This window comes from Rhamphochromis sp. 'chilingali', assembly GCF_963969265.1.
Source record: "Rhamphochromis sp. 'chilingali' genome assembly, chromosome: 5".
Classification (NCBI taxonomy): Eukaryota; Metazoa; Chordata; class Actinopteri; order Cichliformes; family Cichlidae; genus Rhamphochromis; species Rhamphochromis sp. 'chilingali'.
The window spans coordinates 17901213-18176566 of record NC_137932.1 but is presented as its reverse complement, the minus strand read 5'-3'; the positions used below and the strand labels follow the sequence as shown (position 1 = coordinate 18176566).

Genomic DNA, 275354 nt, shown 5'->3' with positions numbered 1-275354 from the left:
TTCCCCTTACTAGGGAAAAAAGATTTAGACTGAGTGAGTGAACTCGTGTTCAGCCCAGTTGTCTTTATACCGCCAAGGATTTGTTCCATGAAATCATTTGCAACTGGCTTGTTTTTTCAGTCCCAGCGGTTGGGGCCACCAACTGCAGTTTCTTGAATGGCCACTTGAGGCCGACTCCAAAAGAAAGTCAATTCCCAAAGACTAAATTTCAAAATGTTCGGCCATACAGCAGGGAAAAAAATGCCCACAGGTAGTATAAAAAATGTCTTTGGTCTCTTCAAACAAAAAAAAAAAAATTACTAACACATTTCAAACCGGTGATTAATTCTTTCCCTCTTCAGAGGTATTTACTTAGTACTTAGTTCCTCCTACGCCGAGCGGCGCATCGGGCAGCTAGTGATCTCCATCGATGTCGGTCAGCAGCGACTGCTTCAGCTTCGTCCCAGGCAATGTCGACAGTTCTCAGATCGTCCATAAATGTTCGACGCCATGTGATCTTTGGTCGGCCTTGCTTTCGCTTGCCAGTGCGTGGACGCCATGTCATGGCAATCTTAGCTCGGCGATGAGGGGGTAGGCGTAAAATATGTCCCGCAAAGCGAAAGCGCCTTTCTGCAACAACATCGGCTAATGGGCGGGTGCCTGCTCTTCGTAGGACCTCCTCATTTGTTATTCGGTCCCGGTAGGAAATTCTCAGGATTCGCCGCAAGCCACGTTGTTGAAGCACGTTCAGGTGTTGAATAATTGCACTTGTTGAGTGCCAGGTTTCACTAGCGTAACGTGCAGTAGGGAAGACTATAGAGTTCAGTAGTCTGATCTTGACCCTTACATTCAGGGAGGTCGAGTTCCAAATAGGTTGGAGACGTCGCAGGACACCAACTGCCTTCCCTACTCTGGCGTCGACATCCCGATCAGAGACCCCGTCATTCGAGATGATGCTGCCAAGATATGTAAAATTCTCCACCTCTTCAGCACGTTGTTGGTTGATCATGACAGGAATGCGGGCACGTGCATAGCCAACTCGGAGTACCTTGGTTTTTTTGGCACTGATTCTTAATCCAACTTTCGTTGCCTCCCTCTGCAGGGCCGCGGTCAACTTTTGGAGGTCTTCCTGAGTCGAGCCCAGCAGGGCGATGTCATCTGCGAAGTCCAAGTCAGTGAGATTACGCGCTTCGTGCCAGGGCACACCGATGCCAGCTTGGTCAACTGATCGTCGCATGATGAAGTCAATTACCAACAGGAAGAGGAAAGGGGATAGCACGCATCCTTGTCGGACGCCAGTATTGATCTTGAAGAAGGCTGTGCAGCCGTCATCCGTCCGGACGCAGCAACGGGAGTTGGAGTAGAGACAACGAAAGGCATCTACAAACTGCTGAGGGACTCCATAGTGGCGTAGGATAGCCCATAGAGTCGGCCGGTAGACGCTGTCAAAAGCCTTCTCGAAGTCAATGAAATTAATAGAAATCTTCTTTTGGTATTCCAATGTTTGTTCAATGATCATGCGGAGGGTGAAGATTTGCTCGACGCATGACCGGCCACTCCGAAACCCAGCCTGCTCTTCTCGCAATCGTTCGTTCACAGCGTGTCGTAGCCGATTCAAAAGAGCGAGGCAAAACACTTTCCTGGGTACCGACAGCAACGTGATGCCCCGCCAGTTGTTACAGTCACCCAAATCACCTTTTTTTGGAAGTTTGATAATGGTGCCTTTTGTCCAATCATCGGGTACATGTGATGTTGACCAGCAGGCGTTTAGGAGTCTTGTAAGGGCGGCTTCAAGATGGGGTCCACCATACTTCAGCATTTCGGCGAGGATTTCGTCCAGGCCTGCGGCCTTTCCACTCTTGAGGAGTCGGATCGCTGTCTTGACTTCAGTGATGCTGATTTGTCCGATATCGACAGGAAGAAGATCCATGGAAGGTGCCAGGTTTTCGGCCTCGAACCGTTGGGGTGGCTCAGGTTGGTTCAGAGTATCGCGGAAGTGTTCGACCCATCGTTGTTCTTGTTCAGCTGCAGTAAGAAGGACACGTCCATTTTTGTCTCGGATTGGAACACCGCGGCCACCACGAGCCCCAGTTAGATCTCGTACAATGCGATATAAGGTTCGGGTATCGTTCCGATCGGCTGCTTCTTGGGCTTCGATGCCTTTAGCTTTGATCCATTCACGCTTGTCACGCCGGCAGCTGCGTTTGACCTGTCGGGCAAGGTCTTGGTAGGTGGCCATGGCCCTCTCACGCTGGTCTGCAGAAGCATGTGGGTCAAAGGCCACCTGGTCCCGAACTGACTTTGCCAAGCGACGTTGATCTATAAGTTCCCATGAACGGTCGGAGATCCAGCGCTCCTTAAAGCCGCCCCGTCGGCGACCAATCTTCGATTCTGCTGCACCGACCACAGCCTCTTTTAGCTCATCCCAGAGAGTATCTGGATTTTTGTTGTTATTTCCTTCCGCAGCAAGGAGCTGGAAGCGGTTTCTCAATTCGAGTTGAACTCCCTGATTCAGTCGATACTGAGATTCACTTGCTGTTTCCGTAGCAATTGGAGTTTTTACAGGGTGGGGTTGCTAGCCCCACGCCCAGCCCTCCTCCTTTCTCATCCGGGCTTGGGACCGGCAATGGCAGAGTCTTCAGAGGTTTCTGTCATATTTCAGGCCTGAACAAAATGAATGGGTGTGCATCAGAATGTAGTGATAACCTCCCATGTACCCTTAATGGCGAGTACGCTGCCTTACTAGTTCCCTTAGAAAAACCTGCAGCCCATTTTAGTGGTTGTCAAACCACGTCTTTATTGATTTTACATTAAGGTGTCAAAACACACCATTGAGAATTCAAGGAGGTTGTCAAATTTCAGTTTTATCATTTAAAATTTTAACTGATAAACTGTCTATGGTATCTTCTAATTGGCAAATACCAGCTGTACACATTTACACAACAAAAAATGAAAACCTGTCACTGTAAACGTGTGTGTGCAGAGCTGTGGGACGCAGTCACGGGCCTGGGTCCAGTGACGAAGATCATCTACAGCACTGTCACTAAAAGAGTCCAGAAACAAACTAAAAACCTCTACCCTGCTCCGTTCCAGATTATTGAGGTAAAGAGTACACTTATGGGTGAAGATAAACACATTAGCGCATGATGTTGCTGCTGAGTGTCTCATGCTGTCTTATTTTAATGTGCAGTGTGTTAAAACTGGCATAGAGCACGGCAGTAACGCAGGTTATTTGGCTGAAGCTCAGGTGAGTTGGACTAACAGAATTTTTTTTTTTTTTCTCAGTCAGATGGATTTTTAAAAAAAATCCTCCTGGCCTTTTGGTAGATGTCATACATGTGCTGCATTTTGACCATTGTGACCTTTTGTGTTTTGCTGGGTGTTTTTTCTGTTTTGTTTTTTCACTCTGTAGTTAGTGTTGGGAAAAGAGCAGAGTTTGGGTTACAACAGGAACCTTCCTCATTCATCAAATGATGAATGTGGAGTGACAGACTCCTCTCACTAATGCCATAAGTATGTGCATAAAGCCCCATCACCAATGAACACCTTAGGCCTAAACGAGTCATGCCAAGAGCTTTGACAAAATGGCATTAATTGATGTCCCGGGAATGAGAATGGGCTGCTTAACAGTTTAGGCTTGTGGGTTTCATTGATGACTCTATAATCAAGTTTTTGGATTTGTTGTTGTTAAAGAGACTAATTGTATTTGTTAAATTCTTGTTGCTTTTAACCCTTCATAGAGCTTTGGTAAGTTGGTGATGACTTCTGAATCCAAAGCTTTGATTGGACTTCACAATGGTCGTTTGTTGTGTAAGAAGAACCGATTTGGTCCCCCAGAAAAGGAAGTAAAGTAAGAACTGTAAACAGGGGTGATTTATGTTGCCATATACATTTGCTGTCTATATACAGTTGCCTCAGCGATAGTAGTAAGACACCTGTACAAAATGTTTGCAACAGAAAGCTGGCCATTCTGGGTGCAGGGCTAATGGGAGCAGGTATAGCACAGGTATCTGTAGATAAAGGCCTCACCAGCATCCTAAAGGACACCACAGAGGATGCCATCAGCAAAGGATATGAAAAGGTTTATAAAAGGTAATATAAACGCATTCTATACTATTTATTTATTTATTTATTTATTTTATTGAAAAATAAAAGTGGCTTTACAGTTTGAAGTATTTTTGTTTGTTCGGGGGTTTTTTTTTTTCTCCTCAAAATGTTCTTGATCTTCAGTTTCGACACCAGGGTGAAGAAGAAAGCCATGATATCATTTGAGCGTGACGCCATTATGTCTAATCTGTCGATTCAGACGGATTACTCTGGTTTTGAGTCTGCTGACATGGTGATAGAGGCTGTGTTTGAAGACCTCAACATTAAACATAAAGTCCTCAAGGAGGTGGAGGCAGTGAGTGCAGTTTTGCTTGAACTACTCTGTCTTTAACTGTTTTAGTTAGAGGTGGTTAAATTGGCATTGAAAATGTATTACAATAAATGGGCATCTAAGAACTTCTAAATTACTTTGAGCAAGAACTGGTGCAGAACTAACCTGTTTGGAGAAATCTCGCCTTAATTTAGGTTTTAACTTGAGAAAATTCTCAGGCCAACCCAAAGTAACTGTTAAAGAACTTAGTGGGATTGATGTAGATGAGGCTTTCCTTTTCTTGTTTGGAGTTTCAATCATTTTTGAGAAGCTTTTGGTTGCATGCAGGTAGTATTATGTCATTATTATTCTAGCATAGCTATATTAGCTGTTTAACAGTTATTTTCTGTCTAAGACTTATTTGCATTACTAAGTAATCACTGGCATGTGGAATGTGAATTCACTAGCTGACTATGGCTATCTTGGCTGCTACTGCTACTTTCCAGAATAATGTCCAGATAGCTAAAGTTATAAGGAAATGTACTCTTCCCCCTCCCGCCCAGGTTACCCCACCACACTGCATATTTGCGACCAACACCTCAGCTCTACCCGTCAGAGACATCGCTGCTGCCAGCAAACGCCCTGAAAAAGTCAGAAATGCTCCAAACTTTTACTTTCAACATATCTTCAGTGTTACAGTAATTTAAAAAAAATGTAATGTTGATTCATGCTTGCACAGTTGAGTTCTACCTTAATTTTCACTTGACTTTCTTGGTGATTATTATCGTGGCTTTAAAATAATGGCTTCTCAACATATTATTAAGAATCTTTATTTCCTGTGTGATGTTTGACCAATTTGCATATGTGCCTGTGCAGGTGATTGGCATACACTATTTCTCCCCAGTGGACAAGATGCAACTGGTGGAGATTGTCACCACAGATAAGACATCTAAGGACACGCTGGCTGCTGCTGTCAGCGTGGCCCTGAAACAGGGAAAGATTGTCGTCACTGTCAAGGTGATGGCAACTCTGAAAGTGTTCTTCAGTCAGTATTTCAGCCTATGTGAATCTTATTTTCATCTTAGTCATTTTGCTCGTTGTTCTATTATATCTTGGTGCATGTCTCCATCTTGTGTTGCTCTCTTTCTGCCTCGAAACCCACTGAACTACAGGATGGTCCGGGCTTTTACACCACGCGCTGCATGGGTTGCTTGCTTATGGAGTCTCTGAGACTTCTTCAGGTAATCAAAGACTTGGAGAAATAATAGTGTTGCCAATTTTTCCCTGCTAAAGAAATGGTTGAGCATCAGGTCCCAGTAATTATTTAAAGCATTTATTTTTATCTTTTTACATTTGCTTTAAAATAACCCACATTTTGTTCCACAGGAAGGTGTGACCGCAACAAAAAGCGATTTCCTGGCAACAAGCTTTGGTTTTAATGTCGGACCTTTCGCAGTCACTGATGAAGTCGGTGTTGACATAGGATTACATATTTCAGAGGTAATCTTTCACTTACTTTGTTGATTTAGATTTTTGGGACAGATGGGATTTTGTATTCTGTGTTTATTGTTGGATTTAGATGCTGTGCAAAGCCTTCGGTTCCCGTTATGAAGGAGGAAGCCTGGAGATTGTCAAGACCATGTTGGAAAAAGGCCTCAAAGGTTAAAACATTTCACATTAAAATAGGGGCATTATCACTCACTACTAATTTGTCACGCACTCATGCCTAAGTATTGGAATTGATGAGAATTTAGCGATTCCGATTGCATTAGTGATATTACTGATTTTTACTATTTGATTTGATTCTTTTATGGATTTTCATTCTGTTCTCTGACTTCGCTTTGAGACTCATCACCACCTTAAAGCAGCATATCAAAGACATTAAATTTTTTTAAATGAATTGCATTTTGAGTGGTCAAATGTAAAGTCAGACATCGTCTACCTACATCAGTTTTACATTCAGAAAAGTCAAATGGACTCTACCATGAACTCCTAAGAAGAAAGAGAGGTTACAATGGACACATTTGTTAACTGCTGATAAAAGTGATGTTTGTGTTCTGCCTTAGCTAAGGAGATGATGCTGAAGTGTGTTCCAATTTATGACTTCTTGGGCTGGAGCCTATCCCAGCTGTCTTAGGGCAGACTTAGTTTAAATATTAAGGGTTAAGAATATCATTGAGATGAATTTTTCTATAACAGGAACTGTTACCCTAAAATGGTGACTTTAATATAATCAAAAATGGATTTATCTTGCTACCTGATTTCTAAAATCTAACCCTGTAAGGGCACAGGTTTCTAAGACTGAGGAACACGTTTGAGGATCAGCTTACCATTCACACAAACACGATTCTAATGCTTTATTTTTAAATTATAGGTTGTAAATCTGGAAAAGGATTCTTTCTCTATGGAAAGACTAAGAGTGTGAATCCTGAAGTAGAAGAAATTCTCAAGAACCATCAAGTGACTGCTCCCTCTGCAATGTAAGAAAACAGCCTCTCGTCTGATCTACTAATTGCCCTGTTCTGATCTGTCTCTCTGAAGTTATGTGTTTGCTGCAGTTCTTCAGAATACGACATGCAGTACCGGCTGCTGTCTCGCTGCATAAACGAGTCGTTAATGTGTCTCCAGGAGGGAATAATACAAAGCCCTCTAGAAGGAGACATTGGAGCAGTGTTTGGATATGGGTTTCCTCCCATGCACGGTGGTATGTCTCCAACATTTGTATACTTTTGAACTAGATATTTATATTAGTAAACTGATGGTTATCGATTGTGTTGGTGCTAATCGACCTTTTGTTATTCCTACATTTATCAGGTCCGTTCAGATTTGTTGACACATTTGGTGCAGAGCGCCTTGTGAGCCTCATGAAACGTTTTGAGGATGTTTATGGAAACCAGTTTACACCCTGCCAGCTTCTACTAGACCACACCAAAGACCCCAGCAAAAGGTTTTACCAATCATCCCCCTCCCTGCTTCAATACTAAAAACAACTTAGCGTTTTGAGAGAGGGACTAGTAGTCCCCCCTTTGGTATGTCTGAACTGTTAGAGCAGCAAATATGTCTTCTAAGATCAAACTAAAGGAATCAACCTAAAATAATCCAAGGAAAGATTTCAGAATAAGGTAACAGCTCATTTATGAAACTAAGCTGCTATTAAAAAATAATTGTATAACTATAAACAACATTTCTAGGAGACCAAATGGTCTATTATAACTATCTACCAGCTTTACAGATTTCCGCTTACATCATTTATATAATCAGAAAGTGATACTTTCATGTATTATGTGTTATGGCTCAAGTGGGTGTGACCACCAAACTTTTTCTTTTCATCTTTTTGGGGTGTTTTCTTTCTTTTAATTTATTTATATTTTTTTATACAAATTGTGGTAATGTGTCCAACCTCCCCTGACCTATGCTAAATTAGCCATAACCCATTTTGGCCCGCAACATGACCAAATGAAGCCCAGATGTTGCAGCTATCTGGATTCTATCTGGCACCAGTGTTAACTCAAACTCCCAACAACCAAAATAAAAAGTGAAGGTTGCATTAAAACATCAGGTGTCATTCGGTTTATTTTTTTGATCTCTCCTTTATTTCTTCAGTGGCTTTGTAGTTACAAGATTGCAGAGTAGATCAGTATTACATGAGTGTAGTAGATCAGAGTGAAACTTTACTTCAGCTTTTGCCCTGGCTGAAACCCATCAAATCTGGGGATAATAGTAAAAAAAATTACAGATAGTGATTCACAACAACATAAATTGCATTGTCAGTTATTTGGATCATTTGGATGATCTTGCTTTGTGATTGCCCTCAGTGTAGCCAGTTATATTACAATACTGTCCTCAGGATACACCCCTCAAATAGAACACACAGGTAAGAGCAGAGATCTAGTTTGGGGCCGGGGGGCATCTGCCCCTCTCTCAGCAGATTTGTACATTAGCAGATTTGTTCAACGGCTCAGTAACACAAATATCTAGTCAACCACATGACAGCAACTTAGTGTATTTATGCATGTAAACATAGCAAAGATGACCTCCTGAACTTTAAATTGAGCATCAGAATATGGAAGGAAGATGATTAAAGTGACTCTAAATGTGGCATGATTGTTGGTGCCAGATGGGCTGGTTTGGGTATTTCAGAAACTGATCTATTGGGATTTTTGCCACACAACCATCTCTAGGATTTACAGAGTAGTGTTGTTTTTTTTTTTAAAGGGAAAATATCTACTAATCAGCAGTTGCCTTGTTTGGTGCCAGAGGTCCGAGAACAACCAGAATGCTTCAAGCTGACAGGAAACCAACAATAACTCATGTAACAACTCATTACAACCAAAGTACACAGAAGAAAACCCCTGAACGCACAACAAGTCGAACATTTAAGCAGATGGGCTACAGCAGTAGGTGTCAGCTAAAATGAAACTCAGGCTACAGTTTATATGGGCTCACCAAAATTGGATAACAAAAGACTGAAAAAACTCTGCCTGAATCTCAATTTCTGCTGTGACATTCAGATGGCAGGGTCAGACTTTGCATAAACATGAAAGCATGAATCTATCCTGGCTCATAACAACTTCTCAGGCTCCTGCTGGTGGTGTAATGGTGTAGGGGATAACCTTAATAGCAACATTGCTGACCATGTCTATGCCTTTATGGGCACAGTGTATTAATCTGATGGCTAATTCCAACAGGATAAAAACTTCAAACTGTGGTTTTTGAACACACCAATGAGTTTGCTGTACTCAGATGGCATTTTTGGCATGTGGTGAAAAAGGAGATTCACATCACAGATGTGTAGTCAACAAATCATGTCAATGTAAGCCAAATTTTCCAGCACCTTGTTGAATCTATGCTACAAAGAATTAATACTTCTGAATACCAAGGTGTAAAAACTAGAGATGGCACGATACCACTTTTTTATGTCCGATACCGATATCATAAATTTGGATATCTGCCGATACCGATATGAATCCGATATAGTGTTTTTTAATCAACAAAACTGTTTTTTAAATATCTTGCTGCATTTTGTATAAGTTCATACTCAAGTTTAAAACAACAACTACACTAAAGCTATTCTGTTATACCTGTATGCAAAAAAAAATATTTCATAGTTCAGCAATACTGATCAATCTAATAAACTTAAGCCTACACCATCCTCCCTATTCTGGTATTTTAAAGAGTACTTAGCATAAATATTAAGCAACCTAACTAACAGGGTTCCAACTCCCAGCAACAACAAAAATAAATAAATAAAAAATAGGGAACCACCCCTCACGCTCCACCTCATGATGCTTAATCGACGTAATCAACCTTAATTTGATGCAGTGTGAAAAAAAAAAAATGCACGGAAATCAATTATTTTTCAAGAAATATTAAATAGATTCAACATCTTTCTTCAACAAAATTGCAGACTGCACAGATGGTACCTTCCCAAAGGAAAAAGTACTATAGCTTACTAGGGTATATATATTAGACTTAATAGTCACTATATACAGTAATGGACTTCTATACATTTTACATCAGATTAAAACTTTGGGTGTAAGATTCAAATAAATATTAAATAATTAAAAGCGAGACATCTTAAATGAGAATAAGAAAGAAAAGTATGTCTTTGTGCCCCCTTTTCCCTGTTCATGCCCTATCGGCCCCCCTGGCTAAACTTTGCTAGATCCGCCCCTGCACAGTTACCAGCGTCAGCTACGTAGAAAAAGATCCTTGAGTAGAAAGTAATATTAAATACATTCTAACAACAGCTGATCAAGCTTAAACGTGCTGCTGTTGTTCAGCCGCTGGTTTCCTCTTTCTGGTGCAAAGTGGGCCAAAAACAAACAAGAGACACGGACTCGCGACAGAAAAGCCGATCAGCTGATCATTAAGCAGTTTCATGATTGAAGTAGCAGCCGGAGAGCGAGAGGCAGTCGCTCGTTAAGCTTAAGGCAGGAATGCTTTACAAACATTCAGAGATGGACTTACACACTTGCTTTACTTCTCTCGGGGATAACTTTGTCGGAGATGAAATGCCGGGTTGCTAGCGAAGCTCCAAATGCTCAAACAGACCACCGACAGGTCCCGCATGCCACAGCCGCTCTATCACGTGATGCATACTGCTCCGACATGCTAACGTTCTGAGGTGAGTTACGGCGTGTTGCAAGTTTTGTGAGGTGCTTTCGTGATATTTAATGGATCGATTACATTTTTTATTTTTCTCCGATATCCGATCCAGTAATTTAGGTCAGTATCGGACCGATACCGATACGTAATATCGGATCGGTCCATCTCTAGTAAAAACATCTCATTTTTAATGCTCTAAGAAGAGAAACTGAAGTGTTGTGCTTATTATCATTTTTCTGACTCAGTGATTTTAGGTAGAATTTTTTTTTGTTTATTTATTATACATTTTTATGTGAGTTTCTTTTTAATTCATTGAACAAACTTCACAGCTGTTCTGTCCAAGACTTAATAACTTGGGCTTTTTTATGCTATGTAGAAAAGCAAAGAGTAGCTGTGTTAACTTATTACAAAATTCGACTACATTCATTATCAGTTTCTAATGTCTGCTATCTGAAGATGAGGTTTGTGCTGATAACCTCATGCTCGGCCAGGTGGAGCAAGTTCAATGAAGAATTCTCCCCTGTCTCTCTCGCTGTTGCTTTTCTGTCTTTATTTTAGGTCATCTACAGATGTTACAAGAGATTATAACAGAAACAAAGCACTCACAGATGGATCTAAAACAGTGGGTGAAAAAGGCAGCAAAGGTAGTGGCAGAAATATTAGCTTTCCAAGGAAACTGAGTGGTGACAATTCCTGATATTGTAGGACTTTGATCAATCTATGTGGATGAGAAATCTGAGGTACTCTTACAACTCCATTTCTGAGTTTTACTATAACACTCATTGTTACCTTTAAAGGGGACTGTTAATAAAAATATCATCCCTCCCGAAGCATAGACTGACCTGTACCAAAAAAAAATCAGTCCAAAACCTCAGTAATTTTGTCAATGACTGCTCAGAGGTCTGATATTTTTCATATTTTCCTCATTGTTCTTTTGAAGGTAGTTTTAATTTACAACAACCTCCCACTTTATCTGTGCCAATTACATTCCACTGAAACTCAGTGAATAAAGAAGGATGTCTAAATGACCTGTATAGGGTCAAAATGTTACAATTCCTTAAATTACCTTGTCTTGAAATTAATTTAACACCTATTGATGACTAAATAAAGTGTCTAAAAAGTGCTGAAATTCTGTTCATTCATCAAATCTCATTTAAAGTAAAATGATAGAAATTTCCCCTGCATATCAAATTCTAAGTTGAACGGTGTGAACGCCACACATTGTTTAAATCAGACTTTAAGTTCCAAAGAGGGCACTTTTATCCTGGAGCTCTCTGTTGTAGCCATTTGTTAGTAAAGTAGTGCCAGACTGTGATTCAGACAGGAAACATGTCAGTCTGACTTTGAGCATTAGAGCCAGTCAAGTGTCAATTCTACAGTTTGACCACAGTGTGGCGTTGTTTCCTTCAGTTTCATTCATTGGGCTCAGCAGCCAGTTGGTCACAGTGGAAGGCACATTCAGGGAGGCTCAGCAGCCAACAGGCACATTCTCAGGACAGTGTGTATATTAGATTTTGGGCCTCCAGCCCTGTATGAATTGTGTGATCTTGGTCACATGGAGTCGGCTCAGGTGGAAGTCATGTGACAAGATATCTTCAGTCAGCTGCACCAGCAAGCTGCCATCGATTCGCTCCCTTTGGAACACGGACACCGCTGCCTCTGATAGGCCAATAAACCGCAGGCAAGCTGAGACTTCCTCCAATGACAGAGTAGACAGGTCAGCGGGAGGTCGCCAGGTAGGGTCAGGGAGCGGGGACAACCCCTCAGGGACTCCTGTTGATGTCCCACCACCCTCCGCGCCTCTGGAAGAATCTGTTGTGGAATTGGGAGCAGGCTCAGGCGAGGGACAAGGGGACTGGCGGTTGAAGGGGTTCAACGCCCCAAAGGGAGCAAATCGACTCTGTGGGGGTGGCGGTCTGAGTCGAAGTCCAGAGGAAGTGAAGGAATCCACCCATGGCTCTGCCCAGGTGGCTTGTGCAGGCTGAGGATTGGCTGCGTTGTCTGTAGGGATGCCAGAGACAGGCTCAGGACTAGTAGGATTAGGGGCAGAGCAGTCACCCCAAGAGCACGGGTAACAGTAGAGGGAGGCATCGGGGGAGGGGGAGCAACTGGGACAAGACAGAGAAAATGGAAATGTTACATATCAGCTACATATCATATTTACAAAAGTATTTAAATGACCATATTTCAAGTTCCAGCAGCTACCTGCTGAAAAATTCTCCTTAGCTTGCTGTCAATTCATAAAAAATGTATCATTCCATATATCGTCTATTTATAGAACAAGCAAACAATCAATATGGAGCTTCATATTGTAAAATGGCATTGCTTTCTGTGCTTCTGTCAGTTCAGATTAGATAACCTTCCCATACTTTCTTTCCATATACCTTATAATCTTCTTTAAAGGGCAAGAACGGGAAATCTGTAAGCAGTAACCTTTCAGAGCTGAAAAATGCAGCCAAAAAAAAAAAGACTTCCCCGCATGTTGGTGACTTATCAGACAAATATTATTGCTCGTCAGGTGGGTTGCACTAAGGAAAAAAACAATCTAAACTTGAGACTTGAAAATAGAAGTCCACAAACTAATGGGTGTCTACATCCATATCTTTTGGACATTTTTCATTGCAATTTATTTGGAAACAGCCATTGCAGTAGCTCTGTTTGAAGCTACAGTATTTGGACTCTTGCAGTAGTTTGGAACTCGAGGAACTTCATTCTCTCCCTTTTCGTGTAATCAATCATGTCAAGCAGTGAAACCAGAAAAGGCTTTCAATCCTCTCTAAAATGATACCAGTATGTCAAAATAAGGATTTACACATTACGTGTTTTATACTGTACCTGTCCTGTAGTCCAGAGGAGTAAAAGGAGATGTTTGGTCTCGGGGAGGTGGACGTTTTGGGGAAGCGAGGTGGAACAGGAGGGCTGGGAGCTGGACTGGAGATGGAGCCTCCTTTGGAGCAACGAGGGGGAACTGGAGGGGCGATCAAATAGCGACACTCCTCTCTCACCTGCAAGCACAAACCACACACACAGAAACATAAGCATAACAATAACACACACAACAGCCAAATAAAAAAAGGTTAATCTTAAAAATAGACTTCTCAGGAGGCTTTGTGCAAGTGTGTGCGTGCAACACATAGTAAATGTCAAACTTTGTGACCTTTACAACTCAAACAAAGTCCTTACACACAGTAGCAGCATCTAGATACACACACACACACACACACACACACACACACACACACACACACACACACACACACACACACACACACACACACACACACACACACAGTGTCTTGGCAGGCTAAATATCAGGAGAACGCTATGTGTGACAGGGTATAATCCAGTTGCAGAGGAGACGTCAACACCCACACAAACCTTTCTGTTCCGCTGCCCTCACTTTAAAAGGGAAAAAAAGTTAAACAAAACAAAAGCATGAAAATGTGCGCTTTACAAACAACATACACAGTTACACATGGACACCATTGCCTGGGAAGACTCTTAGAAATGTGAAACAGCTCACTAGGTAAAACAACATCGTTTTCAATAGGACACCATTTCCTCTTTAAAAAGACAAGAAAAAAGAGATGTTTTAATTCATGGAAGTGCTGGTCGACCCCCAGCTTTAAGGTCAACACTAGAGCTGTACAGAAAATGCATTACCATATTAAAAAAGAACCTTTATAGTCTACATAAAGCCTGACTTGCACCAGTTTGAGTGTTAAAATTAATCTAGTAAATTTCATTATACATCATGTAATGCACGTTATAAATTTCATTATGCGCTACAAAAGGAATATTTTAAGGCAAGTCTGCATTTTTGCTGTACAGCAGCATTTAGGCGAAAACAGTAGAGGTGATTAATTCATTTGTAATCAGTAGAACAACAGTTATTTGGTCTCACCAAAAGCAAAAGTAAAAAATACCACAAATTCACAAAAATGTACAAAGAAAGCTAACAATATATCACCTGCAATGCTTATTTTCTGAAGAAAAAAAATTCCTAGGTATGACCTTCTCAGACTTTTCTGTAACTCAATGTCAAGCCAAACCCTGGGAACTCTGATGGAGCCAGTCAATGAGACTTTAATGGGAGATTTCCTGGCTCCAAATGGGAACTTGAAGGCGTGACTATGCATGGAAGCATGATCAGTCCATTTACAGTAAAGGTAATGTGTTAGTCACACATCTTTGAATTTCTATGTTATTTAAAGAGAGAAAATCAATGACACATGCTAGCTTAGGAAAGACTAGGGCTTAGCTGCTGAATAACCACTCTGCTATTGAAGTTAGGACCTTGCTGCATATGATATTAAAAAGAGCAAACTAAAACAACCATGCCAATCAAGTCTGTGGAAATTAATTTCCTTTGGTTATTTTCAGACAGATTTTTTTCTTCTGGTCTCAGCAAGTTAATTCACACAATAATCCATAATCCAAGTAATCCTTATAATATTAAAAAACTGAAATGCTCTATATGTTTAAGAAATTTCTCCTAGGAGTTGTAGTGCTGATTTATAGCAATCACATTAAAAAGCTTCAGCAGTCTTAATAGCTTTAGCTTTCGGTTCAATTCATTAGAAATAATCAGCCACAACCTAAAAACCACTAATGAGTGAAGTGAACGACAGCACTGATTCTCTCTAGTTCTGCTTGGAAATCCTGGGTCCTTACATTGATGGAGATAAGTAGACACGTACGACCAACCCAGGTCAATAACAGCTCCCATGGCAATGTGGAACTGATGATAGTGGTTTCTCCTAAAAGAACAATCCTCCCCGAAACACTGCAAAAACTCCTCGAGAACATGGAAAAAATACAAAGACACTGACTGGTTATCCAGACATGACAGATCCCAATCTGAGCTGTGTAATGTGCCAGAACATTCCCAGAGGATCCACTACCTTTGTTCTAGGACATCTTAAGGGATCCCATGTCTATGGAGAAACAGGTTAGAGCCATTTTGGCAGCACAAATAGGCTTACACAACACTGTGTACGTGGTTTTTATGTTGAGGCTGACCAGCTTATGTATCTCTATCTATCTATGTATATCTGTATGTGCTATAAGAGTAAGGGTGGTGTATTGCAGCATTTCCAGTCAGTGTGCATTACAGTCAGTGTGCGCTTGTATTTGCGTTGAGTGTATCAGTGGGGTTTAAGAGCTGTTGTGTATGAATAATTCAAGGCAGCCATCCTGACTTTTAACAGCCGGATGCTACTGTGGACAGATAAGAAGGATGACAGACTGAAGAACGAGAAGATGGATGGGAGGCAAGGACTGCAACTCACAGCATCAGATTTTGGAGGTACAGGTGGCGGGGTAGACACTCTTGTCACCACGGTACCAAGAGAACCATCCAGTGAGGAAGATGAATGGAAGGATATGAGGTTTGGCTCCTTTCCTAAGCCCTCTGCATTTTGATTGGTCCAGAGTTCCTCATAAGGGATTTCCTCAGCGGTCCTCATTTCACCCTCAGTCCATTCAGGAGTCACATACTCCCTCTCCTCACCTGGCCCCTCCCCTAGCCGCTCTCCAAGGGAGTCCCTGCAGCGCTGAGATACGCTGTCTGAGACTCCACCAACATACCCGCACATTGAGAGACGCTGCAGTGCCGGTGCCAATGAGTCCTGGCTCGACACGCACACGCGAGAGCGCCGTGGGCTCACACACTCCTCAGTCATACACTCCAATTCTGGCCGAGTTTCTCTAACAGCACGAGAGTAGGCATCTGGGTCAAATGCATGTCGCAGAAGAAGGCTCTCCAATGCTGCTTTGTGCACGGAGGCCTCGGCCACATTAAACCGGGGCATGCAACGCAGCAACAAAAAGTGGGAGGGGGAGACTTCCTGATGGCGGAGAACCATGCAGAGCACCACCGTCTTGCTGACTATGTTGAGCAGCTTGTAGCGGTGGCCCTCTCGTACTGCGTGACGGTCGTAGGGGTTTCGTGGCGGCCTCGACGGCACAGACACGTTGACGGGGAGGCGGACTCTCTCGATGATGCTGCGCACCGTGTGCTCCCCCCCCAGCATGCCTTGCTCCAGTGGAGAGCGTGTGCAGAAGCGTCCACGGCAGCCAAAGGGCAAACTGACACTTTGATTGGTGCGATGGTTCATGCAGACCAGGCAGGGCGTTTTACCTGAAGAGACAAAGAAGATATTTAGGAGTTCACGGGTGGATCAGTCCTAACACAACAATAATACAATTTAAACTTTTTCAAAAATGTCTATGTTTGAACCACAAATCCACAGATTTCAATGTGAAGAACCTTTGATCTTCTTGTTACAGCGCAATGTTCTGCTGGGAAACTCTGGGTTCTGAAAGTTATTTTCACATGCGCCAAATACCACCCCCTCCCACCCACCAATAGCAACAGGATATCTTCAACACAAGTGACCTCCACTAGCAGGACAATGTGCCCAGCCACGCTGTAAAAAATGCTCGAGAATGGCTCTAGGACCACACAAAGAGTCCAATGTGTTCACTGCCGGGTCTGGACTCCCAATCCGCAGGACTCATCAAGGCCCTACCCTGCAATCCACAGGACCCATAAGATCTTCTGCCAACGAACAGCCCCAGGGAACCTGTGTCCATGCTGCGACAGGTCAAAGCTGTCTTTTGCGGCATGAAGGACACCTAAACAATATTAGGCAGGAGGCTTAAATGTTGCGGCTGACTGGTATTCTTCAAAAAAAAAAAAAGGAATGAACTTCAGCAACCTTCAGTTCTGCCAGTGTTTTTGTTTTCCTCGTTCTCGTGTGCATGTTCTACAACTGAAACGGCGCTTCATAACTTTACAGCTCAATAGTTCAGCCTGACTTACTTCTGGGAGTCTTTCCTAGTCGTCTAAGAAGCGCGCTCAGTCCCGTCTTTTCCTTTGAGGGAGTGGCACAGAGAAGCTCTGCTTTCCCCATGAGCGACAGCTCATCTCCAGCCTGCAGAGTGAAACTGTAGGGCTCACTGTCTTCACTAAATTCCCCTGAAACAACCTGCAACACAGACATGGATGTATATGTGTATAAGATATTGCATGACTCAGGGATTAATTACTATAAAAGTACTGTTGTGGTTAGTTAACTACCTGTAGTTAAAAGCCACTCCCCATCCATGGACCTTTTTTTTTGGACCAAATTCTCGTCAGCCAATCATGGCCTCGAAAAAAGAAGTCTATATCTAAATTTGGTTAAACAAAAGTGAAAAGTCCTCTTTTGAGGCTATTATGGAAAACTTCAATGCAACTAGATTTCACCCACCATTTCATGTTTTACACCTAGTTTTTGTTTCAGTAATACAAACATCCTTGCCTTTGTTTTTTCATTTGTTATAACATATTTAGATATGAAATGACTGTGATCAGACAGCCACACTTCAAGCATCCACTTCAAGTGCACAGTCTGAGGAGGTTGCAGAAATGTTGAGAAGGAAGAGTGTCCCTTCACTTTTCAAACACCTTAGAAGAAGGCTTTTCACCTTTCAGTTTTGACCAAATCTTAATGCTGTTTAGATTTCATTAAAGCTGTCTTTATTGTCTATTCAGTGTCTGTTCGCTTTCTTTCAAACACGTTTTTGCTGTGGTGGTAAATAGGGCAAAGCTGAAGTGGAAATTCATTATAGGCGTGCCTTACTTTGACACTGAAAGTGATCGTCTCCATGACAAAAACTCGGTCTGGAAAGGCACCAGCAACCTCCTCCACACTAGAGAAATACTGGACTGGATCCCTGACGTCCCGGTCTTCATCCAGCAACTTGAATTTGCCTATAGAGAAGATCGGTGTGATACAGGAGGAAAGAAAGGGGTGAAGAGTGGCAAAGGAAATGAGAGAGAGGACAGAAGAAGATTATGTTGAGAGATGGGAGAAGAGAAACAGTGAAAAGAGGTAGGAAGAGAAGAGTGGAAGGGGAGAGCGAGTTAGGAAAAAGCCAGAGGCGGGGAAAAAGAGCGGGTGAAAAGTTCCTTTTCGGCTGCTTATAGTTTCACTATAAAAGCACACACATCTGCAGCAGAGGAATATAAAGACACCTCGGTGACCTATGACCTGGCACCAGCTCTTTCCCAATCGACAGCCGACTGGGTTGCCACAGTAACGAATAAAGGACCCCCATTCTCACGCAGAGCAGAGACACATCACCATGGAGACACTTACAGATACACTGTCACGCACACACACAAACTCATCCCTCTCTCTCTTTGACTCTTTCTGTCCCTTGCTCATCCCCTCGTCTGTAAATCTTTCACCCTCCTGAACTTAAGTTTTGTGCTGTTGAAGCTGTAAATATTTTTTTTTTGCCTTTTTGCCTCTTTTCAACATTGAAAAGAGTCATTTAACAGCCCGTAAACCAAACCGACATTGTTCAAAGGACATTTTAAATGCTTTGCTCCTGTTGGCCAGTTTATCAGACTGCAATGGAACGACTACATCCTTTCGAGGATCCTCCTTCTTTTCACAGAGTCAGAGTTTGAATGAACAAGAGAAGTTTTTTTGGGGGTTTTTTGGGTTTTTTTGTCTGGTAGACAGAGTAGAATACCAAACTCCACCATCATCTACGCCAGAAGCTCTCTCATTCTCTTTTTCTTCCACCCCCCACTTTCCAATTCAAAATGAGCCCCTAGGATAAGGAGCTTCCACCCACCTAACAATACCAGCAAAATCCCACTTTTCAACACAACCCACCACCCCCTCAAAGAGTAGGAGTTGGAAATAAAACAAGGTTTACCACCAACCTAAACAAAGCCCTGCTCAATTCTGGAAATGTATATTTAGTCAAAAGTGAGATTCCAAATGTCGCTGATAGGCAACAGAACACAGATGTGACGTCATATTAAAAAGCTGCTCTTGCTATATGATAAAGCAGGCTGGTATTTGTAAAGGCTTCCACATAAGGCTTTTGGCCACTGGGTCCACCTTACAAGGGTGGTTGCAGCCTCAGTTGCTTCCCTTAATCCCATTCATGATAAGTGATCATTCAGCTTTTCTGTCCTCTGTCATCCCAGCCTCTCAGTGATGGGTAGACGAGGATGCAGACAAGCAGGGAGGAGAAGAAGGAGGGAGGCATCCTGTTGTCCATCCCCACGGGGAAACCTATATTGCACTCATCCTACGCTTATTTAGACTTCCTGTATGAAGTCATCACACAGACATTAGCTCATCACAGACGATGGCCTGTGATTCCAAAGCAACTCATCTAACATATTTAAAGGGACACAAAAGTAGTGCTAAAAGGATGCGTTCATGTAAATGCGTCTTTTTCGGATCTGTTGGAATGCATCATTAAGTAAAGAGGATGTCAGGCTGATGATTTGCTTCAGGGTCTCCTATTTGATTTCATCACATAAAAAACCACTCTTTGATTACGAACACACTTTTTCACGATTGCAAACTGATTAGACACAAATAAGAAACAACTATATTTATTGCAAACAAACAAACAAAACAACACAAGTAAAGTCAAGGATTACAGCCAGAATAGGTCACTAAAAGAATTATGGAGCTGCAGCCTTCTATCTTTAAAGCTGGACAGATACTCCTTTTTAATTAAATCTTGGAAGCACACAGCATGTTTTAATCAGCTTTTCTCCGTGGCCAGAACTTTTATGTTTGAACTGCACGGATGAGCTGACTGGCCACAACAAGGGCTCTAAACCCACTGAATGTAAGCAAGGGACCTTTGGTTGAGTTTGTCCATTGTTGCTGTGTTTAGTGTAGTGAAGAAGAGAGAGGGGCAACATTACTTTGTGCAATTCTTGCAAGAGGAAAAGAGAAAAATAGGGGGTCACAGCTGGCTGGGAGAAGCAGACAATACAGTCTGTTTGTTGTGTGTTGATTTTTGTCAGAGCTCTGCCTAAGACTACAATGTGAAAGTCAAGTCATATAAAAGACTGTCTTCTGATTATTCAAGCAATTAATTGAGGGCCGTTACCCGCTGGGAGTGAGAACATAAAAGAACAACTCACTCTCCCAGATCCTGAAATTAGGCATTAATATTAACCACTTTTTGAGCTTACAAGAGGCTATACAGATCTTTCCTGTTTATACTGATAACACCCCAAAAGTTCTACATTAAAACGGATATAAACAGAAACGTTGGAAAAAATAACCAATGCTAATGAACAATGCCATTAAGTTGAAAAAAATCTGCATATCTCCGACTCTGCATAGATTTATTTATTTATACATCTAGGAGTTTACTAGAGCAGCTTTAAACAGTCAGTCCAAAGTAATTCCCATTTATCCTTTAATGAGCCTTGCACCTCCTTAGTTATGACTATAGGAAGGATATCCCCTCTCCATGACATCATGCAGAGCCAAGAGTGAAAAGAAAAAGCCTGAGCTGAGTCTGAAGCCGGAGCTCTTTGGCTCACAGGACTTAAGCTGACCTTATTAATTAAAATATTTCACCATCTTTAATAAGCATTCATGAATATAAGAATAAAACAAAAGCTTGCCTTTATTGTGCGTATTATAATTTATAGCTTTCAATCCAATCTCAACACTAAACCAATAAAATAAGTTTAAAAAACAAAGAAACTGAACAAACTAGTGAATCGTTGTTACCTTTATTGGGCATTCTTTATTCTACTTGGTAATATATATATATTTGCTATTTTATTACTTTCTGTGTTTCTAATCTCTGGGAAATACTAGCTGTCACGTGTTTCAGATATGAAATGCTGAATGATCTCAACATACTCCCCCCTCCCAGCCAAATGTTGTAGCGTGAGGTGACATCAGCACTCCATCAGTGGAGGAAGCAATGGAGAGAAGGCATTAAGATCCAGTTACACTGAGAATAATGTGACTGGGTTGAGAGTCGGAACAATGGGATGGTGGGGATGAGCTCCGGTGAGGTCATGCTGGCTAGACTCATTCAGCAGGAAGACGCGAGTCAGTGGACAACTGGAGTCAGACAAGGTCACATGGTACACGAGTGAATGTGTGAATGAAGGTGGTAGTAGAAGATGTGCTCATCTGTACATTAAGAGTTTAAAGTACGCAACTCCTCCGCAAAGAGATTCTATTATGCTTTTATTCATTCCCTGTCTGTTACAATGGCAGATGATCATATTAAGGATAGGAAAAGTTTTATACTGCATAATGAGGGACGAAATCTCTGGTTTAAGTAAACTTGTTTAGAGTATTTCAACTTTTGGATCTGTATAATATCAGAGTGCGTGGATGTCCATAATATGGCCACCTCAGGCACAAGGCTCTGAATGTCAAAAGATGACCCCCGCACATCTCTCTTTTAAACATTCTGTTTGTGAGGGACAACCAATCAGATAAAAGTTGTTTTGAAATGGGGAGGAGCTAAGAATAGCTTGACTACACCAAGACCCAGTATAAATTAAATAACTGATTATTTTAGTTTGTAATTCGTTTAGAGGTACTCTGATAGATTTGAAGAATAAAAGTTAAATTAATGGCTCCAGATTATTGTGTTATTTTTTTATTACTTAGCAGAAAACTGACAGAATTACTGGAATAGATTGGAAAGTGTAGGATGTCCGCTAACATTTCTACTGGTACTAACAGGGTCAGGGGAAGGTTTGTGTGTTTCAAGGTGTTTTCATTTTCTTGAACAAGAGTGTGAACTCTCCTGAATGAACTGGAGCATCAGCAATTCTATTATTAATTATGAATTACCTCACATTAATAAGGAGTGGTTTTTACTGACATAACACACAAAGAAGGGAAGTTTCCAATCAACCCTGGAGGGAGGAGTTGGGGAGGGTCGTTATTAATATAAATTCAGTTCGTTTATGACAATTATGTGAAACTTTTTTATTTCTTGATAGATGTAGGAAAAAAACTACTGAGCACTGTGCTTGAAGCTGTTCTTAAGTAGAAATACAGCTGCACAATTTATCCCTAGAGCATGCTGGCAAACTGTGTTGTGTCAAACACAGGATGCAGTCATAGTGAGTATTGCGCAAAAGTCTTGAGACACTGGTCTTTTTTTTTAAATACAGGTATGTTTTTACTTGGTTGGCAATAATGTGTTTGTAAATACTATCATGCTGAAAAATGAAGCTGTTGCCAATCGGATGCTTTGCAGATGGTATTGCACGGTGGCTCAAAATCTGATTGTGCTTTTCTGCATTCATGATTCCGTCAATTTTGACAAGATGCTGAACAACACGGACTGAAATGCAGCCCAAAACCAGGACAGAGACATCATGTTTTACAGATGGTTCTAGACAATCTTTGTTGCTTGCTCCTGACCTCCTCCACTCTCCACAAGTTTGGATTCGTCACTCCATAAGATCTGTTGCCACTGATTTTTAGTCCAGTTCTTTTCTTAACCTTTTCTCCCTGTTTCCCTTCTAAGAATGGCTTCTTGACCGCCACCCTTCCATTGAGACCATTTCTGATGAGGCCTCAGCAAACAGTAGACTGTGCAGATGCACATCTCAGGTCCCAAGTCAGGTGTTTGCTAGATTTGTTTCCTATTTCTCATGGACATGACTTTCAGGTGTGGTTCATCTGCTATAATTTTTCTTGCCTGTACACACCATGCTGTGATATGCCAAATTTTCAGCTAGCAGTACTTTGAAAATAACCTTTTTAGTGCAAAATTGCTATTTTATATCTCTCAAAATGTGTTATCTGTAGAATTTTGCATAGATATAACTGAAGAAACTGTAACAAATAATGCATTTTGGTGACAGGCTGCTTTGGTTCTTTGCTAAGTTGTCTGTTATGTGTAGACACAACACTGGTCCATTCGTGGAGTTGAGGTGCCTTTTGATCTTTGAATGATTCATAGGTCAGTGTTAAGTGGCTTAACAATCAAAAGAATTCTCAGGAAATAGCCAGCTACAAGGAAGAGACTGACAATGAGTGAAAAACAGCCAATTTCCAAAGAAAAGCTTTGAAAAATCTTCAGACAGCCTGAAGAACTACTGCTCAAGACAACTTTAAAAGATGAGAAGAAAGTTAAAATAGGACTCGAGACTCAAGACTTTTGCACAGTACTGTATATTAAGCTTAATTAAATCTTAACACTTTAATTAAATGGTATTATAAGATTTGAAGGAACAACACAAAGAAAATAACATATTGAACTTTCAGCTTATTGATCCACAGCTATTTTGTTTGTAGATGCTTTCAGAGAAAAAGAATCCTGTAGAAATTCTTGACCTGTTTTTTACTCCTGCAGCAAATGAACATTTTAGGGAAAATCTATATATTTAGGACAAAGGTTTTCTCCCCGCTGATGTATAAAAGCAAAGTGTATGTGCAGATGCATGCTCACCCTGATACTGCAGAGGGATGTCAATTTTGGGACCAATTACATAGTGACCCTCCTCTAAGCTGTGGGCCGTCACTGTGGTCCACTGACGGCAGGAGTGTAAGAGCACCACATCGTCCTCTGACAGACCCTCCACACATTCACCTGCAGCAAACAAACACACACTCAGAAAGGAATAGGCAAATAGTGTGCAAGTCTCAGGTTTCTCAATTCTAAGGTCACACTTAGCAACTCAGCAGTGGAAAACATTAAAACACCCTCGTAAAAAGCACACATAATTACCACAATCAGTGATGGATCACCCCCCGCTAACCTACTCATCAGGACCCTGCTATGCAACTGGCAACCTACAATTACACAGCCCCCATACACAAACACACAAACAGGGCAGTCCGGCTTTCACAAGAGCTGTGTAGCACAGTGGCATTGATTTCTGCTGATAGCACAGCAGTACAATTCAATCACGCAACACAATGTTACTCCCAAGCCTTTGAGTCAAACAATCATGTTGATAGATGGCTGACTATAAACACAGAAAAGGATACTTGGAAGAAATAAAGCACATTATCTACTGAAACAATGTTAGCTTTCTTCAGGAAGTTTTGCTCATTCCAATTCAATGCTTCGTACTAAACTGTGATGTTAGTATGTCTTATATCGCTCTTGCCTGAGGATGTAGTAATTCTCTGTTATCTTAACATTTCTCCCTGTTCAAAACCTCAATGTTTGGGCCACTGTTTTGTTTTAAACTTTGATTTTTGCACCTAGGTATTTCTTTAGTTGGGAGGGAGCTTTGAAAGGGTCTGTGATAAATGCCTTTTTGAAGTTTCCTTTCAATTTAGGAGAAGTGTTATACCCATTTATTTTTTTCTAGGTTCTGAGACAAACCCCACAAACACTTCCACTACTAACCACTCTGATATATTCTAAGGGAGTCAGACAGGTTGAAAACTTTCCTTGTGTAGCCTCAATGCAGTCAGTTGGGTGGCTATTTAATTTGCAGTCTGCAGCGTTCATATTGCAGCCCATCACACTCAATTACATCTTTACCCACTCTTGCCGGAGAACACACACACACACACACACACACACACACACACACACACACACACACACACACACACACACACACACACACCATATGGATAAACACTGTAGTTGTTTGTTGACGCTGCCCTGAAACGGAGCTGTCATCATGCCCTGCTGTAAATAATTAACTACCATCTGGGCTGGCTGGATATACAAAAAAGGAGGCATCACGAGTGGGGTAACTACAGTGCAGTTAATAAACACCTACGGGAGGTCTCTCTATGCGATGTTCAGGCGCGCTGCCGGGAGTAAGGTGCGTAATTTTTCCGGGACTGTGACACGGCTTCGGGTGCGCGCTTTTGTGCAGCGGGGAAACTTGGAGGGGGTTTTTCTTCTCCAGAGTTGCTTCTCGTTAGTATTCACTACATTCGCCGACAGATTACAGCATTTGCATATGAATAGAATTGAGCAGCACTTCAACAGCACAACAGATACTTTGTTGCTTTCCAGGCCTCGCTGAGACTGGAACAACTTTGGCCACGACACCCGTCGCCCGTTTCCAAATTAAAGACACCGAATCTGGTGAAGGTGAACGTGAAGGATCACGCTGGCAACGAAAAACATGAGAAATTAATAGAAAACTTGACACTAACGTTAAAACGCGTCTTGCCCGTGTCAGTGAACTAGTGCGGCACGGGTGCAGCGGGTGTATCAAGGTGGCCAGTCTGAACTAAAATATTAACGGAAACACCATCAGATTGGTTTCAAAGTAAGAGCAAGAACCTGGCACTGGCGACTGGGATCAACAATAAAACCTATTAACTCTTAATCCCGTATTACCATTGATGTATGTACTTATTTATTTATTTTTGTGACATAGACATGAGCAACGTAACAAAGATATAATATACTGGACATGTAAATGAAAGCGTATGTTGAGCATGTAATATATCCTCTACTAATCTGTAGTGCCTTAAGTTTAGAGAAGTTTACTGTAATCGCATTTTAATATTAGCAGACCAGTAAAACACATTTTTTTATTTATACTGTTTTTATTTAAAAGCCAATGTTTTTCTTTTAAATTCATTTATTTTAATCTGCTCTATTGCACTCATCTATACAAAACATCTGCCTAAATTAAAGAGTAATTCAATTCGTTGTGCTCATAGATTTGTTGGTTTTGCTCAAGTTAGCTGCTTACAGTTTTTTGCATTTCAAGTTTTCCCTCTTACTAAACGCGGTGACGAATGTGAACATTTATTTTGAAAGTTAAAACCGGAAAAGGTATTTTTTTCTGCCGACCTTGATGCCATTAAAGCACTTCACACGTTCTCCATTAAATTTGGACACTTGTTTTAAACCCCACCGAACGTTATACTCTAAAGCTTCCCACAAACACACTTTATTTATATTTTCACCCTTTTCTTCATTACTCGTCATCATTTTTCTTCACTAGCGTCACGGTTACGATAATTGTAGTGATAAGGAGCCTCAGCGTTAACTAACAACAGTTGGCAAAAGAATTCAACAACAAAAAAAGTGTAAAAAGTTTCTTATGGTCGTGTCGGAGGTAAAATCACCCAGTGAAGCAGGTTTATGTCTCTTACCGTGGGCCAGGCGGACCAGAGTGGGCAGACGGAACTTGCTGACCACCGCGTCCAGCGGCAGCGCCAACGGGCTCCAAGTGATCTCCGACAGGCTCGCCGACAACTTCTCCATCCTCGCGGGTCATCACGCTACCGGAGATAACGGTGACGATGGTGGCGAAGATGGTGATGGCGTTGGTGGTGATGACAGCGATGGACTGGAGAAAGGTGAGGGTGACGGTGGTGGTATAATGGCAAAGAGTTTCGCCATGTTTGAATGTAGGAGAGAGGGAGCGGAGTCACAGTCGGTGCGCTCGAGAGGAGAGAGGGGGAGGGAGGGAGCGCGAGCCCTCTCTCGTTCATTCTCCCCCTCTATCAGCCACTGTTTGTCCACCACCACCCTCATATACAAGTGAATCCGAAACCCAGTCAAACTAGTAGTAGGACTCAAAATGATCAGAAAGGAGGTGAAATGCGCCGATGTCCACTCTGACTGTCCTGGTTTGTAACTCGTGTTTTTCCACTTTATTTATTACATCACTTTGTCCGCTGAGGTTAAACCGTGTAGGTGGTACATGATGTTAGAAGCAGGGACCTTTGGCAAGCATTAGGTCTGGTTTTCGTCAGCTGCAGATTCATTTTCAATACCCAAAAGCCTTTGGCCACAGATAGACCTCATCCACAGCCTGTCATTTACTGTAATGATATACACTCCCTTGGCATCTCGTTGGGCACATCTGTCTTAAAACAATATAGTCTAATTCAGCAGCACTGCAGTAAGTACTGCCATCATCAAGGCTGTGGGCTTCAGTATTGCTGTAATAGTCTCCTAGAGTTTGCTTGTATGTTAACTGCAGCACAAACCTCCAAAATGATCATAACGTTCATAACTTTTTTTAAACAGCTGTATGCATTAATTTCATCACCAGCCAAAAAGACGCCACACTTCCTCACACAGCACTTAATTTGTGGCCCGAGGCAGGACTCCAGTCAACTCATTCAGTTCACTGAACATAACTGTACACACAAACCTATTTATTTCCTATTGATTTTTTGTCAACACATCAGTCATGATGCTACAATTCACTGTGCAGCTGAACAGATGAGTGTGGACTTCACAAGAATAATGTAACCAATGCTGGATATACAATTGTAAGTTCTTAGCTTTATCAAGTGACCTCAGCACATCAAAAACCGAGATTCCTGGTTTCCAAGAATGACTGACCACTCTTAACACCCACTCATTGCCAAATATAGTAGTGCTGCAACTTATTCCCAATTCAGTTAGTTAAAATGCAAACCCAAACTGCGATTCACTGGCTATAAATAGCTCACTTATTCCCAGCTTTTCCCCTCCTCCTTCCAAAAGGAAACACTAAAGTGCAAAAGGATACAACTGTCCAAAACAGTACAAGCCTGACTAAATAATGTAAAACCTTAATTGGGATGTGACAGTTCATAGTTCATTTTGAATTTAGAGTCTAACCATAAAGCAATGCAAGCTCAATATAGTTGGTGGACTTGCAATATTTGTATTACAAAGCATCAACAACAATGTGAATAAACTAGTCCCACTTGTATACTTTTAAGAATGTATTGACCTCAATGTAATCATCAAGAGGCCTTTTTATTTAAAAACAGTGCAGACACTTAAGTCTTCTCATGGTTTTGTTCAGAGAAGAGCTTAAGGATCATTTATATACCCTTCTCTTGATTGTGATCTTATTTTGGTTAGTCTTTGTGTGTCTACGGTCACCACAGGAAAAAGAAAATCTCGTGCTGTTGCTTTATGAAAAGAGAGAGAGAGAGAGAGAGAGAGAGAGAGAGAGAGAGAGAGAGAGAGAGAGAGAGAAAGCCAAATTAACCAAAGTTGAGGAAAACAACTTTATTTGTTCCATATTAACAAAAATTCTAATATGAAGCTGAGCCTCTGGATTGGGGGGTATTATTTCACAACAGGTGGAGGGTTGGTCTGCATGGTGGAAAGCTCAATGGTGGGGCTCTGGGGGAAAAAAATAAAGAGAGGAAAATGTTTAATCAGTAAAAGTCAGTAAGTCCTGTCCAACCATGCAAGATGAGATTACAGTCAATATATTGCAGCAACAAATATCACCAAGAAATAACAAGATTGTCCAAGTAACCCGCTAGTGACATCTGGAGGTAAACACATGCAACAGCACACCATCTAACAGAATAACTTGACTTTTTCCAGAGTGGTACAGATCATGTTCATTGCTCTACCACTCAATCTCAGATCAAGTCTAAATCAGATTTTTCATTACATTTACACATTCACAAATATTTCCTCTATTCTAAATATGACAGTGGTCACTAACAGCAACTTTAAGCCATTTTCTTATATACAGCTCATTCTGAGTAAGTCTGAATCTGCGTTTTTGCACCACTTTATGGTACAGATGTTCTTGGTTAAAGCTGTCATTGTGTGCTTTTCACAAACTAACCAGATTAACTAATTTACAGCTTCATTTTAAATATATGTATGGTGGCCTGTGAATGGGAATATTCATTTTAATGAATTTAACAATGGGTTGGCGATCGTGGCTCAAGAGTTGTGAGTTCGCCTTGTAATTGGAAGGTTGCCGGTTCGAGCCCCGGCTTGGACAGTCTTGGTTGTTGTGTCCTTGGGCAAGACACTTCACCCGTTGCCTACTGGTGGTGGTCAGAGGGCCCGGTGGCGCCAGTGTCCAGCAGCCTCGCCTCTGTCAGTGCGCCCCAGGGTGGCTGTGGCTACAACGTAGCTTGCCATCACCAGTGTGTGAATGTGTGGATGTGTAAAGCGCTTTGGGGTCCTTATACAAATACGCTATACAAATACAGGCCATTTACCATAACTCATCTTTGTCACAAAGATTTTTAGAGACTGTCATGGTATATTTTATGTTGTATTATGCGTCTTAAGATGGAAATATCAAGATAATCTGGCAATTAAAATAGCCAATACATTTAATATTCTTGTTAAGCATTACTGAATAAAAATAAATGCCACATAGTGCTTACAAAGCTCAGTGGCGATTTGGTATAGCTCCCAGCACTGCAGACAAACTTATGTCACCACACTTAAAGTCACATTTCTTGAACTTGAATTATAGTATTGGTAAAATAAGTTAGTACTTACTGTCCTTCACAGCCTTCTTCTTGCCTGAGATGACAGAAAACCAAAAAGATTTGTTTAACAAATACAATGAAACAACCCATCTAGATTGTCAGTAATACTTTAATGATTTTTTACTAACAGCTTTTCAATAAAGGACCAAAGCATTCACATAGCAGTAAAATACAAATTGCAATTAAGAGACTGTATGAAAGCACCTCACAAATCACACAAAAGCGAATATTAATTTGAAGATTTTGGCATAGAAACTGCAGACTGATGCCTAACAGGTTGTTTCAATCAGTCTGTTTACTAAAAAAAAAAAAAAGGCAGTTACAATACAGGTTCAAAGGGTCATTTTAAGTTTGCATGTCATATTTTATCTGCACTTCTAGTAGATGACATCTAATATAATGTTATAAATAATAATAATAATGAAGTTTTGAACTCACCCCCATAGGAAACTTTGTAGTACAGGTATGTCATGATGCCAACACCAGCCCACATCTCTTGGTATGCCTTAGTGTAGTAAGGGCTCATCAGGGACCACCAGCTTGCAAACGCACGTCCAGCCATCTGAAGGAGGAAGCAGCAGCAAAGTATGAAATTACAGGTCCTCTGTTAAAATCCTCAAAAAACAAAAACAAACAAACAAACAAACAAAAAAAACCCACCTTGCATAATCTGAATATCTAACCCGAAGCTGCATGAACACTAAACTAACATTCAGTCAGCACCAATTTCGACTATAGCTAACTCTCAGAAGCCAGTTAATCAGAAATTAATTCGCACAGAGTGACACCTTGACCCTCAACACGGAGGTCTATCTGATGACTATGGCCACCAAAGAAAAGATGCGTTAAAGAAACATTTTTCTAAACTTTATTATACTACTGATTAACTGACTTGTTGGGTTAATGTCCCTGCTGATACCGACCTGCCTGCTAGCAAGCTTTTAGTTACCCGTTACGTGTAATAATAAATACATACATGTCGCTAATACGAGAAAAAAGAGAAAGTTTACACGTATAAATAACAGCTTAGCGCGAGAAGCTAACTATTTCATTCAATAAAACGGCCCGTGACGGACAGATTAGCATCTTTTCTGTAGAACTACAAAGAACGCCAACTAGCCTTAGCAAGACGCTAGCTAGCAAGAAACACCTGGAAAGGCAGCATACATGTCCACAGTTAGTCATCCAGCTTTATTTTAAATACCTATCGTGATGCACTGAGTGTTGTTATGTTATCGTTAAAGTAACCTTGCTAAATAAAAATGAAATCCACCCTTACATTTTAGTTTGTCACGCTGCAGAAGGAAGGTCAAGACAGCGCTGCTGCTAAACGTCAAAGTCGTGGGGGAAAGCTTCTTCTACTTTCAACAGCGTAGTACTTCCGGTACGTTTTTGCTCCGTAGTGCCACCGAATGGAGAGACCAGTTTGAGACAAACTAAGCTTTGTGACACGGTGCATTTTCCTGCTGAAAGCAGCCATGGGTACACTGTGATCATAAAGGGGTGGACATGGTCAGCATTGATACTCAGGTAGACTGTGACGTGTAAAAGATCTATAATATATATATCTAGTTATACAGTATCTATAGTAATAGTTTATCTATATGTTATTGTATATTTTTTCTAGTAGATTTATCTTTTTAAGGTCTGCAGTAATGTGTAACTAAATATTTAAAATAAGTGGTATGGACTGCAAAGTGTACTTTTTGCATTGCAATTGCAAGTCTAGCCTCATATTGACTATTTCTTGCATTCACTATTTCCTCTTCAGTCACCTTTCTCACTCACTATGTGTAATTAGACCTCTCTGCACTGAATCATACTTGTTATTAATCTCTAGCTTTCTTCCACAGCACGCCTTTTATCCTGTCTTCCTTCTCTCAGCCCAACTGGTCGCAGCAGATGGCTGCCCCTCCCCGAGCCTGGTTCTGCCGCAGGTTTCTTCCTGTTAAAAGGGAGTTTTTCCTTCCCACTGTCGCCAAAGTACTTGCTCATAGGGGATCATATGATTGTTGGGTGTTTCTCTGTATGTATTATTGTAGGGTCTACCTTACATTATAAAGTGCCTTGAGGTGACTATTGTTGTGATTTGGTGCTGTCTAAATAAAACAGAATGGAATTGAACTGAATTGAATATTCATAATCAGTTGATTATTGCTTGGTAAGCCAGAAGTATGTTTTAAGATAAGATCAAATGCTAACAGTTGGCTCGGTTTCTTTGCGTTTGAGTTCTTGACAACCCATGGGTTTAAGTAGACAGCAACTTATAAGTGTTAAAAGTCAGCGTACTGAGCTGGAAGACTAACTTCCTAACTTTAAATTTTAACTCTCAAAGTGTACCTTGTCTGCGTTTAGCTAAAGAATAGCAGATAAACCTTAAAGCCTGCTCCGCTTTCAAACATTACCTTTTTCTGCCACAGCCATAACAGGTGGGAATTTGAGGTAAGGGTGCAGCTGCCGGGGCACAAAGACTTTCCACTGCTCACCATAGTGAAATAACAAATAAAACACTGGCACCTCTCTCAAGGGTAAAAATGGCATTGTGTATCATGTTCTCCCATTCAAAACTCCTACCTTCTCTTTAGGTGAGACAAGTAAATAACAAGCAATGAGACATTTTAGCTCACGATATGGTGATTATTCTTTTCAGGTCAGAAATTTTGTAACTGTGCTTCTCCCGGTCATCCATGTGTTTTACACTCAATATGAAACCTGATGAGAAGGATTATTCACTGCTCACTGTTGGAATGACACTACTTTCCTAGTGATTCCCAGCTGTCCTATAAAAAATATTTAAGTAGAAGCACTTTTGATTCCTGAAATACAATTATTTGCTTTAATAAATAGAGCTGAACACTAAAGAAGCTCACCTTACGATTTTACAGTGTTTGATTGTTTTGTAGCCAAAGGCTGCTGGGTTTGTCTGAGAGTCTGCGTAAATGATTTGCTTATACAGCCAGACAGGGCGGGACTTTCCACTCTTTGCTGTTCTCTCCCACCAACAAGCAAAGCACCTTGTTTCATTTATGAGCACTAAAGGCCATATCCTATTTGAAGACACTCAACACTGTTTTGCCATATTCAAAGGACACAGCTGAGGAGATTTATTGTACACTCTTAACTCTCATCTGGGTTCTTCACTGCCATGCCCTGCAGTAGCTGTCTGCAGTGACTACAGCCCTGCTTACAGGTATGTTAAAGATTTGTGACCAGGTCATCTATTTTTGTATGTCCACACTATGGCAGTGTGTTGGTAGCTCATTATGGACGCCAGAGTTTTTACTTTTTTCAGCTCAGAGAGTGTGTGCCTGAGCCTGTCTGCCTGCAGAAAAGCAAGGGTGTGGATAGGTGTGTTCCTAACATGACTAACCAGTGAGTAGAAAAATGTTTTAGAAGAAAAACCTCAGTGTTGCGGTCTTCCCCCCGAGCAGATGATTTACTAATATTTTTCTCCTAGACTTTCCTGAAGTCAATTCTGGGCTCTGCTGCGGAGACTGCATGGCTTCAGGTGAAGCAGAAGAAGGCGATGGAGGGATTCCACTGGACATCGACAATGTGCACATGCTTCTCCAAGGTCAGGCTATTTTTGCACTTACATAAATGTTGTGACATGTGATGTGCTGTCGCAGGGAGTCACTGTGGTGGTGAGCAACTCTCTGAGATCAGCTACTCATTAAAGACCAATAATTTTGGAGAAACATTACAAAATTGCATAGATAAAAAAATTCTGCTTCACTTTATTTTCCATCACAGTTACTTGTGAAGTTAGCATTCCAGTTCTAAACTACAGAACTGGTAGTGTAATGAAAGTGAAAGTGTGAAAAGCACAACTCCAGCCCGAAGACTGAATCGTGCTTAGAAAGTGTTTAATGTTGTGCTCACGTTTTTCTAGTGTAGGCGTATTTTTTTTTAAGCTGTATAATAAAACACATGCAGACCACAGCACTTTCACTACCCCAGTTCAGAAGATAATCTGCAGTTAAAAGGAGGGTTTGGCACTTTGTTGCGTCTTAGTCTTTTACTTTGAAGATTCATGACAAATAACCTTTCAATAAAAGCAATCTATCTGCTCGGCTTAATTTGATCCACACCATCAAGTCTGCATTAAACTTCACCTTTTATCAAGAGAACTCCAATTATTATTGACTCTGTTTTAATTTCCCAAATAAATTATGTGTATGTGACTCATGCCCATTTTAAAAAGGAAGAAACACTATGCTTTTTTTCTTATCTGTTTTGTCTCCATTTGTTTGCATCTAGGAATATTTGATATCAGCTATGTACCAAAACACGCATATAAGCAGTGTGTGAGCATCATGGCAAATAGTACATCATAGAGTCACTCAGCATTGATACTAAAAATATCACCAAAATCTTACACATCATTTACCAAAGGTTGCATGGCCTTGATAGCTGATCCCACAAGGGGTATAACTGCAGAAACCAGTTCTGTTTTCAAGTAAAATTGTAGTTAAAGTTATTCTATGAGTAGACTGGCAACAATTGAAAAACAAGACTCTTCATCAGGGTCTACGTCAGGATCGCTTAGTCTTTGTAATTGTGTCTCAGTTGAAGAAAAAACTAATATGACTCCATTCATTAATCTGATCAAAACATCTATAAATAAGCAAGTATTGTTTTCAGATTCGAAGTTTAACTACTGGATACAAGATTTCTCCCATTTCCTATGTATGTGCAATGGAAACCTCAAGTTTCTACATGTGTAAACCGCATATTATACCAAATTAGTTGTGATGTAATCAGTGCTGCTCATATGCCCACGCCTTAAACTCAGAATCACTTGTAAACATTTGCCTCAATCACTGTGATTTGACCTGGAAAAGCATATTTAGCTAATGCCTACTCAAAAATGAACTGAGAACAGGAAGTTTTGATTTGGTGAAAGTGAAAACCTCACTGTTGTCTTGTGATAAGAAAATTACATACAGGGGAATTACTGTATTTTAAAATTCTCGCAAGTTTCGCTTTCTGTAGAGTCCAAGGTGGTTCATTTAGGCCTTAGAGTTCCAGAGCTGTAACCAACTAAATCCAGGGATTTAAAAAAGGAAAAAAATCCAATGAGGGCTTCAGGCGTTAATGTGGTGACGCCTTTATGCCGCCAATGCCAGGTGAGGTGGGTGGAGTTCAGTGTTTCAAATGCTCGGGAGTGGCCTGTTTTGGCAAGCTCTTAAACAAACAGAAGCATTAGTTGCTCAGATTCTTGGTCAAAATTGATACCAGGAAACGAGTCCAAAACAAGTGTCTGTGGGCTTTTTTGTTTCTGTCAGACAAAATATCAATATATTATATTTCCTTAAGGCTACTGTCAACAGCTTGCTTTCGGGTCTCGTTGACTGTTATGTAACTTATTGTGGTTAGACTTGAGATGGAAACAGGCAACTACTCCCTGATAATTTCATGCTTTTCTTCATTTTCTGATTACTGTAGGAAAGCAGTCTGATGTTATTTACAGTAAAAAGTGCAAAGGTTTGGCAGTGGGAGTTTAGGATGTGTTCTTGTGCGCATCAAGCATCATTTGATCCAAAATATCTCACTCTGTGTGTGCGTACATGTGTCAGTCTGGGCATTTGTTGTTACTGTGAATGTTCCTGTGTGTATATTTGCTCTGCGTGTGTGTGTGCGCATGCCCCAGTATCTATGACTGTGACTTGGAAGCTGTCCCATCTGTTAGGGAGATCCTAGCATTTAGCATGTCTTTAGCTTAAAGAAGAAGCTTTTGACACCAGGATTATCCGGTGGCCAAGGCAGAAGCTTTATGTTGTGGACACCTAAAATCATTATTCATGGGTTTGTTAATTATTCATTATAAGAATGGAGGGTCAAAAATGTTTCTCTTTTTCTGATGTCGGTGAGTAGTTTATGACCTCCTCGTGATTGTAACTCACAACAAAGGTCCCTTTGCAGTTATAAACTACAGCTTTGTTATGGACGTTACATCAGCATGATCCTGATATGGACAGTAAAGGAATAATAATAATGGTGCTTTGGGGAATACGCCGTAATGTATTTGTTGATATTGTGCATTTAGTGCATTAGGTGTTAAAACTGATGGCTCACACAGACCTAGAGACAAGAACAGAACTAGACACTTTTGAGGCTTTTGCTGCGTTTGAGTGAAGCTTTTGCATAAATCAGCCAGCTTGACTGTGTTTTCATTTCTCTTTAGCATAACAGTATCTCTTTTTAGTGTCTAATACTTAAGTACTGTTCTAATCAAAGAACTCTATACATTCTATCAACAATTTCTATCTATATTTCCCTAACAGTGGAGCATGAACAGATTCAGAAAAGGACATTCACCAACTGGATAAATGCTCAACTTGCTAAGGTATGTTAAGGTGTTATATCTGTGTAAGGTGCACAATGAATTTAACTATATTTATTTGTTTAGCAAAGGGAATGGCAAACTGCAGGAAGACTATGCAGCTGTAAATTCAAATTTGAGATATTTTATGCTTGAGGTAGTGCCAAATAACTGACAAATCCTTGCTTTTAAAGTAATTCCTGGTGCTTTATTAACAGTTTGGTTGGGAATATGGATGTTTAAAGACTATAGTAGTTAGGAAATTGGTGAAAATGGTATATATACTTCTAGGCATGCCATCTGCATAATACATGTACAAAGAAAACAGCAAATTGCATTGCTTGTCCTCAATGCACTTTTTTATGCGACATAAACAGTCAAAAAGTAAATGTTGCAGATGCTTTATCAGCAATACAGATTAACATGACTTCATGCTGTGGTTGAAAGGTTAGCTGCATGTTAGCTGGAGAGCGTAACATGCTGACTCACTGGTGAGAGCAGGGAAGCAACTCATGGATCTCATGGGAAAGAGACCTTGAGCTGCTGACACCAGTCTGGGGTATAAATAGTGCTCAGTAGAGCTGAACAACATGTAACATGAACCGAGGCAGCTCATGTCCACATGACTGTGCTCCAAGCCGAAATCAAAACTAGCAAACCCGAGGTACTTCCTTTATACGTAGAGGTCAGTGTTTGCCACTGTGAACAAGAAAATGCTTTTATATAAACGCATTGCAGCTTCAAAACATTAAAATGTGGATCAGCTTGGTTCGTGCTGTATATTTTGTGTGTAGCATGTAAATTTTCAAGTTACTGTGCAATAAAAAGTGGCATACACACTTTGGACATTGCCCAATGAAGAAGACAACTTCTATTAACCTTTGTGCTTCCTGCTGCACTTGATGTCAGTTAAGGTCAGAAATGATATTTTCATCAGCTTCTTTGACACATGGAAGCACTAAAAAAATTCTCTTTTCTATAATTATCATTCAGTTTAACACCCAGTGTGACCAAGAGTTGTTTAGATCAAAGATTTTATTATAATTGCAAAATTATATAAAATAATATACGTAATTCAACTTTAGGTGTCACTGTCAGCTTAAACTCACTGCGTATTTCTGTGGTTCTAAAAACAGGAAATAGCTTTTATACAAACACACCTGCTTGTTTACTTTGCTACATTGTGCAGATAAAATCAGTAAAACTATATTTTGTGCATTGCTACAGGGAAGCCCGCCCTCATTTGTGTCAGACCTATTTTGTGATCTCAGAGATGGGTCAAAGCTGCTCGACCTGCTGGAGGTGATGAGTGGCCAGATGATGGTGAGTTTTAACATCAGTGAAATGAATAAATTCTAATTTTCTCCTTATGTGAAGACAACTATTGGGAAGATAAAATGGCATAACTGATATTGAGAATTGTCTGCCACTGTCATTATAGAAAAGACAAAAAGGTCGTGGGGTTTTCCAGCAGAGGGCCAATATTGAGACGGCATTAAAATTTCTCAAGAAAAAAAATGTACGTTTGCACACTGAAAAACATTACAATATAATATATGTGTGTCTGTAGTGTGTTTAATGCTTTTGCCGCTGTTGTTCGGTGTGCTTCAGGTCAAACTGGTGAACATTAACATCCCAGATATCATAGATGGGCGGCCGTCCATCATCCTAGGCCTCGTATGGACCGTCATACTCCACTGTCACGTGAGTACAGTGGAATGAAGCATTACTCAGATACTAATGGCAGGACATCTTAACAAAACATGTTAAGATTTATCACAGTTGTTTAAAAATCCTTGCACTGATTCTAAGTTTAACTTTATGAAGGTATTGATCAGTTAATGCACAATATGTTTACCATCTCTGTTTGTTTTAGATTGAGGAGCTGGCCAGTGCGCTCTCCTTTAGCTCGCGTCATTCCTCCCTCGACTCTCTCTCCAGCCTGGACTCCTGGTCCGGCAGCCCTGTTCCAGCTAGTCCAGTCCCCGCAGGTCGGACATCACCGCTCCACAGACGTTTCCGTGTATCTGCCAAGAAGGCCCTGCTCATGTGGGTCAGGGACCAATGCAAAAAGTGAGGGTTTTTCTTTATATTGTATAAATTTTAATATTTACAATGTTTATGCTGTAACCATTTTTTTTACACTGGTATCTTGAGTTTTTAATGATTAATAATATTCTTTTTTGTCATTTTTTAATCTTCTCAGTGCGATCCATCTAAGTGATCAATGCGTTAGTCATCTAAAGGTTGTGGACCTTGTCTTCCTCTTTCTAGAGTTCATTGCTCTGTTAATGTGAAGGACTTTAAGTCAAGCTGGAGAAGTGGAGAGGTCTTCCTGGCCATCCTGTCTTCTCTCAGGCCTCAGTTGGTTGATCTCTCACTGGTCCAATCCAGAAGCAACCAGGAGAACCTGGAAGAAGCATTTCACCTTGCTGAGCAAGAGCTGCATATACCCCGCCTGCTGGAACCTCAGGGTGAGTCTGATAAAATGTTAGGGGGCATTTCACAGTGATATTTGTTGTAATTCTGGATAATATGATGACCTTTTCTCAGGAATGACTCCAAAAGGTTTAGATTGATTAAAAAAAACAAAACAACCCCCCCCCCCCCCCCCCCCCCAAACTAAGCTTTGATTCTGCAATAGGCAAACTTGAAAACTTGAGTATTATACAAAAAAGAAAACAAAAGCAAACTAATGGGAGAATTTTGAATCAAATTGTTCTCATTGCCTTTCACCTCAGATGTTGATGTTAGCAGTCCTGATGAAAAGTCTATCATGACCTATGTGGCCCAATTTCTGCAATACTCCAGCGACATGCCAGCACCTGATGACCACCTCCAGGTTAGCGATGAGATCACATTTCTCATTTTTTCAGCACATCCTGCTGTCTTTTGGTCTTCTACAAGAACCTTCATGAATGTAAGGGTGGTCAACCATCTTTCTGTCCTCCTCCTTTCAATACTGTTTTTCATGGTTTGATCTGGTGGTGGTGCTATAGCTGTTTCCTTTGGCCCAGCCCTCCTTTTGCTCACCTGAGACTCTGCCTGCACACTTTACTCCAGCAATTGCTGTCTCACCAGTACACGAGGTACACAATGAATCCTTTAACACTCTGTCACTTTTGTTACGGAAGTCTTTCTTTTCTCTATTAAATAATGGTACTTATTAATGTTCATAACTGTCTAAGTCTCGTGTAATGGCATGAACTGCTTGATCGCGTGGCCCTGACAACTTATTCTAACACTGCAATGGTCGTTACTGACAGCTTTGGTTATGAAAATTTAGGTTTCTCCAAGTGAACGAGCACAGCAAGTGACATGCTGGCTGGAACAAGCCTATCAGGAACTGTCAGATTCATGGAAGGCTGCAGAGAACTCAAGTTATGCTGAAAAATATCAGGTAATGCAGTATTAAGGATTAAATTACATGTTCAGCGTGTGTAGGTTGTAAGGTTAAGGAGTTATCATGTTTGATTTATCAGGTGCTTCAGAGCCTCGCTGGCTCTTTCACTGAGCAACGGAGACCAGTGATGACCCTCCTGGCTGCCCTAAGACGCCGCCCTGAGCTGAGTCAGCAGCAGTGTTTTCTCAGGACAGCGTGGGATCAACTGGAGGAAGAGGTCAGGAAATGTATTTTTGCATGTAACCTAAGAAGCAAGGTTACATTCAGGGTTTTAGTTTTTAACCTTGGTATTTTTTTGTTAAGCTGTTGGGGACATTTGTGGGGACATTATTTTAAAATATTGTGGTGAGCTGAGGAATCTTTACAACAGAGGTTGAGCCTGCTGTTCTACCCCAAGCAGAAAGGGGCTTTTTATTGAACAGTTTTGCTGTACTACATTGTGCTTCACGGGGTCAATAACCCCGCACATGAACTCACTCATGGTATAGCATCTCTTTCCATCAAACAACAACTGTCAGTGATTTTACACTGTAGCATTAACAGGAACAGTGAAGAGTCACGTAACAATAACGCCACATTATTTTAATATTTACGGAAAGTCGTCAGTATAGAAAACTGCTCGTTTTAGTGAAGCAGATTGCTCATATCAAGTTGTTTGTATATGTGTGTCGTTCTGCAGCTGCAGAGGTGTAAAGCAGACTTGGACCTGAGTCTTCCTCCTCCTCTGGACTCTGTTGTTGCATGGCTGCAGCGTGCAGAGGCAGGGCTTGCAGAAGACGCAGGGAAAGTGAAAGACCATTCAGATGCCGCTAAAGAAGCAAGAGCTCAGCAGGATAGCCTAAAGGTTCATTTGTGTTGAAGCTACATACAAAGAAAGAAAATGTGATCTTGTGACAAAACTTGATAACAGTGTCCTGAAACTCTGAAGAGCAACATTATTCAGATTAAAGCTTAAAAATCTTGTTTACTGTGTTTTTTCACTTTTCAGAATATAAATAAAGAAATGGGCCATTATGTCAATATTCTTGAGACTTATCACAACATGGACGACTCGGGGAACATAGTGGTCCCCCTTGAAAAGTTTGATGAGATAAGAAAACGGTATGTGACCCAATTGTTAAAATCCTATAATTATTGAATGTATTATGATTTTTTTATCACTATATGCAGGTTTAAAGGCACAAATCTCCAAGTCTTGTGTTTGAAAAGAAAAAAGCAGTTTGTTTGCATCTTAATTTTCAAACAGTTTAACCAGCATTCGGGTCTCAACCAAGTATCGAGGGATCAAGCTGGAATACCAGGAGTCCCGTCACACCATCCTGGACCTCCTGAGCCAGATCGGTGCCAAGGTCCAGTCCTGGAAAACACCCTACAGGTCTCAGGAGACCACACATGTTCTTCTGCAGGACTGGCATGTGAGTGTATATCTGAGAGAGTAATATGTAAAAGCTTCTATTACTAATTCCAATGATGACTAACAGTGAATGGCATATATTCTATTACATGTTACTTCAAGGCCAGGCCCTTACAATTTAAATAGGATATATCCAGTGAGTCATTTGGGATCAAATTCTTCCTGAAAGACAAAAAGGAAACAAAAAATTATTATTTTCTGTGATTTGTTTTCTAGGAAACAATTGAGCATCAAGACCTGCTTTTCACTCTGACAAGCGCTCTGCACACCCTGAAGGAGAAGGCGAATGTTTATACCAGCAAAGCAGCGCTAAGTATGGAGTAAACATAAAATCATATTGTCATGAACTCAATAGAAATGTAATCAAGTAATTAGGGTTTTTTTAAGACGAGATTTGACTTTCACACACTTTTCACACCCCAGGCGAAAATTTCCAGCTTGTTACTCGTCAGGTGAAGGAAGCAGAGAGTGAAGTTGAAATGGTCAAACAGGCTGTGACTGCTACTAGGGGTACCATGGAGAGAGTTTTGTGTGCATGGGAGACGTACAACAAAAACCTTGCTTCTCTACAGGCGTGGCTGGCGCAGGAGAAACGAATTCAGTCCCCAGCTGCAACACAGGTAACTTTACCCTGTTTGTCCTGTAGTAACTGTTGTGTAACTTAAAAATCTCCTTTCTTCTCCTATCATCATCATTTAAAAAAATGATTTCAAAATATCCTCATTGTTGCTGGTTTTTCTTTGCTTTTTAAAATACTTGGATACTGTAGGATGTTAGTGAGTGGACTTCACGTCAAGCTCAATTAAATGAGGCAGGGAACTATCTCATAGAAGTGACGGAAACGTCAGTCAGTCTCAGTCTGGTCGAACAGTTGAGCAAAGTCAACATTCAGTGGGCTGAATACATGAAGAAGGCTATGTTTGTAAGTATTCATCTATTAACAATATGTCTTTTATGCAGGTCTAGTTCTGTTTGTTATTTTGTATTTGACATAAGGAGACATTAAAAATAAAGGAGCGTGTTAGACATAAAGATTTTGTCTTTTAGGAGGTATCATCAGAGCCCTGTAGTGGTGCATCATGTCTTCAAATGGTGCATTCAATGACCCAGGAGGCCAGCCTGCTCCTCAGACAGCCACTTGAGGTGGCCTCAGTGCCACTAAAGGCTATCAGACAGAAATTACAGGTTAGTAAAATTTCAAAAGGCTGAATTGATCAGTAAATAATAAATAAACAAACAAATCTTTTTGTTATTTGAGCTACTGTCTCATACTTTATAATATTTCAGTTACTGAGTAAAAAGATGGCAGAAGTGAACGTGTCATCTCTTAGCTCTTCTCCCGACTTTCAAACAAGCTACTTTGAAAAGATCCAGAAAACTCTCCCACAGGTAGGATGCTCACTGAGATGCAGGGAAATTCTCTTTAATATTCCTAGAATATTAAATCAGCGCACAGGCAAACATTGTGCAAATTTACTAGAGTCCAGTTCTCCTATGTTGAATTATAGCAAACAAAGAACAGTCTGACTGTTTATTTGTACTGTAGATGCTTGTTGAAGCAGAGGGGGCCTGTGGGGAGCTGCAGCAGGCTGCATCCAGGCTGGAAGGTGGTCTGGCTGAGCTGGATCGTTGGAGCACTGATGCGATGGACTGTTACAATCACCTAAAGGAAAAAAGTCACAGAGGACACCCTACAATGGAGCCTACAGCAAAAGTCAGCAAACCAAAGCTTCATGTTGTTTCTAATTAGGCGTTTTGTTAGAGAGGGAAAATATAAAGCATATATGAAGCTGTTAAATTCAATACACACTTTAACACTTCCAGGGGCTAATCTCTCGAGGCTTCCAGCTGGCAAACCAGGTTAAAACCGAGGAACAGGATCTTCAAGGCCTTGTTGCAATACTACAGAAAACCTCTCCTCTGCAGCACCTCAGCACCTCTAGCCTGAAGGACAGGGTCACAGAAGCAGTCTCCTACTGCCAGGTAAAGTAAAACAATAGATGTAATAACTTTTTTTCAGTCCCATAATAGTCCCTTTTATTCATTTGTATGCTTTGCATTTTTTAGGACATTCTGGGGATGTTTAGTTCTCTTGGGTATAAGCAGGAAGTTGGTGAATTTCCTAAGAATCAACCAGCCATTGAAGCAATCTTTCGGACAAAGAAACAGCCTGAGATTGGGTTATTAGTTGTGGCCAGAAGCAAACATGTAGAGAACATTGGGAACATCATGCTCCAATCTCAGCACTCAAATCAGCTTTCAGCTTCCACTCCTCAACAAAGGACAAGAGATCTCCAGGGAAAATTACATGATGAAAAAGATATTATTACACCCAAAATAGTCACCAGTTACCCACCTGTAACTTATATTCAATCTCATTTTCTTCAATCTGCAAAAGAAGCTGAATCTGAGCTTTTGATCCAGCCACAGTCATTTTCTAAATCACATCCCCTAGCTTCAAGTTTCAGTGAAAATGATCAGCCGCTACCTGCTACGACTCAAACTTCTATTAAGGGAAAGTTTTCAGAGAGTCCAGTTCCCGCTAAATATGGAGGAAGTTTACCTTGCCAATTTCAAACCAAGCACAAGAACACAGGACCGAGCTCTATACAGAGCAGTAAACCTCCACAACCACCAGTTATGGTCCACAGGGAAGTCCATTCAAAAGCCCAGTCAATGGTGAGAAGCAGGCTGGAGAAGGCCCGGTTTCGTCTGCAGGGACGCATCCAGCAAGCGATGAAGTTATTTGGTGGCAAAGAGATTTCAGAGTCGGAAGCCAAGAAGAAACAGGTACGCTACCAAACATCACAGAACAAATTAAGAAGGCCGTCACTATCTTTAACAGATGTTTTCAACTGTCACTTCAGTTTTTTGACTCAAATCAACAAATGTAATTGAATTACTAGTGATCACACAGCTGATTTGCTTATTATTTTCTCGGCTTATTACTTTGACAACATTTCAAGGTGAGTTTAAAGGCAGAAATCCACCCAATTGTTGCTTATTAAATGTTTAAAACAGAGGCTTTAATATAATTTAGATGCTTTCAGTGCTGAAACACCAAGGCCTTGAAACGTGCCTGAATATTCATAATTCAAACACTTTCTTTCAAGGTCTCTGGTATTTTGATTTGTGTTGCTACCAGTATCGTTTGTGCATCTCTTTACAGCTATATGTCTTTCTGTGCAGAAAGCTTTAAAAATTCTGCAGCCTGCCATGCTCGAAGAGTTCCTTTGTGCAGTGGAAGGTTTTGGGGCTTTCTGCTCTGGATCCCAGCTCCAGGACTTGATGCTCCTCTCTGACTCAGTGAGAAATCAGTGGGAGGTATGACAGGAACTGCACACATAGTCTGTAATTGACTGACTGATCCAGTCATTTTTATTCAGAGTTAAATCTAATGTAAAGACCTGAACCAAATACCTAAATCATTCACAAGCACATGTAGATCTTTCTTACTTTGCATTATAATCAGTATCACTACCTAAAAGGGGATTATATTTATTCTAGTGTTAAAAGAAACAGACTACATCTCAGTTATAATGAAGTCATTCTGTGATATTCTTTTGGTTTGCTTTTTGGTCATAGGCATAAAACAGTGAATGTTTTTATATAGTGGAAAATAACACGTAATAATAGGTCAAATACGATCCAGTCATACAGGATTTGTTTTGGACTTTTCAAGAATCTTTTTGTGTGTGAGCGTCTTCACAAATTAATCTGATAAATTTGATATATTCTATTTTTTTCCTAAAAACTTTGGTTAAAATTTTTTCTGCTTGCTTTTGTCATGCACAGGATGCACGCAGAGAAATGGCTGCTTTTATTCCGATCTTGTGGTCAAAGATCAGAGAAGGGAAGCAGTCATTTTCTGTCGTGCAGTGTGAAATGCATACTAACACTGTCCACACTGACCAGACTGACGATGATTCTTTGCAGCAGCAGCAGGTACTTGTCTCTAACATAGTATTAACATGGGACTGTGCTGTGTTTGTATCTGCCTGGCAGATGGTCAAATTACTGTAGAAAGAAAGATTTGCCTTCAGCTTCTCAGGAGCTCATATTTCTCCCAGGCTGTCACTGAGGGAGCCGCATCTATTGAGGAACGTGTTGAATCCCTCAGAGAGCTGTGCGAAACACTGACGCCAAAGAAATCCTCCTGCCTCGCTACAGACCAGCTGAGCGAGTCAGATGAAGTAGAGGAAACACAACCAAGGGATGCTGCAGTCCCAGCTAACAGGTCTGAAAACGCTAACGTTAAGAAAGAAACAGAAATCAGAAATGTTCTTCAATGTGACCTTTTGTTAGATTTGCCTTTTTCTTTAATGGAAACTGTTTTAATCATTATTGTCAGACTTTTATTTCCTACATCTAGAAATAATTTTCAGTTTGATGCTCTGTTTGATTTGAAAACTACAAAGGCGAGGCCCTATTTTGCAGTTTCAAAGAAAGTGGCGCCATTTCTCCAACAATGTTCATGCCTATCGGCTTGGTAGTTTTCTTTGTAAGTTTGCTGAAAGTTAGACACGGGCAACACTGATGAAATTCCTCTGGGTTTCACAAAGGAAGCTCAGACTCAAAAGGAAGTTAAAATTGCAGGAAGAAGGTCTAATTTAGATTGTGAAAACTCTATTTGCCTAAATTAGACAGAACTTGATTAGAATCTTGTTGCGTTTGAACTTACCCTTAAATCATTTTTCAAGTTATTAGAATTGTGACTTGAATTCAAAGCGATTTACTTGAAGAAGACCGTTTCTTATTTACAATTGTCACTCTGTAATCCTTCCGGTCTATTAATCTTAATCAGATGTCTGTTTGAATGAGCGGTTCGAACTGGCTGCCCCTGACATCCCCCCGATAAACATTTCTTATCTCAGCAGGGGACGGCAGCCTGGGGGAGACGCCCCACTGAGCGCGACTGACGTGTCGGCCAACACACAGCCGAGCAACAATCTCCCACAGAAACAAAGCGATGACAGCCCACATGAAGACCTCGCGCCCGTTTCTCATGTTGTGTCAGTGCAGCCTCATGGTGATATCCTCAAACTGAAAGTTCAGGAAGTCCCAACAGAGAGTGAGGTCCACCTGACAAAAAACAGAGACGGCAGGTCAGAACAAAATCCAAAGCCTTCACTTCGAGCCAAAGAGCAGCTGCTGAAAGCCCGTCTACTGCACTACGCAGAGAGCAGTCAGCAAATCCAAACTCATGCACAGGTATGCTCAGATTACATCACTGATCTGCTTCAATTTTGTTTTTCTTCAGTTTCTCAATTCTATGTTTTGGTACTTTGTGAGCTCTGAGAATAAAACTAGTAATATGGAGTTATTGTTTTTTTATGCAATCAAGTCAAGATATTTAAATTCAAAAATTAAATCTAGGAACACAAAGATAAATGTTGAATTGCAAGAAAATTAGATTTGTTATTAAAATATTTATTCAAAAGTTTTGTTTAGGATGCTAATCAGAGTGGAATCTGAACTGAAAGATGTGAAAATTGGCCAGACTTGGTGGTGGGTCTATGGATTAGACAGCAGGAATGAAACAACACTGCAAATCTATGACTACTTTTTGTGTACAGATATCTTTTGTCATAGCAATAGCAAGACTGTATTTTAAATGATGACTATCTCCTTTTATTTGATCAGCCGCTAGCTTTAAATTGCGATTTTATAACTAATTCTAATATTCTACACGATTTACAACCACAAACCTCCCAAATTTGGGACTCTGTTATACAAAGAATTAGAGAAAAAGCCATAGTACATGAACATGATCCAGAACAGCAAGAGAAAAAGGATGGATGGGTATTTCAGTCATTCTGTGTTTTGTCCAGACTCTGACTAAGAAGAAACTGTGATGTGGTGTCCAGTGTTTTTGAATGTGGACAGTGCTAGCAGTGTGCCACCATGACTCAGACTCAGCTGGTGTATTCTTTTCTCCATGATTTTTCATAATTTGAAAACACCAAGAAAGAGAATCTTTGTATATAATGCTATATTTCATAGTGACAAAATGTTTATGCAGCTAATAGTACTGTATTAGAAAATCTATTGTATACCAATCCCAGCTCCAGGACTATGAACCTAGATTACAAAATTATATTTTACAGTCACAAAATTGCTCTAAATTACAGTAGGCACTATAAATGAACAGTTTCATTCTGGAAGAGCTTGCAGACATTAATATTTGAATATCTGACAGTTCATAAAAAATGCAGCAGACTACAGAGGTAAAACATTAATAACTCTATTAAATGTCATTTACTTTGTTCATTTAAAGAAACCTTCCTAGCCAGAAACCAATTCAGCAGTTTTATTGGCTGGACAAGGAAAAGCACCGGCTGCAGAGTGCTAATCCTTGGTAATTGGATAGGCTCACTGCTCCATCTTTTCCTCTTTTCTTTACTGGACTGTTACTATGCAACTCTCTCACCTCGCAGGCAGTTGTTAGGAGCAACACGGTGGAGACCAAGCAGGAAGCACAGTGGACCATCATCCCAGAGCCAGCTGCTCCATCTCAAAAAGAACATCCCTCTGAACAGGAAGTGCAGGAGAGGTATGCGTCACTATCCCACTTTATTACACATTGGTGTTGTTTTTAGAACTGACAGCTTGTAAAATACTAATATGCTAGTAAGATTTACTAGACGTCACTGATTTTGCATCATATTTACTTCCCAGTCAGTCTCAGAAATTTTAGTAATGAAACAATGTGTAAATCTCTCTCAAGTTATAGAAAGCTCTGCTCAGCATTTAAATCTCAGCTTCAGGAGAACAAGCTACTTTTGGAGTCATTTATCCCAGATCCAGTCTCTATCCTTGCCCTGCAGAACCAAAAGAAGCATCTACAGGCAAGTTTGAGCACTTACTTTTACCAGAATTCTCATTTTAAAGTCCTACTCTTACATATGTGTTCATTATTATGTCTTAACTGTGGTCTTCTACTTACTAGAATGTTTTTACAATTGTTAAGCATGAATTTATTTGTAAGCTCTAACTTTTGGCTTAAAATATTATTGCTGTGATTGTTTCATAAACATGTTTCACCTCAACAGACCTTGAAAAAAGAGACAGAAGCACTTTGGTTTGATGTTGAGCTCCAGTATACCCAGTTTTCCCAGTTTGCCCAGCCGATGACCAGGGAGGAGGGTTGGAGTGAAGTGGAACGAGAGCAGGGGTATCTGAATCAGCAGTGGAGAGAACAACAAGTGTGCCTACAGACCAGGTGCAGCTACCCTCTTAAATAAAAAAATTAGCAATTTTAATGTGCGTTTCATACAGTTAGTGCTTTCCTTGCAAATATTAGACAATTTTAAATTAAAGTAGCTACTTTCTTGCCCATTTAAAGACTTACTTTAAGTTTATTTTACAGTAACAACACAGAGCATATGCAGAAATCGGGTGTTAATGTTGAAGCTAAAGAGATATAAAGCGACTACTACATGAAAACAGATATTATATGCATGTGTTTATATGTGCATGCACTCTACTAGGCTGCATGAACTGACATATGGTCTGTGGGACATATGGTTTGTTTGTGGAAGTATGCAGTTAGTGATAAGTTGCTCCATTTAGTTTAGTTTGTTCAGTGTTTACAGCGTTCTTGTTGAAAGACTGTTAAATGCTAACAGATTTACAGCAGTATTAGCATGTTTGACACAACGTTCTTAACTCATTCACTGCCATTGACGTCTATAGACGTCAATTGAAAAACTTACGTTGACTGCCATTGACGTCTATAGACGCCAATGGCAGTCAACGTAAGTTGAACTGAAGCCCACCAGCAGTAAAAGTAGACCTGCAAGGAGGTGCAGGGTTTGCGCACGTAAGGGATTGCGCAGTGAGACAAAAATGTGGTGCAAGTCTTGTTGTGTTTCACTGACAGCCATTTGAAAATGGCTGGCAGTGAATGAGTTAAGGTAGCCCTAATGGCAAGTTAGTGCAAACACAGTGGCTATACTACCTAGTACCACAACCACTATCACAAATTCCTTGGACTATTTCACAAAGGGCAAAATTTTTCAGTTTTGCTTCTGCTTTGTGTTTGGGTCAGAATGGCATCTCTGGAGAACATTGCTGACCTGATGAAGTCTGCAGATGACCAGAAGACGCTGATCACACAACAACTTAACCAGATAACCGGACAGCCTGTGGATATCTCTTCTCTGACTTTGGCTGATTCAACAATATTACATGATTTAAAGGTATAGGTTTAAAACCATGTGCTCAAACAATTAGTGCTTATGATATGAAGAGTATAATATTATTTTGAATCCCTGGTCTCTTGAATAGGAGATGGACAACAGGCTGCAGGCTGGAATGAGGATGCTAACAGAAAAAAGCACCAAAGAGGAAAGTCAGGGGCCAGAAGCCACATCCGCCTCATCCCTCTGCAGGGGCCTCCACAGTAGCATCCATCATTTCAAGCAGCTCAGACAGCAACTGGAGAAAGTTCAGTCAGCTGTTTGTGCTCTGGATCGCTTCCTGACCACAGTGAGAGAAGTCAAGACTGAGATCCAAACTGTGCTGGCAAACCAAGACCTGAGCAAGCAGAAACATGAGGCAGACTGGGAGCAGGAGAAACCTTCATTGGATGCAACAATGCAGAGGTTGCAGGCTGCTACTGAGCAATCTGATTCTGTGGACAGTAATTTAAAGGCAGTGGGGATTAGTCTGACCATGGATGGTGCACTTGCAACATGTCAGGATGTGGTGAAATGCATCACAGTACATGTTGTGGAGATGGAAAAATGGGGAGCAAAAGCTATAATTCTCCCAGAAAAACGGAACATACAGGACGACGAGAAATCTAAAACTGTGGAGACATGTCAGACAAAGTCTGGTAATGCTTCCCTACAGCAACAGGACATGCAAGAAGATCCCACTTCAAGTGAGCCAGATGAGGAGTCAGGTTTGGAGGCCAAAAGGCGTAAGCTGGAAGGAGAGACTCAAGTGGAGGAAGAGCACAAGACTCAAGCATGGAGACCTCGAGAAGATCTCCTAGAAACTAAAGACCAGAGACAAATGGGAAGAACCACCCAGGTTAAGAAAGACGGAGAAAAAATGGAGAATTTGGTTCGGAGGAGAGCAAACCTGTTAGCAACACTGAGGGAGACAAAGAAGGCAGCTGAGGAGCTGAGCCTGCAGGAGCCCACTCTGCCTGCTCTGCAACACAGGTACAACACCGAGCTGGTACAACAACGTACTTTTATTTTCTTTAATTTAAGTGGCGTATCAAAAATATCCAACATGATCCACACTACCAGAAAAACATCTAAACACTCATCAAAACAAACGCATCATCCCAAAGGTTTCCAATAATCTCTAAGTTATAATAATATCAGATTTTATGGTACACTAATGGGCAGATTAATATTGACTAACTTTTATACAAAGGTCAGCTTTTGCTATTTCTATAAGTAGCTGGAGGCTCCATACAATAATAACTCCTAAATTCTTTCAGAATGTCAGTAGCTTCTTCTCTCCATATCCTGTTTTGTTATCTGCAGGACACGTACCTTGACAGAGTTGGAAAGTCACCTCGCTGACCTCCTCTCTGAAGTGCAGTACGTACGAGGTGCATCGTCACGGTCAGAAATCCCTGATGAGAGTCAAAACAGAGAGGTGGAGGATCTCTGGGAGGAGGCAACAAAGGCTGTAACTCAAAAGTAAAATCCAGCGTAGTGTGTGGTTATTAACGTTTGTAACTTTGATTGTTTCTGCAGCTCTTTCGTAGTTGTGTTACTCTGCTGAGCTTTTCTGTGTTGTGTTATGGGTCACATACAGACTGGAGCAGTGTGGTGTCCTAACAGAGCTGCTGAAGAGGTTTCAGAGCATTCGTGGTAAGCTGAGCGCGACACTGCAGCGAGCAGAAAGCGCTGTGAGTGAAAAAACCTCCTACATGGGGAAAGAAAAACTGCAGAGACTACACACTAAGGTAAGTCACACTGTTAAGCTTGACTAATGAACACAAAGATATCACAGCATTGACTTTTCTCTTTGTGCTGAAAACTTATCATTTAGGCATAATCCATATTTTTGTGTGTCTGTGGTTTTAAAGGTCCAGGAAACAAAAGCAGAGCTGAACAGCCTTGGAGATGGTATAGAGGAGGTCCGCAGTGTCTGCAGACAGCTTCACACTCACCTACGGCAGATACCAGAATGCACATGCATCCCATTTGAGAGCGAAGCTGATGCTGTCATGGATCACTGGCTGGATGTAAGCTTATCCACTTTACACTGTTAACTTTGTCTTTTAAAAAAAATTAGTTTTGTCTTTTTTTTTTTGCATGTTTTGTTTTAAAAAGATTTATTTTCCATAACTTTGGAGGTTTGACTTATTCTTTTTGTGATATGAAAGTTATTTTTTAACTCCAGTGATATCACATTCAATCTGTTGCATTCTCCAAGAAGAGCTGGTGATGTGAGGATGTAACTGTAAAAGCAATCTAAGGGAAAAGAGGATACTAAGAGGCAGAACCTGGTGCAAAATGATCGCTTTTCAGAAATGAGAGGGCAGCTGTTTCTAACAAGATAAAAAATAGCAAAGCTACAGCAAAACACAAAAGCGCTTGTTTAACCTTTGTGCTTGATTATTTGACATTGTAATTGAAATAATAGGTTTTTGTAATAATATACATTAACCTGACTACACCCAATTTCCTATTATTTCCTATTATTTTCGAATGTTGCTGATCTTAAATGAGATAGATAAAGATGCATATTATTGTAGGTCTAGGTTGTTAACTTTGCTGATATTTAACTTATTTGCAGTTATCAGAAAGAACAGAGTCCTGCCTTGAAAACCTACATCTAGCCTTGACTCTGTGGGACGGGGTCCTTCAGCAGGGGTCAGAAGTGGAGCGCTGGACCAGCGATAAAGTAGCTGTGTTTGCTCAGTGCCCGTCCTTTCAGTGTGAGGATGACATCAAGACACTACAGGTAAAACGGAGCTCTTGTGTATCATTCAGTTATGTTATGATCTCAAAGTTAAACTATAATGATGTTTACCTCACTCGCACTGTTACCAGAATGAGATTGTGCTTCAAGAGGAAAGTATACAGCATTTCCACCGTAGAGCCACTGAGATTCAGACACTGCTTCAGAGCGCAGAGTCCCCTCCGGAGCTTCAGGTAGGCATTGTTCCTCTGGTGTTATTTTCTTTATTTAGACAGAAATAAAGACAAACACAGTAGTTTTGGTTTTTTGTTTCACTTCCAGAAATATTTGACTGTGTAAAATGTAGACAAAATGCAACACCTTATCTTTTTTCACACAAAGAAAACACATCAAATGTTTAAATAAGGAACACATCTAAAAATAAGTTGTGATGGGGCAAAAGAAGGTTGGAAAAGTTAAAGAAGAGGGGATCCTACACAATGGTGAACATGGCCCTGTCACAACTTTTTTTCAGATGTGGTTTGATGACCATTAGAATAAGACCTGATTTTTCCAAGCGTAGCCTTAGAACGTTGTATAGACAGAGGTAACCCTCACTAATCTCTGATGCACACCAAGTCTCTTTACTGCGGAGGCAGGCCTGAAATATGACAGAAAACTCTCAGTTTCAAAAAGAGAAACAAGGGTTACCCCCCAGTAGGCATCCAGGCAGGAAAGAGTTAAACATTTGATGTGTTTTCTATGTTTTCATATGATCTACTTTGAATGAAATATGTCCCAAGTTTTGTTTGAAATTGTGAACTTATTTCCTGCTTGAATCTAGATTACATTTTCAGTTGTTTAGTCATTTTCACTATTACAAAGGGTTTTTTGCTCATCAGTTCTGATTCATTTTGATTTGTCAAGGTGGTAGGAACCCAGATGAGGAAGAAGATAGAGCAGTTGAAGGAGCTCGTTTCTGAAGCTGAGGATGTTTACAAGCAGATGGTGATTACTAAAGGGCAAATCACTGGGAGGATGGAAGAGTGTTTCAACTCCCTGCAGAAGATTGAAAACTCCCTCCTTACTCTTTGTGGTCCTGATGTTGCAGACGTGCTTGCAAAACTTAAGGTAAGGGCTTAAATAAGACATATGAAATAATGAAAACACATAAAACACACCAATAGATACAAGATAATATCAAATTAGCATTGTCTTTTATCTGTTGCAGGAGTTGTGTCAGCAGCTCCAGTCCCAGGATGAGCAGGCAGAGAGCTTGTTGGAGGACGTGCATGTCTTGGCCTCTATTACAGGTCCAGATAGCTTACAGAGTCTATCCGTGGAAGGGATCCAGCTACAGGAAAAAGTCAGAAAGACCCATCAGCTCTTCTCTGAAGTAGAAGAACAGACTGAGAGGAATATGCGTGATCTGGACAGGTAATAGACATCACATACAGAACAGTGTTGCGGTGCATCTGTGTTGTGTAATGTGTACAGATACATGCATCTACAATGAAAAGGAAATTGAAGCCTCCACTCATTAATGTGGCATGTAAGCAAACTTAAGAGAGCTGCTGGGCAGGAATTTTTGTCTAACACGTGCTTGGTGACTTGACAATTTGTCATCATGGAATTGTCATAGGGCAGCACGGTGGCACGGTGGTTAGCACTGTTCCCGCACAGCAAGAAGGTCCTGAGTTCAATTCCAACATCAGGCCGGGGTCTTTCTGTGTGAAGTTTGCATGTTCTCCCCGTGTTTGCGTGGGTTCCCTCCAGGTACTCCGGCTTCCTCCCACGGTCCAAAGACATGCAGCTTGTGGGGATAGGTTAATTGGATAATCCAAATTGTCACTAGGTGTGAATGTGCGAATGGTTGTCTGTCCCTGTGTGTTGGCCCTGCAACAGACTGGCGACCTGTCCAGGGTGTACCCTGCCTCTCGCCCTATGACAGCTGGGATAGGCTCCAGCGCCCCCCGCGATCCTGAAAAGGATAAGCGGAAGCGAATGGATGGATGGAATTGTCATAAAGAAAACAGGAAATAAATTATATTAGGAAGTTTGTTTAAGAGTAATATTGTTGTGCCAAACATTTTGAAAACAGTGCATGCTTGTGCAGTGTTGTGCAATAATCTTGAGTCACTTTTCAAGACTTTCAAAGTTTTACTTTAGACATTGGCTGCTTTTCAATCCTTGTGCCTGAAAATTTCCAGAGGAAGTTTTTTATTGCTGTTATTATGCCAACAATGACCTACGTCTCAGACCAGAAGATAAAATGATCATCATTTGGCCTCAGTTTGTTTTCCTATTATTACTAAGGTTCGATCTTTTGGGGGATTTAGAAACAAAACAAAAAAAATTAATCGCTCATCAGAGTCATCCTTGAAACTTACCATCCAGTCAAATTTGCTCTTACTCTGTACGTAAAACAGCTGTAAGCAGAAAAAGTCTTACAGAGTCACAGTGCTTAAACCAAAGAGAAGAAAGACATCAAAACAGGTTCGTCTGGTTTCCTGAGTCAGTCATGAATTATGTGGCAGAACCATTTTTTCACTGTAATGTCGTTTGAACGTATAGCATTGAGCATTGAGCAAATTAATGTGTTTGTGGTATGCACATGGGACGTATTTATGCTGTTTGTGTGTTTCAGGCTGCAAATAGAGAGGGACCATCTGGAGCAGTGGCTTCATGCTGCTGAGGAAAAAACAGCAAAGGAAGAGGATCAAAGTCTTCTGGAAGAAGAAGCGCTTCAACAAAGGTAAACCTTTCTCCTGAAGGTGTGTCACTCTCAATGTAGATTTGCAACAACTTGTATGTGTTCATGGCCCGTATATACTGCCTGATAACATATAGTATATGTATACTTTGCAGTATAATTGAAAATATGCTTTAAACATTTACCTGACTGTTTTATTTTTTTATTTACAACAATACATATGAGCAGTATTGATATTATTGTTGAAGTATTCCAATGTATTTTAAATTCACACATATTTTAATATGTTGGAGGTTCCTGATTACAAATAAAGATATGGAGGCTGATGTGTTTACTTTAGACTTTTGAAGGATGGAAAGTGACAGTGCTGCCAGTGCTACATATCAGGCAGAAATGTGAAAACGTGAGAATAGCAGAGTGACAGTAAAGACAAACAAACCTAAAAAAAACATGCAAGTGTTCAGTGCTGTGATTTTGACTAATGCTCACCAAAGTGTCAGGAATCTTGGAAACTGTGTATTGTTTTGTCAGGTGACTCATTCTTTACTCCATGTGTGTTTTAATTACGCAAAGGTCTGTTATATTGTAGATAAAAAGCACTTGTTTTACATATATTTTATATTCGAGCTGGAGTAAATTTTTTAATTTAAAAAATGCAATGATGTAATGCTGATGAACTACTATCACTTTTATTTTTTATCAGCTTAATATCACACACAGAAGTCCACACAGTAGTATCTACCACTTCAGTGTGCTTTGACTCTAGCATGGAAACATTAGATTTGACCCCATTATTAGCATTTACAGCTTTGATTTCTCTGCAGGGTGAGGACAGAGCTCCTCAGTCAGCTTGTGTCATCTTTACAAAGAAGCAACCTTCAGCAGCTGGCGGTGGTGGAGAACAGTAAAAAGCTGTTGGAACGATACAACAACTCACACATTAAAATACAAGGTGACTGTAAGGAGACGCATTCCTCTCTGAGGGAGGAAATCGAGGTGTTTCAGGCTTTATTCAAGTCCACACAATCATGGATCAGTGATCTGAGACAAGCTGTAGACTCTCCACTTGCTGAAAGCCCCTGGATTCAGACTCCATTAGAGCAAAAACTTCACTGTGCTCAAGTAAGAAAATGTTGCCTGCACATACTAAGATACTCAGTTTCACTATGTCATTTAGATCACAGATTTTATTTAGCGCATTTTATAAGAAAGTATGCTCTGTATCATACATACATGCATGTGCTAAGTACCTGTGTGGAGAGGTGACAGAAAGGCTTGATTGCTTGTGGAATATTGAACAACAAATCTTCTTACTCTCATATAAGTGATTGTGACGTGGGTGTGCCTACAGTTGTGTGTAATGTCACATGAGGGCGTGATGTAGGTGCTTTCTTTTTCTCTACATTTGTTCCAACTTGTTCAAAACTAAGGAGTGTACATTTGCTGTGCAGAGCTGATGTTAGATTCAGGGAACTTTCTGGAATCTATATGTGTGTCTCAAAGCTGACAGTATCTGTCATACAGGCAGAATCCTGGAGATTTTTTATAACTGCTTTTTTGTTTTACTAAGGTTATATACTGACTTGTAAACCCTACAAAATCCATTGCAGGCAGTGTTGAGTGCCGAGTTAGAGGGGGAGGCTCGCCTGGAAGAGCTCAGAGTTACTGGAGATGGTCTGTGCCACAGGGTGTTGAATGAAGATGACCTGAAGAGGGAAGTTCAGGACACTGTTCAGAGAGCAGAGGAGAAGTGGCGGGAGACTTTGCAGTCAGTTGAACCGTATTACAGGTGAGTGAGGTAGAGCGGGTCATCTACTGATCAGAAGGTTGGTGGTTCGATCCTCCAATCTGCATGCCAAATATCCTTGGGAAAGATGCTAACCCCAAGTTGCTCTCTGATGCATCTATTAGAATATAAATGCGTATGAATGTTACCTAGAAAGCACCTAAAAGCATAGAAGAAAGTGCTTGTGTGAAAGGGTCATGTGGCATGTTGTATAAAGTGCTTCGAGTGCTGAGGGAGAGTAGAAAAGCACCATAATAGACTCAGTCCGTTTAAAACAGGTGGACCTTTCCTGAATCTAATATCTAATGAAACTAAGCAGTAAAATTATTACACATTACATAATAACAGCTATAAATCCTGGGATTTAACTAAATAATTTTCATGGTCCAGTTTTAGTCAGAAATGGTTCTAATCTCTTGTTCTTATTGTTCTTAAGCGCTCTAAAAGCTGATCCAGAGGTCACTTGTTTTTACCTGGACCAAAGGAGGGAGCTTTGCCACAAAGTGGAAGTGCTGCAGCGCCAAAAAGATCAGCTTCCCACTTTATTTCCCTGTCCTGGCACAGCTGAGCGTAAACAAGGATGCCGTCTTGCCCTTCAACTGCAGGAGGAAACTGAATCCTTGCAGTTAATGCTTAGCAGCCTGTCTAAGAGGAGAAATGAGCTGATTGAGCAAACCAGAGACAGCATCTGGAAAGATTCTTCCTGGGATCTGCTTTACACCCACTGGTCAGCACTGATGGCAGAACTAAAGGTAAAATTACACTTATAATAGTTAACTGATGTCTATTCAACAATGTCTCTGAGCTAACACTATTTGCACATTGTTAGGTGGTAACGATGTGGTAAGATCACAAGATAAATTTTTTGTCACAGTGTTTGTAGTTTTGCCACTGCAGTGGAGTTTAAATTAAAAAAAAAATCATAAAAACAATCAATGAGTTTCCACTTTAAAACCAAAAGTTCAGGGGGGAAAATCATATTATTTGGGATTTGCAGCCAATTTTATATACAGTGCTCTATGTGTTAGAGGCTGAAGAATAATTAGAAAAGCAAACAGAAGCGCCTGAAGTCTAGAACTCACCAAATGCTGTTTCCTCCAATAAAATGCTCTTCCTGTTTACTGCTGCCACTCTCAGCTGTTGCTTGTTTGTGGGTCTTTCTGCCTTCTGTCTTATCAGGTGGCTGACTTGGCCATTGAAGAATATCCAATTCCTTGCCCTTGAGAAACTCTTTTGTTGCTTTTGCTGTATGCTTTGGATCATTGTCAATTTGCGCTGTGAAACTGTGTCTGATCAGTTTTGCAGCATTTGTCTGAATCTGAGCAGAGAGTATACTCATGTACAGTTCACAATCCATCCTAATGCTTCTATCATCAGTCACATCATCAATAAACACTAGTGCCCTGGTTCCACTGCCAGCCCATGCTATAACGCCCCCTTCACCATCAGACCAGAGATAATGTGGTATGCTTCAGATCACGAGCTGTTTCTCTCCTCCATACTTTCCTCTTTGTGTCACTCTGGTACAACTTAATCTTGCATTCATCTGTCCAAAAAAAATCGTTTTCAGGACTGTTCTGTCTCTTTTAGATGATTTCTGGCAAAGTCTAATCTGGTCTTCCTACTATTGATGTTCTTCAGTGTAACCAGTCCTTTGCCCTTTGCTGTAAACCCTCTGCATTTCCATTCATGCAGGCAGGTTTTACTGGTTGACAATGATATGTCTTTCTTCTTGATTGTGTTGTTGACTTGATTTGAAGATGTTGACAGTAATTCTGTCATCATGTACTTGAGTTTTCTTACGTGGTGTTTCAGGACTTTTGGTGTGGCTGAGCTGGTCAGTGCATTCATTCTTTTTAAGAATTTACCAGCTTGCTAATTTGTCCGCTCCTACAGTTTTTGCTGTCTCTCTAATAGGTTTATTTTGGTTTTTCTGCATAATAATGACCTCCTTCACTCGTGCTGACATCTCTTTGAAGATGAAAGAAAAGAAAGCTATAAAACTGAAAGTCAATATTTTGAATGTATTTCAGATATTACGTCTGCTGCTACAGCTGAAAGTCTGAATAAAATCTTGGCTGTTTGATTAAAAATCACCTACAAGAACTGTCTTTGTGCAGCGAATTATGGACCTAACTTTATTTCTCAGAGTTCAGAGTAAAGAGTTTTATTTGTTTACTTATTTTTTCTTTTTTAAATTCTATGCTCTTGTAGTATAATATAACATGATAGGGATAAATTAAATGTACATTAGCATCATTCATTCATTTCTTATTTTCCTTGTGTGATAGACAGTGTTACCAGGGGTTGCTCATTTCCTTTGGGCCAGGACTCTGGCATTAAAGTCACAATACATACAGCAGCAGGTTGTGTTTCATCCACTTTATCATAATGTGATATGAACACTTTTGGAGCATGACGTGTGGTCAGTTAATGGGTTGTGTTTCAGTCTATTTGTGTGTAAGCCTTCTGAGTGTGGCTTGTTTTACCTCTATCATCCACAGGGAGTGTGTTCCCGCCTTGAGGAAGGTGCGAGTAACGAGGAACAATTTGGCCACTTGCTGCAGCGCTGTTGCCACAAATTGATGTCCCTACAGGAAAGGATATCAGCCTGTCAAGGCCAGAAAGAAAACTCAGCAGGAACAAACACTGACATAGCAGCTCTGGAGGTGAGATGCATTAAGTAAACAGACCAGATGAGCTGTGTACAAGCTCTTACATTAAAAAAAATCATTGTTTAACAATATTAAAAAAGAATTTACACTGAAGAAATGTTGGATATGCAAAAATGTAATCATCTATCAGGGGTTTCTCCTATAGTCACTGTTTTTGGGGTTTTTTTGTCACTGTTTTTAGGTTTTGCTACAAGAAGTAACTGGCACTGAAAAAGATCTTCTTCAGCTTGTAACTCTCAAGGACTCCATCACAGTTAGTTTAGCAGCTGAGGCCCAAATAAGTCTCACCCAACAAGTCAGCAACCTTCAAAACCACAAGAGGGCACTAGAGAGTAAAATCAGAGAGACTCTGGCACAGCTTCAAGTGAACAGTGATGAAAGCATTCAGCGAGTTAAAAAAGAAGCCTTGTATGTGCAGACAGCTCTTAAAGACCTGGCTGAAGGTGTCTGCAATCTTTCCAATACCCATGAAGCTTTGCCTGATATCAGCCAGCTGAAACAACAGTGGTGTATGATACAGGTAACATGAACATATACTTCAAAATGTTGATATATATCTGAAAAATAAAAATTGGAAAAAGACAGCTCACAATATTTAAACAGAAGGACTTGTGTGTCTCTCAGAGCTGTGATAGCAGCCTGACAGAGCTGGCAGCAAGAGCTGAAGACCTGCAGAGGGCCAGAGAGTCGACCAGCACACAGGAAGCCCTTCCTGCAGATATCATTTTGACTGTCAGTGCCATTTCTGAAGACCTTGGCAGGTGCTTTACTTCATTCTAAAATGGAATAATTAATCATTCCTGTATTTATTCATCTTATCAACTGAATATGCAGTGCTAATTGTGAGAAATGATTTGTTAACTTTGACTTTTAGAAATTTCTGGGGATTTTAAGACTGCTCTCAAAGTAAAATGAAGATGAAAATATTAATTTAGTATCAAGAAAACAATTAAAGTGGCCTACCAACAGATAACAAGAAAAGACTTGTGCGAAACTTGCACTATTTGAAGCAGAACGTAACTTGGGTTGATGGTGAACATGACTTAGTTCATCATCAGTATTGTTGCAGTGAAGATATATGAGGGTTTACACATCCTCTGAATATGTGAGGGAATATGAGGGTTATTTTGAAAATGCACTCGTTCTAAATACTGTACGGCTCATTCACTGCTTGTGGTCTCGCTCCAGCCTCAGGTCTGTTTTTTTGCAAAAGAAGCAGGATTTTGCAGAAAACACTGCAAACAGAGTGAGAGAGCTCACCAACCAGATGCAAGAGTGGTGCCAAAGAGTACAAGCTGAACCATCAACGCATAGCCAGGTAAAGCTCAGCGTGTTCAGTATTTTTTTCTGATACATGGAATAAATAAATAAATAAATTAATTAATTAATAAACAAAAGTTTCAAAACAAATGTAAGCTTTGGTTCATATGCACAGGTAAACCTTTTGTTGTCTGCCTTTTGTTTTTTAAAATCTGCAAATGAATGCCTGAGTGAGTAGCCAAAAGTATTCACTCACCCATCCAAATCATTGAATTCAGGTGTTCCATTCACTTCTAAAGGTATATAAAATCAAGCACCAAGGCATGCGGATTGCTTCTACAAACATTTGTAAAAGAATGGTTTGCTCTCAGGAGCTCAGTGAATTTCAGCATGGTACTGTGACAGAATGCAACATGTATAGTCTTGAAATTTCCACAATACTAAATATTCCAGTTATCTGTTCATGGTGTAACAAAGATGAAGTGATTGGGAATGACAGCAACTCATCCACAAAGTAGTAGGACACGTAATATCCTCGAACGAAATTAGCAGATGCTGCATAGTGCGCAGAGATCGCTAGCTTTCTGCAGAGTCAATCCTAAAGACCTTTAAACTTCATGTGGCCTTTGGATTAGCTCAAGAACATCCTTACATCAGCCTTACATCACCAAGCACAATGTAAAGGGTCAGATGCAGTGGTGTAAAGCATGCCGCAACTGGGCTCTAGAGCAGTGGAGACATGGAGAGAGTGATTGGTGGACGGAGGATTGTGGTGTGGAGTTGTTTTTCAGAAGTTGGGCTCGGCTTCTTAGTTCCAATGAAAGGAACTCTTACTACTTAGGAATACCAAGATATTTTGGGCAATTTAATGCTCCTAACCTTGTAGGAACAGTTTGGGGATGGGCCCTTCCTGTTCCAACATGTCTACATGGTCCATAAAGACATGGATGAGCAAGTCTGACATGGAAGAACTGGCCTGTACAGAATCATGGCTTCAACCCGATAGAACACGTTTGCGATGAATTAGAGCAGAGACGGCAAGCCAGGGCTTCTCATCTAACATCAGTGTTGACCATCACCTTGGTCAAAAATGTATATGTATAGAACCTATATGTGTTAACACGCCTTCTTTGCCACATATGCACCCTCTTGTATTCAGAGAGTCATGCATGGTGAAGAATGTGAAAAACACTTGAATATTTCTGTATAAATGTTATGTTTGTCTAAACGAACAGTTTGTCTGCACTCTCCATCTCAGCAAATCTCCCTGCAATATCTCCCCACAATACCGACACTTTATTACAGCTGTAATATAACAGGACATGGTTGGGCTGTTTGACCACTGTATTGAAGCTGCTGTATTCTCCCTGCTGTGTATTTACAGTGCACCTGTCATAATTGATATTTCATGTCATCTTTCGTTTCTCTAGCATCAGTAAAGTGTCTCCTTAAATGATAGTGTATTATAACTGAACCGGATCAGTACATCTTCTGTCATATGGATTAGGGGATAAGCATATTGGGAAATACAAAAGTAATTCAGGTGGAAAAAACACCTTGACTTGTCGCTTGTTGTTGACACAGAAGCAAAATTACAGTGAGTGAGATCTCCCGTGGTGAGGTTAAGCAGTCTTAAAAGGCACACTGTGACCTCAAACCAAAACAATCGGGATCAATAAGAGTTTACAGTTAGATAAGATACGAATCTTGATTAAACCAGATGTTTTTGCAGTGCGTGGTTTCTGTTTTACCCTTCTTCTTTTTTTAGCTTGTGTATCTGTCTGTGCTGTCACAGGGAGCTCTGGATGAAGGTTTGCAGCTTCAACAAGCACTTTATAATGTACTCTCAGAGCAAGATTTTCTACTTAATTGCCTGGGAACAAATGTGGCACAGGAATTGGAGAAAAATGCTTCAGGTGCACTCACTGAAAGCCAGTCTGCACTTGAAACCCAATCTAAACACCTGGTGAGTGTCTCCCTTGTCATAGAAATGTACAGTTTGGTGAATTTATGGCCATAACATTACTATTGTTTTTAATATTGTTTATTTCAAAGGTCATTCGCGTTCATGGCAATGTGCAACTGGAAAACAAAGATTTGCCAAGCAGAAGTGAACAAGACAGTCTAAGAAATGAAAGTGGAGCACCTCATTTGGCATCAAGTGATAAAACTACAGCAGTGGGTCTTACAGCTTCGCCTTTCTCTTGTGCACCACACAGCCAGGAAAACTCTGAAACTAATCAGAATGACAACAAAAGTCAAACCAAAGGCACCAAACTTCATACAGAAGTATCAGGAGGTTCAAATGTGGAAGCCGATGCCACAAAACAAGAACAAGCAGCCGTGGTAAAAACTGAAGATGATGCCTTAGCCACATGTTCAGAAACTCCCAATGTTTTAAAGACCCAGCTAGAATCTCGCCACTTAACACCACAAGAATTACACTTGAAGTCTTATCTTGGGTTAAAAGATAATCGTGCACTCAGGGCACTTTCTGGAAATGACAGAGGGGCATTAGTGCCAGACTCACATCCTACGCTTAACAAAAGCTTAATAGCTCAGGAAGAAAACACACCATTGCAGAGTGACACCACCTTCACCGCTGTCTCAGAATTCTCAGCTGTAGGTGCAGACAACACTAAAGCAATCGATTCAGCACACTGTGTCACATCCTTGATAGAATTACCACCAACAAAGCCAGACAACTTCCCCACTACTGCCTCTGAACATACTGTGTCTAATCATCTAGAACCACAATTGGAGACATTCAAGGCAAATACAAATGCTCAGGGAAAACACTGTAAGGACGATGGTGTCGTGTTCACTGTTGTATTGGATATGGACCCACAGGACATACAGCAAAGGGACAATTCTGGTTTATGCTCCCAGGAAGCGAGGTTCTCGGATGAAAAAAACACACAATATTCAGGTACAGGATTCCCAGAGATGAAAACTGAAGTCTTTATGACGTCAAACAGTCAGGAATCAGACAAAGGATTGCAACAGTGCACATTTGAAGCACAATCAGAGACTTGTGAGGCAGCCGCCGATGTGCAAGAAAAGGAGAATTTCTCTAAATGTGTCAAAAGTAGCCCAGCAAAGGTATTTACCATAGTGTTAGACATTGAGCCGCAGCCATTCGACACGCAGAAACGTGAAAAAGCCAACAGCCCTGATTTACTCGGATATTCACAGGAAACACAGTTTTCTAATGCTAGGCCTGCAGAGGTTTCCAGCAGAGCATTTCCTCAGAATAAGTCAGGGCACTTTACCACATTAATTAGTGCTGGATCAGATGAGGTTATCTTCCCAAACTCTTGTACAAGTCCTGAATCAAACCCCTCGGTGTTAGTGAATACAGTTTTGGAAGAAGCAAACTGTTCAAGTGCCAAATTACCATGCAGAGAAAACCACAAAACCCATGGTTTAAAGCTTAACAAGGTGTCGAAATCCTCTAAATCATGTTGCGCTGTTGCTGAATGTCAGCATGCTGGTGCACAGACAGCAGAAACAACATTTCCAGATGTCAAATTAGAGGAGACAACAGATTTCTGTGACTCTGGGGAGCAAACAGAGAGCACAGTGGATGATTCTGTGGAAAGTGGGGAGGCCTTAAATGGCACACATATATTTGCTTCTGGCAAGAAACAAGTGACACCTGATACCACTGTATGTAACACAGAAGCAGCATATGAGGAGGTGCCAAAGGGAGAAAACACAGAGGAAGCAAATGAATTTGAAAGCACAGAATGTAAAGTTTCAGAATTGCCAGTAAAACGAGACATTGCTTCGCTTCCAAAAGACAAAAATGAGGGGAAGTTGCCTGCAGCACTAGAGGACATGGGAGTAACACAGGAACAGGTAGGTGCCATTTGAAAATTTTACTGACTGGATTTTTCCTCACAGTTCTGCTCTTTCCGGACTTAATATGTCTAAGAAGCTAGGCAATCGACATATATATATATATATATATATATATATATATATATATATATATATATATATATATATATATATATATATATATATATATATATATATTCTAACAGACAGGCATTAAAAGCCATTATGTTTTTCTAATTTTTTTTTTCACTTATCATCATCAGTGGTAATTTGGTTAGATGCTGTAATTCTGGCATAGCAGGTGGTAAACCAGCAGGTGGCTGGAAAGACTGGAACTCCCCCTGTTTGCAGTTAGAAGGCGTCAGTGACTGTAAATACCTGTAAATAAATTCAGAGCTGCTTAATGCTGTGATCTGTAAGCTGACAGTCTCTGGAACTTTCCATAAAAAGTGTTAATTTGCATTTGAACTTCCTGATGATGAATAACCCAGACTTTCTAGGTGATTCATCTGTACCTTTTTTCTAAAATTACATGAAGCTTGTTTGACATTTAACAACCATTGTTATTTCCCTATGTTACCTTAACGCTAGAGAATATGTGTGTGGGAGAGAGAAGCTGTGTTTCTGACATTTTGCAACTGTGAAGTTATCAAAAAAGTTTGTCCTAAATTTAGTGGGAATTTGTGTTCTTTAAATACATTTTTTCTTTTCACACTTTCCATTCAAATGCCACCATTTTGCTCAAATCCCTTCAAACTTCTTTATGGGAAATTCACAGTGAAACGAATAAACTGGCTGTCACTGTGTTTTACACAAACTAAAGTTATGCAGCATGCAAGTACACACATTTGCAAGCCTCCACAAGATTTTTGGGATTTTCTTGTGATATCAGCTGCATGCCTGTGCCCTGCTTGCAGCAGCTCCAAAAGAAGATAAGACATTAGATACGACAGACAAGAGGATGAAAAAAGGTGTAAATGAAACTGACACCAGGCTTGGAATCATATTTTTAAGACAACTCGATGTTTTCATTATCGGCATAATTAAAGCATTTTTAATAGAACAGTCAGTTACAAAGTTCCCAGATTATTACACAAGCACATTGACCATCTGACCTTGTCATAACTTTCACAGGACTGCAATTCTGTGAAAACTCAGCACACACGTAATGTTTTCACATAAATTAAAAGGACAAATAAAAGCCACGTTGTTTATTTATAATTGGATGCACTTGATTAACTGGTCACCAGCAAGTGTGACCTCTGCTATAAAAGCAGAAGTTTTGGGCACTTTGCTCATCTGGAGCATTCAGGTGTGTGTTAACACAATGTACTGTAGCAACTGTAGCAACAACTTCTCAAGAGTGGACCAGCAAATTCAATCAAAGGTCACACCATGTAATACTTAATACTTACTTAACAGTTGGTGGATTAATCCCTGACTTCTCCAGTTTGCATGGCTAACATCCTAGGGCAAGACACTAAATCCAGGTTGTTCTCTGATGCATTCGTTGGAGTTTAAATATCAGGCAGAGACTTAAGCATAGAAAAAAGTGCTTGTGTGAATGAGACATGTTGTGTAAAGTGCTCAGGTAGAATAGAAAAGCGCTACATAAGAACCAGTCTATTTACCATGTTACATTTCATCACATAACATTAGAAAAACGACTAAACAAGTATGGCCTGTTTGGAAATGATGCCAGGAGTTTATAAAGTTTAAGTTTATAAAGCTGCATGTGAACAAACCACAAGACTTCTGGAACAATGTCCTTTGGATTAATGAGACCAAAAGATGTTTGGCTATAATGCAAAGCACCACATACCAGTTATTTGTCAAATAACTCATATCATTTGTCAAGCACAACATTGGAGGGCTGATGATTTGGGCCAAAGGACCCGGGCACCTTGCATTCTTTCACTCAACTGTGAAATCTTTGGTAAATAAAAGTATTCTAGAGCCAAATATGAGGCCATCTGCCTAACAGCTAAAGCTTGGCCACAACTGCCCTATGCAACGGGACAGTGATCCCAAGCACAGCAGCCAATCTACAACAAAAAGACCTAAAGAGAACTGTGCAGAAATGAATGGATGGAAACCTCAATGAAATTGAGGCAGTGCTGTAAAGGAGAGTGGAGTAGAATTCCTCTGAAATGATGCAAGAGACTGATAAAGTCATACACAAAACATTTACAACCACTCATTGCCGGTTGTGCACCATTTCATTGAAGAACATTAATGTTATTATAACATTTTGCCATTCAGGCAAGCTTGTGTTTGAGTGTAAAAAATTATCTTTTGTATTGTGCTAGAAACATAAAACGTGCAGGATGTTTTCATATCATCGTTCAGCTCCACCCTCCTGGTGGTATACACCTTAGTCATGTCCAAGATATTTTAAAAAAGCACCTCCCTGTTTGTAACCTAGCATCCCATGCCTTGTTTTAGTGTTTGTTTTCTTGTCTAGGCAAGCTATAACAAATCATTTATTTCCTAAAAGAAGTTAGCAGGAGAGCATAAAAGGAGCCCTTGTCCCCCAGGGCAGACTGCTTATTTCTCAGGCACATTCTTGTGTTAACTGTACCGACTCGCCGGGCTACCGTCAAACGTAATAATATTTAGCACTGGTGGAGCAGGGAGAGAACAGGAAGTTCTGTCATTATGCACAGACAAACATGTGGGAAGAAGAAAGCTAAAATGTGACACCACCCCTGTCTTCTGTGTCTTCAGCGTCAGATCCCAGAGAGCATGGAGCCTGAGAGGACGGCCCCGGGTTCACCAGCTGATCTGGGTTCTAAAGAGATACCAGGTGGACCGGCAAACTCTGGAAAAGAAAAGCACACCATGCAGGATATTTTTTCTGATATCCAGAATGTGGTGGAAAGAAGTAACATAATAAATGTGAGTATCAACCAGTTTTAATTATAATAATATACTGCATTACTGTAGGCTTGCTGTGCTGAACATTTAATAAATGTTACTTGTAAAAGTCAGAACAAAACATTCGGACTGAGGGAATTAAAGTTAAGTGAGCTTTACTGTTTATATTTATGTCATAAATCTCATAAATCTGCATTAGCAAATAATACATAGCAAGATAGCATGGAAATATAACATGCATCTATATATTTTTTACTTTTTCTGTGTGATTTTCAGTACAGATGCATGTGTCTAAAAATAGCAAGTGCATGGGACAGTGAGCAGATAAGAAAGGCAGTGTTTTGATTGATGCCTGTGGGTTCCCTTGATGCTACTGACAGGAAGTATCTATGAGATACAATGATTTCCTGTTTGTAGTTAGGAAGTCTAATTGCACACAATATACAGCTGTTGGATTTTTTTTTAGCTTCCATCATCCTAGTTTGAGTGTTTGTTCACGGAAAGCTGAAATAGTTTATAAATTGACAATGATAATTAATCACAAAGATCCCTGGTAAAAGTTATAAATGTTATAACAGTGTAAACCAACCAGACTAAACTAGATCGCTATGATAATTTATATTGAATGTTTGTATTTGCTGTCTTTACAATATATACACAGTTTCTTGGTTTTCTTGGTTTCACTGCCCTATCTGTTATTACAGCTATGTCCTTTCAGTACATGGTTTTTTAAACATAATTCTTCAGTCCATTTTTCCCAGCTGTATAATGTGGTAAACAATTCTGGATTACTTAAATGTAGCTATTTTATATTATTTTTTCACTTACATTACTTTCTGTAACATAATATTTTTTGTGTCTAACTCTTGTATTGCTCTTTTTTTTTTAGAGAACACCACATATAGATTTAAACTGGTATCTGAAGTCTTCTCCTGGTGAACAACAGATTCAGTTGGTACGAACTGTTCAAAAGATTCTCGCATGTCGATATCAACCAGCCCAACTCAGTGTCATAGCTATGACCAAACAACTGGAGGAAGCAAAGGTATACACTCTAGTTGTATTTACGTCTTTCTTGCAAGAATATGCAGATTTGTTAAAATTAAAAAATGCACAAATATCTATAAATGTCTCATCTGTGTACTGCAGGAGTACCAGCGCACTGTGCAGGAACAAGTTGCTACTTTAAAAAACTCAGGTGCCTCTAAGGCTTGTGAACCAAGTGCCTTAAACAGTGCTGCAGGCCAATGGAGCGCAGCACTGCTAGATGCTTCTGCCACAGTGCAGGTCAAAGCAGCACAACTGGAGCAGGTCAAACAGTACCACAAGCAGATGAAGCTCACCAGAGCTTTTCTGGAGGTTATAGCCGCTGAGGAGGAAAAAACAAGCTTGTGAGTAAACTTGTGAGCTGGATTTTGTGCACTTGGCATTTGATACTGTTAACTAATTGTTGTTTTTTTGTTCTGGATTTCGTTAGACACTCTTTGGGAAGCAGTGCACTACAGGCTGAAAAGCTTCATGTGCTCCTGCAAACAATGGAACACAAGAAAGCTATGATGGAAGGTTTGCTACGCTTAAGTAGACAGTTGTCAGTGCACTTGAGTGACACTGAAAGTTCAGGTGCTCTTCTTGGTCAGCTTGGAAATGTTCAGGAAGAATGGCGGCTTCTAAAAGGAAGTATCAAAAGAGCTATGCGGCATGCCTCCAACTCCACCTGTCAATCCTCCCTTCTTTTGAAAGAAGCCGAACAGCTAAAAGCCAAACTCGAAGCTCTCCAGAAATCCGACTGTCAAAACCTTAACAGCAAAAGTGCCTTGGGATGTGTTTGTCTGACCACAGACCTAAAACTATATAACCAGCTTTACATACATTTACAGTCCCAGTCAGATGCTCTCAACAATTTTTCTCTAGGTCAGAAGGAGAAAGATGAAATCGAGCATAGTCTTCAGGAATTGGCTTCCTTGCTCGGGGTCACCAAAAAGAAACTTGATTCTGTCACACTTAGCTGTGGTGACAGTTCTCCAACTAAGATCAACAAACAGCTACGAGACTTGATTGTATGGGCTAAGCAGGCAGAAAATCATATCTCTATTGGGAAAAAGTTAGCTCTTTTCCCAGAGGAGGCTCGTATTCAGATTGTCGAAATGAGGAAATTTCAGGCTGATATTTTATCTAGACAGTCCAAGATGAGAGTACAAGTTGACGAGATGAAAGACTTGGCCTCTAATATGGAAAATGAAGAAAGTGACCAAGTGTTGAGGACAGTAGAAGACCTTTATGAAGCTATTGCTGACAGTTTGGATCTTGTTCTTGACACCATGGAAAAAGATCTTAAACAGAGAGAGAAACTGTTATGCGAGCTTGCTAGCATGGATGCCTGGTTAGCAGAAACGCATGCTAAAAGAAACCCCTGCGCTCACATTGAGAATATTTCAAAAGTGGACCTCAAAAAGCTAGAGAACGACCTGAAAAGTCATGAATTAGCCACAGTGGATATAGAGAGCCAGCTAGAACTGGTGGAAGTGATGTCAGAAAGTTGCAGGAAAATAGCCATAGGGTTGAGTCCAGCAGAGAGCCGCTATCTTGTCAACAGACTTTCAGGCCTTTGGACAGAATTAGATGGATTGCTAGCTCATGAGAAAGCCACCAGCTGGGAATTAAAGGAGCTGATTCATGAGTGCACTACTTCAGATGAAGAGTTATCTTCCATTCAGGCTAGTTTAAAGCAAATTTCTGCTGATCTAGAGCAGCTGAAGATCCCTTTGACCCAAGAAACCCTTTCAGTGATTGCACAATGGAAACACATGCTAATGGAGCATCAATGTCAAATCCAGGAGCTTCAGCATTGCCTGGAGCCCAAGCGAAGCTCTGTTCTGTGTTTTATCGGGGAACTGGAAGACCAGTTCAAAGCTCTTAGCATAAGTGCCTTTGAACAAGAAAAGTTTCTGCACCTAAAGACACAAATGGAGGAATCTAAAGATATTGTCAAAGAGCAAATCCAGAATGCCAAAAACAAAGCACTCGGTGTGGATGAGAGGTTTAAACTATGCCAAACAGTCCTCGTTGAGATTCCTTTAGTCAAAACACAAAGTCAAGAAGCAACAGATCAACTGGAGGTTATAGCTCAGGAGTTGCACCCATCTGTTCTTCATTTAGAGAGGGAAAGGATTCATCATATAGTTGATACTTTGGAGTCTTGGGAGACTCTTGGCACAGATGATATCAAAAACCTAGAAGCTCAGCTCCTGCTAGGTTTACAGTTTGACTCAGAGCTTCCTGCTTATATAGAACTCTTAGAAAGCACAAGAGTCGAGCTGGAAGGAACTGAACCAGTCAGTCCAGAAGAAACAGCCATAGATATTGCACTACAACGATACTGGGTCATTTGGCGAAGTATGGAGTCTGGGATGCGAGTTTTGGAAAATCTGGGACAGAAAGAAAAAACTGACCTGAGGAACTACAAGGAACTATATTCACTTCGAGATTCAGTCATGCAAGAATGTCACTCGCAGATGGTAAGCTTAAATTATTTAGATATTTCATATATAGTTCATATTTTGGGTTCATGTTTGGGTGTTTTCAAAAACTCTTCTTTATTGTGTAACATCTGTTCAACAGGTCATGCTATCACAAGCTAGAGATTCCTTGAAAGATTATCACTGGGCTGCTCAAGGAGCAATAGGCTTCCTACACAATGCTGAGGCAACATTCTTGTCAGCTACTGGAGGGTTTTTGGATTGTGCTGAGGAACAAAGACAGACCCAAGAGGCTTTAGAAACTCTTGAAAAAGGTTTTCACGCTCATATTTGCCACCTTGTTGAACGGGTACCTCGTGAACCCTGCCTTTCCTTCCCAAAGACCGAGCAGCTCCACATCAACATCCTCAGCCAGCTAATGGTTGGAAGCGCCATACTGGAGGCCCAGGCGCAGCTCAGGCTTGAGACCTTGCAAAGGTACTTGGCTGTTCTCAATTTCTAAATGTAAATCTCTGTACCTTTGCGTCTTATGTATTTTCTTCACATTTCTTGTTCTCATAGGTGTGAATTGAGACAGCAAAGTCACCAAAAGTGCCACAAAGACATTTGTCAACATCTTTCACAGTTTGAGGAAAGGCTTTCAGAATGTGCTGCAGAACATGTGACATCATATGACAAATGTGTTGCCCAACAAAGAAGAGCTCAGGTAGGTTAGAGTCAGCTTTATGTCATTATCTCTACGTATTGTATCTGTTTGAACCTGGCATTTAATCACTTTGACAGCATAGAATTGTTAACTGTTTAGCCATGCTTGCAAAAATGCTTTAAGAAAGACAGTGCTAGTCTAGCTGACTTTGGCTACTTAAAATATTTCATTATCTGTTTGACTTTCATGATTTTAAATTTTAACTTTCATTACATTTTCAAGCTTCTGATGGAAGATCTTCACGGTCTTGCTGGGAGGATAGACGACCTGAGAGCTGTTTGTCCAATGCAGGGTTGTGGGGTTGGAAAGGATGGTGAGGTTGGTGCCCTCTGGAGGCACTGGTTGTCATTACTTTGTGATGTTGGCCTCCTGATGGTACGCATAGAGCAGAGAGGAGAGGAGTGGAAAGACATTACTGCAAGCGTAAGTTTAAATCTCAATAAAGCCTTTCGTACATTAAAAAAAAAACAAATAAATGGCAAATTAAAACTGAATTAATATTTTTTACCTCTTTTGAAACTTTTGCTTTTCACTAACCAGAACTTAGTATGTGAAATGACTTTTACTGTTTTCTGATTAAAAAGACAGAGACGTGATCCATAGATATTGATGCTTCAATTTGATTTTCTTAGATGGAGCAGTGCTGCAGCTTTTTAGCCAGACTTCAGGCGGAGGTTCGAGACCCCACCACTGTGAACTTCACTGGAGAGGATCCACAGGAGCTTCTCGCCCTGGCTGAGATCCTTCAGACAGGTTTGGAGCAGGAGCAGCAGGACCTGGCCTCCCTGGAGCATCGACTGGAGCACGCCCTGAGCTTATCAAGTTCCCCAGGGCCTATTGGCAAAAAGCTGGTGAAGATCCAAGATAATGTCAGGAGGTGGGACTTCTTTAATATACATTTAGAAAGTGATTATTTATTTATGTCGAGTATGCTGAGAAGATACTTTTTTGCCCACAGCTTAAAAGAACGAAACCTGCTGGTTGTAGCTGCAGCCCAGGCCGAGGAGAGAGAAAGACGACAAGTTCAAGAAGAGATGGGACAGATTCAGAAACACGTGTTTCTCATTCTTCCGGCACTGGAAGCATGTTTGAATCCAAGCGAAAGACAGGTGGGCTTCGTCTTTTAATGTTTGAAACTTGGTATTTGAGATTTTATAGAGAGAGATATTAAAAAACAACAATAATATGGCTTCTTATATGCATGTAATAACAAGTAATCATCTTTAAGTGTTTAACATGTCCAACTTTATTATTGTCATTATTCATAAATGATGAAATATTACTTTCTTATGAGTGTTAGATTTGAAGTTGTTCACATTATAGTGAGAAATTCAAGCTATATAACAGTCAAGTTGCAAATTACACAATTTAAACTGTTTTTTTTAGGTACTCTTCTGTCCAGGTCCTCTCATTTGTAAAAAATCAGGGGTGCAGTAGAGTAGAGGGAGTAGAGTATTAAATGTCTGACCCACACTCCCAGTCTCTGTCTGATTCCTGTATTTTTTGTCCTTTCCACACTGACAGGAGCTTAGAAAGGAGTTGTCTTCCCAGAAGACCAAGCTTAAGTGCATCACAGACAGTGTGCAGAGCCGATACACAGAGGTTCCTGTGGATATAGGCAAGCAAATACAGGATCTCCAGATGTCTCTGCAGAGAGCAGAAGAGAAGGTGACAAGAAAATTGATTTCAAACTGTTGAGATCTGTTACTGACAGATAAATGATCTTAAGCTAAAGTCCGTTGGTGCAAATGTGTTTGTGTATGTGTCACACAGCTCATAGAGAACAGCCTCGTTAAGAAGCTGGCTAGCAGAGTGCTGGAGTTGGGTTCTGGCATGGAGAAGGTGAAAGCATTACTGGAGCAGAGAAGTCCAACAGTCAGTGAAGCTCAGAATGTCCTGAAGGTGTGTGTATTCCTTGTTTTCTGTTTGCTTGTGTGTCCACGTATGAAAAATAAATAAACCCACTGTTTAATTATGTCTTGTTAACAACTTTTTAAACTTTCTGTATTTTCAGTGCTGACTGTTTGTGTGTCCATCTGTCAGTGAGATTATGCAAAAGCTTCTCAGCTGAAATTATTCAAATTAGTGCAGAGGCAAAGAAAGAAGAGAAAGTGATCTCGCTCACTTTCATTTATAGTATTTTTGTAGGTTCTCAGTCATCCAGATCAGTAGTAGCAGTCTGAAAAAAAGCCAACCAGACTTCTTTAAATTTATAAAGATGCATCACTTCTCACTCACAAAAATGTGGATCATTACCACTGTGAGACCTTCCCCTACCTTTTTTTGTGACCTGTTGTGAGTGGGTGGGGAAGCATCTGGGAAGGGATCTAAGGATTGCATTGCATCTCTGTTCAGTGATAGTCGTTCCTTTACTCCTCTTTCAAACTATCTGTCTTTGGGATCCTCGAAAGTGTGACCTTTACCCATTAAGTGTAGTTGTAGAGCTGAGTCTTGTCTTTTTGAAGTGCCTCTTCTGTGTTGTGCCATATATTTGTGCAGTAGCTGTTTTGGTTTCTCCTATATAAAGTTACAGGCACACCTCACTGTACTGCACAGCATACATGTTGTTTAGTTTGCGTTTGGGAGTTTTGTTGTTGCAATGAACCTGATGAACCAGTCTTTTACTGTGAAATTCAACTTTGAATTCACAGCTCTTTACTTATTATCATTATTATCTTTACTTATAAAGTATGCTATAATTTGAGTAACTATTTAACTTCAGATCTCATTTGAAAAGTTACAAGTTGTATAGCTGACTAAGATAAAGTCAGATTTTCTTCAACTTCCAGCCACTTTGAGTGACCTCCACAAGCTGTTTGTCAATTTTATTCAAGCCAAATGAAACAGCTACAAATTCCTAAGAACTAATGCTAATCCACATTACCGTCTTGTTCTTCAGCATGTGTGGGATGAGCTGGATGCCTGGCACAGCAGCTTGATGCTCCTGGAGAGCGAGGTGCAGGATCTTGCAGAAGAGCAGCCGGATCAAGCCCAGCTTCTTATTGACCAGCTCACACAACCCCAGCAGCTCTACCAAGATGCAGCACAGATGGTTGAGCAGCGTACAACCTTTCTCAGCAAGGTCTAGTGCCCCTACTATTGCTGCTCACCAATATAAATATATTAAATACAAATCATTTGTAGGCTACATATGCTTAATTTATTTTAGCTTACCACTCCATTTGACTGAATGCTTCATTTTCCATATATCGTCTTTTATGTTAGATCCCAAAGTGTCTTCAGGAGTTAGAAGATATTCTGCACAGCGCCACCCGCTGGTTAGGTGAGGCCCAGTCATGGCTCAGTGCTCCCTGCTCATTCACAACAGCAAAAAGCCTCCACAATCATGCAAAGTCCCTGCAGGTCAGTGAAGAAGCACGCTAACTTAATTCTTTTGTTTATATCTGTTTTATGTAATCTTCATGTCTTTATAGTTTCATTTTTTCCTACATGTATCCATAGATTGTATCCTCCAGTAAACCTCTGTATTTAGGCCTGTATTAAAATGCATTGCCATTCCATGGTCACAAACAATATTATAGTGTAGTATAAGTACTATAATAGTATAATAATATAGTATATATTTCTTATATGTCTCAAAATTAACTTTACAAACTGCCTCACAATGGCAATGAAACAGCATATACAAGTCATAAAATATCAACATAACATTAAAATCAAATAAAAGTAAAGTAAGTAAAGCAAATCAGAAAACTATACAATCTACTATGTTTATTATGTTAAAGGTGTGGGAAACAACTTTAATTTGACTTTGACATTGGATAAACTGAGGTACTGTACCAAGGTGAAGTTTAGGATAATAAAGATCATTTTTGAACTGTGACTCATGCAAAGCTACCCGAGTAGAGTCCAAGAATAAACATTTTGATCTAAAAAACAAACCTAAGGGGTTCCCTTTAACAAATGTTTCTTGTTAAATTTAAATGAGATTTAAATTTCTGATCTACAGCTGGTCCTGGATGACTCTGAGATGATCAGGGGGAACCTGCAGGATTTCAGGTTGGTGCTGGGTGAAATCTCTGCGGTGTGTGACATCAGTGCCCAGGAGGAGAGGCTGGAGCAAAACGAACAACAAGTCCTCAAAATGCAAGGCAGCATCCTCGAGCCACTGGAGCAGCTTTTGCAGGCTGTTGTAGTAAGAATGTTAACACTTCAGACTTTTGGGTTGTTAGCGATATCAAGTGTTCCAGTTTGGGGCACATTGAGTGGAATTTCTGTACTTGCATTGTAGCTGGATTTTTGAAGATTGCAAGCATTTACAGTACAGACAGCAGAAAGTGTCATAAACATTAGTTATAATGGTGGGCATATACAACAGTGTTCATACAAAGCTAAATGTCTAAGACAATTTTCATTTCAGGTGGTGGAGGACATGGAAGCTGAACTTAAGACTGTGGAGAAAAATGTGCTGAAAATCAGAACAATTTTATCCTCCATGGACGACTCCAATATGTCCCTGACAGAACATTTGCACAACAGACAGGTACAGCAATGCAATTAGATAGTGATTTATTTATTTTTTAAATAGTTTAGTGTGGTCGCAGTAGTACCGGTATAATAATAGTAATATTACTGTTATTACTAAACTGAATGGCACTGAGAGCAATTTACAAGGAAATAAATTGAATGAAATACAACATAAAAGATGACATCGGTGTAATTAAAACACTTGTATTTACACTGCTCAGTGTTCCTGGATCAACTCATTTAAAGGGTGTGTCTGATTTTACCATCTTGGTTCATTTGTATGAAGCACAGTTAATAAAAGCAGTTTGTCCACTTTGATGATTTTTGAAGACAAAATAGACCTACTGGAGTATAAATTGATCTGTGGTTATAAAAACACGTAGGACAACCAGAAGATTTCTCAATAAGAAGTTTAGAAACAAATGCAGCGCATTTCTTTCAATCTTTACTAGAAACATGTAAATATGTATACAGTGAAATATAAAGCAGTTTAAGCTACAAATGTTTGTAAATGTAAAGAAGTGGCAGTGGCATAGATGAATGCTTAAACCTATCTGCTATCTCTCTCATATATATGGGGGAAAATGTCAAACTAACAGTTTACACGTGTTTCAGGTGATCCAAGATAATTTGTGCTCAATGCAGAGGATGTTAGAAGATCTAGAAAAATGCAAAGGAGAGCTTCACATCCCACAAAGAGCAGAAGAAGGACTTCAAGTCTACTCCAAAGCCAGGCTGCTCCTGCAGTCACTCGAGGAGCTGGAACATCTCACACAGCAACAAGCCTCTCTGCTCGAGGTACAGCATGTCTGAATCCTAGCACACAGGCAAAAATAAAGATTTTGTTCTGCTATAAAAGAAAAAATGGTCCAACAAAAGGTGCTTATGATGCTGTCCTTACTTTGCTGATATACTTTAATGTTGCACTACTGTATGAAGCAACACTCATTCTTGTCGCCAACTGGATCCTTGTTTCAACACAGTGGATTTGTTTTTTTATGAGCCTCTGTCACCGCTTCCATTCTTTCTTAAATGTTCTCATCTCTTTGACTAACCTAGAACAAGATCAGAGAAGAGGAAGAAACAAGTGCGATTCTTGCAATCACAACAGGCTCTCATACTCCTGGACAAATGCAACAGCTGGACACACATCTAGTCCAGGTAACATTTAGCTAAATAACTAAACCAGCTAAACAAATCAAATAACACTTGTGTGGTCTTTGCTCTTTGCTGTCGTGATTGAAGTAAACCTTCTTCTAATCATTTTGTGCTTGCAGTTCTCAGCAGCTTTTGATCAAATTGTTTTGGGAGAGGAAAAACAAATCACAATGTAGAAGATTTCTTCTTATTGCCAAAATTTAAAAGTGTTCTTTGAGCTCAGAAACCCGGTAGAACTGGTGAATCATTCAAGTGCAGTGACTATCCCCCATTCACTCGCTTCACTCTATTATCTGGGATTAGATGAACCTTGCTGTTAGAATCCTGTGTGAGAAAAAAATACCATACCACCTTTATTTATAAAGCACTTTAACATAAAACCAGAGTTCACAAAGTGCTGTACATGCTAATAGCATAAGTAAAGAAAATTAAAATGAGATAAGTTAAAATAAAATAAATAACTAAAAACTAAAATAAATTGAAACATGTTAAAACAAATTGAGTCAACCCCTCTAATCAATGCCAAAGACTTCAGCGAATAAATATGTTTTAAGAAGACTTTTAAATTCAGAAAGAGAAGAGGCCTGCCTAACATGCAAGGGTAGATCATTCCACAACTTTGGAGCAACTACAGCAAAAGCACGATCACCTTTAAATTTATACTTAGTTTTCGGTACCTTAAGGAGCTGCTGATTGGCGGACCTAAGGGAACGGGCAGGTGTATATGGTTGTAGTAGCTCCGAGAGATTTAAACGCAAATAAGAGAATTTTAAAAACAATCCTAAAATGTACAGGTAGCCCGTGGAGTGAAATTAAAATTGGGGTAATGTGCTCAGACTTTTTTGTTCCAGTTAAAAGACGTGCTGCAGCATTTTGCACAACCTGCAGGCGCCTAATGGACGCATCACTAACCCCAAAATAAAGTGCGTTACAATAATCCAGCCTAGAAGTAACAAAGGCATGGATTACTGTCTCAAAATGCTGTTTCGATAAGATAGGCTTTATTTTGGCTAATTCCCTCAAATGAAAAAAGCTAGATCTTACAACAGCTCTATAAAATAATTATACTGAGCTGTTCATCAGGCTCAAGGAAGTCCAAAAATCTTTGTTTTAGGGGGGAATTTCACTATTGTACTACGGTATTAAAAAGCTGTATAACTGTGTTTTGAGATTAAATTAAAGAGGTCTAACCTTATCCAAAAAGAAAATTATATTTATAAAATTGCAGATAAAACTCAAAAAATAGAATGAAAGTGCAGGAGTAATGAAATGGTGACTGCTGCTAATAAAAACTTTAACTTCAATATTTACTGATATTGTTGTTAGATAAAGAAGAGTGATGAGAGTCGATAGAAAAGCAGTGTTTTCTTCCAGTTTTCCTTTAAATCACAAATTTGATCATATATCCACCCTTATCACTGAAAGCAGGGGGCTTTTGAGGTGTCTAACTCAGAGGAAGAGGAAGATGAGGATGACGAGAGTTGTCACTCGTCATCCTCTGACACACTAACAAGCAGTATTCCAGAGGTAAATCAGATGTAATTACATCACATGAGAGCATGTCTCTGGGTACCTCTGTCTTTTTGGTTTCATTCCACAATTTCACATTCATTATTTAAGCTCACTGACAGAATTTCAAGTAACACACCCACAGCAGCAGAACGTGTAAGACTTAGCAAATATTTTCTAAAAATGCACAGGATTTTAGGTCCTTTGGAATGAAACTCTGAATGTCTTGGGCTTCCTCTACTCTAATTATTCCTTCTTTATTTGTTCCTTGTGGTCAATCCATCATATCATCTCATCAAATTAGTGACCATCAAAGATTTTCCTGAAAAAAATTACATAATGATTCTTAATTTCTTTTTATATAACATCCACATCCTTGCTGTACTTAGTTCTCTGAAAAGAAATTAGTTCAAGGGATGAAGATAAGAAAACTACTTGAGCTTGGTCCAAATTTTTTAAAGCAATTATAAGATTCTATGGCTGTATGAATATGGATCATTAAGGGTGTAGCTACTTTCTCCCATATTCTGATATCTAGTTTGAGGTCATCTTAATCACATTTACATGCTCATATTCATTAAGTTTCTGCCAAGTGACTATCTGATTAGATATTTGTGTTAAAGAGCTGTTGGAGTGGTGTGTCTAATTAACTGGCTAGTGAGTGAATGTATTGCAGTGGCACCCAGTGCAGATACTTTTTTCTTGCTCAGCTGTCAGGGTAAAACATCAAACAGTCTTTGCCTGGTGTACATAAATATGAGTATTACAAAAACTCATATTGAGAGAGAACATCGTCACAAAAGAGAAACATGTTCTTTCTAAAAACATTAACTGGAATATTACACTGACAGTGGATGCTAATGTTTCTTTTCTCATATTCATGCATCAGTATCAGTGAAAACATTGGCTTTGATTTGGACTCTTTTAAAGGATATTATATGTGTTGTATATTAAATTGTGGTTTCCACAGGTCTCCACATCTGTTGTCAGAGATCATTCATCTAAATAGTGATTTCAGGCATCCATCCTTCTACAGTATATAAACCTGAGCTCCACTCCTGCGAGCCATACTGCCAGATTCTTTTAGCCTGAATAAATTGAAGGATGTAGCTCAAGCAGTTTTCTACATAATAGAATTTTAAGATGGACCCTCAGAGATGATGCTAAAAAACATCTAAAAACACTCCCACCATCTCTCTTTCAATTGCTTCATTTTGACAAAAGAAATAATGACAGCAGGGACCTGAAATTTTGCAGAATTCCTATTAAAAAGTATATTTTTTCCCTGAAAATTTTTCAGGTGAATCTGAGATGATCAGGTGGTAGGTATTTGGTGAACTGACATGGAATGACCCCTCGATGTAATTCTGTTCACAATTTCTAGCACTAATACTTTATCTTTTTCCTGTGCTGTGGAAGAAACCAGAAGATTTTTGCATGCTCTTAATGAGCTGTGTGAGGCAGGTCATTGTGTTTGCTGATAACCCCACTCTGTCGCTGTCAGAAGCAGCTGCTCCTCAGAAACCTTTCCTTTCATACACACACCCAGGATGAAAATAGCATGAGTAATTTATATGTGTTTGTGCAAGGATTTGGTTTGCATTTGTATATTCATACAACCAATATGTTAGGACCCTGAGGACACGCTCAAGCTTTCAGAAGTGCAAAGGGAGGATATGGGAGAACATAAGCCACCGTCACATATGAAGGTAAATAATCAGTTTCATATTGGATATATAAGAGTATTTATTGTCTTTTCTTTCAATAATATGCTCTTTTTTATAAACATTTTCATAAGATTTTTTTAAACTAATCTTAATATACCTACCATAAGTTGTAGTTATTTCTAGTATCATCTTTCATTTGTCTTTCAGGTCCTGGAGGGTATGCTTCATCAGTCTTCTGAATGTGCAGAAAAGCCTGAGTTAGATATCAACTTTGAAGCCAAACAAGCTGAGGCTGGAATAATAACACCTGACGCTAAAGCTGATTTTGACGTAGCACTTACTCCTGAATCTGTGACCGCTCAGTCACTAAACACTGCAGCCGTCCCTGCAGCAAAAGGCCAGCTTAAAGCTGCTGCTGTGCACCAGCATGATTTACCGAAACACAAAGCCTTTGATGCTGACCCTCGCACAAACACCCCTCAGGCAGCAGCTGGAGCGGAAGATACAAGGCTGATTCCTTCAAGACCGATAACTCCATTTGCTGCTGGAAGAGCATCAGATGAGCTGATAGAGGAGGAGAAGCTGTCGCTGTCCACAGCTCCCAATTCAGATCTGGTAATTGTCTGAAGATTCAAAGAGATGTTGATCAAAGTTATTTAAGCCTAAGTAAATGGTTTCATGGACATTTAATTTAACAATAAATATACATATATATCTTACTTGGAGTAATAACTCAAAGTCAACTTTGACATTGGGCGCTAACTCATGTCCCCCAAGATCCATTGTTGTGAAGTTTCGAGACTTTCTATAAAAAATTGTGGATAATAAAAAGTTTTTACTTTTACATTTGGTGTGACCTTGACCAACACACAACATTTGAAAGGATCTCTTGAAAACGGTGGACACTAGACTGCTTACAAATAGACAGGCAAACAAACTAAGTTTGCAGAATTAGTATTTAAACTACCAGATTAATAACTTTTTTGTTTGTTTTAACAGGATGTTTTTGATAGACTGAGGGAGCAAACTGAAGTCAGCACCAGTTGTTTTTTGGGAGGATCCCAGCAGTTTTCTGTTGAGCCGATCAGGTAAAAATTCCAGTTGTAGTATTTTAGTTTTGGACCTCCTCTTTACACAGCATATCAAAGGCTCATAAACTTTTTGTGGTCCCTAGTTTGCCTGGACATGAAAATGTTAACCCCAAGCGCCAAAGGTGGAGTCACCTTCATTCCCAGATTACTGAAAAAATTACCACTTTGAAAAAAGTTAAGGAGAACCATCAAAGCCAGAACAGAGAAGATGCAGAGAACAGACAAAAGGTAAGAAAACAGGAAAATAACCATTCAGTGCTTGAATCTGTAGTATTCAGTCAGACTGCATGATGTACATGAGGTGTGAGGTGATAGAAGTAAAATTATTTCTAAAATGTGGATGTCACCAACATAGCCATTACATCTGTTACCAGAGCAACCAGGTTACAAGGTTCGCCAATCCTTTCATCCTGTCCTCCGTGCCAAAGCTCATTTTGTTTTCATATCTGTGAAGCTGCTTGTCTTCCACAATGAAAAAGGACCCACAATGAGCAAAAGAATATCATTATGAGCGTTCCCTCTGCTGCTAAAAGACCCGATTTTGTTTTACTGGAAGCAAAATTATGGATCCGATATTACTGAATATGAAAGGATGAAGCAGGGGATGTAACTCCTGCCCCTGCTCAGTTACACCCTTGTTGCATTCTGTCTTTTTCCTTCACCTGCTGTTAAACCTTAAGTTCAGTTTTCTCTTTGTGTTTAGGTTCCAGATGAGGCGTCGAGGTCAATTGGATCTACTTGTGCAGCTCTTCAGCACACACAGGAGGCCATCACTATGCTAAGAAAAATAGTATGTATAATAGAAAGAGACTTTTTAAGTGCGTTCCTGCTGAAAGTATATTGATCTAGATACACAGGTAGTACGCTCTCTCACAAATAACTGACTAACATGGAGGACTGAGGCTCAATGAAATAATCAGATGTATTTCTGAAAAGTACTTCAAGCACATGAAGGCACAAAGATGGATTTTTTTTAAATAGGGCTACAAAATAAGCAATTACCAAAAGGCTTGACTGGCTATTTCCTGGCAGCTTTGTCTTTATAATCATAAAACACCATTTTTAAGGACAGTTCTTTTCATAGAAAATATTTAAAGTTTTTCATGTCATTCAAGTCAAAATCCAATCAGATAACATGCTAGACACAATTTGTCCAGTTTTTCATCTCGGTACGGAATATAAGATCTACTAACTCTGTTTATACATTAGTATCAACAGGTTGGGATGTAGGAATAGCATAGTAGTAAATAGTAAACATCACCAAATTAAGAAGAATGAGCCAAAATATTCAGAGAATCTGACCTTTAAAAAACTGTGGTAAGTTAAACTGATGATTGTGCTTTTTCCCAGGTGAGCTCCACTGATGGTTCTCATCCAGGTGTGAAAGAGGAGTTTTACGAGGCTATACAGCAGGTCCTCCTCTGCCTCGATTCTTTGACTGACCTTCTGTTGACTTGTGGTGGCACGGTTGAAGATGAACCTCAGCTGAGGCTGCTGCAGCACGAGGTGACTGTTCAGTTAGTTCCCTTTTGCCATCAGAGCTGCCTTTATTCTTCACATATCTACTCACATAGCTGCTACACACGTACTTCACATCCACAATGTATGATCCCACATGGATTCAGAGCTAATGACTGTGACATTTGAGGGCAGCGAACTCATAGTCATGTTCAAGAAACTAGTCTGAGATGATTTGAGCTTTGCCGCATGGCACGTTATCCTGCTGGTATCTACCATCATAGATAGGTATATTGCAGTCATAAAGGGATGGACATGGTCAGCAACAAAATCTGCATACTTTGTGTGTAACAAGTGGTTATGGGAGCTACTGTTGCTTTCCTATCTATTAAAGCAGTCTAGCCATTCTCCTCTGATGTCTTGCATCAACAAGGCATTTTCATCCACAGAACTGCTGTTCACTGGATATTTTCTTTTTTTCCTGACTGTTCTCTTTAAACCCTTGTTACGACCCGTCTAGGGCCAGGCCATAACATGAGCGAGGCACTCGCTTCCCCCCCAAGACCCAAGCAGTTACACGAAACAAATCCGTTAGATATGAGGTGATTTATTTACAATGTGAATAAAGAGAACCAAAACGGGAGTGTCAACACTTCAGGGTGAGCCAAGGCCAAAACAATAAACAAAACAAACCTACACAAATCCCGCACCCCTGACCTTACCAAAAACAAAGTCAAAAATAAAGACAGAGTCTAACCTCCTTAACTAACTCAAAACAGGAGAAAACGGGTGATCAAAAGAAACGGCAGCTCACCCCTACCCACTCCACTTCCACAACTGTCAAGCGTATACTGCAGCCAGCGGCTACCACAGGACTACTGCTGGGTGATGAGGAGAAACGCGAGGACCTCTCCCGCTGTAGCACTCCAGCCTCCTTTTAATGGGCGGGTCCTCCAGCTGGATCCACTCACGCCGGGGCAGTATATCCACGCACCAATCGGAACAGGGCCCTGGCACAGCTAAATTAACATAGAAAAAACACAACACCTGCACAAACAAACACATGGACATACAAGTTCGTAACACCCTAAAGATGGTTGTGTGGGAAAAACCCAGTAGATTAGCGGTTTCTGAAATTTTTAGATCAGCCTGTCTGCCACCGCAACCATGCCACATTCTTCCCATTTCTGATGGAGTAATGTGTGTATGTGACACAGAGTGAGGAGCCAAGGTACTTGAGTCAATCTGGGATAAAGGAACGAATAGTGCTAAAATACTGGTGGGAAAATGGGAAAATAGAAGCTAATGGTGACAGTAATAAAGAGTGAACTGATTTGATATTTGCTTTCCGGAGCATTTGAATAGATGTTGCAGTGGCCAATGAATCTATCCATTACTATTATATCTTTTTTTGTCTCTCTGTAAAATTGAATGTCAGGGTTGAATTTTTACTTTCGGTTTGTCCTTTTTTGTGTTTTTGTGTGCAGTGTATATCAGCTGAGCTGGGGACCCTCTCTGAACTGATGAGTAAAGTAGTGTCAGAAACCAGGCCTCAACTTTCAAAGGAAGAACCAGATGCTTACAGCTGTTTGACCTGCCTTCAGGATTGTCTTCATACAGCTCAGCTGGTCTTGACCTCCTCCCACAATCAGCTTATTGAAGATCCAGGCCTTAAGGACCCTTGCAAGGTTTGAAATAAATTAGAGCTTACTGTCGACCCCTTTCCCATCCTTTCCCAGGACTAGATCAAATATGCAATTTTTACTTGCAGCAAAACCCAAATTCTACAGTAGCACTCAGAAACAACAGACTCTGTGAATAGTACATGTTTTACATGTCTGTGGTTGTGCAGAAACTGTGTCACTAAAACTGCTGGGCTTTGACATGTTTTAGTAAGCTATGCAGTGTAACTCAATATTCAGAATATTAGTATAAGTATTTTTAAATGTCAGTAAAATCACTCCTACTCTAAGTACTATAATCATCATATAGTTTCTGAGGTAGTTTCTATTTTGTGGTGCTTTATTCTTGTAATTTGATTAATTTCCACCATACAGGCTTAGATTTTACACACCAAGCATTCATTACTAATAGCAAACTTCGAGCGTCAAGCTGTTTGCATGTAAAGTATGTGATGCAGTCATTTTGAGTTGGTGAAGAACCTCAGTACTTCTTCCAGCACTTAAGCTAACATATTATTTGTGTCTTTCAATAGGAGATCTCCACCAATCAGCTGTGTCTTCTGGACGAGTTTGAACTTGGGCAGAGTCAAGGCTTTCCAAATCTAAAGGATGGTCCCAGTTTGGAGGTAACCACTGCTGCACAGCTTTGCTGCGTATGTGTGCATGATTAATAGCACTAGTGTTACAATACTAGAGAAGGCCTAATTAAAATGCTAGTAATATAACAGAAAAGCATCCATTACAGGCAGTTGTTATGATATCAGACAAATGAGTTTGCTGACAATTATTCAGACATATTAGTGCTTACTGAGTTTATATGGATGCCATAGTTAACTGATTACATTTCACTGACTTAGTAGTTGCTACTGATGTAGGATCTGTATTTTAAAAGTTAGTGGTATTCTTCTTAAATTCTGCTGCTCATCTGTATCTCTGCAGTGTGTGCTGGCCAGACATCTGAGGGAAAGTCCAGGGGAAAAGGCCAAGATGCAACACAGTTCTAGGTCCTTGCTTCAGGGGATAACTCGGCTCCTGGAACTGGGTGAAGAATGCATAAGAGAGAGAAAGATGAGCCAGGTTCACAGCTGCAGCAAACTTCAAGCTGTTCTCTGCACACACAAGGTATCTCACTTTCAGGAAGTTCTTCAAAACACAGACAAAGAGCAGATTTAAGTTTGGTACATTACTTCAAGAGTATGAAGCAAACTCCTGGTTTTTAAAGAGCCCCATGTTGCAAGCACAACCTCCACTAATTAATCATTAGACACCCGAGTATTTAGACCTCAATCACATCCAGTTTGTTGCCACATTTATTTAATTGATCATCGCTTTGCTCGTCTCTTGGTGATATAGAAGCTTCTGCAGGTCCTCAGGTCCCAGATGGCTTTTGTTCAGTATCTATCCCAACATGAGCCAGAAGCACTCAAGTGTCAAGAGAATGAACGGGTACACCTGGAAGCCAGGGCCAAATCACTGCAGCAACAGGCTCTGGAACAGGAAATGGCTTCTCAAAGGAGACTTCAGGTTTGTAGCCCATATTTGCTGAAGGCCATATGAATTTATACATTCACAAATGTGCACTTTTGTTTCATTTTTCCTGGAAAAACATGCATTCATAGATTCAATTTCAAAGTAGGGGTTTGGATTTATATTTGGCTCTGCTCTAGGAATGGACCCGTTGGGAGGATAATTGTGGTCGATTGGGGAGAGTGCTGGATGAGTCTGAAGCCTTCATCAGCAGATGGGAGCCTGAGGGAGATGATGATGAGGAGGAGTTAGTGCAGCACAGACTAGATGCCTGCCAGGTACATCCTGTCACACTTCACATAATTTGTTCTCACTTCTCTAAGTCAGAGTTGTTTTGTTACTTTTTTTCTTTCTCCTTAGCTTAATCTGTTTGTTTGTCACTAGGAGCTAGTTTTCTCATTTTAGTGTGATAGGTTTATTTTCATTATTCGTACAGAAATCAGTTCACGTTAACATAAAAGGTTTCTTTTTTATAATGTTTTAAAGACAGAAAGAGAAGAAAGTGCTTCTTTTAATAAGAATCCTGGGCTCTAGTCTCCTGTATTTTCCAGAAAGCCCCTCAATAAACTACAAAGATGGTTAGTTGGTTAGATGGTTAGTACAAAAGATTGCACAATATTATGTCACTTTTAGAATCACCTGCACTGATAGCTAAGCTATTTATTTTTCAGGATATAGTTATATTGTTACTTGTTACAGTTATTTGATATTATATTTTGCACTATCCTACTGTATATTACTATATACTTGTACATATTGTATATCGTATTCCTCTGCTTCTCTGTCTCTCTTGCTGCATTGAGCATGTGTATGACAAAAGAATTTCACTCGGGATAAATAAAGTACTTCTTATCTTATCTTATCTTATCTCATCTTAGTTGAACATTATGTCAAGTTGTATTGTTTCATGAACAGGCAGCAGTAGGACAGGACTCTCCAGTTTACACTCAGAATTAATTTAAACTAAAAGCTGACAGCAACCATCAATCTATTTAGGATTTTATATCTCATTTGGTACTGCATATTTCACCACAGACTAATTACTAAAGTGATAGTTTTGTACCATCAGCTGCCTCTGTGCGTCATGACTTGAAATCACTGTGATGAAAATACATCCCCCAATAAATTAAACAGAAACCGAATAATGAGCTTCTTTAGGATTTGTGAGAGCTCTTTTCTTCACTGCAGTCACATCGTAATGAGTAATGTGTGTATGTGACACAGAGTGAGGAGCCAAGGTACTTGAGTCAATTTAGGACAAAGGAACGAATGGTGCTAAAATACTGGTGGGAAAATGGGAAAATAGAAGCTAACAGTGACAGTAATAAAGAGTGAACTGTGAAATAAAGAGAGCTGCAACCATAGTGAAGGCTTAGGTGGTATTTTGCTTTATTGGCACTGAGAATGAGAGATGATTTTTTTTGCATCTGCTATTAACTTGTTGATTTTCTGTCCTCTACCTCTTTCACGTATCATTTTTGCACGTCAGACTTTTAAAGTGTCTCTTTGAGCATTAGATCGAGTTTCCAGATATTCTAAGCATAAGCACTGATAAGTCTCCTTGCCACTTAGCAAACACTGGTCCAGCTGGATGACAACAAAGCCACTTTAGGAGCAATTCTGGATCAGGGTAAGGTGCTGCAGGCAGAGCCCCTGCTTGCTGCATCAACCCATCAGACAGGCGGCGCTCTGGAGCTGCGTTGGAGGAATGCCTACAGGCGAACAGAGAAAGAGATTCAGCGCTGCAGAGACATCCAGGACAGCCAAATCAGGTGATCCAGGCTCACTGGGATCTTTATTATCTACTGGCTAAAGTTTAAACTGTTGCCTGCACAGAATGAAAAATGTTGCTGATTTTTTTTTCTTCATTTGTTCTTTGTTCAAATATCTGCCAAAAGTCTCTTTCTACCCAGCATGAGCTTTTTAAAAGGTTGTTAAAAAGAACTTAGACCTCCCTAACAAGATGTTCTTTCACAACCTTTCAGTTTTACTATGTGAAAAAGTGCCTCACAACCAGCTGTCTTTAGTCTTCTATTGATTTGTGTGTAAGCTAAAGTACAATGAAGCCTGGTATAACCTGATGGCCTTGTGTGAAATGTTTAGAGTATAGGTATTGTGTGTGTTTCTTTGGTCTTTCCACAGTGATTCATTGTTCCATCATTTGATTGTGAAGTTAACCACTAATTACTAGGGATGGGTACCGGTGTCCGGTGCTATGATGGCACATTTCGGTGCTTTATTTCGGTGCTTTTTTTTCCTGAGCTGTGACACACTTCTAGCCAATCATTTTACGTTTCTGAGGATAGCCCAAGGCGAAGCGGTCAAAAGTCTGGCTGTACTTCACAGCAAAATATGCAAACTCAGCAGCCTGCAACAAGTGCTTTAAGCTGATACTGTGATACTGTCAAAGGAGGTAACACCTCAAATCCGATGAAACACCTGGCGACGCATAGCGTTTTTTTTTAAGCCGAGAAATGCGCCGTATGATAGCTTGCTGCGAGACCTCACACCGAGCGCATCTACTGTGTGTGGGTTGCCTGTTATCTGACCCGGAGTTAGCAATATCCCCCAAAAACCCCGAAGAGGAGAGTCCTGGCCCCTAGCCCTGCCAGTGTAGCAGAAATGATGAGGATGATGATGCAGCAGCAGCCGTTCTTCTCTGCGTGAGTAGCTTAATGTTCGTGTGTAATTTACGTTGAGTAGGCTAACCACATTATTACATTAATGCAGTAAGGTGAACTAGCAAACGCCGTTGTAGTTACATGCGGCTGTCCTCTTGTTTGATGGCAGATACTCCCTTCACCCTGGCCAAAAAGGCTAAAATGACCAAAGAAAAAGTGGAAAACAGTTAAACATGAGAGGTTTTTGGATAAAGTTTGTGTTTTTTCCATTGTTTAAGCACTGCTTCCAGCCAAGAGTGATACCATATATGCCCCATAGCTGCAGAAAAGGCTAACATTGTTATCTTTTTACAAAAAACCAGCTGAACATGAGAGGTTTTTGGACCAATTTTGTGTTCTCCATCCTTTAAGCACCGGTTTGAGCACCGTTTGAGCAACGGCACCGTTTCAAAAGTACCGATTTGGCACCGGTATCGGATAAAACCTAAACGATACCCATCCCTACTAATTACTGTTAGTCAAATGTTTGTCAGTGGATTCACAAAAGTTGCCATGGCAATTTTTAATAAGAATATTAACAGCACTTTAACTAGCAACCTGCAAAAATGATCTGGAATATATAAACAAATAACTTTGTAGCATACTTTATAGGAGCATCCTGAAATCCATATCTGAGTGACTTATGTTCTTTCCACAGACTGAACAGAACATTTAGTGGATTCATGTTGTTAGGTTTTTTTTTTTAAATTATGCTCAGAAATGTTGCCTGGGCTCTTAGTCAGTAAAAAGTGAAGCACAGACCACACAAAACGTGCCAAATGAAAAACAGACATAGGCAAAGAATTACTATATGAGTTCCTACAGCAACAATTCGACAATCTGTTGTACAGAAAGTTCCTTATATTCTCATTGAATGTATTCTACAGCCCAGACATCAGAAAAAAAACCCCACTCATTTACAAGCCCTATTTATCACTTGTGGATCCAAGCCCAAGTCCTTACCTCACTCTGTATGAAGGTACAGTCATGTTCTGCCCCACTGGTTGAGCTATGTGCTTTTCCATCCTCCCCACAGATTCCACTCCAACTTTGACTTGGTGAGTGAATGGCTGGCTGGTGCCAACAAACACCTGAAGACTTTGTCAGGTCTGGTAAATCTCTCTGACCTGAGTCAGGAGTGTGTTCAAAGTAATCTCATCAAGCTGCTGGTAAGGCTTTTCTGTGTTCTCATCAAATAGCCTTTGACCTAAAGAAGATTAATAACAGCCTAGTTAAAGAATCGCTGCAGTCTGCCCCTAACATCCTAACATCTGTCTTTTTCTTACTAGTTTGCTTTTTAATTAAATGATTCCTCATCGTTCCTGTGGTTTAAGTCTTTTTCAAGCACTTCGTAAAATGCATTTGTAAAATGTTACAGAACGCTACAATCTTTGGTATACGAGGTTGATATAAGCAGATACCATAACCCTAACCCTTTATTGCATTCTATGACATGATCATGAAGAAATTAATAAAAATTTGCTTCCTTACATGACATAATATTTAATCCTGTCCCCAGCTTTAGTTAGAAAGGGCAAACACCACCTACAAAAAGTCCAAATAAATTAACACAAATTTGTAATGGATGGACATATGGGTCTAAACTGGCTGCTGGACAATATTGATTTGTTTTCTAATATTAGTTAACCTCAACATGTCCCCAGGATTTCTCCATGGAAGTGGAACGTATGTCTGTACTGAAGACCTCGGCATCCAAGGATGCTGCTCAGCTCCTCCAGCTGAGGGAGGCTGACTGCCCTGGACTGAGAACTCAGCTTACCCAACTAGAGAACAGCTGGAACCAGCTGACCTCTGACATGTCAAAAACCCAAGACCAGCTGCAACAGGTGCAGAATGTTTTCAAAAGACCCTAACTGTTAGATGAATGTTAGATGAATAGCCCCTTTCTAGTGGTTTCTATAGTGGCCCAGTTTCCAATTTATTGAAGTACTGTTGGTTTTCAAAAATAATTGGGCACTGAAAACTCCTCTCCAGTTAGGGGAGTGCAACCTTAAACCCTGCTGAAATCTATATGAGGGTGAGTGAGGATAGGGAGGACCATGAATCTAGAAGACAGCCACGATTCAATTTCTCCTGAGCATTTATCACCAGAGAGTGGAACCAGATATTTGGCTTCATAATCATTCTGATGTTTAAAAATTTGGCAATCACAGAGAAGATAAAAAAGATTTAATAATGCGGATGTGCACAAAGGTCAGATAGTAATGGAGCAGATGTTTAAAAATATAATTACATTGTTAGATAAATCATATGAAGTAATCTAAAAAAACTAACTAAAGTTAGGAATATATGTCATGTAAAGTGAACCTCCCTGCTTTCTTTATTATCTTTTCCCCTTTTAGTGTCTCCTGGCAGCACAGCCATCGATGGAGCTTCTCTCTGATCTGGAGGACTGGCTCAAACAGATGAAGAACTGCATGAACCAGGAGAAAGAAAAAGTCCTCAAGGCCAGCAGTGCAGCTCAGGTCACTGAAATCCTGCAGAATTTCCAGGTACTTAAACCACCTCTGTTTTCACTTTTTCCTCTGCATCTATTTCAATTGGTTATATTTGAAAGGTTATTTCAGTGCCAGTCTTTACTTTGAATTGACGCAACCCATCCATCAATTTGTTTGACAATCAACAAGCGAGCATCTGAAATTTATACGTTGCTTTTTCCTTGAAAGGGTGCATTTCACTGTTCTCTCCTCGATATGGCTCTTATTCTTTCTGCTGTTATGTCAGTGACATCTATGAATCACATCCTGCAGTAAAAGCACTATAATTTAAACCACTAAAACAGTACTGATTTAATTCTTCAAAGACTGAAAGGTATGAAAAATGTAAGTTAAAAAAAGTGGCACAACAGAGGCATCTACATTAAATCAGATTTGTTGGTCTATTCAAGCAGGGGAGAATCTAGCATGGTTTTTGGTTCGGTTTGCGTAGTTTTATTCATTTTTTATGTTGTTTTTTTAGGCATTCAAAGCTGCTGTGACCAATGGGCAGCTCCTCCTTCATTTCCTGTGTCAGCCCAGGCCTCAGATGGCAGACATCCAGGCAGTCCGCTCTGAGCGTACAACGTTCGCAGAGGAACTCGGTGCCTCCAGGCTGCAGTGGCTGCACTTTCAGAGAGAGCTAGAAAGTCAGGTCTCTATCTCAGCAACTAATAAAACAGGCAGATTACTACTAATCTGATGCAACTGTAACCTCTATGTTTATCCATCTATCATATTTTTATTGATGCAAACAGATTTTTCAAGTTGGACATTGATAAAAGGCTATTATGTAAAAAATATGTGTGTGAGTTCATAGTGTGCTGCATCAGTGATTTATATCGGCACTGGAACCCCAAAGAGGCCATAAATCTATATTACTTTACAGCAACAGGAACAAGAAAATACATTTTTTAACACGAACTCGGCTATAAAGACATAACTTTTCATGACTTTTTTGCTTGTCATGATTCATCCACCGTTTGGCTTTCTCTCATCAGATTTGTGGCGCTGAGCAGATCCATCGCACTTGTGCAGAAAGGGAGAGGCGTTTGCAGTGTCTCCACGGCTGGATAGAGCAGCAGAAGAAGCAGCTGAATCAGTGGAAACAGCCCACCAGCCAAACTCTGGCTCATAAGGCTCTGCTGGAGTGGGAGGTAAAGTAACAGGAGCAAAGAGATGAGGGCCTTTTGTAGAGTATCATCCCCTCCACTCTGGTCTGATCTGAGAATGTGTTTTTTTTTGTCAGGCTCTTGAGGGTAGAGTGAAGGAAGTGGCTGCAGCTCTACAAGAGTTAAAAACCACACATGTGTACGATAAAAGGGAACAGGAGCGCCCATGTGATGTTGCCTTTTCTAATGAGGCAGAGGGCATCAGTCATGCTTGCCGGGATCTTAGTCAAGAGGTAAAAGTCAGTCTTACTATAATTCAGTGCTAGATTACAGCATATTAAAACACAAGCTTTATAAGCTGTAAATCCTGTCCTGAGCAGATGATGAGAAGTATTTCGGCCTGAAACACCTTGGACAACATGTAAAGTTATTGCTTTATGCTTGAGTAACACTTCCATACACAAAGGGGTCACTTATCATGATAGACCCACAGTGACTCATCACTCAGTTTTGCATTTTCCCTCTGCAAAGTGTTTTCAAGTTTATTGTTTTGGCTTTATGTCCTTCCACTCTTTCACTTGGTTTATTCTTTTTTCTGTCCCTTTTTCCAGACGTAGCAAACAAAGCTCTGATAAACTCACCCTGATCAGCACCATATGCCAAACATGGTGCTTAGTGGAGTCATATGTCTTACAAGTTGCTCAATAACTGCACAGAATGCATGGAGTACTCAAAAAATCATTCCAAATGTCAGATGAACTGAGCTACAGTATAAATTATCTTTATAAATGGTCTTGTTTCTGGCGGCCTTTCTAGATGAAAGCTCTGAGACCTGCGCTTCAACAGGTTGTGGAAAAGTGGAGTTGTTTCCACAGAGATCTGAGGGATGTGACTCTGCACACCACCAGGGTGCGCTGTGCCTTTCAGCATCAACAAGCTCCTCTCTTCTTGCTGAAGCAGGCAGAGGGATACGTGGACTTCCTCCTGGTAAGCCTTGTTGGTGAACCTTTATATCCAACTGTGTGCATACAAAGCTACAAGAAAAATAATCACATGTTGTATTTCATTCTAACAATTATCATATTAATTAGTTTGACATGTCAGTTCCTGAAAGCCTTATATATTTGCCAGTGTTAAAGCAACAGTTTAGAAAAACAATGTTTTTGACCAACCAGCTGTAGCTGTATGAAGTTAAAAGCCCCTCATTCTAGTTGTGACAGATTTAGAATAGATGTAGGCACTCACAGATGTCAAGCCGTCAGTGCTTTTCAGTCTCTAAGCTTTAGTTTAGAGTAAGAAGGAATATAAAAGAAATGTGTTTTATGTCCCACAGCAACTCCAGGAGGAGGCTGGAAAAGGAGAAGCACTTTGGGCAGCTGTGAACAAATCCTGTCAGAGTCTTGTAGGGTCTCTCCATCATGGAGCGGCACAGGCACTACGTGATGAAGTGGAAGGAGAACAAAAACGGTCAGAGGCCTGCGTTGCAGTGCACGCAGCAATATTTCAATTAACAACTAAACATGTTACAGTTGCACACATCGTCAACTAAATCAGGCAACTATGGTCTTACTTTGTGCATGTTAGCGCTATACAGCCGCAAAGTAATCAAGCATTGCATCCTTCTCAGGTGGCAGAACACGGTGCAGGAGATAAAGGAGGAAAACATAAAGACAGAAGAGACGCTTTTGGTCTGGCAGGAATACACTCGTCTCTCTTGTAGCTGCTCTGCACAGCAGAAACACCTGCAGCATGAGTGGGAGGAGCTATCAAGGTCATCACTTTCAGCTGGACACAACACTCAAGCCATAGATGGCTCAGTAAAGGTGAGTTTAGGGCTGTTACTAGACTGTCTATACAGAACAGGTTGTTAGCAGAAATCAGCTGCCTCATACGCTTATGTAATGCTTCAGTATGCGTGTGTGAAGTTCTAGCAGTAAACCCACTGTTATCCACAATGTGATTTATGTCATAATAATAAAAAAATTCAAGTTATTGGATTTGTTTCATAAGGTTTTAAAGTAGCTTAAGACTGAGTAGATCAAATATCTGAAAGCATGAATAAATTTAAGTGGTTGAATTGAAACTATTTCTGGGATTATTAAAGGTTATCTTGAGCAAGCAAATAAGCTTATTAGGATTTAATAGATCTTATTTTTCATATCTGCCATTCTCAGTATTTAGAGCCATCAAATTCCCCCTTTGACTCATCCTGTACCTGGCATTGGTTTAGAGAGTACACGAATTACATACACAATTTAATTAAATGTTTTTCTCAATGACTGATCCTCTATTCTTGGAACTGAACAGGCAGCATGCATTTACTGGCAGAAATATCCAATGTGGTCTGTTCAGGTTTCATACATCTGATGTCCCCTCTTCGTGCGTAATTCTGATGCAGTATTACGTGTTTAATTTGGAAATTCTTTCTTTTTCTTTTTTTTTTTAACAAAAAGCTTTTGCGGTGCTATTAATATTGGGGTTTTTCTTCTTCAAAATACACAGAAAAGTGTATTTTGTTAGAAAAAGAAGCTCTGATCTTCTGCTTTATTTAAAAAAAAATCCTCAAATAAATTAGATGAAAACAATTTGAAAGGTTAAAAAGTTTTTCTGTTAAAGCTGCTGCTTAAAATTAAACACACTACATGGATATATATGAATATGAAAAATCAGAATTTTGTGTTTTTTGTTCTTTTATCCAGAAGTTGCAGGGTGCTGCTGAAGAGCTGCAAAGCATCATGGGAGATGTCTTAGCAGCATCCAAGCCTCTTATTGGCCAGCTAGAACCACTACCTGCAAATTTAATAAGATCAGAAACCAGACTGCTGTCGCGTGGCATCCTGTTGCTAAACAAGGCAATTGCAGAGAAAAAGAGGAGTGTTGAGGTGAGGGAAGTTATGTGAAATATTTTACCTGTGCAGTTTTCTTTCAGTCTAGCTTCCCACCGTATGAGAATTTATTATCGTCACACTGAGTGCAGAGGGACACTTTCTCAAACTCAAACTGTTATATATACTCAGTTACATTTCTTTGAATGTGCAGGAGGATTTAGAGCAACGTAAACTATTTCACGCCCAACTGGAGGTGTTCAAAAAGCAGATGCAGGACTTACAGCAGAAACTAAAGGCCGGCAAAGATAACACAGACTCTGTAAAGGTTCGTCGGACTCACTATTGTCTACATCCCTGTACACTTTATTAACAAATGCTCTTAAACTACAGTTGTTTCAAATATACCTGGGTTTGCAGCAGGTACTCCAGGAGCTCTGTGGTCTGTTTCCATCATTGCTGGACATCAGAGACATGAGTGGCCACGTGAATCTTAACAAACAGGAGTCAGAGAGACTGCACGTACTTATCAGGGAGTGGGTCAAAGTCATGACTCGTTCATCAGACAGGTGAGGAAGTTCAATTCACGAGAAAGCAAAGATAGTAATCTATGTGTAGCTGTCTGCACATTTAACAGTTTTTCAGGCAAATTCAGATATTTATGTATCACATAGCAGTGTTCAATCATCATAAACAGAAAGTGTACCCTCTATTCTTAGGTTTTACATATTATAACACAGTAAATATAATTCTTATCAGGGTAAAGGTTAGCTAAATACAATCTCTTTTATCTTTTATCAATTTTAACTCACTTTTAAAAATAAATAAAATTAAAATTACTTAATTTTTATTTTGACTGTGAAAGTAAGAATTGCACGTCAGTTTCGTTGTTCAGTGTTTGATTGCTACAATGGCAATAAAAGATTCTGATTCTGAGGAACAACAAGAGATATTACACCGCGTCTGTTGGGAAGCACTAATGCAGCAATTCATTACATTTTTGTTAAATGAGTAATATATGGTGTATGCCATATATGTTATATGTTATATATGTTATATATTAATTTGAGCTTATAGTTACTTAATGTTAATTTCTGCAATGGACCAGATTATTTTTATTGTGTCCTGATACATAAAGCCTCTTAACTGAAGGTGGGGGTGTTTTTTGTAGTGTTGTTGTCTATTGCCAAATTCTTCTGAGGAATAACTTATTGTGTCATTTTCTGGAGACAATGGATGCACTGAGTGTTCTTTTTCTGCGCTGTAGTAAAAGAAAGCTTTGCATGTTGATGTATGTTACATTTATTTCCTAGAGAACTGCAGGATGAGCGCCAGCGTTCCCTGAGTTTTCAGGAAAAGAGTGGAAGATTGACACAGATCAAGGAGAAACTGGAGCAGGAAGCAGTGTGCAGAAAAAACCCGAGTTATCCAAGCCTTCAAGAGATGCTGATTGTCCATCAGGTAGAATATGTTTTATTCATTTTTAGTTATAAAAACTATGTAAAAACTGCTCTATTAGCTCATTTTAATCAGCAAAGTTGATAATCATCTTTATACCTCCTATAAGTAACTATTTGAAAAATTTGATAATTCACTTTGAAGCCAAACTAATGACCTCCTCGACCCAGTAATTTCATTTATCGCTGAGACTGAGAGCATTGCAGCACTGGAGCAATTTTCATGTTATTTTGAAGAAAAGCTGTAATGCTGCAAGAAATGTAATTACAATTTTATTACACTTTTGAAATGTTTAATCATAAACAGTGTTTATTTAAAAAAAGATAAAGAGTGATGTAAGAATCACATTGTGCCCTCTTTTCTGCTCCCACAGAGACTTCAGGCTGACATAATTGTTGGACATCAGCTTCTGCAGCATCTTCTCTGTGATGCAATCAAATCCATGGAAAAAGAAACAGGAGAGAAAAGGTAAATGATGGATAAGTCAAGAAAAGGCTTAGAAGTAAATACTTTGCATATAATTATTTTACATAAAATGCTTATTTGTTGTTGCTAGTGTAATAAAATAACAAATGTATCAGTAGAATTTTCTTTAAATACATGAGACATTAAATGGTCAAAGTATAATCATAAAAGAAAATATTTGTAGAGTGCATACCCTTTTGATTTGTGTGGGAAATAATACAGCTGCAAGGATCCATTGCAAAAGACATTTTATTTTATTTGTTTATGTGGTTTTACTTTTTGGTGATTGTTTTTAGGGGTGGGTTTTTATAATCGATTCATCGATTAAAATCGATTCTGGCTTGGATAACGTAAAATCGATTCATTAAAATCCTGAATCGATTTTTTAATATAAATTTATTTTGTCCGAAATGCCAGAATCTCTGGTGACATCTCACAAAATTTCAAGAACCACCAAACAGTAAATGAGAGCAGGTACAGGGATTCTGCACATAGACTTAAACACACAGCGCGACCCGCGGATCAGAATCAGTTAGATGTCGCCTTTCTCACAGTCGGGGCTGAAAGCCGACAGCTCGCTGATCCGGGTCCGCGCTTTGTGTTCACGCCCTTTATGCGCTGATTCTAAAGCTGTTAGTTTGATCTCTCTCCAAACAATATTGACCGAACCAGCAGCTAAAGAAGATCCAAACGCTTCACATAAACATCGTCATGAATTCACTCTTTTACTGTTTTGCTTCCATTGCGATGCGCAGCTCTCTCTCTCTCTCTCCCTCTCTCCCTCCCCCTCTCTCCCTCCCACCCTCTCTCTCTCTCTCGAACAGTTTCGCTTTCTTCATTATTCGCTTGCTTGTTATGCACAAGTCTACTGTTGTTTACAGCGCTGTCGGCCGCTGTTTTTTTCCCTTTTACATTCTTCCGAAAAGAAAACCTCATTTCTGCTGTTCAATACTGAACAAATTTAAACTTTTTAATATTATTCAAAATGCAAAATGCTTAGCCGTGTGTCTAATAAAACCGCTGTAACGTCAGAGGTAATGTTGATTAATTAATGGTTTTCTTTCGTTTTTGATGTACTGCAGAATATTTTTATAAAATCCCAGGCCAGGAAAATCACCTTCATGTTTTTCTGTGTTTTATCTTCAGCTACTTTGACACAAAGGCATCTGCTGTGATGCTCACACCTTGGATAAAGTCTTGCGAGTGTCAGCTTCCTTTTTATAGATACAAAAATATGTAAATGTTCTGATCTGAATTATACTTCTGACTGTCAAAATTTCCCAGATTTAAATCGAATCGAATCGAATTAAATCGAATCGTGGATCGAATCGATTTGGGACCTTGTGAATCGGAATTGAATCGATTCTAGAAATCAGTGACGATACCCAGCCCTAATTGTTTTGGACCCAATGACACACAAAAACTGAAATTGTATTTTGTTGGTTTGTACAGATCTGAGCTCACGGCACAAGTGGTCAGTTTAAAGAATGGCTGGTTCAGCTCCGTGGCTCTGGCTGGTCAAAGCCGGACCTTAACAAAGGAACAGCTGCACCAATGGAGAATCTACAAGAATGGTTTGAAACATCTGTGGAAGTTGTTGAGGGACGCTGACTCTTTGCTGCCCCCAACTGGACGCTTTCTCTGTGCAGTGGATCAGCTGCAGAACTGTGTCGATGATTACCAGGTCAGTATAAAAATGTATTTTACAATGCAGTGAGAAATTTTTTTTGTTTTTTTCTATATAAAGTCTGACCATGAAGTTTAAGTAATCCACCCATAAAAATGTGGGGAGATTTGCTACGTTCATGAAGATTTCACAGTTCTCAAACCCACAGACACTGAATCAGGGCATGCGTGTTACCAGGAGAACGCTCATTGTTATTTTTTACGAGATTGTGCACTAGAAATTCCTCCTATGGCTGCGGGAGTACATCAGCAAAAGACATGTCTGAATGGCAATCCATACCATTGTGTGACAGCATGCAAAAGTTGTTGTTGTTTGCCTAAACCAACACAATCTTTGCTGATGAACCAGCCGTACTCACCAGGCTTAGCTCATTTGTCTATGTGTTCAAAACCAGAATCAACAGAGACAATTCAATTCAGTTAACCTCAGTGTTATTTTATATAGTTGCCTCAAGGCGCTTTGTATTGTAAAGTAAAGACCCTGCAATGATACAGAGAAAACCCCAACAATCAAATGACCCCCTGTAAGCAAGCACTTTGGCAACAGTGGGAAGAAAAAAATGATCTTTTAACAGGAAGAAACCTCCAACAAAACTAGGCTCAGGGAGGGGCGGCCGTCTTCTGTGACCAGTTGGGGGTCACAGCAGACGTGACAGCCATGCTGTGGAAGAGAGGAACGAAGGAAAAGGGGACAGAAAGGGACTTCAATCTAGAGCAGCTGAAGTCCCAGAGATGCATGAGAAGAGGGCTTTGAAAGGGAGATCAGTTATATTAACTTAACGTTTTAGGTTTTTAATGTTTTTACTCAAAAGTTTCACCCTAAAGACTATTTCTCCCCACATTTTTTCAAAGTGTATCACAGAGTCTCTGGATCAGCACTCCACTGTGTACACCCAGACACTGAAGGCTGGAAAACATCTGTGTGAAACAATGAAGGACTCAGAGTGTTACAGTCGACTGCAGTCAGAGTTTCAGGCCATAGATGAAGCCTGGCAACGAACCACATCACTACTGAGGGAAAGAAGAGACATGCTTTACACCACTGTTGAGGTAACATGCCTGTGTTTAATTTTTAGCATTTTTATGCTATATCTGAATCATCAGTTATTTAAAAGTGTACGAGTAAAATCCATATCCGAATCTCACTGTTTTGATTAATAGTCAAAAGACTTTATACAGTTCAGAAAGACCCAAGAAACCCAAAGCTGAAAATTCAGAAAACATAGAGGTCAATTTGCCATAATTTCCTGGGAATTCACTACCATCAGGGAACTGCAGGAGACAGATTCATGTGTCACTTTTAACAAAAAAAAGCCCACCCGCGTGAAAGGTTTTTATCAATCATTAACAATAAAGAATAAGTTGAACTTTGGTGAAATAAAGGTCAGCACAGCAAACTCCTTCCCATTGGTTTTCACTGCATGAATCATATTCATTCAGCTTAGTTTTACTCCATAGCCTCACCAGGAGGGCCCAACCCACAGATTTATAGCCGCTGACAGAGCAAGTCGTTCTCATTCACTTGGATCATTTCTCGCTGTTCTGTCAAAGACATTCGCCAGTTTTATGCACAAGGTGTCCTTTGGTGGCTGAGCTTGATATACTGGATTGTGGCACCCAACACATCATACCCAACATGTTAATACAGCATGAACTGCTGTATTTGATTTAAACTAATCAAGCCTAACCCAAAGGATCAAATGAAAGTATCAGGAAGTAAAATTTAAAAAAATAAATAACAAACAACAAAAATGAGTGCGTTTTATTACCACACTCCTAACATACACTTGTAGCTCTCTAAAATAGAACAAGTATTGCCTCAACTGTTGTATCAAGGCTCCAACACCAAAGGAAATATTTTGCATAACATGGAAAGATGTAGGTGAGAAAGAAAATCTACACATATAAAAGGCAAGATAAACATTTACCATCCACTCTCCAGCTTAATCAAGAGACAGCATATTAGGTTTTACCTTAAAACTGCATTTATATCACTGCCTGATATGTTTTGAGTATTTAGAAAACTGCACCTTCAGGAAAATCAAGAAAAAGAGTGTGTCTGTGCACTAACAAAGGAGTAGGAGGTGTCTGCTTTGCATGACCCATATCTAGGACCTGATCCCAACCAACCCATACATACACACACGCACACACACTCAGGCTGGTGTGTTGCCCTGGCACTGAGCTCCTGCCAAGAGGGATCAAAGAGCGACTCAAATCTCTCCATGATCCACATCCAGAGACAGCTGGTTGCCAGTGTCTGCCCCTTTCATTCCTTCAGTGCTTTACTGTAAGACCTAGACAGACCAGACATCGAACAAAATACCACCCTAATCTTATATTACAAGTAATACCTTTAAAAATACAGATACATGAGCACACCCTTTCATTATTTTTCGTCAAGTCCTGCTAAGCGTGCTTGCTCTCTGACGATTAGAATATTCAGACCCTAACATTTGTGTTGGGTGAGCTGTGTTAATTATGACATCTGACTGGTTTCGTGACCAGAGAGAGGTCAGGCAAAGTTGTGTTAACCCCTTTAAGCTCAACAGGATCCAACCCGGACAAGGGAAATCCCTCTGAACAGCGTTTTAAAGGTCAGATCACACATAGATTGATAGAAAAACAGAATTGACTACTGCAGACATCATACAGAATAATATATTACATTTTTAAGGACCCAAAGAGCTATGGTTTTGTAACATTTAAAAAAAAAATTTTCACTCAGGATTTATCACAGCATCTGAAAGCTTGACTGTTAAAAAACTAAGAACACTGATGACATTCTGAGTTTTTTCCTTTTATGAGGTTCATTAAATTTATTTTTGGAAGGCACATTTGGTGTCTGATAATTTAACATGTTAAAGCTGTCCCTGTCTTCTCTGAGGCATTTTATTGATGTGTTTTCAAGCACACTCCAGAGATCTCTGACCGCTCTGTGTCACGCTGCTTGTCTAGATGTGGTCTCGGTGTCAGGATGGAATCAGCAACATCGTGTCTGAAATGCACGAGTTAAAGATGAAACAACAGACGTGTGAAAGACCGGAGGACTCCGCTCTTATCCAGGTGATTTAATATAATATTGTAAAGGATGTGTTTTCATGTGTTTGTGAATGTATGAAAAGTAGAGGGATATAAATTGTAGAAAACTGCTGCGGGTATTTCAGAGCTCCACTTTTCTAACAGTGGAGTGAAAATACATTTCATAACATACTGTTTAAGAAATGAAGGCAATTTTTGATAATAAAATGAGCTGCTATGCTGTATGATTTCCAGACATAATAGAACCCTTTGTACTCAGTTGTGCATATGAAATCTACCTCTATTCATCAAAGCAGTTAAAGAGCTTTTAAGCTTTATTATAGTTTTATTGCAATCAGCCTGCACAAAGTTTCAACAGTAATGCAACTCCATATATAATACATGCGCATGTTTGCTACTTTTCCAAAGCATTAAATTATCTAGAAAACACACAGTCTGTAATTTACAAGTGTATCAAGATCAAATATGTAGAAATATGGCCTTTGGTTCTGTCAGTGCAGAGAAGATTAACTCTGTTTAGATTCAATTTAGATTTTAATGCATGAAAATACATTTAAATTTGTGCTTTAATATATCAAGGACTATCAAGGGTTTCACTTGCATTCCTGATAATAGGGTTTTCACATTTTAGTACTGCGGCTTCTTTCGCCAAGGACAGTCACCTTCTCTGCTTCGGAAACAGTCTTTGAAAAACTCTTTGTCTTAACAGAGTAGGACCTCGTTCTCTGCAAATTAATTCTCAGAATCAGATCCACATGCTGCAGAAAAACAGGTACTGAGGGTTGCCAGCAGTGGACATTGTGTAATTTACTGAAATAATATACTTACTAAAAAGGAACAGAAGAACAGAAACTGTTTTGTCATTGCTGTGACACTGAACATTTGACATCTCTCTATGTATGCCATTGGCACCTATATGACAGTAACCTATCATTTAAATCCCAATAAATCATTTGCAGTTTTCTGGACTGGTCTGAAAACTAGCCAGTTTCTGAACACTTCAATTTCATCAGTAGCTACCCCCATCCCACCAGAGAACCCCTGAGTTTACCCCCACCCCTCCTTTATTTAATATCCCCATGCTTTCACTCCCCTCCCCCTTTCTACCCCTCCTACCCTCCCCCTGTCCCGTCCACATCCTTTTAATCTGGACGGTCAGAGCGAAAAGAGAGAAGCGTGTTCACACACAACTTGTACATGGCTATCTGACCGGGTGCTCAAGTGTGCATGCTTGTGTGTGTTATGCAGGAGACTGAGCTCTCTCTGCAGCATTTGGCTATCGGATTGAAGGAACTGGCCAACATGAAGACGGACCTGTCCCAGTATGTCACGGCCAGTGACTCGGCTCTGCTGGAGAAGCAGCTGGAGCAACTCCACAGTCAGTGGGAAGAGCTGTGTATGAAGGTGAGAACTGACAGAGAAGTTTATATGTAAACAGAGAGTGGGGGGACTGTGTGTCTTAGGGACTGCAGATGAAACAGGTAAGAGAGAGAAAGAGAGGTTGGGGAGAGAAGGAGGGAAAAGTTGCTACCAGCTGTGTTTTGGCGGTGACCAGCAGCACAAAGCCTTACACCACACACAGAGACACGCACACAAACACACACAGACACTTACACTCATTTGTGTGAGAAAAGAGCCAGCATGCGCAGGTTCATGGAGGGAAAACTGCATCTGTCTCCTTTTCAGCAATTTGCCTCCCTGCAAGCCAAATGACTTGTTTGTTAATATTTCCTCTGTAGTTTGGTGAATCTCACAGGTTGTTTTTAGATTGTATCCAGCAGAGCTTGTTCTGCTCGTATCAGCCAAGTAAAGAGAAGTCTTTTTAAAGTGAGAGCTTGAAAAAGTCAGGCTACCACGAGCAGTCACATGAAGCTGTCTAAAACAACAGGGGGTTAATTCTGTAACTACATTATTGCAGAAAGTAGCTCCGCTGTATACACACAGGCTCAAATTCCTGCGACTAAGTCTTTCGGCTTAGGCACAAAATCACTCTTTTTCTTGAGAAACACACAGTTATGACAAGCTCTATACATTTTTGTCAGGGATTATGGTTTAATTTATGCTCATGCTAATAGAGTCCCCAATTATAGTCCACCTGCCCCTGTCTTGGCAGGAGTTACTGGGTTTCACGGTTATAGCAACAGCAGCCAGGAATGCATTGTGTGTGTAGTACTCTTGTTTTCTGTATGCAAACTGAAGTAGTTAACCTTAACTTTGCACAATACCATCATGTAATTGCCTGAAAGCCATCTGATTTCTTCCAGTAAAGACCACTCACTCACAGTTAGGTGTGTGTGATTTTTGTACTGAATCGTTTTTGTTAGTTTGATATAGAAAAGTCTAGACAGTAGTCTTAAAACGAATTTTTGTTAGTTTCAGCTGATAGATCACACCAAACATTTTTAATCCGTATTCATCCCTGACTTGGCCGGGGGGCGTGGATCTGAGCCACTGCAGTTTCCTCTGCATAGTTAACAGGTGGTAGGTGGGGGAAGCCACCGGAATGGGTCTGATGAGCAGATGGCTCGGCTGGGCTAAGGGGGATTCAAGGGACTGGATCTATTGTTCCAGGGAAGCACTAAGTCCTCACAGGGTGACCGCGGCTCACAATGCACCCTAAATTCTCCTCCATTCCGATGCCAGTTCATTAAAACCAAAGCGGGGCTCATTTTAAAATAAAAGTGTCACTGAGCAATAAACTATGGCTGATGTAACATGCCCCATGGGCATGCTAAGCCCTTTAGCTTCAAAAAGATTATCACCCCCCGCAGCAATGAAATGGGGTGTTTTCATGGTATTAAGCTGTCATTAGGTAAATGGACCTTGTTAATTTCATCAAATATCAAGACTCTCCTGGGGATTTTTCTCAATTCAGTTGATTACTGATGAAATGCTATTTAACTGTAGCAAGAGAACATTTTTGCCACGTTTTAATCTTTAATACCATGTAATCACACATTTTTATGCTTTGGGGCTTTTGAAGTGCCCTACAAATTTCATCAGTTATACACCCAGTTGCACCAAGTTCAACCACACAAATGCTTTTTTGTGCACTATATTTGGGTCAGACTGTTTCTTGGATGCATACCAAGGGGAGTCAAAACAATTAACCCTGTTTCAGACTGGACTGACAGTCATAAAGAGGTTCGTCACCACTCTTTTTGTTGTTTCCTGCAAGTCGACAGTAAATTTGCCAACGAAAGTACCACGTTTACAACTATAGATGATTTTTCTCTCCATGATCTGCTTGTTAATTGTAACAAAACATTGTAAAAGATCTTGGAAAGTTTTAGTTAGAGAACCAGTAGATGTGCTCTGCACCATAGCACTTTGTAACTGCCAGCACTGAAGATTTATTAGAGTGAATTATTTTAGCGGGGCTTTATATATTGTAGCAGTATACCCAATGTGCAAACATAGCATGGTGATTATCTGAGAATAGGTAGTTCACACTTGTAATCTTTAACTTATAGCACTGCTTAAACACCACTTTTATTGCTTTGACTCTTCTTAGGTGTCATCGCGCAAGCAGGAAATCGCAGATCGTCTCAATGCGTGGACCATCTTCAATGACAAAAACAAGGAGTTCTGTGATTGGCTGACTCAGATGGAGCACAAAGTGTGCCACCGGGGAGAGCTGAGCATCAAAGAAATGGTGGAGAAACTAAAGAAGGTACGAGGCGTTGCCCAACACTAGAGTTTCACAGACAATAATCACCTCAATCAACAAAGGGATTGTTTATGGGTATTATTTTGACATTACTTTGAGGAAGTGTGTGTTCCAACAACTAGTTCATGAACTAAGGCATTCATATAAGCTCTATTTTAAGTCCATATATGAACTACATGTGCTGTGTTTATAACAGATGGTGGCCTAGAATTGATGATCTATAGGCCTTTTGTTTTTTCACAACAGTTGTCCTTCCTGTCTCAAGATGAAGTATGATTTCAGTTATTTTAGAGGTTGTGTTTTTTTGCTTGTAGATGACCGGAGAAAATTGGAGCCCCTTGTCAGTACTTTTTATTAAGATAGTAGCTAAAGAAAATACTTTCTGGTAAAAAACCCAGTGCTTAAGGGAATGGAAATGGGCAGGTTGAATGACTATAACTCATCCATTTTATGGCTTTGCACTAAAACTTGATTAGGTGTGAACTTTTTCCCGATGAAGAAAAAACAGACAACATTTGGCTAATTGCCCTGTATCGTTAATCATGAGTTTTGATGTGGTTTGAGAACCACTGGAATAGTTTCCAGGTTTTCCAAGGTTACTTGCTGTTTTAAGGACTAAATGTTCACAAAGGATATAATGTTCATATATCAGCATCGTTTCATGTTTCCTTACAGGACTGTATGGAGGAAATTAACTTGTTTAGTGAGAATAAAAGCCACCTGAAACAGCTGGGAGAGCAGCTGCTCTTAGCCAGCGACGAGGCCAAGCAGGCACAGGTCCACGAGTCGCTGCAGGAAGTCAACCAGCGCTGGCACAACCTCTTCCACCAAATCGAAGCCAGGTGAGAGCAACCACAGCCGCCACAGAAGCTGCATGGTGTGACCTGCTAACAAAAGTGTTTATTTATGCCAGTTAAACACTTTGCAAAAGGCACTTAAGAAAGCAAATTGTGTATATACAGTGTGGCTCCCCATTCAGGAAGCACCTTTCAAAGACTAAAGGTAAAGTTATGGTAAGAATAAAAGATGAAGTGTGTATTTGTGCATGTGGCCAATGGTTTATAGAAGATTCAGGTTTATTGTGTACAGAACCAGCAATTCACATCATTATCCCCCCACCGAGCACTTTTCACATCAAACCTGCTCAGCAGTAAAAGGCATAATTAAGGACCAAAAAGGCTGTAATTAAACAGCAGCTCTTCTGGGTATCCATCCACCTGCTGCTGCGTTAGCTATGCTCTGCAGCTGTCAGGAATACATGGCCTCCAATGTTCAGACTGCAGAGGTTAAGCCTCTGTGTTTGTAAACTGTTACTGCCCCCCCTGACCCCTTAAAAACAGATGGACAGTCCTGTGGAAGAGCAGGAGATACAGACTCCTCTTTTTGCACTGCTGTTTAGCCCCTCCACCTCTATCATGAAAAAAATTGGCTGCGCCTAGCCTCAGACGGGAGCATATGTCCACTCTGAACCCCCCCACCCCACCCCCACCCCGTAGCCTGTCACTGGGATAACTATTGAAGGTGGGTGGGTGGGAGGGAGGCATATGTCGGTATGTATTAATTGCTGATTTTCAAATTGAGGCCCTCTCAAAAGACCCAGTGAGCAGATTTAAGCTGGCTTGACCACATGTAGACAAGATGGGAGCCAAGAATTCTTGATGGAGAAGAGTTTCTCTGCCATCCTGTAGTCTGCCAATAGATGAACTACACTATCTCTGTTTTTTTAACTGTCTGCCTCTGCTAGAAACATGGCATGCACTTTTTAACCCCAGAACAGTCAGCCAACGTGTGCTAGTGAACTTAACCGAGCAAAGTCCTGGAGCCTAAATTAATTTAGATGCTTCTAATAGAAATAAAGTGTGAAACTATGAGGTTTCTTTATACACTTCTGTATGTAAATTGTAGAAGTGAAAATTCTGCACGAATGAGGAGCATTCATGCTCCTTATCTATGTTTTATTTTCAATAGCTAGTAGGCATGATTTAAATAGTCGTGTTTGTAGCTAAATCTTTAGTTCAGGGAATAATTATCTAAAAACATCATACTGGATTAAACAAGTACTGTAAGAACAGTAGATGCCTTTTGGAGGTCAGTGTCTGGCTAACTTTGAGCCCTCCTGTGGTCAGCTGTACTTTATAGCCATGCATCCTCTCTTATCCTCCAGCTCCTTTCTGCTTCATTTTCTCTATCCATTCTCTTCGTGTCCTTTTCCTGAGCGAGTGCCTCTGACCGGGTTTTGTTTCTTTGTTTGGCCTCGGCGTGAAGCTGCTGGCCTTTGTTAGCCTGTCAGAGGTGCAGAAGGAGTGAATGGGAGAAAGAGACTGGTTAGTGGACCGAGTTGGTTGCATCTGCAAAGTGGAAGAATGTGTTTCTGAACAGAATTTATACTGACTGTATTAAGCCACAGTAGTTTCTCATATAAACGATCAAAATATACATTAATGTTTTGACTGAAGCTGGGAAAATGTTTGAGTTTGGGTTTTTTCTTTTTCTTTTTAATTTTCCATTTTAATCCATTCAGTAAGTGTGTCTATTTAATAATGTGCTTTTTAATAAAACAGTAAATTTGACATGACTAATTATATTTTAGCATTGAAAATATTATTTTGATTATAGGGCTTGCTCATACTGATTCATTAACCTTTAGATAAACTAGAGAAAATATAAAGTTATTTTATATTTGCCTTAAACGTTACGTTGGTTGGCCCAATAATATCCATGTATTCCTCTTACTCCTTTATTAATTGACCAAACAAACTTGGCATAGAAGTACTAATGAAGGTCCTCACCCATGTCCAATGACAACATCATATTATCTAGCAACCACCTACAATGGGTTTCTATGAACCATTTGTAGGTCACTTTCATTTCTACTACTACTTTGATGTATTTCCAAATACTTAAAAAAAACTGTTTTTTAAAAAAGAGACAGTTTGTAAAATGTAAATAAAAATGAATTCATTGATTTGCAAACCTGATAATTTTAGTGAACCTCTGCTCTTTTTTTACCTAATCGTGTTACTGATCTGTCAGCAATTTAACTAATTAGTAACAAAATTTTCCTCCAGGTGTTTTTTCTTCTTCTTTTTGGCTCCACTTACATTTCCAGCCTTTTGTTGGCCACTTCCCAACTTTTTTGAGGCCTGTTGCTGCCATAACATTCTCTCCTCAAATGTTAAAATGTTTTATTTCAATATTTAGGATGTTTTCTACGGTCTGTTGTGAATACAATTTGGGTTTGACACAGCATCCCAACTTTTTCTTAACTAGGTTTTCAAAATATGCCGCTCGTTTACATTCTCACTTCTCCGTTATCTGTTGGGACCCTTTCATACATTCTTGAGGCAGACAATCACACTTGCAGCTGGTTTTTTAGTGCTTATTATTTCGGTGGAGAGCGTCTCCACTCTCACCCTTGACAGGCTCTGCTGGACCTCGTCAGCAGAGGAGGAAGGATCAAATGGGTAAATTAACTCAAACTCCCAAATGGGGCACACTTCAGGCTTTTAATGCTCAGAAGAGAGCTTTTATTGTTCCATACGTTGCTATGACACCAGTCACTGTGGCGCTCTATGTGTGTGTGTGTGTGTGTGTGTGTGTGTGTGTGTGGGTGTGTGTGTGTGGGTGTGTTCTTTCATACGGGTGTTAGTTGCCATGGTTACTTTAGAAGTTCTAGTAAGGATACCTGAGAAGGTTGAAGGCTAGTGAACTCCTTCTTTTTCTTCTTCATTCCTTCCTTCTTTGCTTCCTTCCTTCTTTACACTGTTAATGCTTAACCCTTGAAAAGCAGGACTATAAAATAATTGCCAGAAAAAGTCTAGAAATTCGCAATGGGAATGTTGAAACTCCTGATGAAATTTATAAATAAACAAATAAATATAAATGTGCATATATGAATTTTAGTTTCTATCATATTTGCTACATCAGGCATTTTTAAATGTATTTTATTTCCTAAAATGTATTGTGCAATTTATTTAAGATTTTTGGGGAAAAATAGTCCTGATGATGTAGAAGTCTCAAAAACTCTTAATAACTATGATACACTTAGCTTTAAAGGGTTAGCAATCATCAGTTTAGTACTTTGATTACTTTAACCCTCTAAGACCCGAACTCTTCCACGGCATGCATTTTTAATTTCTCTTTGATATTTGGGCTGATTGGGACCCGATGAATGTAAAAACAAAGAATTACCAGATTTTTTTTTTTTAACCTAATTTTTGTTTCTAAGAAAAATGAGAGCCACATGTGAGAATATTCGTTTAAAATTTTGATAGAACAGTGGCAGTATAATGTCCTCGTAAGTGGATATCAGGCCCTTGTAGAGCAAAATTGAGTATTTTGGTCTAAATAACCCAAAACGTGATGTCCACATACGCCAGGTCCTAGGAGGTTAATTATTCACATTTTTTTTTAATTTTGTAATTAGTTTGTTTACTGTAAGGTTTATTGTATTATATATCATTTTTTCTCCGTCTTTCTCTCATTCACTAGTTTTCTTTACCCTTATTTTCTCGTTCATATCCTTTTTTTCTTTCACTATTCTCTGTGGTCTTCTGTACTTTTTTGTATTCCCATCTTTTTATTCAATTTTATTTCTATTGGTTTTTGTTTTTTAAACTCAGGTGATTGTTCAGCAGTTTCATCACTTAATTTTAAACCTTAATAAGGGTTGAAACCCCCAGATTGTTATTTGTTAATATCAAATGAAGGCGTTCAAAGAGATTTTTTATCTTTTTTTTTTTTTACATTGATGTGGTTGTGTCCTTTCAGGGTGAAGAAGCTGAAGGAAACTCTGGTGACGATCCAGCAGTTGGATAAAAACATGAGTAACCTCCGCTCATGGCTTTCTCGCATCGAGGCCGAGCTGTCGAGACCCATCACCTACAGCGTCTGTCACGAACAGGAGATCCAAAGGAGGCTGGCAGAGCAGCAGGTGGACTTCACAACACCTTATGACATTATTATTATTATTATTAATGTCAAACAAGCAATTTGACATTTTTAATTTTTTCCCTTTTTTTTGTAAACCCTTTTTCTCTCTTTTTTGTTTGTTTTAAAGGTTCTTTTTCACTCCTTGCAACTCTTTGTCTGTTTATGATTAATAATTCATATCTGTCCTTTGTTTAATTTGGGGAGAGGTGGTCACATGCAGTGCCTCACTGTCCTCTGTCTGTGGACTGATGTTTAATAAATGAGGTTTGTAGCACAGTATGGACCAATGTGATACCTGTCCTTATGTCTGTCCAGGAGCTGCAGAGGGACATTGAGAAGCACACGGAGGGCGTAGCATCCGTGCTCAGTCTGTGCGATGTGTTGCTGCGGGATGAAGATGCTACTGGTGGCACTGAGGCGGAGAGCGACTCCTTGCAGGAGACCAGCCGCAGCCTGGACCAGCGCTGGAGGACCATCTGTGCTATGGCTCTGAATCGAAAGCTCAGGTACTGTAGGAGCTAAAGAACATACTGATGTTTAAACTTCTATGTCTGTTACTGTAATTTTCTGTACTGTCACAAATATAATAAATGAAATATGACAAAATATTAAACAAACTGGACCCAAATGTCGATTTGAAGCTCATGATTTTTAACACGGGGTCTTCTTTATGTTACTGTTCAACTGATGTCACGACACAGATTCTTTTCTAAATAATAATTCATGTTGATTAAAAGTTTTAGGTTAATGCTTTAGACGTACGCAGAGTCTGAACATTACAGAAACAAATATTCCATCACGATGTCTGCTCGCAGGATTGAGGAGACGTGGACACTCTGGTGTAAGTTTCTCAATGACTACTCCCGATTTGAGGATTGGCTCAAGATGGCTGAGCGAACCGCTGCCAACCCCAACTCAGCTGATGTCCTTTTTGCTGTCGCCAAAGAGGAGCTCAAGAAGTTTGAGGTCAGTTGTTGTGAGGTTAGCTTGATGAAGATTTGTTTCTGTTTGATCATCAGTAATCTTTATCAGTTTGAAGTCGGACGTTGCAACTCAAGGGATGAACCAGTGTTGTGTTTATGCAAAACAAAGTACCAATTTTAAATTGTGTCTTTAACCAAAAAGCTATTATTAAGGAAGGTAGACAAGGAGAAAAGGCTGAGGTATGCCAAATTACACAAGAACTGGAGTGAAAAACCGTGGCAACGCATTTGATGGAGTGATGAATCCAAATTTTAAGTGTATCAGTTCAAATCGTCGTGAGCATGAGCTGCCAATGCAGTAAAAGTAGACTTGGATAGAACACATAATAGAACCCTATCAGTCATAGATTGTCCTTGAGACACTGCAAGAATAGTTCAGGCTATATAAAAGTAAAGGTGGTCCCAAATATTGAATTTCAAGGTCATTAAAAGAATATAAACTCTGTCTTTGCCCTATATATTGTATTTCCATTGATGTTTGCACGTTTCAATAAATCTTAGATAAATGTTTTTCATTTTCTTAGAAAAATATAATAAAGAAATCGAGGATGTTTCAATTCTTCACACTGAGGAAATAAAGACACTGAATTGTCCATGCTTCCTCTCTCTTCTTCAGGGTTTCCAAAGGCAGGTTCATGAGCGACTGACCCAGCTGGAGCTGGTCAACAATCAGTACCGCCGGCTGGCCAGGGAAAACCGCACCGACCGAGCCAGCCAGCTCAAAGCAATGGTCCATGAAGGCAACCGGCGGTGGGATACACTGCACCGAAGAGTGGCCGCCATCCTCCGCAGGCTCAAGGTACAGAAACTTTTATTTTTGAAATCTCATTTTAGATTTCTTTTCAATTTATTTTAATTTCAGTCAGTTTTCAGAGTACATTTTCAGTTTTAGTTAAATTTTTGGTCCTAATATGGAGCTGGTGTTTGTCAGATTCACATAAAGGCCACTGACTCATTGAGTGTATTTTTGTTTTATTCTAATTTCAAAATCACAACATGATGCACGCAGGCAATGTTACTTTCTTTGTTTGACATTTAATTAATAGGCAAATTCGTTTGTGCGTCCTTACTGAAATTATAGTAACGCGACTGCTCGGTTGCAGCATTGTTCAGAACAGTTTGAAATAATAATTGTGTAATCAGTAAAGCTGTAAAAAGGCCCCCTGCTAATGTGTTGATCTATGAAACGGGCTGTTTCTCTTAATAAATGTCATAAATACATTTAATTCTGACGCCATGTGATTTCTCCTCGTTTTAAAAGTCAAATGTTTCCAGTTGTTTTTATAAAAGCTGAAATTGTCTTGTGTTGCACATTTTACTGTAAATCTCCGGCTTATTATTTTAAATTGACAAGTTGGCATTAATGTCAAGCTTTCACTAGAGGATGTAATGAACTGCTTTGCTTTCTTCTCTCACAGTATTTCACCAGTCAGAAGGAGGAATTTGAAGGGACCAGGGAAAGTTTGCTGGTGTGGCTGACCAACCTCGATCTGCAGCTCACCAACGTTGAGCACTTTTCAGAGAGCGATGTCCATCAGAAGATACGGCAGCTCAATGTGAGGCACAGCTCATGTACTGTACACACACAAAACCATGTCTCCTAGTGATTATAAGAATTGCATGTTAAGATGCTTAAGGTCTTGGCTTTAGCTATGGCAATATTTTGGAAAGAATTATTTGTTGAATGCTTTTACAGATATTATCAGAAGCTGCGTTTTGTTCCTTTGGGTTTAAAGGCTCAATCTCTGTCCACTCATTTATCCCTTCGTCTTCCTGCAGAGTTTCCAGAAAGAGATCACCCTGAACACTGAGCGCATTGATGGACTGATTGTGTTTGGAGAGGGCCTGATCCAGAAGAGCTCACCGCAGGATGCGGCGAAGATAGAGGAGGAGCTGGAGGAACTGCACTCCTACTGCCAGGAAGTTTTCAGGAGACTGGTCCGCTTCCATCAGCGCCTCAGCCAACCCCCTGTAAGCCTAGGCGCACACATTTTTCAGATTCCAGTCTAATTCAAGCAGATATAACAAAATGTCTAACATATTATAAATAAAAAAATATCCCTTATCATTTTATAGATTTTCCTTTGTATGACTTTTATACATGCATGCAGTTTTTTGTTCCATGTTTTTAAACCTATTTTAAATATCCAGCAGAATATTTTCCAGATATGTTCGTAGTTTTTGGCACCGATCCATACACACGTGTTTATTGCTTGATTCTATGCAATTTTTTCAAATTATGCATAACATGTGAGAGGCAGTTCTAAAACTAACAAGGACTTGGTGTGTGTTACCAGTGTAAGGACAGGTATGTATCATTCACACTTGGCTTGGTTTCTCTGTCCTAGATCACAGAAGAACCAGAGATCCCCTCTACCACCTTTTCCCTGGAATCAAGCTTGGAGCTGATTGGCCGACCGTGGCTTGGGCGTAGCTTTGGAAGCCTTCCAGCCACACCCACTCTCCTGCTGTCCTCACCCCTGGTGCGTTCAGGGCGGGAGACACCGGATTCACTGGCTTTGGAGTGGGACCACACCGTAGACGTAGGAGGGTCATCATCACATGAGGATGATGAGGAAGAGGAAGAGAACGAGGAAGAGGGAGCTTACTTCAGTGCGCTGTCAGGTATCTTTAAAGTCTGCCTCCAAGGGTGTCAAACATAAGGCCCGGGGGGCAGAACTGGCCCACCACAGGCTCCAATATTGGCCACTGGGAGGCAGCTGCTCTGATCACAGATAAAGACAACCCCATTTATACCAAAGCACCAAAATAAATAAGTAGTAGATAAATAACAGTGTTACAGTGTTATTTCTAACAATTTAACCCCAAAGAGTCGTGCTGACAGACATCCTGGGTCAGCCCAGACCTGTAAAATAAAAGTTAAAAAGGGAGTTAATAAGAGGTACAAAACATACAACTAACAAGTAACTCCTGCTATCATTCTGCATAATCACAAAGAGCCAAATCAAGTTCTAGAGACTGAGAGCAACTCAGCATTTAACTTGCATCGTTTTTGTGATGAGTCACTGTGTGAAACTTGCTTGACTAACTGCCAATGAAGACAAAGACGAAAGCCCAGCGCACATTTTTTAAAAACAGGGAAAATCTGCAGATGTCCTGAATAAATTAGAGAGGATAAACATGTACATTTCTGCCTTGACAGTTCAAACTCGGTAGTTTAGGCTGTGAGTTAAAAATCAGTAATCAGTATTATTATAAAAATGTCAGGTTGCTGAGATGTAAAGTTTTCTTTGTTTGGTTGTTTAGTTTTCACACCAGCTGAAAATGAATGTTATTCACTACCAAAAAACAACTGACTCATAAACCACAGCTCAGTCATAAGCATGGAGACAAACGATCCACAGCATCATCCATCGGAGCCCTAAAAAGCAGACCAATGTTCAATGTTGCAAAAAAGGAGGCAAGCAGACAAAGAAAGAAATCCAAAAGACCAAAAGACTTGGACAAGTTTGAGCCTTTTCCTCTCATTTTTCAGTTTTTAGTTTGGATTCTGGAAGAAAGGATGTCTTGTTTTAAAGAGATTTCTAGTCTGACCCCTCTCTCCTCGCAGAGGTGGAGTTGACTGAGACCCTGGAGGAATTTATCGAAGCCTCAGAGGCCCCGCTCGCCTCGTCACTGGGTAGGCTCAAGAGCATCTTCAGCACTCACCGCTCTGCTCTTCATGCCGAAATATTTCCAGAGAATAGCTTCCTGCTGCTCATGTATCACTTGGCATCCAAATGCTTGTTGTGCTGTCTCTTCCACTTGGATACTTTACTGGTTTAAGGAAAAAACACCTCGAGTGTCCTTTTCTTGTATATTTGTAATATAAATGCCCAAAGTCTCTACACTTCAAAGTCCTGGTCTGCTTATGATTGATTTATTTGAGGTCTTAATATTTTTTGCACTTTTAATGGGTTTATTTTTTTCTTCAGGAGATTTTTTATCGTTATCTGAATTTATGTCTTCCCTTTTTCTCTTTTACATCTTACTTTCAGCGGTCCAAACTTTGTTGTGTTAATTTCAGCCTCTTTCATTTCATCCTTTCATCCTCTTCCAACATCCTCTTTTATCTTTGTCTTTTTTTTATATTGCAATTCTCCAACACACTCACATTTGCCCACCTCACTGTCCTCCACTAGTTTCTAGAACTTTACAGTGCATGTAACACTAGGAGGTAGGAAAATGTTGTGCTGTGTCATCCATAACATTATTGTTATTTATCAATTTCCTTTGATAAATAACAATTCCTACCAGTCTATGCAGGTGTTTTCCAGTTGTGGCCTTGCCTACTTGGCTCTTTGTGCTGTAATCCCTCTTTTTACCGCTCAAACATGTGAAATAAGCACTGAGTAAACACCACCATGCAGATCTTTGATTTGTTGTTTGCAGGGTTATTTGTTTGTTTTTGCTCGAGTTACGTTCCAGATGTACTTAATTTAGTAGATCTGAATACATCTGATTCACTGTAGTTGAACCTCGAATGTTTGCTTGATCACACCAGACACATCAGCTAAAGAGACAGTAGTAAATGCCAGATGCAGATCTTACAGTGAATCAATCCAAAAACTCCCACAAAGGAAAGTTAAGACCAAATGGTTTCTTAGCAGAAAGCTGGTGTCCTGCAGTTAAAAGGAGACCTAATGCTTATTTCCAGCTCCCTTTTTTTTATTCTGCAGTTCCATTAAAATAGCATGTTTCCACTTTTTTTATTCCAAAGAGAAGTCTGAGAAAGACCTGAGCATTTTTGTGTGTGCATATTTGCAAATGAGCATCTAAAACTGTGAACATCCAACACTGAAAAATATGTCAAAATAGGTAAAAGATAATAAAAAATATTATAATAATATTGAGAATACAGTATATCTAAATGTAACATTACTGGAAAATACTGACAAAGACTCATTTTTTATTATTTTTGCATCTCAGCATCAAGCAGGTCGGTGGCTGTACAAGACTCTCCGAGATGGCAGGCACTGGGAGACAGAGAAACTGAGTCTGATACAGAGGGACACACTGAGGCCACACCCACTCTGACCAGTACCCCTCTAAAGCCGGGATATGTACGCTTCAAAAACTTCTCTCTAGTAGTTAAACTAATAATAGCTCACTCTTGGGAATGCATTTGAGACAAAATATGCAGACCGTGTGCTCCTCCAGATGTAATAACTTAAAGTGTGTTTGTTTTGTTTCCAGCTGAGTCTCATGTCTGAGTGCAGCAGGAGCATAGAGAGCATCAACAGAGTGTCGCTGATCCTGGATGACGTGGAGCAGCCGGAGGAGTTCGGTCTCATGGGACTGAGTGCCTCAGACAAACAGTCAGGTGAGCCTCAAAGATGCTGAACGCTTTGCAAAAATCAGCAACATCAGGTAAACTATAAACTGTATGTAAATGATGGATATAGTAGGCCATAGTAACCGTGACATCACACTGTTTTCAAAAGCAGGTTTGCGTTTTTGTTTTTTGTTTTTTAAATAATATTATTAGCACTCTTTGATGGCTGAGGGCTCATTCTGGGCTGTGCTAACTACATATTGTTGTACCATCCCGGAGGAGTTAAGCTACCTGTGTAACCTGTGTAGGGTCCAGGTATCACTTCATGTTACCAGTAGTGCAAAACTAGTGAAAAAACAGTCAGAAAAGTTGAGGAAGGAAAAATGTCAGTGGCTTCCAGCTGTAAAACCACTCCTGTTTTTGAAGGTTGCCTCATTGTTGCCCCTTCAGTGCAACTGAGGGTAATTTCATTAACACCGAAGCAGCGGAAACTGATCAGTATCACAGAAGTTTAATTGACTTGATACTATTTTCTCATTAAAAAGGGTTACTCAAATTTTTTTGAGCAGTGTGTTTACTACCATTTCTTAAGTGAGTCAGCAGTATCTTGTGGTCTCATTTCTTGTCGCTTCAATACTTGCCGTGTATTTTTCTGCTTCTAGTCACTTGAAGTTGCCAAATATCACTAAATGCTCTGTGGTGTCGAGTCATCACTTCATTGTCAATCACTTTCTGTGTAGACGCAGCATCAGTAAGCAATTGGACTAGAGCCATGCCCTGTATTGTATGCTGCTTCTTCTGCTATTTTATCCAGAGGTGTCCATAATTTATAAATAAGCTTGGTACTGTCTTCAGTAAGACCAAAATAGTGACATCATAAACCAAACACAGAAGCATTAGCGCATAAATCAAGTGAGCAGAAGGTTCATTTTCTCACGGAATACTATTGCTTCATTTTGAAACTGAATAGGTTGCCCCCTACTGGCTATTAGAAATAGTACTTCTTTTGCACTTCCACATCAGCTTTCCTTTTCAGCTACATCAATCTTTTTTATAAAGTCTCTAACTTGAAGAAATGCTTGAAAGTAGTTTAAAAAAAGAGGGAGGGGTTGGACAAGAGTCACTGAGTGGTGTTTAGTGCTTTAATATCAGTGCACGAACATTAGCTTAGACTGCAGAGCTTTGGCAGGAAACAATTATAAACATTGCAGCAGTTTAGCCAGTGAAAGCATTTTAAACCCAGACGTGCATCCAGAAAAAAGCAATGCAAGTTTGGTCTCTGTTTCCTCTGTTAACTGGCCCCTTTGCTGCTGTTTATTTCTGTGAGCTTGAGCATCTTCAGCATATGTTTACATTCAAAGATGTTCGTGTACTCTTAGGTGTGATTGAACGCTGGGAGTTGCTCAAGGCACGGTCCAGATGCAGTGAGCGTGACAGCTCTGAGGAGCCTCAGCAGCTCAGGTGTGATCTCGACAACATTACTTCCTGGTTAAAAAATGTGATCCCGGAGCTGGACCGCCTTCAGGAGCCTGACCCAGCAGCCTGTATTGAGGAGATGGAGGCCAGAGCTAAAGAACTAAAGGTAAGATTTAATACTAAACATAAAAAAGAGGAATTTGTTTTGATCATTAAAAAAAGCAAAAATAAAAAAATGGATGATTGCTTTTTTTTTTTTTTTTGCAGGAGATGCAGAAAGTGTTTACTCACTACAAGTCTATCATGCTGTCAGTCAACCTGCGAAGTGAGGAAGCTCCAGAAGCACAGGAGAGACTGACGAGTATGAACAGAGACTGGAGCAGAGCGTGTACTGGCCTCCAGCAGTGGGACCTCAGCCTGAGGAAGAAGCTCATGCAGTGCCAGGTAAGAGGAAATACCACAACAGACTATTAAAAAAAACTCGAGACTTGTTTTAAGACTTGAAAAATATTTTATTCACATCTTAAAACCTTTCTAAACTTAAGGATAACAGCAGTATTAACACTTTGATGAATGTTCACTGTTCAAACAAACTTTCACAAGTAACTGATTTTTGTGAAGTTGCAGAATCTTTGACAAGTGACAAGAAAAAAGTGACAAAACTATTTTCAACTTGAATTTTATTGATAACATTATTATTTCCCAATTTTAATAAATAATACTTAATTAAGATTAAGTATTATCTTAATTAAGTATTAAGTGTTATTGTGAATTATGCAGTGATAATTGTGTAATGACTTTCATGCAAATGCTGGTGCAAATAAAGTCACTGGCCACTTCATTAGTTACAGCTTGTTAGCACTGGGTTGGACCCTCTTTTGCCTCCAGAACCGCCCTGATTCATCATGACATAAATTCATCAAGGTGCTGGAAACATTCCTCAGAGGTTTTGCTCCATATTGACATGATGGCTTCACACATTTGCTGTAGATTTGTCGGCTTCACATCCCAAAGGTGCTCTCTTAGATTGAAATCTGGTGACTGTGGAGGTCAGTTTTGTACAGTTAACTCATTGACATGTTCACAAAAGCAGACTGAGATAATCTGAGCTTTGTGGCATGCTGGGTTATTGCTGAAAGCATAAATAAGTGAACATGGTCAGCAACAAGACTGAGGTTTCAAGACTCAAGAAACCAGCCTGTCTGGCACCGACAACCATGCAACATCACCATTCTTCCCCTTTCTGATGCCCTCTTTGAAATTTAGCAGGTTGTCTTGCTGCCATGTGATTGGCTCATTAGATTCTTGCGTTAATAATAAGTTGTACCTAATATAGTGGCTGGTGAGGTCTTGGTGAAGTTGGTGCATGTAAAGCATACAGTGTGCAAAGTATTAACCTCCTAGGACCTGGTGTCCACATATGTGGACATCACATTTTGGGTTGTTTAGACCAAAATACTCAATTTTGCTCTACAAGGGCCTGATATCCACTTACGAGGACATTATACTGCTACTGTTCTATCTACTGCTCTTATTTTTCTTAAAAACAAAAATGAGGTAAACAAAAATCTGGTAATTCTTTGTTTTTACATTCATCGGGCCCCAATCAGCCCAAGTATCAAAGAGAAATTAAAAATGCATGCCATGGAAGAGTTCGGGTCTTAGGAGGTTAAAGAGGAAAACTATTTTTGAAAAGCAGATGGCAAAAATGTTTTTTTCCTACCATAATTTGGAAGGGAAAAAAATCTAGTTGATGTAAGTAGAAATTAAAATGTCAAAAATGACATGAGCTGAGGTTTCAGCTGAACTGCTTCACTGTAACAAATGACCTTTAACTTTTTCCCATACAGGACTTTCATGAAAGCCTCCACTCTTTGCTGCTGTGGCTCGCTCACGCAGAGAGCAGACGCTACGCAGTGGACATCGGCCACCCAGACACGACTCTCACAGCGCTGCAACAGCACAGCAACACCCTCACTGTAAGCAGAGAGGCATGTTTGGTTACCCAACAAATTGAAAAAAGTACTGTCCTCACAGATCTGCTGCTGACACTGTGTTTACACTGAGCATGTGAAGTCAAAAAGTTTTATCCAGTCATTTATTCAGCTTGATGCTAGAAATAGTTACTATTTTTGTTGGTTGTGGTCTGCAGGCTCTGCAAAAGGAGCTGCAGGACAGGCAGGCTCATCAGGCCTCCCTTCAGACTCTGTGGTCTCAGCTCCAGCCTGAAGACGGCACAGAGGAGAGCAACGAGGCCCGGGAGAAACTCCACGTGACGGGGAGCAAGCTGAAGCTGCTCCTGAAGCAGGTGGACGGCGACCTCAGCAACCTGCGGCAACGTCTGGTAAAAGCTCAAAATATTTTCTTTCTGCACATCCAAGAGCTGTCATGAATGTTTTTTTTACAGCATATTAACGTAGACGATTTATTTACCTCAGGACTGTGAATCTGCTACAGCCGCCCAGTGTCAAAGTGTTTCTCAGGAGGCTGGAAATTCAAAGAAAGGCTCCTCCACTCAAAGGTAAGTAGCAGCGCAGATAACGTTGTTTGTATTTCATGTCTTCTTGCACTAAATATGATGTGTTTTGCAGAGAGAAGCGGGAATCGTCTCCCCCTCGATCCTTCTTCTACCGGGCCCTGCGTGCCGCCTTCCCTCTTCAGCTCCTGCTGCTGCTCCTCCTGCTCCTGCCCTGCCTGATTCCAATGTCGGAAAGTGACTCCAGCTGCACCCTTACCAATAACTTCGCCCGGTCCTTCTACCCCATGTTGCATTACACCAACGGCCCACCGCCCACTTGATTGTAATATTCATGCGATAATAGAAACTTTCTAAAGGAAACGGATGAACGTATGTCACCATGCTGTCATGTTCAGTTTCCCGAAGACTGAAAACTGTAAAGATTTGCCAGCAGCTCTTTTGTCTTTCCATCAAGAAAAAACTCACCATGCCAAAAAAAACCCCCCAGGTTTTAACATCATTCAGGAAATCAATCACTTTTGCCACTCGGAGACCACCGACCATCCTCCAACACAAGGATTATCATCAGATGAGGGACGAGTCACCGAATCTATTTCTAGTGAGGTACAGTAATTATCCTATTAATTAGGTAAGAACACGTAAATCACAGCATTAAAAAAAAGAAAAGCTACGTATTATGAATAATGATTCATTCGACAGATGACGAAGCCACAGTGGATTTTCAAACTCAGTCTGAAAAGTGAAGCAAGTGCACAAGTGCCTTAAACCTGAATCGTTTCTAATGGTGGCAAAAAAAAGTCAGGTTATATAGAAGTGCATGAGAAAACGACCCTACGTCTTATTGAGTGGCGATCTCAGTAAACACTTTTCTGATGAGTTTCATTTGTTTTCATTTTGTTTTCACTTTTTTAATAGAACATGATGCTCATTGTGTACAGAAAGGCCCAACTAAAGTACAGATTAGGGCAGTGTCACTGACAAGTGGCTACCATATGACGATTCATCATCCTCCACTTCAAAACACCAAGAAAAAGTAAGCAATAGGGTGGCTACAGCCATCATTTACATACAGTTTGATTTTTCACCGACTAAACTGTTTTTTTTGTTTATTTTTTAATCCAGCCAGACACTGAACTCTTGTGTTTTTAAGATTTGCATGTTTATATTTCATTTACTTCATGAACTCTTCACATTTCATTTAATGTTTTCCTGCCTGCTCGACTGAACTCTGCAGAACAGCGCTGATTAAATTTGAATGTATTTGATAAAAAGCCAGCTGAAAGTCTTTTTTAAAAAAGAAAAAGAAAAAACACATTCTTGTATACTGAGTTTTTTAGATGTGATTTTGTCTTGACTAGATTGTGAGTGGACATTTCCACGCCTCCTTGCACTGTTGAAACACTGTAGATTCAGCATGATGTTTATGTACATAAAGCAATAATATAATGCTTATTTATAACTTGAAAGGTGGATTTATAATCATTTTTTTGTTCCTCTAGTAAATGTTGACTGATTTAAACAAACTGGCTTATCCTTTATTTTATTTTATATTTTTGAGGTATCCATGCTACCAAACAGGGGAAATGCCAAACCTTGGCTAGAAACACTACAGAAAAACTACACAAGTTTTTTTTTTTTTTTTTTTTTTATAAGAGCATCTTGTCTGTCAGCTTTTTGCAATCTAAATCAGAACCTGAATGCACCTTTGTGCCAAACATATTTGCTTTTCTAAAAATCTCTATAGACTCTATAGGCTCCTCTTGTTTGTGTTCCCAGTGCATGTGTGCTATGGCAGTGCCAAGCTAACAAGCAGAAAGAGTACAGGAAAAGGAGAAAATGGATAATAAGATAAGAATAGAGTGGACAGAGCACAAGTGGAAGAACACAACAGTGTCTTCAACTACCAAAGCTGTAAGAAAAACCAAATGAACGAACATGGATACACAAACTAACAATCTTGTTGTGTTGTCTACTGTAGGTGTGAGCATATGTGTGTTTATGTCACAAAATGTACTTTTGTAATGAGGATGAGAAGCTGCAAACAAGGAGCCAGAGGCAGGCCATCAGCTGAGGTCAAAGTTTTATTAGAATTCATTCAAACCGCGTGCACACTTGCAAATCCTATCTAAAAGAAAACATACTTGGCAGAAGTAATACATGGCTGTTTAAAAAAAAAAACAAAAAAAAACCAGCATCTTAGACGGCCACTTCACTCATTTTTGTTCTATTTGCTATTTTCATCATTGGGCGCATTCTCTGCCATGTTCTTACTTCTACATCCTACATCTGAGGCCTCTGCCGGTGTTCAAGCAGTGCTGATCAGATGCTGGATTTAAAGAGGGGTCCCTGAAAAGGACCCGTTTTCATTTATCAAGCCAAGCCCACAGTACTCTGCTGCACTAACAAAACCCTCAGGGATAACATCAATGTTAATCGCAGTTAGAGATTAGGACTGGAAGTTCTGGAAAGTCTACTCGAGGGACCTTCTTTTAAAAGATTTTATTTGGTTCAGAGAACACTGTGCTACACATGACCCGCTCCATCCGAGTGGCACCGGCATCTGTTTTCTGTGACTTACACTACCCTTTGTATAGGATTCGTTTTGTTTGCCCCAAAATCACCAATCATTTTTGGCTAAAGAAAATGAATTGGTGCTTTTCTTTCTCGAGTTTGTGAATTTTATATATACTTTTTTAAAAATTTCCAAATTAAAATTTACCTACCGGTAGTTATAGTATCTCTGTTTTATCAAAAAATAATTTTGTAGTCTAGACTAAAGATAGTGTTCAAAATTAAATAGTCATTAACATTTACTTCTGCTGATCATTTGCAAGCTGGCAAAACACGGCGTTTGATAAATAACAAATAAGACAAAGGCTCCTCTTTCGTATTGTTTTACTGATTTATACATTCATCAAACATTTTCCCCAGAATTGAACAAGAAGTATCTGTGCAGTGCTTAAACAGTTTGGTGACAAAGGCTGATGAGAGTAAAAGCACAGGCTGTACAGAAAGACCAGAGTCCAGAGGGTCCAGAGGCCTCTGTTTGATGAACCTTGCAGTGATCCTGATTGTTGAAGCTGCATCATGTCACAAAGAGCAACTGTAGCAAGTTCAAAACTACAAAAATAGAAATTTTTTTTGAAGTGCTACGTTGGCATAAGAGCAACAGTAAGGCATCTTTGACAATAAAGCACAGACATTGAGAGCAAGTGAAGGCACCAGCTCAACACAGCTTGATATTTTTCTTTTTCAAATAACTGTATTTAACAAAAACAAAAAAACAAAACAAAAAAAAAAAACAGCATTCAGTTGAGGAATTGTTTTCATGTCTGTTTTTTAAGCTAAAGAAGAAAATCAGAGTTGCCACATTCACTGCCAATTAGCTTAAGTTCTGCTAGAAATCACCTTCTTAGCTGGAGTTCTCTCGTTAATTTTAACCCAGATGAAACAACTCTGTGAGCGATTCAACAAATACATGAGATGCTAACAAAGTAACTGCTTTGTGCAAATACTGCCTTTAATGATCATATACACTACTCAAAAAATAAATGAGGGTAACGCTCAATAATCACAATATCAGAGATAGTCAGGTAAACTTCAGGGACATCAATCTGTTCAGTCAGGAAGCAGAATCCATCATCAATCTATTTCACCTGCTTTGGTGTAAATGGCAACCCCTGCAAGAAGGGAATGGTTTTGCAGGCGGTGGCATGAGCGTTATCAACCATCTGACAGTTTGGCCAGGAACATGCTCTCGAATAGTCCAGTGGAGGTCATTTTATAGGGCTCCTCCTGTTCTTCCTCACAATAATAAGAAGACGATATCAGTTCAGCTGCTGCATTGATACCCCTTTTACTGTCCTGTCCAGCTCCCCTTGGGTAATTGCCCGTCTCCTAGTATTCATCCTCCTGGAGACACGGCAAACCTTCTTGTAACAGCGAGTATGAATGTGCCATCCTGGAGGAGTTAGACTGCCTGTGCAGCAGGCAGTCTAACACTAGCAGTGACACAAGTGAAAAAAGTCACACCAGAGAAAGATCTGTAAGGAGGCATAAGGAGAGAGAAGTGGTCTAAGGCCACCACATGCCAAACCAGTTCATGTTGGGGGGGTTGCATCGTTGCACAGACAGCGCAACTGGTTGCACCAAAGCAAGTGGATGATGTTCACAATGGCTTATGCTTCTTAAGTGGACAGATTGATATCCCAGAAGTTTAACTATCTTTGTGTTATAAGGTGATGATATACTGCAGTCTTGATGAAATTTGAATCCCTTACACGAGGATATAAAGTATTATCTTATGTATGTGTCATAATTCCTTGGGTTGTCTAAACATGGGTACAAACAGCATTTTTATTATTATTCATGCATCTCCATCTTCAAAATAAATATAAGAATAAAAATCAATGGATTTTTGAAATTCATCGACTAAATAAATTTTCATTTGCAACTGTGGGATGGACAAAACTTAGCAGATGAAGCCGTGGCCCTGGTCTGTGGGGAAATCATAAGTGTTTTAGTGCATAGACCCAACAATAAACTGATTAAGTAATCAGCAATAATCAGTAACAACAGTCTTTTGTTGCAGCCTCGACATTAAAGTCCATGTGTATAGAAAAGCCACTTAAGCATTAAAACATCTACACACACAAAGTCGAAACACAAACTGAGATTTGTTGAAGAAAACACGCCAGTGAGCACTGTAAGTTTCACAGTATAAGATTTCTTTAACTCAGAGTTAAAGTGTGAGTTTTCTGCAGGTGCTTGTTTTTGGGAATCAGTTACACATAAGCTGCTTGTTCCAGCAAACTGTACAGGCTCTGATTAATCAGTTTAAAAAGACATACTGTCATTGGGAGGTGTGATCAAATCAGTTGTGATCTGTTTTTCTGCATGGGTTTTCATTGGTCGACTGACTGATTTAATGGTCCTGTCACATATCTGAGTACAGCTGAGTGACCAGGTTTGACAGTTTGTTCCTGTTTCGCTTTAGTCTTTTGCCAATATAGTGGAAAAGCAAAGAATCCTGAAAGCGTGATCTGTGCTCCATGCGGTTAACTTTGAAGATATTGAAAGTTCACCAGAAACTGTGCACAGCGTGTCAAAGATTCACCAGTGACAGATCAGAGAATCCAGCTCTCGTTCCTACGAAGATACTCATCATTCCCGTGAACTAGTTTTGTGCAAAGCAGTGAAAATTCTTTCGCATCGGAATTCTGATCTGACTACTGGGGTTCACCTCCAGCTCTAGCGCTACTGGGAATCCAGGTATTTGAAGGTCCGCTTGCAGAGCTGTGCAGCCGGGCAGGAGCCTCACTCTGATCTTCCTCCTGCTGAGGAGGCAGACGAGAGCTGTGCATGATGTGGGCATCCAACATCTCCAGCAACAGGTCGTAGAGAGGCACTATGTTCTTCACTTTCATGCAGTGGAGGTGGTCCATGCCTTTGTTACTGCACATTGAAAACAAAGTTGGGCGAGAGGTTAACGTAATGACTTTTGATGGGAACAATCTGGTCAGATGAATGTGTTTCATAACACTGCAGGGCTTTGAATAAATCTGAGCTGTAAAATAAATTCATTTACAGATCTGTCTCCCTTTTTTAAAAATATCCAGGTTTTAATAGCATGATGTTGGGTCCTGTTACCTGACATGACGAATATGTGAAAGCAGCATGAGCAGGTGAGCCAGGCGGGTGTACTGCTGCTGGAAGGTGAGACCGGTTTTGCTGATGGCCAACACCAGAGCTTCTGTCACAGCGTCCAGGAGGCGCAGCAGCTTGGACCGGCTCTGCTGGTCCTCGCTGCCGTCTGAGGAACTGAGGCACATGTCTGGAAAGCAAATGGGAAGAAATACACTTTAAGTGTGTCTACACAGTAAAGACTATATTACAGATATCAATATAGGAGTTTAATGTTGGAAGCTAAAGTAAATAAAACATTTTGAAGTGCATTATCCTTTGTAAACTGTGCAAAAACATAACTGGATTTTTCATGCAGACATCTTGATTCGGTCACAGCAGGAAAAGGACAGATGACCCAGAGAACCAGCGTGTGCAACACCACCGGTAACATCAGACTGAACCAGCTAAATGGAATTTATCCACAATTTATTTAAAATGCATACAAAAGATTTAACACCCCCGAAAATAACCACTGGCCTTCCGTCAAAGGATTGTAACCAGGTGTTATAAATACAAATATTTTTTCAAGTGTTTTTTTTTTTATTTACTTTGGCATAAAATACAAAGGACAGAAGCAAAAGACTTCTGGTAAGGTAACATCGACTCTTTGCTTCAACTATAAACGGATCAAAAGGTGCTTACGCATGTAGTCTGCGCCCAGAGGTGCATTATGAGCCAGGGGAAAAAAAACTGATTTGATTTTGCAGCCCTTTTCCTACTGTGAAACTTTCTGGTAGCAGAAGTCTGAAAAATCCCCGTGTTTTGTTCAACACTAAAGAAACACTTGTTGTGCTTGCAAATACAGTTTGAAAAGGGCTGACATGCTCAAACATTTAGAAACATCCTGCCAAAGCATCGAACATACAGTTTGCAGAGTACAGAACAGTGTCTCACAGATGGTGCCTTGTCTGTGTACACACTGGACTGCCCTGTCTCCGTCTTTAAGGAGTAGTTTTCATTTTGAGGGTCATTAAAATCTCGTCTAAACATTTGCTTGGTTAGAATCTCTCTGCTTTTTATCTCTGGCAGCAGAACTTTAAATCTGTTTTTGGAACATTCTGAGCTACTTTGGTTTTAGTTTTTTCCACTGCTACAAAAAGATTATTCACAAAACATCACCATGGGGTTTTCCACTGTTTGAGAGTTAGTAAGTAACACAGGGGCTCTGGTCTGGGGCTTTCATGCTATTGAATTAGCAGATGTCAAAGGGACTGGCTTTAAATTAACTAAATAAAGTAGTATGATCTTCAACTCCATGCATTTGTTGATCATTTTCTCTGTGTGTGTGTGTGTGTGTGTGTATTCTGAGTGTACAGTGCAAAGATCTGGATGACACACCTTAGTTTTACTGCATACAAAAAACGCGACAGTACCCACAGGTGTTTCTTAGTGGTGGGGTGGGTGGTTTAACTGGTTGCTCTCCCAAACCACTGACTAATCAAGTAAACTCCTTTTTTTCCTTTTAAACTATGCCAGACGTTGAACTTCTTAATAACAACGTAACATAATGCCTTTAATATAGTTTGCAAACACCTACTCATTCCTTTTACAAAACAAATGTTGAGCTCCAAAAGCAGCGTGCTCTTGTGCGGATGCACAACTACCAACCCCCCCCCCAAAAAAAAACAAATAAAATGAATGAGTGGACACATACATAGCATGCATTATAAGTTCATTTTAAAGGTCAAAGTTCTTTTTAAACTATATGTGAACACTAAACATTTAAATACATTTTTCATCATTTTGTTCTTATCATGTCTCCTCCTCCATCACTGCTCTCTCTCCTCTGTCACCTAATCCTCTTCCTACTCACCTCAAGCCTCATCTCCTGAACTAAAGTCAGGGTGCTAAAACACAAAAACGTGCATAAACATGCTCTTTTATTCCCGATATTGTCACAATTACTTACAGTCAACAGATTAGACATGCATCCATCCTGACAACAAGCCAGCTAAACAACAGCAGCTGGTTAAAGGCTAACATTATCCCAGCTAACGTGAGGCTTGAGTGCCCTAAACAAATAAAAATAAATAAAAATCACACTGATTACATTCTCATATTGCATGAGTGTGCTTTTTGCTAAGTGTCCAAGTCCAAGAATGCTAGATAGATCCATTTCAAAGACACTTTAAGAGTACTTCTTACACAAAAACACACCATGCCTCACATTTAGTTTGTTGGGATCTGATCATCTTAAATGTATTTAGGGTGACTAGGTCCCACAAGGAATCATGTGGTTTTCTTCTATGTGACAGTAAATGCTCTTACTTGAATCTAAACCATATTCTGTAGTCTTGGCCATTTTAGTCAGCTCTGATTTAATAAAAACAAACTTTTAATAACATTTGATTTTTATATTCTGGGGCTGAAGGTGAAACAGCTCTGTAGTCGGCAAAGTCAGACAAAAGTCTGACTTCGCTTGTGGAGGCAATTAAAAAGAAAACATTAATGATCTCACCAGAGAGGCCTTGACCGTGTTCATCTTCACTTATGTACCACCTGCTACTCCAGCTACTTTAGCAGAACCTCTGAGTCCTCATAGCACAGACTGAAACTACACAGTGTTATTTGAAACTACACAGGGAACACTGTGTAGTTTCAAATAACTAGCAGTCTTCACTGCTAGTTATTTGGTTTATGGACATACTTACCATGTGTAGGCTCACAAGATTACATGCTGAGATACCAATCTAACACCCCATTGTGGGTTCATGTTCTGGAGACAAACAAACAGTCTCAGTCTCACTTACGCACATGCACATTAAGCACATGACACTGAGAGTGGACCTCATGTCCACCCACACAAACATGCTCACTCACTGGAGTTGAGGAGGATCATGACCTTGAGGCAGACGTACTCCTCCCTGTGCAGCCTGAGCTCTCTCACCCTGGTTGTGGCAGCTATCAGCATGTCAAAGATCTCCACAAAGCCCTGGACGCAGTTTCCTTCTTCTCTAAAAAGACAAAAATGTTATTTAATTGCATCACACTCTTGATTTTTACCTCCACAAATTAGCCAGACATAACACAGATGTAACTCCCACCAAGAAGTAAAAGATGATCTGCTGTTTTAACTCTGAAGCACTTTACACAAGAGGAAGGAGAGTAACATTAGTGATGTCTCTCAGCTGGCAGAAAAGATCACCAAAAAAAAAACCCAGAATAGGTGTTTTAGGTTCTTAAATGCTAAAAATGGGTTGTTGTAGCCTATTGCTAGGTGGTTGCCAGGCAACATGATGCCATCGTAATATGTGATGTAGCTAAGAACCTTTAGGAGCCAGATTTGGTTGCTCAAGCCCTGATGGTCTAGGAGGAGTTGACAGACACAGAAACAAACATACAGAGGTTTGGTGTATTATCATAAGATATTGTGTGTAAGTACACTGGGAACCACCAATAACTCTTTTTAGAAGCAAGTGCTTCTAATCAGGCGAGTGAAACAAGGTTTAGGAGGTGGTACCTGCTCAGGCTGAGGTCAGGGCAGAAGATGAGTTTTCCTGGATGGTCCACTGACCTCCACATCAGTCCAATCATCAACACCTCCAGCCAGCAGGACTCCAACAGATGGACCTGGTCTACGAGACTAAGCTCCACAAACCCTGAGAAAAGGATGTAATCATAAAGTACATAGCTGTGAGCAGATGAAGCATATCACAGAAACCTGAATAACGAGTCTAATGAGCAACTAGGCAGCAGCATGAAGAGAAACAGGAGGTAAACAACTTGGTTGGAAGCAATTTTTTCCATCTCATTGTCCGTAAATGCAAAAACAGAATGCTGACCTAAAAATATCCAAACCAAAAAATAAATAAATAAATAAAAAACAATAAAATAAAACCTAAAACAAGCAAAACCCCTAAAAAGACCACCTTTTTACAGGCAGTGCCATTAAGAGCAATGTGAGACTTGATACTGATTAACGAACCAACAAGGTAAAACAAAAACACGGCACCGTCTCAGCAAACAGGTTAAAAAACATAATAACAAGTACTGATTACGAGGCACCTCACAATTTACTAAGAGTTAGATAAATGAAAAAGACCCAAAAAAACAGGAACCAGTGTCCCCGAGACAGGCCTTGACTGTGTCTCAGTCTGGAGTAGCCCTTGCTGAAAGGCGGTGGGTTGGGGTCGGTATCTTAGTATCCCCTCGGCTTGTTGCCTGTACACTGGAGTTTTTCCCGATGGACAAACAGTGCCAGGGCCTGCCAGGGCTGCCCTTTGTCACTAATTACCGATCCAGGAGGGGCTCAGAGTAGAGTTGCTACTCCTCCACATCAAAAGGAGCCAGCGGAGGTGTTTCAGGCATCTGACAAGGACACTTCCTGGGTTCCTCCTGGTTGAGGCGTTCCAGGCATGTCCCACCAGGAGAAAGTGGGACATGCCTGGACCTGCACTGCAAAAACTCAAAATCTTACCAAGTATATTTGTCTTATTTCTAGTCAAAATTATCTCATTACACTTAAAATAAGACACAATCAGCTACAGGGCAACATTTCAGTAAGCTAAAGGAACTTGTTTCAAGACAGTGAATCTTGAAACTAGAGAAAAACTAGAGATTTTTCACTTGTTCCATTGGCAGATTTTTTCACTTAATACAAGATATTTTAGCTTAAAATAAGTGAAAAAATCTGCCAATGGAACAAGTGAAAAATCTCTAGTTTTTCTCTAGTTTCAAGATTCACTGTCTTGAAACAAGTTCCTTTAGCTTAGCCAGTTGAGAGATCTAATTTCTTCAGCGTATCCCATGGGATACGCTGAAGAAATTAGATCTCTCAACTGGCCTGGGAGTGCTGCCTTTGTGTTCCCCCAGAAAACGCTGGAGGAGGTGGCCAGGGAGGAAGGTCAGGGCTCATCTGCTTAGGCTGCTGCCCCTGCGACCCTGCCTCAGATAAGAGGTAGAAAATGGATGGATAGATGGAGGTTCCCTCCCACTGGGTGACCACCGATGTGATCACCTAGCGAAGGAAAGTTGTCTTCTGATGGTGTGAAGTTACCGTAAGCTTTCTGTGAGCTTTGACAAGATCTGTCACTCTTTAAATTACTTTTTGCAAAACGCCAAGTAAACTAAATCGACTTGCACCGACAATCATGTCAGAATCAAAATTACACAAAGATTATTGTACTGCTACTCTCACGTTCAATATGATCATTTATGCATACATATGAACACGCATTCCCAATAAACTGCTCAGTGCCACAGACTTGTATGGCCTGTGCTGCTGACTCAGGCTACGACAACAATGAGCATTCAGACAATTCACTTTGAAATTCACGCTTGAAATTAAATGGTTCTTTGCTATAATGATTTATTTCACTTTTTCAGGCTTAAATTTGTTAAATTCACCACAAGCAGTCAGAATTCATTAACAAGGCTACAGAAATCCACCCTTTGTGATACATTGTTATTTCACAGCTCACTGCCAGACTCCAGTTCCATCACTGCTGCTGTGTTTTACAGGCTCAAACGCTAAATAAAGCAGACACAAATGACTGTGCCAAGCCACAAACACATCATTCGCTGTCTTGAGACAGTGAACTGCTCAGCGAGAAAAATAAAATACCTAGATCTGTTATCATTAAAGTAATTTTTACTGATGTTGTAGAAAGACTCTTTGTATAATCTCAAACCAATTGCATTTCTCAACTCAAGCAAACATGAAAACTAGACATAATAACAGCTGTTATATAGAAAAGCTTTCATCTAATACAAGATTCAACTAATCAAACTGTTGTAAATGAGAACTAACGATTAATGATGGCAACTTTGTTACTGTGTGTGTTGTGCTATATACTCACCAGCTCTTTTGTCAAGTGCAAATATTGACTCTTATCAGCTTTCAAATGGAAGCAACTCAGTGCTTTTAAGAAAGTATAGAAGTCAACATGCGAGAGTTCAAACCAAAAATCAGAATGGGGAAAAAAAGGTTATGTAAGTGATTGAACATGGCATGGTTGTTGGTGCCACACTAGTCTAGTCTAAATAGTCTGAAAGAGAGAAAATACATTGTGATCTGAAAAGAAGTCAGCAGCAACTGTTAAAATCACACATGTTACAATCAAGATATGTAAAAGAGCATCTCTGAATCCGCAATATGTCTCTGAAGCAGATGGACTACAGCAGCTCACTGTGTTCCACTCTTGTCAGCTAAAAACACGAGGCCAAGATTAAAGTTCACACAAGATAACGGACAAGAAAAGACTGGAAAAACTTTTCCTGGTCAAAACTTTAGATGCTAGAGCCAGAATTTGGTGTAAACAACAAGAACGTACAGATCCATGCTGCCTTCTATCAAAGGTTCAGGTTGGTGTAATGGTACAAGTTTGGGCTTCTTAGTACCAACTGAGCACTGTTTAAATGCCACCACCTACCCAAGTCTTGTGGCTGACCATTTATATTCCTTCATAACTGAAACTATAATGTACTAACTACAACGTCATCTCATGGCTGCTTGCAGCAGGCAAACACACCATCACAAAGCTCAAACTGGTTTCTTGATCATGACGATGACCTCACTGTACTCATATGGCCTCCTCAGTCACCAGATCTTAAACCAACAGAACATCTTTGGGATTTGGTTGAATAGGAGACTCACAATCAATCACATTGATGTTGCCTAAAAATTACAAAAAGAAGTGTATATTTTCTTCATCAGTGTATACTACACTTTATTTATTCATGACATGAATTGCTCTATTGGCGAAACACTTATTTGTGTCAGCACTCTGGCTCGAACCATTAATTAAGTGGTATTGCCACATTGCTATGTAACTTTGCACATGCACAGTCGGAGAAAATCTGCTGGTAAAGTGATATTTGAACCCTATTTTTGGACCCGTTTTGTTTTATTAGATTTGAATGGGGACACTGCACATACATTTTCTTCTGATTGACCAATGAAAATGGAAGGTCTGATTCTCCACATTCATTTAGAATTTTTGTTGACCTGAATAACCTGAAGAAGATAAAAAAAATTTTTAATTATATAAATTCATCTAATTTTTTTTTTGAAATATCACAAAAACAAACACCTGGAATCTTCTTGGCCCAGCTAATCATGTGAACCAGCTCTTTATCTGCCAGGTTGGTGAGCAACATCATGATGCTTGCTTCGGTCAGCGGCCTCTTCGCGTCCTTCATGAGGTAGATATCTGGCGGCTCCGCCTCCAATATCCGCTCAATTAGCTGCTCTGGGGTCAGTGCAGGTTTTTCGGGCTCATTTAATGAACCTTCAGCTGGTCCAGTTATGCCCTTTGGTTCAGCTGTTATGTACTGTGAGGATTGACGGGTTAGCCGCCTTGCCTGCGAATTCCTGTAGTTTCCACGCTCCTTTCGAATACCTGTGAGTAACAAGGCAAGCATTAAATTATAGCCAATTTTAACCCATGTTCCAGACTGTCCATATCTGTTAAATTTTGCTGTTGTTTTCTATATAAGATTGCAATTTTGGGGGGTTAAGAAGGGTAAAGCAAAAATGGCAAGCAGCAAGTCCATCAGTTACAGACAGAAATCACTGAACAGGCTACAAGATCTGGCACCATGTAGTTCCTACTTGGAAAACAAAATGTCGGAATAAACTGAAATCCAAATTTAGAGTATGGGAATCCTATTTACTGCAAACAGATGTTGAAAAGATTTGTTTTGTGTGGAAATGATTAATAGAGCCAGTGGTGGCTTTTAGAGCCAGATCACATTTCTCATATGTAGAAAAAAAACTAAAGTAAAAGCGCTGGAACCATATTAAAGAACAACATTTGGATTAAACTTTATTTCTATCCAGATATCCCTGCATCATTGCAGTGATACCCATAATTAAAACTTCACGTTTTAACCAAAACACTACAAGAGCAGATCAAATGCAGGAATGAAGACTTCTTTAATGAAATGTGAATTAATAGGCAAACAAATACTAAAATATTATGGAATATTAAAACATATATTGTTCTTGCTCTTGCCTATAATGAAACATAGTTCTGTCATGTTGTTGTACGATTCTACAGAAAAAATAGAAATTAACTGATCTTACAAGTAAACAAGAACTAGGGGTGCAACGATACACAAAATTCACGGTTCGGTTCGATACTTTGGTGTCACGGTTCGATATTTTTTCGATACAAAAAAATGTTCATGCCTTTTTAATTTGTCATTTATTAAAATTATAAATATATATTTTAACTCAAAAGTACAGTTTTTAAATTTAACCCTAACCCTTGTACGTGTTTTTTATTTTGACAGCGAATGCGCACCTGCGGACCACTTATGTGCAGCCCTGGTTATTTAGCTCGTCATATTGCAGCCACAGAAATTCTTTTGTCCATGAAACCATAAAGCTGCACTTTCTTTTTGCCTTACAGTCTCATTTGTCATAACTTCTCCGTTTTGTGGTAAGCTTTTCTTTGGCTGTCACTTCTTCACCCCGACCTGTCTTATTTGGCTCAGCAGAACTAAAATATATATCCTGCTACTTTTACACACGGACTCACATAAGCTCAGCGATTCTCTGCGCGATCAACCTCTCACATGTTTAAGCTTGCTGCGGGAGATTTCACTTGTCATGTTTGCATAGTAAGCTAACGATTAATAAGACGATGTCAGAGGAATTGGTGCACAAATTATCATCACTCACAGATCAGTGCTGTCATTGCAAAGTGAACGCAAAAAACAAGCGCAAATTCAAACGCGATTTCAATATGTCACATATTGACAGTGGCTCACCGATGCCAATGACATAATTACCCAGCTACATTTCTGAAAGAATGCAAAAGCATTGACATATATTTTTCCTACAATAGCCCGACGGGCAGGGCAGAGATTTTTGTAGCCCGACTGGAAAGATCGCTAGCTCCGGGACGTCGGGCTAGCGATTTTGCAAGCCCTGTATCTGATTGAGGAATCACTCATCTTTGGAAAAGAGAGTTTATTACAGAGAAATGTCTCTTTCCAAAATAAAAGCTATACTATCCGCTTCTTCTGGGCTATATTCTCAGCAGCATAAGGAGAATCACGTGCTAACAGCTGTCTAAATGACTCGGCTAAAGTTAGTAGCATGCTTGTTGTTTTTGTCTTTGCACTAGGATGATGTCGGCGTAAATGTGCAGTCATATTCGTTGTGTTCCCACTAGTGCTTTCAGGTTAATCTCGTTGAAATGACCTTAACGCCACAACACGGCAAATCTCCGTTAACGAGCTACCGCCGATCGCCCCGTGCGTGGGGCTAGACGGCCAACACGTTAACGAGCTAACTGCGCTAACACACTAGTTTACACCAATGTAATTGAGCATTGCATGGCACATCCAACATACTGTTTTACTTTAGTCCATGACTCGCTTACCTTCAGGGTCATACCTCACATGAAAACCAAAATAATTCCAAACGCCAGATCTGAATGAGGGTGGGGGAGGTCCATCTTGCAAGGAGAGCTTAACTTCTGTCTCGCTAGCTTGCCCTGCGCTCTTCCTCCTGACTATGCTGTCTGTGTTGAGCGCTCAGTGGATCTGCGCTCGACAGTGCAGCCCAGGCGGAGTAGTCGAACACAGATTCACTGAGCGCTCAACACAGACAGCATCGTCAGAAGGAAAGTTGATAAAATAAATTACAAATGTTGTATTGTTCGATACATATGCGTACGGAACCGAAAGCACTGTATCGAACGGTTCAATATCGATACGAATATCGTTGCACCCCTAACAAGAACATTAGAAAAATATATTCAAGCATATGTATAATATCAATACTGTATAATTAGTAATCACATCATTCAAATTTTAGATAAAATAAACCAAACATCATCAGATGACCAAGTTATTTAGGTAATAATCAGAACATCAAGTTACTGTTGGCTGGATTCAGAAAAACAAAATGCAAAAACTTCTATCAGAACTAAATGGTAAATGGCCTGCATTTGTATAGCGCTTTACTCAGTCCCTAAGGACCCCAAAGCGCTTCACACTACATTCAGTCATCCACCCATTCTCACACGCATTCACACACTGGTAATGGCAAGCTACGTTGTAGCCACAGCTGCCCTGGGGCGCACTGACAGACGCGAGGCTGCCGGACACTGGCGCCACTGGTGGCCCTCTGACCACCACCAGTAGGCAAACATGGGGTTAGTATCTTGCCCAAGGATATTTGGCATGCAGCCAGGAGGCAGCCTGGGATCGAACCACCGACCTTCTGATTAGTGGCTGACCTGCTCTGCCACCTGAGCTACAGCCACCCAGCCATATTTCAGAAATATGAAACAATGTATACATATAATCATACTAACCACATTTGGTCATGCCAACTTCATAGCATTTGCGAAGGCGACATGCCTGGCAGCTCTTGCGGCGGTTCTTGTCAATAGTGCACTGATTGGTTGCCGGGCAGATATAGTCATTGTGTCCTAAAACAAAAAGACACAAAGAGACAGACATTGAGACAAAAATAAAAAGTTGGATAGAAAAAATGAAAAATGAGTTGTATGAAGAAAAATACAATGCAAAGTTGCATCCCTGCACAACAGACAGGCAGACTGAGAATTTCCAGCTTGTGCAGCTTCCAGCAAAAATCATTGATGACAAGCAGTCCTTTGTGGTCAGTTCAAGTCCTCTCTCCGTACCCTGGCCATTTTGCTCAAAGACTTAATTTGCATAGGCAGACATATTGTTTGAACAGTGGTATTTTCAGAAAAATGTCAACTGTGATCCAAAATTACCATCTAAATTCAGTTTAGCATGATATACGCATACTGGTTTGCCTTAATGTATAGCAATGGTTAAATGGTCTAGTTTTGAATATATTTGTTCAAAAGCTCAAAGTGTTGTGTAATACAAGATTATGTCATAACACCTGTAAAATAAAGCTTAAATTGACAACATACAAGTTTTAGCTTCAAATTATCATTATGAAATAAATTTTGATTATAATGGGAAGTTAATGACTTGACACCACAGAATGTGGATTTGTTCCAGGCAAGCCTCTGACTAGGCAATCTGTCAGGCAGCGAGTATAAAAAGCTCTGGGAAACTGGACGTTTAAGTGCACAAAGTTTTCCCTGATAAGCATCAGTAGAATCCTCCAGGTGACAACCAGAAAAGCTTCGTAGGCAAGGCAAGGCAAGGCAAGGCAAGGCAAGGCAAGGCAAGGCAAGGCAAGTTTATTTGTATAGCACAATTCAACAACAAGGTGATTCAAAGTGCTTTACAGAGACATTAGAAACAAGAACAAATAAAAAGCATGATTTAAAATTGATTAAAACAAGCAAATAAACTAACTAACTAATTAACAAACAAACAAACAAACAAACAAACAAAACAGTATATAAAATCAAAACAGATAAAATCAGAACAGTAGATAAAATCAGTAGTTAATGTAAGTTTTGAAATTTAAGCTTAAAGTGTGGATTTGGTACTGAAGTGATAATAGCTCCAGCGTGTCTCCCCCAAATAGAGATGGGAGCAATTATACCATGTAGGACACAGCTATGAGCCAAAGAAGGCTGTTTGGGGAAATGATGTTTTGGATGGGTAGATAAAACCATCACAAAACACATGAAAGTCAGGGAAACTGCTCTTTGTCCAGCTGTTTTGTGGCCTGTGTGAGAACAGTGTGGATGTCACAAATTTGTACTTAAACGTGGAATATTATCAACTTTATTAAGCATGGGAATAAAAGAGCAGAACTAGTACTAATATAATAGATATAAAGATGGGAATTATAGTGACCACTATCCACAAAACATCCACTAACTGAGCCACGAGGTCCAGCAGGGATGAGTCAAAGCCATCAGACAAAGGTCAGCAGGAGGACATCAGATCATTTACGCGTGTGGAGCTCTGCGCAGACTTGCTAATACTGCACAGAAAGTGCGCTGTAGTGACTCAGTGTCAGCGCTACCAACTATTAAAACAGGAGCATCCAAAATCCACCAAGATCTAGGGTGTAAGGTTATATCCTAGAGGACTTATTAGTTTATTCTTTACTAATAAGTCAGCAAGGCATAAACATAACATTTGGATGGGTACGCGCAAAGGAGTTACGTCGACATTAATATGAAACTGGTGAAGAAAAGCGCAGAAAAGCACAAAAAAGACACTTAGATAAAGTACAAAATAAAACAGAAGTGGTGTGAAACACCAACCAACAAGAGCAAAGTTGCACATCTTTAGATTTGAGAGAAGCAATCAGGACTTTGCAACAGTGACACAGTTTTAAGTAGTGCATGAACATCTGCTCTACCAATCAATCTGCAGTAATATTTACACCTCTGATGACGTCTCACAAGTGTTAGCTTTATTTTCATACCAAGATTGTTTACACAGACTTTGTAATTGCAGAGAAATACTCCATTTATTTTGGTCATTTCATTTTCAAGCAGAAAGCCCCTGGGGGCCTAACAGGTTAAAAGTTAATTCCCAATAAAACCAACTGTAAGTTGTTTAATAACATTGCTGTCTGAATTATTGTTAAAGTCATGAATTATCACCTTTAAAGTGTTTGTGCTAATAACACCATGTACGAGACAGGCATGGAGAGCAGCACTGACTGGGAGAGGCTTTAAACAGATGACATACTCAGTTCAACTTTCAGAATGCACAAGCATCTACTTAAAATCTATTTATTTAATTTATCATCTGTGATATTATTAGGTACGGAGCCCCGCAGGGGACATGGGAGAGAAAAAAATTAGGGAGAAAATAAAATAAAATTAAGACGGACTTTTGCGAGATCTCGCAAAACAAACTCGGGATCTCGCAAAAGTTTTAGCCGCATTCTTCGGAGGCCGCCAGCTCGAAGCCGACCGGGAGGTCGAGGCACGATGTGCCGGGAAAGCGGTGTTCCTCCCAGCTGTAGTAGGTCTCGACCTCCCGTTAGCTTCGAGCTAGTGGGTGTCAGATCTCCAAAAACGTCGGAGCACTTTTGCAAATATGTGATGTCTTGTAAACCGAGCAGGTATCTGACGTTTACACAACTACATTCACGCCTCAAAATATCTTAAAAGTGTATTTTGTGACCCAGAAAGAGTAATATTACAACTAAGTAGCTGCCGCTATTGTTCGAATTCAACTTTTGCGAGATCCCGAGTTTGTTTTGCGAGATCTCGCAAAAGTCCGTCTTAATTTTTTTTTTCTCCCTAATTTTTTTTTCTCCCATGTCCCCTGCGGGGCGCCGTAATTAGGTACAATTAGAATGTAATATTCATCTCCCTTAAATAAACAGGCATCCAACTGAGAAAATTAGCTTTTCAACTTTGCGACTCATTTTATTTCTCTATCTGATAAGAAAACCATTCGGTCAGACAGTTATTTGTTGTGAATGAAATACAGTTTCAAGCACTTTTAAGCACCACATTTGAAATTCAAGCACTTTTCAAACCTTGAAAAGTGTATTAAAATTCAAGTATTTTCAAAGATTTCAAGCAATTGTTCGAACCGTATGTATGTTTTGTCTCACCTTGGATGCTCCTCTTGAAGAAGGCCTTACACCCCTCACACGACCAGACTCCATAGTGGTAGCCTGAAGCATAGTCATGACACACAGCACAGTAGTGGAGGTCTGCCTTCCCACCTGAAGACGCCATGCTCTCCTCGCTCTCCTGGGAGCGCCTCCTCACACTCTTGCTAACAGACAGTTTTGAGTCATGATTTCTTCCCAAGACAAAAACATGTAGATTAAGTATGCAAAACAGTTGATTAAAAGTAATACACAGTAATAAATCACTGAATCAGTAATGTGATTACAGATGATTATTTTTAGCTTGCTGTAGCTTTAGTTGAAAAAGAAAAAACTGGAGAAAAAGGTTACTAAAAACAGCTGTTCAATAAATAACAGGTTAAGTACTAATTGAATAATCATTAGCTGGCCAACTACTGATTAAAGAGCACAGCGTAGTCAAGGTGTTGCGCCCAGTCCTACCTGGTTGTTATAACACTGTCCCACGGAGTCTGGGCTGACTGGCCTTGCTGGGATCGACCCTGGGGGCAGTGCAGCGTAATGGGCGTCCCCACACGGCTGTAAAATAAAGAGGCGCTCAGAGACTGATGGACAGAGGAGCATTCAGAAATGCTCGGACCACCGTAGCTGAAGATAGTTGGACTGTAAAAAGGTATGGTGGTGAAGTCATGGCCGAGGTCGGTATATGGTGAGCGGATACAGATGGGCTGGCTTGTTTCATGGGACAGACCAGGAGAAGAGGAGCCGAGGATCGGGGAGAGAATGCAGCTACCAGCTCGGCTGGAGTCGATCTCCTCGAGCTGCAGCAGCTTCTCAGGCGAGGAGGCAGCGGCCATCATGACACCAAACGCTTCTAATATCACTTGAATTACTACATTACCGGCAACTGGAAAGAGTCGCCAAAAAACAACAGAGCTAAGAGAGCTACCTCAGAGCTCACATGGTCAAAGCTGAGAAATGGATTTTACTTTGCTTTCTGCTCGGCATAACTGAATATCCTCGTGAAACAGTCCAGAAGATGGAGGTTTACAGGAGAGGAGTGTAAGACAGGGTAGGAGGGATGTTCACTATTCCTTCTCAGTCCTGCCATGGGTTTTTCATCAGTAAAAGCAGCAGAACTTTCCACCTGGACAAGAAAGAAGAAGGGACAGGTTGATATATTGAAATACACGGCATGACCTGCGATTGTAGATGAAATAAATATATTTCATTTACAATCTCTTCTTTTAAACTTTGGTAAAACTTCATACTTAGCTCCCCTGATAATATCTGAGTACAATCAGTTTACAGAAAAAAAGGAAAAAAGTAGAATCAAAAAGAACGAAAAGAGTGGGAGCAGTAGTCCCAGCTAAGCCTACCACTCCCACTCCACAAAGAGAAGCTACAGGGTGTATAGATTTCTCCAAACACTGCACATACTAGGCTTATACGTGGCATGCACATAGGAGGAATTCTAGTGAAATTCCTGAATCACTGGAACTGGTGCAAAATTGAACCCTTCTAACTGTCTGAGCCCCTCGCCCCATCTCTAGGAGTGAGCCCACACACTCTTCAGCGGAAGCTTACTTTTGCACAGTGTAGTGGTTTATAGGGCTGTGCGATATGACCAAAATCCTCATATCCCGATATAAGAATTCTATCGTCCGATAACGATATAAATCACAAAAATGTAACATTGTCTGTAAATTCTGTGAATCTCGGGCAGCTCGACTTGCGTGAAGTGTTTCCAGCTGCGCGTCCTTTACCCGGAGTCGAGTGTTTTAACCGATGCATGAAACTATACATTTATAGACACAAGTTGTAAAGGCCGCCGTTTTCTTTGTATTTATTACACGGCGTGCTGCGGGGAAAGCCTGTTCTAACGTTTGAGTCTAAGGTTTATTTTTTACTTCTCATCTGTAAATAATCTGCTCTTTCACGTGATTCAGTTTATTTTGAAAAGTCTCAACAGGATCTTGAGCTTTATTGTGAAAGGTGTATGTGGAACATAAACAAGCCACACACGAAAGTGTTATCGTCGCTGTTACTAACGACAACGCATAAAAACAGGCGCTTGTCCGTCAGTAGTGTGGTTATATTACATATAAGAGAAAGAAAGAACTTTAAGAAATTAATATAGCCACTACAGTGACCATCAGAACGATGAAAAAATATAAAAATGTCAGCTCTAACGATCAGTAGACGCTACAATTTCACTTGCTTCTTCAAAACACCTGCAGTATCTACCAAAAATGGTGAGAGGAAAAAGAAATTGTGATTTATGATGCCCTGTGGACAGAAACACCTGAAAGATCAATAAATGCAGTGCGAGTGCACAGTAACGCACCACAGTGCAGCCCAAGGACACGTTGGTTTACTCTTACCACATCTGATGAATCAAATCCAGCAGTTAATCATTCCTGAATGGCAGGAGTCTGTCTTCAGTCGCTGGTACACAGTGTCTCTACCTTTGTGGCATAAAGCCCACACCTGTAAGTCATTACTTATCCAAGAAAAACGCCTGAATTAATCTCAGTAAATATCAGAGAAGAGTAACAAACTCGATAACCCGTAGGAGTAGTTGGAGGCTTCTGCTACAAGTAAAATGAGCACTGCTAAAGAAACGGCAGTAAATGGACTCAGAGCTTCAACTGTCATAAGTGCCAATTAATTATTTGGGACAGTTTGAAAGAAACCAAGGTGAATTCTCCTTTTTATAACATGAAATTCAACCATGCCTGCAAATGCTGTTCTTACAGCTGTGAAAACATAATGAAAAATGAAGGCAGGGAAACACAAAATAATATTTTCATCAGTGACCTCAAGGATTTATTACGAAGCATGAGAGTTATGACCTCTACTGTGGAAGTTTTGCAAACAAACTTTTCCGATGATGCCCTAAAGACATGTAGACACATTACAGGCCACTGAAGGATGAACAATTTACATGAAAAACACCCAGCAGTTGAGAGATTCATCCAATTTTGGTTTGATTTGTTAAAATTATTTTCAAGATAATCTATTATTTTGATGACTATAAACAAGTGGGAAAACATCTAAAGACGGGTTATGTACCTAGTTATGTGGTACAAAAAACATAAAATCCTCACATTTATAAAGCTCAAACCTGGATTTCTGATTTTAAAAACTCACTAAAAGAAAGGATCGTAAAAACTGTTTCCAGTTTCTGTTGATTAATTGAATAATCATCAGCATTAGAAATTTTTACTGTGGAAAAGTTCTCGGTTTCAGACAATAATGCACAGAGTAGTGTGTTATTCTCTTGTGAAACAGTTGTGCTCAAAATTTAAAGCTTTCAGCGTGCGATAAATTGGAGTCCTGCGGTGTTTGAGCTGTTGTTCACTCAGTTCTTCCTGCCTCATTTTTTTATGTGAATGTGCAACTATTTTTTCTCTTTTGACCTAAATAGCAGGTAAAATTCACACAGTACATAACTTTACTGAGTGGATAAAATTCTTTTATTTCAAAGTCAAAGTCCGAGGATGTTTTATGAGGTATGGAAGAAGCCGACTGGGGATGGCTCTGGTTTGCTCTGATATGGTTTAGCACCTGTTTAATGGTTCATCTGAATTTTTTATTTTCTTGTTTGAAAAGCCAACATTTGTTATAAATACAGGGGTCTTTTAGCCTTTAGGTACATAACACTTCAAATCCTGCCCCCCCCACACACACACTCTGGACCCCCACCGATTCGCATACTGCCAGAACAGGAGCACAGAGGATGCAGTCTCCATCGCACTGCACTCTGTCCTCTCACACCAGGACAACAACAACAACAACACCATGGTGATTGGCCTCATCAACGACAACGATGAGGTACAGGGAGGAGGTGGATCGTCTGGCTGAGTGGTGCGACAGAAACAACCTGCTGCTTAACACCGAGAAGACCAAGGAGCTCATCGTGGACTACAGGAGGAATGCTGACCCACATCCACCCATCTACATTAAGGGGACGGCTGTGGAGCGTGTGAGCAGCTTCAAGTTCCTGGGAGTCCACATCTCCGAGGATCTCATCTGGACGACCAACTGCTCCAAGCTGGTCAAGAAGGCTCACCAGTGCCTCTTCTTCTTGAGGACTCTGAGGAAGAACCACCTGTCCTCAGACATCGTGGTGAACTTCTATCGCTGCACCATCGAGAGCATCCTGACCAACTGTATAACAGTCTGGTACGGGAACTGCTCTGCCTCGGACCGGAAGGCGTTGCAGAGGGTTGTGAAAACTGCCCAACGCATCTACAGGAAGCGGTGTCTGAAAAGGGCTGGGAAAATCACCAAAGACCCCAGTCACCCATCACATGGACTCTTCACCCTCCTGCCCTCTGGGAGGCGCCACAGGAGCCTCCGGACTAAGACCACCAGGTACCGGAACAGCTTCTTCCCCACAGCTGTCAGACTCCTGAACTCTGCCTCCTGACACCTGACTCACATTAAACACATGGACTGGACATACACACACCCACACCCACAACCACCTACACCCACAACCACCCACACCCACACCCACACACACACACACACAAAATGGACAACTGTACCCTCATACACACAATAATAACAACATGGACTGAACCACCACTCACAACCACTAACACTTTATATAGCCTCTGTAGAAATTATCCACATATCTCACTTATCTTAACTGCACTACTTTATAGTTCTGTGTAAATAATCATTCTGTACAATACAATAAATTTTAATTCAACAACTGTTTATAACCTGCATATCTCATATTTCTGTATAGTTTTTTATATTTATATCCTGTTCATAGTCTGTACATACTTATAGTTATAGCATATTCATAACATACTTCATACCGTGTACATTATAACATACTAGAGCAGGGCGATATGACCAAAAATATTTATCACGATATACATTTAAAAATTTGCGATAACGATATAATTGACACTAGACAAAATACTTTACAACTCCACAACTTTATTTGTGCAAAAAAACCAGCAATGTATTTTCACTTAAACAAGCAGCTGTTTTTTATGTGCATTAAAGTTATATAAAAATGTAACAGTGCAAATGCAAATTCCTTGCTGATAGTTTAACCAAAAGGCATTTCCAGTGGAAACTGGCCGACATATCCTCAGCATAACCATGTATAACATCCACAAAACTTAAAAAGAGGTTATACACACACAACACGGTAATATTATGTTGAAGCACAGTACGTATCACTCCGCGAGGCGCCTGCCTACGATAGCCGTAATGCTCCGACAATCCATCAAGCGGTGCGGGTTCGTAGCTTAGCAAAGTCATACTAAAACATTTGACAGATTTTCGAGCGCCGTGTACGACATAAAATCGTTTCGAGGTCAGTAAACACAACCAGAATTCATACATAAGGCACACAGGATTATAAGGGGCACTGTCGATTTTCAGAAAAATCAAAGGATTGATTTTAAGTGTGCCGTATTTTCCAAAAAAACACGGTAATAACGACGGCCCGCTAGCATGCTCTACCAGAAATAGTGCTTTGTTGTGTATCTGACGGACGAAAGCTAAACCAGTTCCACACCACTGAAGTTGTAGCATTTTTACAAACCAGTTCTGGTTCATCCGTTTCATTCAACGATCCAGTTTCGCTCTTCTCATTCTGCGTCGCCGCCATGCGCTTATGTAAACATAGGCACTGCGCATGCGCGTTTTACCCATATTCTATCGCGATATTTCATTTTCCTATCTTTGCCCAAAATTACACCGGTATTACCGTGAACGGTATGATATAGCCCAGCCCTATAATCAGAATCAGAATCGTGTTTATTGGCCAAGTATATGTGCAGACACATACAGGGAATTTGGTTCCGGTAGATGGTGGCTCTCAAGCACAGCAATGTAAATCACACACACACACACACACACACACACACACACACACACACACACACACACACACACAAACACACACACACACACACACACACACACACACACACACACACACACACGTGTCTATATATACACACATTACACATACATACACAAAGCTGTGTAAACCAACTATAAATAACGAATCTAAACTTATATACATAAAATACAGAAATGAATGAGGTGGAATGAATACTACAAAATGTACATAAGGTGCAGTTGCAGTCTGGCAGTGGGAGCAGTGTGACAGGTCAACTGTTAAGAAGGGAGATGGCGAGGGGAAAGAAACTGTTCCTGTGTCGGGTGGTCCTGGTCTGCAGGCTTCTGTACCGTCTGCCAGAGGGCAGCAGATCAAAAAGTCTGTGTGCAGGGAGTGAGGGGTCTGTGATGATTTTCCCTGCCTGTTTCCTGGTTCTTGAGAGGTACAGATCCTGGATGGAGGGCAGGGGGGTGCCGATGATCCTTTCTGCTGCCCGTACAGTCCGCTGCAGTCTGCTCCTGTCCTGTTTAGTGGCTGCTCCATACCAGACTGTGATGGAGGAGCACAGGACAGACTCAATGACCGCAGTGTAGAACTGGATCAGCAGCTCCTGTGGAAGACTGTACTTCCCCAGTTGTCTCAGGAAGTACATCCTCTGCTGGGTCTTTTTGAGGATGGAGTTGATGTTGGTCTCCCACTTCAGGTCCTGGGAGATGGTTGTACCCAGGAACTTGAAGGTCTTCACAGTTGACACAGGGCTGTCTGATATGGTGAGGGGGAGCAGAGTTGAGGGATGTCTCCTGAAGTCCACTGTCATCTCTACAGACTTAAGAGTGTTCAGCTCCAGATTGTGCTGACTGCACCAGAGTACCAGCCGCTCAACTTCCTGCCGGTATGCAGACTCATCACCATCTTGAATGAGGCCAATGACAGTGGTGTCATCTGCAAACTTTAGGAGTTTGACAGCTGAGTTCTTGGAGGTGCAGTCGTTAGTGTAGAGGGAGAACAGTAGTGGTGAGAGGACTATAACATACCATAATAGACCTATTTCTGTAATATACTCACATATCTATATTATTGCTAATATATATTGTAATATATCTATATCGTGGCTAAAGCACTTCTGGATAGATGCAAACTGCATTTCGTTGCCTTGTACCTGTGACATGTGCAATGACAATAAAGTTGAATTCTATTCTATTCTATTCTATTTTTTAAAACAGGAAGATTACTTAATAGGACTAGATTTTGCAATCCCAAGTGATTCAGCTCAGTACTTGCTCCGAGTGGATTTTGAGGCATCTGTTCAGTTGGCTCCAAACAAACAGATAAATTACAATGTATGATGAATAGAGCAAAGACCAAAAGCGAAACTAAACAACAAAAACAGACAAAAGATAAAATCATGTTGCTCAAATAAATGCTAAACTTTTTCCTTCTGCAGAGAACGTGTAAATAAGCAACTGTTTAACAGAACATATCAGTATATTTGTTGTTCCCACAGCTTGTTTTCGCTGCCCTTGAGTGTCCAAAAAACATCAGTTACTGCAACGGATTCGAAGGTGAATTTGCCTTAAAACCAATTTGCATTTTCATAAATACTAAATTAGGGCTGCTCAATTAATCGAATTTTAATCACGATTACGATCTGGGCTTTCAACGATCATTAAAAATGACTGAGCCGATTATTAGCCCCTCCCTCATTTATCCGCGACACCTTAAAGGCCGGTCTGTGAAAATATTGTCGGGCATAAACCGGTCCGTGGCGCAAAAAAAGGTTGGAGACCGCTGATTAAGAGGACCCGAGGGAAGCTCGGAAAGCTAAGCAGAAGTTATTTGGAGAGGAGAGTGACTGCCGTTGGTTGAAAAGAGAGGTAAAAAAAACTTCAGTGGTGTTGCACACTATTTTATATTATTTTTTAAAGTCATTGTTAACCCTTTAAAGCCGGTCAGAGCAGCACGCTCCGTTTTGTGTAACTATTTTTAAATCCCTGTAGAACCTGAACCGTGTAAGCTAGCGCAATAATTTGTTTTGCATATGAAACCGGAGGAGTTGTACTTACATCTTATGCCATCAGCTTGTCCTAGGTCCTTCAACATATAGCTTTGCAAAAATTGCATAAAAAGCGCTTGCAGGAACAAAACAGCAAAACACAAAACCAGAAACACGCTTTGCCGATCCGATCAGTTGTTCGTAACACTTCCCACAGTGAAAAAGAGGTCAGCGCGAACTATCGCATGTCCGCCATTTCCTGGCCGAAACCGGAAGTGACGTCATTTTTGCGGAAATGTAGTTTTTTTTACTTGTAGGCCTTAAAAGCCTATACTGGTCATGTTTGACTTTTCTGAATAGTTTCTGGGATGCTTAGAACTCAAATTGCACTGCTGGAAATATTTTATTTTGATGCACCTGCTGTTTTCTTTGCAAATTTGCATCATAGGATTGTTTTTTCGTTTTTCCTGCAGTATATAAAAATTGCTGTATCGCCAAAATAAAACTATGAAGACACTCAAAATAAATTTCCTGTTGTTGTAAACTATTTTTTGCAACTTTTTTGTATTTAAAGTTTTGAGGGATAAACCTCTTAAATTTCTCCAAGTAGAAATATATGTAAAAAAACCAAAAACGATTTTCAATTTTTTTGTAGTTTATTGCACTTTTTTGCAATTAATGTAGTTACTATGGACTTAATGCATACATATTATTAAAATATGGGCTATAACAGTTGTATAGCAACTTGAAATGCTCCCACAAATGGCACTACAACATGTAAAAAAATAATATAAGCTCTGGCGGACTTGGTTCTATAGTAGGTCTTAAAGGGTTAAATAAATATCGTCAAATAATCGAGATCTCAATTTCAGTGAAAATAATCGTGCTTATCATTTTTGCCATAATCGAGCAGCCCTATACTAAATGCAAAAATGTGCCACATGTACTTTGAGTATATTTGGAGATTTTTACAATAACTAAGGCAAACACTTGCTCCCAAATTAGCCTCGACACACAACGAACTGAATGGTTTTTTATAAACATATCTGGTTTGATAAATGATCCACTCCTTAGCTGATGACAGATAATTGATTCTTCTATGGGTTTATAATCCTTTCCTTTCCTGAATGACTGAAAATCAAAGCCTATGAGCCAATTTCTGAGGTTTAAATGCACTGGTTGCCAGCTCATCGGTTTCTCCTTAATACTTGGGGAATGATATATGATTAAAAGTAGATCAATGGATCACAAAAACCTATAAATCAATAACGAGTCGGCATCTGATTACCTGTAATTTGAGGAATGTGTGCTGGTGAAAGCATTAAAGAAGAACAGAGCAGGAGAAGGAGGACTAGTTGTCTTCTTCAACTAGTCTCACAGTGATTCTTGTGACCTTGTGTCTGTAGATGGTGAATGTTCCTCCCAAAACAGATGAGTCACATTAAAAGAGATTGCGGCAAGGTTTTTCTTCTTTAATTACCAATCCTGGCTAAAAGCAGATGTGGAAGAGTTTTTGTTTCCTTTGAAGCTTTGACCTTGCCTTCAGACTTCCTCACTGTTACACTCTCTAGAAGTTGGCAACTTATTGTGGGAGAAAAGCTCCCTGCACATCTTGCTGCCCCTACTATCGGCTCACATGGTTATAAGGCTTTAAATTTCAAGTCAAGCAGTTGGGAAATCTTACTAAAGGATTCTTATTACCATTTCTGCATCTCCAGCTAATTCTGTTACAAAGTGACAGTGACGCCAGGACAAAAACCTGTTGCATCGTGAAAACAAAGGGTTTCAAATTTTAAAGATCTTTGTTGAATGATGAAGCAGATTTATGGCCATCTCTAAAACCTCACTTTCATGTCTTTGTGGGTTTAAAAACCAATTTGATGGGGTGCTGTTTGCTTTAGTCCTCTAAATGTCAGAGAAAAGCACTTGTGTCCAACTGAAGCAAGTATTTATTAAGCAATGGATGTTGTTTTAATCTAAAGGCATCTTAACCAAATAATTCCACAGCACCCATAGTGAGTGACCGAGGAAGCGGTTACCGCTGCACTACTAATCTTGACTAGTTTGGAACTTATTCTACTTCTTTTCTCTATTTTTACAACAAAAACAATTAAAGTGTGAATGCTGGCCCTCTTGGTCAGGTCTCTCTTTCGCCTTGATAAATAAAAGATTAATTTAAAGAATATAAATATTTTTCATTTGCAGTGCATTAGGAGAGCTAAGGATATCTCACCAAAAATGATGTCGTGTGGTGGATTATACAGACAGAAACCTCAGAGACTATGCATCATGTGGAAAAGAAAGCATACCTTCTTTCAAGCCCAAATCATCTCCCATCCAATACCATACTTGAGACTGGTACGAGGATTTTCTGGTTACATGCCGTGTTTCGTTTTCTCCAACCGTGGTGCAGTGAATTATAGCGAAAAACATCTCCACTTTCTCTACAAGTATTGTGGTTTGTTCAGATGCAACTTAGCAAACCTAAGTTGTGCTGTTATTCAGAAAGGTAAGAGGCTTTTTCCTGTCAATATTTACTGGCAGGCCATACCTGTTCAATCTTTTCATCGTGTTCAGTCATGAATTTTGACATTTAGCATGCTATCTGACATCTAGAGTAACCCTTTCCAGATTGATGGGCAGCAACAGTTGTTTCTTCAGGCTCATGGCTGTTGTCTTTCCTGTTTGGCGTTGTTCTAATGCACACCTGAAAAATCCAGACCAGCAAACTGCCAAAAGTTTTGCTTTTATAGGAGGTGCTTACGCCTGCCCTGCTTGTTGATCAGGTAATCCCGGGCATTTGAATCAAGTGCATCTGGCTGCTACTTACTACTTGTATTCTGGCTTAATTTTTGTATCATAAAAAAAAGACACTGTGTAGTATGTCATGTGTTGTTGTACAGCTGAGACGGATTTATCCGTCTTTTGCTGAGGACGAGATTATTTTTATTATATTCTTGCACATAAAACGTTACAGTTACACACAGAAGGTGTACTTTTTCCCCACATGACTCAAGATTACATAGTTATAAATCCTCATAGAAATACACGTCCGTTAAAAAAGTCAAATCAATCTAAACTAGCAACAACACTATCTGTTCCCAATTATTTGTCAGAATAAACAAAATCTCAAGGCCGTGTCGTTCCCTTATCCTAAAACCTTACAGCCTCCCTAAAAAATCAGGAAAAAATGGCCTTTGCAAAAACAGTCCTGCCTTACTGCACACGGCAAATACGTGGGGATGTTGGTGTAGGATAGTGCCAGAGAACGTGCAAAATATTTCACTGAAATGCACCAGGGAAGTGTTCTGTCTCAGACGATATGCAAATACCTTTCAGAAGAAAATTAAACACTTCAGTCGGCAACAATTAGAATGCATAATTTGAGGCTTCTTTGCACCACTTGCTCAGTTAAACATTAATTAACTCAATTACTTAGTCTCCCTGTACACTTTAAATTGATCCAGAATGCAATACATTTGAATCTTCCAGGCTTATTTGTACAACATAATCAGCAATTATTCAAGATGGATTTAATAGATACAAAGGGAGACTTCTGAATTTAGTGTAAGCCAAGACAAAAGCAGTACTAACTTCACCTGCCTGACAATTCCAGATAGATCAACAACAAAAAAGTAGAAATATACCTGAAGATCTGTTCCAATAGAAGTAATAAGTGATACATTTCCCGAGTGGCTGTAGTTATTTCCTTCAACTAATTTGAAGGAACTGCACTGTAATAGTCGGTATTAGCTGTATTGTTATTTCCTATTGGCATTTTAGGGTCCGTAATGAAATGGAAATAGGAAATACTAATCTGTTCTCTAATTATTAGGCATTAAGACAATTGTATGAGCAGATAATAGCATTACTGACTGAAATAAGCATTTCCACAAATAAGACGTCATCTACCTGTGTTAGTGGTCAGTACTTCTCTGTTTATGCTGATTTGTTTTCCTGGCACAAAACGTTAATATTCAAGGGAAAAATAGACAGGAAAAAAAGGTATTGTTCTGCTTCAGTTATCTATCAAATTGCTGTTTTAAACATCAGTATTCCACCCAGGAATTCACAACTGATGCATCCTTAATTTTAACTAACGCTTCCCTCATGCTAAACAGCAAAAACAGTCACATTTGTTTGTATAGCTCTATTCAGACACAAGGAACATGGAGTACCTCAGAGACATTTAAATCATGGCTACAGGTGATACAGGATGCACAATCAATCATGACAGAAACAGAATAACAACAAGTAGAATCGAAGGACAAACAAGACTAGAGTTGTTCCTGTGGTCACAGATCTCTACTTATATAAATCTGGCATGTTAATCCCTGCCGTAGAAGTGATCATCATTGCAAATAAGTGTTGTTTCTTCAAAGAAAAGTCTCACAAAGTGTGAGAGGAGAGCTCTGATCACCTCCCCTGAACAACTTCTGTAACTCAAAAAGTCGATAATAAAACACCACTTCTCTCTAGGTCGAGTCAGTGCACACTGGCCTCATATTAATTTAATTGCTAATATTTAATAGTCTACATCTTGAGACAAGTCAGGGCCACAACTAATGACTGCACTTATTATCATATTATCTGAAATTGTGTGCTGAAGTAAAATTTCCTCATTTTCCTCACCCAGGCTGGAGTCAAAGTAAAGCTATTCAGCTGTCAAAATTAAAAGAGGGATAAAAGCTTGTTATATTTGCCAGACCAAAGCTAAAATAAATGAATTTTAAAAAAGCTTAAGGGAAGAAAAATGACACCAAATCATCTGTAAAAATAAGATCACACAATCTTAAGCTTCACTTCTTACCTGCTGTGCCATGGACCAGATAAGTATAACTGACCTATTAGCACCAGAGCTAACTGTTTAAATAGACGACCCTGGAAATAACTACATATCTTGTATGATATGCACAAAGGAAAGGAAATTCTTCCTGTGAGCTTGACCCTAGCAGAGCAGACAGCTGGCCGATAGCAGCCTCTTGTTTACACAGTGATAAGTGCTTTTTGAAGTGGCCTTGTGTTCACATTAGACTTGTTGAAATGGAAAACACTGATTCTCCACAAAAGTGCACTCAAAATACAGAAACGAGAGACCCTACAGCCCTAATGATCCAAGAATACACTGGAGGCTAACAGACCTTAAACGATAAAGGAACTAGTAAGATAGTTTGCGTATTAATAGCCTCCTTGCAGTTAAATCATATCCATACGACCTTAAACTTTTAAAGAAGCTTTTCAAAGATCGATTACATCCAGTTAAGATCTATGAATGGTTATTTTTAAAATACACTGGTCAGCTAAAGTCCTTAAAAGCCTATGTAGTGATTTCTTGCTGGAGTTTATTCTGACCACCTGTTATCTATGTTATCTGTATTTCATGCGCTTTCTACTACAGGTGCGGGCCTTGTTGCATTGATATTTGACCCCGCAACAATAAATCTGAGGGACAGCGGGGAGTCTGTGAGCGTCCTCTGCTTCAAAACGTATGTAAACGCGTGAAAAATAGTATTACCTGTTCCTTCAGAAACACCAATGGCAGGGGAAAGTTTTCAGGCCGACCCCACCGAGTCCCCTCGTGGCGTCATGCGTGGGTAAAAGTGTAAAGTCAAGTATTAAATAGGGCTGTCACGAACCGCTTAAAGTCCAAGCTCCGAGTTCACAGACAGCCCTGTTGCGCTGATATGAACCGCGGCTTTCAGCTCAGAGGCTAACGACCAGCAGCGTTTAGGGAAATGACTGCAAGCGACAGCGAGTTAGGTGCGGAAGTTCCGGCTGGCGCCTTCAAAATAAAAGAGATAACCACTATGAAGTAAAAACTGAAAAACAAACTGTGGAAAATGACTTATTATATATTTGTAGTAAATGGTAAAATGGTAAATGGCCTGTATTTATATAGCGCTTTTACTAGTCCCTAAGGACCCCAAAGCGCTTTACATATCCAGTCATCCACCCATTCACACACACATTCACACAGTAGTAGTTAATAACTGCTGGATGTCTTTTGATATGAAAAGAAATGTCAAGTTTGCTGTTTGTTTGGTTAGAATTGTTGTGCACTCGGTTACACTGCAGTATGTCTCTAATTGCTTTATTCTCCCATTGCATATAATGAGTCCAAACATTTGGTTTTGAATAGTGTCACTGCTATATGAATGGTTCTCAAGGTCCACCATGAATGAGCAATACAAAAAGAAAGAGTACTGAAATACTGAAAGTGACTTTATTTTCAGCCCTGAAGCAATGTGCCATTTGGGTGACCGAGTAACAATTGAATAAAAGCTGAAGCAAAGAACACGTTTGTACTGGACAATGTAAGAGACACCTGGCTGAATGGTAGTCTCGCATTTGACTCTTTGTAACCTAATAAATACAGACACACTAATTATACAGGTTGAAGATTTGGAATCAATCATATAAAAAGAATAAATGTTAATTTTCCCACATTTGCCTTCTTAACTTCAGTGAATTATATATTTATGTACATTTTTATTGACTCTAGTATTTAACACTGCACGACTGACACGTTTACAGTTTTGTGCTGCTTGAACAGTGTTCAACAATAAAGCAGTAGCAAAAACTTTAAAAATACTTGCACGTCTCATATTTTATAGACGGAGTGCAAAAATGATAGAAAAACAGTATATTGATCAATCTGGCCATTAGCTGCTACTTTTATTTTTTCCGGATCACCTTTATAAAGAATATTATTTTTAAAGACTTTAATGCTTTTATTATGAAGGAAATCCCATTTCCTTTAGTTTTTAATTTTATGGCGTAAACTTGGCACTGCCCAGGGAAACACACACAGACGTCAAAATAAACCACACCTTAAGTGGTTATTGTTTTTACCATCAACCAGTGAAAGTGAATGTAACTGGTTTTAAATCCAGTTTTAACCATGCAGTAGAGCTTAAACCAAAAACTAAATCTACAAAAACTAAATTAAAAAATATCTTAAGATTCTTAAAAAATATATGTTTGTGGGTTTTTATCAGTATAGGCACAGAGCTAACATATTGTATAGGGTTTTATGCTTTTATTTTTATACACACACAGATAGATAGATAGATTTATATTTATACTGGGATCATATTGTAACTGATTGCAACCTTAAATTCTTTCTGGATCTAATTAAATGTAATTATTCACAGATTGCTTGTTAATTCCCAACATTTCTCTCATGTTATATTCAGTTCCTGAAAGCTTAAATTTGTTGCAGCTGAAAAAAAAAGTCTTTATGTCTTTTAGCTGTGCTGCATTCTGATCTACTGAGACTATTCCTGCCAGAGGCTGTTATCTACTTTAGGTCAGCTCTGAGGAGAAATGGGAGACACGCATTAATTCTTCATTCATTAAGTGCCTGTTTATGGTGTTGTTCCCCTGCAACACTGACTAGTGTCAGTGCATGTGTTATCCATCAGAGCATATTTGTTTTTTGTTTTTGTTTTTGTTTTTTTTGTTTGTTTTTTGTTTGTTTTTTTTCTAAATGACATCAGAAACAGCAGTATGCGACATTACGTGATGGCAGAGCTTCAGTTCATCCTTTGTCTTTTTTTTTTTTTTTTTTTTTTTTTTTTAATAAATAGGACAGGGGGAATGAATGAGAGAAAGAGGGGGAGAGAAAGAAAGAAAACCAAAGGGGAGAAGAGACGGTGAGGAGGGGGGGGAAGAGAGAGAAAAAAAAAAAGAACTCCTGGGTCACCTGTATGGAGAAAAAAAAAAAAACAAACAAAAAAAACAAACAGAGGAGACAGCAAACAACAAAGAGTAACATAATAATAGAGAAAACAAGGCACCATCACAATAAACTAGCTAGTCATAGATATCAATATTTACTAAATAATAAACGATATTGTGCAGCACGCAAGATAGACAGCGCACAGTGTGCTTTGAGGCAGCAGCCAAGAAAGCTTTAGTCCGTGTCTGTGAATACCCATGTGTGCATACCTGTGTGGATCAGCATGCTTGCATTCCAAAGGTTTCTCCATGTAATGATCTGCTAGGGAGTGTGGGGGGGTCACAGCCCCGTCCTCCAGGGTGTGAAGCGGGTATGGAGGAGATCAAAACTCCAGACATCCAGAGGCCCCCAGAACACAAGAGACCATGGAAGACCAACAGAGGGGCAGCCGTGCCACTGTTCCAGTAAGAGCTGAGGAGAGTCCCAGATGAGGGCTCGCCCAGCAGCCGCGGAGCAGAAGTCAGGGGGAGTTGCAGTGACGCGCCCGTGAGCTCCGCCGGCCCCCAGCTGTGCCTGAGTGACCGAGCCCCAGGCCGAGAGGCCGGGGGCACCCCACCTCCAAAGGGGCCCGAGCGAGCCCCAGGCCCCAGGCCCCGACAAGCGGCCGCCAAGGAGTGAGCCGGTGTGTACCCGGACGCCCACCCCCAGACACAAAGAACCACCAACACACCGACACCTGAGGGAGTCCGCCACCGGCAGGGGAAGTGGTGGTGGGTGGAGATAGGCCTCCAAACCTTGGAGGGCCTGAGGTGTCCCCAGAGAGGTGGCGTCTGATACCCAACCTGACATATAGACACAGACATACAGGCACACACAGACACAAACATCCATTCCCCCCCTCATGCTCTCATATGCACTCACTCCACACTCAACCAACGTGGAGACAGACATAAAGAGACGCTGTACACACAATCACACTCCCCAAGCGTACTCTACAAACCGGGTCTAGGTACCCTTGCCCCTGGAGGGGGGAATTGCACCCAGACCCAGGTGGTGTTACCCTTTTCCCTGCGGTGGGGAGAGGCAGACCACCCCGACTCCGCAGCAGCAGGGAGGCCCCACACCCCAGACCGCAGTCGGACGGCCAACTCCTCCTACTAGCCCTCCCGCTCCAGCAGGCCGCAGAGAATGGGGGTGGGAGAAGACTCCAAACCTCCCTCCACCCGCTCATTGTAATGTTGATGCATATGTGTTCTAAGGTGCAATTAAAACCCAGGAGGGCATGGAGCTACCTGCCAAGGAGCAGCAGGTAAGCGCATAGTCCCTCCTGCTAGCCCTCAATGACTAAGTGTATTTAAAATTGAGAGGTGGGCAACGACGTCAGGGGTGAGGTATACACCCTGATGGTAATTTGGACTCCGTGATTGTGCCCACCCCCAAGATCCTATATGTATGTGTAATGAGAGTGTGAATAATGTGAATGTCTAAGTTGTGGGATAAAATTGAGGCAGAGGCAGCCAGAAGGGGACAGGGGGGTAGCCTCCTCTGCACCCTGGTGACATACCCCCACTCCAAGGCCCTGCATGTGTGGGTGGTTGTGGAGGAGCGGGAAGAGGGAGGCAGCTGGAGATGGGGAGGGAAGGAAGGGAGGGGCAGGTAACCCCTCCCTGGGGCCAGCTCCCCCGCTGACCCCAGTAGGCACTCCCACCCTTCGCGACCCACCAGGGAAGGGGGGCCCAGGCCCATCAGACCGGGGCCCAGTGCAGTAGCGCCCTCCGGCTCCACAGAGCCCTGGACAGTCCACCCAACCCCACCACAGAGAAAACTGCACCCACCCCACCATCCACACATCTTCCAGACTACATAAGACGGTAAACGCCCAGGCTGAGATCTTCCTCCACCTCTCCTGTATCTCCCCCTCCTGCAGAGAGTTCCTGAAGAGAAGAAAGCTCCTGCAAGATGTGACCATCCCCCCCACCAGTTGAAGAGCCCCCCAGGCGGCTCGACGCACCGGCGGCACCCTGCTCCAGGGCCGGGCCCCCATGCACCCACCCGCCCACAACCCCGGCAACACACCAACCAGGACCCAAGCCCCCGAGGCCCGGCCCGGGCCCCAGCCCAGAGACGGAGCGCCCCCAGAACCTCACGCCCATCCCGGACCCACCCAGGGGCAGCCAGGTTGCCAGGTCAGTAACCCACGCCCGTCAGCACAGACCCTCCCCTAGCCCCGCTGCACGCAGCCGCGAGGAAACAGTCACCTGAGAGCCAACAGAGCCCCCAACCGGACGTGACCGCTACCCCGGGTTGAGCCCCCCAAGGAAGATGCCTCCGGGGAATCCCCCGACGCCCTAAGCCTGTCCCTACCCCCTCACCAATCACAACAGTGAAGGCGGGACCAAACTATGACCCCCCACCCCCACTAGGTGATGGAGCTGATAAAAGGAGCCCAGAGCAATTGATCTGATGTGGTGGCAGAGGCTGTGTCAAGACTAATGTAATCTAATAGATAATTTCTATATTGGTTAGAATTAAGATTATTTTTATTTTTCCAGTTCATGAGGACTGTTTTCTTGGCTATGCATAGGGCAGTGAAGATCATATGGGCTATATTCTTTTCTGAAGTGACATTATCTAAGCTGCCCAGTAGACACACTAAGGGGGAAGTTGGAATGTTACATTTCAGACACTTTGATAAGTCTTCACATATCTCGCGCCAAAACTTTTGCACTGGTGGACAGAACCAAAGAGCGTGGATGTAATTGTCTGGTGTATTGCCTTGACAGTGTGAGCAGTTGTTGGAAGATGTAAAGCCCATCTTGAACATCCGATGACCTGTATAGTGCACTCTATGAAGTATTTTGTATTGTATTAATTGCAGACTGGGATTTTTAATTAATTTAAAAGTTTTTAAGCAAATCTGAGACCAGAAGTTTTGGTCTAGGTTGACTGATAAATCTGCTTCCCACTTTGCAGTAGGAAGGGATATTGATTCATCTAATTTAGAAAGTGTTCTGTATATTTTAGATAATAATTTGGGGGATTTAAGAGTAAGAAAATGTGCCGCACTTAGTGGTGTTTGTAATTCAACTTGACTGAGGTTAAATTTCTTTTTTACTATGGATTTAATTTGTTGATATTCTAAAAACCTTGTCTTGTTGATCCCATATTGTTCAACTAGTCTGTCAAATGGAATAAATTCTGTTCCCTCTAATATATGTTCTAAGTATTTAATTCCTTTACAACTCCATTCTGGGAAATTAATCATATTATTGTTTTGTAATATGTCAGGGTTATTCCAGATAGGTGTACGTTTGCATGGGATTAATGAAGACTCCGTTATTTTTAGAAACTCCCACCATGCTGTTAGAGAAAAGCTGATGTTGATACTTTTAAAGCATTCATGTCTTTTGATGTTTGAGCTAATAAATGGTAGGTCTGAAATCTCTAGATCCTTGCATAGTGCCTGTTCAACATCTAGCCAGGGCTCAACTAAGAAGGTATGTTTTAACCATTCTGAGATGAACTGAAGCCTGTTGGCTAAGAAGTATTGGTGAAAATTAGGCAGATCTAATCCTCCTCTATCCTTGGTTCTTTGTAGCGTTTTTAAGCTAATACGCGGGGGTTTATCTTTCCAAAGGAATTTGGAAATATATGAATCCAGAGATCTGAACCAATCTTGTGATGGTTTGTTAGGGATCATCAAAAATAAGTAATTTATTTTTGGCAAGATCATCATTTTTATAGTGGCGACCCTTCCCATGAGTGATATGGGTAAAGATTTCCATCTAGTCAGATCGCCTTCTACTTTCTTTAGAAGTGGGATGTGGTTTAGTTTAGTTAAGTCTGAAAGCTTAGGAGAGACATTAATACCTAAATATTTAATATTTCCGGATTGCAGTGGGGCAGAGGAAGAATTATGGAAGGAGCAGTTAATGGGGAGAACTGTAGATTTTGGCCAGTTAATTGAATAATCTGAAACTCTTGAAAACCAGTTTATTAAAGTAATTACCTCAGAGAGGTTGGTTTGTGTGTTTTGCAGAAAAAGCAACACATCATCCGCATAGAGACTGATTTTATGTTCTATGTTCTTACATTTTATGCCCTTAATTGTTGTAGCCTGTCTAAATGCTGCTGCTAGAGGTTCGATAAAAATTGCAAAAAGTGAAGGGGAGAGTGGGCATCCCTGTCTGGTGCCCCTCAGGAGACAGAAGCTGGAGGATGTCTGGTCATTTGTTCTGATACGAGCTGTTGGGGAATTGTATAATATTCTTATCCAGTTTATGAAAGAGTTTCCAAAACCAAATTTGTGTAAAGTTGCGAATAAAAATTTCCAATTAACTCTGTCAAATGCTTTTTCTGCATCTAGAGATAATATTATGGTTTCGATGTTTTTATCGTATGAGTAGTCTATTAAATTAAGTAATCTACGAGTGTTTGTTGAGGAGTGCCGACCTTTTATGAAACCAGTTTGGTCAGGATGAATTAAGAGGGGGGTCATTTTCTCTAATCTCTTTGAGAGAGCTTTGCAGTTTATTTTAATGTCTACATTTAAAAGAGAAATTGGACGATAGCTTGAGGGAAATAAAGGGTCTTTGCCTGGTTTTAGCAGGAGACTAATGTTGGCAGAATTCATATTTGGTGGTAGTCTGCCCTTTTCCTCGATTTCCTGCAACATGCTGTGGAATACTGGTGCCAGAATTGTCCAGAATTCTTTGTAGAATTCTGCAGGGAAGCCGTCTGGACCTGGAGCCTTATTATTGGGCATACTTATCAGGGCTTCCTGGAGTTCACTTGGCGTCAGTGGCGAATCCAGTTCCATTGCTTGACTGTCTAGTAATTTTGGAAGAGTTACGTTGTCAAGAAACAGATCAATTTCATTTTTAGATGGGTTTATTTGTGGTGAGTATAAAGTTTCATAGAAATCCCTAAAAATGTTGTTTATTCTTCCAGGATCATATATTGTGTTCCCCGATAAATCTTTAGCAGCACATATAGTTATTTTTTCTTTATTTATTTTTAGCTGGTTAGCTAGAAATCGACCTGATTTGTTACTGTGTTCAAAATTCTGCAAGCGAAGTCTTTGTATAAGGAATTGTGTTTTTTTTATTAATAGTTTCATTTAATTCTAGTTTTGTTTTGCATATTTTGTTCAATGTTTCCTGATCTTGGTGGGACGCGTAGGCTTCTTCTAGTGATTTGATGTTTTTTTCTAATTCCTGAATATTTTTGTTTTCTTCTTTCTTTTTGTGTGATGAGAAAGAAATTATTTTACCTCTCATCACAGCTTTCCCTGCTTCCCATAGAACAGAAGCAGATATTCCGGGAGTGTCATTAAAGTCTAAATATGAAGTCCATTCCTTTTTAAAGTATTTAATAAAGTCTTCATCTATAAGTAGTGATATATTAAATCTCCAGTTTTTACTTGGCGTAGTATTATTCTTGTGCATTAGTGTTAAAGATACAGGAGCATGATCGCTGACAGCTATAGGATGAATCTCAGTGTCTGAAATGTCACACAGCAGTGAGCTGCTGACCAAAAAATAATCCAGACGAGAGTAAGAGTGATGAACATGCGAGAAAAAAGTATATTCCTTACTGGTGGGGTGAAGAGAGCGCCATGCATCGCAAAGACCAAAGTCGTTCATATACTGTTTGATTATATTTGTGGACTGCCAATTACGCTGAGTTCCTGTTGTGTTGAGCCTATCCATTTCTTCATTTAGTCCAAGGTTGAGGTCACCGCCAAGAATGAGTGTGCAATCAAGGTGTTCAGAGAGTGCACTAAAAAAACCGTGGAAGAATGAGGGTTCATCAACATTTGGACCATATATACTAACAATACATAGTTTTTTGTTCAATATTGATAGTTTAATAATTAGAAATCTACCCTCTGGATCTATAACTGTATCGAGTACTGTAAAATTAACATTTTTATGTATTAAAATTGCTACTCCCCGTTGTCTAGAATTATCAGAGCATATTTGGGCTCACACACTTCTCAGCTAGTTCTGTGTTAGATGCCTGCACTCTCAGTGCAGTTAGTTCTGAGCTCATTAGACCATTAGACAGTTCAGAAAGGAAACTGCTTATGAATCTGCAGCCAGGGGTGAAAGAAAGAAAACAAACAATGCTGTGCACAATTCATTGTTTCAAGAGAAATCATGCAGTAGCAAAAGATTTAGTTGGCGTTAGTGGATAAGACAATAGAAATATTCCCATAAAATGAAGTCAAATGAATGACAGAATATTAACTAAATCTGAGGTATAATATTTTACATTGAGAAATGTAATATTTGTTTATGTGTACTGAACATTACACGTTGTAGGATATTTGTCTGGCTTTGTGTGGATTTTTCTTAACCTTCAGGTTTGTTTTTTCATATATCTCTTGACCTCCTGAGCAATTTTATATTTTTAGAAAGTATTATTTAGTAGTTGGGCTTTTTTTCAAATCTTGTGTATAACGACTGGGAGTATAAGAAATGCTTTTTCCTAATAAATGTTGGTATTTGTTTTCAAATGGCAGCTATTGTTGTAATAAATAGGTTTTGCAGGACTTTTTTTCACAGGACAGCACAGACTCAATGAAAACGTCTTTTTAACCCGCTGATTTAATAGCTTTTATTACCAACATTAGCAGCAACAACTTGATGTAATTGCTTTCTGTATGACTTTTCTGATTCGTATCAGGAACCTTGAGGTATTTGGTATGTGGAGGACTTCATGGTGGCTACGAAGCAAGCCCAAATCGTCACCCCTCCACTACTGTCTGTGGCAGTTAGCATGAGGTGCTTTTAATGACATGCTGCATTTGAATTATGGCAAAGCATAACTACTTTGGTCTCACTTAACTAAAGGGCATTGCTCCAGAAGTCTTGTGATATATTCAGATTCAGCTTTGCAAACATGAGCCATGCCGCCATGTTATTTTTAGAAAGAACAGGCTTTCTCTGGCAACTCTTCCAAACAAGCCATTTTTGTTCAGTCCTCAGTCTAGTTGAACTATTCTGAACTTCAACATTTAACATGGTAACTGAGGCCTGAATGGTTGAGACCAAAAAATTGCCCAAACTTTGGCTTTTATAGAGGTGTTTGCACTTGCTGATCAGTTAATCGAGAGCTTTTTATTAGCAGCACCTGGCTACAAATTAACCTCCTATTACATATGAAAGTAGTAAGGGTGTAGTTAGTTGGCACAGGATGGTGAGAGTTTTCTTTTTCAGATGACTGTACATTAGTTGGCTCTATTGGTGTAAAGGTTATAAATGATCATTTGTTGTCCAAACTCCACAATTTACTTCCAGTTACTCAGGATATCAATAACAAACAGACAACTATAGTTTACTGCATCTACCATCCCACTTATTCTGTTAATGTAAGAGTAGCCTGCAATGGCTGCAAAAGCACAAGTGGCTTTCAGAAAAGATCTTAGTTTTTGTTTTACCAGCACAAGAGTGCGAGTTCCTCTCTGTACACTTTCGTGCAGATTTTCGAGGTATTTGGGAAATAGGCTGTTCCAGGATCGCAGGGAACTTGCCAGTTCTTCTGTGGATTTATGTCTCAATTTCTTTTGCCTCTTCTTGCAGTGACGGGCCAACGCAGAGATGTTAAGATCAGGGCTCACTGACAAATCAACAATTGACAATGACTAATTAATATTAAAATCTGTAACATAATGTATTGTTTGGAGTTTAGTCTGTTACTGTTGCTATTTTTTTTTTTTACCATTTCTTCTTGGAGCAACTGTAACCCACATAATTTCCTTAGGGATTAATAAAGTATTCTGATTGTTTCAGGATGACCTGCCATTATCCAATGACACATCTGCTTACCTGCATCTTTTGCTCGTTTCTCTTCCTCTTCTTTTCTCTTTTTTCTAAACTGAGGACCTGATGGCTTTGAACTTTTCTTGTCCATCTTCCATTGGTTTTAATTTTGCACTCCAGTATGAACACAAATCCCCCAACTCGAGGATCGCCACAACTTAATCTAACACACCTACACCTTAGTTCACAGATTCACTTTGTCTAGGGTGCATTTCTGAGATTTCACACAACCCAGGATTCAAATCATGAATACATAATGGGCTTGGATTTACAACATTATAAATGAAATGTGCTCTATTTGGAAGAAGCAGGCCCCCCTCCCCTTAAATCATCAAACTGTAAATTTTAAATTGTTATTGATCCCTTTACCCCGAGTCCTAAAGTGTAATTTATTTTCTTACTCTTCTTATATATATTGTTTGTTTACTTGCACTGCTGTAACTGGAGCCTCGTCGTCTCGTCTCTCTATATACTGGACTGTATGTAGCGGAGATGACAAAGTTTACTTTGACTTTAGCAGCGAGCAGGCGCACCGAGGGCTCTCGCGCTCACTTTTCGTGTACAGAATTTCGAAAAAACATTGGTGCAAATTATAAGTCTGTATTATAATGTCTGGTGTAGGGCTGCCACAAACGATTATTTTGATGGTCGACTAGTCACCGATTATTTTTGCGATTAGTCGACTAATCAGATCATGCATCCATTGGATGTAAAGTTTAATAAACTCCTTGCTATCTAAAATATAACGGGACACCGGAGTATATTCTCGAGCATCTCACACTTCTGATAATCAGTTGTCTGCTTGACATTTATTCAGCTGTGTAAAAACTGTAACTTTAATCTCAGCCAAACCGATTTACTCAGGAACAAATAAAATACTAAAAAAAAGCCAAACAATAACATTTGTAAGTTATCTAAGTGACTTATATGTTTAACCTGAGTAGCGAAAGACAGTGGTGGGTTTGAAAACGATTTGCCGGGAGTCCGGTGTTCTCACGGCTCTAGTGAGCCTAGCCCCCGACTAGCTATCGAGCTAGTGGGTAACAGACGTCTCCGAAAACGTCGGAGCGCTTTTGAAAATATGTGGTGTCTTGATAAACTGAGCAGATATTTGAGGTTTACACAGCTACATTCTCGCCTGAAAATATGTTAAACGTTTATTTTGTGACCCAGAAAGAATAATAAGAGTAATATTAAAACTAACTAGCTGTCGCCATTGTTGGAAACTGAGCTGGGCTGCGCTATGAATTCTGGGACAGAGCTACTTCGGGGTTTAACGGCAGCTGGCATCCTTGTATATGCAGTGCTGCCATCTTCTGTTTCAGTCCGTTATTACACTCTTAAATCCTACTACTTATTCCTGCGTCTTTTGTGATCTTACAAAGCTTCAAGCGACGCGTTGACTGTTAAATCAGTCGTCGACGATTTTGATAGTCGACGTAATCGTGACTAGTCGACTAATCGTGGCAGCCCTAGTCTGGTGTTTTCGTTTTTGTTGGTTTGTTTTTATTTTGTTTTATTTTGCGAGTTGATTATTAGATGCTGCTCCAGCCAGCCAGAGAATCCCCCGCTGCCCCGCCCTCTCCTCCCTGTTCCGCAAGCAGCAGGCGCACCTCGCAAATGGAGGGCGCCCTTACTCCCAGCAAATGGGCGATAGAAAACCGATCGGTGCCTGTACCATTCCCAGTATGCGCTGGCTGACGTCGGGGCAGCATGAGTACGAGCATTTTCTTTTTGCCGAGGCCCGTGATGCCGCCCCCCACCACGATGCCGCCCCGGGCAACCGCCCGTGTCGCCCGTATCTAAAACCGCTACTGTGTCCATGACATTACAATGCCTGTATGGAGATAAAGCAAAGGTTGGATAGCCATGTAAAGGTACCTAAAACTCTTCATAGTATGGTTCCAGTAAGTTCATCAGTTCTAGTGATCAGGCAATACAGAAAAAATGACGTAAGAAAAGCAAAAAGGCGCTCTGCTACGATTATAAAAATGCAGTTCTTGTACCTGAAATACTTTTTTCGTTCCTCCATCTGCACGTGCTCTTCCAAAAATCTGAGGGGCAGAGTATGTGTTTCTAAAAGAGCATTATCACTCTTGCAATTTTCTCTGAAGGTTAAAAAAAAATAAAACCTTTTCTCAGTCATCGACCACCACCACACCTGCCGGGATAATCATTCAGAATTATGATGCGCCCATTTCGCACCTCTCAAAATCCAATTTTGGTAATTACATTTTGTGGCTGTGCACTCTATCAGTGGTTCAGAAGCTCATTTGACATTACCAGGTAATGGACTACAGTCTTTACAGTCTGACCAAATCTGAGTGCACCGTGGGTTACAAGGTGCAAATTGTGCAAGACGACGTAATTTGGTTCATTGGGATCTGAAGGAGCAATTTGCCCTCAAAATTGAGCTTTTAACCCTCAGTTACCACTAAAGGCACATGACTAACTTTTTTTCTGCACGGTCTGAGACTATTTCATCTGGAAATCAATTAGTTGGTAAACTGAATAGATTCTGGGCGCAGTGGGCAGTTTTTTCGGGACTTCCATTTTGGCTGTTACACATGCTGAAAGTTTGCTCAAACATCATGGGTCAATTCTACTTGGAGCACAGTCTGACTGCAAAAGTAAACCAGAAAGCTTCCAGTACCAAAACAGTTGTCCATCGAACACAGATATCTCCATATACAGAGCTACCAACTCCAAACCTGACACGGAGTATAAGAATTTTTCACGGCTAAGAACAAACTGTGGAGACATAATTTATATGAAAACTACATTTTATTTAAGAATACAAATATTGTATGTGCAGTTTATCAGCAATCTGCCCACTGGTGGACATGTTCTGTGTAAGTAAACCATGAAATAAAGTCATACATGTCCAAGCAAATCCAAAGAGAAGGAGTGAGAGAGAAAGCGAGACACACAGATGTGCAACCCAAGTGACAAACATGAATCTGAATGAGCTACTTCACTGATCCAAGAAGTCTAGGGGTCAAGTGTCCTTAACCACTTGCAGCAAGTACCCTTTGTATCATAAAGATATAACAACCAGCATCCTCGAATCCTGAGGAAGCACTTTTAAGAGAACATCAAAGGCAAAAGCAAAGGAATACAATGGATGAGCCATACCAGAATATAGCATTAGTTCCCAAGTCAACGGAGTGTCTTTTAAGAAAAAAACAAATGCTGAAAAAATCCACTTTGAAAGCATAAAGCTAGTTAAAAAAATACAAAGCAAAACATAAAACATTTACATTCCAGAAAAAAGTCCCTCAGTTCTTTTACAAGCCTTGCATTGACCAAAAAAATTAAAACAACCCTAATATTTATGTATATGACCATTTACATAGTAAGCATATGCAAATTTAATTTTACTTGGATGAATAAGTTAAAAACAATACAGAGACATATTTTTCCAAGTGTGCCAACAATCCAGAATAGCCCTGAGACCAAACCTTCAAATGAATTTTTAAAAAGAGGCAAAACGGTCATGAATAAGATTTTTTTTTAATCAAATAGGCTTAATTTACAGTAAAGAAGCAACAATATGAAAAATAAAAACAATGCCTTTTTTTCTCAGCCTAAACTTGGAGTTTAAAGGTTAACAGAACTGTGTGAATGTCTTTATTACACAAATATGCAGTCGACTACGCAAACTGTAGTTCAACCATCGGTCCTACTATCTCCCGACAAGTAACGAGGACTTTGGATGATGTGATGTTTTTACGGAGCCAGAAAATCTGCAGAAGTAGGAGGTGAGAGTGGCTGGGTGGAACAAAAGAGACGTTTACTTGGTATTTACCATTCATTCAACACTTGTTTTAACCACAGCTGCTGCCCAGCCTTGGGCCTATTGCTTAGTTATGCTATTGCTTGCATCGGGTTGTTTAAATGAGATGACAGAGAAAATCAAAATCTTTTAAACGGGAAAGTCAAAGAGGAGTTGTTCATATAACATTTGCATGCTTATTTGTATTATTCCTATATTAGATTCTGGCAGTTATTTCTACTTTAAATGAGAAACTGATTCTTTTTTAAATTCTCTTTTAATTAATAATATGAATATTTGTGTGTGAGTTCTAAGACTGTGTTTAAATAGCATGTTCATGTGTAAAATAATGGTGGGAGGACAGTTTTTTCTTTGTTTTTTAAGATTGCATTTTTGTCCGGAAACAGCTGGCACAGAGAAAGGAGAAGTCCACTCTGCCCTGGGAGAGATGGATGCATCAGTAAGAGGAACACACAGGGTTATGCTGCCTTCAAAACTCACAACCCCAAAGATCTGCCCTCTAGTTCACAGCTGGCCCCTGGGTCTGTTTATGGCTAAGATGTTACATAAACTTATAAAACTAGCTTGTACATGACACTGCAGCTTCCAAAGATGTACTAGGGTCACATGCCCCTACATGTAATTAAAGACCTCTCTGTAAACTAAACATTAAAGGCCTGACAGCATCTCAATGTTGAGTTTAAAAATAAATAAATAAAATGCTTCATAAAATAAAAAAGTCAATCAACATATTCCCAGATGTTTAACACCAAAACAAGGAATCAAAACTGCCCGACCTCCAGGCTGGCAGGGTCTTGTCAAGGTTAGAGGTTCACGTTGACCTCTGAAGCCATGGGACAGGGCATGTATCACATGCTGGCAGCTTTATAGAAGTGAGAGTGGGAAGTTGTTGCTCTTATTGTGGCAACCTGGCACATGAGGTGACACTGAGTGCACTGCTGGGCATTTCTGGCAGCTGGCTTCACACACTGGGTATCAGCAAAAAAGAAAAAGGAAAGATTATGACCAAATGATGACAAAAAATAGCCTTTAGGGTTTACAACACTGAAGAAGGCACGGATGGATATTGGTTGATTTATTTTATAATATCTTCAATTTTCTAAAATAAAGGTCTGTTATTACTGGTTGAAACTTGAGCCGGGATCTCTCTCACTGTTCTTGTCACTGAGAGACACTGATCACACTTTTTACCTCAAATATATCAGGGGAACTTTAATCATCTTTATAAGTACATCTACACTTTTTCAAATCTGTTTTGCTTTATTCCATTTACATTCTCTGTCTTGTTTGCTGTCTATTCAGCTGACTTAATCAAATAGCAGGACATTTTTTAACCATTGTTTTACATTGTTTTGATTAGAATTATTGTGCTTAATGACCAAATAATATTTGTTGCATTACAATGTGTAATCTGGAGGCTGAATTAATTGCAGGAAGATTTGCACAACACAATACATCAGATTGATGATGATTGATGATGGTGATTATGGAGACTGAAAGAAGGGACTGTCTGCACAAGTCATTACAGAAACTAAGGAGGGAAAGTCTGGATGATAAAACATACAGCCTGGTGGTCTGTTCTTTGAAATGCCAAAAGAACAACAATAATTCATTCCTTCAGTGAATTCATGAATAATCGATCCCTATACTGCCACTTTCCGTTACTCCTTTGTTACAAGGGAATTCTGCATGTTTTTTGGGAGTTTTACACCAGGGACTTTTCCTGTCACAACCCCAAAGGGAACTGAGTCTCCAGCTGAAATCGAGTGACCTTTCACTTGCCAAGCAACTGTGTGAACCAGCCACTGAATATACAAACCCAAAATCCCCCTCATTAAATTGTGACGCTGCATGAAATGTAAAAACAGAATGCAATGATTTCCAGATCTCATAAATTGGTATTTTACTTACAATGGTGCATTTAAAGGAGGAAAAGTGCTGCTTTGAAATCAGTGACATCTCGAAAAAGTTAGGATAGGGTCACTGTGTTTACCAGTGTGTAGCAGCCTCTTTTCTTTGAACAATCTGTAAACATCATAAGTTTTTCAGCTGGTGGAAGGCCTGGACTGGAGGCAGATCAGTTCAGCACATGCAGTTGTAATACTGTAGCTGCAGTATGTGGTTTAGCATTGTCTTGCTGAAATACACTATATTGTCAAAATTATTCACTTATATGCAGTGTTGGGTAAGTTACTTTAAATTAGTAACTTAGTTACATTACTAGTTACTTCTATCAAAAGTAACTCAGTTACTTCAAGTTACTCGTTACTTTCAGAGTAACTAGTTACTAGGGAAAGTAACTTTGGTTTTACTCAGAATTCTCTTGTTAATGTGTTGCTTCCGTAACTGGATACCCAGCAAGTTTGCCAGTCTTCTAGCTTGCTCACTTGCCACAAGTGCACTGTGCCACCTACCAATAGAAAGGAAGAAAATAATGTGCACATTTCCATGAGAGAAATCCCACGCCTGGACCGTCGTTGACCGCCGCAAAAACACAAAAACTGCAGTCGTGGTGCTTTCGATTGTACTCAGTTGGCAGCTGTCAGCTACGTAAAAAAGGCTCCTGGTGTTATTTGTCTCTCAGAAACAGTTCATAACTTCCCTTCAACTCATTCATGTGACCTAAAAGGTAAACCTGTTTCTCCATCACCTGTTCAGCTCTGATGATTCAGTAAGGACATCTCCTGGTTTCATCTTCATGTTTCCCTCTCACCACATATCCAAACCGACATCATGACCAGCAGCTTTACAGCTGTGGCTCCAGCAAACATCAGCTGATACTAGAAATTAATATTAAATAAATTCTAACATCAGCTTAAACGTGCTGCTGTTGTTTAGAGCGACATCCGCTGGTTTCCTCTTTCTGGCGCAAAGTGGGCGATAAATAAACAAGAGAGAGAAGCCGATCAGCTGATCACTGATCAGTTTTATGATTGAAGTAGCAACAGGAGAGGAGAGAATGAGAGAAGAAGAGGCAGCTGTGCAGCGTAAACACAGAATAACTCCAGCTTTGTGTCTTTTTCATTGTAGCTGAAGTCCGGGACAAAATGTTCCTTTTCACCTCAATACGAAACGCGTAATATTTTCTCTGAATACCAGACGATTCTGTTTTTTACGGGACGGTTGGCAACTCTAATAATTAACCGTATGAACAAAATAAAGTTCAACATCATTAACTTCATAGCACCCACCCAGCTGTATAGAAACTCCGTCATGCTAGCTAGCACGCAGTACAAAAAAGTCAGCATAACGAAAATAAACACCACCTAAACTTGGTTTATATCTGACTCAGATAGACTGCAGGTCATAACTTCTTACCTGAAGTTCAGTTCACCTGACACTCGGACCGGCGGCCGCTTCGGGTCTCTCCTCCTCCTGCCTCTCTTTTCCTTCACCCACCTGCTGGCTTCCACCACTTGCTAATGTTATTGAATCTGTGGAAGCGCCGCGATAGCCACCACACGAAGTAACGAATAACGAGCCTATTTAAATCCCAGTAACGAGTAACGCGTTCCTGATTTTGGCATAATAACTAGTTACCGTGCTCGTTACCACAATAATAACGTAGATACTGTAACGCGTTACTTAATAACGCGTTAGTCCCAACCAGTGTTGGTCAAGTTACCTGGAAAAAGTAATCAGTAACTAATTACTGATTACTTCCCCAAAAGTAATCCCGTTACTTTACTGATTACTTATTTTCAAAAGTAATTAATTACTTAGTTACTTAGTTACTTTTTAAAAACACGATTTACACCCTGAATAGGTGATAAAGCGATAGATCTTTCAGCCCAATTCTACTTTTTCTACATAATCCATCATACAAAATGTAATCAAATGGAAAAGTCCCTTTTTAAAACTTGTTTTATTAGTTTTAATCTTTTAACTTTATGCATCAAGCAAAAATTAAATTATATGCAACATTCACTGACTGGAAGAAATTTGTTTAATATTTAAACCTATTTTCTGCACATTCCAGCACATAAATTTTTTTTGTGTGTGTTTACACTCACTCTTTCAAATAGATGCAAGTAAAACACAGCAGAAAATAAATAAAGTCAAAGACTAGCGGTCCTTTTGCTCTATTTTCACCTGTAAAGCAGGAGTAGAGTAGGCGGAGGTTTACCCTGGTGCAGGTGTGCCGCAGCGGTCAGTGGAAGGATACGGCAGTTTCTCTGTGAATTTCCCATTACGTGGTAGCGCACTCGGAGCTTGCTTGGAAGTTTAGGGGGTTTTTTTTCACTGTAAAAAGAAGTTTTCTTCCCACGCACAATGCTAATGGACGCTAATGTATTTGTCACGTTTTATGGAATCAAACTTAAAGTAAGGTCAGTACTTCCACGCTTTAAACGCTGCACGCTCATACTCTCTCCCGTACTCGATATATGATCCACTGTTGATCTGCGCACAGCTGTTGTCACGAACATAGCACTTGCTTACATGAGACATTCTCGCAAAAAATCACGGTTTTAGTAACGCAGTAACGCAGCGTTCCTACGGGAAAGTAAAGGTAATCTAATTACCGTTTTTGCAATAGTAATCCCTTACTTTACTTTTTTCAAGTAACGAGTAATCGGATTACAGTAACGCATTACAAGTAACGCGTTACTGTAATCCGATTACTTTAAGTAACGCGTTACTGCCCATCTCTGGTCCCAACACTGCTTATTTGCCTTCAAACGAGAATGTGAGACATCTTTCACAAAAATTTGTAGAAGCAGTCTGCATGCTTAGGTGCTTGATTCTTTTTCACATCCAGATAATGTGGCATTAATGTTTTCCAAAAAGAATTTAAAATTTAATTTGTCTCACCAGAAAATAGTTTTCCACTTTCTCTAGTCCCTTCTAAATAAGCTTTAGCTCAGAAGTACAAAATGGTGCCGGTGAGGTCGGCTGCCGTGCTGGATGCTCTGCCCTAACTTCTCCACTTTTTGCAGTTTTTCGTCACTTTTTGCTATATCTGTGATAATCTTGCATGGGCATCATGCAAAACACACAAATCCGCTACAGTAGAGACACTTTGGTTTCTATTGGTCTGCAGTACACGAACATTTCACCATGTTTAACTCCGGACCCAACCTGGCCAAAGGAGATCCTGAGAGAGAACAAAGGACGCGACCCTAAGCGACGGCCTCGAGGTAAAAGAGCCGGCATCAGGAACAGGCTACGGGCTCGCGCACACCGCGCACCCATGCCCAGTATCCTGCTAGCCAATGTTCAATCCATCGAGAACAAGCTTGATGACCTCAGAGCCAGAATCAAGTTCCAGAGAGACATTCGGGACTGCAACCTCCTCTGCTTCACCGAGACTTGGCTGAACCCAGCAATACCAGACCACGCCGTGCAGCCGACGGGGTTCTTTTCGGTTTACCGCATGGACAGGACAATGGAGTCGGGGAAGAAAAGAGGTGGTGGAGTGTGTTTGATGGTGTACAACAGATGGTGCGACAGCACAAACATCTCCCCACTCACACGCTCTTGCTCGCCCAATCTGGAGCTTTTGATCGTTAAGTGTCGCCCTTTCTATCTCCCTCGGGAATTCACTGCGGTCATTGCCTGCACTGTTTACATTCCGCCTCACGCGGACTCGGACACTGCCTTATGTGAGCTACATGAGGCTCTCACACATCAACAAACACTTCACCGAGATGCCGCACTCATTGTTATGGGAGATTTTAACAGAGTGAATCTCAAACGGACATTTCACAACCTTCACCAGCACATCAACTGCCCCACCCGGGGCACGAGGACATTAGACCACTGCTACACCCCGTTCAAGAACTGTTACAAGGCTCAGCCCCTGCCGGCATTTGGAAAATCGGACCATTCCGCCATCTTCCTCATACCTGCTTACAAACAAAGGCTAAAGCAGCAACCACCAATCAGGAGGGAGGTCGCTCGCTGGACGGACCAATCGGTGGCCGCGCTGCAGGACGCACTGGATGACGCAGACTGGGACATGTTTCGGCGCAGCTCTGATGACATCAACATGTTTACGGAAGCGGTTGTGGGATTTATCGGGAAACTAGCGGACGACACAGCAGAAAGAACTATCATCCGAACGTTTCCCAACCAGAAGCCGTGGGTGGATAAAAACATCCGCGACGCTCTGAGATCATGCACCGCTGCCTACAATGAAGGGCTCGTCTCCGGTAATATGGACCTATACAAGGCTGCGTCCTACAACGTGCGCAGCGCGGTCCGAAAGGCAAAGCGGAGCTACGGGGAAAAACTAGAGTCACAGCTACGACAGTGCGACTCTAGGAGCCTGTGGAAAGGACTGCGGACTATAACGGACTATAAACGACCAGCTTCTTCAATGATGAATGCAGATGCTTCACTGGCTGATGAGCTGAACACGTTTTATGCTCGCTTCGACGCCGCAGCAATTAAAACAACAAACGGCTGTGCGCGCTCGGAGTGCACCAGTGAAGAAAATGCATTCGTCATCACAGAGCATGCCGTGAGGAACACCTTCAGGAGGGTGAACACCAGGAAGGCAGCAGGACCAGATGCAATCCCTGGCCGGGTCCTTAGAGCCTGCGCTGATCAACTAGCACCGGTGTTCACGGAGATCTTCAACCTCTCCCTGGCCCAAGCTGTGGTTCCCACGTGCTTCAAACGGTCCATTATTGTCCCTGTTCCTGTCACGGTCTGGCTGGCAGATCGTGGGGAGATGGGGAAATAGGACCCAAACGCTGGACTTAATGGAATGAACAGTGGGTTTATTTACAGTGAGGTAATTGTACACCACACATTGAATCTCCAAAAGTGCTCCCTCGACTCCCGTGACGTGTCTTCTCCCAAGTGCTGGTATCCCGTGCTCTCTGCCCCTGTGCCTTCACACACCCCGTGTGTCTTGCGGTCCTGTGTTCCGCTGTCCTCCTGGAGAAAAACACAGACACAGCCGTTATGGCACCAACTCCGGCAGGCATACACTTTAACAACACTAGAAACACTGACATGGAGTCTAACTCAACGATCCTGCGCCGGAGGAAGCTCCATCGCTCTGTTAAGTAGCTCCCCCGACGATCCTGATCAGAAGCAGGTGTGTGGTAAGCTAGGCGTGACCAGCAGCTGGCAGGGCCACACCCATCAGGCCTGCAGGTGGCTGTCCTTCATCCTCCAGCCTCACACACATACACACACCAGCATTGAACACAAGAACACAGTGCAGCAAACATACATCCAATACACTAATAACAATAAAGGTCCACACTGTTCACGAACCCCGAGTCCCCGGAACCGGGTCCGTGACAGTACCCCCCCTCTAAGGGTCGACTCCCGACGACCCCAAAACAAAACCACAGAACAACCAACCCAGGGCGGGTGGCGGGGGGTCCAGGACGGAGGGCCCCAAAACCCCAGTTCAAATGTCCAACCACTGCCATGGTGGGAACAACAGTTCTTGCGGCCGACCCAGTGGACCGCAAGCAGGCAAAACCCGCTACGGGTCAGGCAGTGGTGGGAAAACAGTTCGGGCGGCCTACCTCCAACCCCATGATGGAAGCGGAACGCTTCAGGCGGCCTGCCACGGATCCGGTGGTGGCGGCGTTGCAGCTCCGGCGGGCGGCCACGGGTCCGGTGGCGGCGGCGTTGCTGCTCCGGCGGGCGGCCACGGGTCCGGTGGCGGCGGCGTTGCTGCTCCCGCCTCAGCACCACCCACGATTCCCGACGTGGCGGCCGGGCTGCAGGACGTGGCGGCCGGGCTGCAGGACGTGGCGGCCGGGCTGCAGGACGTGGCGGCCCCTCCGGCACGCAGACCTCCAGCTCTGGCTCAGCGGATCCCTCCGGACCTCCGAGCTCCTCCGGTGGCAGCGCGGGCTCACCAAGCTCGCTGAGCTCCTCTGCTGGCAACGCCGGTCCCTCCGGCTCGTTGAGGTCCGCCAGCAGCGGTGCGGGCTTCTCAGTGGGTGGCTCGCTGGGCTGCTCCGGCTCACAGTGCTCCTCCGGCTCGCCGAGCTCCTCCGGCATTAGCTCGCTGGGCTGCTCCGGCTCACAGTGCTCCTCCGGCTCGCCGAGCTCCTCCGGCAATAGCTCGCTGAGCTCCTCCAGCATTAGCCCGCTGGGCTGCTCCGGCTCACAGTGCTCCGGCTCGCCGAGCTCCTCCGGCAATAGCTCGCTGAGCTCCTCCAGCATTAGCCCGCTGGGCTGCTCCGGCTCACAGTGCTCCTCCGGCTCGCCGAGCTCCTCCGGCAATAGCTCGCCGAGCTCCTCCGGCAATAGCTCGCTGAGCTCCTCCAGCATTAGCCCGCTGGGCTGCTCCAGCTCACAGTGCTCCTCCGGCTCGCCGAGCTCCTCCGGCAATAGCTCGCTGAGCTCCTCCAGCATTAGCCCGCTGAGCTCCTCCGGCTCACAGTGCTCCTCCGGCTCGCTGAGCTGCTCCTGCTCGGGCATGCTGAGCTCCACAGCTGGCGACGCGGGCTCCTCCGGCTCGCTGAGCTCCTCCGGCTCGCTGAGCTCCTCCGGCTCGCTGAGCTGCTCCGGCTCTGGCGACGCGGGCTCCTTCCCGCTCGCTGAGCTCCTGCTCGGGCATGCTGAGCTCCTCCGGCTCGCAGAGCTGCCCCTGCTCGCTGAGCTGCTCCTCCGGCTGTGACGCGGGTATAGATGGTCGTTGATCCGGAGGTGAAGATGGCGATGCGGAAGCTGCAGGTGGCGAAGATGACGGTCGAGCGGGTGATGTGGATGGTGAAGTCGAGAGTTCTGCGGTCGCTGCAGTCTGATGGGACGCTGGTGGAGAAGTAGCTGCAAAGGGCGGAGGTGATAATGGTGCGGCAGCTACTCGTGGTAGACTGGACAGCGATGTAGAAACAACAGGCGGGTGACATAATGGCAGGGTAGTTCCAGCAGGCATATCAGCCTCCAACTGAGGATGAAGACGAGAGGCTGACTGGACTGGCTGTGCTACGGCTACAGGCTGGGCAGCTGGCTGTGCTACGGCTACAGGCTGGGCAGCCGGCTGTGCTACGGCTACAGGCTGGGCAGCCGGCTGTGCTACGGCTACAGGCTGGGCAGCCGGCTGTGCTACGGCTACAGGCTGGGCAGCTGGCTGTATAAACATAGCCCCAGAATAAACAGTTCTAGACGAAACGGTCCTAACTCCTGGGTCCGAAGGAACATCAGGAGCACAGTCTCTTGAACCAGGAGGAAAAAACTCGTTCTCAAAACTAACATTGTCATCCTCCCAAACAGGAGAAACACGAGCTCTAGGGTTCACGGAGCTGGCATTCACAGCCTTGGGGGAAACAGTCTGTTTATCCCTAGGCACGAAAGGTGAATGAAGGGAGACTCTGTCACTCACCCTAGGCGGTTGTTTGAGCCGAATCCCTGGCTCCTGCTGGAGCTGTGAGTGCTGGCTGCGTGTTCGCTGCCTCCCTGTTGAAGAGGGAGCGTCGCTGGCAGAATGTGACGAGGGCGGATTCTGAAGTGGCTGCTCCTGCTGTGATGTGGAAATGCTGGGTGAGTCAGGTGGCACGATGATAATTCCTAACATTTTGTAAAAAGCTTGTGCAGGTGTAAGCAGATTGCTGGCAGGCTCGTAGTAATCCTCCCGGGACCGGCTGGAGCGTTTTCTGCGAGACCGAGGCGTCCGCGGGGAGGAAACAGACGAGTGGGCCGACGGGTAGGCTGCCAGCGAGGAACGGCAGCACGGAGGCCCTCCAAGCACTAGTCGGGTCCCGTCAAAACGGGAGCTGCGCTTCCGCGGTGAGTCCGCTGGGTCCATAGTGGCAGGATCGTTCTGTCACGGTCTGGCTGGCAGATCGTGGGGAGATGGGGAAATAGGACCCAAACGCTGGACTTAATGGAATGAACAGTGGGTTTATTTACAGTGAGGTAATTGTACACCACACATTGAATCTCCAAAAGTGCTCCCTCGACTCCCGTGACGTGTCTTCTCCCAAGTGCTGGTATCCCGTGCTCTCTGCCCCTGTGTCTTGCGGTCCTGTGTTCCGCTGTCCTCCTGGGGGAAAACACAGACACAGCCGTTATGGCACCAACTCCGGCAGGCATACACTTTAACAACACTAGAAACACTGACATGGAGTCTAACTCAACGATCCTGCGCCGGAGGAAGCTCCATCGCTCTGTTAAGTAGCTCCCCCGACGATCCTGATCAGAAGCAGGTGTGTGGTAAGCTAGGCGTGACCAGCAGCTGGCAGGGCCACACCCATCAGGCCTGCAGGTGGCTGTCCTTCATCCTCCAGCCTCACACACATACACACACCAGCATTGAACACAAGAACACAGTGCAGCAAACATACATCCAATACACTAATAACAATAAAGGTCCACACTGTTCACGAACCCCGAGTCCCCGGAACCGGGTCCGTGACAGTTCCAAAGAAACAACAGCCCGCTTGCCACAATGACTACCGTCCAGTAGCACTGACTTCAATTGTGATGAAGTGTTTTGAAAGACTGATGAGAGATCACATCACTTCTTCACTTCCTCCCACCATCGACTCACTTCAGTTTGCTTACCGGACTAATCGTTCCACAGACGATGCCATATCTCACCTGCTCCACACATCCCTGAGTCACCTGGACACTGGCAGAGGGAATTATGTTAGGATGCTGTTCGTGGACTACAGTTCAGCATTCAACACAATAATTCCCTCTAAGCTTTTCACCAAGTTGACGGATCTAGGACTCAGCTCATCACTGTGTCAGTGGATCCTCAACTTCCTCACAGACAGACCCCAATCAGTGAGGGTAGGAAAACAAGTCTCCCCCTCCATCTCACTCAGCACTGGAGTGCCTCAGGGCTGTGTTTTAAGCCCCCTGCTGTACTCACTGTACACTTATGACTGTGTAGCCACATCCGACACCACCTCCATTGTCAAGTTTGCTGACGACACTGCTGTTGTGGGCCTGATCTCCGACAACATCGAGACGGCCTACCTGGAGGAGATTAGGAACCTGGAGACCTGGTGCCAGGAGAATAACCTCCTCCTAAACATCAGCAAGACTAAGGAGCTGATCGTGGACTTCACTACAAAGCAGGCGAGGAATTACAAACCCCTCATCATCAGTGGCACGCCAGTGGAGAGAGTGGACAGTTTCCGATACCTGGGTGTCCACATCACTCAGGACCTGTCATGGTCCTGTCACATCAACACCCTGGTTAAGAAAGCCCGTCAGCGTCTCTTCTTCCTCAGAAGACTTAGAGACTTCCATCTGCCACTGAAGGTGCTCAAGAACTTCTACTCCTGCACCATCGAGAGTGTCCTGACGGCAAACATCTGCACCTGGTTTGGGAACAGCACCAAGCAGGACAGACGAGATCTGCAAAGGGTGGTGCGCTCGGCAGAACGCATCATTCAATCAGAGCTCCCTGACCTGCTGTCCATCTACACCAAGCGGTGCAAGTCCAAAGCTAGGAAGATTATGATGGACCTCTCCCATCCCAACAATGGACTCTTCTCACTGTTGAGGTCTGGGAAGCGCTTCCGCTCCCTTAAGGCCAAAACAGAGAGAATGAAGAGGAGCTTCTTCCCCCATGGCTATTCGGGGCCTGAACCAGGTGTAGGACTGGACTCTCACACACGTCACCACACGCACCACCACACATTTCCTATAATCCTATAATTCCTATAATTTATAATCCTTATCTTTATAATCTCTTCTGCTATTTGCACATTCTTTACTGTAAATTCCTAAGTTAATTTGTAAATTTTTGTAGTAAATTGTAAATATTGTAAAACTTTTCTTCTGTCATTTAATGGTCGGGCATTGTACAGCTACAAGCATTTCACCCCCATGTCATACTGTGTATGGTTGTGTGTGTGTGACAAATAAAATTTGAATTTGAATTTGAATTTGAGAAGACAGCGATGTTTCTGGATCATGTCCACATGTGCCTTTTTTTTTCAGACACGGACACATTTGTTTAATCTCACACTAGGGAAATTCACTTGTTACAGCAAGGAACACAAGGGACAGGAGGAAAAAGTGAATTAGAGATATAGTAGGGAAAAAATATGAAAAATACAGAATTATGAGAATAGTGTAACAAATAAGCCAAAATAATATACCATGTTCAGATTGTTAGAATAGAATAGAATAGAATAGATAGCAAACAGGAAAAATATATACAAAACAAGAGAAATATACGCAAAAATAAGACAAATGCACTTTACTATATACAGTATAAGTACTGTAAACTGCCACAGTGAAAGCTTAACAATTCATGTATGGGAGGAGATGCCAAGGTAAATACTGCTGGAGAGGAGAATCAGGTGGAGACTGGGGCAGCGACGCCTATTTCTGAGAGGAATAAACAGAGTTAATGTTCATACACACACACTGTTACCCCGTACCAGGGCCTCCAGTGAAACACACACACACACACACACACACACACACACACACACACACACACACACACACACACACACACACACACACACACACAGGACAAATTACTTTACAAAAGCAGATCTTGGAAAGACATTTTTAATATGCACTCAATTTCACGTTGTTGTTGGGCTGGTTTGAATATTTCACAAACTGCTGATCTGCACGCAGTCATCTCCAGGTTTTACGTAGAGTGGTGCAAAAAAAGAGAAACCAGCTAAGAAAATGCAACTGAAGCTACAAATCTCATTAAAACTGGACAATAGAAGATCGTAAAAACATCGCCTGGTCTAATGCATCTTCATTTTCGTTGCAACGGTAGGATCAGAATTTGACATGAACAACATTAAATCCGTCTTGCCTCAAACTGGTTTTGTGAGCATGACAATGAGTTCACTGTGGCTTCCACGGTCACAAGAAAAATTTGTCAGGCTTGTTTCCAGCACCTTGTTGAATCTATGCTATGAAGAACTACGTCACGTCTGAAGACAAAAAGAGCTCCAACATATAGTATTACCAAGATCTGAAGTCTCTGCTCAGTGAATTTTTTTAGTGATGTTATTAAAAAAAGTGCACTTCCTAATGATTTTACCCAGGTTCAGAATATAATTGATGCAACATTAGTCAAGAATAACTTGCACACTCTGAACATATGTTTGCGTTTTCTTACTTTTTCTGACCAAACAGCGAGTAAATGAAATTAAATAAGTAAAACCCACTAATAGGAAAAGCAGGTTATTATTTCTTCTCTGCACAAAAATCACCCCCTGCTTTTTCTCCTCAGTTTGATGAATGCCTTAAAATTATTTCCTGGCTGTAGAAACTTAACATGTGTGTCAAAACCCTAATGGGACCTGCCTTGAGTCGTCCGTCCCCCCTGCTGGCTGTTTTCAGACCTGTAATGAAATGGATTTTATATTAATAAATGTATTAAAGCAACATTGAAAGTGCTCATTTTCCTTTTTAACTTGAGTGCTGTCATGGACCACTACGCATTTATATAGCTGTCACAGATACATCCAAAAATCTTCCTCACATAACTGCATTTTCACCAAAGCTGCTGTTCACTGGTTTTTGTTAACAGATGCTATCGAGTTCCAGGCTGTGTGAGTGGACTCGGGAGATAAAATTTCCGTTGTGATATTACACACACAAAAAAAAAAGACAAATGACAACGGAGAGTAATAACAGAGGAAGACTGGAAAAACGGGCAGAAAAGAAAAGGTTGCAGAGTGTGTGGGTGTGCGTACGAGTGTGTGTCAGCTTCATGTTCTTTTTTTCTTTTGCTGCTGGTTTCCTGTAACAGGCTGAAGAGGTTATTTATTGCTGGCGAGATCCGTGCCTCGCATTCTCTTTCGGTACATGTTGTGATGTGGGAGTGAGGCTGTTCTTCAGAAAAGCAATTAAAACCATCCAGGTTGTAAAAAAATAAATAGCTAGCGAACCCACAGCCCACACAATTACTTAAAACCATGTTTTTAAGCTTTAATTCCCATAGGTTACATTTCGAGGAAAGTGGTGTTGTATTCAAAGAATAAAGATTACGATAATTGTAGTTATTTTTGTGTTTTTATGACTGCAAGTTGTAATAATATGGCTACCTTCCATGTACATCAGCAAACACATTTGTCCATTTTCTTTACTGCATTTCTAATGAAAAAGAATCCAATACCAAAATCATCTTATTCAAAGCAACAATCTCTACTTGCTTCAAATCAGATTGAGAGGAAGGTATTTTGTATTTCGTGTAGGTATTTTATGCAGTCCTAAGATTGCATAAAATCAAGCGATTGTGTTTCCCTGTGAGCAAAGTTAAAAGCCATTTAATGATGTGGTGAGTTTCCCTTTGCATATGAATCATGCAAACCAGGATCAGATTGAGACTCCAAATGATTTTATGTAATCTTGTTTTGCTCCACAGATTAAGGGAGACCGGCAACTTTAGACGCAGACACAATAACACATTGTGTTATATGAAATCATTTTACTAGTACAAAGTGTAAAATGATGCACTTTATACTAGGAAGGCTGAACATTGTGTGAGATACTTTTAGACTCTTGGCAAGACTAAAGACTGACCTTGAATTACCATGTCAGGATTTTGTCTCTACTCAAAGGCAAGAAATATTCACTATCCTCCCTAAACAATAAAAAGTAGATGCCAGTGATCTGGACTTGATTTCTGAGGATGAGGATAGATAAAATCTTTAGCCTTCTTCTTATAGGACACACATCTGTCATTTAAAAAGGTGCAGACATGCTTTACACCTTCATTAGACTTTGAGTTAATTATAGTGAAATAATCCCTGCTGACTTAATTTACACAACAGTCATTTTAGGACATTTTATATTGTAAGGTAAAAACAGTACAGCATCGTAATCACGTGGTGAGAAAAGAAAGAGGAGAAGAGAGTAGACAAACATTAATGATATTAGTAAAATGAACTGGAAGTAAAAAGAGGGGAGACGCCATAGCAGCATAACTACAGATGGTTGAGGGTCCATATATCCCTTCTCTTCCACTTATCCTTTTTTCAGGGTCGCGGGAGCCTATCCCAGCTGTCTTAGGGCTAGAGGCAGGGTAAGCCCTGGACGGGTCGCCTGTCTGTCACAGGGCTAACACAAAGACACGGACAACCATTCGCACTCACATTCACAACTATGGGCAATTTAGAGTTTCCAATTAACCTATCCCCACTAACTGCATGTCTTTGAAGTGTGAGAGGAAGCTGGAGCACCTGGAAAGAACCCACGCAAAAACAGGGAGAACATGCAAACTCCACGCAGAAAGACCCCGGCCTGATGACTGAATTGAACTCAAGACCTTTTTGCTGTGAGGTAACGATGCAAACCACCGTGCCATCGTGCCACTATGGCTGAGGGTCTCTATCAAAAAACTCCCGTTTTAACTGCACTCATAGGAAATTCAGATTAAAATGGCAGCGGTGACAGTGAGTCAAAACTGAACAAATTAAAAGCTAAATCACTGCTAAGCTGTGAGCTGCAGATTCGACAATGACCAGTGACCAATTTTAAATCATCAAAATATCTGCAGAAGGTTCCAGGTCATGCTAGCTACAACAGCTTTAAAAAGAAGGTAAGTGGATTTCTTTAAATTTGTCCGTTTGTAAACAACCCTTCCCTTCAACACCCACTCAGGGGGCCTCAGGGGGCCTCGTGTATCCCCAATAGGTCACGTGATAGGGTGGGGCAAGCCCTCGCAGTCGTTTCACTTGGTGTCACGGTGGAAAAACAATGTACAGAAATAGAATATATTCTATACATATTTAGTGTATCTATATACAATATCTCTATGTGAATATAATGAAAACACACAAAAGGAACATACACTAACTACACATTAGAAATTTAAAAATATGTAAAGATTGTGAGAAAGTGATCCAAGGTCCCTGCTCTAGAATCAGATCTACCCATTTTCAGTTAAGAAAAAAAAAAAAAGACTGGTGCTGTCATCTGCACACCTCCCTAAACCGCAAGAAATCCTGTGCTATTTTAGGTAAAAGTGAGGGCAGGAGCAATAAGCTTTTCAAAAGCAGCATTTAACTTCAGCTACATAATTTTAGTTTCTCAAATTTAGTGAAAAGTGTTTAATTTCTCAAATGGCACCAAGCTGGAACTGACACAGAGACAGAACGTTAGTGTGCAGCTTCCAGATAGTTCATCAAGATGCAATGGAAACCAAAGCAGAGCTATATCCACTGGGTCGCCAAGGCATGTGGATAATAAAGTTACTCTAAGTATGCTGGGGGTGTAAAGAAGGAAACATTTACAAGGAAGTTGGCTGTAACCACATAATGTACTTTTAAGGTAGAGAATCTTTATGTTGAGCAGTCCACCTGGAGGAATAGAAACTATTCTACCTCTTGACTGGATGCAGACGCCTACTTCCTGCTCGGTAAAAACCTCAGAATGAAAAACCTCAAAAGCACTTCAGCATGAAAAAAGAAATGTACCAAGACAGACAAAACCAATGATTTTGCTCCATCCAGTGCACTCACCCACCACCAACTAGGACGTTTTACTACTTCTTAAAAGTGAAGTGTGCCCGAGTGAATTTACTTCTTGTCTGTCAAAGACTGCCAAGAAACCTGCCATGAATGTTGAGTTTTTCTCAGCAAGTTAGCGTGTTTATCACTCAGAGCTGGCACTGACCTGATGCCCAGTCCTCTCAAAAAAGTCCATTCTGAATATTGTGGAATCAGCTATTAAATTTCATTATATTCCTCAGTTTTCCTTAAAGTTCAATTCTATGGTTTGTTCATTTTTAATCACATGCACATACAACTTTATATTGATCGCATGCAAATGTAGCTGCACCACATCGGACACACTTTACATTTACAGTCACTCTCCTCCGTGCACTGCTGCCCTGCATCGCTGCCTGCAGTTTCAACCCTTCCGCCACGGCAGTTAATCTGCAGGCTCCAGGGAGATATTCAGACAAAATGCACGAAGTTAACATGAAACTTAAAATGAGGTCGATTAAAGACAAATGGACTGGTATGTATATAGCACTTTTCTACTCAAAGCCCTTTATACAACTTGCAACATTTTTTTTTCTATGCCTCGGTGTTTCTATCACAGTCCAATGAAGGCATCCAATAACAATAGGGTTTCCTATGGCTATTTTGGCCTGAAGACTGCAGCAGCCAGTAACCAAACCACCAACCTTCCGATTAGTAGATGACGTGCTCCACCTGAGCTTGGACGCCAAATGCAAACTATATTTTTCCGCTATAACAAAACATTGTAAACATGAGTTGTCTCAACCACACACCTGTATGTTGTTTATTTTTCTGAAAAGTCTCCAAATAGGGTTATCTCTAGCTCTATGTTGTCATTGAAAGACACATTTGTTTTAAGTTTTCAACAAGAATCTGTTTCACTTCCTTTAAATTATGGGGTTAATTGCTTAGTCCGCAGCATTTTGCCTTCTGCGCTGTATTTGAACGACTTGAGAGAACCCTGGATTTTAAGTAGGGTAACAGTGCACTCTAGTGGTCGGATTACCCACTTACACTGGACCACAGTTTAAATGATGAGGCAAGTGTTTTACAAGGCGTTTCTTCAATTTCATGAGTTATTAAACAGCCCCATTTATTAACATTCACAGAAAACAGCAGATTAGGAATACACCAGTGCAGTGTTTTAAAGTTTGAAAAAAAAAAATACTATACTACTAATATCATCTATTGGTCATCAGACCTGATAAACTTCAATTAACATAATAACACAGGAGTGATTGTCTCTAAAATTGGGCTCCTGCACACTTGCAGACATTTTTCCATCACAATTTATGGATGATGAAGGATTTGATTAAAGCTGTGAAAACATTACTGATAACCTTCATGTGATGTTACATTAAAGCCAATTTTCTATTACAATCAGGGACTTTTCTAACTGACCTCAGACCTTTGAGCAGTAGTGTGTACTGTATGTTTGTATGTAACTGTATCTGACCTGGATTTTATCACCAGTTTCAAATAAGAATTTTCTTTAAAGTCTGTCTTTAAATACAAATGAAGTTAAACTTTAGCGAGGCTGATGATAAACTGGCCCTAACAAGTCCACTTTATTGCGTGCTCATTGACTTTCTCCTATCAGAGCTGTTTAACAAGTCCACTTTATACATGCTTATTAATCTAACACACTTATCAGTGGCTCATGGTTGCTTAAAGCCTATGTCTGAACTTGAGCACAGAGGCAGACCATCATTCAATCTCGGCAGCAGCTCCAGGATGACAAACTCCACTTTCTCTGCATCAAGACAGCTCATAACTTTTTAACAGTCTCTGCTGATAGTCTCATATCATCTGCTCTAATCAATAACCATACACTATAATTACAATGTAGACTACAGCTCAAAAGTCTGAGGTCAATTAGAAATGTCTTGTTTTCTGAATAGACTCAAATTTGCTTTCAGATTGAATCACAGCATTTTATCAAAATAATCATATAAATGCTTAATATTAACACTGATCACAAATCATGAATGATTTTTAATAGAATATCTACAGAGGTGTTCAGAGACCCATTTTCAGCAGTAATCCCTTCTATGTTCAGTGGTACATTGTCTTATCTAATGCAAGTTTAACACAGTAAAAGCCTAACTTATCATTCAAAGCAGCTTCTTAAGACATTTTAGCACAAACTGAAACTATTGTGGTGATTGAAGAAACAATAAATGTGTCTGGATCATCTCAGTTTGATACATGGGATATTTTTTGTTTCATACACTAAGAGTTATCCAATAAGATTTTATAATAAAATGCTGGTTAAATAACATAAATTTTTCCACATTAGTATTTGTAAATATGTATATCTATATACTCCAAACCTGTGGCATACCCAGCTGTACCATCCAAGAAAACTGAAGTAATTTTAAAGATTCTGTCCATCAGCAGAATAGTTTTCAGTCCTATGCTAATGTCATACCAGAAAAGTTGATTTTAATGTAGATTATCCCTTTGACAGGAGGGTGTAATGTGTTTTCTTACTCACAGGTTTTGCCTTCTGCCTTCTGGTACCTTTGTTTGATACACCCTTTGCTCTGCCCCATCTTGTGTCCTCTCCTCTGGTTTCCGCTGACATAATGGATCCAGCTCCTTCCTTGTTTCTGCCTTGAGTGAAATCAAAATCATTATAGAGGTACGCTAAATCAGGAAATGTCTTCAAGCTGTAACTACTGTTAATATTTTCAGGCTTATTCTAGCCCTTTAAATGTACTTGATTTGAAGAGAAGATATACAGGGAGTGCAGAATTATTAGGCAAGTTGTATTTTTGAGGAATAATTTTATTATTGAACAACAACCATGTTCTCAATGAACCCAAAAAACTCATTAAAATCAAAGCTGAATGTTTTTGGAAGTAGTTTTTAGTTTGTTTTTAGTTTTAGCTATTTTAGGGGGATATCTGTGTGTGCAGGTGACTATTACTGTGCATAATTATTAGGCAACTTAACAAAAAACAAATATATACCCATTTCAATTATTTATTTTTACCAGTGAAACCAATATAACATCTCCACATTCACAAATATACATTTCTGACATTCAAAAATAAAACAAAAACAAATCAGCGACCAATATAGCCACCTTTCTTTGCAAGGACACTCAAAAGCCTGACATCCATGGATTCTGTCCGTGTTTTGATCTGTTCACCATCAACATTGCGTGCAGCAGCAACCACAGCCTCCCAGACACTGTTCAGAGAGGTGTACTGTTTTCCCTCCTTGTAAATCTCACATTTGATGATGGACCACAGGTTCTCAATGGGGTTCAGATCAGGTGAACAAGGAGGCCATGTCATTAGTTTTTCTTCTTTTATACCCTTTCTTGCCAGCCACGCTGTGGAGTACTTGGACGCGTGTGATGGAGCATTGTCCTGCATGAAAATCATGTTTTTCTTGAAGGATGCAGACTTCTTCCTGTACCACTGCTTGAAGAAGGTGTCTTCCAGAAACTGGCAGTAGGACTGGGAGTTGAGCTTGACTCCATCCTCAACCCGAAAAGGCCCCACAAGCTCATCTTTGATGATACCAGCCCAAACCAGTACTCCACCTCCACCTTGCTGGCGTCTGAGTCGGACTGGAGCTCTCTGCCCTTTACCAATCCAGCCACGGGCCCATCCATGTGGCCCATCAAGACTCACTCTCATTTCATCAGTCCATAAGACCTTAGAAAAACCAGTCTTGAGATATTTCTTGGCCCAGTCTTGACGTTTCAGCTTGTGTGTCTTGTTCAGTGGTGGTCGTCTTTCAGCCTTTCTTACCTTGGCCATGTCTCTGAGTATTGCACACCTTGTGCTTTTGGGCACTCCAGTGATGTTGCAGCTCTGAAATATGGCCAAACTGGTGGCAAGTGGCATCTTGGCAGCTGCACGCTTGACTTTGCTCAGTTCATGGGCAGTTATTTTGCGCCTTGGTTTTTCCACACGTTTCTTGCGACCCTGTTGACTATTTTGAATGAAACGCTTGATTGTTCGATGATCACGCTTCAGAAGCTTTGCAATTTTGAGACTGCTGCATCCCTCTGCAAGATATCTCATTATTTTTGACTTTTCTGAGCCTGTCAAGTCCTTCTTTTGACCCATTTTGCCAAAGGAAAGGACGTTGCCTAATAATTATACACACCTGATATAGGGTGTTGATGTCATTAGACCACACCCCTTCTCATTACAGAGATGCACATCACCTAATATGCTTAATTGGAGGTGGAGGTGGATTAATAGGTGGATCGTCTGGCTGAGTGGTGCAACACAAACAACCTGCTGCTTAACACCGAGAAGACCAAGGAGCTCATCGTGGACTACAGGAGGAATGCTGACCCACATCCACCCATCTACATTAAGGGGACGGCTGTGGAGCGTGTGAGCAGCTTCAAGTTCCTGGGAGTCCACATCTCCGAGGATCTCATCTGGACGACCAACTGCTCCAAGCTGGTCAAGAAGGCTCACCAGCGCCTCTTCTTCTTGAGGACTCTGAGGAAGAACCACCTGTCCTCAGACATCCTGGTGAACTTCTATCGCTGCACCATCAAGAGCATCCTGACCAACTGTATAACAGTCTGGTACGGGAACTGCTCTGCCTCGGACCGGAAGGCGTTGCAGAGGGTCGTGAAAACTGCCCAGCGCATCACCGGAGCACCACTTCCTGCCATAAAAGACATCTACAGGAAGCAGTGTCTGAAAAGGGCTGGGAAAATCATCAAAGACCCCAGTCACCCATCACATGGACTCTTCACCCTCCTGCCCTCTGGGAGGCGCCACAGGAGCCTCCGGACTAAGACCACCAGGTACCGGAACAGCTTCTTCCCCACAGCTGTCAGACTCCTGAACTCTGCCTCCTGACATCTGACCCACGTTAAAACATGGACTGAACATACACACACCCACAGTGGACAACTGTACCCTCAAACACACAATAATAACATGGACTGAACCACCACTCACAACCACTAGCACTTTATACAGCCTCTGTAGGAATTATATCTCACTTATCTTAACTGCACTACTGTATAGCTCTGTGTAAATAATCATTCTGTACATACGATAATTTTTAACCCTACAACTGTTTACAACTTGCATAGTTCCCATTTCTGTATAGCTGTATATCCCAGATTCTGTAAAGTTATTTATTTCATATTCTGTATAGTTTTTCATATTTATATCCTGTTCATATCCTGTACATAGCTTGTACTCACTACAGCCTGTACATACTTATAGTTATAGAATATTCACAACATACTTCATACCGTGTACATTATAACATACCATAATAGACCCATTTCTGTAATATACTCACATATCTATATTATTGCTAATATATATTTGTAATATATCTATATCACTAAAGCACTTCTGGATGGATGCAAACTGCATTTCGTTGCCCTGTACCTGTGCATGTGCAATGACAATAAAGTTGAATTCTATTCTATTCTATTCTATTCTATTCTATTCTATTCTATTCTATTCTATTCTATTAATTGGTAGTAGCTTGGAGTAAGACAACATGCATGAAGAGGATGATGTGGACAAAATACTCATTTGCCTAATAATTCTGCACTCCCTGTAGACACATTCACACACATGCAAAGCATAGCCTTTAAGGACTAAACTGATCTTGAAGGATCCATTTGTGTGTGTTACACCATGTTCAAAGGAGCATTGCTAATGTTTTTAGACATCCTTTGATCACCTCAATTATTTATTATTAGAGCATAAAAGACTGTAATGAACAGTACACTTTACAGAGTCATTGGCTCAAGTTTTCAAGCTTTTTTACAAAGGCTATGGAGCTTGTTGTAGATGTAACTGTCCGTTATCCACAGTTCAATTTCTTTTAATTTACCCCTAAAACATTAAGGAGTTAATACACCTATTTACTGCAAGAAACACCTTAAAAATAATTTTAGAAATTTATATATATATTACAAAACTGCTTTCTTCCAGTTTTGTTGTTGGTATTTCTCAAATATTAATAAACATATTGTTGAAAAAAACACTGAAATGTAACAAAGCATGCAGAAAGAGTAAACTAAATAGTTTCTTAATAATAACATGAATGATATTCAGCAGGCTTTAGTCACAGATGAATATGCCTTTTTTTATTCTGTCACTTATTCACCAAAAAGTTAATATTCAAATATCTCCTTGCTGGAAGTTAATGACCAGGTGAAAAACCAAACAAAAAGAGCTGCTTGAAAGGATTATGTATACTATCTCGCAAGACACACACGCTCACACTAGATGTTGATACAAAGGGAGGAGTTCAGTGAACTGTAAAAACTCTAATGGGATTCCTGACAATATAATTAACTAATGAGGCTGATGAAAATGACAGCTTTCTGGTAAACCCCACCAAATCTCCCCCCTCTGGTTTTTCACATCTGCTGCTGCTCTCCTTCCATTTTTCCTCAACATTCATCTCACACATATGACTCTGTGTATGAGTGTTAGTGTATTCTTTTAGCTGTTCAGCACTTTGGTCAGCAGCTGTCAGTTTTAAACATGTTAGATAAAAAAAAAGCCTGACATGACTTGACACAGATATTCTGTCAAGATACTCAGCCAAGATTTTTCTTTCTCTATGAATCAGTAACACAAAAGAGTTTAATAACTTATTGTGGTGCTTACATATGATTAGAAATTTCTGCAGACTGCTGATTGTTTTTTTTTTTTATCCCATTATCTGTTTGACAAAGACCCTTCTTGTACTTTTGACCCTGTACACCACCACAGTTGATAAAATCAACCTGTTTAGGAATTACAGACATATTTGTTTGAGGTCAAGTGACTGGCTTGGACACTGAATTATATCCTATTTTTTAAACCCGAGAAACTCCTGGGTTGCTTTTTTAGCATGCTTTGGGTCATTATCCATTTGCACCGTAAAATGCTGTCTGATCAGTTTGGCAGCTCATTTCTCTCTTCCTCCATATTATTCTCTTCCCATCATTTCCATACAAGTTAGTCTTGATTTCATCTGTCAGAAGAACTTTGTTTCCAGAATCATGTTGACTCTTTTAGATGTGTTTTCTGGCAAGCTCGGTGTGCCATTCTTGTTCCTGGGTGTTACCAGAGGTTTGCACGTCATTGTAAATCCTTTTATTTACATTCATGAAGGTGTTTCTTGATTGAAGACTGACAGTGATGCACCTCCGTCCCTCCTCAAGTGTTTTTTGGTTAGAAATAATTTTGACATCATGCAATTTCATTGCTTTCTGTGATCTTTTTAGGCATTCTGGTGTTGTTGAACTGGCTAGCACATTCATTCTTATTGAGAATGTACCAGACTGCTAATTCCACCATTCCATAAATATTACTGCTATCCTTCTGAGTTTTGTTTTCTTAGTCTACTGATGGCCTCCTTCATTTGCATTGACATCTCTTTGGGCCTCATATTGTCACACAGTGTAAAGCTATAAAATAGTAAGCACTTTGATATTATCTGTCTCATTTGTCATGAAATAACAGAAAAAGGCCTAACCCAGGCATGAAACTGCAAATCCATCAAAAATGGCTCTAATTCCTCTAAAGTAAAGAGAAATTATTTTGCAGAAAGTGTCTCCTTCAGTCACACATTGACAAGAATTATGTCTCAGTCCAACATCCCCAAAGTTTGATTCTGTTCATCTGGACGTAGCGTTTTCAGTGATTTACTTACCTGGATGATTGAGCATGCATCAAGATGCCTCAGTCCAACACTTTTTGCATCTATTAACTGTATTTCTGTATGAATTGGTTCTTTTATTGAATGTATTGAATTGTCATTTTAGATTAGTTCATTATTATTTTTTACACATCTCACTGAATAATTTATCAGACAAAAAAAAATTACTAGAAATTACTCAACACGTACCATGTGAACTGTTGTATTCATTTCCCCCCCAACATCCCTTAAAAAAGACAAAAAAAAGAAAAGCTGTAAATTTTCACAGCTGAGAAACTCAAAGACAATATGTCATTTTGGCTGGCGTATTATTCAAAATGAAAATTCACTTATTGAATTAGCTGGCTTTTAAAAAATGATTCAAAGAGCTGCACAATCAGATAATTTATTCCACAGCTAATAATTTTACCCCAGCGGTGTAAACTTCAAAGACGCACATGACGACATCAAACTCTGAGCGTCCATAATCACATATTCTAAATGTACTAACTCGTTTCCCTCTGCTGAGCTGCCTCCTGCAGATTTTTCCCTTGACCAGCGAGCGCATAAATCCTCTGCTCTGATCCGTCCAATTTGCTGCTTTCACCACCTGCCTGTTCTGATTACAACCTGCACTCAGTGGGACAACTTGCTTGGAACAAAGATCAGCCTGCTGTGTGCGTCTCCGTGCGCCTGAGTCCACTTTACAGCCCTGTGAGGCTTAAACTGCAGGTGCACAACTTAATGGAAAGCTAATTAAATTTAGCTTCTCCTCAGTAAACAAGAGGAAGATGAACATAATTCTGTTTTCGCAATAGTTTTGATGCCATTTATATAGACCAAGTGAAACAGAAAGCAAAAGGAAAAATTTGTTCCATTTTTCTTTTTTAACTTGTGATGAAAAAGGGAAACAAAAACATTTGAGGTAGCAGACACGTTCCTAAAGGAAGGGACCATTTTAAAACTATTGCTGATTGGCTCACAGTGCTTCTGGTTAACAGTTAACCTTCTTCCACACCTGATTTCATGGTTACTGCCAGTTTCTCACAACCAGTTTACTAAGGAGGTGCTGGAATCACTAATGTGACCGTGGTCATTACAGGAATATAACGGTTACACTGTGTTAAAGTGTCACTAAATCACTGTGGCTACTGATTTTATTAGTGAGCCACAAAAAGCCTTTTATTGTCAACCAGCGTAACAGCCAAGAATGGTGGACGCTCCATTAATTAGGCAGTTCATTGTGCTTTAGCAAAGGGACAATATTAATGATTAAGCTGGTCTATAGTCATACAAACACTGCTTGTCGCTGACCTGGTAGATGTTAATTGGTTAAACCCTTCCCACATTTTTTTCGTATAGTCTGAACCCCCAAGAAAGAAGCTTCTATTCAGTTGTAATGAAGCTCTTTCTTTTGGATCACAATGCAGATGTGTAATTGTGAAAGCTGTAAAAGCTGGAGGCCAACAGTAGAGGTCAGTATAAGTAAGGATACTGGAAACAAACGCAAAGTGCGTGTACTATAGTTGAAAAATTTATACTGCTAAACTAATACCTACTTCACTCTCTCTGCACATTAAGCACACTTCAGCCAGTATATATACTTTGCCTGTAGCAACACCTTAAACAAATATTTACACTGTATTTAAGCTGTAGAGGCTAATTTTCCCACATGGTTTTACTGTGCTATGTTACAGTAAGAACCGTGTGGTTAAGCTACTCCACCTTTAAACCTTTAAACAACATATACTGTACAAAAGTCTTGTGTCACCCTTCAAATGGCAAACAAGTGCAGCAGTCTATTGGAATGTGCAAAAACAAATGGAAATACAGTATATAAGAGAAAAACAGAGTTTGTACAATTGTAATGAGGTCGAAATTCAATATTTATTCTTCACTGCAGCCTGAAGTCTCTTAGGGAATCTTTTTTGTCAATTCTTTAAGGAATAGTTCTCCAGGCTTCTTTAGATGTTGACTGACTTTTGTTCTGTTCCCTGTTAAAATGAACCCTCACTGCTTCAATAATCTTGCGGGCTGGACTCTAGGGAGATCCATCCATGACAGTGTTTCATTGTGTGATTTCACTGCACATAATGCTGCAACATGCAAAGTTTTTGTCTAATAGCTCTCACCTTGTTGGTGCAAAACTGTTATTTCATGCCTGTCAAACTCTGCATTTTTTTTAGAATCATCTAAAGAAATCTGAACAAGTCATATGTGTTTGTGACAGGCTGCAACAAAGTGTCTAATTGACTCTAAGTTGGTTCATCCCTAAAGTTAGGTGCTTTTTTATGCCTAAATGATCCATAGATCAGTATTCAGAGGCTCAACAAACAATAGAAAAAGACATTCCCATTAAATATATAAACTATTCAGAGAGAAAAACCTACTTACCTACTTACTTGCCTACTCACACACTTGATCAAGTGTATTACTGTACACAGTCTTGCAAGTTAAATAGGTTAACCAGGCTAAAAGTACTGCTTACTGTCATATGCTGGCTGTGATTAATCCTTCTGTTTTTCAGCCTTCCCTCATTGATCTTTTTGCTTTAAATGACAAAAAATAACCCACTGCATGTAAGAATTTTTTACCTCGAAACAAGACAATTCCAAGATGCTTCCCCTACAACATTTTCACAATTTTACAAATAACATTACAAAGCAAGATGCTTAAACTCGCAGATGTGATTACATTCATTTCTTCATCACATTCAACAGCAAACTTCTAATATATTGTAAGAAGTTATAGCAGGGGACTGTTTTGAAATAAACCTGCTCCCTCTGGGAGATATCCCTTGCTTCTTGTTTTATCTTTACTTTCATTTCTCCTCTGTGTGAAGCAGAAATCCTTCCCTCCCTCCTTTGCCGGTAAACTTACTGACCCTCTTTGCTGCAGCAGTAGTGCTCATCTCTGCATTGACTCTCTCTGTGGAGAAAATCAATAAGCACAGGTCAAAACAACCACCGAAGGAGGAGTACTGGTAACACTGTAAAACCATCAGCGCAGGATTTACGGAGGATGCAACCGCAGTCTAAGCACTAAGTAACATGCTTGGTGCAATTTTACTTGTGTTTATTTATATTTAACCAAGCTTTCTTCAGTGATTACTGTTAAATATTTATTAAAGTGCATTATTTAGAGAGACATTAGTGCAGTCAATCAATCTTACATTTTTAACAGAATGAATTTAATGACAAAATCGTTCACACAAGTTTGACACAAACCTCTGATAAGTCTATTGTGAAGATCAACAGTCTTTCCCCCACATGCCTCTCACCTCTCAGCACTCTCAGCGCTCATCATGAATGTGCCGCCATGGAGTGTCTTTGGCTCCACGCCTGCCGGTGTCCATGCTGCACTCGAGCTCCTTATCAGGTGTCAGATGTGGCTCTGGTGTCACTGAAGTCCTGTCCATTTCCCTTCACACCCTTCTTATTGAGCTTCAATGCAGTGACCAAGGACCATTAGAACAGCCAAGTAACAAAGTGAAAACAGCAGCTAAATACTCTTTATCCATTTTTCTTTCATTCTACTTTTTTTAAGGGAAAATCTAATATCTATGTCATCCTTAAGTCTTTATGCTAATATGTATACATATGTGAACAAACAAAAAACTACAATGAAAACCTCATATAGAGAAAGCGAAATATGGTTTACTAATATTTGGATTACAGCAGAAGATTGAGGATACATTTTGAATCTGTCACACTCATGTTGCTTCATTTTTATTCCCACAGAAAAAGCAGGTCTAATATTTTTTCTGTGGCCTGAGAGACTGGAGCCTTGTTCACCCTCACATTGTTATCATGGTTGTTGCATGTCCACAATGGCCGACAAATTAATGTCATGTGGTTAGTGGTCACATGTATGCAAAGCCTCAGTAGTTCCTCCCTTCATAATAACTGCGTGTATTATTGTAGGGTATTATTGCGGAGTTTAATATAACCTCAAGACATTAGTTGTTAGGGACAACTAATTAGGTTGTCCCTAACAGTTAGGGACATGGCTGCTAAGTGGAGTAACTAAAAGTAGTTGGAGGGGAGCATTTTTAATGCAATTATGGTCCATCCAATACATAATTATTCAGTTTTGGTAAGTGAAATTCTCATATTTTATTATTTTGGAATTTAGGTGTACTGCACATGCAAAGTTAATGAATACAGTTTGCTAATTAAACTTGCTAGCAATGGCTAATAAGGTTAGCACTCCAGCAAAATATGGCATTGGCTTCACTTTTCAGAAATGTCAATTTTAAAAAGTTATTAATAAATGTTATTAATTACTGGCAATAGCTGGTTAGATTTACCACTGACTGCTAATCTTCAATAAAACGACTATAAATAAAGAAAAACTGCTGCAAAACTCAGAAATCTGACGGGAGAAACATTAAGTGTCACTGAACACATCTACATTGTCAAACATAGAAAATACAGAGACCACCAAATAATTCCTAAGAGATCAAAGAGAGCATTTATGTGTGCCCAGACCTACTACATCGCTTGAGTGTTTCACATGTATACCAGATGGTTAAGCAAAGCTATTCAAGCCTTAATCACTGATCTAAACAAACAATTATCAGGCATCCCAGTACTTTGCTTGTGAAGCTGCTGATAGCAAAGGGTAAATGAAAAAGTCCCATCCTGAATTCTGCAGTTTGGAAAGTCCCACCGTGGGAATATGGGACATCAAAGCCGGCAGCTCAACACCAGGATAAGTGAATGAAAAGTTCAGATGTAACATTTTCTCCTTGACATTATTGGTGGCAATTAGCTGCTGATAAGTAAGCAGGAAAGGAAGGAGACAGTGTGTGTAAATGCCATCAGAAGACTTACACAGAGCTCCAACAACACAGTGGTCTGAGCAGAATGAGGATCAAGAGATAATGCTGTCATGCATACACACATGCATGCACTAAAAAATGGAAGCTATTAAATGGTAAAAGCCTTTTTTTTCATCGACATATGAACAAAACTACAGGGAAGCAAAAATAATGATTCCATAGTTTAAGGAAAATGTACACAATCACTGGATTTCTCACTCTTCATTTGACACTTCAGGTTTCCCAGGTCTGATTTCTTAAAACCACCTAAAACATGTTATACATTTTATCTCCTTCTGGTAGCTGAATCATTCATGATTTTTCTGCTTTTCCGGTCAATTACAGATAAAGAGGAACTATTTCAAGGATAAACATAAATAAATAGATTAAATCTCAGGCTGAGATAACTCGTTTTAAGATAAATACAGACCTCAAATTGATTGTTAATGATCTAAAACACACTTTAAAAAAAAAATCAATAACATAGAGCTATTTATAAAGATATTTATGGGACTTTTGAGAGAGAAATTTAAAAGAAGGAAGAAGGTCTTTGGTTTGAAAACTGTGCAGGAAGCTGCCTGTGGAGGGCAACAAATTACCTCAGGTTTAAAGGTATCTTTCCATAACACACCTTTTTTAACACCTTATGAGTAATCCTAAGTGTGTTTGGATGAATGACAACGTTCTGTCTTTCATCAGAAAGCTTTAACTCAGGGCTGAATGCATAACTTCTAATGGGGAAATACAAATGGAATGCACTCTTGCAAGACTGGATCTGTGAATAACCGAATCAAATCACTTACCCTGGGGTTAGAGTTTTTACCCAATGTCAGGGTTGGCTCACAGACATGGACGACATGGTTAAAGGCCAAATCCAGAAGGTCATTTTCTATGGTTATCGATAGTGCTCCTGGTTGCCCCCTCATACATCGAACTATTTTACACGTGTTTTCTAAAGTCAGCTGACTAAATGGGGAAGGAACACCACACTGATATTTCTGAACAATGGCTAGTTTCAGCTGGTTTGGAAGTCAAATTTAACTTCAGGCTGTGTTTTAAAATACACTTCTGTCTGAACTCCAACTCCAGCATACACATGAACCTCTTTGGGGCGACAAATCTTGATCATCGGGAAGAATTTTCTCCCTCCCACTTTGATGTTTCTTCAAGGTTGACTATTTATAAAGTCACCACTTGTTGTCTGGAAAGTGCAAGTCTGTGGTGCTACATAGATCCCCACTGTACACAAGCATATAAACAGTCCATGCTCACAACACTGCCCTCCTTATCGACAGGAACCCAAAGTTCCTCCAGCGGAAATGTCTTTGTTCCCCCACGGCTGCCACACAATGAACGCGACTCTCTGGAGTCTGCTGAAGGCACTGCAACCAAAGGCCTTCGCTCATTCCACACATAGTGTAGCACAACGAAGGCAGTGACCTTGGCAAGAAGCTATTAAAATTGTTCTCCACTGAACGAAATATGTACAGTCACCTTGGCACATAAAAACACTCCCTTTAGCACAACAAAACATGTTTAGGTGACAGCTGCTAGAATAAAACAAATGGAAAAATTTATCTCTACTTATCTGTCAATCTATCATTATATGATATGATCTGTATCACTTACCAACTAAATTCTGATATCTTTTCCATCTCATCTGCCCTTTTACTGCAGGTTCCATGGATCACACCTCTTTTTCTACCACATTCCACAGATTATCGCGTCTGATATCTGGGGAATTTGAAAGTCAGATCAACAACTTGAACTCTCTGTAAAGCATTTTTCTACACATTTTTGCAGGGTGGAAGAGCGCATCCTGCTTGAAGAGGTGAACCCCATCAAGGAATGCATTTGCTGTGAGCAGCAAAGTAAAAGCAAAAGTAAAAAAGCAAGTGCAAACAAGACGAATCAGCAAATGAAAACCAAGCAAAACAAAATGCAAAGCCTGCAAACACAATCGCTGGTGTCTTGGCCAACAACCTCCTCCACCAACCTCTTAATGTCAACCTTTATCTCGTGACAAGGCACTAACTTCAAAGGGCACCTTATTCACCTGGGGATGAGAATTCACACGCACAACAGAACTAAACCAGGATGAAACCAGACCACCTTCTCCTATTGTTCAGTTCTGACGTTCACATTAGGCTCTTTCAATAGTGGGCAGGGGTGAGCATGGCTCTCCTTTTACAGACCCTTCTGCCGCTTTTCACACCCAACATTAAGACTTTCAGTCATGTGTACACCAAGTTCAGAGTTATCCTGTTTTTGTTGTACTAAGATGGCAGCTCACTTCTTCCTGGGTTACAATACCATGGCAACTTGTGCTGCAAACCCAAGTAAGTAACGTGTATTTATAGATCACTTTTCACACACGTAAAGTCACAGAATGCTGTACAACAAAATAATTGAAAGCACAATAAAATATAATCACGAGCTCTGGATAGTGACCGAAAGAACAAGATTAGCTTTAGCTGGCCTCTCCTTTAGAGAGAGGGTGAGGAACTCAGGCATGGGCTCAGAGTAGAGCTGCTACTCCTCCACATCATCATGATGACTGATGCAGTGTATATTTCTGTACTCATATTGCTTGACCTCATTGACCTTAACCATAATATTTTACTTAACACGCTTAAGGTTTTAGCTGTTATCTCTGGCTCAGCAATAGGCTGGTGTTGCACCTATTTTTTGAAAAGACTTTTTCTGTCAAATTCTCCCCTAACACTGTTTCTTTAACCTGCAAGGGTCAATTGTAGGCCATTTATTCTTTTTCTTTAACATCCTTTCTTTATCCAGCATTTTTGATCTTTTCTGGCATTTTCTATCATTTCTGTGCTGATGACATTCAGCTGTATATGTCTTTAAACCTCATCAGCTGTATGGACTGTCCATCAGAGTTGACAGTTCATCCCAGATAAGTGAGTGGCGCTCCAAGTGGCTCTCCTTGTTTCAAACTCCAACAAGAGGCCGTGATTAAAGCTCCTCCTGAAATACGTTCAAGAATGAAGTGATTGTTTCCTTTTGCAAAGTCCACTGTTCACTGGGATAATATTTGATCCTTCTCTGGCCTTCACATGCAAAATCTATCTCATATTCTCGTTTTATTCACTTGAGGAACATTTCGAAAGTTTATTTTCCATTACTGAACTGGAAAAACATATGCATGCATAGATATCATCGCACTCCTGTTATTGTAATGCCCTATTCACCAGCTTAGATAAATCATGTCTTTCACGGCTTCAGGCAATACAAAATGGTGGACCCAGACTCCTTACACGTTCAAGCAAGCAACCTCACATCACCCCTATCTTTCACTCCCTTCATTTCAAAATTTCAATACTTATATAGAGAGCTCTAAACAACTAGCTTCACACTATTTATTAACTTTTTCTTATAGACTGCTAGCATTCTTTGTTTGCGGGCTCAAAATGTATTAGTTGTTCCTTTTGCAAGATTGCAGGAAGACCAAGGGAGAAAGAGCCTTTCAGTCTGTGGCACTTATACTTTGTAACATTTTAATCGTATATGCTGTGCTGCACACAGAAGCCCAAAGGATCTTCCAGGAATGGTGATGCTTTTTCTAGAGAATTAAGTAGGCGATGATTTCATATCTGTTTCTGTCAACTAAAACAATTCCTGTTCTTGGGTAGAGTGATGTGAAAATGGTAATGGGAAATGGATTTATTCTTAAATAATGATTTTCTAATCCCCCAGCGCACTCAAAGTGCTCTGGGAGTGCGAAATAAGGTGTTTGTCTGCTTACTGATTTCTTAGTTTTCTTGTACATTTACAAATTTCACCAAGGGCTAGGTACATTTGATTAGATCATTTTCCTTGATAAATTAAATAATTTAAAAACTGCGATTTCTCTTTACTTGTTTTATCTTTGTCTAATATTAAAATTAAAAGACCTCTGAGAAACAAAACAGCATTTTCTCACAACGCATCTTAAACCAAGAATAATAATTTACATACTTAAGATAAAACACACCTATATCTATTGGTGAAGTTAAAAGCAATATAAGAAACACAATGAAGGAGTCAAGCGGATGATGTTCTATGGGTGTTTGTATGCTGTATACTATGCTGTTGATTTTGTACTTTATGGTGTATTTGTAAAACCTTTGAGACAATTTGAGTCTGTATGGCTGGTGCCTTGGGCAGGTCTCCCTTGTTAAAGAGATTTGATCTTAATGAGACTTTCTGGTTAAATAAAAAACTTTTTTTTTTAATTGACTGTTAAACACCACCAAAGCTGGAGAATCAAAACTAAAACTGTCTTTGAAAGATCGGTTTAATTGAAGACCACTCATAATCCATCTGTGTCTCCTGTGTCTTAATGAAATTATTGCGACTTGATAAATCTGTTAATTTGCTTTTCTTCCCGCATTTAAACTTTATTAATGTAGTATCACTTTTTCAAACTTCCTGACCAAAATGCACCCATTCATTCATCCCTTGAGTGTGAGTTCCCTCTCACAACATTGATTTGTTGTGTATTGTTTTAAGTTTGTATTATATATGTAGCCTCTTTCCAATACTATTGTTTTATCATCCTTTGAAAAATCAGTTGCTCTACTACCAGCTGACTTACCCATGTTTGTGACTGGTCAGAATCTGCTAACACTACCTCTAGATAAGGAAACCCTGAGTTAACTTGGTGAGCTGATAACCAGCTTAGCAATCGTGAGAGTTGACAGTTCATCTTGTAATCGGAAGGTTGCCGGTTCAAGCCCCAGCTCGGACAGTCTCGGTCGTTGTGTCCTTGGGCAAGATACTTCACCCTTTTCCTACTGGTGGTGGTCAGAGGGCCCGGTGGCGCCAGTGTCCGGCAGCCTTGCCTCTGTCAGTGTGCCCCAGGGCAGCTGTGGCTACAATGTAGCTTGCCATCACCAATGGGTGAATGGGTGGATGACTGAACGTGTAAAGCGCTTTGGGGTCCTTAGGGACTAGTAAAGTACTATACAAATACAGGCCATTTACCATTAGTGTGACCGCCTGATTGCCAGTGTTAGGATAAATGAATTGAGATACCCTGGGTACAATAGAGTTGTACAGGGCTCTGAACACCACTGGCATCAATGAACTTTGGGCACCCAAGATCCTGCTATTTTAGAGAAACTCTGACCCAGTCATTATCTATCAAGATTACTAGATTTGTCTTTGTCAAATCTGCTCAGAACCTCATGGTTGCGACTGAATGTTCACTTGGTAAGTAACAATGGTAACGGGATAATCAATGTTACTCACTTCACTTGTCACTGGCTTTAATGTTGGAGCTCACTAGTGTGCATCAACTGAATTGTATTTCCCTTTGTACCTATAAGCCTTAGGATCTGCTTTTTGCTGAATCTGTTTCTTCGTAGCACTAGTTCTGGCATGCAGCAAATGTGCATGTGCAACAAATCGACCAATTGAGGCCCCAAATAAAGTATAACTACCTACATACAGTATCAGCAAAGATGCACAAACACACACACACACACACACATACACATGCACACAAGCAGATATTTCCTAATGACTTGCCTCATGGCAGCAGTCAGTTGAAGGTCCACAGAGGATGAAATCCTGTTACAGCTGGCTTTTCATGACGCCTTTAACTGCATTATACTCTCCTCTCAAGTCTAGATCCAATTTCCCTATCAAACAAGGTAGCACACGCACAGCAAAGCTGTAACAAGGCTGGCTGCCTTTAATGTCACATAAAACAAGCGTTTTTTTCTTCTGCAGTGTCTGGACTTTCTGAGTAGATGGGAACAGGAAGTTGGTCAGACAGATGGGAGAGGATGGGGGGAACAGTGAGTGACTGGATAATTCACTTAAGTTTGCTGTGGTAATCATAATTATAGAAAGGTCGCCTGATCACTTAGCTTGCTTAGGATTTCAGAAATTTGTGTTACAGTAAACTGGATTAAGGGGGAGGTTTAGATCTATAATTGAATGGTATGAGAAAAAAAACCCCAAATAATGTATTCGAAACACTCCCTGTTGATTTATCTCACATTACCTTAAGCCTAACAAGCTGACATTTCCACCTGAAATCATTATTTGAATGAATGAATGAATGAATATGAAGTCTTTATTTGTCACTTGCCGTTTCCTGCAGTGAGTAATACAATCATTTTAGACATTTAAAAGCAACACAGTGGAAATTTCTTACATGATTACTGCCTTTAAAAAATGAAACGGATTAACTGAAAAGTAAAAATAAAAATAGTAACTGGTTGAGCTCTCCAAAAAGTGGACATGGAAAATTCAAATGAGTTATTAGAACTTGAAAATATCTGGGTTGAATTTGCCTGAACTCTTATAATATCACCATCTCTGAATACCAAATGGTCATCAAAACTAGTGTGATGTGTTTTACTCTAACAACAAGCAAAAGTGATGTGAAATCAACTAGAGAAACGAGTGTATAAAGAAGCAGTTGCAGTATCTGCACATGTTCCTCTACAGGATAAAAGGCCTTCCTTATTCAGTCAGCTGTCACATCTGGCTTATTGCCAAGCTGCACATCCATCTACTCGCTAATAGCAGCTGTACTCTTATCGCTCAGTGCCAATGACAAACCCTAGTATGACCTTATACAACCTCAGCTAAGAGTTTTACTAGCCTCGCTGTATTTCTTTCCAATCTCACTTAAATATGCCTTCACTGTGGGCAGCCTATTTAAAGAAAAGGAGCAATTATTGTTTATTCATGCTTATCTAAGTGAAATAATGACAATAGTTGCAGCCAAATACAATTTATAGAACTTTCCAAAGGTTTTTAATGAGTAAAGGGGATCACTGGCTTAAACTCAATCAATTTCTTTTATATAGGTCTCGCATGGTAACTTTCAATTATCCTTTCATTTACTCTTTGTAATTGAATTGATGGAGTTGACCTCTAATCAGCTTTCTAAGGTCACACCTGTCAAGTGTCAAGTTGAGAGAATTGATTAAAGGATCACTTCAGTTTCTGATTAATTGATTTTCTTTTCTTGTGGAAAGGATCTCTTCCACAAACACAGGACATATGAAGGAGACCCGTTTCAACATTAATGAGTCTTGAAAGCCGGAAGTTGCTTGAGTTCCATACACGTTATTTTTAAAATTGTGTGTGAGGAAAATCTTAAACTGTATAACTGTATAAATGTAACTGTAGCATAAAATCAATCAGCATAAAAATCAGCCAGAATTGGGCACAGAGCAGTTTTTTTCCGTTTTTATTTGCTCTCAATGCCTCAATGAAAAGGCTGGTACAAAAAGGGTATTGACCCTGATAATACTTTGTAGTGCCTCCTTTGGACACCACAGATCCATCCAAGAATAGATGATGGACACAAGACCTTAAGGAGCTATACAGTATATGTACATTTAAATTAACTTCCCAGTAATGCATTTCATAACTAGTTAGAAAGCTAAGCTGAGGACTATGCATATCCATCTGTTTAGCTAAAGTGCACCACCTGCTTCTTCTAATGCAAACAGTGCTGGGAGTATTCAAAATAATCAAGCTCTGCAAGACAATTTCTCAGTTAACCTAAGCAATTTTCCTGCTTTTGTGTTCTGTTCATATCAAAGCATACCTAATATGTCACTGTATATTTGTGTCTTTGGGATCATGTCCTGTTCCATGACTCAATTTATCTGTCAGATAAATGGCCTTATTTTCCTTTTCAATTTACTCACAACACACATTTTATTTATAGAATAGTCACAAATGGAAAGAAAGGGCACTGATTTATGTCAAGTAAGATAGTTAAGACTCATCTCTCTGTCTTGTACTGTGCATGGATCAATTATGCTTACTTTCTTTTCCTTTTTTTCACCTACTTAGGAAGAAAAAACCTGAATGGCTCAGTGTTGGATGATTAATATCACCTATCAATGTTATCAGCCACAATGTAGACATCGTCGCTGATAACGTATATCCAGGGCATGATTTACAATGAAAATGACCGTACACTGTCAGACAGTTTTAAGGGCGTGTAGGAAATATTACCTTAACCCAAAAAATTCCTTTAACAGAAAACCAAGCCTCTACATGCTTCAGCTGAGCTGTTTACTCACGTATTAAGAGGTGCAACACATCATTGCAATGTGGAGAAATTTGCAGCTGTAAACCATTTTTTTCACGCCCCCTGTTTTGTGACTGAGATGTGAATCAGGGGTCCTCACTAAGTTAGTCTGAGCATGATTAAGGTGGCCACTTTCCTCCCTGCATTATGTCTAAAACACACAGTCTGGCTCATCTATACTTGCCATGGCTCAAGGCAGCATATTTCCATGACATGCCCAAACCAAACATGGAATGTGTGATATTACACAGTCACGCATTCATTATTTCATTATTCACTCTAAACCATTTGCGTCAAGACTGAGTCATATAGGAGTGTCAAAATGAAAAGATCAGCAAAGCCTCACAATGGGTCGTTTCCTTTTTAAAAATGTGTTTTTCCATCACAAAAATCTAAACAGAAACACTCCTACTTACCTTCACATGGATGTCAGTGAAACCCTTATTAACTCATTCTTTATTAGAAATAGCCCACTCTTGTAGGCCTTTCAAAGGGTTTTTTGGGACATTAACACTGACCTATGAATCATTCAAGCGTAAATCAACCATGCATTGTCTTCCACAGAGCCTGGACTACAATGTTATTGAAGCAGAGTGGGATCATCTTGACAGAGAATATGAAAAAAAGGCAATCAACATCCAAAGAGGAGCTTTGAATGTCCTTCAAGAAGCCTGGAGAACTATTTCTGAAGACTGCTTAAAGAAATGACAAAAAAGCTTTCCTAAGAGAGTTCAAGCTGTGCTGATGGATAAAAGTTGGCATAATAAGCATGTGCTTCAGCCAGTACCTTTTTGATTAGCCTTACTTTCTTCCTTTGTGGTAAATCTTTCTTCTTTATTCATTGAGAGAATTGAATGCTAACCAATAAAATAAAAATAGAAAAAGTGGTCAAACCAAATACTGACTTTCAAGCCTATTAGAAATATACAAAGTATTTATACTGTATTTTCGTGTGTGTTTTTACGTTTCAATAAATCTCTGTACCTATTTCCAGTTTTCCTAGCAAAAGTTAAAGAAATGAGGGGTCGCTCAAGATATTTGCATAATACTGTAGATGACATAAGCTGGTGCAGAATGGTAGTAATGCAGTGTAATTTGAAGAGCATAAAAAATCCTCTTATGTCTAATTATGTTCACAGTTCATATTTTATGAGGAACATAAATCAGCACCATGAAAGAATAATAAAATAACATATAAAATAAACCCCTAAAGGTAATAAGTCATTGAATTACTGCCCACAGGTAGAAACCAAGACTAAAGCAGAGGAATAGTCAGTGTTAGCTTACATGAACTGAGCCAAGAAACAGGAGTGAACTGAAACCAAAATCTCAACTTGTAATATGCACGTTAGGACAAGCAGCTTATACTTACAGCCAGTGATATAAAGCTCTGGTGGCTGACATTTCAACACAAAGTCTGAAGTAATCTTTGGCAGAATAGTTTACTTTAAAATGAGTCATAAATATTTAACAGCAAGCTCCAAGCTGTTAGTGATGGGTCGTTCGCGAACGAAATGGCTCTTAGAGCCGGCTCTTTGACGTGAACGACGCGGGCCGGCTCCTTATCGCGAGCCGTCACGTGGTTTTTTTTTTTTTTTTCTTTCTCTCAGCCTCTCTCTCGCACTTTTTTTCCGCTTCACTCTGCACGCGAGCCTTGTGCTTTACGCTGGGCAGAGGGGGGAGGGGCGGTAGTTACACTCAGTAGCACAGGAACAGAGCCAGAGAGAGAGAAAGAGAGGCAGGGACAACAACATTAGAAAGGTATAGTAATCATCCACAACTATTTTCGGTTGCAGATGATAAAGGATTGAGAAAGTTTATTCATGCAGGTCCATATGACAGAGAATATGCATGTTCTTTTAGTTTTCATATTATAATTTATATTTAATTGTGTTGTGGTTTGCAGTGTTTTGTGTTCTTTTCACTTTAAATTTGTGAAAGGAAAAAGCTGAAAATGTAAATAGTTAAAACTTGAAATGTGAATAGTTGATTTTTGTATTAGATGATTTATTTATTACATTTTATGTGGAGTGAATAAATAAAAGTATATTTACGGTGGCCCCTAGAGACAAAGCACATACAAACTTCAAATCACGTACGAACTCTGAAGCATGTACAAACTCCAAAACACGTAAAAACACGTACAAACTCCAAAACACGTAAAAACACGTACAAACTCCGAAGCACGTAAAAACTCAGAAGCATATAAAAACTCAGAAGCACATAAAAACTCAAAACACGTACAAAAGAACAACAGAAGTGCTCCAGGATGCTGGGCGCAGTGTTGAGCCTTTGTTATCTTGTGGCTACACAAGCCAGCAAGTACCAATGACCGGATTTGGTGTGTGGTAATAACAGGTAAATTAACTTTTTTTAAAATTATTTGAATATATATATGAGTGCCTGTGTATAAATACACAAACAATACACACATGCTTTCAATTGTGTAATTTAAGTGATCTAGTAGCTCTGCTTTGGAAGTTCAGTTCATGCTAGAAATGTGTTTTGGAGTTTGTACGTGTTTTGTCTCTAGGGGCCACCGCATATATTTATATATAAACATATATAAATAAAACCACTTGTTTTTACGTTAGTAATTCCTTTTGTGCATAATTTTATATTATTGTTAATAATAAATTAATTAAAGCAACAAAACAACCTGAAGAGCCGGTTCGGAGCCGAAAGAGCCGGCTCTTTTTAGTGAGCCGAACCGAAAGAGCCGGATCTCTAAAAAGAGCCGGAAATCCCATCACTACAAGCTGTTCTAGCTGCAAGCTACGGGTACTATTAGGCTACTAGCTAAAGTTAGCTAATGAAGAGTGTATATGTTACAGCAATATCAGCAGGTAATATTAAGGTTCAAATCCACCACAAATAAAACTCTTTTGCTCAACATCACACTTAAAGCATGTGAACAAAGTGTACTAGAATTCCAAAGTATAAGTTTATGTTCTGTAGAGATATATATCTACGATAAATTATGTAGTATTATAAAATTACAAAATTACTATGTAAAGTGAAATCAGTGTTTTAATGCTAAGGTTGTAAAGGAATGGGGAAATATTTCATTTCAATTGAGCTAACATTGCCTAGGTTGGCCTTGAACAGTTATTTCTAGATTTATTTACTTGAGGGCAATCTTGTGAATGAAATTGTTGGCAGATAATTTGGTCAATTTTGTGTTGAAGTTACAAGATAAAATAGAACAGCATTGTAAAATGAGGTTGTATGATTCACAAGACCAATACCGCATGAAAAATAATTACACACACAACACACACACTCAATCACTGACTAACCTAACATGTAATTCTTGAGGTTGTGGGAGGAAACTGGATTACCCATTGAGGACCCATTCACACACAGGGAGAACACATACTATTTTGGCAAAAGTATTCACTCACCTATGCAAATCATAGCATTCAGGTGTTCCAATCATTTTGATAGCCACAGTTGTATAAAATCAATACACTTGGCATGCAGACTGCTTCTACAAACAATTGTGAAAGAATTGGTCGCTCTCAAGAGCCATGATAGGATGCCTCTCGTGTATCCAGTTGTCCAGTTGTGAATTTATTTTGCTTCCACTGTCAACTGTTAGTGGTATTGTAACATAGTGGAAACAACTGGGAATGACAGCAACTATTAAAAATCAGTGGATATTAGAGCTGGGTGATAGAACGATAACGATATGTATCGCGATATAACTTTTACTCGATAGAGAAATTAAGCTATCGCGATAGACCTCTCCGCTCTTGTCCCCCCCCAAAAAGGTCAGCCAATCCAAATTAAGTAGCGCAGAGCCGAACCAATCACAGCCGCAGCGTCATGTCGCGTGACTTGTTACGTACAGCACAAGTGCCAAGCCGTGTGTTTGTTTGGGAAGCGTGCCGACTAGAAAAATCAACCGAGCGTGACCGAAGAGAAAACAGATAATGGTTCCAACGCCGGAGAGATTGTCGAACGGAAGAGCCATAGAAGTTCCGTAGTGTGAAGGTATTTCGGCTATTTCAAGTCTGACAAAAAACAGAGTAGCGTGCACTGTAAATTGTGCCGAAAGCAAGTCTGGAAATACAATAAACTGGTGCATGCGTCACACTGTGCGCCACGTTATTGTTTCGGTGAAATGAATTTCTACAATACTGTTACTGTTAATTCTACTCTCTGCAGTGTTTAAATGCTTACATATACACACAGTTACTGTCCCTCCACACATACGACTCGGTTCTGCTTCTATGCCCCAGCTTTGTTTACTTTTTCCCACCGAGGCTTCTAGACTTCTGATTGGCCAACATTTCTGCACGGTTAGGAATCTAGTGCCACCTGCTGCTTTGGCATGTTCATAGCAGCGTTTTCCTTCATTTCTGCCTTTATGTGTGGACGGGATTATTTTTCAAAACGAAAACGGAAAATCTCCGTTTTCAAAAATACCCGTATACGTGTGGACGTAGCCTCAGTCTCTGACTGGAAGCGCTAATTCGTTATTCGGCTTTTGTCAGACTAAAGTAACTGTTAAAACTGTTTGAAAAGCTAAGCTATACAACAAGGAGAGATTGAGAATTTCCTTTTAGTTCTCAGTTTATTTGATATTGACAAAAGTTAGTCAGTTTTGTCTGTTCTTCTGTAAAACAAACTAAGATTTATTTTTAGAATTAATATTTTCTTTCTAAGTGGAATTGACAATTTAGTCTGTTTCATTTGTTCTATTTTGAAACTTAAATGCTTTAGCGGCTGCCTTTTGTGTAGTTTGCAATATTTGCCTTTATTTATCTGAAAAAGTCTCATGTTCCTTAAGTACATCTACCCTGTTGAACTTATTATGGGAAATAAATATTTAAATCAAAACAAGCTGCTGATTATTTCACATTTTACTTGTGAGCAACGGCACATTTAAATCTTACAAATATAGTTATTTGGCTTATATCGTGATAGATATCGTTATCGCCTGAAATGAAAAAAACATATCGTGATATGAAAAAATCTCATATCGCCTAGCTCTAGTGGATATGGGGCACATAGTGCACAGAGGTTGCCAACCTTCTGCAGTGTCAATCCCGATAGACCTCCAAACTTAATTTAGCCTTCAGATCAGCAGTGCGTAGAGAGGTTCATGGAATGGGTTTCCATGGCCAAGCAGCTGCATCCATGCCATACATCACACAATGCACAATGCAAAGCGTTGGATGCATCGATGAAAAGCCCTTCACCACTAGACTCCAGAGCAGTGGAGACGTATTCTTTGAAGTGAGAAATCACTTCTTTTTTCTTTTGTCATCATACCAAGACATTTTGGATCATTTCATGGTCCTAGTTTCATGGGAACAGTTTGTCTATGGCCCAATATGACTGCCCTCCAGTGCAAAAAGAAAGGTACATAAAGACATGGATGAGGGAGTTTGGTGTAGAAGAACTTGACTGACCTGAACAGAGTTCTGACCTCACCCCGAGAGGACACTACTGGGATGGACTAGAGTGGAGACTGTGAGCCAAGCCTTCTCCTAGTGTCTAACCTCACAAATGCACTGCGAAACCCCACAGAAAGCCTTCACAGAGGAGTTGAAGCTCTTGTAGCTGAAAAGGGTGGGCCGACATCATATTAAAGCCATGGATTAAGAATGGGATTTCACTCAAGTTCATATGCGTGTGAAGGCAGACAAGCAAATACTTCTAGTGTAAAAACCTCTACACAGATTAGTTCAAACCCAGAACCTTGATGCTGTTAGGCAACCGTGCTAAATACTGCATAATCGCATCACTTCAGTTAGTTATTCATCAAATGGTTTTAAAACCTAGCAAAAAGTAAGGAAATTTGTGTTTGATTGATTATTTCTTTGTTGTAAAATCCTTCTTGGCAGTTATTCTTATATGACTGGAAAGCCTGTTTATTTCTCCTTAAATAGTGTTACATCTCTAAAGGAAAACAGCCAAGTTTAGTATGTGGGCTGTGCCCATTAAAAACTTGCCAAATCTTTTCTGCCGTTGCCCAAAAGCTTAGCTTGCTATTGGATGTTGTTTTGAGATTCTAGTAGCCCAGGTAAGGACAAGCAGGTGCCTGATTAGTGCAGCACCTGTGAGCAAGGACCCTGCTACAGTGGTCAGTTGGTGTCAAGTATACCACATTTGACTGAACTAGATCAGACCCCGATGCCATATACTCAGCCCACAAATACATTTTATATAAATGAATAACATAAACAATCGACCAAAAACAAATTTCCTTCCATTTCTGGTAAGTTTAAATTGTAGCCTACATGTATACTTTTGACTGAATTGGAGAAAATCCTAAATAAATTCAAACTTGTATCAGTGCAGAGCCACTAAAAGTCATCGTGACAATTCTGCCCATGATGAGTGTAGGTAAACTTGTGACCACAACAGTAAAAACATCCCTATAGTGCTTCACTGTGTGTTATGCCAGTTACCTTTGAGTTTCGTTGCACTTTACATTATTGCAATTTGCTTATGAGTAGCTCCTGAGGGTGTTTTACACTCCCTGGTGTCTCTTGGGCTGGGAGAGGGGCAAATTGACCTTGCGTATCACTGCGCAGAGTGTAAGGTTACACTGCACACTGTCATTTGAGCATGTACAAACAGACACGCATGGAATATGTGGAGGCAAATATTGCAAAATCTCAAAAAAGCACAGCCCTGACCATAAGTGTTTCCATCTTCATAATCATGTAATGTATGCACTTTGTTTTTCACCACCAGTTGCTAAAGAACACGTTTAAACCAGAGGTATCAATTTGACCAACAAGTGCTGTGCATGCACTGGCATCAAGCTACTGCATGAGCATGCATGTACAAGAGTGGCTGCCGACTGTGGTAGGGAAGTAGATTAAAATTCACAGTTTGTTTATCCTCTTTTGGCCTCTTGACCTTTCCTTTGACCCCGCAAAATCCAGCATGTTTGTTTTGAATTGCTTCCATGGTTGTGAAGAAGAATGATTTACATTTAAATATCTATGTACGCACACAATCCCCAGAGGACAACTAACATTGTTTTTGAGGATAGGCAGCTAATCTACCTCTCAGTGTTGTTTAGAGCTAAAACTATTAGTCAATAAATAGAATTTGAATCAATCAAAATTGAGAAATTTTTATTATCACTGCTTAAAAACAAAACAAAAACAAATTACTCCATAAAATCCTGTTTCCTGTTACCTTTAATGTGAAAATTTTATATATTTATGAATTTGAAATAATGATCATCAGACTGATCAATATTAGAAATAGTTATAATTAAGAATCAGTTTAAATTTCAGTGATTAAACCTCTGTCTATGTTGCATTATCTATTTGTCTCAGTGTAAATGCTAGGTTTAGCCACAAATCATTTAATTTTCATCTTAATCTTTGTTTATTTAGATGCATGGCATTCACACACACACACACACACACACACACACACACACACACACACACACACACACACACACACACACACACACACACACACACACACACCGAACAGCTGTCCCAGAAAAGCTGTTATGGATCTCTGTTGCACTCCTGCAGCCCCAGCCATCTCCTCCTCTCTGCCAAGACTGTGCCCTCCCCGCCTTCTGGTGCAGAGGGTACGTGTCGGGGTTTCTGCAGCGCCAAAAGAGACCTGCAGTGCCAGTAAACACACCACTCCCCCAGCACACATACACAGACTCAGTCAGTACACTGTTGCTTGTTTCCCTGCCTTAAACAACCCACAGTGCCAGCTGCAGCCCCGCTGTCCACCAGCACGCGCCAGCTTGATGTCCAATAAGGGCCACGTTCAGCGTGTGTATGTGTGAGTAGACCTTATGTGTGTATGTGTGTTTAAAGGGACGAGGGGCTTAGCCTTAAATCCTGTCACCCAGCTGCCTCTACAGTCAGATGGTCCCAAAGACCCACGTCAACAGATGTATAGAGCAGCTACAGCGAGCAGAGCAAACAGAAAAAAATACCATCTCAGACTTAGTCTGCCTGTGTGTGCAGAGGGAGTATGTGTCTATAAAAGAGTGTACAACCTCCTCTGAATTAATGAAGAAAAGCAGTCGTGACCTTTAATATTTAGCTATTTATGTCCCTTGTGAATCCTTTCAGCCATTTTGAGCTGTCTGTAGTAGTACTACGTGTTTACAAATGCAGCACTGAAATGTCCTTGGCTGTTGTGGAGAGCTACTTTTGGAATCTGGTGTCAGTTTCCTGATGCAGTCTGGGGTATGTGGGGGGAATTGATGCCGACAGTCACAAAAGCAACTTGGCATCACACTCCTACTTCCTTGTACCAAGCAACAGCAATAAATAAATATTGGTATGCTTCCAGATTAGACTTAAAAAATTGATGTTGGCATTAAAAGCAGAAACAGATTAAATGTAGGTCAAGCAAATAACGTTTTACAGAGCATATTGTAAAAGCTCTCTAATGGCAAATTTGTGATTCAGAATGCTGGACTATATACATAACAGACTTAATCAGAATATTAGTTTCCTGTTAACCTAACCTTTTCCCAGCTAGAACAAAGCTACAAGTAAGTGCATGTAAGTGGAGTGACAAATGCCACATGGCTAAATTTTTTTACAGCATGTGTGATGCCGTCACTGATCTCCCAGTTCTTAGCTGGGACTCTTATGACTTTGAGTCAATCCAAGATTCCGTCAATATAACACGTGAAAAAAGCATAACAGTAAGAGCTACACAACATATGCATGCTTTAATAATAACCTCCACTCTTTAAGCTTCGGATTTTCCACAAGATATTGGAACCTAGTTGCACGGATTTGTTCTCAATCACCGTCCAAAGACGAAGAGAATTAATAAATCTTTAGCTCAATGACAGCTTCCCAGCTTTTGGATGGGGTCTTGGTTAGGCCTCTGAGAAGGCTAGTCAAGTTCTTCTAAACCAAATTGTGTTTTCTGTCATATATACACTGGACAGAATGGAGAAGAAAGATGACTTTGAACATGGCGTAGCTGTTTTCACCAGAAGGGCTGATCTGAGTATTTCAGAAACTGCAAAGATTTTCCCACAAAACCATCTCTAGTTTGTTCCAAAAAGAGAACATATCCAGTGAGAGACAGTTCTCTGGGAGAAAATGCCTTGTTGAGACATACATACAAACACATGCAGAAAAGCACAACACAGCCAACCTTGAAGTGGATTGGCTACAGCAGCAAAGAACCACACTAGTTGTCACTCATATCAGCTAAGAATAGGAAACTAAGGCCAAAATTCACATGGGCTCACCATAATGACATTGACAGTGACACTCGGATGGTAGGGTCAGAAGTTGGCATAAATAGCATGTGAGCATGGATCTATCCTGCCTTATAAACAGTTCAGCTTGGTTGTGGGGGTGGTTTAATGGACTGGAGGATATTGAGCATTGTTTAATGTTACAGCCTATCTTGGTAATGTTGCTGACCACGTTCTTTAATTTTGGGATCACAGTCTACCAATCTTCTGATGGCTCCTTCCATCAGGATAAGGTCACAAAGTTAAAATAGTCTCAAACTGGTTTCTTGGACCAGTTTAGGTTCATTGTACTCGAACTGCAGTCACTTTCAGATTGGTGAAGGCTTCCACAGCCACCAGATCTCAATCTAATAGAGCATCTTTGGGGTGTAGTGGAACGAGAGATTCACATCACGAATGTGCAGCTGACAAATACGCAGAAACTGTGTGATGCTATCATGTTAATATGAGCCAAAATCTCTAAGGAATGTTTTCAGCACCTTCATGCCATCACGTATAAAGACATTGCTCAAACCATATTGTGGTCCAAGCCTAGATTTGCAAGGTGTACTTAATAAAGTGTGATCTAGCTTGATGGTGCATGCATATGTTACACGTGACCAGAGAAAACAACTTATTTCATACAGAGAATAAACTGTACCAAGCCCTAACTGTATAAATTAAATATGGATTATTTTGAACTGTGAATTATCCAGAGATACTCCACTAGAGTCCAAGGGTAAAAATATGGAGATAGAAAGCATGATAGCCCCCCTTAAAGGACCTCATACAGAGCAGGAGGAGCACGGCCATGCTCAAACAAATTGTTTGTTTAGAGCACAAAGCAATAAATGCTGAGTCATAAAAGCAGCAAGAACTGCAGACAGTATTTCTGCAGAAATTAAACACCACATTCTGATATCGGTTACTCATGTCCACCAGATCTCTTTTACAGGATGTAATTATCCTAAGACCAGCCAAACCCTTCCTAAAATGATACAGTCATCTATATATTAATATAGCCGTAAACATAATCAGCTGACTTCCCTTCTCCCGCTATAACACCATCACTCCTACGAAACTGTAAGCTGATCTGGCTTTTCTGACAAAGGAAGGTCCCATTAGCACCAGCTGGGGCTACCCATGGGAACGAGGAGGAAAAAAGTTGTCCCACCCACACCACACACCATAACATTACTCATGAAACATTCACATCCTTATGTGGCCTGGACGATCACGCCAGTCTCCCATTGGCAGAGAAGAGATCGGCCCAGAGCAGGAGACAAGATTCTATTGGTGTGGTGCGAGCATGAGTGATGACAGGACGGCGGGGAGGCTGGCGAGGTTATTGGATCAATCGATCCAGGTCCTTCGCAGACCACACAGATGAGGGCAAGGGCAAGTGCTGCAGAAATTCAGAAGATGGCAGTTCTGGGGTAAATGCTAGCAGTTACAAGTTGTATTGTGTCATTACAAATACAAATACATGTACATATGTCTGTGAAGGTTCTCAGTCATCCAGGTCATCGTAGTCAAAGGAGCTTGCAAAGAAAAGCGTCTGGACTTCTTTAAGTTGCTTGAAGACGTTTCACCTCTCATCCGAGAAGCTTCTTCAGTTCTAAGGTCAAATGGTGGAGAGTCCCAGATATAAACCTAGTGGGAGTGACCCCTCTAGGTTTATATCTGGGACTCTCCACCATTTGACCTTAGAACTGAAGAAGCTTCTCGGATGAGAGGTGAAACGTCTTCAAGCAACTTAAAGAAGTCCAGACGCTTTTCTTTGCAAGCTCCTTTAAATACATGTACAGTTATTGAGCAGCTTATTTTGCCCACTTTGTGCTTTCGTCTTTATCCCTGTGGACAAATATTGCAAAATCACAGGGTGAACTGCTCCCAAAAGAATTACTACTCAACTATTCAATAATCGGCCTGTGGGCAACCACTTTCAATCACAAGGCTCAGTTGGTTTGTATTCCCACTTTTAAGTTTCTATTTTAAATCTGACATTCTATCTGGATGGAACTAGTTAACGTGAATTTCTGTGTATACCGATGACGCCATCATATTCCTATGTTATTGCCACCTTGATTGACATTTTGTTTTGAGGACAGCCATTGATTGCACGTGCTTGCTTATCTGGTCCCCGTCTTTGAAACAACCATTTCAAGGGGAATGATTTCAGAGGTGCATTGTAGAATGACATACATCTTGGGTGTCCCACTATCTCCAATCAGCATTTTCTCTAGACTGACTGTAGTATAAGGCAAGATTTAATTTAAAAAAAATAAAATACATTGACAAATCAGAATGTGTGTAATCGTTAAATGTTGCTGCTCAATTTACACTGGATGTGAATATTTTGGGGTGATTTTTGCACTGTAAACCAAATATTACAAGTGTGATCATGGTGTGTCAAAACTGCTTTAATAAATAGGTAGGATGATTATTTAAAACAATGAAACACCCTTTTTGCTTTGTACAAAATTAACGCATGTCCCTTGTACAATAAAATGTATACAATATGCATATTCAGCTTTTAACACCAGCAGTGATGCAGCTTTAATTGTTTATTTTGCTGTGTCCCATTTACAGAAATACAATGGCGTTTTGAGACAATGACATGATATGAAAAGGGGTAAAACTGTTTAAACTGAGTTGGTAACTTAAAACACATTTGCATGATGGCAAAGAAAAATCTGCATCTGCAAACATTGTTCCCTTCATTAAAGCCTTTAAACCAAGCTAATGCTAATGCAAGATGTCCACATTTGACCCAACATCCACATTCAGAACTCTAAACTGCCAAGAGTGGACTGGTTTTTCTTTTGTTTTTAAACCATCCATCTGTGTTTTATTTTAGAAATCTCCATGACAGTAAAGTGACAGCAGTGCACTTTACTCAAGCGAATAAAGCACACCACACTACACAAGATGTCTTACCTGCCTTAATAGTGGAACAACATCAACAAAAAAAAAAAAAACCCCAACAACATAACACGACCACTGATAACACAAACAATGCACTGTTACATTAAGGCACCTGAAATAAAAGGGTTTGTGATGGGTTTATAAATGGTTTGGAAACTTGTTAAGGCTATAGTATTGGCAGCTTTTAAAAAAAAAGAAAAAGAAAGAAAAAGAAAAGAAAGACAAAAGAAAAAAAAAAACAAACAAAAAAAACAATGAAAAAGAAAGCAAAAGAGCGGTTTGACTGTAATAGCAATATGATTTTCTCTACAGCACTTACAAATAAATAGCAAGTAAATCTTAGGGCTAACAACAGTTAAGAGCAAAATTAAAGCATTTATAGTACATTTTCCTACAAAATAAAACATCCAGGTTATGCTTCCTACTTCTAACTTTGCCAATTGTGTATACACCCCCCTAAAAAACAAAAAACAAAAAAAACCAACAACAACAAAACACTAAGGGAAGCTAATATTGAGACTGCATGCTAGACTGAAAGAAAAGCCAAAATAACATCAATGACACGAACAGGATGCCTAGTGATGCCTCGGCCCTGTGAAAGTTATTCTATCACATAATGTAAAGGTGAAAAACCAAAAACATCACTTTTTCTTTAATATTTCAAAACACATATTAATACCCCCCCCCCCTCAAAAAATAGACACCATTTATAAACCCTTCATAAATTCCTTCATAGGTGGTACCTCATTGTAAATGTTCCTAACTCTTAACTGCGGGACTCTGAGTATTAAGTGTTATAAAACCTGCCTATTTGGACTGGCATTAAATAAAAGGAATGGCGTTGTAAAAAAAATAAAAATAATATTAATCATAATAATAATAATAAAAATGTGTGACTTGTCTTTTAAGTTACTTATTTCAAATATACACAGCGACTCCTTTAGTATTTACATGTATGTACAGAGTATTCATTTCTGCTTTGATCAAATACCTTGAATGGCGTTGCTGTGAAATTGAAGTCTAAATGTACACATATCCCTTTGAGATTTGAGAACAAGGAGGTCAAACTGGGCAGCGCAACTTGGAGCCTGAACGCAGCTCTTAGAAAGGCACTTGCTACCAACTCAAATACTGCAAAAAATCGTCAAACAGAGCTTTCAGCCAAGAAAACGAGACAGGAGAAAAGGAAAACAAACAAAAACAAGGAAGGCCACATAGTAGGCACTGGGGTTTCTGCCCCCTCTTCCCCTCCAGGCCAAGTGTTTTTGGTAAGGCTGGCGTGTGACGGCCACAGGTGGGCAAAGCTGGAAGGAAACTAGAGCAAAGGGAGAGTTTCCCCTGTTACTGTGAATGCAACAACAGTCCATGTCTCTAAAACCCTTCCCTTTCTCTCCCTTTAATGTGCATCTGCCCCAACAGACACTGAACAGGAACCCACTGATAGTTTAACAAAATCATACTCATCTGTAAACAAAACAAAAAATAAAATCATTATACAGCCTGTTTTTTTTTCCCCCTCAATCCATATCAGTGACTCACCATTTACCAACAAGTCCATAAACATAAATTGCAAGAAGCTTCTTTTGCCTCCTGAAATATCATTACATCTCAGCTCCTGTGTACATGTAAAGGAAAATAAGGTAACAGAATGAAAAAAGGATGTTCACTGTGCTCTAGCCCTCCTGAATCAAAAATCACTTCAGGTGACAGTGACGAAAACATGAAAATGAAGCAAACAATGGCTTATATAAACAAAAAGCATTTTTTCCTTTCTTTCCAAAAATAGTCCAAACTAAAAATAGTCACTGCCTTGCAGCTTCTCTTGCTTCCACACTGCAACTCATTTGTTTATATATATCTCATACACAATAGTCTCTGAGGTCTTTCTGACCAGTCAGGACCGCACTGACATTTTTCCAGCGGTTGTCTTTGGGACTGTAGCCTGGGGTCCGGTGGGGGGCTTTGAGAGGTGAACTGGAGCTGTGCATGGTGCAGATCACTCCTCCACTGGGCCGCACTGCAGTTTTAGAGTACTTATAAACTAGCTGCTTTCCCGCCTCTGCTCCACCGCACTCCTCCTCGAGCTCAAGCTCGCCTTCCGTCTCCTCCTCCTCCTCATCATACGTCCGACAGGAGGGGCCCATGAGCTTTTTGCGCTCCTGCTCAGCCTCCCTGTTGCTTTCTTTCAGCTGCTGCTGCTCCTGCTGACGTCGCACAACGATCCGCAGTGGCTCCCACTGGTTGTTGACGCTGTCGTCGTCGGCTGATCGGGAGGTCCTCTCGCGCTCTTTTCTCCGTTTGCGTGTCCACCAAACACATACAATGATGCAGAAGAGGCAGAGCAAACAAAAGGCGACACATAGTAGAGGCACCAGGTAATCTGTTGACATCAACATGGAAGGAAATTGTAGAAAAAGTAAAGTCAGTAGGAGTGCGACGTCAGCAATAACTAAAAATGGCTGGCCCTATGAAACCATTGTGCAACATTTGCGTTAATCATTCCTTACCCACTGATGGACGCATGACCTGGGTTTCCACTTTGACCTCAATGACTGCCAGCATTATGGTGCTATTGTGCCGCTTAGACAAGGTGCCCACAATGGCACTGGCTGTCTCCTGGATCAGACTGTGGTCAGGTAAATCCTCTGGATGGAAAGACTGAGAACCAAATCAAAAAGAAAGGAAGAGAAAAGACACCATGAAGTCCCAACCAAACATCTTATTGAGTGTGCCACTTGGGTTGTATGGTAGGCACTGGCTGTTTGTGTATTTTATGCCCCCACCCATAAATCTGTGTCAATCAAGCTTGGTAAAATCTCCAACATGAGCTAGAATAAGGTTGTTTTAGAAGGCAATGGAATAATCACCACTCTAATTCACTTTTACTTACTATAGCCACCTCTACAGCATCCTGATTTGAATGAGAGAGATCACAGAGAAGGAGAAGAGCGTGGTCTCTTGCCAAGTGTCTAGTATCAGGAAGATACCTCAGCTCAAAACAGATATTCTCCACTGTTGTTCCCTGTAGATATACACAAAAACCCAAAACGCATCAATCAGAAGCAACACAAAAAGTAGTTTAAACGGTTCAAAGCGATATGTGGCTGATTACTCACCGGCGGTACTTTGTCTCTGTTGAAAACGAGTGTTATGCGGCCGCAGCTGTTGTCCAAATGGCCGCTGTTTGGCTGGCACTTGGTGGTTACATGTGGAGGTGGAGGTCCAACCATTGAACAAACCCCCCACTGATGACAAGGGGGGGAGAAGCAGGTGAAGTAGCTATGCTCCAGACATTCTTGTCCAGCCGGACAGGACTGGTCACGGCCCGATGACTCGAGCCGGCACGGACGGCGACCACACAGCACCTGGTGTTACAAGGTCAAAATATTCACTTAGACGTGAGACAACATTCGCATTGCCATTTCTTTCTTGCGTCACTTGTCACCATGTTAAAATATCACGTGGGAGTGCGACTTCATATGAAAGCATTTTCATTCATGCTTCTGGAAATATTCCCTTGAATATAATATCCATTGTGAACTCAAAGACACAGAATGGAAAAGCTAATAACAGGATATCAATCAAGCCATCTAAAAATAGCACAAGTCCTGGAATCTGTTCAAAGGTGCGAAAGAAGAGTACCTTGAAGGCTCTAATCATAGGCGGTTATTTAACTTTAGGGTCCAGGAATAAGATAAACACGATGAGCTCTTAATCAGAACGCCGTTTTGATAGTAATTAAGTCTCTTACCTTTGTACAATCCACCTTGCCATCGAGGCAATGGCAACTGTTGCACTCCTCCTCCCAGTGGCTGCCATGTGGAAACTGCAGCCCAGTATAGTGGCAAGTTTTCCCAACGCCTATGACTATAGATAGGAAGAAAGAACCATGATGCACTTATGGAACAGTTTTAAAATCTCCAGCTGTCCTCCTGCAGCTCTCCTCTCTGGTCTAAGCCCCTTGTAGTAGATAACGACATTCGTAATTGCATGTCATAACCAGACAGTGAAAGCCCTCAGCTTAAACCACTGTGCCACTGGAGCTCATTCAATGCAAAACTTTGTTTTTAAGATACTCCATGGTTTTAGCCAATAATGTAAATCTAAAGGAGGTGATTTCATCCTGAAATCACTTAAATTTGAGCGTGCTTACACTCTTGGCATCTGGCTCCTCTTCTTCCACGCGGACAGATGCATCGGAAACTATTGATCTCATCCACACAGGTGGCTCCATAGGCACAGGGTGAAGACTGGCACTCGTTTATGTCTACACAAAGAGGAAAAACACCACAATTTAAGACAAAATGTTAAACCATTAGTTAGGTCTACGAGTCTTCCAAGCTCCCTGAAAGTTGATGTTTTAAGTACTTTGAGCTACTGGGAAAAAGTTGACATCTTAAAACAAGACGTGGCCTTCTTATGCCTTTTTTGCAACCAGTCACCATTGGCTGTGCATTGTTAAATAAATGTTGTTCTACAGACAAAGTTAATTCAAAAAGATAGAAAATAACTATAAAAGTCACATTTTCCCCCACTTACAATCATATCGCATTTGATGCTTTAGGGAAAAAAAACAAAACAAAAAAAACAAACAAAACAAACCAAAACCGCCCCCCAATAACAACCCCCCACCCCCCCACCCCGAAAACAGCCAGTCAAAACTAAAAACTTCCAAAAAGTGCAAAAATAAAAATCACAAAGCCTCGCCTCCCGTGTCAGTGGGAACCTCCAGGCCATTGTCACCCAGATTTCACATGAACATGTCTGAATGAGAATTTTCAAATTTAGGCGCCAGAAAAAAGGTGAAGGCTATCCGTCCAAAACAAAGGAGCAGAAAAGAAGAATTTCGGGGTCACTGGGTTATTTGTCTTCAATGTGTGAATATGTGACTGTGTGAGTACGGAGGAGGGATGACCTTTGACCCCCCCAAGGCGTTAAAGGACTAAGAGAAAGTGAGAGGGGTCTGTCTCGGTCTCACATTTAGATGTCAATACAGCCATCTTTTTCCACGCCCTATACTTTTTTCCACCCCTTCTTCCATGTAGCAATCCTCTTAATCATGTTCTCATCAGGAATATCATTGCGGTTGGTTTTAGCCATCACATCCAAAATCGGTTCATCTTAACCTCATGTCATCACTCACTGATTCTGCAGTCAGGTCCGGCGAAACCGGGGGCGCACTCGCACCGGAACCAGTTGACTCCGTCCACGCAGATCCCACCATTGTAACTGAGGGAGCAAAGAAACTGACAGTTAGATGAGGCCGTACATCCTTTCCAGCTACAACAAAGCACATCGATTGTGTGCCTTTGTGGGGGGGGGGGGGGGGGGGGGGTCCACAAGACTCAGTTCAACCCATCAATACAAGCCTCCACCTTTCAAATGCTAATAGGTGTGTCCAGTTCCTCCCCTCCCCTCATCAGGCCTTCTTCCATTCCTCCTCAAAAGCCAAGCTTCCCCCCAGGTCGCACGGAAAGAATGGACACGTACACCCCCTCTGCCATTCTACCCCCCACCTGCATTCACCACAGGGTAGGTGGGACTCTTGTCCTCCCCACAAAACTCCCACTTCTCACTGTCCTATTCAATATTTGAGCCCCCTCCTCTGCGAGATGCCCTTTGAGGCTTGATTTAAGGACAACTTCCACTGCTTTAGTGGCCCTTCACCCCTCTAGCCTGTAAGGTCTGAGTAAAGCGTGGAGATGAAGGAGCCAGGGAGGTGTGCAAGGAAAGAAAAATGTTACATACCATGGATGAGGGTCGCAGTCGTTTGTATCTGTTGAAGAAAAGAAAAAGTAATATATCATCTTTGTTGCATACATGTGGCATGCTACCCCCCACATCTGAATTGACCAGTCTATTATTTATATGCATGTAATGCAGCAATAATCCCAGCCTAATAAGATCATGGGTTTCAAGCTTTTGTTACTTGCAAACTTTATAATAAAACTTAAATGTCCCATTGCAACAGATTTCACCTCTACTTCAAAAACAGTACACCCAACACACAATTATGGTGATTTTACCGTCAGTTATATTTAAAGTTATACAGTAAAACTAACTTTGTCCACAGGTGGGGCCTTCCCAGCCCTCTTTACAGATGCAGGTGAAGGTATCGCCTCCTCCCACACAAGTCCCTCCGTTAGAGCAAGGACTGGAGGCGCATGTGCTGTTCTTAGCTATGGAAAGAGAGAGTGAGTCACGAGGTGCACTAGACTGTCAAAACCCAAAAGAGCAACACATACACAGGTATATGATTCCAAGCAGTGGAGCAAGTGGGTGATACTAAACTACCGGGAATAAGGTTACAGGTTTCCTACACATTATAAACTTACCGTACAGTCCCTATAGACAGTTATTTTATGTTCTACCAGCCTATATTTATCATCATTTTACTATTTTTTAGCAACAGGCTTGAATAATTACTTGTTACCTGAGTGTTTGTGAAAGGCGAGGTAATTTGGGACATGCTTGTCCCACTAATTCCAGCCAGCCTTTAAATTAGCTAAAAGTAAGCTCTCAGGGAGGTCCTCCTTGGAAGGCTAATACCATATTGGATTGTCTGAATCATCCACTCCATATGGCGGTGTAGCTTCTGCCCTCAGGTTATCATGCAAGGTCAACCGTTTGGTCTCTCATGAGTGCGATTCAGATATTTATAATGGGTTCTATTCTGCAAAAAAATGGGTACTTTGCTCACTTGTTATGAATTTTCATTTCCCACTTCTTTTTTTTAAATGCTAAACTGCTGATGCCATTACGTTTGTCATGTTTACAGTTTCTATATGAACCTAGAAAAACAGGACCGTCACCAGAATCCAAAACCTCTTCCGATTAAAACATTCGCCAACTTTCTCGTCAACCTAAAATTGGCTCACCGATCAGACAGGATTAAACTGCTGAAATGCGACACCAACAATGGAAGCCGATCAGAGGTGGCTGTTCTAAGAGTTACGTGGTTATTAAAAGATATGCCAAGTCTTGCAAATTTGCAGCAATCACTGTAGCCCGTTTTACTCTGAATCTAACCAATCGAGACTAACACAGCTGGTTGTTTCTCAGTTCTATTCAAGAAGTGAAGGGGTATAAGACTGCATGACATTTCTTTAAGGAAGGGCCAACAGACATCCCATCTATTACTCCAAGTTTGCCCACCATAAGGTTTATGAGTGAAAGACAATCATGCTCCATCTCCTACACTTAGTTTTAAAATACAATAATGTCAGTAATATAAAGCATCAGAAAAGTTTCTGATAATCTTACAAGTGGATGTTTCCTGTCAATTTGTGACAGTTTCTTATTAACATGATACTTATTCACCTATAAGGAACTGCAGTTGGTTTAAAATCAGGGCTGATTAACAGCCAAACTTTTTCATCCTTGAATCCATCATTAGCATTACTCTGGCTTAGCCTCACCCACACACATTTCTCAGCTTGTTCAGAGGGTTAAGGTTAGGCCTGGCATTGTGTCCATTAATGACAATTTAAGCCAGTGACGGAAACAGCCCATTTCATAGTTATGAAAAGCATTAAGAGCTCCCAGCAACTACAAATGTAGCCGTAATGATTGGTCCATGCATCGTCTGTTTAGTGAAGGCAAAGCAGAGCAAAAAAGCATTCAGTAAACATTTTAAAGTTTTTGGATTTCTGACAAAATCTCCCGTAAAACTAAGCCATTAGCTTCCTTAAACCTTAGCGTATTCCGTTTCTGCCTCACCTGTGTTGCACATCTTTCCTCCCCAACCAGGTGGGCATGCACAGCGGAAGGTATCCCCGTGGTCATTGCAGGTTCCTCCATTACTGCAGGTGGTTTCATCACACTGGCGCTCACCTGGCAAGAGGAAATTAATTAATAATTGGTGTAATCCAATAATGATATAAATGTAGACATCAGTTTTACAGCTGTGAAACTGTAAAAATACACAAAAGGTGGAGCTGGAACTACTGGGAGCTGTGAACATAAACACACCCATTAACACATAGGCAGATAACTCACGGGAATGGCAGGTCTTGCCCTTCCAGTTATCGGTGCAGTTGCAGTAGAAGTCGTTTACCAGGTCGATGCACTGTCCACCATTCTTACAAGGATTGTGTCTGCACTCGTTGACATCTGAGGAAGGAGGAAGGTTTCTATGATTCAAGTGTTTCATTCACTTTTGCATAAACTGTGGCGTGTTTGGTACAAAGCAACGCAGTGGTGGCAGATTCTTTAAACCAGCCGTGACTTTGTGTTTAAGAAGGACACAAAGACTAGCAGGAAATCACTCACTGTGGTCACAGAGCTGGCCCTCCCATCCATCAGGACAAACGCACTGAAATGAGTTCACTCTGTCAACGCAGGTTCCCCCATTTCTGCATGGGTTGCCTATGCAGTCGTTAATATCTAAAATAAAAAGAAAATGATATGACGTATATAATGATATACTGAAAGGGTTAAAAGAAAAGAAAAAACACCCCAAAAATGAATTACAGACCACACAGCACCTCCAGAATCTGAAAGCTCAAGTCTCTACGTACTCTCGTGACAGTAGATGCCACTGAAACCCGGATCACAGACGCAGGTGAAGTTTCCGGCTGGCTGGCTGATGCAGCGTCCTCGTGCGCCACAGACATTGGAGGATATGTTCTGTATGCCATCCGAGTCATTGGTTGCAACAGCAATGCTGCAGCTGTCAATAGCTGTCAAAAATAAACCAAAAACCCCCCCAAAAAAACAAGTTTCAGGTTTAGTGTTTTCTCATATTATCGATCTATTCCAGCCTTTTCCCCCCTGCAGATTCCTTTAGCCACCTTGACATGGAGTGGTTTGGCAATCCTCTTTGAGCCTTTCACACATCTTTCCTTCGTAGCCTTCAGGACACGCACAGTAGAAGTCCTGTTCCATGCTATGACACTTGGCCTCATTCTCACAAGGGTTTGGATCACAGGCATCAGAAGATGACGAGCTTGGGATCTTTGGAAAAAACAGGAGAAGGGGGGGGGGGAAGGACAAACAAAATATACACATTAAAAGAGTGACTGTTCCAATTATAAGACCAATGATGGCGGAAAAAAATAAATAAATAAAAATCACTCAGTAAACATAGTCCATCATCTTTACACAGCCAGGTATCTTCTTCAGGTGATGATGGAGACCAAGAGGATCTAAAGCACTATATGTTAAAACAGTCCATTTGTATTCACCAGGTCATTGCAAGCACAAATGTTGAGGATGCTTCCTCAAACTAACAGCCTGATGTTGGACACAAAAACCCCGGCAAACAATACAGTAAACTGGTGTGACTTAGTACACTCAGCAAAGTTTTCTTCAACAAGTGCTCACGAATTGTGGGGTGGTAGAGCAGATCAGCTACTAACTGGAAGGTTGGTGGTTCGATCTTTGGCTTCCCCAGTCTGCATGCCAAATATAAATCCTTAGGCAAGATACTAACCCCAAATTGCTCTCCGATGTGCCCATCGGAGTGTGAATGTGTATGAATGTTGGTTAGATTATACTTGAGTATAGAAGGAAATGCTTGTATGCACACTATATCAGTCCGTTTTACGGACAAAAGAGTTTCTAAGTGGTAGAAAACATTATCATCACATTAAACTGCCTATGATAATAAAGCAATCAGGCCAGCTGGAGTAAGGACAGCTAAAGTCTGAAGGTGAGCAGCTTAGCTTGGCTCAAGCCTCTGCGATTATGAACAAACTGAGTAAGTGGACGAGCAATGTAAGCCTCAGAAACTTTTACTAAGCTCATCAACAGAATCCATGCTTTCGGTTTTACATCTCTGCCCTGCGTTATCATTCAAGATTATTTTGAGAGGAGTCAGAATGCGAAACGGAGCAGGCAAAAGAACGGCTATCCATTATGAAGCTGGTTCCACATCATGCAGAGACAAGCGAACACATAAATATAAATCCTCTGACACAGAGAGAAGCTGCCTAGAGGTCAGAGTGATAACTTCAGCCATTTACACATACGGCATTTCTGGGATTGGACAGAAAATCTTTCAGTTCCTATAAACAGAGCATAACTGTGCATAAACTCTGGGTTGCAACCCGTTGCCATTTAAGGTGCTGAAAAAGGGAGATGGAATTGGGCAACGGGGTTGGTGAAGTTTGTGGTCACACACAGTTTATTTTAAGTGTCAGGGCCAGACTTCTTTCTTTAGTATTTGCACGTGTGTGGTCAGGGAATCACGTCTGAAGGTAATAAATCTGCAGAACATCACTGTTAACTGCTTGCGCTGTCCAGAGCACAAAAGTCATTGTTAATGCAGCAGGCGAGAGCCCAGAATTTAGTGCGTTTCATTGCATAATTTATTTTTGCTGTGTCTAGCCAGACTTTTTGGCGATCGCTTAGATCACCCACATGTCCTCTGTGAATAAAAAGGGCCCAATTAAATGTAGATTGCCAACTGAGGACTCACATTTTACTGACCCCCTCTTTTCTTTCTTTGTTATTCTCAACTCGTATCCATGTTGTCCACTTGTCATCAAGTTTTCTACAGGAGACAGAGGCTCTCGTCACCAGCACCACCCGGGCAAGTTTAAGCGAAATTGCAAGATGCACCATTTCAAGTGGTCATAACTTGAAAAGTTGGCTCTGAAGAGAAAACTGGCAAAGGTTAAATCGGGTATTCCTGGAAGTTTTTTTGTTATTTTCCCTTTTTTCTTCACACCTCTAAGATTGTTTAGATGCAAGTTGCCCATTTTTGGATATCTCTTGCTTTAGAGATGTTTGATTTCGCGTGAATAAAATCTCACTAGATGGCATTCACCGTGTTGCGAGTAGTTTCATGTAGGATATTATCTTTCTATTGCACTACATCCACCCGAGGTATAATTGTGCAGATGGAGGCGGGCATCCACCTGGGTCCTGCTGATGTCAGCGTGTAATGATTAGAATTTCTTTCGTTTATCATTATTCAGCAGCTGGTACCTCGCAATCTCAATTAACTCTGAGATAATTTAATATATTGCTTAATTTCCATAACAAGAGTCTTTAAAAAAAAAAAAAAAAAAAAAAAAAAAAAAAAAGCATTGGCCAATCAGATCACCAAGATATTTAGGAACCATGAATGGATTTCAAGGCAGCAAATATGAGATTTCACGCTGGGACCTAGTGCTTGACCGACTAAAAGTGATATTCGCAGAGTCACACTAGTAAGAGTGCTTGAATATAAAAAGATAAAGCTCTTTTTTGCTTGGCCCCTTAAATTCACAAAATTCACAAAATTTAAGCATGTCTACTACCATAAAAGTAAATGCATCATATTTGTCCCCTTTAGCCTTTTCTCTGTACCCATTTTCTCTGAAGACATGAAACACCGAGGCAAACATGACATTGATTAATCCAGTAAGCACTTGATTGTGTAGTCACAATCTAATCAGAGAAATACGATGCTGGAGGCATTGTAGTTTTGGCACTGCGGGGTAGGACTATACGGCCCTGCAACAGCAGGCATTAGAGCTCTGTAGTATGCGGGCAGAAATCCAGGGTCCCCTCATTCAGAGAGGCTCATATTTATAGTAGAGATGCTAAATCAGGATTGGCTCCTGACCAGCAATGTCCTCCATTCAGGACCCCAAGAGATGCAGCTGAGTGTCGGTTTCCTCACTGCTAACCTACATTCAAACACTCGCTTCATACATGAAGGGCTGCAGCAGGGACACCAATATGTGGCATCTTTATGAAATAAAAGTATGAATTGTGACGTGGACTTGGCTTGCAGGGTTGGAGGCTGACAACATTGCACGTTTTGGCAGATCACAGCAGCGATTTGGCACGTAGGGGAGTTTAATGATCTGCTGGATCAGATGACTATTGTGTTATGGCTTTTTGGTTGTCTTTATAGTTTAGGGCAATTTCTAGTCCATCTTAATGACACTTACATCCCAATTCATGGGCTGCTTTGCTTCACAACATGTTTTCTAGCATCCAACTTCACAGGAAACCATTTCCCCATCAGTGCTGGTACAATTGCACATGATTAGTCGCTATGATGGCATTTTGTTAATGTTCTACGTTTACAGAAGATCTGTGAAACAAACAGATCACCTTTTACGGTCATGATACCAGGTTATAATAAGAGATATCATCTCCTGATTTACATGCATATAACCACAAAGCATTTGCGGTCACATTTTATTTGTAGTGTGAACAACCAGACCAAAAAAAAAAAAAAAAAAAATCGGAATTGAGCATTAAGACCTGCAGTGTGAACGTAGCCTTAGACCTCCAAGAAAACACCCTGAACTTAAGTGGACATAACATACAAACTCCACAGGTCCTGGACCCCTAAGCCTGGGGTGGGGAACTCAAGGGCCGGTGTCCTGCAGGTTTTAGGTATCGCCCTGGGTCATCACAGCTGAATCAAATGATTAGTTCATTCCCAGGCTTCTGGAGAACTTCAGGACATGTTGAGGAGGTAATTCCCCCAAACCCTGTCCTAACCACTAAAGAGCTCAAGTTAAGGTAGTGTGTGAAACTTCTGGTTTTGGATTGATCAAATAATCAACGTTACTAATTTACAAGCGTTTGTTGAAACAAACTTTGAAAATGTGAAATTGTGAAAACCAAAAGTGTGCCTTGGCAAGGCCAACAAGTCCAGAAATGTGAAAGGCAGTAAAGCACTTTACACAAACCATAAATCCTGCATGATATTGGTTTATGGAATTACAGCAAAAAACAGGTTTCGCCTCTCATATTTTATACCACAAGATGCAATAAAGGGTTAGTCAGCATCTCACAGCAAAAATTAATAAATGAAGCCTACTGCTACGTTACGTATTGCAGTTGGTCACTGGTAGAACCTGGGTAACATGAGACTCACCTCACACAGCTGTCCAGTGAACTGCGGTGGGCATTCGCACACAAAGCTGTTCAACACAGCGCGGCAAGTTGCTCCATTCTTGCACTGACCGTGGCAGGCACTGGTATCTGAAGAGGAAGACAACAAGAATTAGCAAGTTTCCTGCAAACATTCATTTTAAAAATGCTACTCCACTAAAAGAGTGAACGATGCGCTATCAGTTGTGCATAGATTAAGTAAAAGTTAGGAAAAGAAAAAAAAACTAGTGAAGTGAGAAGGGTGCCAGATAGACTCTTATGTAACTGGGCATGCATAACACAGCTGGAGTTTCGGTTTGCGAGACGAGAAAGGAACACGTTGCCACACGTGTGGAAAGTAAGCGGTGCCAAAGTACACCTAAGCTGTGCATCCAGAAAGTGAGGAGGAGACATCCGAGAGCAACCAGAAGAAGAGTTATCGATTTAGGAGCGACTTTGAAGGGAGGAATACTGACTGATGTCACAGTTTTGTCCGGACCATCCCCGAAAACAGCTGCAGTGATATCCGCCAATCAAATTTTTGCAAGAGTAAGCGTTCACACAGGGCTGTCTTGCACACTCATTTGCATCTGTGAAGGCAGGAGTAAGGAGTCAATCAATTGAATGAAACCAGAGAAGGGACAAGATAGGAAAGAGACCAGCAACCCAGCTTTGAAGGCCTGCTGGCACCTGCGCTCTTGTATAATCGAACACTCAGAAGTTCGAGTGAGGTAAAGTTCGAGGAATAAAGAGTTAATCAAAGAACAGTTTAAATAATGAGGATTTTTGGTCAAATTCTGAGTTACAAAACTTTATGAACGTCTAATATTTAATGGCTCAAGTGCCTTAATTCTTAAATTTTTTGTCCAGTTGGTGTCAACAGAGTACTGGTATAAAATTACCTGCCTATTATTGGAATTCAAAAGCACAAAATTTGATATAAATATATTCATTCTTTTCAGTTTCTTGACCAATGAAAACATTGCTGGTTAAGATCAGGTGGAGCGGTCTCATAGGCTCGCTTCTGTACCCACAGAGTTCTCTCCACTTTCAAAGCTATAGTCTTCAGACCGAAAATGACGCAGGCTCAGGCGACAACACCTCAGGCACTGTATCAGACTTCACACAGCTTTAAGCGCCACAAAAAGCTTTATTCAAGCCTTTACTCCACAATACATGGAAACAAACTTTGAAGAGTAAAAGTGCCGAGCTACTTTCAGGATCTCAATTTCAAATTCAGCGTAAGTGATAAAATCTGCGAAAGTTCACCTGAATTTAATATTTAGCACCGAGTTATCCTGTAGTGCACTGAGTCGACGTCATTTTCGCAAAAAATTCCCCATTTGCATCACAGGGTGTTTTTTTCCCTGCTTAAGAGATTTTAGCCAGACTGAGAGAAAAGCACTGTAATTAAGTCTTACGTAAAGTTTATTTTAGAACTTCATAATATTTTTAGAATATGTTTTGTGCGCCATATAGACAACCTCACAGTAATTCTATACACCACTTTGACCTGTTCAATAAAGATTAACAGTTTCACTCACAAACATCAACCACCTGCAGGTATTAAAAGTGGGTGTTTGGGGAGGAGAGGGCAGTCCGCAGGGAGTCCTGCTACACTCCCCTCACACACCTGTCTTCTCTATGAAACCCCAAACTCTACACATGCACCAATGGCCAGGTAAGACAGGAGGCCTATAGCTGCCTGTAAACTGAGACTGGAGCTGGTAAAACGACACTGAACTCTCGGGATCTCTTTCCTGCCTTTACCCCCACACACGCAACCCAACTTTGTTTACCGGTTGTAATCCATTTCCTGACTTTATGCTGGTCACGTCCGCTCATCGGAGAGGGGGGGTTCTACAGAAATGAATGGCACAGAGAGTGGCCAGCAAACAGCCGGATATAGGCTTTGGTATCTCATAAAGTCATTGAGAAAAAGGTGGTCACGCTGTGGGAAGCTGCCAGCTCATTCAGGATACCAACATCCTATATTGTGGCCTTGTGACATGGCAGTTTCATTCCAAAATGATGAGCAATGCTATGCCTGCGTGTCAAAGGCCAATTATTTATTTTAGGAAAAGGAACAAACAGGAAAAGGGCAGAAAAACATCTTCCCCGGCTGAAATAAAAACACACTAATATGTGTATGCACACAAAACTCACCTATCTGGCAGGTCTTTCCTTCCCACTGAGGGAGGCACACACACTCGAATCCATCCTTCAGGTTAATGCAAGTTCCACCATGAGAACATGGACTGGAAGCACAGTCATCCAAATCTGAGGAAAATACTCAGGTAAGTGACTGACTGATCAAAAACCTGATTTTCATGGCTGGAAATCACTTTCATCATATAAAAATAAAAATAAAAATGTGTGTAGAAAAGAAATGAAGACACTCACTGGCACAGGTTGGATTATCCCAGCCTGGAGGACACTGGCATTCAAACCCTGCTGGAACCTCGCGGCATGTACCACCATTTGCACAAGGACTGGAAACACAGGCGTGCTCAGCTGAAGAAGCAATAGTGTGGAAGAAAGGGAAACATTAATTTCATATGAGATATGTTTGGGTATTTTTTTCCTGTTTTTAAAAGTGTATTGTTAAAAAAAAAAAAAAAAAAATACAAGTCTCCATTTGTCTTGCTGGATGCTTTCCCTACAAACTGTAAATAAGTTCACAGAAAAAGTGCCATGTATTTCTGACTAGCAAAACAAAGGCCAGTATAGCTGAGAGAGGAGGCGGCGGCAGCAGCGGAGGAGAGGGCAGAAAATATGCTGTACATGGAAGGCCCACCTCTAGGGAGTGGATTCTCTCTCACCTATCTCACAGTTCTTTCCAGAGAAGCCCTCTGGACAGGCACAGTGGTACTCATCTGGCTGGGTGTTCATACAAGTTCCTCCGTTAACACAAGGCTGATGGCGACCGCAGTAATTCAGATCTGGAGCAAGAACAGCAAGGAGATGCACAGTGAAGTGAAATGACAACTCAAGGTTGCAAAGAGAAGCACAGAAAATCTATGAAGCTGTCTTTTTTCACTTTGCGCTATATTTTCAACCAGGTAGAGAGAAGTTTGATATTAAGTGATAAGTGAATGTTCAGAAGGAACATGAGGATTAGAACTTCACCACTCAGAAACAAAAATCAAAGATGACAGCTGTTGCCACACGTGTTTATGATGTTTCACATCAATCTTAGACACGGGTACAGAGGCATACTGCCAAATATGAGTTAATGCAGGTCAAAATAATGTTTTTACAAAACTGTTCCTGGTTGAACTGAATACTAGAATTTTATCTGTATTGGTATATTCTGAAGTGACACTACTAATAATTCTCTTTAACAATTACAAGTGGAACAAACAGCTCTCGTCTTGTTCCACTTTTTATCCCGTTGGAGCAGAGAGCTCCCAGAAAGCTCGTCAGATTCCTCAGTCAGCAAGAAGCACCAGCTGTCCACTTTGACAGGAAGCACAGTGTTTTCTCAACCCCTCTGCTGCACTGCATTAAAATAAATTTTACTGTATTCAGACCACTAGCTGTGTAGACTTAGTCTGCTTATCTGTATAAATGCAGTTTTTCACAATTATATTCTTTGCTTCATTATTTTAAAGCTCCCAAAAATAAACTAACTGATCGCCGCACACCAGCTTTAGGCTAAAAGCCAGGTCACCCTAAAGGCTGGTAAATAAATGAGCAGGGGGATCAGTCTCCGCTGGGGATCTTAGGGCCCATTCTCATCCCCTGAAGAGCCCTGTGTGACGAAGGGATGTGGGGGGGTGGAGATCGGGTGTCCCTGCTGTCGCTCAGATCACACAAGCAGTAAAACTATCCAGCCGCCGGTCTCCACTCAGAGAAAATGAGCAGTAAATATAATTCAGACCTCATATAAACAGTGTAATTCTGTAATAACTGAATAACTATAATAATATAAAGATAAATGTAACTCCTCAATGTTAATGGGTCAGGGTGTGAGAAGCTTGCTCATCTATTACTCATGAAATCCAAGAAACTGTACCTGGAGGGGGAGCAGAGGAACGACAACAACGACTCACCCTGCCTGGTGTTGCGAGTCCCTGTGAATACATTTTGTAAAAAAATTAATAAATAAACAGCATTTCTTCCATACCTTTTTCGCACATCAGACCACCCCAGTTCTGCTGGCAGTTGCACTGCCAGGGGGCGTTGCAAGTCCCGTGGACACAACCAGGATGAAGCTCACATTCATCACAAAACTGGCCCTTCCAGCCATATCGGCACCTGCCAAACAAGAACACAGCCATGAATAATTTCCCTTTAACAGCTTCTTGAAAAATTGTTGGTTTCATGGTCCGAATCCTAATATAGTGAAATCACCCATCGGTGATGAATCAATCTTTTCAAAAATATCTACATAAAACAATCTGCAACTTATGTCCAACAGTTTTGAAACTGATATGGTTTTATGCTTGATTATAAATCACCACAACCAAACTAGCGTCTGTTAAGAACAGTTCTTAAAGACACCCATTAGGCTGTGAGCTGCTGTAGCTACTAATGATGCACAAGTGACAGACAGCCCGTGGAAACAAACCTAATATTGTACCTGCTATAGTGTCAACACATCCCATGGACGTCTTCTGCCAACTAATCTTAGTAGAGGGTGACATTCCGGGGCAGCAGGGGTTAAGGATACTTCCAGTAGCTACTGTGCATTGGGTTAGAGTATGCGGGTGAGGCGGATTTGGGGGCTACAAGGGTGACGTGATGTTTCTGAGAGTGCGTGGCTGGAGGTGATTGTGTGTATACAGTGTTTATGCGCAGCAGTCTGACGCTTCGGGACTGTACTCGGCTATTCCAAGGCTGAAATGTTGTCACGGCAGCTGTCTTGTCAATTGGCTGCTATTTTGAGCCCCTTGCAGACGGCACCGCTGCCTCTCTGAGCTTTCAGCACCCCCTTCCAACCCCCTCTTCCAGCCAGTCTCAGACTGTGGGGTCCGGGGTATCAGGGTAAGACTTGGCATGCTTCATCCACTGTATTCAATTACCACCAGAGAGCTTAACAGCAATTTGGCAATAACACTAAAAAGAACACGGAGACTGCTTTAAGGTATCCAAAGAGTAAATCTGTAGTTTGTCCTTATTGATATAATTAATCACAAATGTGAAACTTATGAAACTTGGCAAAACTCCATATAGAAGGGTTACAATTAATATCTAAGGAGTTCTTAGGAACACTGCAGCAAACCTCTTAAATATGTCAGAACAAGCCTAATGCGGGCTAATAAAAAGCCTCAATACTGTGGTGTGACAACAGGCACGTACTAGCCTTTGTGTTTCTCAAAAGCCCGTGGCAGACGAGGCAAAGCCCATAAAACCTTGATGAAATAAAGGGAATAAAGGGAGATGGCAAGGGATTTGATGCAAGCTTTCTGTGACCTGAGGCATCATTAAATTCATGCCGCTGCAGGAAGTCTCTTTACTGCTGCTCTTCCATTGATGTCACACTTCCTGTTGACTGCAACTTGACATTTTGTATGACTAAGAAGAATGCGCTAACTAGAAAAAGGACGGCACAAGAAAACACCATTCCCTCATTCCTCAGCTTTCGGCCAACTCTCTTTCCTAACACGTGGAGGCAAGCATCCCCCCCCCCCGATACAGCAGGTGAAAGACTGGGGTGGCGAAATGACGACGGGATGTACCACATCCTGGAAACGTGGATTCACTGGGACATCCAACGTCACTTTATCTAATTGTCGTTTCCACTTTGGGAAATGTACATAACACGGCGGGATATTCATTTCCGCTCCTGTCCCTTGCCCTTCGAGGAGGACTGCAATGCGGATGGGGAGAGCATCTGACAATTCCCAGCACGTTTTGCAGTGGTCAAATTCACACACCAAGACGAGTCCCTTTCTTCAGTCCGAGCTGCAGAAGCCTGATGAGGTGCTTGGTATTCTAAGGAGGATTTCGGATAGCTAAAAATACAAGAAGGCTGGTACGGCATTGCCCTTTTCTTCTGAACCGAGGTGGAGATGCCCACGAGGGAGGGAAAGGCTGACACACACACACACACACACACACACACACACACACACACACACACACAACAGGCTTCGACAAGTGAAGGTGCCTCTGCTTTAAATCCAGCCTTTCCACCCCCACAGATTTAGCTCCTCTGCTGAATTTTTAAGAAATACCGATGCAATTTTGTATGTTTTAAAAACAAACAAACAAAAAAAAAAAAAAACAACCAACATTTCATCTAAAAATGCATGAGCAATATGACAGTGATCTAACATTTTACGACATGTGATACATTTAGAAAATTACAGCGCCAGAAACAGAAAGATTCTGCATTTATGATTCACATTTTTGCATATCAAATAAAATCTTCCCAGTCATCTTACTTGCATTCGCCTGGGACACTGCATGAGCCATGTAACAGGTTGCAACCTTGCTTGCAGATCGCTAAGACAGAAAAAGAGCAACAACATGTGTTTATTTAAATGCATCTCTTCCCATCCCATGCAACCCAGGTAATTAAAGAAGTGGAGGAAAGGGGGCACCAAGACAGAAAGTGGGTGGTAGAGACGCTGGTTTGTTTTGTTTGCCTTCATCCTAACAAGTGCAACAAGACATGAAAATTCATGGCACCCTGACTAGACAACTTTATGGCCTGCATAAAACACCACCCTCTTTTTAAAAAAAAAAAACAAACAAGCCAGGCCTTCTGCGCTCTCCTCCCCTTTTTCACCCTTCATCTTCTAAGGTCAGTTGGATGATTTATTGAGGGCCCCCCACTCTCTCCAACACCACCCACAAGCATGACCTCAACACTGCTAGACTTTAGAATAATGACCTGACCAAACATTCTACGTTTATTTATGCATACTGCACATTTCTGCCATCTTACTTTAATAATTATAGCCTTGATGATCAGTAAAGAGTAAACTGATCGGACTCCCTTTGAAAATCTGAACCCAAACTTAATAGAAACAGTTTAAAAGACATCTCATTAAATAGATCTCAAAAGGCAGCGAATCTTTACAATTCATTCACGCATTTATTTTTATTTTTGAAGACATTTTAAGGTGCTAGGAGCTCACCTGTTGTGCAGTCGTGGCCCATCCAACCATCCAGGCACACACGGGTGCCTAAAGGTCCACAGCGGTAGTGGCCAAAGTAGTCGTCACGAGGAGAACACTGTATGTTGCACGTGCTAGTGTAGTAGTTTTCGTCACACTTTACCCGGATACGATAAGTGATGCGAGCCACGGGCCCATCGTGCATGATTGTCTGCCAGGGGTCACCAGGGTTGATCATGCCAGTGCGGGTGCTGCGCTCAATCAGCAGGTCCTCCTCAGCTGAAACAAAACGGGGTGAATGTGCGATTCAGACTCACTTCCTTCTCACCACACATAAAGCAACTCAACCTGACACTGGATCAGATATTAGTCCACTCAAAAGGTGTCCTGACAAAACGTCCATCTATACGGCAGTTTAGTTTTTTGACTTGATCATTGCGGTCAACAGAGTCGACACAAAGTGTAAAGCTCAGACGATGACATTTCATTATTGCCTTTCTCTTGTTATGTTCTACACTAGCTTTAGAAGCTTTTATTGGACTTGTGCTAAAATAATATCCTGCCATAAACTGAATTAATATTTCACTTCATTTCACTTTCACACCTTTTGTCTGCTGAGAGCAGCTACACTTACAGTGAGAGGAGGGAGAGAAGAGTCTAACGTGACTAGATCAGAGAGGTATGCAATAGGTAAATTGAAAGTGGTGTTTAAGTACAGCCTGATGTTGCCTGGTGCCATGTAAAGAATCATTCCCAGCTTTTTCCTCAAAGTGAGCACCACAGCTTATTAGTATTCCCTACACGAACACCAACTACAGTCACTCATTTTAAATTTTTAGGCGGTCCCAGACTTCAGTGAATTTTACCAACTTTATGAAGCTCTGTAATGCTCCATATTTATTCTCAACCCTCAAGTTAATTTGTATAATTCACAGTTCATAACAATCCTCATAGCTCGAAGTAAACCCGCATAGTTCTCCCCGTTTATAAAAGCAAGACATTTCAAGGTCTCTCTTTTTAAGCCAGCTTCCTTCTGATTGGCTGCCCTCTTGCAAATCGATGGTCTGACCAGCAAGTGAGGGAGCCTTCTCTGCTCACCACCAGAACTGTGTCTGAGTTTGCCATTAAGGATAGCGGGGGGGGGGAATCTGGCTGGTACTGAGCATTTACAGAGATATTAATTCTGAACGTTTGTTGCACAGGCGGTGCCTGCACGTGTGGTAGACTCCACATTTAAGCCAGATTTAAAATAATCGACTAGTTTAACAGTCAAAATACAGAAAAGTGTAACAGATCCGATTTCAGACTCTGACAAACACTCGGACCACATAAATAAGGCACACATGCTGTGCAATAACCAACAAATACCCACTACCCAGGCTGAGATCCTCACACTTTTTCTTTCCCCTGCCTATTGCACGCTTCTGTCCGTCTGTTACAGACCGAGCCACAGCATCTAACAAAGTGTCAACAGTAGACTTTATATAAAAGATTACAGTTGGAGACTTTAATATGAGAATCTCTTGGACCTGACTTGCATCTTCAGTCACTCTCAGGAGGTTTTTTGAGATACTGCAGTTTGTGGCACTTTCTGGTGGCTTCGCTTTTCAGCATCAGAGGTCACTGCTTTCTGTAAATAAGCTTCCACTTGCTATCATCAACTTAAAAGGTAATGAAGATCAATCAAGCACTTTAAAAAAAAACACTAAGGAGTGAAACCTTTATGCAGAAGTCTCTCCATTAACTAAGTTGTTTAAAGGCTGAGGTATACTTATCAGGATGACTAAAAACTAATTTATTTGAAGCAATTTGAAAATCGGACGCTGATGTGGACCCTCTATCCATTCGTACAGTCACACTCAATTGTACCCACTGAATTTTAAGTGCGCTCTTGAAATTCATTGTCAATTTTCTGGCAACAGCACATATCATCTGTGAGCTTTAAACAAGCACCATCATGAAGCATCTGTGAAACATTTAAAGCCAATCATCCTCTAGCATTCAAACAGTCTACTTCTGAGGGGCAGAATGAAATAACAGGCAATCTTTTCACAGTGGAGTCAAAGCTGGAGAACAATCTCTGTGGAAATATGGGGGCCTGCGACTTCCTCCGTGGCTTTGGGCTCAATGCTCCAAAGACATTTTAAAGCAGGAACACGCACACACACACACACATTCCTCTGCTGGAGTCTGACAATGTCAGACAAAATTAAGCAACAATAACAGAAATAACCCTCGGTGGTTGCCAGATAGAGAACAATGGGCTCGGGGCCCAAGCCGGTCTCTGCTACTAAGCGTCTAAACACTGAGCCCGGCCACCCAGTCCAGTCCACTTCCTGCTCGATAAACACAAGGAAAACAGCCGGCGGCCTTTCCTGAGGACACAGGGGGAAGGAAAGAGGGGTGCTATGGAGGACATGACGCTGGAAGAGAGGAATCTCACTGACATCCTCGACACACTGGTAGGCTCTTACGTAGGACCAGACATGACCCCGATGCTGACTCAGGCCAGACAAGTTCAACTTAATGTCTCAGACTGAGAATGAAGAATCCATCTGTGCAAAAACAACAAATAGTTCAATGACAAGCAAAAGAAAAACTTAAGTATCGCTGGCTCATGACAAGTGTGAACTATGGCTACACTTGGAGTGGCGTGTCTCCAGAATATTCAACTTTGCAGTAGCTTGCAAATGCAGACCCTGTTCTGTTCTGCAAACTCTCCAAAGTCTCCACCTGCTACAGGTTCTAGTTAGAGTGCACCTCTAGTACACAGTGAGTCAGAGTACACCACTGGGGTGAGGAGGTCTCTGAAGAGGCAAGTGAATGACAAAGGAGCACTACAACGGGGACGAACAGGGAAACATGAGGAAGGAAGACTGAATATGTCCCAGCATTGATTCATTAGCATTGGTGTCCATATTAATACAAGCACTGTTTTTTCAGCACTACCAACTGACTTAACAGGCTCCTTTTTTTGTTTTTTCTTGCAATGGTTACAACGGCTTCAAGCTGCAGTTCCACATGTATCCATTAGTATAGATCAAACTACGGATTTGGTTGTTGCACCCCAATTCTCACCAATATGTGGTGTTCTGGTGTTGGCCCAGTATAGATCTGGTGTAATAGAACTGGTGCTTCAATGTTCATGATCTTGGCTCTACTAAGGCCTACAGACCAGTCAGTGCAACCAAAGAAGACAAAAAACCCACTGATAGGTCTCTAAATTTGTGTGACTGGCGCTTTAGTTTTGGTGGAAGAAAATCTTTTACCATCAGTAACAAAGGGGTTCAGATGATGCTTTTCTGTTCTGTAAATCTAGATGAAGGCTTGACATCTTAGAACAGCGGTCCCCCAACCCCCGGGCCACAGACCAGTACAGGAGTCGCTTGGTACCAGGCTGCGAGAGTTCAGGCTTGGGTGTGAAATTTATGGTTTTCAGGTTGTTGTTTTTTTTTTTTAATTATTATTAACTCTGTTTCTCTGGGTCTTTTCCTGTGTTGTAGTTGTGTCTTATTTTGAAAGAAATATGTATGCATTACCATAGCGACCAGAGAGCATTAAGGGGCAGAGGGGACGATGTTACTCTCAATGTTGTTGGCGCATTTCAGGGGGACGCTGCTAGTAAAGTTACAATTACACAGTGAATTCACGGTTATTATTGTATTTACAAAATACCACAGTTTGTCTTTGTTGTATCATTTTATTTTGTTGTATTTATGGACGACACCTTAAAGGCCAGTCCGTAAAAATCATGTCTGACATGTAGCGCAAAAAGGTTTGGGGAGCGCTGTCTTAGAACTACTGGAGAATGAGGTCCATGTCTTTCTAACAAGTCTCCCCATTTATAAAAAGTTGCCTTACCATTACTCATGAAATAAACCTACTTCTAACACGTTGCTATGAAAAGCACAAGACACCACTGCTAATGAAAAGATAAGACAAGTTCACGTGTGACCTGTCCAACCCTCCCACCTGCTGAGAAAAGCTGTAATAACTGCCCAACTCTGACATAAGCTTGCTACTACTGCAGACTGGCCCACCATCCTCCACAAAAGAAAAAACCAAACGTGTTTGTTCCAGACATTGTTATTTCTTGAACTTACTAAGGTAAGAAATTTGGGACATAAAAGCCAGTGACATCTGAAAATGACAATGAAAATAAAATAAAATCTAAGCTGCCTCAGATTCAAAGGACAGTATAATTAAGGTTTTTCTATAGTTTGGCAAATGATGAAAAGCATAGCATTTTCCTTCTCATCTTGGTGAGGAGTCCCATGTCTTGGGGAAAAAAAAAAAAAAAAAATCTTCATCTTCTTTATAGCGATTTGGCTGAGACTAAAGCGAGAGTAGTTGGCAGATAATCAACTGGTCTGTTACTCAACAACTGGGCCGTACCACCTTCATCAGAACTAATTACCGTAAATGTACACAATCAGTGCAGAAACAGGAGACTACACAGGGCATGCACAGTCTAATCAAAGAGTGATGATGTCAAAATCTATTTCTTCTCCATTGTCTGCATTCTCAAGTGGAAGTGTGTTTGATGTTATGGACAAAACAGGATGCAGTGACCTCATATAAACAGAATAAGCTCAAGACTGGACAAGACAGGATGGCATGATTCAATACAAAAATTAATTCACCCTTGCATGCACATAAGGTTAATAGAGACACATGAAAAATGACACCTTTCTCACAGATCAAAGTTACATCTAGACATGCAGACATTATATGCCTCAATGTGTCCTCTTCCTCCTAGACTGGGCTACTGCTCAGATGGGGAAAAAAAGAGGCTCTACAGGAGTCCACCCAGCGGACACAACCAAAGGAAAACAGGATACAGCTGGTCAAAACTGACTGCCACAGCCAACATAGCCAAGGAAAACCAAGGCTTGTATTCTTTATGAGGAGTCCTGTAATTCGTGACCTCTGCCATTAAGCCATCAATAAACTATGTGTCACAAAGTATTTAAGAAATTTGGAGGATATGCTGGAAAGATCTTTGGCACATTTTAGTGGAAATGATTAAACGTAATGTAGCGTCATGGTTTTTTAACTGTAAGATGTTCTCATTACTGTATTAAAATAAATAAATAAGGAAAAAATACATTAAAAAAAAAAGAAACCCTTACTACACACACACTGGATTGCAATCAAATCAAATTCGAAACTCAAGTATTGATGTCGATACTAAACTCAAAGAAATCCAACGCCAGTCAAGATTTGTACTAAACACTTCTTACTGACAAACGCTACATAGTAAAATCCAAAGCAGTATGATGAAGGTGAGGTTTAAACTTACTTTCTCGTGTCTTGTTGTCCCAGTCCCAGGCCTCTACAATCAACGTGTATGTCCGCTGAAGGAAAAAGCAAAAACAAAAAGACATTAGTCACATGGCATTTATGACTCATTATTTTAGTTTTGGGCAGGTGGGCCTAAATGAGCTTGTTTAGTGTTGGCCATTGACTGGTATAATGTGAATAACAGGAGTCTTCAGGATCATGCACATGTAATAGTTGTGTCCATAAGCTGCATTTTTGCAGCTCTTTTTCCTTCTACAAACAGAAATCAATGCATTTCCAGTAAATGAAGTTGCAAACAGAGTCTCAGAGTACACCTTATATTCCAATGCACGCACAAATGTTTGGGACTATTAATCACAGGCCACACTGTAATACCTGCTGTACAATGAAAAGTTCCACTTTATTCAGTGATTACCGTGACCAGTCCAATTGTGACATGGCTGTTGTAGCGAAACCCAGTGAGCATTGCAAGACAGAATTTCAGTTGATTTTACTCGTCTTGAAGGTAACCTTGTTGACATTTAAATCTAAAGACAAAGAGGAATTGAGGACAATGAAATATTCTCCAACCAGTTTTTGTTTTTTGTAACTAGAGGGGGGGAAAAAGGGAACATTAAAACAGCCTTTGTCATTTTGTTCCTAAAATCACAGCAGTACGCATTAATAATGACAGTCATTTCCTAAAAACAGACCGAACTGTGGAGATGATCATTTTAGCCTCAGCTGTGCTGCTCTCAAACATCAGCACGCACGGATACAAAAATCAATTTTACTGCTACTACAGCGTCTCATATGGACCTCGGCTCCATTATCCAAGGGTATGCTGAAGTTACTGCTGAATCATTGGGTTTCATTGACAGTGTAAGACAACAATTACAACTGTGGAAAAGAGCCAAGACAGGGAACAGGACTTCGATGTGAAAAGTACATGACAGGAAGATAATGCATCGCATTGGGTATTGGGATTATAGCTGGTTTAAAAGAGTTTTTGTACCCTTACAGAGCGGTCCAAACACATCAAAATGAGATAAGAGCCATTCAGGAATACAACTACAAGATATAGTACATGTCAGGCAGGGGCTATGATCACATGTACACATTTCAGTCTAATGTGCAAAAGTGATGTCTAACCAAAGTCAATCTTTCCTGCGTCAGTCTCCAGTTTTTAAGTTTGCCTTTTATCAAAAAAGAAATTAAAAAAAAGAAGAAGAAAAATCTGCAAAAATGTACGGTCACTTTGCCAGTATAAGCTGTGTGAGATGAATTGGCTTTATCCTTGGTTGTCAGACAGTGAAAGAAAGCAGCAGCTAAGGGGATTATCTTGTTTCTGTCCAAGTTATGCTTTACAGTTAACCAGTACGACAGCGCTACATGGGTTTTACACTCTGCTGAAATTATTGTGCAATTAATAATAAAGACGAGCAAAGATACGATTGATGATCTATTGATGGAGTTTCATTAATGTGAAAGCTCCTCTGGTTGCTTAACTCCCCTCGACCAATGGACAGACGGGACCGCCCACTCTGATGAAAGTCAGTTTATGGACTGAAACTGTTTTATTCACACTTAATGGAAACCAGACAATCGTTTGCGTTTTAAGCAACGATGCAGCAAAAACTTGAGCATTCTGCACAGCTGATGCTGCTCGAGTAAACACCCGCACACAAAATAACCAAGCTAACCAGTATCACAGTAATCTAGCTGGTGTGCTGCAGGGCACACTGCTAGGCAACTAGCTGACCTAAATAGCACTCGTTACGTCACCGCCAGTGACAGTTGTAGTAGCCACAGTGTGACTGTTGTGATCTCTAGTGTAATGTCAATGACGGGGCATTACTCTCAGTGTGGATGGAAGGAAAAAAAAAAAAGATAGTAGCATTTGAGCTACTTAAAGTTGAATGAAATGAGGAGGAGAAATCAGGGAGGGTCACTGTAAAACATGTGTACGTCTGCCTACGTTGTTGTTCTGGGGGACCAACAAGCTGGTAGGCTAGTTGCTGCTGGGCTGTTGGATTAAAGAGGCTTGTCTGGCTGTGGGTGGCAGCGGGAGGAAAGGGAGGGGAGTGTTATTGTGGAAGATCATTGGTGAAAAGAGAACGGAATGGAAGATGACAGGATAGGTGTGAGCGGGAGAGCTTGGGTTAATAAGGATTGGGAGTGCAGGTGTATGAGATTGTATGTATCCAGGCAAGACAACATTAGAAAAGAAAAGAAGGCTGGCGTGAAGAGATGGAAAGCTATAGTTAGGAGTTAAGAGAAATCAGGGGATCAGGGCATGGGCAGACTCGTGCTTCTGTTGCCAGAAGCTTTGCCAACCCATCCGACCGCAGACACACAACAGATGCGGGCTCAAACGTGGATTATTATACATGAACGTGCATCATCCCACGACACGTAGACGGCTTCTGACCTTTCTAAAAACCCACCCTCCCCCAACAACAAAAGGGTGGGCTGGCCGACCCACTCAGAGCATTTGGATGGGTGGGTGCATATGCCAGTGGATATAAAGAGGAACTATAAGTGGCAATACATGCATTTGGGACAGGAGATCTTAGAATGAAGCCTGTCTGTTTCGTGAGACTATGCAGAGAGACGAACCTTGTCGTGACGCACATTCAAAGATTAAACAAAGAAGGGGTGGTCATACCGTGACTTGCACCTTTTGGGGTTTACTTTAAGTCCAGGCTTCCTTACATGCCTACATGTAGTAAACGTTTGAGTAAACAGTCCCGAATCGCGCATGCTGGGGATGAGCAAAGCCATGGACTAGTCTGGTTTCCCACAGACCGTCCCAGTCTGTGATTAGCTGGATTAAGTGACAGCTGCCCAAATGGTTGGAACAAGATAGATGGATGGGCAGAGGGATAAAGGGGAGGAGTGGGGGAGGGAAGGGGGTGAAGGCAACTGAACAAAGACCCTTGTCCCAACACCGTAACTCACCCCCATTCCAATCAAAACCATTGTCCATGAAGAGACACAGTCAGCACGGGGACAATTAGTGTCAGCATGTGTGCTACTGAGCCTGAGCAGCACAGTTGAATTGCTGAAGTCAAAACAAGCCGCCAGTGGCTCCTGTGCAAGTCCTAATCATATAATCAGACTCAGAAAGTATCCTAACATCATTAACCTGCCCTTTTTTCAACTCAAAACACATCTGCCATGTCTGACAGCGTGAAATACATCATTTGAGACTACAAAGTATCTGCAGTCAAATCTCCAAAACCCTTCCAAATGGATTAGAGGATTTACTTGGAGAAATCCTAGCTTTCAAGTCAAGAAGGGGGAGCAATGGTAAGAAACAAAGGATGTTAGTTGGATGCACTCAGTGACTTTGAGGTAATGATGCACTGACATTTAAGGGAAAAATAATAATCATTATCTATTCCAGGTAGTTATTTAATTCTCCACAGTAGACCACAATGATGATAAAAGCAAAGGATGTACCACTAGTGATGTCTGGGGAGAGCTACAGGTGTAGGTTCCCACGCCAGACGATGGGTGGATGGGTGAGTGGAAGGTGGCTGTTGAAATAATAAAAGGGACGGGAAACAGAGAGAGGTGGCAGTGGGAAGTGGAAGCCGGGGCAGGTTGGGGTCACTAAGCATGGGATCTGCACGCTTCTTTTTCAAAAGAGGGGTCAGCCCTCTGTATGTGGGGGCGACGTGCGGGTTTGCATTCGAAGAATACTGAGAATGTGAGATCCAGGGCTGGTGTGTAATCCCATGCAACATCCCCGTCTGCCAACAATTCCGTATCGTTGGAGGGGCGCGTCTGCTTTGTAGATCACAGCTTTGATTGACTAATTTCTGTCCCTTGGGGAAAGTTGGGATATCAACCGAGCTTTGAGAACGACTTTCACATAGTTACTATAAAAAAAAGGTCTCAGATTAGCACTCGCAATTTAAAAGGAAACAAACAAACAAACAAACAAAAAAAAGCCCCGTCTGTGTCCTTGAGCTATTTTTGTCTCGCATGTCCACTGAAAGTAGCCTACATGCCCACCTCCAAGCTCGTCTACAGAGAGTTTAACTGATGTCTGATTTATTACCTTCTGATGGGACAAAAGGTCATCACAATTCATTCCATGGCCAGTAATCGCCACATGTAATCTTCATTAATCTGCGATGTCAATCCCAGCTTTTGATGTTAATAGGGCCGAGTTTACACTATTCTAGTGTAAAGGCACCGCACTAGAAGTCCTTCCTAGACTGGACACAAGAGCATGTGACACAGGATCTCTGGAAGAACTGCTAAAAATCTGGATTAATGAGAGATATGACATGCTATGTCACCCTTAATATTTAGTACCAGGTAAGGTGAGAAATAACAGAATTCATCTGGTATTGCCATTTCCTAATGAATCAGGATCAGTAATCAAGCAACCCCAAAGCAGAGAAGTTTCCAAGGGAAGGAAAGCATGCTCAGGTATAGGATTTTGGGAAGCCATTTCAGGGTAAAACATTTGAAAAAAATAAAATAAAAATGTGAGCTTCCCATCACTTCTGCCAGTAGAGTGGACTTCAAATGTAAATCTCTCAGACTAGCTCCTCAATCTGTTCAGAGGCAAGGATCAAAGACCTCCAGTGGCAAAGTCCTTGCATATGTTGGCAGGCAGAAAGGTTGGATGGTTTTTGACCCTTCTTGACATCAGTGTTGAAACAGCACAGTGGCCATTCCAGGTTTCCAGGTATGGAAAACTCTAAAATAACCTAGTAGGAAATAAATTCTCAGTCATAAAGACAATTAGAATCCTGAGCACACAAATATATGATTAGTGTCGTCAACCTATCAAATATTTATGACATAATCCTGTGATTTTAACATCTTTAAAGGAGGAGAAGCTGGCAAATAAATCACAGGATTATGTTGGGTTCATTTTTAAATGTCCTCTAGCAGTCAAGTTAGGCATCATTTATTTTCACCATTGCAACCACAGGTGTAGTTGAGGAAGCAGATTACAGACAGTCGCATCTCTCCGGGTAGAGAGGTGGAGGGCTATGAGTTCTGCACGCCTGCCAGAGTCGTGTGCCAAGAGATCTCGTACTGAAGGCAAGGCATTTGGCTGGCTGGCATATACCGGCTGTGCACACACACACACGGCCCATTGAGCATGCTGCTACTATGCCAACAGGGTCATTACCCATGCACTTCCAATACAACAAACCCCTCCCCTCCTGGTGCTAATTAACCAGCATAATCCAAGACTGTGTTACACGCAAAACAAACACTGACGCATGCACATGTGTATACAAAGGCTAACGAGCTCGGCGTTGCCGTGTGCTAGTTTAGAGTTACAATTAAAATAAGCTAAAAGTAGGGCTGCTCGATTATGGCAAAAATGATAATCACGATTATTTTCACTGAAATTGAGATCACGATTATTTGACGATATTTATTTAACCCTTTAAGACCTACTATAGAACCAAGTCCACAAGAGCTTATATTATTATTTTTTTTTTTTTTTTTTACATGCTGTAGTGCCATTTGTGGGAGCATTTCAAGTTGCTATACATCAATACAACTGTTATAGCCCATATTTTAATAATATGTATGCATTAAGTCCATAGTAATTACATAAATTGCAAAAAAGTGCAATAAACTACAAAAAAAATTGAAAATCGCTTTTGTTTTGTTTACATATATTTCTACTTGGAGAAATTTAAGAGGTTTATCCCTCAAAACTTTAAATACAATAAAGTTGCAAAAAATAGTTTACAACAACAGGAAATTTATTTTGAGTGTCTTCATAGTTTTATTTTGGAGATACACCAATTTTTATATACTGCAGGAAAAACAAAAAACAATCCTATGATGCAAATTTGCAAAGAAAACAGCAGGTGCATCATTTCACTGTGGGAAGTGTTACGAACAGCTGATAGGAACGGCAAAGCGTGTTTCTGGAATATTATGTTTTTGTTCCTGCAAGAGCTTTTTATGCAATTTTTGCAAAGCTATATGTGGAAGGAAACCGTGACCGAGGACAAGCTGATGGCATAAGATGTAAGTACAACTCCTCCGGTTTCATATGCAAAACAAATTATTGCGCTAGCTTACATGGTCCAGGTTCTACAGGTATTTAAAAATAGTTACGCAAAACGGAGCGTGCTGCTCTGACCGGCTTTAAAGGGTTAACAATGACTTTTAAAAAATAATATAAAATGGTGTGCAACACCACTAAAGTTTTTTTTTTTTTAAACTCTCTTTTCAACCAACGGCAGTCACTCTCCAAATAACTTCTGCTTAGCTTTCCGAGCTTCCCTCGGGTCCTCTTAATCAGCGGTCTCCAACCTTTTTTGCGCCACGGACCGGTTTATGCCCGACAATATTTTCACGGACCGGCCTTTAAGGTGTCGCGGATAAATGAGGGAGGGGCTAATAATCGGCTCAGTCATTTTTAATGATCGTTGAAAGCCCAGATCGTAATCGTGATTAAAATTCGATTAATTGAGCAGCCCTAGCTAAAAGCTAAGATGTGGTGGGGGATGAGAGGGGTGACACTACAAAGGCAGTTTAAATGCTGTAAGTTAGCTGAAAATAATTCACTGACAGTCACAAAACTATTGACAGAAATGCCACATGTTATGAGTTCATCCCGATGCGTGCCAAGTGTGACAAACAAGTCAGAGTTCAAACAGGTTAAATCTCCATTACTGCAGCGTCTTGGATATTTGCAAATTACTTCCTCTGGAGTTAATTTGCCTTCAGAGGTCTAAGAGGTACTAGAGAAATAAGCATGCTTCAGAAACATTAACAGGCCAATTCCTGATCCAAAGCAACAGGGCTCCTGACTCGAGTGCAACCCAGGACCGCCTCCAGCACAGCCCCATTATCATTTCAAACAAGTTCAACAGAACAGTGACAATTTAACTGCCCATGTAATGACATGCTTTAATTACCCCCACAAGGAGCCTCTTGCACCTGCACACCATTCATTTAACAAGAGGCAGGGGATGTGGTGGGCCACAACAACACGCTTCAATGCAGAGTGACCATGGAAATACACACATGTGCAGACACACAACTTACTGTACAACAGGGTTATACAAATAACATGTGCAGCATTCGTTGACAAGCAGGTCACTGTGCCACCTACTTAAGCAATGTTTTTACAATAAGAGACATAATGACTTTTAAAGTATGTGGTGAAAATACTGGAAAAGAAATTGTCATGATTTAAAAGGTTTCCACCAGAAAAAAAAAATACATACAGCAGTGCTTGTGAGTCCTTTCAGGTGTAACTTTGAGCCTACATCTGTAGATCAAGTATGACACCTTAATCAAGGTGTCACCCCCCCTCCCCCTTTTACTTCATTTAGACCAATTGCACTTCTTCCTCTGTTATTATGAACACTGGCTACCAAATGGACTGATGATATACCAGACAGTGCTTTTGCTGCAGTGTTTTAAATGTGAAACATACCAAATATATCATTGATCTTTAGCAGAAAAAAAAAACAAAAAAAAAAACAAACATCACACACACACACACACACACAAGGGTGGAGCAGGTGCACTGTGCATTTACAGTAAATCTGAAAACACCAGTTTCATTTTGAGCAGAGACTCTGCAGATGTAAACAGTGGAGTTTTCTTCATCTGTCCCATGAGCTCAGATCCACAAGAGAGTACTCAGACCACCGTCTTAAACGCGTTCATGAATACACCCTCTCTCACCTGTGAGATCACAACAAAGGAGCACATGCAGTCCCCTTCTAGACAGGATTAAAAAAATAATAAAAAATAAAGCAAAAATCCTTCAGTTACCAACCTTACATACACTGATAAAAACAAAAAAACGTTTAGATAGTAAACTTCGATACATTATGGATGTAGTCGAGCTAAGGAAGGCATTAACTACACAGCAGATGTTATAAAATTACAGTAGGTACACTGTAGAACAGATTCACTGTGCTAAATCTCGCCGTTTTATTCATTTATCATGTTCCCTCTTCTACTTACATCAATGAAATCTGAACTGAAACCTTTACCACTGAAAATGACAAGAGTCTGCATGTTGGACCACGCAGATGCAATTTGAAATTTTGTGCGTCAATTTGCCTCTGGTTATGTTTGCACAAGGTGTTCTCATGACTCTATAGGAAATGGCTCAATGGCAACTTAAAGCCCATTTGCATTCGCAGTGCAGTGGTTTGGTTAAAATATGGTTTACGCCAAAGAAAAATAATGAGCTTATTTTCATACAGTGTGGAAACAGGATGTGTCACATCTTCTTAAAATACCCATCTGCAACATTTTTACCAGTGTTGATGAAAACAGCTGTGATTCTAGAGATTTTGTTCCTTTTAAAAACAAACTTGGCGTTTACGGTTTATTTTTAGTCGACTTACTTTTAAAGATCAATATCCAGAGCCAATTAATTAGTTAATTGTGATGACCGTTTTTACAATAAAACAGAAGCATTACTTTCAGTCACCAAGACTTAGCGATAACGCTATGTTTATGTTATAAACAAAAGTGGCTGTCTGACATTAATAACTGTCGAGTTCCTCTGAAGTCATAAGAAACTTTATATATACGAACATGATATTTACAAGCTCATTAGGAGAGGTTTGATTCCCATTTGAGACACACGAGTCAAAGAGCGTGAAACTGCAATAAATGTCCAAAGATTGAATCTGTAATTGCACTTAACTGTAAAAGATGAGAACTGTAAAGACTGAAATGATCCAGTTATTAGTGAGCCTTTCATGGTAAGATGTCAGTTCATCACAGTTCACTGAAGCCCCCCCCCTCACTCAGTAGCACAGAGCATTTGGACTGTTGTTTACGTCAGTCCGCTAAGTCAGAACCCAAAGTGTGGAGCTACTGCCTGATAAATTTAATCTGTTTACATCTTTGTTTAATAATTTACAGGTTTTTTTACTTAATAAAATTGGAAGAATATGGTCAATCATTTCAGGAACAAAAAAAAAAAAAAAAAAAATCTCATTCTGCAGTAAAGCCTAGAGGAACATGCAAAGATAAAAGTAATAAAACTGTAGGCTACCACATCTTAATCACCACTTCTTAAAAAAAAGAAAGGCTCTCTTACGTCCCATTATGTCACTTTGGGAGTTCAGTGCGAGTGGCTAATTGTATAATCGATACAGAACAACGCTGAATCACAGGTGAGACTCGTGTGAGTAGCTTTCCACAGACCAGCCCTGGGACCAGAGGAGGATGGATGGGGGAGGGAGCCACACAGAGGAAAGATAATTGTTTACTAGAGGCCTATGCAGCCGTCTCCTAGCAACAGCTCTGACACGCTCCGTATCAGGTGTGGTTAACCATGGCAGCCTGCTTTAGCCTCTCTCTCTCTGTGTGTGTGTGTGTGTGCATGCGCGTCGAAAAAAAATAAATAATATAGCTGCCCCTCAGCCAGAGAGGGGAGGAAGGAGGAAAGACCTACATTACATGAGCCAAAGTGCATCACCAAAGCACTGAAATGCTCTGCTTCATTCTCATATTCAGATGCATCAATAAGAATCCTTGTCTGAGAAATGCGATGATACTCAAGAACATTTTCCGCTGCTCAAGCTCAAATTTGCTGACGTTTATAAGACAAAGAGTTCTATGTTAGAAGGTTTTGTCTGCTACGGAGTTTTACTCTGATAACGGGTCAGGAGCAAATAGATCACATGTTATAGGTGATATGTGGTGTTGGATATGCATATATATTGCTAGATGCAGTATCCAACCACTTCACTTCCTTTTTCCATTCATCTTGCAAGTACTTCACACCTGTCAAATGTGTGCACAGCATACTTTAACACAATTACTACCTAGTATCCCAGAATGTGCACCTTTATCCTAGGATGTATAATTCATAACTTGATACAAGCACAATGACTGAGTTGGGGACTGTGTCCTTGACCATCTTCTAGGAGTCAGTCGAGGTTTTTGTACTTTTATTCTCAACAGAAGCATGAAACAGGAATTCCAATAATTTATGTTTGCTCCAGAAAAGAGTTATGTAAAATAAAATTTAGCAGGTACGGCTAAGTTGAGATGTCATTTAATTGTGAATCAAATCTGCTCACAGTTGAAATAATCAGCCGCATGAGACCAACTACACATTAAGGGAGTGCGTGAGCGGAAGAACAAATAAACCAACCTGTAGCACACTCACTATCCCTTTACCATAGATGGGTCAGAGTGTTTAAAAACTCTTTATTCTAGGAAACAAACTATTTTAAGAAATATGTAGTTTAAGCATTTTAATGACACTGATGCCTGGTGTAGATCCCAGTAGAGTTTAAACTACCTCCCTACATCCATTAACTAGCAGAGTGAGGATGGAGGCTTGATACATGTCAAAGCCTGGAGCGGATAGAGTTACAGGCAGGATCACATCAAACGGACGTCCGGCTGATGTCACTTGAGGGCAGGGAGGATGAGAGAAAGATAGGAAAAGAAATTCCACCGGCAATTTCATTAGTGTTCAAATGGAAGTAAGACGTGGCTCTCTCTTTCACTTGCTCTCCAGAAGTACGCACGCAGCATGAGCCAACAAAAAGGAAACTCAATAAGAGTGGCCAAACAAGGCACTAACTTGGTCAGCTCATCTGCGAGCTGGAGCATGTGAATCTACATTGCATAAGGTCCATGGGCTTTATTAAACATGAACGCTGTTTTTATTTTAATGAGCAAATAGGCTTATTTTTAATCTTTCTAAGGCCAAGATTAAGAAAATCAGTGATTAACCTAGTCTGGCCTAAATAATGGAAACGCAGGGAAATGACTAGCCTAACCCTGATTTAACCATCATTGAGTCTGTTCCTTTTCCCCCCCCCTTTGGCCCAGTCTGCTCATAATCAACTGGGACCCAAGTCAAGAACCTCCAATCAGAGCCGCTCCATCACCATAATGTTCAGTAAGTTACAGACAAGATGGGTGATAGTAGCCAAACACAAAGCAATGTCTAACAAAGGTTTGGTAGATTTCGTTTCCAGTTTGGACAAATGAAACCAATTCGGTGCATTCTGAATTCTATGTGGAAACCCCTGCATTCTATTTGAAGGCCACCAGATGGCGATGGCTGCGATTATAAAAAATAAAAATAAATAACAAGACTGATATAGATTTCTATGGGAAACAGATTTTTATCCATCAATCCTTTTTCTGAAGCTGGCTTGCAGAGGCAGCAGCCTAAGCAGAGAAGCTCAGACCTCCCCGTTCCTCGTCCTCCAGCCTATTCAAGTGAACATGGAAGTGGTGCTCCCAGGCCAGCCAAAAGATGCAAGCGTGTCCTGGGTCTACCCCGAGGCCTTATTCTGGTAGGACATGCTTAGAACACCTCATGCAGGAGGCGCTCATCCTGGTCAAACGCCTGAACCACCTCAGCTGGGTCATTTTGATGTGGAGTAGCAGCAGCTCTACGCAGAGTCCCTCCGAAGGTTATTATATTTTATTGACAGGACACAGACTGAAATGCTAGGATGGCTCCTGCGTTGCCTACTAACATTACGAGATTGAACGTTAGCATTGGGAACACAGTTGATTTTTCAGCTGCAATGCCAACTATCTCAAACAAAATAGCAATATTTCCTAAGAAAAATAATATTTTAAGAAGATGTTGCATTGAAACTCATTCCCCCTCGAATTCTTTGGACAGATCTTGTCTATGGATAGTTCCTTCACTAAATTTAAAGGATTTCCTCCCTTTGTCTACAAAGCTGGACAGTATCACTTGGATATTGGTTTGACTGCCTTTCCTATCCGCAAGTTAGGGTGGACACATCGCAGAAGTTGTACTAGTCGCAATCTTCCATGTGCTGTTTTTTTGCGTGCTTATGGACATCTTTCTTCTTCAGCATGTAAGGACAGACTGGAACACTTGTAGACATATGCTGCCCCCTTCAGTTCCAGAAGAACTGTAGTGGCAGATATGCTGCACGCGGTACCCACGGTAATAAAGAAAAACACGAGTACCATCGTGTTGTCAGAATATCTGAATCAAAAGTTCTAAGTATTGGTTCTGGTGACATCCTAATTACAATATGAATGTCGGTCTAACAAAAAGATTTAAAGCCACGAGAGTATAAGCAGTAAATTTAGGACTGAAGAAAGAGAGAGAGAAGAAAAAAGTGGAGGCTGAGCTCAGAGGTGGCATCACTAATCAGTCTTTTTACTGGCATGCTGTCAAGAGAACAACAAGACAGAGAATCACTGGGAGAATTCCAAAGAATGGATAAAAATCAGCCATTAGCAGCTGAATCATACTGGTGTGATGATAGAAGAACAGAAGAAACTATGATGCATAGAGCCACTATTTCTGTGGAGACACTCGTCTCCAGGAATACATGATAACCTTTTTTTGTTACAGCCTGAGTGCTCTACACAAGACTGAGATTAAATGTTCACTTTCAGATTTAGCTTAGGTGAACGGTTTAATTGAAACTTAGTGTCTTTAGCAGCAACATAACCATCGATCTAAATTACGCAGACTTGCATAGCCAAGATCCTAGGATTCAAATTTCCGCTATCATAAGAAAGTGTGAGACTAATTAAGTGTATGTTTAAGTATGAACAAGAACATTTATTATCATCAAAAAAGGCAACCTAAGCAGAATTTTTTCTGTTGACATCAACATCTGATAAGGATCAAAATTGAGAGCAGGAATAAAATCATTCATTCTGCTCAAGCCTGATTCAAGATGACAGAAGAGTCCAGGCCTCGCTGGTTTTCATGTGGCTCGAAATGGGCAGTTGACCAGATGACACAGCCAATAGTACACTGCATCTTTGTTTCTTCAGTGAGGAAAGAAACAAGGCCACAGCCAGTGACCCCGAAGACTTGTTGTGACATCTGGCACTGGAATACTGCGACGTTATCAGCCGGGCACTTAACAGAAGTACGACACACCAGAACAGCCCTCTTCACCTCTGCCTCAAGTTGTTGAGATCCTCAGTGGATCATATTTTATGAGATATGAACCATGTAGTTAGTCCATATGAAGTTTGAGTTAGACTCGAAGGAATACTCAACTCAGATGAATTATAACTTGATGGTGAATATATATGGCTAGACATTGACTTTTTTGTCTTTTAGCCTTTTATCAAGTCATTTTGGACACAGCAGACTGCCTCAATTTGAGGAAAGATTTCAGGCATTTTAAGTCATTAATAAATATGGTGCTCCATCCTTTTCAAAGGATCAAAAGGCAATTAACATAGCCTTTGGGCTATTTGCACAAAAGCTGTTGATTATCCCGGAATCCTTTCCATGGTACAGAAAAATCCCTTTGTCGGATCAATTCATATGAAGAACACCTCCAGGTACCCAAGTGGGCAATTAAGGTTCCCAAGGGGCCACATGAGAAAACGGGCCCTTATTGTTAAGCTCACAGTGAGCAGAGACTTCAACAATAAGCTGAACTCACTGCTCACTGTTAATTTTATCTCGTCAGAAGCTTATTGGTGCAGTCCTCCACAACAGGCCCATTTTCTCAGGTTAACATGGGAAAATTAATTGCCCACTCCTGCTCCAGGTGGTAGATGTATTATCATTCAGTTCCACTAGCATGAGGTGCAGACCAGTAATTGGCGCCAGGAACAGAATAAAATGTCTACTAGACACGCCGAGAATCGACTAAAACGGCTCATGATCCAAGGAATACAACATCACCTCTACAACACTGGGCAGGGAGTCTAACATATGGCCATTCGTAGCTTCCAACCAGCTGTCACTGGCTTGCTGATGTTTAAGCAATGTGACAGAAGACAGGTAAAGACCGATGAATTCAAGTGTAGAGCACAACGTTTTGCTCAGATTCAGTGAAAAGTTAAAAAGAAATTTTTTTTTTTTGAAAATGAATATTTTAATTTATGATTATGTTCATTTGCCCAATCACATTACAGCTCCTAATGGCTTTAATTCCTTAACAGTTAATAGGATTTCTCCCAGCCTCTTGAATTAAAGCTAAACATCTCCACTTAAACTGAATATTTATTGCACAAATAATCACTGTGGTGGCATACACTCAAAATTATGCCTTTGTATCCAAATGCTTCTAGACATTATTTCCTCTGAACCTAAAAAGTAAGTAAATGCAGCTGTTATTTCACTATTGGTCAACCACTTGTACTTAAGTTCACTTCGTTTATCATAATAAAACCTGAAGCACTCAATTAGTTAGGAAACTGCTGCTGATTTTGTCATCCATCCTCAACTGCAGTTCAAAAGACAGCACACACATCCTGGTCTAAACAGCAGCCAATAATGTGCAGTACAGTTCCTTTGACACAAAACATCCCCCTAAAGACGTTTTAACGTCTACCCCAACTGTGTCAGACGTCTGCGTTCGCATATTGAGTTTCACTGGCTACTTTATAGTAAAGAACACCTTTAGGTGTTCGAGGCTGTGTGAAAACAGTGCTTGACATTAGAGTGTCCAAAGGAAAGCACTCATTATCATAAAAACCTCAAACAGTAAAATTGCTCCTTTATCAGCTATCAGTTATCTGGAGGGAAATGAGGTTAACTGGCCTGGAAGGACCACAAGCAGCCACCTAGCAAGCACAGCATGAGAGGAGGCTCCTGGGTGCTGAAGAGGGGCGGAGAGTTGTCAAAACCAGCCAGAAGTGCACATCGAGCTACTACCCAAAGGCATCATTCACTCCAACTTGACGCATATTTCAAACTTTGAGCATAATGTAACACATTCATTATTGTATTACAGAATTCATCCAACCAGCACCTACAACCAGGCTGCATCCCCTCAATCTCCTACACCTGTAAAACTTGGCTGTTGAATGTTGCTATGTGTGAAAGTAGGAGTTTTCACTCCCACACACCAACAATCACCCCACAAAACTGCGAGTAGCAAACAATAAGGTTCAACCTTTAAGTTAACGAGCTAAGGCTCAATAAATTGATTTGACTTTAAAATCAGCAATTTGCTGATGCAAAAAGCATTGCCGTAACCATTTCTCCATAAAAGCAGAAGCACTCCCCATCCGCCACCATCTACATATCAAAGCATTTCAGAGTAATCACCCCATCACGGCCTTGACAGGTGCAAGCTGGTGGCCTGGAACAAAGCCAATCCTCATATATCAGGGCAACTTTAAAAGATGACCCAGTTGACACTGCGAAACACTGTAACTGCAATCGGATCCTTGTGAAGCATGTAATCATTTAGCCCCGATGTGTGTCAGTTCTCATAAGGACAGGATGCTGCTAAGCACCCCCTTTAATGAGGTCTAGCTTCTCTGTAATAAGACAGAGGAGGTGGGAGATGCTACAAAATCATTTTGGATCACTGCTTTAAATCTATTCCAACTGCGACTCCTTTACAGGTTCTTGTCTCCAGTCTTAACAGCATAAAGGAGAATCGCTTTAATTTGAGCCGCAACAAGCAATTGTTGATATAGCTGCTCAAAAGTTAAAGGTAATCTGCAATCGTTTTCATAATGGGTCAGAAATTTTACTCACTTTCAAATAGAAAAAAAAAACAAAAAACAAAGCAAAACCAACTTGGGGGTTTCAGCTTCTGATGTGTTGCTCAGACCTTTGAGAAATAAGCTCCAGATGAAATAATCAACAAAATAACTGACTGTCAACTAAATTTGGAAACAACTGTTAGCTGTAGTTTTTTTTAATCTTGTGGATCTTATTTTGAAAATATGAACTTTTCTCCAGGTAGGTGCTGCTGGGGAAAACCTCATTATGCAGAATACCAGAGCGTTTTCTACCCACGAGTTTCTGCAGGTGTGTGCCCGCGGGTACATGTAACAAGGAGGGGGAAAAAACCCAAACCCGCCCTACATTTTAAACCGGGTTCAAAATGATGCACTGTCTGAAGAAAGGGTAAAGAAAGGCTTAACTGGAGCAAGAGAAATCACTCACCGGCCAAGCAAACTGGAAGGGGATCACAATCCTGCCAGCATCGTCGACTTTATTCGGGTTATTGTTGGCGCCCTTAAGAGAAAACGTATTTCCACCGACAACTTGCGTAGATTCAGCTCCGAACGTGCAGGAGCCAGTGGTGGCCACCTCCATCTGATATTCCTTCAGGCACACTTTGAAGTAAGTGTCGCACTCGTCTTGAGTGCAGCTCAGGTCCTGGGAGCTCCGGGGACCGTCGCAGCACTCCCCGTCCGCCAACTCGCCGTTTACATTCTCCACGGAGATCAGCTGCAGCTCGAAATAGCCGGTTGACTGGGACACCTACAACCAACGTATATACATTTTTTTAATAGAGAGAACTACATATAGGCTCTTGTGGAGAAATTACAGCATAATTTATACATCTTAATCTGGTGCGTAAAAAATAGTATGGAAGTGGCCAAATCTGAGTCTTACTCTCCATTTAAAACGGTATAGAGGTTTTGGGGATTGGGTGGATGTGCCACAATATTTTTCTGCATCATGAATGGAGCACGTGAACAGCGTACAGTTTGCACGCTGGGATTTTAGACAATCAGGTTACTCTCAGACGGGAGCGAATTAACCGCTGCAGCAGCCAATTGATGCAATCCAACTTACAACTTGTTTGGTTCAGGCCTAATTCTCTCCCCTCAAGAAGATGAAGAAATTCAAATAAAGGAGTCAGCATTAAACCAAAATGGAGAGTAGCCTGTATCAATTCCTTACACTTGTCATGGTAACACGATCACATGCTCCACAACTGACGGCTACGTAATTCAATTATCGATTAATGTGACGCGAATATGCGTCGCCGGAGAGCCAACGCATCGCTCCACGCCCACCAACTTTTTAATTTGAATTTTAAACATTTTTTTTTTTAAATTAGCAGAATTAAATACGAGTAATAAATAAATTATTTTTAAAAACACCCTCTTACCTCCGTCCATAACGTCAACAGCAGGCACACTATTGGGAAGCAATTCCTAATCCTGGTGAGATTCCACATGCCTCCGACTAATTAGAGTGATATGTGGGGAGGGGGGGACGATCTAAAAAAAAAAAAAAAAAAAGACAAACAGCCGCGGACCCGGCGACTAGTTCCTCCTCTCCATACATGCAAAGATGGAATATTGACACGCGTGTCGTCTCCAACGTGTACGTCCCGATTTCAGCGAGGCATTACATGCGTGTGTGTGAACAGGCGGCGGATTGCAGGCGCAGTGATGGTCCATGTACAGCAGCGTCCCTCCGTCAAATCTCTCCACACAGCAACTGAGATGTTTCGTTGCCACAGCCTGAGGAGAGGATGTCTGCTGTGATTGGCAGCTCCGCAAACCACTTACAAATTGGCCTGCGGGCAGTCTCTGAGCCAACCGGATTAAGGGGCGGACAATAGTATAATAACCCCCGCTTCAATCCTCCTCCACCTCCGCCTCCTCCCAAAACTTGAATTGTACTGCCTTTCTATTGAGCTTCATTTAGACAAACCGCATTACAGCGTGCAAACAAAGCAGGGGTCGACTTTAATTAAACGCGGCCGCAAAGATATTATAATGAGCATGGCCATTAGCCTATGTCAAATTAGGAACTTATCGGCGCTGCTGTGCTTTTAATTACAGTCTTAATTAGGCCCAGAGACAAATTTGGATGGGTGTTTAAATGAAGTGACGCCCGATGGCAGAAGGCACATTAAAAAAATGATTTGCTCCTAAAGTTAAAAATAAAAAATAAAGCCCTACAAGTGTGCTAAATGTTTGGCGTTAATCTGCGGGGATTACTTGATTCGTTTACAGTACAGTTTCATTTTCTTTTCAAGTGGTTGCTTTTGATTTGATCTAATAATGCTTAAAATTGTTGCCACTAACACCGTTTTTGGAGTGATATGGAGAAATAAAGAGGTGCTAAAGTATTTAATCTAATCATCCACATTTCTGGATTATTAACTGCGATTAAAGGTTAAAAAAAAAGAGGAAGGAAAAAAAATACTCCATACAACGCAACACTTTTCAGTCCACGAATTGCAGTTTAGAGCGCCCTCTACTGTCTATGCAATACTCGTCAACTTTAAAAATATGAAATCATGTTCGAATTTTTCCAGTATTTTTTAGGTGTTGCGCGGATCTTAAGTTAAAAACACAAACCTACTGTTGGTGCAGCATTTCCCATCATACATTTTCTCTTGTTTCCTTTGCTTCTCTGTTCTCTGCTGCATCTCATTGCTATTTTATTTGACCACACAAATCCACAATAAAACCTCTCCCTTATTGACTTAATGAGCTTCCTTGTCCTCAGCTCATTCCGCTGCCTTTATACTCCACGAGGAGTGGAGGTGACCCCCTCTCGAAGAACGCAACGACAGCAGCAAGCGCGTTTGGTCATATAAAATGACTCCTCTTCTCTCAGATTGTACACAGAGAAATACATGCTCACAGAAACAGATGTTTGGGATACCTGCATCACCTGACAGCGCACTCAGGTGATCTGGTCCTCCCTGACAGATGGTCAGTCCTTACCAGTGTTTTTCCATGCTTTTTAAGCCCATTATAAGCACAGCAATACTCATTTCTCAAAGCATGTTCAAGCTCTTTTGATATTTCTTTCTTCCTGCATTGAAGAAGTGAATTAAGGTCACTTCTAATAGGCAAGCTGCAACTAGCGGCTGCTCACTCCGAAACCTAAAGCACCTGCTGTGAAAAAGGCTGCTGTGAAAAGGCTCCCACTTTAACCATTCCAGTTATTCACCCACAACTAAGAATGAATTCTCCTTTAATCTAATTTACACTTTTACAACTTCCTCATCTTCGACCCGATTGAGCCAGAGTGTCCACAAATTGTATTTCTTCAGTACTATGAGCCACACCTTAGCATGAGCGTGATTTGTAGGTTAAAGCTCCCGATATCCAGTAGTTTAGCAGCCCTTTATTTGTTATTTTGCTAAATACTATAATCATGTAAGGTTTTAAGTAAGATGTGCACTCATATTAACAGGACTGGATGTTTTTGACTGCAACATTAACTGCATGGGTCATAGATGGGAGGTATTTAAAGAAAACTAACACTCAGTTTCAAGCCTAACATTGCTCCGTTAAACAAGTACCCAGATAAACTGGCCAAAAACTATGACAACAATTCTACAGGCTCAGGTAGACATTTACCACGCTACCAGGATAAACTGCCACTCAAAATGTACGTGACAGCAGCCTTCAGCCTCCTTTCATGTCACTGTCTCCTCCTCATCAGGCGCCTGCCAACCTGTCAGATAGGCCTTGAAGGAGGCTGCCGATATCCTAAGCCACCGCAGTCGCTTTGACTGGAACATTTCACACGCTGTCACAAGTACATGTTAGTGCCTTAAGTTGGATAAGTAAATAGTCTTGGGTGGCAAAGGAACAATGTGTAAGAGTGTGCATGTTCCATGCTGGGAGATAATGGTTCAGCTTGTGGTCAGCCCAAAAAAACGTGATGCAGGCTCAAAATACAGTATTTAAATTTTTGGTTGCTTAAAAATTCTTGTGCGCTACCCTAAACCTACTGACCCAATGTCTGCACTGTTTAAAAGGAATCATGAGAGTGGTATTTGTGGCTTTGGGATATTTTGCCAATGTTGCAAACACAAATGTTCCCCTCTGGGATCCATAAATTTTCAAACTACAGCCAATAATTTTCTTTTTTACTGAATACTGGAGCTAACGACCTGCCCGGGATGCACCGTGCTCTCATTGTCTGACAGCTGGCATAGGTTCAAGTCAGCCCCATGACCCTAGGTAAGCAGAGGAAGATGGATGGATGAAAGGACTGTTGCTACTGGTCTTATTGGTTTTTGGTGTTGCTAAACTAAGGCAGTGACCAGCATGTTTGCATTGCTATTAGGATGCTGGTGTTAATGTTTAGCAGAGAGCCCTAGAGTAAAGCCTAAGAGATAGATGTGGCTTTAGATTTACCTGTTAAAGTCCTCTATATATGAAGGTTATTCATAACCAATCTCTTGCATTAAAAGCATATATTAAAAATGCTTTTATTCCCATATTCAGCACTTCAATAGCCAGGCCTGTTTTCATGTCACAGTAGAAACGCATCTGTGAAAGCATTTAGACGTTTATGATTCACTAATATGAGTCTCTCCTTTAAATGTGTGACTAATGCAATTTGTTCAGCATATCTTTAAGCTCAAGGATTCTTAATACATTCGTTTTTTTTTTATAAAATTGATCAAAGGGGGGGGAAAAAACCCGCATTCTGAATTGAATCCCAACAAGAGAAAATCAATCAATAGATTTAAGATTCATGGAGCCTCGCTTTATCACATCAGTCACGGATAACATCTATAATGTTATAAAAGACTAATATTAGCACCAAACTGATGAATTCTAACACCTACCGAGGACCTGAGGCGGTGTGTGTGCCTACCGTGTCTTCCTGTTTGCATACACCACATGCATGTGTTTGAGGCGCAGGGAGAGGAGTGTGTGTGCAGGAGGAGAAAGGATTATGAGTGGGAGCGCTGTGGGGGGTTTGCCAGCCTCCAGGGGGGAGGTGAAGTGGATTTCTTCTCTCATCCATTTTTCATGGCTTTTCTCCTTTCAGATCTCCAGTCTCTGTACATACGGCTGACGGGTCGATTCTCTTTTATCTTTAAGCATCTTTCGGCAACTCTGTGTGTGTGTGTGTGTGTGTGTGTGTGCGGTGGTGGTGTTTGGCGGGGGTGGTGGAGGTGGCTTGGGTCAAGGTTGAGGCGTGCTGTTTTTCATCAAGCTCTAATGGCTACGAAGATGATGATCATTTGCTGATGTCTTTGGATTTTTAATAGAGGTGGGTAGCTTCATTACCTTGGTCGGAGGAGAGTGAATTCCAAATACTTAGTGAGGTCTGTGATTTCTACAGTGCAGATGGCTGCATCTCAGAGGAATATTACAGAGGCCGGTCCACATGGACCATAAACACTACTATTTAATAGCAGTTTATTTCTCTTGTGGATTTATTCAAACTCATGTCTTTAAAAGGGACTTTGAATGATTAAAGACCTCCGTTTGCGACCTCTAGAGTTCAGCCTTCACTGACCAAACTTGTTTCGTGGCCACAACCTTTCCCCCTTGACCTACTTAACTGGCATCAATAACTGCAATATTCCTATTTAGAGAGGCAGTTTAGGTTCAGAACGTAACGATCACCTTGATGGCTTTGTCCTTTCTGGTTTTCAAGGTCTTTTGTTTTTTTATTGTTGTTTTATCTACTGTAGTTTTGATAGTTTCATTATTATCTGTGAAATAATTACTTCTTTTTGATCGAATCTATGCTTTATACCACTACATGCATGTCAGAAAAGGCTGAAGAATTGTAGCTGCTCCAAAGCAAACTAACCTGACCTGGTAAAAGACATTTCGCCAGCCATATAGTGTATATTTTTGTAGTCAGCATAAGTCAGGTTTCTCGATTTCAGTATCTCTGAAGTGGCCTTTAATGTGGCCACCTTCAGTTGCTGCTTGGCTATGAGTCATTCTGCCTTCAGTTTCATCTGCACTCATGACTTATTTCTCTTCCTATCGCTGTGGTACTACATAATCTTGTTTTCATCAGCCCAAAGACTTTTTTCCAGAACTGTGCTGGCTCTTCTGTCAAAATCTACTCTGGTCTTTTTGTTCTTCAGCAGAAACAGCGGTTTACACCTTGTAGTCAAAGCCTCTGCATTTCCATTCATGAAGGCGTCTCTTTAGACTACCTCCTCAAAGGTGTACTTCATTTAATTAGATGTTATGAGACTGTTTTTCCTTAACCATGGATTCACTGCCATTCACTTTCAGGTCTAAGTGTTATAATCAGGGTACTAAAAGGTCTTTTAGGCCTTCTAGTGTTGCAGAGTTGGTCAGTGCATTTAGTCTTTTAAAGAAAGTACCAGGTTGTTGATTTTGCCACTCCAAAGGTTTTTGATGGCTACTTTATTTAGCTTTTCATCTTAATGATAACCTTCTTGGATTGCACTGACATCTCAGTGAAATTCAACACCTTGGATTAACTTTAGATATTAAGTCTGCTTCATTTGTCATGAAATAAGAGGAACAAGCCTCACCTGGCCATGAATGTACTTGTCAGCCAAATGTCCAATATGAGTCTGAGCATCTGAAAATGGAGGATTGTGTGTAAAAATGGCTGTAAGTTGATGTAAAAGCCCTTGAATTAACAATAACATATCGATTGCTTGTTTTAAAACCGATGGTTGTGCTCCAAGAACCATATGCTCCTTTCTTTCTACATATGCATAGTGCTTTGAACCAAATAGGCTTATTACGTGTCATATGAATGCAGGGGAAGTTTATCATACAGACCATACTGTATCAGTAAGATCAGTGTTATTCATTTTGCCCATCACTGGTTATAGTGTTGTAGCTGATCGGTGTGTGCAGTAGCACAAGCATAATTAATGGTTGAATTCAAGTGAGGGCATTATCTGAATTATCTGCACTTTTAAGAGGTCATTTTAAGAAGGTAGCATTTGTCAGTGGAGATAAAAGAACTCATTCGCTTACAGAAGTAATGTTATCATACCTTCCCACAGCACCTAAATGAAAATAAAGTGTTTTAGGTACAGTTTATCTGCTTATATCAGCTGAAAGAACATCTCACCCGTACTTTAAACTTTCAAGATAGGAACGGGGAAACTACCGTATCCGCTGTGCCAAAGCTAGCTGAGAAATCCAGCTTGTCCAGCACACTTGTGTTCAAAGAACATATTGCCAAATGCTTGTGAGTTCAGCCTTGAAAAGAAACTATCTTGACATGTACAACGTTATCAGCACTCAGACTTACATAGTACCAGTATAAGTGATCACGTATAGTATGAGCTGTGTCACGACAACATAAAACTCAATAATGTTCTAAGAATACAAATAAATACGACCATCCTAGTTTGTGACCTAGATTTTCATTATCTATAAGAAAATCAGCAAATTGTAATTAAAAACTAAGCACACAGGTCTGATCAAGTTTAAACTGTACACTGGAATGAGCAAGAATGGTGATTGAAGTGACTCTGAAGGTGCCGTGGTTGATGGTGATCGACTGGGATTCCCCCCGCACATCCATCTCTAGGGTTTACAGAGAATAAGTAACTTTCAGCTGCTCTCAAGGGGTTGTCACAGGGTAGCGTATTTCATTTTGCAGATTTTTGTAGTTAATGATCCTCCTGATGTAATCTCTGAGGGAACTGTCTATCTTCTCAGCCTCTAAGTGGAGTCCTTTTACTTCTCAGACAAATATATAAACCACTACGCTATGGAGTTGTCTAAAAAAGCAAAAATAATCAATGAGTGGCAGTTCAACAGGTGACGTTAGAGGAGACTGACCAGGCTACTTTCAGCTGATAGGAAACTCAAATAACTACTCTTTTCATTCAGAGTATGCAGAAGAGCATCTCTGAACACACAACATGTTAAGCCTTGAAGCAGATCTACTACAGCAGCAAAAGACTAGACTGGATGCCAGCTAAAAACAGGAAACTAAAGCTACAGTTCAAATGGGCTCTCTAAACTTGCATAATGAGAAGTTGGAAAGACATTGCCTGGTCTGATGAGTCTCAGTTTCTGCTGCAACATTTGAATGGTAGGGTCTGAATTTGGCATGAACAGCATGAAAGGATGGATCCATCCCGTCTTATATCAATGGTACACGCTGGTGCTGGTGGTGAAATGGTGTGGGGGATAGTACAGCGTACCCATCCTCTCTTATCTGCTTCCAGCAGCATAACACATCTTTTCACAAAGCTCAGATCATCTCGAATTGGTGTCTTGAACATGACGATGAGTGTGCTGTACTCAAACGGCCTCTGCAGTTACCTAACCCAGTAGAGCCCCTTTGGGATGTGGTGGAACAGGAGATTTACATCGTGGATGTGCAGCTGACAAATAGAAACTGAAGAAACTGTGTGATGCTCACATGTCAGTGCAGACCTAAATCCCTGAGGATGTTTCCTTCTCAAGGAGAGGTTCAAGTAAGGTAGGTCGAAAGGAAAAAGTGGGCTGAACCTGGCATTAGCAAGGATGAGCTATTCATTTTAAAAAGGCTAGTAAATCTTTAATGATTTGGGATTTATATGTCTACTTGAATGATATTTAATATCCCAAAAAGTCTGCCACCCTATCCTGAGGCTAACTTTAAACTATCCACCTTTACATGTTAACAATATGTAACACCTACTGACCAAAGATATCGTATGGCAAATGGAGGAAATTATGGCTCTTGACGGTTGTTGCTTTTTTTTTCTTGATGTTGCAGAGCTGAGATAAGCATTGCCAGGAGAAAGCGTCTGAAGACACTGCAGTAACCTTTCCTCAACAAGCAGAAGTGAGGACAACGCCAAGCATGTTTGCCAAAGGGAACTCTCCAGAGCCTGACTGACAAGTTAGCAGACAAAATAAGCTCTGCAACCTTGAGGCAGTTTTTTATAGTACACTTAAACCGACCGATATATTAATTTTAGCTCACTTCAACTTCACTTCAGTGAAAATAATTTCTTAATTTGCAACAGACAGTCCGGGACTAGAAAGCTTTGTGCAGCTATTTGAAATATGACATTTTCCATATCGTGACTTAAGAAATCCAAACTTAGTATACATTTTTCATACATGGCTACCAGATTAAATCTTTGTGTAATTTCTGAAGCGTGAATCAGTAAGAGGTCAAAGAAGCTTTGTGCCTCAGTGACCTTAAGTTCCCAGTTTTTGTCCCGTAATTCCCCATGGCTGAGTAAGCCAGCAAGTGTGTGGAAAGGGTGCATTTCCGCTGCGATAAAGGCGCATTTTTAGCCACCGCTGAAACCCAGGCGTACCTCTACCTCTTTCACACCCTTATGTTCTGCTCCAGCGACAGTACCGCATGCATTTCTGTGCTCTCTTACAGAGAGCTCACATTTCCAAGCCCATGCTGGCTTGTTTGACATATTTACTGTTTAAAGAATTGGAAAAGTGACAGACATTTCCAAACTAACTGGAAAAGCATAGTTGGACTACAGTAACACCGGACGAACAGGGAAACGGTCCACACCAGCTAAGATATGAGCACGCACACACTTTTGTGAATGGTTTACAAAGGAAACGCCTGTGTTCATGATGTTAACCAGTTGGTCAAGTTAATCTCATTGCATAATGTATGCCTCGATTTGCTTGGTCATGTTTGGCAACATGAACAAGCAACTTAACCTTGACACACTTCTTAGCTGCTTCCAAGAAACTTAATTTAATCTTTTAGTTATTAAAACATTTGGCAAGTCTAAAACAGATCGAAGATCCTTTTTATTTAGTGTTTTTTCAGCAAGGTAACCACCGTCAACAATGAGTGAGATTTTGAAAAGAAAAAGCTGCAGGGGTTTAGTCCTTAATCCCTCTGAACCTAAATTATTGTCTCTTTTACTTCCCCTGTACTGTGAGATAAGATATGATGCTCAGATTATCTAAATACTGCTGGTTAAAAGGCTAAAGTGAAATATGGTATGTTGTTCAGATTCCTTATTGTCAGTGTTAACATAGCAGATAACATTTTCCTATTTGTCTCCTTCCAGGTATGGAGGTACTAGAAGCAGAGGCTCGCTTTAACCCATCCTAGCTGGGAAATCCCAGAGCCTTGTAAATTTACCTCACTGATAAGGCCAGTACACGTGCACAAGAACTTAACAGACTGCAAAAAAGAGCAGTTAATCATTTATGGCCTGCTTGATATTATCTCTCTAAAGTTGAAACAGGTTATGGGTATTCACCTGGTCCCTATGGAAGTCTGTTTATCAATTTGGACCATGCAGTTTCTCTTCTGCTGTTCCTCAAAGCACAATGGCATGTTAATCCAGGGTTATGACCTAACTGTTTAGGAGCTAAGGGCAGAAGGGCAGGACATCTTGAAGTGATTTCATTTGTACCCGATATATCATAGACCCCTTGATCCAATCAGAAAATTCACTGATGTTTTCAGGGTAAATATAAAGAGCTTTCAGAATTTTAATAGGATGACAATGAGAACAGAAACAAACTCTTTTACATTTTTTAAAATTATTTAACAGGAGCAATATGAAACCTCCAGAAAATGTAGAGTACACATAATTCCAAAAAGTTGATTCTGTTCATCTGGATGTAGCGTTTTCAGTGGGGCAAACATTTCGTCGCTTGTCAAAGTGACTTCTCCAGCCAAGACTGTCCTCAGCTGAAGAAGTCTGAACATGTGTACTTATGACAGTCCAAATTTTCCCAATAGGCTCTTAGAAAATGTCGCAGATGAGGCAGTTTAACCAGTGTATCTTATCAGCTGGGAATATGATTGTAATTCTACCCTTTAAGTACAGAATTTAGCCCTTCAGTTTAAAAAAAAAAACACAGAATACAAAAATCTACAGGTTAGTTTGCTGTGCACAAAGGCATACTGAAGATTTGTGTTGATTGATATAAGGTTGAAGATCTTATCAGCATACAGATGGAGAGTGTGTCAGAATTCTGGCTTGGTGCATCTCAGTGTATCCTCTACCTGCAGTGGTAGTTATTGGATCTGGACTTTCTTTCAAAGGGCTTGTTTTAGATCCCACCTGTGAATGGACTGTATTCAGAAAAAGAGGAGTGGTAATCCATCTGCTGTGGAAACACACACACACACACACACACACACACACACACACACACACACACACACACATCCAGATGGTCTCTGGATAACAGAGACATCCCATGCATCCAGTTACAACATGAAAGCAGCAGGGACACAACATAAGGACTGATGCATCCACCCATCCTCTCCACCCTCGCCTAAGATGGTGTTGAGGATACTATTGCTGATCATGTGCGCAGTGTCTGTAAGAATAGAGGCTTCATTGGGGAGCCACTCAGCTGACTCAAATATCAGATTCAGCTTCTCTAGTGATCTAAGGATGGTGAACACAACTTAAAAATACATAGATAACAGTATCTTAAGGTATATTTTAGTGTCTTTGATTTAACTGTCTTTCAACTCACTCATCAACCGCATGTCCAAAACCAAACAGCATGACAAACAGAGTGTTTTTGCACATTGGGGTTACATTTGTCTGCTGGACTCTAAATGAATGCAAACTCTGTTAAATAGACTGTCACATGCTCCCCGTGTCATCCAAATATACAAACCTATCACCCTATGAAAGCTGGCATAGGCTGGCCCACCCAATTCCTTGGATACAGTAGGTGAAAGAAAATAATAAAAAATAATAAAAACAACCTACTTTCCCTGCCAAGAAGTGAAACATCTATGTCCCTCTACTCGAAGTAGTTTTTAATATATTTTAATACATTACTGAAGGATATGTAAACCACTCTTTTGTAATCTGTAGAAAACTGCCTACCAATCCTGCAAACAGATGAAACATCTCATTTTGTCTGTGTTTAAAAGGTCAAAGAAATTCTTGCCACTAACTCTGTTGTGTGTCTGTGCGTGCTTTCTGCAGGAGTTGCGTTACCAGAGAAGCAAGTTTTGATGCTAAAATGGGAGGGAGTATGACTTGTTGCGATTTTGTCTCCAGGCAACATGCATTGAAGAAAGCCAGAGAAAAGAAAATAATACTCCAAATGAAAGTGATAGAGAGTTGTGATTGGATAACACCTTTGACTGATGAACTTTTGACTGTGATGGAAAGTCATTTTTGTCTTTGTAACAATGCTTCCATAAGAAAGACAATGTTCTTCCTGTTTCCTTACACACCTCTGCTGAGCCACCTCAGATAAAACCACCACGGGTAAAATGAGAAAAAAAAGAGCCCGTTTTCATTTCTGGGAGAAAAAAAAAGAAATCATGATGAATTTACACTTGCTCAGGCTTATCTTTACAGGCGGATTCTTTGCATAAATGTGTTGTCTCATTTCCTGATTCACATCTAGTTGTGTCTTATCGGGATGCCTTTTTTTTTTTTCAAGAGGGATGATTCATATCACAGGGCCCCATAAAGGCCACTGACAGGTTTATATAAGCAGGCACGGAGAAGTGATGTAGATTTTATGGTAACCACAGAAAAAGCAGATCTTTTGCTTTACTATGAAGTGAATGGATAGGTCTGATGCAAACAATACATTTTGGGTAACAGATTATACCCTCAATGACATTCATAAGCAGTTGCATCAACAAAATTTAATGACAACACATTTGAGACTTTGAATGTGACACGGTTGTTGGTGCCAAACGGGCTTATCTAATTTACCAGGATATTCCCACAATTTACCAGGACATTCCCAATTCTAGGTTTTTACAGAGAAAACTACTTGGTGAGTTTTCTGAGTGAAAATCTCTTGTTGATGCCAAAGGTCAGAGGAGAATGGTCAGACTGCTTAAAGTTGATAGGAAGGCAACAGTAACTCAAATATATTATGTCTTGTTACAGCCAAGGTATGCAGACGAAAATCTCTAAATGCACAACACGTCTGACCGTGAAGTAGTTGGGCTGCAGCAGCAGACAACCCCATCGACCAAGAACAGGAAACTGAGGCTAAAGTTCACCAAAAGGTGCCAATAGAAGATTAAAAAAAACAAAACATGAAAGCACGGATTAGAGGTGGGAATCACCATACATCCCACGATACGATATTATCACAATACTTAACGCACGATACGATATTATTGCAATTTTTTAAAAATATTTTGCGATATTCAGATTCTGTACATAAGGGTAAACTTTATCAATATTAATTTTATCTAATATCAAAGTCTCGCACTCAGTCTTTCTCTCATTTCAGTCAGTTTTATTGTTGACAAACTGAACGGTTTGTATTACAGTCTAGTCCAACTTAACTGAATGCAACCATCTGGTACAATTATAGCTATTCTGAACTATGCAATTTATGAAAACTATGCAGCCCCTTCAGTAACTGAAGAATTTGAAAGTAAATTAAAACAAAATATAATTTTACATTAAATAAAAAAGTTTTAAACTTAATTAAAAAACTTAATTAAAATAAAACATGTCTTAAATTAAAATAAGTAAACTGTCATGTTTATTTCTGCCAAAAAAAAGTAAAACACATTTGGACAGCGAAGGAATGTCAGGATTCTTGCTCAGAAAAAGGATCAACATGCTCTGAAGTCAGTCATGTTCCAGTCCACAAAAACTTTTTTTGTAACAAAATATCGATTTCTGCTGTCCCTGTATCGATACATTATTAGCAAACAAAATATCACGATACTACACAGTATCGATTTTTTCCCCCACCCCTAGCATGGATCCACTCTGTCTTGTATCAACGGCTCAGGCTCCTGCTGGTGATGTAACGATGTAGAGGATATTTCCTTGGCACACTTTGGACCCCTTAATACAAAATGAGCATCATCTAAACACCACAGCCTACCTGATTATTGCTGCTAACCATGTCCATCTGTTTATGACCACTGAGTACTATTCTCATAAAGATCAAATCATTTCAACATGGAAATGAGTTCACTGTAGTCAAATAGCCTAAACAGTCACCAAATCTCAATCCAATACAGCATTCTTGGGATGCAAAATCTCTGAGGAATGTTTCCAGCAGCTTCTTAAATCTATAACGTGAAAGAATTTGGGCGGTTCTGAAGGCAAAAGAGGGTACTGGCAAAGTGTACCTAATGAAATGTCAAGCACAGTCATCAGTAGCATTATACACCTTTCCTCTGAAAACCTTATTTTTTCAACCACTTAGCTGTTCTTTGTCTATTGAGATACAAATAAACATCAGTAAAAGAAATGACATAAAATATGCACAGATCCTTATTCTACGCAAAGAAAGAAAAGTAAGTAAATACTCAGAGCATAAACAGACACTTTGGGCATCAAACCCATTTTTATTTGAATTTAATGCAGTTTAATCGAACACAGTGCACATGCAAAGTATCATATTTAAATATCCTGTATGTTTGTACCAAGTGTCATGTTTTGAAAGTTAAATATTTTAACATTTAGGTAATAAATTAACAAAATCGAAACATTACTAAAAACACTGCCCACAATGAGTATACACATTTTAATAAAGCATAAAATACATGATAAATTCATAAATATGCAATGTTCATACCTGTACCTTTTTCTGAAAATATTTTCTTAAAAACACAAATTCAGTTTAAGACACCAAAAAGGGAAGAAAAAAAATCACAACTGGACAAATTTCTTTATGTCTTTACCATAAGAAAAAGAGTACTTTGCTCACTTAAAGGTAGTATGTGTAGGATTTTCACTGCCTAATAGAATAACATGTGCTACAACATACAGTCACTGAGCTCCTTCACTGCCTCTGTTGCTTCCGAATATTCAGCTACCAGTCTGCTAATTAAGAAGCAAAAGTGACTTAGTCTTGGACTTAATACAAAATCATCAACAGTACTACACCTTCTTCAATAACTCAATACTACACATAGCACCTTTAAATGTATTTTCTGCTGTTCAGATCATCAAAAAATACAGTAAGAGACTGTCAAACAGTGCACGAACCCTTAACAAAAGAAAACAAAAAAACAATCACAGTTGAAGAAGCAATTACAGCATAGCCATGGGGGCAGGGTACAGCTATAAAAGTACTGATGAATGAAGTGTTTTGTGACAGGGAACCACTGGGTTCCCACGTTACTGATCTGTTTTTGAGAATTTCAACACCTTAGGGTCAAGCAAACGGACACAAAACACCTTTGTTGTGTGCCTGAGTGATGGAGGTAGAAATGCTGGGCAAATGGTTGAAAATCCAGCATAGGCAAGAATGAAATACTCAGTCATTTGCTTACCATAAATATGAGTTTTCCTGTATATTAAATACAAGTAGCATATGGCTTACCTGTAGCACAGTCTGCAAGCTCACTCTAAACTGTCAAAAATGTGTTTAGATTTGTCGCAGAGGGGCAGGTTAGGCTTGTTGCACTGGTAGACCTAAAGGGACAGTTAACGGACGAAACGTGCTTATTTGCTTTTTTGACACTGTGGCGCCGACACAATGAAGTTGAGCTGCAGCCAGCAGTTATCAGCAAGCCAAAGCTAACTGAGTGTCTACACAGAGAGCACAATGCAACCAGTACATCTAGTAGATGTACTGGTTGCATTGTGCAGGTACACGGTTTGAAGGTGCTGGAGCCAAAGACATAATGACTGTAGTTAAAAACTGAGCAAAAACGACTTGAATAACGTAAATGCATAATGTTCTCTCAGATGTGACAAGTAAAAAAAAAAAGATGGCTGAAATGTTTTTTTGTGAAAACAGCAAAACTCAACTCAAGTCTGGACACGATATCCTGTTCGTTACACAGAAGTGTGAAGAAAACATTTCACAGTTTAGAAGAGAATCTGTTCTCATATTCTGACGTCTCGTGTTCGCTGCTCCGTAGTATAGTGATTACTATATTTTGCATTAAATGCAAAAAAAGATCTGTGTGTGTGTGTGTGGTGGTCCCAGGCCTGGACTATTGGGAGCATTGTGTCAGGGTTTTCCTCTGTTTCTAGTCCTTATCCCTGTAACTGCCCAGACAGGTCATCAGTCTGCAATTAATTTCCGCCAAAAAAAGGGCTAATAACCACATTCCTCCAAAACTGTGAAACTTTTCCTATAAGTCTCCAAGAATAATGTTAGTCACCAGTGTTGAATTAGTAAAAAAAGACCTCAGAGATTGCCTTTACACTCAAAAGATGTGTGTTTAACACAGAAACACACAGCTGTTTCTAACTAAATAAGATTACACAAAAGCTGATTAAAAAAAAAAAATCAATGGGGAAAAAAAATCCTAAGTACAAAATTAACAGCAGGCCTGATAACACAGAATACGTAATACGTTTTGACTCCACAGGCTAAACAAAACTAAAATAACTCAAATACAGGCTGAAGCTGGCCGAACCAGCTGAACCTGAAGTGCTACCACTCTGTTTGTGCTTCTTTTGGCAACCGAATTCTCTGCACCAATCAATCACATTAGCAGACATCTGACACGATCCTTCCCACTTTGCAGCTGCTATTCACCCGCATGGACGGTACTTTTATTTTCAGTCAGTGAGTCATAATGCTGCTGCAAATCCTCAGCAATGTTCACCAAATACTCTTAACAACTAGAAGGGAAAGTGTTAGGAAATAATCACCTGATAATACTTGCCTGAAACAAACAAACAAACAAACAAATCTATTTCAGCCTAAAGAGAAGTCACTGTGCAGCTCTTCACTTTTGACAGGCACGTTAAAAGTTACAGACTGGCCTTAAAGTTAAAATGGCTTTTGCGTTGAGCCAAATCAGAAGCAAACACTGGTAAAACACATTTCTAAAAATATTTTTTTCTTCCAGCCTTGAATCCTCATGGCTAACACATTTCATGAGTTATTTCTAGACACAAGTGTGATACTTCTATTATACTCCACCATACTAGATGAGAACAAGACAATGGAAAACTGTGAGCACCATTGGAAATCCTTCACTGAGGTTCTCCAGTAAACCAAACAACAAGTGCTGAGATCCACTTTGACCTTAAAAAAAAAAAAAACAAAGGGCTGTACGATTGTCATATGAGAGAAATGGGACTGCAGAAGTGTTGAGTAACTTCTGAAAGCTAACAGCAATTTATGATGTTACAACATATAATACACTGTCTGGCCAAAACAAGTCACATCTGAATGTAACTAAGGAAACACATAAAAGCCTATTACTGCAGTAATGAATATGTTTTTGCTAACAGATTATCCAACACTAACCAATGCAGTTCTCAAGCAACCATGTTTGAAGATATTCTGCGGTTGTGGAAAAGCCATTAGTCCATTTCAGAACGGTCAAATTATTGGCCTACATGGTGAAACTACTAAAACAGATCAACAGCAGAAATCAAGGATATGTTTAACAGTGAAGGTAAATATTTCTAAGTGCACACTGAGAGCTCAATGGAAGCTACGTTGCTTTAAGAAAACGTGGCTTAAATGAGGTTTATATTTGCTAGGGAGCATGAAGATCAGACTCTGGAGCAATGGAAAAAGGTCATCAGATTGATGGGAATATTTGGGGAAGAACAGGCAGGTGAAATGCCTACCACACAACATCCTGTGGGATCAGCGTTATGACCTGAAGTTGCTTCAGTTGGTCAGGTTTAGGTTCGAGAACATTACGTGCCCCAAGAAAAAGGTCAGCTGACAACCTGAAGCTACTGAAGTCAATTAACTTCCATTTTATTTATATATTGCGAAATCACAACATTGGTGGCCTCGAGTTGCTTGAGGTAAGGTAAGGTAAAGAGCCTAAAATAATACAGAGGGCAAGCACTTGGCCACTTGGAAGGAAAAACTCATTTTATTTAACAGGAAGAAACCTCGAGCATGGGTGAGGCGCTGAATTACTAGGTTTTTCCCAATAATGGGAATGGGAAGTTCGAGGGGTACGGCAGACTGGAGAGCGCTTTATCCACACTGAGAATCTTTGCTGAAGAAGGTTTTATACAGCAGTCTGACTCTCCCATCATCAATGATGAAACCTTTGGAAAATCCTAATAGAACTCTGGATGGAAATAAATGCTGGGGTATTCCCTAACCTTACAGAAACAAGCCCACGGCAAGTGCACGTTGTCATCAATGCAAAATACTGAAATTTGTCTTGGTCAGGCAGCATACAGCAGTCTTGTTAGGGGTACAATGTGTAACACTAATAAGTAATCTCATGGTTTTCCAAAGGTGCTTTCCACATTTTTCCAAAGTGTCCCGATATCACGCTCACAAAAGTAAATGCATTTGAGAGAGAAAATATGAACCTATTGAGCAAATGTTTCAAGCAGTCTGAGCAAACTCTACAATCGCACATCGAGGAACGATCCATGGTCGACGAAGGACAAAGAAGCTCAACAAATTATATTTATGGCTTTAGGATTATGCATATTTTTCTAAGCTATTTGGGTGGAAGTTACTCCCCAAATGTTTGCGTCAGTGTGTGGAATAAAATACAACCTTTGATTTTTTTAATCTGCACGGGTGACGGAATTTCAGGTGGCTCCATGACACACTTATAGGGATATGCCCAAAAGTTATGCTCTTCTCTCTGCTTGATTTCTTAGTATGTAGAGGAGAAGAGCCTCACAAACATAGACATAAACCAAGTGAATAAGAAGCATAAGGTTTAAAGAAAAATTAATGTTGAACTTTTGATTGTCAGCTGTTCTTGGTGCTTGAAAAGCATTTAAAAAAATGCTAGACTGATTGTTCATATTAACCTAGAGTATTTATTCATATGCGCACCTGGCTGCTAAAGCTGAAAGTGCTCTTCTTTCAGAGAGGTGCTGATTTTGGACAATGTTGTCTGTAATGCTAGTAGTAATATTATTTTCTCCCCCCAAACTACAGAGATAAGTACAGAAATGTGGCTGTATATAATATAGGATTTACTGTTATATTACACTGCATTACTTTAAGCTTGTTGTCACTATCTGTACTCAGTCATTGCATTTCTGAAGTTAAAAAAAACATTTCTGCAGGTGCACCATAAGGATTTCAGCTCTATTAATGGTTGTTTCAAATGTAGTTCTCTTATTATTATTACTGTACTAATGTTAATATAATGAAATGTGTCTTTGAAGGTGAATTTTTTAAGACAGTATTGGCTTTGATTCGGTTTTTGTACATCTATATATGTACTTTTTGTTAACAAAACTACAAGGTGGGTGGTTCTCTTCCTCACATATTAAATAATGAATGATGTACCAGCCCTTTTTGAGTGAAGAAAAACACTAACATTTTATAGTATTAGTGATAACTTTCTTGCCTAGTTAGTGAAGCTGCAAGTGATTTTGAAATGTGAAAATATAGTAACAGACATGCTGGTCATCATCACATTCAGAGATCCACTCTGAATATAATCAAAGATTGGACTATTTGGACCTGAGATTTTAAGAAGCTGCTGTTGAGAATCACTTTGTGAGTTCAGAGGTGCGTCTCATTTTCTGATACTTATGAATATTAATTTTGATGTAGTAAACCAAGTACCTACTTGTGTAGGGTGTGACATTTGACAGGGTACTGTCATTTCAACTTGAACATGGCAAGCTGTTCACTCAGAGAACTACTATAGTAGCAGGTAGCTCGAACTGTCGCAATACTTGCAGCATTACAAGTTACAAATCACTGACCTAAAACTAGT

At 40.6% G+C, this 275354-nt stretch overlaps 6 protein-coding genes across 12 annotated transcripts in view; 2 read left to right on the top strand and 4 right to left on the bottom strand.

Annotated features, from left to right (window-relative positions):
* Positions 1-7397, top strand: part of hadhaa (hydroxyacyl-CoA dehydrogenase trifunctional multienzyme complex subunit alpha a) — a gene marked incomplete at its 5' end in the record, with an annotated part of 10472 nt that extends 3075 nt beyond the window's left edge. The window contains 14 exon segments of the mRNA XM_080883418.1: positions 14-33; positions 2963-3081; positions 3170-3226; positions 3720-3829; positions 3937-4071; positions 4210-4381; positions 4900-4986; positions 5213-5353; positions 5509-5577; positions 5723-5836; positions 5916-5997; positions 6711-6816; positions 6895-7040; positions 7151-7397. Of these exon segments, the coding sequence (XP_080739544.1) occupies positions 14-33; positions 2963-3081; positions 3170-3226; positions 3720-3829; positions 3937-4071; positions 4210-4381; positions 4900-4986; positions 5213-5353; positions 5509-5577; positions 5723-5836; positions 5916-5997; positions 6711-6816; positions 6895-7040; positions 7151-7320 (1528 nt within the window). The 3' untranslated portion in view covers positions 7321-7397.
* Positions 7398-7907: 510 nt separating this feature from the next.
* Positions 7908-28288, bottom strand: gareml (GRB2 associated, regulator of MAPK1-like). 4 transcript variants are annotated; one of them, XM_080883042.1, is made up of 9 exons: positions 26335-28288; positions 23702-23842; positions 18073-18203; positions 17271-17436; positions 15736-16586; positions 15349-15381; positions 15119-15239; positions 13280-13449; positions 12353-12552 (listed from the first exon to the last, which is right to left on the bottom strand). In XM_080883042.1, exons 1-9 carry the CDS (start codon positions 26444-26446, stop codon positions 12499-12501), a joined length of 1779 nt encoding a protein of 592 aa, XP_080739168.1. In that variant the 5' UTR covers positions 26447-28288; the 3' UTR covers positions 12353-12498. The 4 variants fall into 4 exon arrangements, with proteins under 4 accessions (XP_080739166.1, XP_080739167.1, XP_080739168.1 ...); XM_080883043.1 differs by lacking the exon at positions 15349-15381; XM_080883040.1 differs by lacking the exons at positions 15119-15239; positions 15349-15381 and having other exon boundaries at positions 7908-12552.
* Positions 28289-32912: 4624 nt separating this feature from the next.
* syne2a (spectrin repeat containing, nuclear envelope 2a) lies at positions 32913-120536 on the top strand. Its single transcript, XM_080882802.1, has 113 exons — positions 32913-33013; positions 35727-35788; positions 36992-37087; positions 37206-37283; positions 37376-37468; positions 37641-37837; positions 38039-38238; positions 38506-38606; positions 38764-38853; positions 39051-39164; positions 39247-39384; positions 39847-40011; positions 40156-40268; positions 40414-40582; positions 40798-40894; positions 41005-41201; positions 41351-41503; positions 41629-41766; positions 41869-41970; positions 42128-42295; positions 42406-42564; positions 42649-43371; positions 43771-43905; positions 44377-44526; positions 44652-44818; positions 45456-45792; positions 47019-47134; positions 47309-47429; positions 47634-47803; positions 48632-48782; positions 48871-49754; positions 50088-50246; positions 50365-50515; positions 50639-50797; positions 51352-51519; positions 51609-51710; positions 52384-52587; positions 52688-52893; positions 54104-54211; positions 54994-55291; positions 55780-55958; positions 56392-56707; positions 58460-58624; positions 58812-59150; positions 59255-59391; positions 59819-59948; positions 61686-61856; positions 61946-63751; positions 66461-66631; positions 67500-67655; positions 67760-68001; positions 68088-70125; positions 70229-70563; positions 70648-70792; positions 71015-71215; positions 71425-71669; positions 71751-71901; positions 72317-72460; positions 72566-72694; positions 73692-73874; positions 74018-74155; positions 74763-74948; positions 75174-75296; positions 75896-76078; positions 76340-76441; positions 79579-79656; positions 79822-80229; positions 80614-80702; positions 80789-80933; positions 81409-81495; positions 82056-82211; positions 83651-83851; positions 84379-84471; positions 84785-84967; positions 85199-85369; positions 85513-85650; positions 86945-87144; positions 89069-89201; positions 89697-89879; positions 90396-90545; positions 91012-91182; positions 91529-91684; positions 91777-91932; positions 92456-92626; positions 92973-93106; positions 93267-93462; positions 94339-94521; positions 94679-94792; positions 94885-95033; positions 95778-95925; positions 96296-96390; positions 97840-98071; positions 98926-99123; positions 101032-101139; positions 102364-102519; positions 104630-104788; positions 105461-105627; positions 109556-109718; positions 110033-110223; positions 110533-110683; positions 111317-111499; positions 112119-112256; positions 112480-112671; positions 113049-113325; positions 114272-114340; positions 115630-115763; positions 115897-116023; positions 117355-117557; positions 117659-117835; positions 119242-119370; positions 119544-119735; positions 119830-119912; positions 119983-120536. Exons 1-113 carry the CDS (start codon positions 32938-32940, stop codon positions 120188-120190), a joined length of 23055 nt encoding a protein of 7684 aa, XP_080738928.1. The 5' UTR covers positions 32913-32937; the 3' UTR covers positions 120191-120536.
* Positions 120537-122043: 1507 nt separating this feature from the next.
* esr2a (estrogen receptor 2a) lies at positions 122044-152563 on the bottom strand. Of its 3 annotated transcripts, none has more exons than XM_080883044.1 (9): positions 152359-152563; positions 139456-140119; positions 138994-139187; positions 135827-135943; positions 132587-132895; positions 129016-129154; positions 128376-128509; positions 125520-125703; positions 122044-125324 (listed from the first exon to the last, which is right to left on the bottom strand). In XM_080883044.1, the coding sequence occupies exons 2-9, from the start codon at positions 139830-139832 to the stop codon at positions 125099-125101; spliced, it is 1680 nt and encodes a 559-aa protein (XP_080739170.1). In that variant the 5' UTR covers positions 139833-140119; positions 152359-152563; the 3' UTR covers positions 122044-125098. The 3 variants fall into 3 exon arrangements, with proteins under 3 accessions (XP_080739170.1, XP_080739171.1, XP_080739172.1); XM_080883045.1 differs by having other exon boundaries at positions 138994-139160; XM_080883046.1 differs by lacking the exon at positions 152359-152563 and having other exon boundaries at positions 138994-139156; positions 139456-139734.
* Positions 152564-214684: 62121 nt separating this feature from the next.
* On the bottom strand, positions 214685-257565 carry jag2b (jagged canonical Notch ligand 2b). Of its 2 annotated transcripts, XM_080883038.1 has the most exons (25): positions 257203-257565; positions 256245-256565; positions 240393-240447; positions 235112-235369; positions 234413-234473; positions 232150-232280; positions 230843-230962; positions 230424-230534; positions 230187-230300; positions 228497-228610; positions 228025-228131; positions 223991-224153; positions 223718-223879; positions 223470-223583; positions 223197-223310; positions 222918-223031; positions 221261-221377; positions 220947-220974; positions 220342-220427; positions 219352-219465; positions 218950-219065; positions 218315-218563; positions 218089-218220; positions 217706-217856; positions 214685-217578 (listed from the first exon to the last, which is right to left on the bottom strand). In XM_080883038.1, the coding sequence occupies exons 1-25, from the start codon at positions 257269-257271 to the stop codon at positions 217058-217060; spliced, it is 3642 nt and encodes a 1213-aa protein (XP_080739164.1). In that variant the 5' UTR covers positions 257272-257565; the 3' UTR covers positions 214685-217057. The 2 variants fall into 2 exon arrangements, with proteins under 2 accessions (XP_080739164.1, XP_080739165.1); XM_080883039.1 differs by lacking the exon at positions 228497-228610.
* A 13794-nt stretch (positions 257566-271359) lies between these two features.
* The window catches only part of nudt14 (nudix (nucleoside diphosphate linked moiety X)-type motif 14), a 24834-nt gene continuing 20839 nt past the window's right edge, over positions 271360-275354 (bottom strand). Inside the window, exon 5 of the mRNA XM_080883633.1 lies at positions 271360-275354. This exon is cut by the window's right edge and continues 2778 nt beyond it. The gene's annotated coding sequence lies outside the window, so the exon portion shown is untranslated.

Excerpts from the sequence above, each read along its gene's own strand:
- gareml (XM_080883040.1), bottom strand. The coding sequence starts at position 26,446 with ATGGAGAAGTTGTCGGCGAGCCTGTCGGAGATCACTTGGAGCCCGTTG. Across the intron at positions 17,437-18,072 it reads CGATCACTTTCAGTGTCAAA|GTTGTTTCAGGGGAATTTAG; the intron begins GTAAGGCACGCC and ends TCTGTGTTGCAG. Across the intron at positions 16,587-17,270 it reads ACTAGGAAAGACTCCCAGAA|GTAAAACGCCCTGCCTGGTC; the intron begins GTAAGTCAGGCT and ends TTGTCTCTTCAG.
- syne2a (XM_080882802.1), top strand. The coding sequence starts at position 32,938 with ATGGCTTCAGGTGAAGCAGAAGAAGGCGATGGAGGGATTCCACTGGAC. Across the intron at positions 50,247-50,364 it reads ACAAAGGCTGTAACTCAAAA|ACTGGAGCAGTGTGGTGTCC; the intron begins GTAAAATCCAGC and ends GGTCACATACAG. Across the intron at positions 115,764-115,896 it reads CCCCTCTAAAGCCGGGATAT|CTGAGTCTCATGTCTGAGTG; the intron begins GTACGCTTCAAA and ends TTTTGTTTCCAG.
- esr2a (XM_080883044.1), bottom strand. The coding sequence starts at position 139,832 with ATGATGGCCGCTGCCTCCTCGCCTGAGAAGCTGCTGCAGCTCGAGGAG. Across the intron at positions 135,944-138,993 it reads CTTCAAGAGGAGCATCCAAG|GACACAATGACTATATCTGC; the intron begins GTGAGACAAAAC and ends TTTTTGTTTTAG. Across the intron at positions 129,155-132,586 it reads CTGGGCCAAGAAGATTCCAG|GGTTTGTGGAGCTTAGTCTC; the intron begins GTGTTTGTTTTT and ends TCCTTTTCTCAG.
- jag2b (XM_080883038.1), bottom strand. The coding sequence starts at position 257,271 with ATGTGGAATCTCACCAGGATTAGGAATTGCTTCCCAATAGTGTGCCTG. Across the intron at positions 223,584-223,717 it reads TGGCATCTACTGTCACGAGA|ATATTAACGACTGCATAGGC; the intron begins GTACGTAGAGAC and ends TTTTTATTTTAG. Across the intron at positions 221,378-222,917 it reads AGGAAAGATGTGCAACACAG|CTAAGAACAGCACATGCGCC; the intron begins GTGAGGCAGAAA and ends CTCTTTCCATAG.